The 288,358-nt window shown below is 40.2% G+C and overlaps 3 protein-coding genes across 4 annotated transcripts; 1 reads left to right on the top strand and 2 right to left on the bottom strand.

Annotated features, from left to right (window-relative positions):
• Positions 1-3,994: 3,994 nt before the first annotated feature.
• Positions 3,995-20,876, bottom strand: tbrg4 (transforming growth factor beta regulator 4). The gene is made up of 11 exons (XM_061218843.1): positions 20,738-20,876; positions 19,685-20,156; positions 17,471-17,797; positions 16,325-16,499; positions 15,236-15,393; positions 14,602-14,712; positions 13,470-13,614; positions 11,053-11,295; positions 10,457-10,568; positions 9,047-9,161; positions 3,995-5,771 (listed from the first exon to the last, which is right to left on the bottom strand). Exons 2-11 carry the CDS (start codon positions 20,090-20,092, stop codon positions 5,670-5,672), a joined length of 1,896 nt encoding a protein of 631 aa, XP_061074827.1. The 5' UTR covers positions 20,093-20,156; positions 20,738-20,876; the 3' UTR covers positions 3,995-5,669.
• Positions 20,877-46,695: 25,819 nt separating this feature from the next.
• Positions 46,696-57,086, bottom strand: steap4 (STEAP family member 4). Of its 2 annotated transcripts, none has more exons than XM_061243896.1 (5): positions 56,935-57,086; positions 55,889-56,346; positions 51,287-51,814; positions 50,584-50,748; positions 46,696-48,314 (listed from the first exon to the last, which is right to left on the bottom strand). In XM_061243896.1, the coding sequence occupies exons 2-5, from the start codon at positions 56,342-56,344 to the stop codon at positions 48,045-48,047; spliced, it is 1,419 nt and encodes a 472-aa protein (XP_061099880.1). In that variant the 5' UTR covers positions 56,345-56,346; positions 56,935-57,086; the 3' UTR covers positions 46,696-48,044. The 2 variants fall into 2 exon arrangements, with proteins under 2 accessions (XP_061099880.1, XP_061099873.1); XM_061243889.1 differs by having other exon boundaries at positions 56,875-57,027.
• Positions 57,087-126,337: 69,251 nt separating this feature from the next.
• Positions 126,338-271,598, top strand: LOC133128091 (G patch domain-containing protein 8). The gene is made up of 4 exons (XM_061241395.1): positions 126,338-126,451; positions 250,852-250,995; positions 266,077-266,207; positions 268,253-271,598. The coding sequence occupies exons 1-4, from the start codon at positions 126,338-126,340 to the stop codon at positions 271,596-271,598; spliced, it is 3,735 nt and encodes a 1,244-aa protein (XP_061097379.1).
• Positions 271,599-288,358: the final 16,760 nt, after the last annotated feature.

The following is a 288,358-nucleotide window of genomic DNA, read 5'->3' as shown; positions in this document are numbered from 1 at the left end:
AGCTTGATAATCAGCACAATGAATGTGAGATCATAGGTAATCTACTTCACTAGTTTGTTCCCATATATGAGAATAGGATGTCTGCTTGTATGAAGTGAAGCACTTGTGCCTCTTGACAACTAGAAAGGAAAGAAGTCCTGTCACTACTCGCTATATAAAAACTCCGGAGGATGGGCTCCCAATTTGTAGGCAGGTTTCTCCTGAGATTTCTTCCCACCATACCTTACATACTTGCTTTTTGATGCTTCAGGGTTTAGTTTTTTTTGGCCAATTTTCCTTCTGTTTCTCTGTAATGTGTCTATCTGTCTAACGGTTTTCTGTAAAATTGGTTTGATTTGATGTTATGCTTCTAATGGTGAATAAAAGCTATAATATTTGTCACATAATTACAATATTGTCAATGTACATGCTGCTGCACATGGAGTTATATGAAATTTTATTTAAAATGAATGTCACTATGACAACGGTGGTCCGAAAGTTCCCAAGAAGCAAAAATACCCTTCAGCAAAAAGTAGAAATAATATGAAAAACCCCCCAGAAAGTCTCACTTTAACCCTCTCTTTGCACTGTCTCTCCATAGCCTCTCTCTCCCTCCCTCTCTCTGCCTCACACACTGAAATGCATGCACACACACTAAGTGCAATACTAAGTGGGGTGCTGGGTCAGTGGGTGGCAAAATGAGAATCTAAAAAAACTCGAAAAAACTTGCACAAGGAAGCCTTTCAGATTTCAGCACAAACAGGTGACCGAATGTGGAATGTTGAGTAAGCTCACAAAAAGAAGAGTGATGGCAATCACTTAAAAGCTGGTGGTCATCATCATCAAGACTTGAAACTGAAAACATGAGAAATGAATGTGCGGAAGAAGTGTAGGTGCAGGAGCAGTTGATGCATAGACGGCTCTTTGTGAGCCTGGCACAGAGCTTGGTTGTGTGAAGGCCGAACACACGGAGCGCTGAAGAAACAATGCGCGGCTAACATGAGCCACAATAGGGTCACGCTCAGAGCCCGTTCAGCACCCCTGACCCTCAGTGGGTGGTGCACGGCTACCCTGCGTCATGACAGAACATTCAGGACAGGGATAACAGAGGGGTCGCATACACCTGTTTGTAGAAACCTAGCCTTTCAGATGAGTTCCTTCCAAACATTGCACAGCATTGAAGCAAAACTTGTCCCGATGACACCTCTTGGCCTCACCCCTTAAGTATTGCCCCTTTATGACACCCAAAATAAAATTTGGTTACTTTTCTTGAACCTTTTGACTACAGGCATAACTCTGGTCTCTTTTTTGAAAGGTAACCCATAAGGTTTGTTTTTCAAGAGTCATTACTCCAAAAATGAGCATTCTGCATTGTTTTTTCTAGTCTATCTCGAGGCAGTTTTCCAAAAAGGACATTTGGACACAAAGGACACATGGAAACTAAATAGTATTATGGGTCTTATGAGTGGAAAATGCTGCATTTTGCTTACTAAACTATACAACACTTAATGTTGAACAATAAATGTTTGTTTATTCAGATAGAGTTTTCAAACGGTATATCCTGTTACCATAGTGATGGAAAATTTCACCATGAAAAAAATTAATGAATGCAACTCCCTCCCTCAGTTAGAGGCAGACACATTGCTAATGCTAATATGCTCAGGAAAGCGGATTCAGCTCTCCTGCAGGTGAGAGCACACAGCAGCAGGAGGAGGGGGAGGTGGGGTGGGGAGAGGAGGAGGTGGGGTGGCGCACTCAGGATGTTTTTCCACGAGGCCTGACAGAAAGTCACATGCACTCTTCACAGATCCAGTCGAAATTGCGTCACAGGCCTGTAGGAGGAGCCTTGCGAGGGGGAAAGCAAACCTGCGCCTGCCATTGTTCTGAATAGAGGGCACAGATACAAATTCAAATTTTAATGAATAATGTCAGAAAATTGCATTCAATTGTCATATGTCAGGCAGAGGTATATAATGGCAAAATAAACCAAACAGGACTTATGCTATCCTTTTGCGATTACAGAGTGGACAAATTAACTCAATTGCCTGAGGGTATCATTCCCTGACATAATCTTCTACCTTATTAAATTCCCACATAAACCAAATTATGAAAAGCAGAATAACTAGCTGGACTAATTAACTAGACTGCCTAGTTGATCATAATTGTTCGGTTTCACTTTTCATCCCATTGCAGAAGCTGCGTTTCTTGGCAATTAAATAGAGCAAATCCAGTGTTTTAAATCTATAATCTGTGTGGCTTATTTTCTATGTAATCAGCCACAAAGCAGCTTTCTGGTATTTTAAAAATTGTTATGTTTTTAATGTTAAACTAGATTTAGTACAGATTTAAAGACTTGTAATCAGCTTCATTGATGTCCTATGGAGGTGGGCCTGGAGAGACGTTTTTTGTGGGTATTTTCGTGCCCTCTCTGGCCAACTGGATCTATGGGCACACGGACCAAACTGTGGGTCATAAAGCTGCCCGCTGCTGGCCTTTCTGAACAATGACTGAAGTATCTCAGAGAACACAGCCTCAGAACAGCAGCAGAGAATAAAACACACATTCATCCCCAGCAGGGCGATCTTCTCCCAGCCTACGGCAGAAATAAATCGGTTAAATATAAATCATAATTAACACAGACGTGACAATCAAAGTGCTAAAGCGCAAAGCGCCTGTTCCGGTGCAAAGCCAAATCAGGAACTGGAGATCAATGGTGTGACAGACTGAACTCCGCATGATGTGGGAGCACAGTGTAGGGGTGTCCAGTGGAGAAGCGCTACATTAGATGAGTTATTTAGCTGATGCTTTGACTTACAGTTGATTAGCAGGGGCCAATGTTAAGGGGGATTAAGGGCCCTTGAAATTTGCATAAATTACATTACATTAATGGCATTTGGCAGACGAACCAATGACCTTGCGGGTCGCAAAGCACCTAAAAAGGGCCTTGCTCAAGGGCCCAACAGCTGCACTGATCTTATTGCGGCGACACTGGGGCTTGAACCACCGACCTTCTATGCCCCTACGTCCCCTGAAATAAAATGAACAGAACAGCCAAAGGTGCTATGACAACACGGACATGTCAGTGGCCATCAATGGTGAGCCATACTGTGCCCGGTAATACTGATTACAATTGTTTTCTGGTAAAACCTCAATTCGTATGTATTCAGACAATTGGTACACTTTCTGTTCTTTTGCCTCTGTAGTTGAATCAGTAGATATAAAATGGAACAATACATGTGAGGTTATAGCTCCAGTCTGCACTTTAACCACATACTCATTGTTTCATTTCATATCCAATTTACTGGAGTATAGTAAAAAGAACAGAAATTGTACCAACTGTCCAAATACATACAGGCTGCACTGTACATACAGATCTGGATAATCTGATTGTAGCAGTAGCAGTTCTTGCATACATTAGAGTAAGGTTTTGCTTCTAAATGGTAAATGGTTGGCATTTATATAGTGCCTTTATCCACTGTATAATTGATGCTTCTCATTCACCCATTCATACACACACTCACACTAATACACCAACAGTGATTGGCTGGCAAGGCACCAACCAGCTCGTTAGGAGAAATTGGGGTTTGGGTGTCCTGCTCAAGGACACTTCGACACACCCAGGGTGGGATCAAACCGGCAACCCACTGAATGCCAGATGGCTGCTCTTACCTCCTGAGTCAATTTCGCCCCTGACAGGAATATTATTATACTAGGAATATTCCACAGGAAATACCCAGCGCCAGAAATTGACAAAAATATCTCTTTTATATGCATATCCCTGTAAGGACAAACTTTTTAGTGTTGATATTATTATTTAGAAGCCTTTCTGTTGTTTTTTGTAATGTTCACTGCTCTATAGAAAACATGTACTGCTAAATGCATTCATAGTATTAGCCCAGAGAAGAACTACTGCCATCGAACATGACCTTATAGCTGGAAAAATGCATTCTGTACAAACAAAAATCCACGTCACACTTGCCTTATCATTATCATCATATAAAAATGGCAGCAGACATCAAAAACAAGCATTTATTACTGAGCATAATCCACAGTTAAGAGCCAATCATTGATTCCAGCAACATCAAGCACATGAACACATTACAACACTCATCGCTCCATTTATTTCTGCTGCCTTTTTAGAACACAAACATGCGGGAGAGCCCCCAGGCCAGCAAGGCCCTGTCAGTGAGCCATAGAGATGGCAGTGCCAAAAAATAAATTAACATTCTGTTCACACATTTATGGGATGAAGTGCCACTCTGAGGATTTTTGCACCGAGGTCATTGTATTGTATTGACATGAATGCCTTGCCATGTATACAGCAAGATGCAACCTATGCCGCAATAATATGTTCACACTGTAGACCAGAGTATTTCTAGACTACAGTATTACATAAAGTCCCCTCCAAATGTATTGGAACAGCAAGGTCAATTCCTTTATTTTTGCCATACACTGAAGACAATTCAGTTTGAGGTCAAAAGATGTATGGTGGAGGAAGTGTCATGGCCTGGGCTTGCATGGCTGCTTCTGGATTGGGCTCACTAATCCTTATTGATGATGTAACTCACGATGGTAGCAGCAGGATGAATTCAGTCTACAATAACATTCTGTCTGCCAACCTACAGAGAAATATGTCCAAACTATTTGGGAAGAACATCATCATGCAGCAAGACACTGAGCCAAAACATACTTCCAACACAACAAAGGACTTTATTAGGGAGGAAAAAGAGGAAGGTTTCAGAATGGCCAAGTCAATCACCAGACATGAACCCATTTGAGCATGCATTTCACTGCCTGAAGAGGAGATTCTCAAACCCTAATATATTCAGTGTTTTACTAAAAGCAAAGGAATTGACCTTGTGGCTAAAATACTTTTGGAGGGGACTGTAATATGAGAATGGGTGACAGAATTCTCTATTCTGGCGGGTGAGAATAGGGTCAGAATACTTTGAACAAATCATTAACAAACTTTTTTTTTTGCCTTTACTGTATGCCTACATTAATATATGTGACACTACCAAGTCTACATGGATAGAGGCCCTCATAGCAGTCGGGGCAAAACTGCATGAGCAGTAGCCAAGATAACAGACTACTGTGTTGCAGTTGGGAAGGCTGGGTGTATATTAACAGATGATTCTAAAAACTGTGGCAGAGAAATCAGACATACGTAAATTCCTGGGCATACCAATTCCCAAAGGATGTTATGACATATAATGATAAATGATTATTGTTTACAGTATAACATAACAAAATGGCTAGATTCCATTTGTCTATTCAAAATCAAGAGTCAAGGGTGAGAATATACAGTCTTTTTGGCTGGAGCTGCAAATCCCGCACTCCCTGCTTCCCAACCTCCCTTAATCTCTCGTTCTTGGACCAAATACATGCTCGTAGATGGTTTCTGAAGGCATCCTATCGCTGCAATTTCGGTTTGCTTTATTCTCCCCAACTTCATCAGGAATGATTTTATGGCCATCTCCATGGCAACAGGGAAACCCCCCCCCCCCCACACACACACACACACCTGCCTGGGCAACCAGTAGTGACCCAGGTGCTCTCTCAGAAAAAGTGCTGGAGGGGAAAGTCCTGACTTGCGTGTATGTTCTAAAAACTGAAGGGCATAATTCTGCGGATATGCAGTACGGTTGCTTCGCATTTCCTTTGGAGGTGAACAAGCTGTGACCTTTAGGTTATTTAGCCATTTCCACTGCCACAGCCTTCCTCAATTTATCCTTCAGATATTCCACCTTCAGCCAGTCGTTCTTCAGCTCCTGCCACTCAAAGTACGGCACCTGAAAGGGCAAAAAAATAAAAATAAAAAAAAAATACAGAAAAAAAAAAAAAAAGAAAGAAACGGCACAATTAACTTTGCACTACCTACTACTGGACCGTGTTTCAGACATTCCAGCAGACTGCACCTCATTGACATTATTATTTTGTTTCTATGGTTAGTTGAGTATTTTACTAATTTTCCACCAAATTCCAGACCAAATTTTGAGAAGTATCTTTTAAGATATATTCTGCATCAGAAAGGAATATCTGATCTACAGCTAGGAAAAACCTGTTTCTTGTCTCTTTTTTCAATCTTAGCAATACACTGGTCTGAACCATTTCTGGTCTGAGTACTAGTAAAGGTGTATTTGTGCAGATGTGGGCAAAGTATTGTGGTAGTAACACACAACAACAAGCACAGATATGCTAGCCACAAACAGAATATGCCTGGGCCAAACAGTGCTCGCTCAGAGCCATTCAAAATTCAATTTGCGCAACATCAGATATCTCACAATAATTCACAGACTGTTTAGCTGTCCCTGTAACTAAGGTGCCACAACAACTACAGGCAAACATCTGTGTTTGCAAACTTCAGTTTAAATGGCATCATTTGCCCATGTTAAAATGATACTGGACATCCTTTTGTGAACCGTTTTCTACAGAAACTGCTGTTACAAATGTTGGCAGCGATCTAAATCGGACAAGGAAGGAACTGACATTGGGAGGCAAAATAGCTACATTTCAGCAAAGGCAGCCAAAAAAAGAATACTGCAGGTGTTCAATGTGGGGAAAAGCTGTAAATCTTTTCCTTCTATTTGATGCACAGAAGTTGTCCATCTATCTCTTTAACAGTTTGCCTTAGCTCTGGCACCTCGTATCAGTGTTGTTGATTTAGTTAAGCCAGCTTAACCTGCTGATAGGCAATTTAATCTCCATGTGCTGGAACTCACGACGTCGGCAATAATCCTATTCCACTGGACAGCAGGGAAACAGCAGGGAATGAGAAACATCAATGTATGTCACAGCCTAGATGGACTTGAGATCTTGAGAAATACATTAAGCTGTACGTGTAATATGTATTGGAAACCAAAGACCCGAGTGTGGCCCAGGCAGAGAAAAGCACAATCAATATATTTACCACAAGGTCTCAACCATACGTAAAACTTTGACTGCAGTCATAGAAAATTGCCATAAAAAAAATTATCCAATATATTTTCCATAACCTGTCTAGATTCCAAAAAATACTTCACTACCTCCATAAAAAAAAATGTATGCAACAATTTGCATTGAGGTTGTTGAGCAAATTCTAAATTGGGTATTATAATGCAAATGTCAGACTGAAAAAGCTAGTTTAAGCACCAATGTGGTTTTCCTTCATATTTAAAAGCTTAATTATAGACTTCAATATTCCCGTTAATATTCACAGAGACATTAAGCTAAATAATTATTGAATTATTATTGAATTATTTACTTTTTAAGAATTTCCAATCAAATATTGTGAGAAATCTTTGCACAAATTGTTGTTAAAGCAAATTATCTTAGTTTACCGACTCTGCTTCACTGGTTTAACCGTAAAAGCTGAGATGAAAACACAGAGGTGTGGTGGAAGTCTATGAAAATGAGTGCCAGTTTACAACTTCAGAGTCACCACAAATGACTGTAATAGCACTGGGACCAGGAATCAGACGATGTTGGTCAACTTTGGAAGGGGAAGTCAGAGTGGATGGCTTCTGGAATTTAGATGAGGTCCCATCACAGCCCTTCCGGGGTGTTTCCATGACACCTTTCTGACTGCCAACCTCCTCTAGTCTTCTGCTGACAAGACAGCTTGCGAATCAAAAAATGGGACGGTTCCCAAATTATGGCAGGGTCAACAGAAGGACCATGCGGGCGTCTCCATTTCGGAGCGTGTCCCAGACTCTTACGCAATGTCTTCTGGAGGAATGCTGCCCTGTGGTCAGCCAGGGCACCTGGGCTCACCGTGCCTCTGGCTGGAAAGCAGCTTGCCGGGGGGGGGGGGGATTATCCGGGGGAGTCGGAGGATAATCAGGGCTGCTCTCAGGGCTGACGCAGGCACCAGAGCCGATGGGAAAGGGCGAGTGTGTGAAAAGAAGGGATTAAACAAAAGCGTGACTCTTCTCTCGGACTGGTCAGTACAATGTGAGTGAAAATGATAACACACTCTTAGGCACACCCTTCTAGGACTGGTAGGACTGGGTATCATTTGGATTTGACCGATTGGTGCCATTTTGGAATCCACTTATCGATTTGGCTTCTTTTTCGATTCACACTCACTGCAGAAAGTGAAGAAACCTTTTAGAGGTATTCAATATTTAATTGAATACTGAATATTCAGTATTCCAGTAATTGAGTATTTAGTATTCAAACCATCTCAGTAACAGTCTTTGTTTCAGGTAGTTGACTCTCGTCTTTAGTAGTAGATGTTGAATAGTTTGTTGCAACTTCATAAAATTCTTAACTTGTGATTTTGTGCAGGTTGATCCAACAGGTTGATCTCCCTATCAAATAATTTAGCAATTCATTTGATAATTGATAGGTTTTGATGATAGTTAACAAATTAAACTGAATATATTTATTTTCCACAATGGATAAGTGAGGGGTTTTAACAGTTGGTGCACTTGTGTTCGGTATTCAGAGTGCCAAATGTTAAATAAGGGTGTTAAAGTGGCTGGATTCTGAAATCTACAATATTTCACCTTAAACTGTGGTTCAGTGTTCCCTGACAGAACACTGAACCCTAACCGCAATCTCAGGTTGTCAAAGACTATTCCATTCAAGTAGACATATCAGTATAAAAAATGTAAGGATGATATCCATTCCCACAAATGAGCTCTGTACATATCTCATGAAATAATGGGGTTGAAAAAAGTTTGCCCGTGTGATTTTCTTCTGTTGAAGATGTATCACAAGAATACATTCATAACCATTATTCTGCATAATGTTTTTAAATATAAGAATCATATTCTTATCCCTACTTGTCCCAGAAAGACACCTGAAAATGATGCCTCAGCAAAAGGCAGCCATTTTGTATGTAATTTATTTCGCAATAATTGGTATCTTGAGCTCTAGCTTCAGTTTTAGTCTTTAAAAATAGGTAAGAATTTAAAAATAGGTTAAAAAAAAAAAAAAAAAAAAAAATTATATATATATATAATAATAATTTCATGAAGAGATTTTGAGGAACAGGCCCGACAGCCTAGTCCATTTCCTGAAACTGAATGAGTTAAATGATAAAAGTTTGCAACAGTAAACTCTTCATCCAACAATCCCTCACCTCCACAGTAAGGAAGCCAGCCTGCTGCAGGTGGTGTTTCTGCATTGCGAAACGACCCATCAGCTCCTTACTTCTGGAGTTGTAGTAGGAGAATTCCCCAACCAGGAAGGCAATCCTGCAAACACATCACAGATTTATACACTGATGAGGTGTTCTTTACATTGTGATTTAACTGACATCAGACAAAGCAGCATGACAGTGAACACAAAGGAAGACATGGAGAAGCACACCTCAGATATATGGGTGCCTGTCAGCCAGTAGGCATAAACAATTCAATCAAATATTGAGATACCGCAGTGGAAGTCAAAAGGATCTAGCTTGGAGTGGGCGATAAGATGATTTCATATTGTCATCAGTACAATTTCAGCTGTGCTACGACTTTTCATGGAGATCATTTATTACATTTTTCTGAAACCAACTCTGGGTATGATGGCTCTCCTGCTAAAATCTGAAAAGCCTCAATTATAATAATAATTTAAAAAAAGAATAAAAACTGATTGTTACAGACATATTGTGCACCCCTCGTTCTAACCAATGAAATCTGAAAAGAAGCAACAAGTCATCGACGCCATGGGTAGCATTCTGTTTTGTGTGAAGTGTGCACGTTTGGGTGAAACTATACTAGCATTAGAAAGCATATTATTAGCATATCTTAGCATTTGTGTAACTGCTAGTTCAAGGTCATTGACTTAAACAGCCTACTTTTACTTAATAAAAAAGAGGGCTGCATAATAGTCCTGTCTGACTCAACTGCATTTGCCGTTGAAGAGGTTAAGCATTTCTGATTAAATCTCGGAGGTCTACTTTTAACACACTGACAATCACAGCTAAATTTTTTGAAGGGGAGGAAATAAATCTAAAAGCAGTTTGAGCCAGTCTGGGTTTCACAAGGAAAAGGTGAGCACCCAAGCAACAGGCGGTTTCCACACCAAGCTGTGGGCTACGGGGGGGCGGTCTGTAGCGTAGCAGTTAAGGTACATGACTGGGACCTGCAAGGTCGGTGGTTCGAATCCCGGAGTAGCCACAATAAGATCCGCACAGCCGTTGGGCCCTTGAGCAAGGACTCCAGGGGAGAATTGTCTCCTGCCTAGTCTAATTAACTGTATGTCGCTCTGGATAAGAGCATCTGCCAAATGCCATTAATATAATGTAATGTAATGTAATGTAATGTAGCTGTGCACTGTGAACAGGCAAGGGCCAACTACCGGAAATATCTGACTAACGCTAAACAGAAAATGTCCTGCCGCTGGATGACATTAAAGAAATGTCTATTTTCAGCAATATTCCAAAAAATAAATACTTCATATAATTACAGCTGGGATAGTAACTTTTTGGGTATCGTTCTTAGAAATGTACAGGTATTTCCATGGCTGATCTGATACTTTAAGAGACACTGAGGGTGGACCTCACCTATGGGCCCCGTAGGGCATGGGGGAACCTTTTCCACCCTCACAGAGGTGAGGGGCTTCGATGGCCAGCAGGTCCACGGGCTTGTTGTGTGAGTCTATAACCAGCTCCCCATCTGGTAAAACCAGGGAAAATCCAAGGACATTATATTCATTTTCATAAATAGCATATCTGCCACAGGATGTGCACAAAAGCGATCCCACAATGCATAAGTACAGCAAGGATTCAAAAACACTAGCACTCAAAAACAGCAAAGACTGAGGTCAACCCTTTCCACACCAACCCGACCTTACAGCTAATCAACTTGATTGCGATACTTTTGTTTTGAGCCCCTATTACAACTACTAAATTCTCAACTTTCTCAACCAAAGCCAAAACCCCTTGGGATCTGGGGGGACCCTCTTCATATTGGGCTGATGACTGAAAGGGTTAAGCCACTGAAAACAAGTCTCCAAATTCAAAAACGTACGTATGAACTTATTCCACTCAGTCAATCTCATCTTTAAAAATAACGTAGTTCCCAATAACCCAATATCATAATTTCTTGCACTTCACAGTTTGGCCCAAAACGATAATTAAACCACTAGTTTTGCCCCCACCTATTGTCCACCCGTATATGGTGTTGACCCCCGCGCGGAAGGACCCTCCGTTGCTCGTCAGGCTCCGCAAAACCTCCTTCAGGCTGGCCTGCAGCAGTGTGGGCCTGGTCTCCTGGGTTTGGGCTGGAAGATGGAGGCTGAGGACAGAGGAGGTTGTAGGAGGGGACAATTTTTCCAGCTGCGCGGTAGTAGCGATGTGGAGCAGCTTGAGTCTGTAATTCTGTGCCCGAGAGGGGTTTCCACCTGAAACCAAACAGGGTCAGAGGGAAAGAACCCGCCAGGGAAATGTTAGTGCACTTATTGGAATAAAAAGAAAATATAGATAAAATAACTAAGATCAGTCATTCGTCACTCAGACACACCTTTTAAGTGTACATTACTAGGTGACTTTATATGTATGTGAGGGTCTGTTGCCCGCGAAAAACAAGTCCATTGTTGGCGATTTCCTGTTTTTACCAACAAACCTCAAGTAATGGCCTTTCGGCAAATTCAAAGTATTCAAAGAATTCCAGTATTCCCCTATAACCCTGTATAAAATACAGCCTTTCCTGTTTTTGCAATTCAAATAATGACAAAACAAATTATTTCACACCAAACTGATTCAGAAAAGTGTCAGCAATCTATAAATGCACTTGTGAGCTTGCGTAGGAAGGGCAGTCTGCCAAGCTTTTGCCAAGATTGTCAGTGAATGACAGTGTAATGAGACAATGGGAATGCTTTGGCACCCTGTTATCACATATATGTAAATATGATGGTGACCGTGACAATTAGTCTATAAGCTCATCATTCTAGTCTCTGTCTGTTAGATTTGTTCACCCACACATCCGATCTTCTATAAAATTCACGAACATAGAACTGTTAGCATAATGTCACAGGCCATGACTTACCCAAAACATCCAGATCTCCAGGCCTATTTACAATTTCACCGATATTGTAAATAAGTAATCACTGAGGTTATATAACTAGACAGTTGCTTCTTGTCTGAGAAGCAACACATACTAAATGAACAAACTGCTACCAACTAATCATTAAACTAATCAACTAATCACCGACATTTCAAACATCTCTGAGAATCAAAATGTGGAGGAAGCTATATGTTAGAAGGTAGCAATGGTAAGGTAAATATTATATTAGGAAAGAACAACACCATAACCACAGAAAATGATTAACCAGCCTCCGGTCCTTTCTCTGACACGGTTGTAGACCCCCTTCACATCTGTGGCTATTTTTGAGCTTGACCTTTCAATAGAATTAATATCCCTTACTTTCTGGCTAGAAAGGTTAACTGGTAGTGAGGTGATACTTAAGTTTGTTTGGATCCATGGTGTGGTTTCAGAGCTTCTTCCCACAGACAGGAAAGATGGGTCCCCTGTGTGTGTAAGCCTAAAATACCTGTCATTGTAATATTTTTCTCACCAGTCCTCCTTCTGTAGGACAGTGATGGTGAAGGGTCAGGAAGAGGAGCTGAGGTCCTTTGTTTGAGGAACTAAGTTCATTTTTACTTCATGAGCTGGGTAGTTTGTAAAGCCAACACTACAAATACCCTCTTGGTGTTTTAAGCCATCTAGATTTTAATTACAATAATTTTGGATTTTGCAAATGATTAAGTCATTTTTATTTTTTCAATGTTAAAATGTATTCATTTATTTTAATGTATTTTATTCCGCCCACCTGCCCTCACCTGATGTGTGTGCCAGCACAGTGGTTGGGAAGCACTGCTTAAAGGATCAGTGAACACTGACACCCTCTGGTGAGAACGGGGATTGTAAACTTCCTGTGGGGGCTCATTGTCCAAATCTATACTGTTTCTGTCTTCACTATGCTGACCACAAGAGAGACGGGGAGTAGAAATGACAATGAATGCCCTTTTGCCTCTTGACTCAAAAGAAAAGAAACAATAAATAATTTTTGATGATTTTAAATTTGAATGCCTCCTTATCCTTCTGTACATCGTTTCATATTTGTACAGGACACAGTACATTACATTACATTATTGGCACTTGGCAGACGCTCTTATCCAGAGCAACGTACAACGAAGTAAAACGGATGCCGTCAACTTAACAGTGGCTATCTCCTAAAATCTCGTCCCAGCAGACTCCAGAATATAGAAATGTGGGCAGAGAAACACTCAGTGAGCACTTTATTAGGTATTTATTAGACTTATTAATTAGATTTATTGGTCTTCTGCTCCTGTAGCCCACCCACTGAAAAGGTTTGGCATGTTGTGTTCAGAGATGCTCTTCTGCATACCACTGTTGTAATGTGTGGTTATTTGAGTTGCTGTCGGCTTCCTGTCATCTTGAACTACCCAGGTTGTTCTCCTCTGACCTCTCCCATTAACTAGGTGTGTTAGCCAACAGAACCTCCCCACTAACTATTTACAGCAAATACGTGCAACATAGTGTTGGGTCCCTTACCTGTCAGGTTTGTCTGGAAGACAGGGTCAAGCACAGACTGCAGGTACTGGGGTTTTAGCTGCCGCAAAATGCACAGTGACCAGACCAAGTCCACCCGCAGGTATGGCTCCAAGTCCTGGACTTGCCCGTTCAGGGCCTCGTGCACCTGAGAGAGATTTCACTGGTCAACATCAGCAAGCAGCACACCCATTCCCACTCGTTTCACTCATCAGTAAACCCTTTAAAGGTCCCATATTGGACACCTTGCCAGTGTTTTGTTTTAGGTCCCGATATCCATAAGAAGACATTTGTGTAGTTTTAAGTATCAAAAACTCTATCCAGTTTAACATGTCCATTCTCTAGCCATTCTCATGAGCTTTACCAAGAACCGGCTGCTTTAGTGACTGTGTCTTTAAGGCTCAATATCAATTAACCTCTGTTCTGATTGGCTGGCTAGCTGCAATTAACTGAATGCTGTCTGTGCTGAGCGTTTGGATTTATTCCGGTTACAAGGTGGGCCGTGCTGAAACAAATGACTGCATTGTTGCGATGTCACTGCACTGAAGTCCAAATGGCACATTTACATTTTCTTCATAGGGATTGCGAAGATTTATTCGGAGACTGTGCGTTTTGATAGATTCACAGTGTTTGTATAGCACATTCAACATTTCCACAATACAGGACCTTTAATATGGTGAAAGAGGTCTGAAAATCCAGACACTAGCAATGCATTTAGAAAGCCTTCTTTATTTTACCCCTAACCCAGCCCAGACACCCAGCAAGACTCTTAATACATCTGACTGACATCTAGTGCCGTCAGCAAAATACTTTCACGTGCATTGGGAATTTCTCTTGAAATCTTTGCACCAGACTGAATGGACACAGTAGCCGTTCCCTCATAAAACTCCAACTCAGCGATGCCTTAACAATCATTGTTTTACTTTCATAATCAATTGTTTTTTCCAATTATTTTTGTGCAAAGGTTGGTGGAATAATTGCAGTGTTCCTCCCTGATGGCAGAAACTGGATGCGGCAGGAAAGGATCGATTAAACTTTTTGAACAGCATTGCATCTTTCAAGAAGTACATCTCTCCGTGTGAATTCCCCAGGAACTGCCCCGACTCTTAGCTACTACACCCATAGATCCAGTCACCTTGCTGAAGAACTCCTCAGTTTTGCTGGGTGGGAAGTTGAGTCGGGCGAGGGACAGCAGTAGGCTGCAGAGTTGCAGCGTGCTGTATGTCTCGCTGTTTTCCAGATAGTGCTGTGATGGTCAGAAAACAATATTTCTGTGACAACTGCAGCAAATATTACAGACATAAAAGATTGCATCTACAGTCATTAAAACATTAAAAGAGCTAAACATAACAGCATGTCCATCTCTAATATACAACGTACATAAAATGCTCTTCCTCTCACCACCTTGTAAAGAGAAGGATTCCCAATGCTAGAAAAATTGATTGAAAGTATTTGCCAAAAACATTTTTCATAACATTTATAAAAGTTGTAAACAGTCAGCAAGTGTGAGACAAACAGGATGATTGGAAATACAGCGTGGGTCACAAATGGGTTTGGAACATAATTGTGTATCTAAATTCAGATGGAAGGAGAAATTGAGATGTTGTGAGCTGAACATACATACTGCCACAGTTTCAGACAAAGAAAAACTGGACTGATTCTAGGATACAGTCTGAATTCAGAAACAATGGTAGCGATTTCTGTAAAAATGTTGTCTCTGCGGACTGATGGGGATTGGGGAGGGGGCGGGCAGAGAGGAGGGTGCCGACCTCACTGAAGCGCTCGAAGAGGTCGCACTCCAGCCACTTCAGGTAAGCCAAGGACTTGGCGCACCGCGTGACATCACTGGAGCTAAGCTCCGCCTTCCTGGGCAGCAGCTCTGCTGAAATCCGCTGGAACAACTGGTCCTGCTTGAAGTTTATCTTTCCTGACAGACGAAAGGGCGGATGGAAAAGAAGGCAGACAAAGAGGTAAGTCTCTCTACACCCAGAATAAAACCTGCTATGTACACTCACTGAGCGCGGTATTATGTAGGCCTGTACACCACCTGTAATGCAAAAGCCTTATCAGCCAAACATGTGGCAGCAACTCAATGCAGATATGGTTAGTCCGATAACCATCAAATAACCACGCGTTACAACAGTGGTGTGCAGAAGAGCATCTCTGAACACAACACGCTCAATTGCAATGTTCAGGTACCATTTCTCATCCAGACAAAAAAAAGCAAAAAAGCAAAAAGAAAATACAGAAAAGGAATGTTAAGGCACACACTTTTTTTACCTTCGAATATTTAGTGAATCATATATTCGAGTTGAAATATATTGAGCAGCGCTAGCAACTCCGGGTGACATTATTTATTTGCTTAGCGGAAGCCCTTACCAGAGTGACTTGTGTGGCTACCAACATTTACACAGCCACACGCTTATTGTGAAAAATGGCTAAAGTGCTTGAGGGTACATGGACTGTGCCAACCAGGGCTTTAATTCTGTAACCTCAAGGCTACAGGCTAAGCTGCTTAACCACTACATAATTGAATGTTTCAAGGTGGCAAATTCTCCTGGACTAAGCAGAATGAAGGCAGGGGCCGGACAGTATCACCAGTGCCGCCATCTTGCCTTTTTGTACCTACAGTATCGTACACGAAACCTTAAGCAGTGTTATCGCTCTATAATGGTCAGTGGGTCAAATTGATGCATCTCAACATCCCTTTCTAAATTCCAAACATCAGAGTTCAGAACGACCTTCATTCCCCATGTGCTCGGTTCTCCGACTACTGCAGTAGAAACATTTATTTATTGGTAAAGGGCTAGAATGGTGCTAGACAATCTGTTAAGTTGCTGACTAATCGTAGTCCTCACCGAAGGCATAAAGGACGTCCAGAAGCAGTGGGGTGCTGAGCTCAAGGGCTGGCTTCTGTTGGAGGTGGTAGGACAGTGCACGCAACAGGGGCACTGAACGTCGGCCCTGGGATGCCAATGACAGCGCCACTTTTCGGATGTCGTCCGCATCAAACTTCTCTGCAAGCTCCAGAGCCTGAGGGCGGGGGAGGGGGAGGGAGGGAGGGTGAGAGAGGCACAGATTAGATATATCCCAGGCCGTAACCAAGAAGTGTTGTAATATATCATTTGAAAATACTAAACGGGGGCCAATTCGACATTGACATTCGATTTTCCCAAGCAGACGGTAAATAAATGATTTCCCCAAACTGGACACTGCACAAGATTTTTGCCACAGACTACAGAAAACATACAATTACACTACAGGTGAGTGGAGCAATACTATCTCTGTCTGTTCAGCCAACAAAATGAACAAATAATGCAGGTTATGGCTTAAACTAGAGGTTATGCAAAGCAGAGAAAGTTTTCTAGCCAATTGGAATTTCAGTTTGTGCTTTAAAAACTGTTAAAACATTTACCACGCAATTGAACACCGAAACATTTAAACATTAAGTATATTAAAATCTTTTTCAATCTGTATTAACATTAACCTAGAACACCAACTACATTTTGAAATCATTTCCATCTGAACAATGCTATTGCAAGCAGACCTGGGTCAAATAGGTAATCGTTTGGGATTCAAACACACTTCTGTGTTCGAACTGATCTTGTCTGGTGTAACTGAGCCAACCAAGAGGACCAGAAGACAGGATTTTCACTATTTGAGAGCATCTAAAAGGTTCTTGTTGTTGTCATTATACTGTTCTTCCAGAAGTCAATGGCCTCATATCAACCCCAACAGGCAAGTATGAAGCTTGACTTGCATTTCCAGGATTTTATCAGTGGGAAGTAACTCATTTCAGTTGATCGCTCTCTTCTTCATGTGACTCACAGTCTTTTCTGTAGTAACATTGGGTCTCCTTACCAACAAATGACAAAATAGAAAATCTCATCAACATCACTGGTCAACGCATCCCCCTTCTGTCAGCCACTATTTACCTACCCGACACATGCTCAGCATCATTTAAACCCCTCTGTGGAAATGCCACTAACGGCCGCAGGCCTCACCTTGTCCTCCAGCTTGTCCATGAACGTGGGAGACAGATGCCCCACCCGAGCTATGAGCACGCTGGCCGTTCGGGCGTCGGCCAGCTCCGTCCAGCGCAGCTCCAGCTGTTTCAGCAGGTGGTTCTGCAACTGCAGCATCTGCCCCTGCGGGGCTTCCAGGGTGCCGACCCAGCCCATCAGAGTGGCCAGCTGCTTGTAGGAGAAGCGCCGCAGCCGCCACAGGGCCTCCGTCACTATCGCGTTCATCAGCTTCCCTTCCTGAGCCACGCCCAAGAGGAACAACGCCCGCACCACGGCCACCAGATTGCCGTTCCACACCGTCGAGACCTAGGAAGGTTGGGCGGATACCGGCGGCAGGCGGCGTTAAAGGAGGAGGAGTGGATGAAAACACGTACGAGCAAATTCCACTTATTCATGGTTTTAATGACCATTTCCTGCCCTCGCATATGTGAACAGCAGAAAACCCTGTAGTTCATTCAACTAAACTCTGGTCTAAAAGTGATGAAAATGGCCGAATTGAATAGTTCATGGGGCATGTCTCAGCTAATGATATTAGCAACTTGTTTATCGATTCACAATGAGAATGTCCTCTCAGATGACTTTCATTTACAAATAAACTGACACTAAAAATATGTTTACTTTTGATATGAACCCCCCAGAATTGGTACTCAGTGGGGGGAAAAAGTGAATTTTCAGGGCCATATATCTCCAGATGCACACATCTACATACATAATTATCCCTACAAGCAAATTTAGAAAGATTTAGGGCTTCCCCTTACAAGATTATGGATCTCTAAACATTTATTTCCATCGCAACACCTGGCAAACTTTAAATGGCTCTACCAGCAAAACAAAACTGAGCACAAATATTCAGTATTTCTGTATCTCATCATTATCTAACAAAAGATCCAAGAAGTTCTGTGGTGTGACCTCCTAGAGTTTGCATAGAATGGCCCATAATGCACTTATAGGCAGATGCTATTCAGAACTTTGATGCCACAATATTAAATTACATAGTCATTTTGCAGATGCTCTTATCCAGAGCGACATACAATCCCTACCTCCCTGTGAAACTTAATTGTTGTCTCTGTGACTTGTGTATCAGTATTTTAGTTGGCTAGGTAAGCAGTGTTTGGATAGTTAACTTTGGTGACTTTTGCTCTGTTTGTTTGTTTGTTAAAAAAAAAAAAAAAAAAAAAAAAAAATGGCCCTTGTCCTTATCTTTGTTGTACAGGTAGCAGTTGAAATTGTACTTACCTCTAGGGTCTTTCAGCGAACTTATCCCTGGTTATGGGTATGCACTTTGTTGTAAGTCGCTCTGGATAAGAGCGTCTGCCAAATGCCAATAATGTAATGTAATGTAATAAAGTGCAAATCAGAACCCGGGACAAGTGCACTGAAAACCCTTGAGGGAAGTACAATTCCAAGTCCTAGAGTGATCATACAGATAAACCTTGAAGAGTAATCACATTACTTTCCAGGTAGCAATAATACAGTTGGCAGCTAGAACACCCCAAAAAGTAAAGTAATTAGATGCAATGCAATTATTAGATATAGCATACATGGCTAATTGTTACAGTGAGATAGGGAAAGGCGCTCAGGAAGGTCATTCCACCAGAATGGTTGCAGAAGGCAAGGAGGATGTAAGTGTCTCCAAAGCATTCACACACATTTTTGAGTCTCTCACTCACGCACGCACGCACGCTGAAATGCTAGTTGTAAGAATGTGTGTAAAGTAATGCAATTTGTCTTTGTTTTCAACTACTGTTATGACTGTTTACTTATATTTGTAGATGTTTTGGAAGCAAACAAAACTTTCAGTCCATTTGCCCAAGTTTCCGGGGCCCTGTGTATGTAAACTGTAATAACGCAGTACAATCCTTTATCTGATTGGTTATGGGTTTGCACTTTGCACTTTGTTGTATGTCGTTTGCCAAATTCCATTAATGTAATGTAATGTAATGACTGGTGAGAATGTTGACGTTGTTGAGAGTTGGTCCCCAGGTGCTGCATTGTGCCTACCCACAGCTGCAAACACAACAAGGATGGGCCGAATGCAGTTAATAGAAACTACCTCACAGGGTTCAATAAATAATATTTATCACTTATCTATCTTTGTTTTTGGGAACCACTGACCAAGCCAGTGGAGAACGAGTCAGGTGTACAGTAAATGCCAGTACCCTGCCTGCTGCACTACTGTGTTGCCCAGCTTACCTCAGAAGAAACCGTGCATAACAATTTTGTCATTCTGGGATCCTGTAGATAATGGGAGCAGTCCAAGACACCATTTTCCACCGAGAGCCTTGCCAGCTTGATGATGCAAATGGCAGCCTGGTTGCCACTACGGCCATCGTCATTCCAGAACTGCAAGACTTCCTGTGGGCTACTGGCCTTTTGAATATGTTTTTCTAACACCGTTTCCAGCACAAAGGTGCTATTATTGTCGTGGTCCACTTTCATCAGGGGGCGGCCGTCACACATTCTCCTCATCTGGGAATGCAGCTGTGGCCCTAAGGACTGAGAGGCAAGCAGAGGAGGAAGGTAGGCAGTCGCTGAAGAGGCACTGACAGGGCACCACGTCCCCAGGAGTCGGGCCCAACGGCCCAGTAATCTGGTGGTCATCTGGAACGTTGCGACTGATCTCACAAGCGGAAAACCGACTCCAACATCTCACACCACCTAGACACTAAAGCACAAACATATGGGACTCAGAAAACAACCACATTGGCCAGATCTATGGTGTTGACCTGTTCTTACACAGAAGCCATCAGATCACTTGTGTAAATTAGTACATAGTTAAATTAGAACATAGTAGTTAAATTATCAATCACTGGACAGTCTTCATATTAGTCGATTATATCAATCGATCCATCGTAGAAAAACGTCTGTAATTAACTGGTGGTAGCTAGCTCATTTTCGTCAACTAACCAAATAACCCGGAACAATAAGCTAGTATCTTTAACAATGGTACGCAGAGTGTCCAGAAAATCGCTGAATCCTGAATTGTATCTATAGCAGACGCTGAGCAACACTATTAGTTATTTTCCAGGTAAAGAAAGCTTACAAGACATTCTCCGAACTAATCATCGCCAAACGTGAATCCTGACCTTGCCGGTGGCTAACTCTGGATAGAAGTAGCAATGTTGTGCAAACTTTGCAATGTGTCAATAATAATTGACATCTTCTACACAGAATCACACTTCTTTCTATGTTACATAGATAGCTAGTCTTAAGGTCAAGTAACTGTAACTAAAATTCTTAACTCACCCTATTTAGGCTATTCCAATAATACGCGCAGGCGACATTCACATGCGAGGACCTGGTAGCAGATGTCGCAACAAATCTACGTCATTGTTGCGCTCAAGTCACGTGACTGTGCTCGGACGTCGAGATTTGCCCACGGCAAGGCTATTCTTCTTCTTCTTCTTCTTCTTCTTCTTCTTCTTCTTCTTCTTCTTCTTCTTCTTCTTCTTCTTTTAGTTGTGTAGACTGGCGCGGTCAGCGCATTGCTGCCTTCTCCCGGTGTGGAGAATCCCTGCTTTATACCTTGTTGTCAGGAACTGGATAACTTCTTTTTTTTTTTTACTATGGTCGTTACACTTAATTTATCTACCTCCACATTAGTCAGCTCCTTAAATAAGGTCCTTCTCTCCTCTTCATACATCTTACAGTGCAGCAAAACATGCAACACTGTCTCTACCTCTCCACATCCCTCACATTTCCCATCCTGGTTTTTTAATGAGAGCCATACTACTCCCCAATCCACAATGTCCCAGTCACAACCTAGCTATCTTAACCTCATCCCTCCTGCTCAGGTTTTCTTTCCTCTTCCTTTTGATACTAGGCTGAATACCAAAATACTGCCTCCCCCTGTTCTCCTCCTCCCATTCCTTCTGCCATTTATTATTCAGCCCCTCTCTGATTAAACTCCCACACTCAAAGCAGCTGTAGGGCACAGAGACATCTCCAGACTCCCTCCCTAAAGCTGCCTTAGCAGCCCTATCTGTAGCCTCATTCCCTTCCACCATGAACTGGCACCGAAAGGAAGCCCACCCTTCCTCCCTGCCTCACTACTCTATGTAGTTGGGTCATAATTTCCCCCATTAAGTTAGCAGAGCCACCAGCTCCGTGGTAAAAACTGATACTCCGTCTGTCAGCCACCTGCTCTGACTGACCCCAAGCTGGGGAATACTCCCAAACCCTGAGCTTCTACTGTCAGGCTCCCCAGACCCATCTGTAAACACCTGCAGATATCCACCCCCCAAACTCTCAGCAAATGCTCCTCCACTAACCAAGCAGGACCTCTTGCTTCCTCCTCCTCTTGCTTCCTCCTCAATGCATCCATGATTGACATGTCTATTTCTGGTTCTGCCATTAGTCATGGAGGAACTTCAGACCACCAGACAGGGGAACCCCCCCCCATCATGACTTTGAATGCACAGGGTCTTTAATAAAAATGCAGAATAAAGGCTGCATATAATAAACAACATGGATAATGATCTATATTTTATGTTTAAATATAGAGGAAAACAAAATATTTCAATACATTTACTCTCATGTTTCAATGTTTTAAATTTAGTAATCTATTTTTTTCTTCAGAAAACAGCTGGTGTGAAAATTATTGTGTCATTCCATCACTTTCTGTTTCACTAAAGTATAAAAAATGGGAAAAGCCAAAGAACTGCAAAGCGCACAGAACCTCAGTGACCCATCACCTTCAACCTGGAGCATTTCCACAGAGGGGTTTAAATGGAGACTTTTTTGACATAATAGAAGTGTCTTGTATGACAAAAACCTGTTGCAGTGAAAATATTGGAAATAATATATTTCGTCTAATTTTAATTGAATGTCCCTAAACTGTATAGAGCTCAGGGAAGCCATCATTTAATGTTCTTGTTTGAGGACACAGGGTTTCAGGAGGATAATGATATGATGTGAGATGCATCTGCAAAGCATCATTAGTTCAGTGGTATAATGCAGTGGAGTTGGGAGATAGGGTGGGTTTGGGAGAGATACTATGAGGCGAGATATTACTTTCATACCGATATGCAGGTCGCACTTGTCTCACATGAATCTTTGCAAGTTGGATTTGGCTGGGGGCGACCTGTAATTGATCTAAAGTTTGTTTACATTACTGGTCAGTGGCAGTGGGAGCATAGTCCACCTTTGTAATCTTGAATAATGTGCATTGCACTGCCTGGATGAATTCTGGGACATCCTTTGCGCAGCAAGCTGATCCCATGAGTACATTTGAAATAATGCAGTAATGAATATAATAAGTACTAAATATAATTTTGGTTGTTCTGATTCACCTTTCTTCATGCATTATTTCTGACATGTTTAGGACTGACATACACTCTGTGAGCACTTTATTAGGTATTTATTAGACTTATGGGTCTTCTGCTGCTGCTGCAGCCTATCCACTTAGAGGTTTGATTCTTTGTGTGTTCAGGGATGCTCTTCTGCATACCACTGTTGTAATATGTTACTATTTGTGTTACTGTCACCTTCCTGTCAGCTTCAACCAGTCTGGCCCTCTCTCATTAATCATGTTTTTGCCCACAGAACTGCTGCTCACTGGATGATTTTTGTGTTTCGCACCATTCTCGCATCATTTTCTGGAGACTGTTGTGTGTGGAAGTCGCAGGAGATCAGATCAGCAGTTTCTGAGATACTCAAACCATCCTGTCTGGCATCAACAACCACGGTCACAGTCATCAATCACATTTCTTCCCCATTTTGTCATTTCGTCTATACAACAGCTGAACCTCTTGGCCTCTGGATGCCTTTATGCATTTATTTGCTGCTACATGATTGGCTGATGTTTACATTAACAAGCTGGTGTACAGGTCTACCCAATAAATTACTCATTGAGTGTATACTCACTTAAGTATGGGTTATATAGTCATACAGTTACTCTAGATAGCCACACGATGGCACCATTGAAATAAAAATCAAAATAAATGTGTGGCAATGAATGCCACATGCAGTTAAATGCTATTAAGAATTCAATTTCTAATAGAGTCCAATATGCAACAAGATTACAGTGAATACAATTTGTCCATTTAGTGCTATATATGGATATGTCTTTGGATTTAATTCACTTGGAAAGGAAGACCAGCACACACATCTCAAAGCTATAATATCTCAATATAAAAGAAATGCCCAATAATTTCAACATTTTGAAATAGTGGAAAATGACCAGAATTGCAACAGGTTATTTATAATATAGACTTGACTGTTTGAAATAAGGGTATGGTTTGATATGTGTTTGACTTTCAGCAGATTAAAGAAAAAACTTTATAGCTTAAAAGGCCAAGACGTTCAATATAGTTACTAATCCCTTTAAAGTAATTAAGTCTCCAATGGAGACCAGAGTCAATGTTTAATATTAGCCTTAGTGACCTACAGCGCCTTTGTGTTCAAATTAAATTATCTCCACATTCATTGAAATCACTTGAGTGCTATCGACTGGGAGTGTATAAATAAACATTTTTATCATTCCTTGTCTGATTGTTGTAGAATGGAGAAAAATTTAAACTTGGTGGTTCATTTTCTTTCATGGTTCGAAGTAGAAAATGAAATAAAATAAGCTAATAAAGTTTATATGTCAAAATCAGAGCTTTGGCTCAGCTAAAATAAAAAATTTTCTTTACAACAAAATCTATGATGGCCTACCAGGAAGGATATCACTTTTTCATTGTTAATGTTTTTTCATGACATGTTTTGGAATGACTGAAATCTACTGACTGCACACTGACTGGGTGTTGGCACTGGGTAGGAGTTAGGTATCACATTGGCTGTCTCTCTTGGCACTGTGTAGGAGGTCGGTAACACTCACTACTTGTGTGGTTACTGTTAAGCATCACACTCACTGCGTGTTGACACTGTGTAGGAGTTGCTGTAGGTATCACACAGACTGTACTGTGTTGACACTGTGAAGAAGTTGCTGTAGGTATCACACAGACTGTACTGTGTTGGCACTGTGTAGGAGTTGCTGTATATATCACACAGACTGTACTGTGTTGGCACTGTGAATACGTTTCTGTAGGTATCACACAGACTGCACTGTGTTGGCACTGTGAAGAAGTTGCTGTAGGTATCACATAGACTGTACTGCATTGGCACTGTGTAGGAGTTGCTGTAGGTATCACACAGACTGTACTGTGTTGACACTGTGTAGGAGTTGCTGTAGATATCACACAGACTGTTCTGTGTTGGCACTGTGAAGAAGTTGCTGTAGGTATCACACAGACTGTACTGTGTTGGCACTGTGTAGGAGTTGCTGTAGGTATCACACAGACTGTACTGTGTTGGCACTGTGTAGGAGTTTCTGTAGGTATCACACAGACTGTACTGTGTTAGCACTGTGAAGAAGTTGATGTAGGTATCACACAGACTGTACTGTGTTGACACTGTGTAGGAGTTGCTGTAGGTATCACACAGACTGTACTGACACTAGGAGATAGGCAAGATAGGTAACACTGTCTGTGCTGGCACTGTGCATGTGTTAGGTGAATACAGCCTGCTTCCTTTTTCCAGTGGCAGTGGGCAAGCATATGCAGAATCCCAGATGGTGTGTCCAATTGTCGGGGACCCTTGGGCCCTAAATGACAACTGAAACCCCCCTTTGCCAATATCCTTTTTTATTCCTGGTCCCCAGTGGAAAGCCTCTATAATAGTGCTTCACCCACACTTGTACAACACGTTTACTCAAATAGAAGTTTCTTGCACATCATTTAATTTCCAGATGAAAGTTCACACTATTTAGGTCTTGAACATCTAAGTTAATTTTAACAACCAGCACAGGGAGTGTAAACTGTAAAACATGCCCAGTTTATATCTGGAGGAATTTGCATTTGCATGAGGACTGAAGTCTGGCTGTGAGCATGCGGGGCCTCATCAGGCTTTCAGTTCCCCGATAAAAGTAATGACACGAGTGGATATTTTCGGTGAGCAGCCGCCAGAATCTCATGTTCCTTGAAGCAAAGCATTCTTGAATAAGACAATTTATGCATGATTTGGAAAAATGATCACGTTCACTGGTCAGAAAGCGCACATAGAATCATTAGGCACATGTTTCCTACACAGGAAAGAACATATCTATGAAAACAAATTCAGGCATAATATGAAGCCAGGGGTTAGAATTTTAAATTTTTATTGATATGGAATATTGCAACCATCGTCAGCTGAGAATTATAAGGCTCTAACTGACATAAAAAAAAGATTTAAAAAAGGGTTCGTGTAATTTATATGCTGTTTAAAGGGCATTAAATACATGTGTGAAGTTTTCTATAAAAATACTGTTTCAAAGTATGAAAAAATGCTACATTTATCTACTTGGAGCCCATTCACTTTGGAATCTTTGAAGCTCAATATCTCAAAACTCTCAGAATGCAGATAGAACCTTATAATTCTCAACTCATGCCATGGGCTCTTTAAGCCTCAGCATTAACGCCTTCCAGTCCAATGCCCAGAGTTTACTATCATCTCCATCTTCTCCTCACTCACACATTCTGTCTTATGCTCATTCCAATGAACCACCTGCCCTCAGGAATCAACCTCCTTTGGCTCTTTAAAACAATATGTCCTTTTTGGCTTAAACTTGTGCCTCTTCCCTCCGCTATACATATCTCCATTTCCTTCAGCAAGTTTAGCTGTAACCTCCAAATTGACACACGTCATGTGACCTCACATATGTAACTTCTTCACACTGAATTAGCTGGTGACACTACTATGCGCATATCAGAGCAGGGTTCGGTGGAATGTGGGCGGTAGTTTAGATGTCGGGCTAAAATCGAGCCCTGTCCCTTTTTGTCCTAACATCTTAGTCATTACTGGATTTCTGGTGTTTTATGATATTATTTCAGTTTTAGTGTATGTTTTCGATTGGCCCAGACTGTTTTTATGTGCAATAATGGATACTTTAAAATTTTACAGAAGTTTCTGAGCACCTGGCTGGCTGCCAAAAGGTTTTATGTATAAAGCAGATGCATGGGTTGCATATAAAAATGTATCTTAGATCGTTTTTTTTTAAAAAACCTTTATATAGTGCCTGTAGTCATTTTCTTCTCAGGTCGCTTGCAGCATAGTTCCATTTGTAGTATTAAAAAAGTTTAGTCACTATGTAAGACATGACCTAACTGGATAGTGTTACTGTCATAAAATGGTGACTCAAAATATGATGAATAAGACATTCATGAAAATTATGCATATTGTCCTGTTGTGATGACACACACTGTAACGATCTCATTGTGTAAACCAGACCGGCGAATCCGGGTACTTTGAAGAACTTTGGAGTACACGCCCCTTCTCGGGAGTAAGTATAACATTGCGGGAATAGGATATTTTCCCTAAATGAGCTATAGCTTTTGACAACGAAATCCAATGTTTTTTTTATTATATGGCTATACAGTACTGCGCAAAAGTTTAGGCAGCTGTAAAATAAGAATGCTTTCAAAAATAGAAATGTTAATAGTTTATTTTAATCAATTAACAAAATGCATGAACAGAAGAAGTGAATGAATAGAAGAAGAATCTAAATCAAATCAATATTTGGTGTCACCACCCTTTGCCTTCAAAACAGCATAAATTCTTCTAGGTATAATTGCACCCGGTTTTTGAGAACTTGCCACAGTTCTTCTGTGGATTTAGGCAGCCTCAAATGCTTCTGTCTCTTCATGTAATCCCAGACAGACTTGATGATGTTGAGATCAGGGCTCTGTGGGGGCCATACCATCACTTCCAGGACTCCTTGTTCTTCTTTATGCTAAAGATAGTGCTTAATGACATGGGCTGTATGTTTGGGGTCATTGTCCTGCTGCAGAAATAAATTTGGGGCCAATCAGATGCCTCTCTGATGGTATTGCATGATGGATACATATCTGCCTGTACTTCTCAGCATTGAGGAGACCATTAATTCTGACCAAATCCCCAACTCCATTTGCAGAAATGCAGCCCCAAATTTGCAAGGAACCTCCACCATGCTTCACTGTTGCCTGCAGACACTCATTCTTGAACCACTCTCCAGCCCTTCGGCGAACAAACTGCCTTCTGCTACGGCCAAATATTTCAAATATTTATTTTCAATATCGTAAAAATGTCAACATGGTATGGAAATGCTCAAAACACTTTCAGCTTGTTGGACATATAATTTAAAAAACATTGGATTTTGTTGTCAAAAGATATAGCTAATTTAGGTCAAATATCCTTCTCCTGCAATGTTATGCTTACCCCCGAGAAGGGGCGTGGCTATGGATGTGACGTGTTGCCGGTCTGGTCGATTTAGAATTATGATGCACAAAGAATGTTGGGAATCATTACAACAGTAAATAGTTTTTTTTTTTTGTCTCCAATACTCATTTTCATATTTCATCCCCTGCCCTTGAGAGTCTGTACAGGGGTTGATGATTTTCAGATGAATCAAAACCAAGTCTAGTGGAGATTTTTTGCCACTGTTCTGTTCTGGCTTGTGTCCTCCAGTACTTCTGAGACCCTTGTTACCCCGGGAGAAGTGCCACCTTGACTTCTCAGTCTCAGGAGTAACAAAGGTCTGAATGGCCATTAATGTAATGGAACAGTCCCCCAGGGTTCAATGCTCGGTCCCCTTCTATTCTCCCATTGCTCTTCTCCCACGGTGCATGGCTTTTACTGTAAGCTGTCAGGCATAATGAGTATGTTTAACAATGTATGCAATAGTTATATTTTAGGGTTACTATTTGGGTTTAGGGGGGAAATGAGGATAATGACTTATTTAGACTATCCCAAAGAAGTCAATGAACTTATGGTCAACAGCCCCCTCTTTTTGTCAGCGTGCAGAGCTTGGTGAGAACAACTCAGTTCTCTGAGAGAATCCTGGCCTAATCACAGGAAAAAAAAGTAGTTTGGGTGAAAGAGCCCACTGGCTCTGACATTCTTCCTCTGGGTTCTTAAAGTGAAGTTAATTAAAGGCTCAATGAAATACCACAAGCACAGCAGCTTGATAAGCCATTGTCCTCAAAAGAGAGGAGATTGACACATTGTGCCTCATCTTTCAGACAGGGTCAAATAAATAAACTCACCTTGTCGTAACACGCTGTAGAGGTAAATAAATGCATTTGTCATGCTGTATGACGGTTATAAACAGCCGCGGTTTTCACCGGATGCAAACTTTCTCCTATCTTCTTGAAATGGGACTGTCAGTCTGCTCTCACAGTGCGGGGACCTGGCCATTCATATCTAATGTGCTCTGGCAGGGGAAAAAATGAAAATGAAAGTCCACCGGAATGGCAGACAGAGTTATAATTTCCTGACAGGCCTCTGCCAGCTCATCCGAAGAAATAATCCCAGCCATACATGCTGCTCTTAACTGATCTGTCAGACTTGGCGCTCCTGCACTCCTCTTCCCCCCAGCACACGGAAAGCGATCTCTGTCTGTGCACGTGAAATCCCGGCCAAGTGCAGTTTTTTATCCATTGCGGTCATTGCTGCTGTGGCAGACTCCTGATTGACTGAAAGCCCAGTGCATGTACATACATCTAGAAATGTTTTACCTATCCTGCCAAATCCCCTTGTCTGAATGCCCCAACAATATACAGGACAGCCCCTCTACTTGGCAAACAATGGTGCTGTCACGGGTGATGAATTGTCGGGGGCAGGACTGAGTCAGTCCACCCTGCAGCAGTAATGGCAGGGCTCCCAATACGCAGGTTCTGGTGCAACACATTTTCATAGCAGAGCCGTGTGCTGTAAGCCATGGAAGCCTATTGCTATGTTCTACATTCACCGAGCACTTTGTTAGGAACATTTTTACTTTATTACACCCACTTATTCATGCGATTATCTAATAAGCCAATTGTGTGGCAGCGGTGCAATGCATACAATCATGTAGATATGGGTCAGGAGCTTCAGTTAATGTTCACATCACATCAACCATCAGAATGGGGACAAAATGTGATCTAAGTGACTTTGACCGTGGAATGATTGTTGGTGGCAGACAGGGTGGTTTGAGTATCTCATAAATTGCTGATCTCCTGGGATTTTCACCCACACTAGTCTCTAGAGTTTGCAAAGAATGGTGCAAAAAAAGTCTTGTTAATGAGAGACGGCAGAGGAGAATGGCCAGACTGGTCAAAGCTGACAGGAAGGTGACAATAACACAAATAACCACACATTACCACAATGGTATGCAGAAGAGCATCTCTGAACACACAAGGTATCATAACTCTAAGTGGATAGGCTACAGCAGTAGAAGTCTAATAGTCTAATAAATACCTAATAAAGGGCTCACTGAGTGTATGTCATCCAGTACTCAGGGTACATGTAGCTGGAGCTATCGCTGTATTAGTTCCTCCCAATAATGACCAATAATGTATTAGTTCCTGCCAGCCATTCATAGGAAAGTATATTAAAGGACACCCAGTGGCAATTTTGTTAAATAATAAAGAGTTCTTACGGTTCAAATGCAGTCCTGTCAGTAATGGATGCACATCAGAGCTAGCCATCACGGACTCTTTAAAGTGTGTGCTTATTTTCTCTAAAATACGGGAAATGCAGAAAATATACTTTATTGAGCCATTATCTTTTATATCCTGCCATTACAACTTGATCACCTTTAAAAGGGTTGGGGAATGTTTTTCACAATTTCACAAATTCTATTGTTTTTCCCTCTAGAGCATAGCTATTGTGAAGTGTGGCAAGATGATTTGTTTGTAAATTATTCAGTGTTTTATAAAAGATAAGGATTGTGGTGGCATGCTGTTCCTCATCACAACCAGGTTGAGTTAAATGGTGCCTCCACAGTAAATTGCATTCTGATCAACTCCCATCCTAGTAATTAGGCCTTTGTCCAGTACCTACTGCATAGAGCACAGCCTCAACTCTATGCAGGTAAAAGTGATACACTGATAATGGTCAGACAGACACTAGTAAAAATCAGTCATGTCTGTTGTATACAATAGTGTGTGGATAAAAGGCTTATTTTCTAAATGTCAATATCTTTCGTTTTGCCATCATTGCTTTACTTGTCACCCATATGCTGGATTATACTATAGGCTATGTCACATTTAATGTATGGCTACTTTATTGTGCTACTTACAGTGTTATACACAAAATTCATTCATTATCAGCACAGTATAAATAATTATAACTAAATACCACTATGGTGCATTATTTTGACTTAAAATTAGGTAGCTGGATTTTGACCTTTAAACAATCCAGGCTGGATGCATTATTTAAATATTAATAATGCACTTTGAGGACGTTTAAATTGGTATTAAACAATCTTTAATGTACGGTTGTTTTGGATGTAGTTTAATTATAAGGCATAATATTTAAGAACATTATTTACAATTTACAACTGAACATGGTTGATTTCATTCATTTATTCTTAGTTTGCACCACCCTACGCATTAATCTGGAAAGCAGCGATATGGCCTACATTTTTGGGAAGAAAGGAGGCGACGCGCAGCGTCTCGGGTTTCAGGGGAGAAAATGAGATCTCGGAGATAGATAACGCGAGCCCGGACTGAAAGCGGCTCTCAGTCGCGGAAAAATCCATCTGAGGGAGAGAACGCGATGCTCGTAACCCTGAAGAGATGACAAGCGCTGACAAACAGAGAGGTCTGTTTTTGCAAAGGCTACGGGAGAAAAAGGCAGCGGCGGCACCGCAGGAATCCAAATCAGCCCGTTCCCGGCGAGCCAACACCACGCACTCAAACTGGGAGGCTCCCAACCAGGGATATTTAGAGACGACACTGTACACGCGTCTGTGTTCTGAAAGAGAAGCGGCCACGGCTTAAACTGGAAGCTGTGCACACAAGATGAATGCCAATTTTCTAGCCTAATGTACTTTGGAATTGCAGTTGTTGTGATTCGACATATCATTAATCATAGAGTATAACAGATGATTTATTTGTAAAGCTGTGTTTTACAAACAACATTAACCCAAATGTTCTACATAATTACACATCATATACTAAACTCCAAAAACTCAATTGCATAATAGTCTCAGGGCAAGACTTGTGCAAGACTTGGCCACCCCCATAATTACACATTTTAATGAGATTTCTTGCAATAGTGTTTTTTTAATAGGCTTCTATCTTAGCTATACATTGGTTTATAATTGAATACCTTACAGTGGTTCTCAAGCATATTCCATTTAACCCCATAAAAGAATAAAAGTTATTCTAAAAATTTGCCATACAATTCTCACAGCACAAACTGCAAAAATAGGTGAGTGAGACATCTAAAGATAATAAAATGGATATTATATTTTATATATGAATTGCTTGCTTTGGATTATTTATTTAGCTGAATAATTACTTACGTACCTGATGTGGAATATACAGTGGGGTGCATACAAAACAGCAAACCTGAACTCTAAATGGTACAAAACATGTGAATGTCTGCACATTTTAATGCTTTTTATTTCCATTTTTTTACTGTTTATAAATTATATAAAAAGAAACGGGCCCTGGGCAAAAGTTTTGGAACCCTTTTGGATTATTCTTTGTTACTTTTTCAAAAGATGATTACCGAGGTCCAGACCCAGGTGATTTACTTGTTAGGGCTTCAATGATAAGTATAATTCCAGGACTGAAATTTTTATTCTGAAGTAATTCTTACATGCCTCCTAAAATTTCCGCCTGTTCTGTCTGGTGTTCACAATCATGGGTTCATGTAAACAGTTGTCCAAGGATTTCAGAATGAATATGGTTCATTTCCACCAAGAAAGAGAAGGCTACAAAAACTCCCTCAATGTTTCAAACTACCTATTTCCACTGTCAGAAACATTATTAGAAAATTGAAGATAAATGGATCAGTTGAAGGCAAAACCCACTATCACTGCAAAAGAGTTACAAAAACAGGTCTAGCTTTTTCACTGGACAACAGAACTACATACTTAAAACAACAAAGCCTTACATGGCAGAGTAGCCAGAAAGAACAAGCTCAACACAAAATTAAGCGTATGAAGTATGCAAAAGAAAACATTAAGAACCCTGAAGCCTTTTGGAACAATCTGCGTTGGACTGATGAAACCAAAATTGAACTTTTGGCCACCACCAAAGAAGGTATGTTTGGAGAAAAAAGGGTGACGCTTTTGTAGAGAAGAACACCTTGCCAACTGTGAAGCATGGTGGTGGATTCATTATGATTTGAGGTTGTGTGGCAGCTGGGGGCACAGGAAATATTGTGTGAGTGGAAGGACAAACAAATTCCACCAAATATCAAGAAATTCTAGAGGGTAATATTCAAAGGCCAGTCCAGACATTGAAGTTGAAGAGAGCAAGACCAGCATGATATAAAGCATACCTCAAAAGTCCCTAAACTTGAAGATTATTGAAAATCTGTGATAAGATCTCAAGCATGCCATACATGTGAGGAGGCCGAAGAATATTTCTGAGCTAGAGCTATTCTGCCAGGAAGAATTGAAAGACTCTTCGTTGACTATAGGAAGCATTTACAAGCTGTTATAGCTGCCTGAGGAGGAGTTACAAGGTACTAACTGACAAGGTTCCCAAACTTTTGCACAGGGCCCTTTTTATTTTTTTGAAAAATTATAAATAAAATCTGAAGTAATCTGGCTTTAAAATTTTAAGAAATGTGTGATGTTTAACCATTTAGATGTCAGGTTCACTACTGTTCACTTAGATATTAATAGGATATTAATATCTAAGTGAACAGATATTAGATATTAATTGGGCAACCCTGGTGAAAAGGCTTTTTGACGAGGGGTGACCAAATTGTAGCACATTAAAGCACATCAAATTTTGCACATTTTAGCACTGTACATTCCACATAAATGCTATTGACCACGTGATGCTCTAGAAGACTGCATGACTTGAACTACGAGTTCAAAGCAAGGATTGTAAGGATTGTTCTTGCCTGAAGACAAGACAACAGTGAGGGGACATTGAAGGGTAAGCAGAAGTCTGTGGATACAAAGGAGGCTTGTGACAACCCAACTCAAAGCACAATTAATGAACATCTGTCAATGTGTCAAAAGATATTAGAATGTGTGCTTTACAGAGTGTGGGAAACTATGATTGTTTTCTTTCCATTACACTGCTCTAACAGAAGAAGCAGTTTTTAGATAAACTCACAACATGCACTTATAAAGAGACATGCATTTCCCATTTTTTATAATATAGATTTTTTTTCTGAAGTAACATGGAATGGGAGGGAGTCACAGAAAAAAGGGAAGAAAATTGTTGGCTAAATCATTTTTATTGAAATGGTTTAAATGAAACATCCTGTCACGGTTCAGGTCTGTCTCGCCATGTTTTATGTTGATTTATGTTTATTTATGTTGTCTTAGTCACGTAGTGTCTTATCATGTATTATGTTGTCTAGGTTCGTCATGTTGTTTAGTTATGTTTCGTTACGATTTATTTTCTTGTCATGTTTAGTTATGTCTCGTTACGATTTATTTTCTTGTCATGTCTAGTTATGTTTTCGTACGATTTTATTACCTGGTTATGTTGAGTGATTATCGTCTTAGTTTCGCTTTGTGTTATGTTTTGATGCATGTTTATTGTTACGTTAACTGGTCGTTGTTATGCATACACTTTTACATGTTTTTCCGCAAACCTTGCGTTCCGCCTTTTCTCTCTCTCTCTCTCTCTCTCTCTCTCTCTCTCTCTCTCTCTCTCTCTCGTTCTGTCATTCACTCCCCTAAGTGTTTCCATTTGTCTATTTACTAAAACTACTAACGCTAGATCAGGATTGGGTAGAGACTAACAAACTAATCATGTGTTCATGTTACCTTACGTTTCTCGTGCATGTCATTTACTAATTTACTAATGCTAGGGCAGGATAGGTTTATTACTAACGATTACTAATCTCCTTGTTAAACTTGTCATCCATCGCACCTGTTTTCCATTTCCTTGCTACGCTCTAACTAATTGTCTACACCTGTCTACACCCGCATTTATAGCCCAGTCGCGCTACTGCTCACTGCAAAATTGTCTGCCTCTGTTTACCACGCAACTCTTGAGCATTTACCACTATTGATTACACGTTACGATCCAAGCCTGTTACCGACCATTGTTTATTGATTTCTGTTTTGTGACAATCGTTTGTTTTTTGACTCCGTCCTCGCCTACCGTTTTTGTACTTTTGCTTCGCTGATTGTTTCATGGTTTCGACTCCCGCTTCGTCCACGACTACGCCTCTGCCTGCCGTCCGTCTGTTCAGCTGCCAGCTGCCAGCTCTCCTGCTACCGGACCTCCCTGCACGTCTACCGACTACGAGTTTGCCTCTTCCCTCGGCACCGTGCTTTTTGTTTGTTTACTTTTTGTTTGGCTGGATCTACGTGTATGGACTTTGCTTGTGTTGACTACTCTCCTGGGATTCGTCCCGAATAAAGCCCTGAGGGGTCTTTATATTACTATTGTTTCTGAGTCGTGCATTTTGGGTCCAACCCCCACGCACCCGTCTCACATCCATCCATTATCTTAATCCACTTATCCTGAACAGGGTTACAGGGGGGCTGGAGCCTATCCCAGCATACATTGGGCAAAAGGCAGGAATACACCCTGGACAGGTCGCCAGTCCATCGCAGGGCACACACACAAGTCACTCACACACTCATACCCACAGACTCTCCAATCAGCCTAACCTGCATGTCTTTGGACTGTGGAGGAAACCGGAGTACCCGGAGGAAACCCACGCAAACACGGAGAGAACATACCCCGAGAAACTCCACACAGAGGCCAAATAGAGCTGGAGATAACATTAGTAAGTTAGTTATGTACTTAAATCTAAAACCAAAAATAAGTGACTGGTAGTTAATTAGTTAGTAAGTGTGTTAATATAATTAGTACTGTACAATATCTATATTAGTAGTATTTAGTAAGTATAGTGCTATACAACATTAACTAGCGAGGAAGTAAGGAATGCAGGACTGGGAAGGAATTGTTGAAACCCGGAAATCTCCGAAACCCATGAATTGTGAAGCACGCAAACAGGGGAGTGACTCGGGCTCAGAAAATATTCCGACACAGGGGATAACGAATCATCACGGGATAACGAATCATCACAGGGGATAACGAATCATCACGGGATAACGAATCATCACGGGATAACGAATCATCACAGGGGATAACGAATCATCACGGGATAACGAATCATCACAGGGGATAACGAATCATCACGGGATAACGAATCATCACAGGGGATAACGAATGCTATGGACTGTAATGGCAGACAATAAACCAGGTATGAATAATAATAAATAACAAGAAAAACACTAAACAAACAGACACAACTCAGGAACATTACAGTATGTGCAACCAAAAAAATGTTGTAAAGAGGGAGAGGCATGTGGGCATATGAATTGGTACCCAAGGGTTAAGAGGTATAAAATGTATAAAAGACCAACTGAGCCTGAAAGCCAAGGCTTTTTGAATGTGGGTGATGCCATTAGCTGAATGTGCTGTAGCTGTGTTTCCATAATGGTGGGCCAGACCCGTGTAAGAGTGGCTGGGTGGATTAAATTCAGCCAGGGGGCTTGTATTAACTTTTCCAGACCAATTGCTTTTACTGAACTGCCCCTGGGGCGGCACTGATGGTGCAGTGGGTAGCACTGCCGCCTGACAGCAAGGAGGTCCTGGGTTCGAATCCCCGTCGGCCGGGGCCTCTCTGTGCGGAGTTTGCATGTTCTCCCCGTGTCTGCGTGGGTTTCCTCTGGGTACTCCGGTTTCCCACAGTCCAAAGACATGCAGGTTAGGCTAATTGGAGAGTGTAAATTGCCCGTAGGTATGAGTGTGTGAGTGAATGGTGTGTGTGCCCTGCGATGGACTGGCGAACTGTCCAGGGTGTATTCCTGCCTTTTGCCCAATGTATGCTGGGATAGGCTCCAGCCCCCCTGCGACCCTGTTCAGGATAAGCGGGTCAAGATAATGGATGGATGGATGGATGGATGAACTGCCCCTGTCAGTTGGGGAACGGGGGTCTGCTACTGCATTTTTACAAGATGAAAAGCCATTCAGCCAGAACTAGCTGACTACGCTTTTTTGAACGCTTTTGTTTTAGCCTGTAGTATCTGGAATATAACTGTAAATGCCACATTGTCATGTAGCTACTTAGATTTGTACACCCAGTATTATATCTTGACCACATATCTTTCAAACTGCTGCAGTCTATTTCAGACACATCACCTGCATAAAACCTGAATGTGGTTGTCTTCATGGGCTTTTCGGGCTTTCAATAGAAGGTCAGCTGTTAACCTTTAATTAGCGTTACCTATTGGTCATTTTAAATGGATTATTGTTGTAGCTAACGGCATTGAGGATGGTCCATACACCTTCTGGAAGCAGTCCTAGTAGTGCTTACCTGCCTATTTCAACTCACAAGCTCACTCCATAGGTTAAGGACAGCTTATGATTCATATAATTTCAAAGCTACGATTCAGCAGCTGCTGTTCGGAGGCACACGCTGCGGTCTCCCAGCGTGTGCCATCAAGCCCCTCCAGCTGGTCCAGAATGCTGCAGCCCGCATGACCACCAGTCAGCCCAGGTTGTCTCATGTCACCCCGCTTCCCATTGGCCTCCACTGGCTTCCTATTGCCGCACGCATCCGTTTCAAGGCCCTAGTGTTGGCATTTCAGGCTGCTAAAGGGACTGCCCCACCTTACATACAATCCCTGATCACTCCCTACTCCCCAGCTAGACCACTCCGGTCTGCCAGCTCTGGTCGCCTTATGGTCCCCTCTCTACGTGCACCTGGCAGTCGAGCTGCACGTTCACGCCTGTTTTCCGTTCTGGTTCCTCAGTGGTGGAATGACTTGCCTACCACTGTCAGAACAGCAGAATACCTCCCCCTATTTCGACGCAGACTCAAAACCCACCTTTTCAAACTCTACCTTAGTCCTACCTTCTGATTTCCCCAGCCCCTCCTTTCTGATATCCCTATCCTTGTCTAACCAGACCACCCCCCCCCCCCCAAAAAAAAAAAAAAAAAAAAAATGCACTTATGATGACAACTATGTTTAGAACAGCATTTCATGTATATTTTGCTAGTTCTGGATGTGATGCTTTGACTTATGGTAGAACCTATGCACTTGTAAGTCGCTTTGGATTAAAAGCGTCTGCCAAATGACTAAAATGTAAATGTAAATGTAAATGCTATTGGAGTGCACTGTTGTAATGTAATTATTTTACATTTAATTTGAAGTGATGGTTCGTCTTCATTAACAAAGCATATAACACATCTACTACTCAATGGTGAAGAAATGTTGACTGTGCAAGAAGACATGCAGGACAACACAGCATGACAGAGAAGAAACAATGAACTACATCTGGGAAAATGTCATATTGCAGCCTTGCAGCCTTTCTGAGACAGAGAAAGAAAGAGAGAGAGAGCGAGAGAGAGAGATTTATCTTTTACTAATCCCTTATACTGATTGTCTTCAGATAAACTTTTTAGGATTAAAAACTTTAAACTTAGAAAAGGTTAAATTAACATGTCAAAAATGGTTTACTGGTTTGTAATGACGTTAGCTAACAGCTGACGGAAAGGTTAGTTATCTACCAATTTTGCTAGAACATGCCATTCAAAATCACCAGCATATTCAGATTACTGGGCATGGCATGATACTGATCTTTTATATTGGTTATATTTATTTTATTTTTGGCATGGTAAATGGTGCCATATGATATAGTGACCTTCCTGACAGTACTAAGTATTTGGACAGTGGTACAATTTCTGTTCTTTTGGCTCTGTAGTCCAGCACATTGGATTTTACTGAAGAAATGAATAATGAGGTCATAGTGCAGACTGTCACCCTTAGTTTGAGGCTATATATACATCCATACCAGGTGATCCATGAAGGAATTAACCTTAGTCCCTCCCCATTTCATGGGACCAGAAGGAATTGGACAGTTGGCTTCGCAGCTGTTTCAAGGATTGCACACACACACACACACACACACACACACACATGCACACACACGCACACTTCCGATTACACCATGGTACTGTTCATAAAATTATAGCCCACTGATATACTGTATTTATATGGTGAATGGTGACTGAAAGACAGAATTTTCCTCTTTGAACAGCTGTGCAGATCTTTTCTCTCTGCCTATTATTGTGCTTCATCTAGAGTTTGTCATAGACCTCTTCCAGTGCTTTAATGAATGGCCAGCAGCTCATTGCCCTTTAGAGTCAACAAACCATTCTGACTCCAGTCCCTGCATTGACTCAGAAAGTTGTGTTTAAACCTTGAGGAGTGCTGAGTCTGGAAACAGAACTGCTGTAAGCTCATGCAGATAGCCATGGAACCAGGTCAACGGGTACATGGGAAAAGTAGCTACAGGAAATGGAAACAGCTGCTGTTTAGTGTGATGATAAGACCTGGACTAGAGATGTTACACCAGGGGTGGCTGGCTTTGGCCACAGAGAACCATGGGGTCTGCTAGATATTGTCACTAGATGCAGCTGATTGCACAATTAACTTGCTAAACCTGGGTCTAAACTGTTTTCCAGTGTTAAAGTGAAAACTAAAACTAGCACACTCTGTGGCTGTCAGGGCCAGGGTGAGTCACCTCTCTGTTCTACACAGTTTAAACATTTACACAGTAGTGAATATTACATTGGGAGAGGAATGGCATGAAAATGGTTGCAGTGGTAATAAAGGAAAAATGTAGCGGCACTGCTCCTTGGACACTGTGAGCTCACAGAGAGAAAATAATTATATAGATATACATAATAATTGTGGGAAGAATAATCATTCATGGTACTTTTGGGGAACATGTCCATGGTGCAGGGGAGCAGAGGGCAGGGCGTCATAATGGGTGCCATATGAGACAGTCTCATGTGTGAATGTTGCTTGCCTCTTCATTCATTGGGGTGTTTGGTAATGTTCTGCCTCAACCCTTTCCACTTTGTCCCCCCCTAGAGGGGTATTGCCACCTATTTTGTACTAGTCCTATAAAAGTGTCAATATCTCAAAAACTATTTACTGCACACATGGTTGAAGGCTTAAACTGAAACATTACAAAATGCCTTATGTTTTTATAGTTTAGCACTGATTACTTCAATTTCTAAGTCAAGGACCAACCCAGAACTACTGTATTTTCATTCTGCTATGTGGAAGCAGCAATTACCACGTTTTATATTAGTTTGGTACTGAAATGACCTAGCAATTAATTTCCGCAACAACAAGATGACGTGCTTAAATATAGTCCCGGCAAAAGTACAGTTTTCACAAAAATGGCTGAACGGATTATGAAATAAACTTCAATATTAGTCAGAAAACAGTCATAGCTTCATAACCTGGTGGGATATTTGGTTATATAAATATGTCTGTATCAAATAATTTGCAAAAAAAATGGAAATATGTCAGCCGGATGTGTAATAAAAGTGGGCTAAAAAGAAAACCGTGTTTATTCATGCAACTTATATTTATATTTTTGTTCTTATATTGGAACATGATTTTTTGAGATAGAGAAATGGTATCAAGGATTGTTAGAATATGTATTTTATTGTCTGAGTCTGTGGTGAGGTAAGGGTTGTAAACCATGAGCTTGGCATGGGGGAGGCAGGAGCTTTATTGCCCTGCCTTGCAAATAAGGGGCTGATAAGCTTCTAATCTGGTGTTCTCGCTAGCTAAGAGTCTTTTTAACAATCTGGAATCGCTATTTTGTGGTTTTATTACGCCACAGTTTTTTTTATGACATAATAAATAATTAACACAATAATTTGAGACATCAATGACTCAACCACAAGGGGCAAAGTGGATAGGGTTAAAGAAAGTTTCATGCAGCATGAACAAATTACAAATCAGGAAGGAACATATCAAAGAGCAGTTGCTCAGTACAAGCTGAAAGGAAACATCAATAAATAGTTTTGTCTGAGCAGACACAAGAGCTCTACTGCTTTTTCTTGTATTGTTTTACTTTAGCAATATAAGGCATGTGCTACCATAACAGTTTTCTTTCCTTTTTTCCCTGTTTTGATAGTGGAAAAATAAACTTAGATCAGAGTGTATTATGATGTAGTTCTTACCTCTTCTTTGACCTCAATTTGAAAACAATTCTGGGGAAAATGCAGCCCTGGTTATCCATTTCCAGATCATTTGTCCAATTAAAGAAGTCACATATATTCTCTTATCACAGGAGATGCTTTGTTGTGGTTTATAATATAATGCATTCTGGGTAACTGCCTCAGTACTGGAAAGGTTGGTAAAGTTAATGAGTTAAATTCAATATTCTCTCACGTAAACCAACATCCTTTTCACAAGTCTCTGATGGGAATGTAGGCTGAATGATTTGGCCGCACAAACTTTATTTGAGCCTTGACATTGAGGTGGCAGGCTGGTGGTGAAGTGTCTGACATCACAACCTCCCACTGACCCCTGACTCTCTTTGGATTACACTTTGTGCCAAATATTACTGGCTTTTAAGATTGTTAAGAAGGATTCTAACTTTGACAACACTGGTTCTGACAGAACAGGATTTATACAGCTTTTTCCCTTCATTAAAAGGGCTTTCATTTATTTTGTTTATTACGGGATTTCTTTTGCAGTAATGGAAAGTATTTATTACATTTAGTGCTTATTTACATTTAGTGCTCTCCTTTCTGTGTGAATCAGACACTTTTACAATATGGTTACCAGTTCACATTTATTTTGCTCTTTTCCTAGTATGCCCTCCAATCTTGCTCTTTTCTTGTTAAATACTTTTAAGTTTCCCTGTAATTGAGGTACATACATTTTTTATGACACATCAGCTTACAGTTTACAATGTTTTCATTTTTGAGAACACAAGATGGGTAGCTTTTTTATAACAGTTGTAAATTATAAAGCTATTATTCTGCTGCAGCATCTGCAATGTTTTTTAAGATCACAAATAGAAAGTAATGATTGTTCTCATGAGATTAATTCTAATTTTTCAATGCATTACCTCCACCAAAAACGTTGACGGGGTTATGTTTTCACTCCAGTCTATTCTGTCTCTTTGTTTGTCTATTAGCGGGATATCTCCAAAAATGATGGACGTATGAACCATTTGCATGAGACTCTGTAGAAAGCTTGATCATGAGGCAGGGAAAACTGATGAACTTTTCACACCAATTGGCTAAAGGGGAGCATGGCAGTGGATGTCACTTCTCATTAAAATGCAAACAACTTCTGAACAGATTCACAGAATACCACAAAACATTGTGGAAATGTTGGTCAGGGTGTTAAGAAAGAATTGATTGTGGCAGGGAGCACATGATTACTCACAAAGGCATGTAATTTCTTTGATTCATGTAACACCATGAAACGTTGTGTGTCAATTAGCAGCAGGGTGCTGGAGAACTCACTTTCGGCCACTGAACAAACATGCTGATTGACCATGTGGTGTTGCAATAACCAACTTAAATTCTTAAGAGTGTCTGGAATTTAAATGGGCATATATTTCATACCCGATTTGAAACATAGTCATGAAAATGTGTGCATCTCCTGATGTGCATGGAAGAGATTATGAACTTTTGGTGAATATCCAACATGTGGAACAGGCCTCTAAACTGTTGCATAGGCAGAGGTGTGTCATCGTCTTGCGTGATGTTTTTGTTTTAGATAATGTAATAAATATTTTGCTAACACTTTCAGTTGTAGCTTTGCTTTCAGCTGCAGATACGTTGTTCTGCTTTGTTTTATTACAGTGGGCTCCAGAAAATGACATAATATAGATCCAGTCTAAAGGAACTATATTATGTCATTCCATCACTTCTTGTTTCACTAGAGAATAAAAAATGAGGTAACAAGCATTCAAAATCAATTTCTCAACCAACAGCATGGGAAAAGCCAAAGAACTGTTGAAGACAGCCCTTCCTGAGCACAATAAATAAAACCAAACGTCTTCAGTTTTCCAAACCTCATCGGAATTATGACTGGAAGAGAGTGCTATGGTCAGATGAGACCAAAATTGGTCATACACACCATCATGTTTGGCAGCAAAATGTAATGCATACAAGGAGAAGCACTTCATACCTACTGTCAAATATTGTGGTGGATCATTGATGTTTTAGAGATATTTTGCTTCCAGTAGTCCAGGGGCACCATTTAAGATCAGTGGCGCTATTAATTCAATAAAGTACCAGAAATCTGGTTGCCTCTGCTTGGAAGCTGAGTCTTGGTTGTAAGAAGATTTTCCAGCAGGACAATGACTCCAAGCATACATCAGAATCCATACAGCAATGTGATCTCAGTGATTTCAACTGTGGCATGATTTTTGCTGCCAGAAGGGCTGGTTTGAGTATTTCTGTAACTGCTGATCTCCTGGGATTTTCATGCACAACAATCTCTAGTTTACTGAGATTGGTGCAAAAAAACAAAAAACATCCACTAAGCAGCAATTCTGCAGGCAGAAATGTCTTGTTCATGAGAGGTTAACAGAGAATGGCCAGACTGGTTCGAGCTGACAGAAAGGCTATGGTAACTCAGATAACCACTCTGAGTTGCCGTAGAAAAGCATCTCAAAGCAAAAGCTGTCTCAAACTGGTTTCATGAACATGACAATGAGTTAAATGTTCTTCAGTGGCCTTCCCAATCACCGGATCTGAATCCAATAGAACACCTGCTTTCAACATCTTGTGGAATCCATTCCACAGAGAAGTGAAGCTATTTTCAGAGCCAAGGAGGCCCTACCCAGTATTAGTATAGTGTTCCTTATGAAGTGCTCAGTGAGTGTAATGACCTGTAGAGGACTCACCCAGACAGGCTTAAATATTGAATATTCCTGCACCATGTTTGCGATTGAGAGTCAGAAAATAAGTGACAACAGTTTTTCTTTAATATTTCTCTAATTTTCCAGTATGCACAGAAAAATTTGGTTGGCCCTTTTTTCTCTCTTCAATTATTATAGGCTACTGCCGTATGTTATTTTGTCATCGTGTTTTTATTTATTTTTTATTAGGCCTACAGAAGGAACCCATAATATGGTTGTTAAATAAACTAATTCCACATCATTAATGACACTGATCATTCATAATTTATTAATCTGTTAAGAATTTATTTTTGTATCATGCATCAGATGATAACTGTATTTGTTACTATATCTGCTATATCATTTACGGTACTGGATACAGCACACATTTAGTCACAGTATTAGTTAATAATATGTTATTTGGTCAGAAAGGGTAAGGTGATGCACCTTTGTCTCCAGTTTGTAGCATTGCATGGGGCTTGAATCCTCCGGGGTGGAATGGTCGATGAACCCAGGGTGGGGTACAAAAGCCCAAGGGCAGAGAACTAATGCACATGTTTTAGGAGCTAGAGACACATGAGGTTAATTTTGATATTAATTTTAATTACAATTTGAGCAAAACTATATAAGTCTGATAGGTAAGGGGAATAAACAATTTTCAGAAAGCGAGCAACCTAAGGAAAAGTCAAAAAGCACTGCACCATATTAATATTTTCTTGGTTCTTGTATCTAATTTAGCAGCTGCATTCTGTCTTAGTTGGAGACTTTTCAAGGTCACTTGAGTGCATTCAGAATGTAAAGCATTACAGTAGTCCAGCCAAGAGGTTATTACAGCATGAAACATTTTTGGCATCATGCAGGGTCGATATCTTCCTCAATTTAGATAATCCCAAGGTGGAAAAGGCCACTCTTGTGATATTATATTATATTATATTAATATGGGCTTGAAAGGACAGATGCAAGTCAGTAATCATGCTAAGAATTTTAACAGCTGTATTAGCTGTGACAGTCAAGCCATCTAAATTTCAGTAGAAATGTAAGAATTTAACTCTTTAAGACTTGGGACCTACTACTAATTTCTTATCTGAATTCAACAAAGGGGAATTTTTTCAGGCCTTTATATCTTTAAAAGACAGCCCCCCTACTTTGCCAACATATATAAACTGATATTTAAACTGTGTGTCATCTGCATAGGAGTAATAGTTAATAACACGTCTCCCATATGCAGAGAAAAGAGAACGGGACCAAGTACAGATCCTTGTGGTACTCCATAGCCTACCCCAGGCTCACTGTGCTGTGGTAGGAGATCATAGAACCCCACATCATCTTCTTTTGGAAGCCCTCAGCTTAGGGAGGTCAGGTAGTAGAGCAGGCTCAATCATTAAAATATCTGGGCATTGAGACTGACTATCAGCTATCTTTCTATCAACCTCTACAAGTAGCAGTGCCTGTATCTGTTAAAAAACCTGAAATGGTATACAAGTCCCTCATTGAATGCATACTTAGCTTCAATATAATTTCTTGATTCAGCTACTTGAAAAAAACTTTCTATGGTCATTCACCAAGCAAGCAAAATACTGTAATACAGACACAATTGTAAGAATTCTGCAAATAGTCAGTCCAAAGAAAGGCCAGTCTCATAACACAAGACCCCACACACCCCCTTCACAATCACTTCCAAATCTGGACGGTGCTATGGCATAGCAGTTGGCATCATAAATCATTTGTTCTCTTGGTAAAAAATAGTATTAAGAGGAACTAATAGCCATCAACTGACCATGATTTGTATTGCTTTTTGGATTTTTTTTATTGTGTATGCTTTTTATGGCCTATGTAAAGATGTTGATAGACAATGATATTTCTCTGATTCTGATCCGTATTCTACTGCTACAGCCCAGTTTCATAACAATAAATGGGAGGAGGAAGGGGATGGCACTAGCTGACGTACAACAATGTGTCACATTTTCAGTTGTGAGACATGATGTTTTAGCCATCAGGTCAGCCGTAATAAGATAATATTTGAAGGAGGATTGGGCCAAGTTTCATATTTTCTGCTCCATTAGGTTCAAATTTCAGGCTCTGGATTCAGTTATCTGAATTTCACAATTTTTTCTTTAATCAAGGAATATTTTTTTTTTGTGTCATGTTATCCCTGAATGTTCAATTAAAGCAAAAGGCTGGCTTTCCTCACACATATTTCTCAGGTTGAGCAAGTGCTGATTTAATAACAGAAATTTGAAACTTGCCTGTCATTATAATATTATTTTTTATTTGCCATACAAGAAATGGTGTAGGAATAATTGACAAAAATAATTGAAGCCAGACGATCAGATGAATGAACGACAAATGGACCTCTTCATGATGGCTTGTAACAACATGTCATTTTTTTAAAAGAAGTTGTCCCCGTACAATGAAAAAGCCTGCTTAAATTATTGCAGAATTAACAATTACAGGTGGTAAGTTGTTTTAAGTTCAATTTTATCTATGCTGTCAAACAATTCTAGTATTAAATGACTCAGCCAATAATGATGAATAATTATTGTACATTAATAGAAACAATGTATGATACATGCAGTATGTCTCTATTAACCCTGAATACTCTTGTATGGGTGATCTGCTCTCTTGCCCACCCAGCAACTGGAGTTGCAACTGTCTTCCTGTTGCAACTATAACAGCTGCCATGGTTACTAACGCAGTTGTACATTGGAAGACTGCCACATTACCACCAAGTTTCAGGTTGTCTTCAACAATCCATTTGTATGGTGAGTAGCAATTTGCAATAATCAGACAAGTTTGGCATTGAGCCCCATTTGCATGAAAATACCAATCCAGCCATTATTCGAAGTTACCAACATTTCATGCTTCCAAACCAATTCTGAAAGATTCTCCTAGATTCGACTGTATTTTTCTTTGTATGTAAGGTTAATGAATGGTGACAGCCTCAATTAAATATTGTTGTTATTTTAAAGGAAATTGGACTTCCTCAAATTACTGCAATTGCGATAAAGTATAATTTCCTTCAAGGGAGCCACCCTAAAGTTGTTATCAGTTCATATTCCAGAAAGCAGTGGGCAGCGTGATATTAGCCTTAAGTCACAAGGATGCATGCATAAATGTAAAGGCTTTATTTTACTTCCCTTTAATTACCTAGTATTTACTGGGTAAATACCAGGTACTTATTAGTTAACTATTTTCATTTCAGAGGTAAGTATTATGAAATGGGATCTAAAACATATCTACATAGTACTTACATGTGGTACTTACTGACTTTGTTTCATAGTATTTACCACCGGAATCAAAGTACTTACCGAATAGTTACACGTGCACAAGTAGCTGTGTATTTACCCAGGAAATACAAGGTAATTAACGGGCTATAAAATAAGTGTTGCCAAAAACATTTTCTGAGGGTATTTACAAGAGCAAAATCTGAAATGTCAAAGATTTTTCTCTGCCAATTTATCTACCAATAGATCCCATAAATCGATTGCAATGCACATAACTTAATTGCTCATATCAGGCCAGTCAGGACAAACCCACCAACAATACATGCAATGCAGCATAGATTTTAATTTATTTTACATGCACAACACCAGCGGGACATAGAAATATTAGATTGATTGAGATTCACAGGTGCTTTGTGTCATGCAAAAGGATAACAATGACATGGTTTGTAAAACCTTTATTATAATCTAAAACTTAATATGATCTATAATGAAATATACATAAATATACTGCATAATGTGAAATGGTTGAGAGTTATGTCAGCACCATCAGATACACTGTACAATTGAATTTAATGGCTCCCACTTAAAAAGATACACACAAACATATTTTGGGAGAATTTGGGTACAGAGTTTATTCCATAAAGCTCACAGATTTGTTATTGTCATAAAGTACACATTTGTTGTGAGGCCTTACCCTGTGTATTGCACATACTATGCCATATGAAATCTCACCCATATAAAACCACATTGAGTCAATATGATATATGGGGTATGCCTGGCCAACTTAGCAGAAAGCTTGCCTAGCTTTCCCCCTGCCATCCCACTCTGTAACATGTTCATTTTCTACTTAGCAGCAATACTGGGTGTAAAAATATTTGTATTCTTGGCTTAATACTTTCATAATGTGTGTTTAAATGCTTACCATTTAATTCATGTACAAAGGAAGACAAAAAAGTTAACATGTCCTTTGACCCTTTTGACTACTGCTTTTTTAGAAATGTGCTGTATAACAAAATGTATAACAGTTATTTGTAATGTTAAAATATCACGTTTTATAGGTGGGGACACAGATATATTTACAGAAAATATAATACAGTATACAAGAAATATTCCTGATGAGGTCATGAAGTTTTTTTTTGTATTTTACAGGCTTCTTCAAATTTAAAACAGAAAAGAGACAGCTCTCGATGTGTTTTTTCTTCTTTTTTTTTTCATCTTTTTGGAAGCAAAACGTTGGTTGTCAAACTGAGGCCCACACTCATAAGTAATTGTGGATGGGCAGAAATTATTACATACTGTACTTAGTTTATTATTATTTTTATTTTTTACTTTTTGCCATATTGCAGTAGTTATAGCTTCATACCAGCAGGTGCTCAAAGTGAGAAAAGTAAAACATTATGGCACCCAGTTACTGTATTGTACACAATATATTTTTTACGAAATTGAATGAACAAATAATAAGATTTTTTTTATCAAACCAAAAGTGCACTTTGGAGGAGGTGCTTGGGCACCTGAAGCCACCGTAAACTGCACGCAATAAACGTTGTCCGACATCTTCTCACGATGTAAGTTAAGTGGATACCACTGTTCTCCTTCATAGAAACTGGTGCGCAGAAAAGGGCTTGACAGAACACGTACAGACATGTACAGACAAGATTCGAGAATAAGAGGCTTTTCTTAGAGCATGAGTGGCCGTTTGCTTTTGGGATCACCGTTGGCCATGGACTCTGCAGGCTTCCTCTCCCAGCCCTGCCGTATCCTGGTAATGGCTCTGTCCACGCAGGGAGTGATGAGCACAAACTTCAGGACGAGGACGATGCAGGGGACGACCAGTGCCAGCATGTACGCGGGAGGTAGGTACCATTTGTAGGGTCTCAGGAACTTGTCCCAGCCATAGAGGAAGGTGTGCAATGTGCACAGGAACAGTGTTAGGTGGCCCAGTTTGGACTGCGGTGGGAAAGAGAGAAGAATCAGAATGTAAGCTGAGGGATTGCTATAGCCACACAGTTGTTTGCCTAGAAAATTAACATCAGTAAACCAAGGTATTGTAAAATGACTAAGCGCAATGAAATATGGAAGTCAGTTATATACATGGTATCTCCCATCCATTGTGAGGTTCATGAAAAGTCTTCCATACTGTAAGTCACTCTTTCAAAAGACACTTTATCAAAGGCTAGTATAACACCATTACTGTATGTTGTGTTATTGCTCGCAATTACTGCTCCATAGCTCTTACACTCCACTTTACAGAATCACACGGGAGTCCAGAATGAGCTTTTTAGGAACTTTTTAAACTGTTCTGTGTTCATAGAAAAAACAACATTGCCTTAAACACTTCCTCTTCCCAAGTTACTAGCTCAGCAAACACAATTATGGGAAATGTATGACCAACAAAATAATTATGTGCTTATTTCTGTCTTGAAATATACTGCCATGGGGTGGGATTTCTTGTGTCAAATGAGGAAAAATGTAATTGCCTATGACAAATAGGCCCAGATGAGCATAAACTGCAGTATATTCAGGGGAGAGCCTGCTATTTAGACTATTTTCTGTGTATACATGACTGGTACCACTGGTAAATGCTGCTCTCTTATTAGCTTTGTGTTATTAGCTTTTACTTTCTTCAATCAACCGGAACAGTGCAAGTTGTATTTCTCCAACATGAGTGTCCTTATCAACTTCAGGTCTGTGTGCTGTTGGAGTCTCACTTCACCTGCTAAGAATGAAGAATCTGTGGGCAAGCAGCGATAAACGGAAAAATCCTCTCAGCGACTTTATTCATTAGTTAAGTTAAGCGATAGCATTTGCCTGCCCATCTCTGTTCATTTGTATGGGCTTCATTTGCTCTGGAGGACCTGCGGTAGATCATATTTGTTGCAGTGTATCGTGCGTCTGCCCATGAGCATTAGGGAGAATGAATAAAAGATGCTTTGTATTGTAAAAAGATCAATGTTCCCTTGACACCCCCCTGTTCCCGAGAAACAGGAATAAAAACAAAGAAGAAACACCTGCCACTGAGCATCTGGCTTACTTATTTAAGTAAGATTGATGCTGCACGTGTGCGACACTGCATAAACATCTGGCTTGGATGTGACAGCGTATTTTGTTAGTTATTTTCTTAGTTATAGTGCGTTTGGTGTATTGTGTATGTGGGAAAATACATATTGTATTACCAATGTTATTACCATGCACCGAGGCAGTGCACTGGGATCATCTTGGATTTAAATGAGAGTACACTGGATAAGGTGGGTGCCCCCATGTGCAAAGTTAAAAGGGGAAGAAACCACCATGCACCAAGCCTCTGTTCTTTCTAAGGTGGCACCACACTCATTAAACAGGATCTTGTGGACCGAACTGTAATTGTGTAACTATGGAAAGAAATTGCAATGCAAGATATAAAATAGATAAATGAGGTAAGGCCAGTGACAAAAAAAATCCACCATACTGATGTGTGGAGAAAACCAAATGCAAATAGAGATGACATGTTTTATGATTCATTTTAGAGAATAGAAAATGGACATGTCTGGAAAATATCTCTTTTGCCAGTGAGATTGTGCCTTCCCTATCAACCTTCCTCATCGCAAATCTCTCCCATGGGTTGAATAGTGACAGAAATGTCATAATAATGCAAAATGGGTAATCCGCTTCAGTGCAGATACCATCTGTGCAAACTACTCATGTGTTTCCATTGGGCACTAGCACACACCCAGTATTTGTAAGCTTTCAGTCATATAAAGTGGGTAAAAGAACAAGTTTTCAATTTCAGATTCAGGTATTGTTGCTTCAAGCAACCAGAACAATGAAAACAAAGTGCTGTTGGTTCTATATGGAAAAGCCGAATTGTATAAGGACACTCTTCAAATAAAATCTGAAAATCTACTCTTTAACCACATTAAACACAATTTTGCCATACTAAAATTGTGAAGTGCAGAGCCGAATCAGGACCAAAAATCTTTTTTGACCAAGGTACTATTGGACATTTACGATCAGTATATGAAGTATTGCATATCCATTCATACAACCCTCTTCAGTCATGGAAGTCTTCAGAAATATTGACTTCTGTATTCGTTCTGCCATTTTTAAGGAAAAAGCAACATCGTTGGTTTGACTGGATATAAATAGAGGCATAGTGCCAGGATCTATTAATCTAGTCATTGACGTGACTGCAATCTCTATGCTGTAAACAGTTCTCACAAAGGTATCGGTAATACTGTACCTGCACAAATCTGAATTCCCGCCAGTTAATGGCGTTGCTGACAGAGGGAAGGGAAGTTATTCCCAACAGGATGTATAAGCCATATCCCAGGATCCCAATTGAGAAGTATGAGTCAGTGCGCCATGCCAGGGTGTTGTCAAATGGTTCTGTTTTATTTTCTTTGATCTTAAAAGCAAGAACAGGTTTGTTAGCAGAGTGGTAATGTTTTGTGTTGTTGTTAGTCAGTATGTGTCAGTACACAGTATCAACTATTAACACAGAGTGAGTAAATTATAAACTAAAAATGTGGCAACAATGATACTGTAATGGAAACTTGCAGCTGGATTCTTAAAATTTGGCTGACGAAGGCAAATGTTACTTTCCGTCTTCAGAAATACTGCTTGGTTAGTAAATTGATCACCGAACCTAACCTGCCAATCTAAATATGTCAACATATGGGCACATACAGTATAGCATTAATTTGTTAGCAATATTATATAGAAAGAAAATATTGATTGAATCCAGATGTCTGTTACTGTCAAATAATTGTTATAATAAAAAATATGGTTTAATGAGTTTCGTGGTCAGCAGATTTAAGTCACCAAACTCTGTTTGAAGAACATCACTTGAATTGTGAGCTTATGTTAATTATAAATATCAATTTCACTGAATCTGGGCCTATATCTGAATGGCAATAGTCTCTTTGCATGGCCGGCTTGCTCACCTGCAAGATGACCCAGGTGTTGACCCGGTACCTCACATAGTACCTGAAGGGAATGATTAAGGTGTAGAGGACATGGAGGGAGGCCAGGGCCAGGGCAACCAGGCCGAGCTGCTTACGGCACAGCATCCACTTGTCCAGCCAGTCGGGGAAACGGCGGTACTTGGTGCCGTTGTAGAGCTGCAGGAATCCTGCCATCACTCCGGGAAGGTAGCACAGGCCCAGCATGATGAGCGAGACGATGGGGAACACCTTGTTGGCCAGGGAAACCATTATCCGGAAGGAGATGTCCTTCCCGTCGGTGACGGCCGTGTAGATGACGTTGCGGGTGAGGACATAGAAGAAGAAGGCGGCGATGAGGCCTGTGGCCACGGCCACTGGGAGCCTCCACAGAGGGAAGAGCTGGAGGGGGTAGTCTTCGATCTCCCCGGCTGCCCGGAGAGAGCCTTTGTCCAGGGCGGTGAGGCCGAGACCATGAGCAATGTCCACCACCATCTGTTTGGCCTCGTCGTTATCACCGCAGATTAAGACCTGGCCAATTAGGGCATAAACACATCAGTAAACTAAGGAAGAGAGATACTGAGAATAAACCCAGGTGTGTAAACAGCTACTTATAAATGCACCGGAGTCAAGTTTGTGAGAAACTGAAGCTGCAGAAAAGCATTTGGTCGGATGTACCCAAACAAATCGTCAAGGCCATTGATTTAAGGGTGTGTTCGTATGCTCTCTCGTGTTTGTTTGCACGTTCTTTCTTACTTTTTCAAACATGGCTTTTTAAAACAAAATGCTCTCTCGTGTTGTTTTTCTCAAATTCCTACTTTTTTAGAGAGAACCTCAGTTTTCCCGAAGATATGATGAAAATCTAATAGCAAAATACTGATTGTTTTAAAAGAACAGCATTCAGTATCCTGTGGTGGGTCAATTCTTTTACAATAGAGCTGTATAAATGTCTACATTATGGATAGATACATCATTTGGATTCCAAGAACCTTTGCATTGAGTCGTATAAGAGCTCTCTAGATGTAAATGCCACAGCAAGAGAAATGGGATATAATAACCTAAAAACATCAGTGATACATCCATGTGAGTTCAAGTGTACAGCTTGAAATTGGAGCAGTAAAATGCAACACGATGGTGACAGCATCCATTTGAATTGAATTATTGTATGAATTAGAATCTCATGATATGGTGAAATCAAGTGCTAGGGCTGGTATGCGCCTGTCAACAAACACTGCCCCCCTTTTCTCACATACAGAGAGGAAGATAATTCAGATAAAGCAGGAAGACAGGAAATCCTGAATCCTGGTTATTATATAGTACCGTCTCCAGGCAATGGATTTCTCACATTTGCCCTGGATAGGAGGCTACAGAATGGGATCACCCCTCATTGAAAAGAATATGAGGACAAATGCAGACTACAAAGAATACTATCTGTATGAAACTTTTTCTGTGTCATCTGATAGCTTCTGTGTGTATGTGTGCACACTTGTGTGCAAGAGTGTGTTTCTGAGTGATGTACTGTAGTCAGGGGAGGGAACGTGTTACATTTATTCCATTATATTTGCTGAAGTAAGTTTTGTAATTGAGAGTTGTTTTATATGAGGATACAAGTTGCTGGAGTATATTTGTAAAGGAAAAACATTTTATTTTTTCCATTTCCTGTGCTCTCTTTTTTTTCCAATTCCTTTTTATGCAATGCAAATTCTGTTCGACTTGTTCTCACAAGAACCACTTGTACACAGGTACAAAGCTCTCTGGACATGATCCTGCTCTTACGTCTTTGTGCATCTCCTTTTGAGATTCAAGGCTGAACGCTCCCAGACCCCAGACTGATGTTGGAAGTAACTAGTAGCTAACTAAGCCTAACTAAACTATCTAGTTTAGGAGTTTACACTTGGTGCAACTGGACCTTGGGATTTTTTTAGCTCATGCCACCTTGAAATTGAGGAAGTGTGATAGAACACACTAAAACTTACCAGTGACAAAATGAGCTGAACAAATTCTAATGTATATATAAGATAATATATTTTTTTCTGGTGTCAGACCTTGCCTACTTATATTGGATATCAATTTTGCTCTTTGTGTTTCTTCTCACAGATGGCTAATTATCTTTGACAAACATGAGAATGACTTGTTTATCTCCCGATCAGCTCGATTTGAACCATTATACATCTGGATTATCGCTGTATTTATAATCCGTATGCAGTAGCTGACCTGAGATTTCAATACAATATTTATTTGGGAAAAACACTTACAGTTGTACACAGGTTGTCCTCCATAATGGTGGATGGGAAAAGTTAACATGATTTGTGATGTGTATTAAAGACAAAGAATATGCTGTTGCTGAATTTATCAAACCTGCCATGCATAAAAATAAAAACAATCGCTTTGAGCTGCAGGCACTTCATGTGCGCGCTGTCCGAAAATTTTGCACTGTGATACATTTCTTTCGGAGAACTCAATAAGTATTTCTTACAAAAGCTTTATGTCATACATTCAGTCTGTATGTACACTCACTGGGCAACGAAATTCATAAAAGCATGCAGACATGGTCAAGATGTTCAGCTGTTTTTCAGAGCAAATGTGGGAAAGAAATGTGATCTCTGACTGTGGAATGTTTGTTGGTGCCAGAAAGGCTGGTTTGAATATCTGAGCAGCTGCTGGTCTCCTGGGATTATCATGCTCAACAGTCTCTAGAGTTTGCAGTTCTGCGGGCAAAAGTGCCTTGTTAATGAGGTCAGGGGAGAATGGCCTAAAGTTGACAGGAAGTGACAGTAATGCAATCTCGAGTTTACATGAACTAGCTCCACAGGCTTCTGATTTAGGCCCTGTTTTAATTTGCACATGGTTATATATTTTGTTTATTACTATTTTATTGGAAATGCATTTTTACATTTTATATTTTGGACATTTATATTATTAAGATCTTGCTGTATGTACGCTATATCAGGCTGTGATTCTGCAGTTCTGTTGCCATTGCACTGCTTGTTCTATTGAATATTAAATCAGATCCTATAGCCTACATTAACTTGGCACTTGAATACTTTTTTCAGTAGATACTTTCTTACTCTTACTCAAGTAGTTTTTTGGATGACTACTTTTACTCTAATTTGAGTAATTATTATTTTCAAGTAACAGCACTTTTACTTGAGTACAGTTTTTTGCCTACACTCCCCACCTCTGACTGTAGTTCTCCTCATTTTCATGGTTTGGTTTTCGCTTCAACCCAGAAATAAAGGGTAATATCTTTTTAATGTACACACAATGGGATTTACTTTTGGCAAAAACAGGGCCTTAGACAAGCTCAGTCCTGGGCCCTATTTCATATTTACATCTCTAACACAGTTAGGCTAATTAGACGGTTGATATTATGGGATAAATTCAGGACATTTCATAAAGGGATTTCACAATTTAGAGGGGCTTGTTGCTGGGACAACAGTGTCCGAACCAAAAACCTGCAAACCCCCAGGTTTAAGGTTAAGTTAGGAAGATAAAGTATTTATCCGACATAAACCACCTGATGAAATTACACACAGACAGCAGAAAAGAGCTCAGCTGTTGGAAGAGACGTTCCTGTTGTTGAACAAGCCAGCTTTGCTAGGAGAGCATTTAGAAGAGAACGCGTTTTTTCAGAACGACAAAAACTTTTAAGGCTTTTAAGGCTTCATGAGCACCTTTGATTTAGTCATGATGGAATTATTTACGTCCAGCAATTAATAGAAGTGCATATTGAAAAGTGAAGCGGGCTCTGCAGACGCTGTGTTGTGCTTTCACTCAGGCATATTTTTACATGCTCTCAGCAGTGGTGAATTATAATTAACTTTGTCCACTCGTTTCATACATAAATGCAATGTACAGTGCATAATCACAGACAAATAAATATTTCCATAGCGTTCCCAAATGTCATGTGAAGTTAGACTTTGATTTACTTGCTTTCTCGATAATGCCACCACGCTGAAACATTGAATTCTATTATTTTTGGGAAGTCATGAAAAATGACATCATTTAATGTTTCATTGTGCTGGCATTATCAGAAAACAAGTAACCTAAATCATTTCAAAGTCTTATTAAGAATTAAATTCATCAGATGATTTGACTCTAGATGCATCAAATTATCTTAAGATGTTCAAGCGACATATATATAATATATATGGTCTTAATTGGGTTTTGTATTCAATGTTGAAATTACTCTAGGACTAGGCTTAATGTGTGCCCAAGTGGGTTTTTTTTTTTAAATGGTCACACTTTACAATAAGGTACATGAACTGGCATTAACTACTGTTGCAGTTATCGTAAATTAATTGAGATACAAATTCATTAAATAAGCATGAAATTCACTTTATTAGTTAAAATATTTATACATTAGCAAACCACAGGATACACTCATAATTAGTTAACCATTAACAGATACATTAACAGTTTCCTTTCATTGCAATATGAATTGACATTTACTCATGCATTAGTTAATGCCAATTCTTGTAACCGTATTGTAAAGTGCTACCAAAAATGTTTTTTTGGAAAAGGAATTTGCAATATGCCTCGCTAAATGGAGCCTCAAAGCATTTGACGTGCTGCTAATCCCTTTTCCAACGATTGATCTCTTACCTGCCGGTTCGCATCCAGCCCGCCAGACTGCAGTGCCCAGGCAGAGACCGTGTTGAATGCCTTGACCACGGAAGCTGCCGGAAACAAATGGTTCAGGTGCTCTGCGTTGGACTCTGGGTACTGGTTCCTCTTCAGGTTGTTGCTAACGTCCACCAGGACCTTCCCAGTCAGATCTCCCCCCGCTTGTCGTAGGAAATCGTAGTTCTCCCTGTGCACAGCCACAAAGATGATCATGGAGGTCTGGGCTGCCTCCTTGTGGGTCAATACCTGGGCGCCCTTGGGCAGGAGGCTGGAGTTCTTGGGGTTCCGGCTCCCGAAAACCACCCCGTATCCAGCCTGTAACAGCCGCATCCCCAGAGACCGCCCGAAGTCACCCGTCCCAAAGATGCAAATGGTTCCAAGCTTGCGCTGAAGGCTTGGGTCACTCATCGCCATAGCGAAGGAGTTACTGGTCATATCTGAAACAGACAACACAGTCCGTTGCATGATCACAAATCATTGCATATGAGCTAGTTCATTAATAAACCAGTTTCTGTCTGAAATTAATCAATACAGCTTTACTGGCATTGACTATTTCATTATTTGGTCGTTTTGAGAGACAACAGACTCCAAATACGAATGCCGTACCTACAATCGACTCTAGCTTTTGTTTTGCATAAATTAATGGCACAAAGACACACAGCTGGTCAGGAAACACCTGGACAACCAATTGTCTGATTACTTTTGCTACCCTAAAATTGGGAATTATGTATAAAAATTGCAGCAATCCATTGTTTTATTTAAAATCCAATGTGCTGGAGTACAGAGCCAAAACACCAAAATTTTTCAGAATTTAGTCACCGTCCAAATATTCACAGACCATTGTATAAGCCAATATGTTCTGTATTCAATTATATCCACAGAAAAAGAATGAGGAAATAGCAACTAAGCAGCGTTCTGTTTTTACTAGATCGAATCTGAAGAAAAGAATCTGCATGTTCTTTAACCTTCTTGCATGACTGCAATGAAAACAGTTCTACGGTTAAACGGTCATGGATTTCTCTTGCCTCCAGGCCCTGGTTTGTAAGTCCACTGCAGCAGTCGTGTCGCTGGAGTTATTGACAGAGTCCTCTCTCGCCGGTCAATTTGTAGTGGGGTGCTGAACCGCCTGCCCCGGCAGGGAGGAAGCCAATAAGCCTGTAGTACAGAACTGGGAAATTCCGTTTCTGGGGGGGGGGGATGACGTAAGCAGGACGGGGAGGAGGGTGAGGGCAGGACAAATACAAAAACAAATTCTTCCAGGCTTCCTGCCAATCAACTTCTAGGTAGCCACATGCTTGCTTAGCTAGTTACACAATACTGGGGACTCCAACGCATTGCGTCTTGCCAGTTTTGTACTAGGCATAAATCACATGCACACCCTGAATGTACATCAAGAGGGAAGACTGGAGGTTTATTTAAACTTTTGTTCCCAACATTCCACTCGGAGTGTCTGCACACACTGCAGACATAGTCTTTAATAACCTAAGAAGGTTCCTGTTTGTTTTGACGCTGCATATGTCTGAAAGGATAGAACTTCACAAGTGAAGTAAGTGCAAAGTAATGTAAAAGAGACACTGTTATTTAAAAAAAGACATAAATGAATCATGTTTAAGTATATGCTCAAGTATATGTCTGAGCAAAGGCAGTAGGTCAGACACACCAAGATCACAGACCATGCCTTGTGACCTCATTAGGATTTACTCTATACTGTAGTCCAGACTCAAACAAAGCTAAGCGTCATATAATTACCCAATGAGTACATACAGTACATTGCGTCATCAACCCACTGCTTATGAGTCTGGTTCCCTTCTGCATGAAACACTATAATTATCAATACTTCATTATGTTCAGGATGCACAAATGCTCCCCTTACTTGTAATCATTCTTGTTGAGGTGGCTTCATATTTGGTTTCAGAATTTTTTTCTCCATTTAAAAAGTTGCCAACAATGCAATGCAGCTGCATCTGGTTAAGACCACTGGCTCATTTTTCCGCACGAGAGATAATGGTCCCCAGCTGGTGCTGCAACCATGTCTCCAACCCCCCACCAACCAAACACACGCACACACACAAACACACACACAGCAAGCATTTTATAAATAGCCTAATTTTAACTCTGTAAAACGTGTAATCATCTAAAAACAGAGGAATTTTTGAGAACAAGTGGCACAGATAGAGTATACTAATATGTGTGTTACACAGATGCTCTGGCTCACCTATCGGCCCATGTGGAAGAAATTAAGTTTGACATTTTTGTGAACTAGCAGTCTGTCATGAACGACACTCGCCGCGTTTCCTCAGCTGTAAAGCATGTCATGTTTGTTAAAGCTGATAAATTGTGAGGTATGTGAGTCTCTGTCTGTTTACTGTGCTTACACCTGTCATTCACATAAGGTTAAGGCAAAGCCTGTAGAGAGAGAATCTCTCTACAGTGTGGCCTGTGCAGCTTGTAGCATAGTGGTACATGACTGGGACCTGCAAGGTCGGTAGTTCGATCCCTGGTGAAGCCACAATAAGATCTGCACAGCTGTTGGGCCCTTGAGCAAGGCCCTTAATCCAGCATTGGTTCCGGGGGAGGATTGTCTCCTGCATAGTCTAATCAACTGTACGTCACTCTGGATAAGAGCGTCTGCCAAATGCCATTAATAATAATAATAATAATAATAATGCAGTGGGTAGCACTGCCGCCTCACAGCATGGAGGTCCTGGGTTCGAATCCCAGTCGGCCGGGGCCTCTCTGTGCGGAGTTTGCATGTTCTCCCCGCGTCTCCCAGGTTAGGCTGATTGGAGAGTCTAAATTGCCCGTAGGTATGAGTGTGTGAGTGAATGGTGTGTGTGCCCTGCGATGATAATGGATGGATGGATGGATAATAATAATAATAATAATAATAATAATAATAATAATAGTCTCTGATGCAGGTGTCATTTTTAGGTGATTCAGTGTAAGAAGCAAGTCTTTTGGTCTAGGCTTTCAGTAAATCTTTGTAGGAAGGACTCCTATTTCATTACCAAGATAAGGTCTGAATACAATTAACTAAATCATGCCACTAATCAACACTAGTATAAAAGGCTGTTATTGAAAGGCCAAGATCAAACAGCTTTCAGTTTAAATGAGATGGTCCTAGACCGGGGCTAAGCCTAGTTTGTGAAGCAACCGATTCAAATGTAGTTAAATTCAGACAATTGCACTGAAATAACAATTCCTCCTTTTATTGGCATTGCCTACTTTGACATACACTAATGAGTTATGAAACAGTTTTGGCATCGAGGCAAATGCGAAAGAGGAATAATAAAGTTATGCAACTTAGCTGTTCTGTGCCTCTAAAGATCTTTTGCAAATGCCACAGTCTACAGTTGGTTTAGAAACCTCTACATTTAACTACATGTAATTACTATACACACCCACATTGGTTTGCAGAAATATGATGAGGTTTATTTTTTTACTCTACTTCGTATTTCTGGATGTCCTGTTATGCAATATGGAATGTAAGATCTTGGGCAATAAAGCATTACCAAATGTATAAACTGATGCAAGCCAATCTGATAATTACAGTAAAACAAAGTGTTAAATGGTCTCACTGAAATGTCAGAAACCGGCTGTATTCCTATTTGAAAGCATATTTTTATGTTATTTCAAACCAAACCAAATCTGTCGTTATTATTGAACTACTATACATGTTGCTGAATGCTGAATTCCCCCCCCATTGATATTTGATTGAACGCTCCAATAATTGGACATTTATGGAACACAGGGACTTTTTGTGATATTCGCGGAACTGCCATCAACACAAAATAATCCATCTGAAAAGGTTACAGTGATGGAGACATGGCTGGATAATTAATATTCTTTGGTGTTGGTAATGAGGAAGTCACCGCCTCTGTCACAAGCATGGACCGACCAGTGACAGAATAGAAATAGTTTCAGCTACAGCAGGCAATAACATTAACAACATCAAAGTATTTACCAAATAGTTCCTGCACCAAAAAAACTAACAAAAAATGTAGTATTATTATGCAATACAGGCATTCATTAACACCGTGTACTTGGGCTGCTACAGTTGAGAAATAGTGGTTGTTTGTCGATTAGTAAATAACAGTTACGTTTTACGACACTCAAGTGAGGCTGTGTACTTTCCACAGCAACAGTATCAAACTGTTCTAGAGCTGCCAGACATTTCCCGTTTGGGAAATTCCAGACTGTTTCTGGGAAGTGTTTGACCACAGTGTCATGATCAGACCAGGGGGCATGACCAGGGACACGGCACTGTTTGTCCTGTAACCAATAAAATGGGGGATTACATGACCAGATGCAGATAATCTTTTTTGGGGGATTCTGCTTCTTATTCTATCTGAAGGACAGCACTGCACCGCAGGCAAGTGAGGATTAAGTAAAATATGTTTCATTTCTGAATCAGGCAGATAGCTTTGTTTAATGTTTGGCACTCTGAATGCCAAACAGATGTGCATCAACAGTTAAAACAGTAAAAAATGTAAAATCTAAAGAAGAAAGTCAATATTGTGACAATTCCAATTCCAAAATACTGAGCATTGCACTCTGCGGAAGATATATGAAGTAAAATATATTGTATTGTATATTTTACTACAGTATGTAATATTCATTCTGTAGCCCATTCCTGGAATATTTACAGAAGCCATTAATTCAGATATATTTGGAATCACACACTAACACATAACTCCCTGTCCAAATCAGGTGTCATTGTTCAACAAGGATGCATTCTCATTTTTTCAGCAATGGGATCCTTAATCCAGTAATGCAAGAAATGCTAACAAATAATGCACACAAAGATGCCATCAAAATATATAATTGGATTTTCACAGTATTAAAGATTCCCTTTAAATCAGAGCATGGATGAATCTGTTGCGCACATTCAAAGTTTTGGCATGAAAAATATATCTTCACACGTATGGCTTTAGGGGGAATCTGACTTTCGAGAAGTGGTACATGAGAACAAGACACCATTAATGACCTCTGTCCTTTTATCCATGAAAACACAGCAGGAGTGAGAGTCAAACCAGGGACATAGGATCTCATTTCACCATTTCCTGATAAACACCTCTTTCAAGGGCTTTGATTGACTGCACACCTCAAGCCTTTTGTATTTAATATCATGTGCAAATTCAAACAGATTGCTGTGATATAATGAGCCATTCCTTGGAAATGGTCTGTGATTAGTAAATGTCCCAGGGCACACAGAGAGGGTGAGAAGGAATTTTGAAGTTGATGTGAGAATACTATTTTTAAGAGACTTCTAGTTGAATATCCTGGCTTCTGTGGCTCTCTGATTGGCTCTCTCCGTTTTCTCATAAACTGGAACCCCGTTTGAGTTCTTACTGTCAGAAATCAATCCCATCTGGGGACATGGGGCTTGAGTCAATCAACATTTGCTCTTAACTCACAAATACAACCAAATGTCAGCTTTAATCTTCACAAGGAGATAGATCCACAAAACCATATCCAATTCCCCATAATGTATTTGTGGGGAAAAAAATAACAAAAGAGTACCACACATTTATTTTTAAGGAAAAGTGAATGGGTAATGTCAAATGGGGACTTCACACAGGGGCTTCCAAAAGTACGTGAAAAGAGGACTATATAATTCAGGCCGGGCGGCACGGATGGTGCAGTGGGTAGCACTGCCGCCTCACAGCTAGGAGGTCCTGGGTTTGAATCCCCTTCAGCCGGGGCCTCTCTGTGCGGAGTTTGCATGTTCTCCCCGTGTTTGCGTGGGTTTCCTCCGGGTACTCCGGTTTCCTCTCACAGTCCAAAGACATGCAGGTTAGGCTGATTGGAGAGTCTAAATTTCCCGTAGGTATGAGTGTGTGAGTGAATGGTGTGTGTGCCCTGCGATGGACTGGCGACCTGTCCAGGGTGTATTCCTGCCTTTCGCCCAATGTATGCTGGGATAGGCTCCAGCCCCCCTACGACCCTGTTCAGGATAAGCGGGTTAGGATAATGAATTAATGAATATAATTCAGGCCTTTGGATTTCAGATCAAAAGACGAATATGAGACAGAAGTGCAATTTACACGTGTGTAGTTTTGCCATTTTACAGAAACACTGCTTCTGAGTCTTCATTAGAGCACACAATAAATGCCTAACAACGCAACTACATTTTCAATTAGACCCACGGATGTAAAGCCAAGCTTGACACAGTGCTGTTCTTCACACAGCAGGCAAAATGACTGGACCAAATAGGCCGAAATGCTTGTATTCATCATCAAATATTGTGATGGTGTTATATTATGTAAATTAAAATTCAGAATTGCTTGTATTCAATAACATGACATTATATACTATGCAATAATTACTTGTCTGATGGCATGTCTGTTGGGCCCGTTTATGGTAATGCTGTTGCTTCCTATTCTGTGCCCATACTCTTGTCGTCACATCTCTTATGAAATGCACTTTCTGTCTCCTGTGTCATCTCATGATGGCCCAGTAAATCACTCTGGATAAGAGTGTCTCCTAAATGAATGAGTCATATTTGATAATTACATTTTGAAAGCACAATAGCTGTCATCTCTCGTGTGTGCATATACAGTAGATATAGTTAAATGCAAAGGTATTGGGACATATTTGTGTTGTTTTGCTCCACTGAAATGGGATGACTATGCATAAAAATGGCTGCAATTCCTTCAGGGATTACCTGATATGGATGCAAATACCTTAAAATTCAAGCTGACAGTCTGTATATGAATATGACAGTTTCATATACATTGTTTTATTTCAAATCCAATGTGCAGGAGTACTGAGCCAAAACAATAAAAACTGTCACCATCGCAATACTTTTGCATTTAACTGCTTACATATTTTGGAAACATCTGCAAAGAATAATAAAACACCCCTGGCAAAAATGACAGCCATGAGTTTTTTCCTATAATTTTTGAAAAGGTTAGAGAGCACATTTAGAGGGACGACATGGCTCAGGCAGTAAGAGCAGTCGTCTGGCAGTCGTCTGGTGGCCGGTTTGATCCCCCGCCCGGGCTGTGTCGAAGTGTCCCTGAGCAAGACACCTAACCCCCAAATGCTCCTGATGAGCTGGGCGGTGCCTTGCATGGCAGCCAATCGCTGTTGGTGTGTGAGTGTGGGTATGAATGGGTGAATGAAAAGCATCAATTGTACAGCGCTTTGGATGAAGGCGCTATATGAATGCCAACCATTTACCATTTACCCCCATCTTCCATTCAGACAAGGTTTTTCATGGGATTTAGGTCTGGAGACTTAGCTGGACATTGCAGAACATATTGTTGCTGCGATATTGTTTTCACTTACAGTATCCATTTCTGTGTGGGTTTTGATGTATGATTAGAGTCAGTGTCTTCCTGGATAATCTACCTACAGTATGAGCAAGTCTCAGCTTCTGAGCAGAGACAACCACAATAGTGCCTCTGGACCGCTGGCAGCAAAACATCCAATGCATCAATAACCCATATCCATATTTGACAGTAGGTATGAGGTGCCTGTCCTTGTATGCATTCCACTTTTGCCACCAAATATGTTGATGGTGTTTATGGCCAAAACATAACATTTTGGTCTCATCTGACCATGGTACTCTCTTCCAGTCATAATTCCAATGACATTTGTCAAACTTCAGATGATTGGTTTTGTTTATTGTGCTCAGTAAGGGCTGCCCAGTTCTGTTGCCCTTGGTGACCCCAAGACCCCAATCTCTGCAGTTCTTAAACCGTGATCCTTGGGTTCTTTTGGCCTCTTTCACCATTATCCTCGCTGTCTGTAGGGACAACGTGCACTTGAATCCTCTTCCTGGCAAGTTTGCAACCATTGCATATGTGCACAAAAAATGCACATGGTACACATACATATCAGAGATAAAAAACAACAGAATCCAAAAAAACCAAAGAACAGCAAAAACAGAAGGGTAACCGGGTTGGGAAATAAGGGCTAGAACACAGGTAGGGAACAGGTAACAGGTAAAACGAACTAGCAACGAGAACAGAAAAGGACAGGAAAATTACAAAATGACTAAACTATAAACAGGTGTGCAAACAGATAATCAGGAAACAGGAATGACTAGATTACATTACATTACATTACATTAATGGCATTTAGCAGACGCTCTTATCCAGAGCGACGTACAATGAAGTGATAAGATAACAGACCTAGGAAAGCAACATGGGACAAAAAACATGAAATGCTAAGGGAATAGACAAATACTGAAACCGGAAACATGCAAAGCATAACAGAACAAACTACGGGAAGCGAAGTGGGGCACAACACACAAACACCAGGCAAGAAACAGAGAGAGAACAAGGAGAAAAGCACAGACACTCAGACAAAAGGGAAAAAAACAACAGGCAAAGGGCACGGACCTGACAAGATCAATATACTGTATATCCCAAATTAAGTGAACTGGAAATTATTTATCCTGTGGGATTACCCTTGCACAGGGCATTGAGGACCTGTATCATTGTTAAAACGTCTTCCATAGAACCATATTTTGCAGTCATGTCTTTTAGAGCAGTCAGCTTCTTGGAGCGGGTCTTACTGAAAAAGCTTACAGAAGTTCATGAACTGCAGGTTATAGAAAGTATTAGTGTATTTTCTGAAGGGGTTCCTACATGAGTTGAATATTTCAATAAGAGGATCTTGACCATACAGGGAAAAAAACCCACAAATGTGTTTTGCATTTAAATGAACATATAGATAACAGTGTAAGGTGTAGGCTTGGATTCAATTGAAGTCAATAAATTTGACTTCAATTGAATAATACAAAAAACATAATACAAAGTTATTTTTGTATTATAGGCAGTTCAGTGATCACCAAAACTAACTTTGAAAACATTGTGTTCATTAATAAAGGTTAATTAATTTGATTTGATTCTTCATGAGTTAACATGTTAACATTTATTTTGTTCATATTTCTATGTTTTAGAAGAACAAAATGGCGGAGATCAGCAGAGGTAGAAATTGACAGTGTTTACCAGTCTGGTGCCTTTTCTTCCTCCATGTATGGTGTGAAGATGTGGCTCACAGGATGACCTCTCTATTCCCACAGACAGTGCTTGTTGAGGGGGAGGCTATGATGTGCGAGGAACCAATGAACCAAGGTGACTACGAGTACAAAACCTCTTGCTTTTAAAAGGCAAAATCAACTTGCAGCGTAGGTTTGCTGCAAGACCTTTCAACCCAGAACACCGCATTTGTATGCCACAATTATGTGTGAATGTAATTGTTGATGGTGCAGGTTAAGAACCGTAATTATGACTGATGTACATTTAAACAGTTAAACAATTGGCCTTAACTGCTGCGAACACTCAACTGATTACGACTCTGTCCTGCGCTACAAAGGTGACTCTATAGGGCTTAGTGTTATGGCCTTACTAATTACTGATCAGTGGTGCATACTGTATGAATATAAGCCACACAAGAAAATAGACTTGAATAAACGCACACATTTTAATGATTTATTTGAGACCAGATTTACAGCCCCGAATTCACACATCTCTTAGACCTTGTATTTGCTCAGTGTCAATGCCCATGCTTCATAGTTTTCACAGATTGTAAAATTGATTAATCAGTAAGCTTACACAAGTACCCTGGAGCGGGATAATTAAAGCATCTTCGCCCAATACTTCTCCGGAGAGACTGACCACAAGAGCAAGTCATTGTACAAATTTGCTGACACACTCACAAATACACACAGACACACACACTCATACACACACTCACACGCATACACAACATTTTTAAACCTAATTTTGATTATAATTCACATGATGGATGGCGAGTCATTTTCTTGGCCCAGGAGTATGAGTTGTGGTATCAGACATGCAGAGATTGTGCTATGGTTTGGCTCCAGCAACACTGGCTGATGGAAGGCTTGATTAACCATCCTATTAGTATGTTTGGGGTTAATTTGACCCAATTCAGTGTTTGACATCTCTTAAAAACCAATTAACCTTTTTTTCATCTTGATACTGTATGATTTAAAAAAAAATCTATTTTGGTTGGCTTAAATAGTAAACATGCAATACACATGCAATACACAGTCTGCCAAATTACTAAAACATAATGCTTTGTTTGAAGTCCTGTACCAACAAGTGAATGTGCTATTTTGACTGTAACTGTATAAAATGTCAGAAAATATACAACCATGTTTTCAAATTATTTTTAGCTCAGATTTCTAAAATGAGACGTTTCTCCCAGATTTTTCATATTTATGGATGAAAGGCTATTAATTTGGGAGACAATAAAAAGGCAACACACAAAGTGTCAAAATTTTGCGTTTATTTAAACTGTTGGGGTCAATTTGACCCCAAACATAAAAGCGGTCATAAACTCTTTACATAATAGGAGGGTTAATTAAGCCCTGAAACCTTGCTGACATCAGCATGTGCCAAAAACAGGGCAAACACAAGGGGCACAAAATGGCCTCCTGAGTAGAGAAATGGATTCACGGCAACACTTTGAAAAGATCAGTTTTCTTAACACATCTACGTAATCTACCTCACACTTAGGAACTGTGTATGCGTGTGTTTGCGCGTGCGTATAGAAGGGGGAGGTGGGGATTGAGCCATAACAATAAAAGCGCACTGTGATTATTATAATTAATGACTTGCTCAGCATACACTCTAACACAGGGCAATTTACACTGGGCACAGTTACATATTATCCTCTCTTTCAGCAGGGCTATTACCAAAGCAGCACCTCATCCAATGGTTTTACAGTGGGGCCCCACCCTGGACTAGTCCCCGCGGGTGACAAGGCCAGCTCTATCGCTGCGACACCGCACTTTGTTTACGTCTAGGGCAGAGTCATTCTGCAGATTTCAGAGCAGGTATCATGTCCCCTTCTCTATGTCGAAATGGGGCTTCTTACCAACAGCCATCCCTCGTCCGCCTCACCTTTCCTAAATACACTCACGCTCCTCGTAATTACAAATGTAAATTGGCTCCAGGAAGAGCCAAAAGGCCATCTGTGAATGTCAGGTGCGTGCGGAATATTAATGACTCCTGTCACACTCAACCTGGGGTAGCTCTGATTGAAATGCACCCTTGAAACCTCAATGAGATCATTTTTTTTCCCCACAAGGCTCAGTGTTGCTTTGAATGTCTTTGTTAGATGATAATCTGCTCATCCCATGATTCAGTTTGGCAATCCCTTCGGGTCATGGGATGTATTCTGCTGGTGTTATGTGGGGATTACCAAAAAGAATGAGATGAAACATGCCACTGGTCATTTTGGGACTTGCCGCACCCCAAGACAGGGGGAGAGCAGCTGCTCTGGGTGTGTCAGTCAAGTTCCAGCAGCTCATTGCCATTTTGGTTTGGTTTATTGCAATTACTGCATTATCCTCTGGCCAGACAGGTCTGCATTTCACCCTTTTGCCACCTAAGACCTGCTCCACCCAGGTCTAATGGGTCCACTGCAGGGTTCAGCCTATTCTATGGCATATTGCTAATTTCGGGGATATGACATATTGCTCATTTCGGGGATATGGTATATTGCTCATTTCGGGGATTTCACTTGCAATGTGTGGCTGATCAGCCAACTCAAAAGCCGATGAACAGTTTTCATGGATTGTATACTATTCAGTTTGTCTATGATATAAATCCCACAAGCAGGAAAAATGCATAAGCAGTATTGTTAGCCACACTATTAGCAGGTGTAAGGGATAATTCATGGTGCGGTTATATTATTTTAATGCCCAACACACACCTTGGAGTGGATTATCCTATTCATAGCATGGTTATTTGCTACGTATTAAAACAAATGCATTTGCTTCGTTTTGTTTTGCATTTAAAATGAAAGGTGGGTTTTTAAGCAAGAGACGTACCATTTCCCTGCACATAAGGGTTGGTCTATTATTTGGTAAACAACCAGTGCCATTGCATTTACAATATGGAAACATGACTTCACGATTGCAGCAAAAAGCTCAAAACATAAAAACTGTAATAGCAACCAGATAATAATAGTATTTTTTGTTTAGCCTCAATTATGTATTATGCTAGGTTCATCATCACTTACATGGGCCTATGCTAGCATTTCAATTAAATGAAATCTTGATGGGCAAATGGTCTCACAGTATATTTTATATCATGGATAGCTAGGCCAGTGTTGGTGTAACTGAGATAGTTGATGCAAAACAAGTGTTGTTTATCATACATTTAGCTTCTGCAATCACAAGATTATGTATTTTTAAAGCTAGCTGTGTATCATGTTCATGTCATAACATGTTTCAATAAATTAGCCAAATAGAATGAAGAGAAAGAAGAAAATGGGAGGATGAGATAATAACCTAATGTCAATTATTTTAAAAGGAGAAAGAGGGAGATGAGGCAGCATAGCTAACTGTAAGTTAGCTGACCATTTCTGCAACAGTAGCTAGGCAGCTATCATAGAGTCTGTTTAGATCAATGTTTGGATATTTCATTAAATAATTAACAGGCAAGTTAAACAGTGTAATTACAGTCTTTGAAGTGGAAACAAGCATAAATACGTTGAGGCCCACAGCGCACTGGTTCAAATCAGAGAACAGAAAAGCATGGAATTGTGCATAAGGTGACTTATGTAGCTGGCTGACTCCAATTGAAATGTAAGACTTTTAACCTATTCTCATTTCATCCTACAACTCTGTCCAGTACATGGAAATAAAAATCCTCATCTACTTTCACTTCCTGAAATATTATTTGTTCATAGAGTGTAACATGGCTTGAAGTACCTTTTCAAATGATAAGGCGTCTTAGAGGCATGTTTCTGAAGTATTACCCTCAACTGTGATCAGTGCTCGTTATGCGTTCCAGCTGGTACCACTGCTGGTGACCAAACCGCCAAAATTCTGTGAAATGTATGTATGATTTTCAAACACAACTCTGCTTTTATTGTCAGTCATTTTTATGTATTCCAGACTCCCAAGTATCTGCTGCATAACAAGCTAGCATTCTAGCTCCAGAAATAAGAAAGTTATGTGACGGACATTAATGGGAGGGCTTTATGACACCACTTGACCTCAACTAGGTTCAATGAGTTTAGCGATCCCTTTAGACAGGATCTTTACTGAAAGTTCTGCTGAGAATGAGCTGCTCACCAACAGAAAAAAAGAAAAGAAATCCCACATATTGTACATAATAATACATACTACATGCTTTTAGGCATGTAAAGCAAACATGTGATTGACATGACATTTTTGGCTTGAAATAAGTTCAGTAATCATTGTGAGTTAAAGTTTTCTGTTGTCGATTGTGACAAAACGCTGGCGCTACATGCAAACACTGATACATTCACTTATCTTGTCGCTGTCCGAGTTGTTCCTAACCAATGCAGGGTGCTGTACTTGTGTAACAGGCGCTTGTATGCAGTGTCACGTGGGTTACAACAGCCTATGAAACAGTGTAGATGCTTGTATGCAGTGTCACGTGGGTTACAACAGCCTATGAAACAGTGTAGATGCTTGTATGTACTGTCACGTGGGTTACAACAGCCTATGAAACAATGTAGATGCTTGTATGCAGTGTCACGTGGGTTACAACAGCCTATGAAACAGTGTAGATGCTTGTATGCAGTGTCACGTGGGTTACAACAGCCTATGAAACAGTGTAGATGCTTGTATGTACTGTCACGTGGGTTACAACAGCCTATGAAACAGTGTAGATGCTTGAATGCAGTGTCACGTGGGTTACAACAGCCTATGAAACCCTGAGTGATTGAGTGACTGAGTGAGTGATTGAGTGAGTGTGTGAGTGAGTGCGTGAGTGATTGAGAGACTGAGTGAGTGAGTGCGTGAGTGACAGAGTGACTGAGTGAGTGATTGAGTGACTGAGTGAGTGATTGAGTGAGTGTGAGTGAGTGTGTGAGTTAGTGTGTGAGTGATTGAATGACTGAGTGAGTGAGTGTGTGAGTGCGTGAGTGCATGAGTGATTGAGTGAGTGTGTGAGTGACTGAGTGAGTGAGTGAGAGAGTGAGTGTGTGAGTGATTGAGTGAGTGAGTGTGTGAGGTCATGAGTGATTGAGTGAGTGAGTGTGTGAGAGAGAGTGTGAGTGAGTGTGTGAGTGACAGTGACAGAGTGAGTTAGTGTGTGAGTGATTGAATGACTGATTGAGTGAGTGTGTGAGTGAGTGTGTGAGTGATTGAGTGACTGAGTGAGTGACAGAGTGACTGAGTGAGTGAGAGAGTGCGTGAGTGCATGAGTGATTGAGTGTGTGTGTGAGTGAGACTGTGAGTGAGTGTGTGAGTGACAGAGTGACTGAGTGAGTGTGAGTGAGTGACAGAGTGAGTGATTGGGTGACTGGGTGACTGAGTGAGTGAGTGAGTGCTTGAGTGAGTGACAGACTGACTGAGTGAGTGAGAGAGTGAGCGTGTGAGTGATTGAGTGAGTGTGTGAGTGATTGAGTGAGTGAGTGTGTGAGTGATTGAGTGACTGAGTGAGTGAGTGAGAGTGAGTGTGTGAGTGATTGAGTGAGTGATTGAGTGAGTGTGTGAGGTCATGAGTGATTGAGTGACTGAGTGAGTGAGAGAGTGAGTGTGTGAGTGATTGAGTGAGTGAGTGTGTGAGGTCATGAGTGATTGAGTGACTGAGTGAGTGAGTGAGAGAGTGAGTGTGTGAGTGACAGTGACAGAGTGAGTGAGTGAGTGAGTGAGTGAGTGCGTGAGTGACAGAGTGACTGAGTGAGTGAATGAGTGAGTGTGTGAGTGATTGAGTGAGTGCATGAATGATTGAGAGATTGAGTGAGTGAGTGCGGGAATGACAGAGTGAGTGATTGAGTGACTGAGTGTGTGAGTGAGTGTGTGAGTAAGTGTGTGAGTGATTGAATGACTGAGTGAGTGAATGAGTGTGTGAGTGCATGAGTGAGTGAATGACTGAGTGAGTGAGTGTGTGAGTAAGTGTGTGAGTGATAGAATGACTGAGTGAGTGAGTGTGTGAGTGATTGAGTGTGTGAGTGATTGAGTGAGTGAGTGAGTGACTGAGTGAGTGAGTGTGTGAGTGAGTGATTGAGTGATTGAATGATTGAGTGATTGAATGACTGAGTGAGTGAATGAGTGTGTGAGTGCATGAGTGATTGAGTGAGTGTGTGAGTGCATGAGTGATTGAGTGAGTGCGTGAGTGATTGAGTGAGTGAGTGACAGAGTGACTGAGAGAGTGCGTGAGTGCATGAGTGATTGAGTGAGTCTGTGAGTGAGTGTGTGAGTGACAGTGAGTGTGAGTGAGTGTGTGAGTGATTGAGTGACTGAGTGAGTGAATGTGTGAGTGAGTGACAGAGTGAGTGTGTGAGTGAGTGTGTGAGTGACTGAGTGACTGAGTGTGTGAGTGAGTGATTGAGTGACTGAGTGAGTGAGTGAGAGTGAGTGTGTGAGTGATTGAGTGAGTGAGTGAGTGTGTGAGTGTGTGAGTGACTGAGTGAGTGAGTGAGTGTGTGAGTGTGTGAGGTCATGAGTGATGGAGTGAGTGAGTGTGTGAGTGAGAGTGTGAGTGAGTGTGTGAGTGACAGTGACAGAGTGAGTGAGTGAGTGAGTGTGTGAGTGACTGAGTGACTGAGTGAGTGAGTGAGAGTGAGTGTGTGAGTGATTGAGTGAGTGATTGAGTGAGTGAGTGTGTGAGGTCATGAGTGATGGAGTGAGTGAGTGTGTGAGTGAGAGTGTGAGTGAGTGTGTGAGTGACAGTGACAGAGTGAGTGAGTGAGTGAGTGTGTGAGTGACTGAGTGAGTGTGTGAGTGAGTGACAGTGACTGAGTGATTGAGTAAGTGAGTGCATGAATGATTGAGACTGAGTGAGTGAGTGCGTGAGTGACAGTGAGTGATTGAGAGACTGAGTGAAAGAGTGACTGAGTGTGTGAGTGAGTGAGTGTGTGAGTAAGTGTGTGAGTGATTGAATGACTGAGTGAGTGAGTGAGTGTGAGTGTGAGAGTGAGTGAGTGCAAGTGATTGAGAGACTGAGTAAGTGAGTGTGTGAGTGAGTGACAGAGTGACTGAGTGATTGATTACGTGTTTGAGTGAGTGATTGAGTGACTGAGTGAGTGTGTGTGATTGAGTGACTGAGTGAGTGATTGAGTGAGTGTGTGAGTGATTGAGTGACTGAGTGAGTGACAGAGTGACTGAGTGAGTGAGAGAGTGCGTGAGAGCATGAGTGATTGAGTGTGTGTGTGAGTGAGACTGTGAGTGAGTGTATGAGTGAGTGATTGAGTGAGTGTGAGTGACTGAGTGAGTGAATGAGTGTGTGAGTGCATGAGTGAGTGAATGTGTGAGTGAGTGTGTGAGTAAGTGTGTGAGTGATTGAATGACTGAGTGAGTGTGTGAGTGTGTGAGTGATTGAGTGAGAGTGTGTGAGTGATTGAATGAGTGTGTGAGTGACTGAGTGAGTGATTGCATGATTGAATGACTGAGTGAGTGAATGAGTGTGTGAGTGCATGAGTGATTGAGTGAGTGTGAGTGAGTGACAGTGAGTGTGTGAGTGATTGAGTGACTGAGTGAGTGAATGTGTGAGTGAGTGACAGAGTGAGTGATTGAGTGAGTGAGAGTGAGTGAGTGTGTGAGTGATTGAGTGACTGAGTGAGTGACAGAGTGACTGAGTGAGTGAGAGAGTGCGTGAGTGATTGAGTGTGTGTGAGACTGTGAGTGAGTGTATGAGTGAGTGATTGAGTGAGTGTGTGAGTGATTGAGTGAGTGAGTGCATGAATGATTGAGACTGAGTGAGTGAGTGTGTGAGTGACAGAGTGAGTGATTGAGTGACTGAGTGAAAGAGTGACTGAGCGTGTGAGTGAGTGTGTGAGTAAGTGTGTGAGTGATTGAATGACTGAGTGAGTGAGTGAGTGTGAGTGACTGAGTGAGTGAATGAGTGTGTGAGTGCATGAGTGAGTGAATGTGTGAGTGAGTGAGTGTGTGAGTGAGTAAGTGTGTGAGTGATTGAATGACTGAGTGAGTGTGTGAGTGCGTGAGTGATTGAGTGAGTGTGTGAGTGAGTGTGTGAGTGATTGAATGAGTGAGTGAGTGACTGAGTGAGTGAGTGTGTGAGTGAGTGATTGAATGACTGAGTGAGTGAATGAGTGTGTGAGTGCATGAGTGATTGAGTGAGTCTGTGAGTGAGTGACAGTGAGTGTGTGAGTGAGTGTGTGAGTGACTGAGTGACTGAGTGAGTGAATGTGTGAGTGAGTGACAGAGTGAGTGATGGAGTGATTGAGTGAGTGTGTGAGTGATTGAGTGAGTGATTGAGTGAGTGTGAGTGACTGAGTGAGTGAATGAGTGTGTGAGTGCATGAGTGAGTGAATGTGTGAGTGAGTGTGTGAGTAAGTGTGTGAGTGATTGAATGACTGAGTGAGTGTGTGAGTGATTGAGTGAGAGTGTGTGAGTGATTGAATGAGTGTGTGAGTGACTGAGTGAGTGATTGCGTGATTGAATGACTGAGTGAGTGAATGAGTGTGTGAGTGCATGAGTGATTGAGTGAGTGTGAGTGAGTGACAGTGAGTGTGTGAGTGAGTGTGTGAGTGATTGAGTGACTGAGTGAGTGAATGTGTGAGTGAGTGACAGAGTGAGTGATTGAGTGAGTGAGAGTGAGTGAGTGTGTGAGTGATTGAGTGACTGAGTGAGTGACAGAGTGACTGAGTGAGTGAGAGAGTGCGTGAGTGATTGAGTGTGTGTGTGAGACTGTGAGTGAGTGTATGAGTGAGTGATTGAGTGAGTGTGTGAGTGATTGAGTGAGTGAGCGCATGAATGATTGAGACTGAGTGAGTGAGTGCGTGAGTGACAGAGTGAGTGATTGAGTGACTGAGTGAAAGAGTGACTGAGCGTGTGAGTGAGTGCGTGAGTAAGTGTGTGAGTGATTGAATGACTGAGTGAGTGAGTGAGTGTGAGTGACTGAGTGAGTGAATGAGTGTGTGAGTGCATGAGTGAGTGAATGTGTGAGTGAGTGAGTGTGTGAGTGAGTAAGTGTGTGAGTGATTGAATGACTGAGTGAGTGTGTGAGTGCGTGAGTGATTGAGTGAGTGTGTGAGTGAGTGTGTGAGTGATTGAATGAGTGAGTGAGTGACTGAGTGAGTGAGTGTGTGAGTGATTGAATGACTGAGTGAGTGAATGAGTGTGTGAGTGCATGAGTGATTGAGTGAGTCTGTGAGTGAGTGACAGTGAGTGTGTGAGTGAGTGTGTGAGTGATTGAGTGACTGAGTGAGTGAATGTGTGAGTGAGTGACAGAGTGAGTGATGGAGTGATTGAGTGAGTGAGAGTGCGTGAGTGCATGAGTGATTGAGTGAGTGAGTGGGAGTGAGTGAGTGTATGAATGACAGAGTGACTGACTGAGTGAGTGTGTGAGTGACTGAGTGAGTGACAGAGTGAGTGAGTGAGTGACTGAGTGAGTGAGTGTGCGAGTGAGTGTGTGATTGAGTGAGTACGTGAGTGACAGAGTGACTGAGTGAGTGATTGAGTGAGTGTTTCAGTGAGTGTGTGATTGAGTGAGTGCGTGAGTGATTGAGAGACTGAGTGAGTGAGTGCGTGAGTGAGTGACAGTGACTGAGTGAGTGATTGAGTGAGTGTGTGAGTGAGTGTGAGTGTGTGAGTGAGTGTGAGTGTGTGAGTGATTGAGAGACTGAGTGAGTGCGTGAGTGAGTGATTGAATGACTGAGTGAGTGAATGAGTGTGTGAGTGCATGAGTGATTGAGTGAGTCTGTGAGTGAGTGACAGTGAGTGTGTGAGTGAGTGTGTGAGTGATTGAGTGACTGAGTGAGTGAATGTGTGAGTGAGTGACAGAGTGAGTGATTGAGTGATTGAGTGAGTGAGAGTGCGTGAGTGCATGAGTGATTGAGTGAGTGAGTGGGAGTGAGTGAGTGTATGAGTGATTGAGTGTGTGTGTGTGAGACTTTGAGTGAGTGTGAGTGACAGAGTGAGTGTGTGAGAGAGTGTGTGAGTGCATGAGTGATTGAATGAGTGAGTGTGTGTGAATGACAGAGTGACTGACTGAGTGAGTGTGTGAGTGATTGAGTGACTGAGTGAGTGAGTGAGTGACAGAGTGAGTTAGTGACTGAGTAAGTGTGTGAGTGTGTGATTGAGTGAGTGCGTGAGTGACAGAGTGATTGAGTGTGTGAGTGTGATTGAGTGAGTGCGTGAGTGATTGAGTGACTGAGTGAGTGACAGAGTGAGTGAGTGACTGAGTAAGTGTGTGAGTGTGTGATTGAGTGAGTGCGTGAGTGACAGAGTGATTGAGTGTGTGAGTGTGTGATTGAGTGAGTGCGTGAGTGATTGAGTGACTGAGTGCGTGAGTAATTGAGAGACTGAGTGAGTGCGTAAGTGAGTGACAGAGTGACTGAGTGAGTGTGTGTGATTGAGTGACTGAGTGAGTGATTGAGTGAGTGTGTGAGTGATTGAGTGACTGAGTGAGTGACAGAGTGACTGAGTGAGTGAGAGAGTGCGTGAGTGCATGAGTGATTGAGTGTGTGTGTGAGTGAGACTGAGTGTATGAGTGAGTGATTGAGTGAGTGTGTGAGTGATTGAGTGAGTGAGTGTATGAATGACAGAGTGACTGACTGAGTGAGTGTGTGAGTGAGTGTGTGAGTGACTGAGTGAGTGACAGAGTGAGTGACTGAGTGAGTGAGTGTGCGAGTGAGTGTGTGATTGAGTGAGTACGTGAGTGAGAGTGACTGAGTGAGTGTTTGAGTGTGTGATTGAGTGAGTGCGTGAGTGACTGAGAGACTGAGTGAGTGAGTGCGTGAGTGAGTGACAGTGACTGAGTGAGTGATTGAGTGAGTGCGTGAGTGAGTGTGAGTGTGTGAGTGATTGAGAGACTGAGTGAGTGCGTGAGTGAGTGACAATGACTGAGTGAATGAGTGTGTGAGTAAGGGTGTGATTGAGTGAGTGCGTGAGTGATTGAGTGACTGAGTGAGTGAGAGTGAGTGAGTGACTGAGTAAGTGTGTGAGTGTGTGATTGAGTGAGTGTGTGAGTGACAGAGTGATTGATTACGTGTTTGAGTGAGTGATTGAGTGACTGAGTGAGTGATTGAGTGACTGAGTGAGTGATTGAGTGAGTGTGTGAGTGAGTGTGTGAGTGATTGAGTTACTGAGTGAGTGACAGAGTGACTGAGTGAGTGAGAGAGTGCGTGAGTGCATGAGTGATTGAGTGTGTGTGTGTGAGTGAGACTGTGAGTGAGTGTGTGAGTGACAGAGTGACTGAGTGAGTGTGAGTGAGTGCTTGAGTGAGTGACAGACTGACTGAGTGAGTGAGAGAGTGAGTGAGTGCAAGTGATTGAGAGACTGAGTAAGTGAGTGTGTGAGTGACTGAGTGAGTGAGAGTGTGTGAGTGACTGAGTGATTGATTACGTGTTTGAGTGAGTGATTGAGTGACTGAGTGAGTGATTGAGTGACTGAGTGAGTGATTGAGTGAGTGTGTGAGTGATTGAGTGACTGAGTGAGTGACAGAGTGACTGAGTGAGTGAGAGAGTGCGTGAGTGCATGAGTGATTGAGTGTGTGTGTGAGTGAGACTGTGAGTGAGTGTGTGAGTGACAGAGTGACTGAGTGAGTGTGAGTGAGTGACAGAGTGAGTGATTGGGTGACTGAGTGAGTGCTTGAGTGAGTGACAGACTGACTGAGTGTGTGAGTGATTGAGTGACTGAGTGAGTGTGTGAGTGAGTGTGTTTTGAGTGAGTGCGTGAATGACAGAGTGACTGAGTGAGTGATTGAGTGAGTGTGCGATTGAGTGAGTGCGTGAGTGATTGAGAGACTGAGTGAGTGAGTGCGTGAGTGAGTGACAGTGACTGAGTGAGTGATTGAGTGAGTGTGTGAGTGTGAGTGAGTGCGTGAGTGATTGAGAGACTGAGTGAGTGCGTGAGTGAGTGAGTGATAATGACTGAGTGAATGAGTGTGTGAGTAAGGGTGTGAGTGAGTGTGTGAGTGCGTGAGTGACAGAGTGACTGAGTGAATGTGTGAGTGAGTGTGTGATTGAGTGAGTGCATGAGTGATTGAGAGACTGAGTGCGTGAGTAATTGAGAGACAGAGTGAGTGCGTGAGTGAGTGACACAGTGACTGAGTGAGTGACTAAGTGAGTGTGTGAGTGAGTGTGAGTTCAAGTGATTGAGAGACTGAGTAAGTGAGTGTGTGAGTGAGTGACAGAGTGACTGAGTGATTGATTACGTGTTTGAGTGAGTGATTGAGTGACTGAGTGAGTGTGTGTGATTGAGTGAGTGAGTGAGTGATTGAGTGAGTGTGTGAGTGAGTGTGTGTGTGTGTGTGAGTGCATGAGTGAGTGAGTGAGTGACTGAGTGATTACATGAGTGAGTGTGTGAATGTATGAGTGCAATAGTGAGTGTGTGAGTGAGTGGCAGAGTGACCTGAATTTGTGGTTGAAGTGTTCCTCCAATTTTTGAGCCAAGCTAACATTGAAAAGGCTCCCTTGCAGCTGCCAACATTTCCAAAATTATACCATTGTGCCAAGAAAGTAATTTAACAACTCGTTTAACAAGAGTTAATCTTTTTGCAAGCAATTTGTAAATCGTATCAAGTGCATATGCTCAGAATTCTAAATTCTGTAAATGTTTTGGGAGGGGAACAGAAATGAGAATTCTAATCTCTTAAACTGTGCAAAGTTACCATTATTTGGGTATTAAATGCACAAGTAGTACAAACAAAAAGTACAAACTGGCAGCCTAATAGTCTAATTGTGGCAAGTGTCAATACACAATAATAAATAAATAAAAAGTACCGGCCCAGTTAAAGTAGTGGTTTTGGAATTAAGGGCTATAATGTAAGTCTGCAATTATGCAAATTGACACGATTACCTCAGCAATTTATACATTGTACGTATACTAAAAAGACTACTGAAATGTTGAATCTAATCATGGAAAGTTTAAAACCAGGGATATGGATGGCACCTCAATATAAGCAGAGTTACTCACCATGTGATTGACTTCATGCTATGTTGTGTCCTAAACAAACATCTATATTTTAAAGACAGTTGAACGTCTGCGTAATAAAAATTCTGATGAAACGGCCAGCCGAGCGGACAACAGGGCTTTTGTTGGTCATGGCTGGTGGGAGATAAATGCATACACTTAGATTCGTTTCTCAGCCACTGGCTGAATCTGCAAGGTTGCTGAGTGTGGGGTAATAGGTGTTCCTTTTCCACAGGAACTCTGTTCTCGAGGGTATTGCACTTTTTCCTGCAGCTTTTGCAAACTTCTGCTGATTGCAAAGGTGCTGGAGCTGCCTGCCTTTATCACAAAAGGGATGTCTCTGTGGTGCCAGCAAGACCTTGCAGTTTACAAATGCTGGGAGAGTTCCCAAGGTGCAGCAAAAATATAATTATGACAGCAGATTTTCTCTTTTTTTTCCCATGGTTAAATCCTTGAAAAACCTGGGTGGAAAAGTTTTGTCTCGACACTTTATAGACAGGGTAGGCGTGTTATTTCAAAAAGCAAAATATGACACGTTTATGTGCCATATTCAGTAATGGCAGATCATTTTGTGCTGTGAGAAAGCTTCCAGATGATTAGTCTTTTTCATTTATGCATGTGACTCACCATCTGGTAGAACAACTTGGGAACAGGTGTGGTGATTATAGCTCTGAGTCAGATTATTATTGGAACACTATTTTAAGGGGGGCGGGAGCTGTCACAAGTCATTTTTCTATTAGAGATTTGCTTTTGCTTCAAAAAATAATGATGGTTCCAGGTGTGTATCACAAAACCTATTTGCAAAAAAGGGAGATTCAAGATGCGAAGATTGTGGGCTCGCTATATTCATGCCAAACCATTGTAACTGCAGCCAGAACAAGCCGGAGGAGAGGAGAAAGACAAGGAGGGGATATGCATTCTTAATATCTTAATGTCAGTTATTAATAATAAATGCTCTTTGGAAAAAGGGAGGTTAAAGGTTATTTGAGGGTCCAGTGACTATTAGGATTGACATAGCTCTTCAGAATACCTGGGTACCATATTAAAGAAAAAAAGATTTTTGGGAGGGACTGTCCTAGTCCTTAACAATGTGATCAGCAGAGTCTGCAATCACAGCATAGCACACTGTTTCTTAAAGAATAAAGATTTAGGTTGAAATTGACTGTTTCTCTGCTCCAAGGTCTCTGCTGCAAAGCCTGGATGCAATCACAATGAGCATAGAGTTCTATCACTCAAGGCCTGCATGTTCACTGTGTGCACAGCGCATGGTCAGCATCGTGGCAGAGTCTGAGATAATTAATTGCTTTGTTGTCACATTCGAGCGCATAAATACAGACCCCTTTCATGTACATCCTACCAAGATATATTGGAGTATTAATGCATCCCATATATTTTCATCTGAAACGATGCATTTTGAATGCTTCTCTTTTGGATTTGGAAATGGGCTAGCCTCCACTCGACGGCAGACTGCATGAGAATTTGGGCTCTGCTAGTTGTTCTCTCCCAGTGGGAATCGTGCTTGCAGTAGTTTCTATTTCGGGGGAATGTAATGGGTTTTCCCCAACACGGTTCTCACACAGCGAGCGATCCCCACCGCAGGCTCATGGACCTGCCTCAAAGAAGAGATACCTGGCCGCAGTGATCTCCCCTATCTGCTGGGAAAGTGTTGAAAGTGCATCGCGAATCACAGATAATGAGGATTTCCGTGATCTTCGGGAAACGGCGTGTTTGAAATCTTCCCAATAAAGATACGATCAGCCTCCCCGCGTGGACTTCAAGACATGGGGAGGGGGGAACCAAAGGAGCTTCTGATGTCTCTCCTGCATAATATATACATTTTCTTTTTATGCGGGGCTTTGAGGAACATTACTGAGTCGCAAATCAAGAGGATTTCCATCACCTCTGCATCATCTGTCACTGCCTTTGACAGTAAAAGCAATTTCTTTCATACTGTTCTGGTGAAGCTTTTTCTCTTTTTCAGTGCGGGGATTGCCTTGGTGAAAACAGCCACTCAGGTATACATTCACATTCCCAATACCTGGCCTCTTGGCACTTTCAAGAAATTAATCTTGAACGTGATTTTTTCCAAATATTTCCGGTTCTGTCACTTATTGTTGGTGGGTTGCAATAAGGCATGAACTGTACCTATACAGTATACCATCATGAAGAATAGAGAACTAACTATTGCTAATGTAGGGCATTTTACATCAATGTGCCTCTCTTTAGACCCCCAAAAGGAAACAGACTGTGTTGACCATGTTGACACAGGGTCAGCAAGGCTTGATGAAAAGACATTGCTCATCAATACAGGACTATTGCTCCCATCATTGTGCTGCCTCTGCCACCTCAGTGGAATGCTGAATAAAGATCTCGTAGGAATAAACCACAGGTAATGCAAGTTACCTGTGAGTCAGTATCCAGCTGTGCTACAAAGGCTAACCAGACTTGTTAGACATACAGAGATATATAGCCATTCATATTGCACCTTTCCACGTGATTATATTTCTGCACTGCACATTGTTGAATGAATTGTATCCATTTGACTCGCACCACTGCACACTTAGCAGAGTCCTAACAGACATAGACAACCTAGGATACCTGCACCCTACTAAGTGTATCATTGTAGGCTATACAGGCCACAGGCTCAGCCGGCAGGTAGTAGTGAGGGGTTTGGTAACTGAGGACCGATATGGGGCAGGCCGCTGGCTCCACCCTGTGCCCATATTAGGACTTCCTGCTCAGCAAATCACTCCCAGAGAGAATCACAACACACCTGAATGGAATCCCTGGTCTGAGTGGACAGCGTACAAAAAGGGCACGGTACAGAGGCCAAGCAGAGTACCGTAAGAGAAATCAACCGGGGTCAGTAGGGAGAGGGAGAGGGAGAAGGAGGGGGAGGGAGAGAGAGAGAGAGAGAGAGAGAGAGAGAGAAAAACTGTGCTGTGTGCTAATTCTGTTTGATCATCGTTTGAGTAGTAGAACCCTTATCGTGTACCGACCTTCGACCGGCTGACTAACCCCCTGGACGTCTAAACCTGGACCGCCTGAGAATCCGCCTGAGAATCTGCTTCCCTGTACCGACCCTGGCTTACGACCCACAACGATTTTCTCAGTTTACGGAGCCCCTTCCCCTTCCCCTTCCACCCGGGCAATCAATAAAAAACAGAGTTTTATTTCATTCATCAGTCTCGTTTATAATTTGGTTTAGTCGCATAGCAACTCCACACTCCCCGGGGTTTGTCACAGTACTTTTGTCTCATAAAAATCACTCTACCATATGTTTGGAGGGAATTAAAAGATATCTTAAATATCTTCATCTTAACACCCATGACAAAAAGAAAAAATGTTTTTAATTTAGTTCAAAACCAAAAATAGATAGATTTAGCTGTTTTTCCACTGGAGAAGCTCATTATTTGCTGGGGCCCACTCACAGGAAACACATTTCCCACACAGTACCCAGCTTGATTTCATTGACTGAATCTTGGAATCTTGGGCCATGTCCGAAACAGCTTACTTGCCTACTATTGCATACATACATTGATTACTCTGGGTGAGAAAGTAGGCAAAACATTTCTGTAAATGTAGTACACTTAAAATCCTCAGTCTGGGGACCCATGATGATATACACCCAGTGACACTATTAGACCTGAACAGCAACTTGTGAATGCAAATATCTAATTAGCCAATCACGTGGCAGCAACTCAATGCATAAAACCATGCAGACATAGTCAAGAGGTTCAGTTGTTGTTCAGATCAAACACTAGAATGAGGAAGAAAAAGAAATGTTATCTAAATCACTTTGAGCGTGGAACGATTGTTGGTGCCAGATGGTGTGGTTTGACTATCTCAGAAACCATTGATCTCCTGGGATTTTCAACAGTGTTTACAGAGAATGGTACGAAAAACAAAAAAACAAACATCCAGTGATTGGTAGTTCTGTGGGCTCACGCCTTGCTAACGAGAGAGGTCAGAGGACAATGGCCAGACTGGTTCAAGCTGACAGGAAGGTGGCAGTTAAGTCCCGGCCTCTCAATGTGGCACTTCAAGCACCGCCCCATCCCCGATCTGTCAGTGAGGAAAAAAGAATATTACATATTTGTAATATCTAACATTGGCTTTTCTGTCTGCTAACCGGATAGAAAATGAGTACATAAATACATAATATTTAAAGTTTTCTTCCCTCAGTTTTGGCTGGGCACACCTCTTGCTTCTGGCCATGGGATGCTCACATGGGGGTTCAGTTGGAGAGGCGACTGCAACTGTGTTTTAACAGTGCTCCCCTCTAAAGTGGGTAAGTTTGGATGTGGAAATGCTAACCATGATTCTTGCAGTATTTTTTGAGATGCATTGCCATGTATATTTCTTTGGATAGATGGCAAGGCAGTTATTTCTTCTACTCTTTAGCCTGTGGCCTACTGTGGCATGTTGAAACTTGCAGAAATTATAGAAAGGTCGTAAAAATATAGCCTATCGACAGTTGCACAGTTTGTGTTTTTGTACCATTGCTAATGACATGATTCACTTCCTCATTTGTGGAAATTGATCTTGTTGTGTCTTGTCTTTGTGTTTTCACTCATGCGGGCGGTTAAGCTGTTCTTGTAAAAACTGTTAATGTGTTGAGAACAATTTGCCATGATTCTGTTTGTGTTGGTTTATTTACATTACATCTATATTTTGTTGTCTAATATATTAGATCTGTTGATCAGTGTTGTAGATATGCTTTTATTTAAGACCATTGTTTGCACTGTGAAGGAAATCCCTTTGGTTTGCTGTTTTGAGTTGCAGGCTTTCTGTTTTTCTTCTCTTTTGCGGTGCTTCCCTATAAAGAGAAGCTGAGTTGAAATGCATATTAGAATATCCTCCATCTATGCCCTCTGAAGGCTCTCGCCATCTTGGGTTATTTTCATTCATTGATCTTTTCACTTTGTTCAAGAAACAAATCCATGATTCCGAGATTGAAACTTATGAAATGTTTCAAGGGGAGATGATGATCTCATATGAAGTTTAGCTATTTTTTAGAGAAAGTATTAAGTACTACCACCATCAGGTGTCAAGTAGGCTAATTGGGACGTGTTATTTTCTTGATTTTCATTATTTTGAAATAATGTCCTCTGCCCCCACCCCCCACCCATCTCTTCCTCTATGATCTACTGGACTGTGATTGGACCCAAAGACCCCTCCTCTTCCTTCCTGTGGGACCTCCTAAAGATACCGTTTACTTCCTGAAAAGTGTGCTTTGGAACACACTCAGTGAAACCCCAGAAATATGTCTGGGATTTTAAGTACACTCCATTAAGAGAAGATTCCACCTACTTAACAAATTTCTCATCCAGCATACTCATAGTCTGCATTCAGATCACATCCCGTTCTAATATAAGTATGCAGTATGTTCTGTAGACACATAGTTTGAGGATATGGTAGTTAACAACCTTGTACTTATACTTTGTTAAATGTGAGAGGACAGGAAGGAGGAGTTTTGTGCCTCACACTGGTGGATGAGATATTGTACTATAATACTTTAAGCTGTGAGGAGCTTTGAAATAGCACAGGTGCTTGTATAAGGAGCTGAGTTTCAAGCCACTTGAAACCTCAAAAAAGAAAAATCAATGCATATCAGGAAACAGTATATTTAAACTGCATTTAAAACTACCACTTCAGGTTAGTATTTTATTGAACACTTGTTGTTGATGCCCTAGGCATAATGGAATATTTAATGAATATCGAGGGCAGATTGAAGCCAATTACTAACAAGTCATGGAAACATTGAATTAATATACACCTCATTAAATTCTTATTGCATCAAAACAAATTTTTAAATCGATTACAATATCCATAATGTAAATTCCACCACTGCTTAATATGAATTGTGATGAATGTCTAACCTATTCTGAAACAACCAACAGCCCTATGCCCTTTGTCATCCAGACACTTTTAGGAAGTATTTTATACTATTCACCAACAACCCACGTCAGAACTATTGTCGCCTGAGTCTATTTGAGTACAGGAAGTAATTCTCCCTGTGAAAGTGTGAAAATTGCATAAAGAAAAGTGTGATCTATATACAAGATAAATGACAACCATTAAATGTCAGTTCTGACTTTGTATCATTCTCCATTTTAGTTTCTCTCACACCCGCTGGTTAACAGCAGCTTTAAAGGTACGATAGGTCATTTCGGACTTCTAATGATCCAGTGAGGAATTGCAGCAACAAACACCCTCAAACGACAACATTGTTTATCCCTCCCCCGCCATTGGCTGTGGCAATTAGAACCAATTTAAGAACTATAAACACAGGCTGAGGAGTAGGTCAACATGAGCCTTTTTCAATGATAGGAACGGATTTACAATGGTCTTGCAACAATGTTTTGACACAAAACTCTTACCTGTTGTACCCTAAAAAGTGCTTAACTGCTAAGTGCCCGTAGTACAGCTGAGGGTCTCTCCCCTCACCCCTCGATTCCGCCTCTCAGGTTCCCTGCCGTACAGGCCACTTTTAATTAGGTAGTACCAGATGATGCCCTCTGTGATAAAATGTGGAATATTTAGAGCTGCCCTATGCAATCAAATGCAAGAGATGAGACGCCCGATCCCTGAGAAGAGCAGTTGTTTAAACGAGTGAAGTGTGTGCATGACGCACACATGCAGTGTACAAAGCAAACTACCTCAACTGCTGTGCTGTCGACAGCGAAACGCAGTACTTGTGAGTCATTGATTATTAAAGCTAACACAGATCTAAGACATACATACATATGAACTGCCTCCTTCGGAGAACCCCAACCGCTGTCTATCTATTCTGTTTGATGACTATATAATTTAACTCATTCATACCTTAATCCCTCACATCAAAAAGTGTGCCCCATTATATTGCTTATTGCTTAAAAAAAACCCATAACTTTTGATGCAAACCAATGCATGAAATTCATTCTGCATAAAAAATGAACATAAAAATGTCACATGCCAGAGACATATCTGAATATTTTGCTATTATGTAGTATCATATGCAAAGCTGCACTTTAGCTACCCATATACATCCAGTAATAATATTTCTGCCCGCATTATATACATAACTGGCAGTTACCATTTACAGCTTATTAATTTCTCTTACAATCTGACTTATGCACAAGTAGAGGCTTATTAGTTTAGCTCCCCGTTACCATTGTTACAGTGCCAAAACCAAAAAGTAAAGAAGGCCAGTTTGTTTGGATTTTATTTTTATTTTTTTTATATGTTGGAAGAGGACATGCAAAGAAATTTGGAAATTTTGTTTGAAATTTTACTGACACCCTGCCACCCACTAAAATGATTGGCATTTATTGGGTTTAAAAAGGCAAGTCAGTTTCCTTCTGTGAAATGTCAGCATCACAGACCGCAAAGATGTTTTTTTCACTTTTTTCACTTAATTTTGGCCTCTAAACCTTATGGTGAGTCTCTTCCCAGTTCCCCATCCACCATTGAATTATGCATAGTTCTGAAATAGAGCACCGTGTGCTTGTTGAGAACAGTTGTAAGGGTTTACTCCCTTTTGCATAAAAATCTACTTTAAAAAGAAAGAAATGGTACTTTCTACATGCTTAATTTAACAGTCGGAAGTGAAAGAGAAAGAGACATTTTTAGATAGTGCCATTTGGATGAATACGCAATGAATACACAGCTTCAAAAGCAATACTCCATCAATATAAAATCACAAAAGGCCTCATGTCATAGGCTATCTTGCCAGGGCTAAAATGTACAATAGAAAAAAGGGGGAAATATACTGTAGTATCGTATGTGCGTTGGTAGAACCTCTCTAAAAAAGATCAGTGCATCAGAGGAGCACATTGCTTAAGCTCAGCTGAATGGGGGCGTTTGTAGCTGTGACTCAGAAGATATAATTGGCAATACCAAAATCGGGAGATAAAAGGGTACTGACTTTTTTTCAATTAAATAAATGTTCGCTGTGTGTCTTGGTTAGCATTCTCAAATACTATATTCTTCTTTGAATCAATGCAACCTACCTTTATCTATTACACCCCATCCCCTTGAGAGATGCAATGCTGGGCCTAATTCACATTAGCACGTGGGTGGCCATTTCCAAATATTTACCGATTCATATGAATTCTTGCATTTTTCTGCTGGAGACAATCACGGATAATGGCTCGATAAGAAATCATGCATTTAATCAACAGAACAGAATCAGGGACGCCTGATTAGACATTGTCACAGTACACATGCGGCGCTATAGATATGGAAAATAACGCAATCGAATAATCGCATCTGTAAGGCAGAAATGATTAAAGATTCACACATGAACAATGAGTGGGTGAGGTTGTATTCCTCTGGTAGTGAGGTCATAAAGTCAGCAAACTCGTCGTGACAGGGGTGACATTCTTATGGCACAGGCAGGTTTCCTGCAGGGCCCCAGGCATTATTCTCCCCCTGTAATTATTCTCACATCTCCCTCATTCCTGTCACTGAAATGATGCATAAAGCATTGGATGTTTCATGACAAAGCCAGTTTATACAATATTCATGTTTGGTATCATTTTCCTTGGCTCAGTGCGACTGGTGCAATGGTCTAATTTCCGCAACAGTATACCTAAGACATTATAACCATCCAGGAACCTATGGAAAACTGTGGAAATTTGCCTCGACCCCCAGACCAAATTCCCCCACCTCGGGAGGTCTGGCTTGAAATTCCAAATGGTTATAAACGGCAGATGGTTCATTGTGGACCCATTATGATCAGGATCAAAGGCCTGGTTTGTGCTTTTATGGAGAGGGAACCAAGCTATCTGGAAGAATGTAGTCAGAATCCCATGCACACAGTGCATGTAGCTTCTATGTACAGGGAGAATGTAGCCAGACCCCCATGCACCTAGTGTATCTAGCCTTTGTTACCAGGTATGATTTTTAAGACTCTGCAATTTGGTTTGTATTGTAATACTTTTATTTATATTTAATTTGGTAATTGAATGTGATTAAGTAAGTAACCTGTCTGGTAGGATAAATTGTTAAAACTTGATCTGTGTGATTTCACTTAGTGACACTCACTGTTACACAGGGAAGGCTTGGATGCCCCCCTGGTGTTGGACTAGGGAGGATGCACATTTACTTTTACTGTATCATGGTGTTTTGCACCCGTAGACCTCTGACAGTAAATCAATCTCCTCTGGCTTATCTTATCATTCATGTTGAGAACAGGGATAGCTAATGTTGGTCTTATTGGGTCCCTGAGCCGCACCCAGGCACATCCAAAAGTAGCATCTTACACAACCTCTGAAATGACCGTTGACATCTAGCCAGCTTGTGAGACATAAACACAGTGCGTGATGTGACATGCGGTGGGACCAGCAGAGAGTACATCTCAGTACAGGATTCCTGTAGCAATCAAGTCTAAATTATAAATAGGATATCTACCAAAGGTAGATAACTAATCTAAATTACTATTAAAACGGAGTCAGATAATACGAAGATAGATTTATTGGCCCTATTGTGGAGATTATTGGTCAGCCTGGACCAGTATAAAGCAGAAGGCAGAATGGTACTACTGTCTTAGTAACTTGGTTCATCTATAGGCTGATCGAGTTTCTCCGCAATGCGGTCCGGAACATGCACCCTCTGATGCACTCGCTAGCGCAGGGCTTACACATAATTAGAAGATCCTTGGAACGCAGTATGCATAGTAATTCAACCAAATTCTTGGTGCATATTGCACATATTTATAAACAAAAGTCAAGGACAAATATTGATTGAATCCAAGCTTCAGTCACGGATTCCTTAGGCAAGACACAATACTTGAACCAGCCCCATGCCAATGATAACACAATGTACACTTTCCTATTTTTTTGGTTTCATTCTTTATGTTGTTTGTATGCACCCACAAACCACAGCAAATTCCATGTACGTAAAACTACATGGCGAATAAAGAGATTCTGATTCTGACTCTGACTCAGTGAGCACTATATTCGGTATTTATTAGACTTATTTTTTTATTCATTTTTCTTCTGCTGCTGTAGCCGTTCCACGTACAGGTTTGACATATTGTGTATTCAGAGACTGTTGTAATGTGTGGTTATTTGCATTACTGTCACCTTCCTGTCGGCTTTCACCAGTCTGACTCTTCTCCACAGATATCTGTCATTGAAAAGGTTTTTGCCCGCGGGACTACTGCTCACTGGATGTTTTTTGTTTGTGCACCATTCACTGCAAACTCTAGAGACTGTTGTGCGTGAAAATCCCAGGAGGTCAGTGGTTTCTGAGATATTCAAACCACACTGATTGGCACCAACATTCATTCCACAGTCAAAGTCACTTATAGAAGATTGCTTCCTCATTCTGAAATATGGTCTGATAACCAGCTGAAGCTCTTGACCATGTCTGCATGGATTTATGCATTTACAGGTACATATCAAAAAAATTAGAATATCGTGAAAAAGTTCTTTTTTTCCGTTTAATTCAAAAAGTGCAAATTCATATATTCTAGATTAATTACACATAGGCCAGGTAAGACGCTTCTGACGTTGTCTCTGGTTCAGGAGTGGCTTGACACTAGGAATGCGACACTGGTAGCCTATTTCCTGGACACGTCTGTGTGTGGTGGCTCTTGATGCACTGACTCCAGCCTCAGTCCACTCCTTGTGAAGCTCCCCCAAGTTCTTGAATCGACTTTGCTTGACAATCCTCCCAAGGCTGCAGTCATCCCTGTTGCTTCTGCGTTGTTTCCTACCACACTTTTCCCTTCCAGTCAACTTTCCATGAGTATGCTTTGATACAGCACTCTGCGAACAGATATTCCATGATATTCTAATTTTTTGAGATGCACCTAGTTGCTACCACATGATTGGCTGATTAAATATTTGCTTTAACAAGCTGATGTACAGGTCTACCTAATAAAGTACTCAGTGAGTTTAGAATGTAGCTTTCAGTAATCATTTCAAGAATGAAAGTTCCTTTTTTTTCCCGGAGAGACAGCGTATATGTGTTCTGAAAACCTGAAATAATGCCAAGATTCCTTAAATTCATTCTGAAAATGGTTCCTTCAGAAGGCCTTTTATGTTAAATTTGGGTCATGCTCCATTTTTTTTAAGGTAAATTAGGCTGTGATGGTTTGATTGATTTGAGGAATTTCATTAGTTTTATATGTGACATTCCCTTACAACACAATATCTGATTGGTCACCAGGCTTTTTCAATGCATACAAATGCCACAGACAATGAACTGGATCCAGTGTTAGACCCTGTATGCAAAAGGAAATAGATAAGAATGTGTTACTTTCATGGAAAAAATACAGACCTATTTTATATGGAGGCAGCTTGCAAAGAAGCCATTATGACATCATTATGACATCTTCCATTTTCTTCTAGGCTAAGAAGAAAGAAGGAAGAAAACATGACCAAGAGTCCACACGGTATAAACATTTCATATGTGACAAAATATGGTCATCACTGTATTACTCATTCACAAGGGCTTGGAGGCACTTTTATGTCACCCTCGGCAATAAGTACCAGTTAATGTACTGAATAATGAGATGTCACAACACATATAAAGCCTCAGGCGGTATTCAAACAATGCAGATGGTAAAACATTTCCAGGCCATTGTTAATTATAATGTGAGTACAGACTGACAGTGGCAAATTAATATTTCGCCCATAACAATTCCGCTGCTCAAAATCAAGCACTGGTCCAAGCGCCGGAATAGTAAACCTTGCAAATGCAATTAACCTGTTTTAAAATAAGAACTACAACAAGCTCACCTGGGGAGACCCCCGAGTGCTGCTATCCAATGCCGTGTTTGTGATTGTGTTAAAGGAACAAAGGTCTGTGAAATCCAATTAAACCTCCATATGTATAATAAAAGAGAAGGTTTTGACCCGCAAAATGAAAGGTTTTTGCTATAGTATTTACATATTTACATATACATATTTATTTGCTATATAAACAGTTAAATGCAAACGTATTGCGGCAGTGTGTTTTGTTGTTTTTCAGCACATAGATTTAAATGAGGGTATTTACAGCCCTTTGTTGTACATTTAGGTTGTAGCTATAGGTGCAATATGTTTGCATTTACCTATAGATATTGTATATTGCACACGTGTCTCCTTATAGTACATTTTACATTTGCACTTCAAATGGCACACGTTCAAAACTCAGATCACACATCTAAGGCTTGGGCTTTTCGCACTGTAATTTCAATCATGTTCTACTACACAAAAACATTTTGTGGCTAAAAGGTTTGTTTCCAACAGGGATTTGAACAAATTTTCTACCATTTAATGGATGCCTTTGGGGCATGTTTCCCCTGGGCCTACTGTAGGAATGACACAAGTGTGAACATAAATTCCACATTCTCACATTTAGACAACCCGCAGACTTACCCTTCAGCTATTTTGGTAGCATTGTAGAATATATTCTTCTTATCAATGCATAATGAATCTCCGATAACTGCATTACAGATTAATGCAGCTTTGTTGTCTTTTAGTCCAGTGGAATTAAATGTTAGTAAATGTGTATTAAGTCCAGAGGCCAGACAAATATATATCCCAGAACATTACAATAGGTACCTGCATACATATATTATTTAGTGATGATGGACTAAACAGCAAGTTTGTTTGGTTAATGATTCATAATTCAAATAAATCATTTATATTATTGCTTTATTGCTTTATTCCACAGTGTTACGCTTGTTTTCTCTGTGATGTTCCTGGCCTGTATTGTACTGAACGGGGTGTCGTACGGTTTAGCTGGGAGGGAAGGAATGCCAGTGCATCCTTCCTCTCCCCCGGCACATCAGCAGTTTCGGCCGTGCGCAATAGGCACTCCTGCAGTCAAACGACTCTGCTGTGAAGGCTGCTTCAAACCCCAACTTTTCACTGACCCAGATAAGGGTGGCTTTGGCACGGGGCCTCTCGAAGAGTCACGCACAGAACAAACGCTGCTGAGACTACGGTCCAATTCCGTCTTTTGTCCTGAAATGCATGCGAGTCTTGTGTTTGGTTTGACACGTAACTTACTCACTGAGCACTTTATTAGGAACATTTTTACTTATTAATTAATTTACTTTTTAATTACACCTAATTATTCATTGGGTGGCAGCAGTGCAATGCATACAATCATGTAGGCTACAGCAGTAGAATTCTAAAAAATAAGTCTAATAAATACCTAATAAAGTGCTCACTGAATGTACATACACATGTTAAAGAGGGATTTGGGTCCACAGCTCAATCAAGAACCCAACTGTAGTCCCAACTACATACGCTCTGTGAGTACTTTATTAAGTATTTATTTGACTTATTTTTTTTTTTACTTCAACTGCTGTATCCTATCCACTTATGTTATGAGTTATAATGCATTGTGTGTTCAGAGATGCTCTTCTGCATACCACTGTTGTAATGTGTAGTTATTTGCGTTACTTCCTGTCAAAACATTGTTAACCACTGAAATTTTTTTACTATTAATTTATAAATGTATGTGAATATTTTGGTATTTAGGTGATGCATTTAGATAAATGCTAGACTACATTATGTGATCCTTTCTAACCATGCATACAAACTGAAGATCAAATACAATTTGAAGTACCAAAATGCAATGAAATGTATTGTCCTTTGATTAACTATTAATCACTGAAAAACCAAACATTTAATATGGAGGGAAAGATAAATTTGTGCAAATAGCAATGATAAGATATGTGCCCAAGTCTTAAGCAAACTCCTACATTTGATTTATGTCTGCGTTTATTTAAATATTTAGGCAAATTGCTTTAGTTGTTGCAATACCAGTTTCTTAATATCGGTTGATTAACTACATCCCTTTGGAAATATTCTTTCAGATGCTTGTTCAATGCAATTAATCTCAGGAACTACATTAAATATGTATGGTGAGGGTATGCATTTTTAACAACACGGTTCCTTTTACTGGGTTCAGTGGTTTAAAAAAGTCACATAAAATCACATAAATGAACTGCGATAACATCCCTTCCTCATCTCATCTTCTGATTAGCACTCCTGCTGAAAACAAATTAATTTCAAAAACTGTATGCAGGGGGCTTCCAGGAGACTTAATCCATAAAAGTTGCTTATCACTAGAGCCCGCTGTGCACTATTAACCCTTTTAACCAGGAGCTGAATAGAATAACAGATGACTCGACTTCTCAAGTCGGTCAATCCAATTCTGGTAAATTCCAGATCACATGAATGTTTTGGGAGTGTGCCTTCTGGCAAGCTATAAATCACTGTGTGTATTGACACCTATTTGAACTGATCTTGTGAAAATGTGTTTAAACCAAGCAGTTTCAGTCAGGGTATCAGAGGAAAGGGTTTGTTTTGATTTACTTAGGGCTTTCCCAAGCTGCCTCGTAACATTCATTGTTTGATCTAAGTGCAACAGTTCACAAAATATAATCTCTCTTTGGTAAAGAGAAACATTGTGGCAAAAATGATTTTTTTGCAGGTGCTCTCTTACACTTTTAACATTCGTATTTGCGTAATTTCCTCAATATTTGAGTAATTACGTTTAAATATAGATTCAATTATGAATGGATGTCATTAAAATATAAGCAGATATTTTCTTTTCTTTTCAGAAAAAATATCTGTATTAATATCAGTCATTTAAAATCATGCAGAACACTGAGTTCTCTTTGGTAATGTTCATGGGTTCAGATGTTCAGAAATTAAATTTTCTTTTAATGCACCATGACAGCTAGTCATTAAACTCTGTTTCAATTTTTTTCTCACCACTTCACTAATCCAAATGAATTCTGCTTCTTGATGAAACCAATGTTATTCTTAGATGGCTTGTGTCCCTGGAACTGTAGGATATAATATGTATCCCAAAACAGTCTGTTTTGCAAAGCAACTAGTTATTTGCGGTTTTTACAAAAATGTAAGCTGGTCGGTGAAACCGCAGGAAAATTGTGAAACTAAAAACAAGGCAAAAGGTCATCGTTAGAATGGAGTTAACTGCACCGCTCTCGTGCATAATTATCAATTGATTCTGTACATTCATTTCAAAGGTCACAACTATGTTATGCAATACATTTGTGCAGATAGTATGCTTCAGGTTTCAAATCATTTTCTGTTTGGAGGTTGGCAGAAAACAACTAGGGTCACATATTTCATGCAACCAGTGTTTGCATGGGATGTATTTATCACTCAATAAATTGATTTACATCCTTCTGTATGTGGACATATATGATAAGAATCAGTCATTGGGGGAATAATTTATTAATGCAAATCAATACCAAATGCATTTCACCATTTGGCTAAACACTTGCACTATTGAGCCACCATGGTTAACTTGAAAAATTACAATAAGCGCAATATTTACCCAGTAGCCACCACAGAAGATAGGAGAAGTGGCAAAGCAGGAATAGTTGTGAGTAGTGTAACTGCGATTCCTTTCATATGTTTATACAGCTCAGGGGACTGGCAGGTGACAGACAGCAGGGGGCAATATAGTGAGGTAAAATATGTTCTTTGTTGGAGGAGATGTGTCCAGAACCCTACTGACGCTGCATTTTGGAGAGTTCCACTGCAAATTCAGGCCATTATCCTGGGGAAGACCAGACATATTTTAGCTAATTATTGACAATTTGAGTGTGCCGTTAATAGTTGCCTTGAAATGTTTAACAGAAATGTCCTACCCTGTTTGCTTACCATTGATTTCCATGGTCGGCTTATGCAAAGTTCACCTAAAAACAAGTTGGAAACTGTGGTATTTTTCAAAATTACAAAACAATGGTACATATGTACGTCTATTTATTTGATTAATTTGTCATTAATCTTCATTAATTCATTAATCTGAACCTAACCATAAACTGCATTTTAAGGCCAGATTTGTCATTACTGAACACTAAATGCAAGGTTAAAGAAACCCCTATGCAACGGTTCAAGAAACCATCTTAGTAAATACAATGAAAGTATCATGAAGCATGCTGCCATCACAATGACTTTCCTTGAGATTATTTCACGTGACAGACACAGCCTTTGGTTGAAACAACAGGGTGAAAGAGCCACAGACTGATCCAGTGCTTCCTGTCAATGCCCTCCTGCCTTGTACTTTTCCTTCATGTCCATATGTTCCATAACATTCCATGTTTCTTCTCCCACAATGAAAGGACAAGTATTTTTTAGTTTTCTTTTTGAAGTTTGGAGTTGTACCACGAGTTTGGGCACTTGGCTCATCCTAACAGCCCTTGATTCCATGCAGGTAACCGAAAGCATATAATTATATTTTCCAGGGTCAAGGATTACGGTAAAGTAAAAAAAAATCGTTTTCTAGTCTTAGAACACAAAGTTCAGTATAGGTATGTGAGCTGGGCAGCAATTGGTCTTACTTATGTTAAAATAAAACAAGGCTGTCCATGATCTGACAGTTGCTAATGGCAAAGCTTATCCCTACTTGAGAACAAAGGTACTTTCCAATAAATGTTTTTCCCCCTAAAATAATAAAGGGAATTATATCCACCAAGAGGCAAAATTGTAGCACAAAATTGGCGGGAAAATAATTGATGACATTTGCAATTATGTACAGACCACCTTACATTATGCCTGTCCTCAAAATAGCAATTGCTAATGAAGTGGATCAGGAGTCACAACCACTGTCCTTCACATTGGATGTTTGGACAATGCATATTTATGGGAAACTATGGTGGACATATTTGATCGTTGAATTGGCTGTTTTTACATTTTTTAAACAAATAATAACTCAGGACATCGTAGAGGGATCTGGAAAATGGGAGGAAAACATGGATCATATCCAATAAGTGAGGGCCCCTGACAGCTACATTAGATTGTAAACTTTCGTGGAGCACAATGGGGAGGGTGTGGGGTTATGGGCAAACTTATCTTCATTTGGCAATGAAGCCCCGTGCTAAACAGGCTGACTCTGAATGGCTTGGGACCTGATAAAATGTCCTCCTAGGAATCAAGGCAGCGGTGAAAACAGTTTGAAAAATGCAATAACCGCCAATCTCCCCCGCTGAAGGTCACACGTGAACAAATCTTATTTATCATCGCAAAGTGTCCCCAGAGGATGCTGGAGTAATCATGGAATTTTCCTATCTGTTTATTCTTCTTTAGCACAACAAAGAAATGATGAAATAAAGCTCTTGAAATGACGGGTCCATGCATTAAAGTTTGTGGCCAATCCTGATAACTGCCAAGCGGGAAGTCATTTTAGCAAAACGTAATACATTTAACCTAATATTTTGGCATGGGAACCTTAGAGTAGTTGTGGGGGAATGACGGGGGAGGAGGACGTGTTGTGGATGTAATGCGTGTGGGGAAAATCCTTATTTTCTGTTTTGAAATGTGCTTGAGGAGGCAAAGGAACCTGTTTGTGTAAATTCAGCCTTACAGTATGAAAGGCCAAACAGGATTAAATCACCCCAAATGTGGCTAGGGATTGTGTAACATATGCGTTAGTGAACATTTGCAAGTTAACCGATTCCGATGGATTTTCAAAATGTTTATTGAAGACATGTTCTAACTGAATTTGTGAGGGAATGTAATCTAATTTCGGAGAGGGCAAAGGCCTCTGTTATGATGACGCCTTATGATTATGGGTTAACCTCCACCTCCCTAACTCAATAGAAGGTCACTCTGTCCCTCACCTTCAGTGTATGTATTACTAATGAACTATAGTGCTACTGTATATGTGATAGAATCTTTTGGTTCACTTGCAACATACCTACATAGAAAATGCTGAAATACATGCGAAATGGATAGTAGAGTATGTGCATACAGTAGAAATTGAATGAAGGAATAACTACATCAGCAATATTTCTATATCGAATTTGCTTAGGTGCGTGCGTGTGCATGTTTGGTGTGTGTGTGTGTGTGTGTGTGTGAGTGTGTGTGCATGCATGTGTTTGTGTGCATGTGTGTGTATGTGATACATTTTTGTCTTCATTTTTTGGCGAACCATTCATTGAATCCAGTAGGTAATGATGTGTGTCCTCCTAGATACAAACTAGACTGTAATTCCATTCTAGACTTGCCTTGATTACAGTAGCTGTTATACAATGGGATTCACTAATGAAATGTACGTTTTACTTACCTTTCCACTACACAGACCATTAACCCTTCACTAGACTCCATAACTCAGTTCTACTGGAAAAATGAGAAATCTCTGGCCAGATTTACTAAGCATTTTGCGACAATTTCCAGGTGCACATATGATGCTATCTGCCCAGGAAACATTCTTTGTGTGTATCAAACTGGCACACAGAGCTGGAACCACACTATGCGTGTGATCTAGGCAAGTAATCAGAAGCTGCACTTCTCGCATTAATGCATATGCATTTAAGGGTGGATCGCACAAATAAAGGTTGGAGATATTCTAAGTGTGGCTGATTATGTATTTTGTTGGATTTACGAAAGTTCTTGCAATTAAAGAGGGTCAAATTGTGCACAAAATGTATCCGCTTTGGAATAGCAGGCGTAGACCGAGGCACACGCAAGACAGAGACACAGGCTCCAAATCTTGAAATAACTTCAAATAATCTTTGCACACTATTTCAACTCCAAGAAATCAAACAGATTATTCATATTAAATATTAATTACTGATTGCAGCCAAGCAATAATTAAGGCTGGGTGTTTGTCACAGAAAATATTTAGAAAATAATTTATGAAATGAACCAACATCTCATGCGAAGCTGTGGGAAATGATTGAAATAATGTGCTTAGCTATAGTGACAGTAACAAGTGTTTAAAGTTTCAGAAAATCATTGGCGCTAGTAAAAAATATGAGTAGGCTGAATGCATTCATATGCTTTTAATCGCTTTTGTCCATAATGGAAAGGCATGCTTTTTTCCTTTAACAGAACATTGTTATAAACTGGGCATGCTCAACTGGTATTGCTAAAATAATAAAAACAGGGTTGTGTGTTTGTTTGCGTTAGTTATCCTCCAAAATAATCACAGAAAATAAACGGGAAAGACTTCTGTGACAAATAACCAGCCAAACAAATAAGTGCGCTTATGGGAGAAAAAAATGTTCCCATGTCTCAGACACAACTTTCCCTTTCACTTTTCCACTTCGCCCCACCTAGATGGCAATTTCACCTATTTTGTACTAGTCCGATAAAAGTGTCAATATCTCAAAAACTATTTACCTCACACACATGGTGGAAGACTTAAATTAAGAGACTTTTAAAGACTTGTACCATTCAAAATTTGAGACAGAACAACAAGTACATACAGTGTATATAAGTATATACTATACTATAAAAATGACCTTATGTGTTTATAGTTTTTACAATAGTTTGTGACTGAAATAATCCAAGCAATGCATTTACGCAACAAGATGACATTTGCTAAGGTGTCGTCCCGACAAAAACATAGTTTTCTTGGAAATGGCTGAATGGGTTACATAATAAATATTAACGTTAGTCAGAAACCAGTTGTAGCTTCACAAGCAGGTGGGATATTTGGTTCCACAAATATATCTGGATCAAATAGTTTACAAAATTGTTTATTTATTTCTACCAAAACAGAAATATGTAGGTGGAATAAAAGTCAGCTAAGAAAAACCCCCAAAAAACAATGGGTCTCATTCATGAAACGTTAGTAAATCTATGTTCAGATTTGCACATAAATGTCCACGCTACTAAGAACCTACTCCGGATTCATGACCGCCGCAGGACACCCAGATCTGATCGTAAACACATGTGTATGATCATGAATGCCAATCCATCGTAAAGTGAAAGCGCGCTCCCGGTAATCAGCAATTAGCATAAATCCCCGCCCATGAATAGACAATGATTGCCATATAAGGAGGTGTAGACGCATCCAGTCGACCTGTCAGTCATCATGGCGCAAACAAGAGAGAGAAAGAAAGAAAGAAAAAAAAAAAAATTCCGAAGTGGAGATCGAAATCATCTTGGGTGAAATATATTTTATTGGGTAAAAAATATTTTATTTTCTTCTATCAGTAGTAGTGTTGTGACAGGGACAGGCAAAGCGAAGGCCTGGAAGGAGGTGACAGATGCTGTTAATGTAGCCACTGTAGACAATAGAACCATATCCGAGGTTAAACGTAAATGGTTTGACATGAAACTGGAGGCAAAGAAACGCATAAGCACACAAAAAAAACATGCATCAGCCACAGGAGGAGGAGGCTCACAGGCACAAATATCACCTGCTGACGAGCGCATCGCTGGCATTATTGGGGAGACCTCTGTCAGGAATTATACCTGACGGAGACACCGACATGCCTCCACTGGAGACAACATCAAACCCAGATGGTAAGGTGATAATTGTTGTATCATAATACATTCTGAAAACCATCACTGATAGCTTAGTGGTTAGTGTAGTTTAACCTAGGTCGTACAGTCCCACCAAACAAACAGAACATTTGTGGGGGTTTCTCTTAGGATTGAATGAAGTGGAAACGGGAAACCAGTAATGTTATATTGCGCGATATGGTGCGTAATGGATATCAGTGTCGGAATGTAGAGCTATTTAACATTCATTTCAAGAAAGGATACGGATAACGTGTAGCCCACTGCAGTTGTATGCATCGTCTTCAAATTATTTGAATCTTAATAGCCTAAAGCTCTGTTTTATACTGTACAGCTCCAAACAACTCTTCAAGGGTTCTGAATTTCTGTATGTTTACACTAGGACTCGGAACTGTACTGTCCTCTCAGGTCCACTTTTGCACGTGTTCTTGTGTTTGATTTGCACTTTGTTGTACGTCGCTCTGGATAAGAGCATCTGCTAAATGCCACGTAATGTAACGTAATGTAATGTAAAAATAAGTCAGTCTGCAGCCAACGTAAATTAAACATTTTTCAAATAAGATTTATTTAATGTTTCTTTCAAGTGAAAAAAGAGCCACACATAAAACAAAAAACAAACAAATGTTGTCTCATATTTCTAGCTGGCGAGTGCTCCTCCCATGATGTGGCTCCACCACCTGCTGCCGCCGCTGCTGCTCCTGCTGCACCCAGGTACCGAGGCCGAAGAGATGATCCGGCTGTCCTTACGGATGAGGTCCTGAGGAATGAAGAAAGTCAGAGGTCAACCAAATCAACACGTCCCTCCAAGAAATTAACACCAGCTTAAAGGAAATCTGCAAGGCACTTTTGCGTCCTCAACAATAAAGTGTTATGTTGTCAGTATTGTGTGATATCTGTGTTTATCCTGGGAAAACACTTATTTACTACAAGATAATCAAGCTACTCTCTTTTACTCTGATAATTAAATATAGCCTATTTGTATATATTTTAAAGAGCATGACCTGAAAATGAACTGAGGTAGCCTACTGAAACAGGATGTTGCATATAAATATAAAACAAAATACAAATGAAACTAACTTTTTGCAAAGCTTGTCGGCCTAAAATGTGCACAGCTTATTCAGTCTTAGCAACACTTACCTTAAAATTGCTCTACAAGTTGCTTGCGTGTCTGTATAGCAGCCGCATTTCGAGGCTCAAGAGCTGGTTCTTGAGGCAGTCGTTCCTCTGCATTGGGGACTTCAGGCAGGGGAAGGCCCCGTTTAATGGCCACATTGTGCAGGACACAGCAGGCTAATATTATTTTGCACACCTTCCCGGGTGCATAAAGAAGGGTACCACCTTTATTTATTTTTTTTATTGTCCAGCTTAGCGTTTCAGTTTATTGTTACCCCCTGTGCACACCGTGTTCTGAGCCGTGACAATCAAGGATTGTTAGAAAATGCCTTTTATTGCCTGAGTCTATGGCGAGATCAGGATTGTAAACTGAGTGTGGCATGGGGGAGTCTGCTGTTTTATTGCCCTGCATTGCAAATAAGAGGCTGATAAGAATCTAAACTGCTGTTCTTGCTAGCGGAGAGTCTTTTCAACAACCTGGCATTGCCGTTTTGCGGTTTTATGATATCACAGTTTAAGATGTTTAAGACGTTCTTGATTTCAAACAATTGTAACAGGTTCTATTTGGGCCTAGATATCTGATGCATTAATTCTTATCAAAACTCAAAGGGTTATACACTCTAGTAAAGGGTTAAAGACTCTAGGTTGACTCTAGGAGTATTCAAGGCACACGGACAAGGTATAAAAAACAAATATTAAATGCCGGTCTTTTATTAGCAATAATCAAATCCCTTATCAATAATATCAAACATATGTACACATTGGCCAATAAGATTTCCTGTGACTAATAGGTTGCAACCTTGAAAATAAAATAAAAAATGTCAATATGTCCCATCTACCCGGGTGGTATGATTTTGGTTCAGAGCGCTCAATTTGCTTATCTGTCTCCTGTGCGTTGCTGCAGCCTGGGCACAAATGGTGATGCTGTTCCTGGCGCGTGCAGCGTGCAGAACATGCAGAGTGGAGCGCGTGCATGCAGTTGAGCTAGGGCGCTCGTGCTCGGGGGTCCTGGCTTGCCGATCAAATTTCTCAAAGTCCACAAAAAAAACCAACCTGCTCGCAGCAGCGGCTTCAATTAGAGTTCAAACCTAAATATGAATCTTGACTGTACAGTGCTTAATCTATATCAAAGTTACATCAATTAGCGTCAACTCACGTTAAATCGCACACACATGAACCAAATGCACAAATGAACTGAATGCCTCGTTCATTATTTAGCTAGTTCAGCTATCAGCATCGCGAGCTATAACTTACTTACTTCTTTCAAAGACTAATATTAATTATACAACTTTGTCTCCGATTGGTTTTTTAAATATCTACATGAAATATGAACTCATATCATCAAAATTAAATGCACATCATGAAATCACGAAAAGAAAACCATAACGGCGATGCCGTTTCCTAGGCTTAACATTAGCTAAATTAGCTACATGAAATGCACCCAATACTTAGCATGACTCATGAACTGAAACTCACCGGAGCTTTCGCTCGATTAAACTTGAATATTAAACAATGAAAGGTGGACTTTTCACCGTCGGACACTTGGTTTTTGTTAATACAAAAGGTTTTACTAAACCAACTCAAATTAAAAGGGGTTATTTTTATTTTAAACCTTTATCAAAGTTTGTAGCTACTTTCTCTGCAGAAATCCGTTTGCTGGTAATTTCTAGACTGACGTGACATAGTCCGCTCCGCCCTCTAGTGGAACTAGGGGGATTTACGTGAAAACACATAAATCATAGGAAACATTATTAACCCTTTCTATATAGGGGAAAAATACATGGGTTGCACAATGATAAAGGGACATTTCATTTTGACGACGCTGACTAATTCATTGAAACCATAATTTAATTTAGAAACATGAGTTAAAGATTTTGAGAGAGGTACAAGCTTTTGGAGGTGAACCATAATGTTTTGCTGTATGCATAAAATGTTTTGGCAAATGCTCCTACATTTAGGAGAATATAAAAAATGTTGTGGGAGCAACTGAGGGAACCGTAAAAATACCCTAAACTAAAATACCCTACATCTAAATGCCTGTTAACTAATGCTGCAGATACATGCACCACTACCAAATCTTGCATTCCTACTCATTTCCCATTTCTTACTTTTTCAATTTTTCTTTCTGCCTCCCTCCCTCCCTCTCACCATCTTACACAACCTCAGTGTCCATGACACAATCACTGACCCATTCACTTCCACATGACCAGTTATAGCATAATGTAACCATGACGTATGGTGTGTCATTTCTGTGTCATTTCTGTATCATTATTTGTTAGCTCCTATTCTTGACTGTTTTTGTTTATGAGTTACATAAATTATGTCTGTACATTTTGGCACGTAGCAACCCCAATTGATTGTTGTGACCGTCTTTCCTCTTGTTGTGTCAATTTGTAAAGTTATTTATAATATATATGTTCTCACCATATCTGTTTGTTTGTGAAGCATTTAAATAGCAACAATGCTGGATAGCAGATTTGGTTAGTGCTGCAGAAAATAGAGGATGTGTTTAAAATCTTTTGGGTGATCTGATTAACTTGCACCTAGCTTGCATGTGGTACTTGAATCAAAATGAATTCTGGAGTGTGTGTGTGTGTGTGTGTGTGTGTGACTGCATGTTTGAAGGACAGAGGTCTTTTCCCTCATCAGCAACCTCCAATATTGACCTGCCAAGTGGTGAGAGCTTTTCATCTGAAATTAAAACCCATATGCAAACCCATATTACAATCTGAAAGCAAATTATTTTATAACTTCATTTGGTATTGTTTCAGATTTCTAATATTCCCGGAGATACCATCATCTTAATTAACTTTGTTTAAAATCATTTTGCCTTTCTGATGGAAAATAGCAAATGTTACTTATGCAGACACATACAGTTTGACCAGTTTTTTGACCATTCATTATTTCTATTCTTACGCATTTTCTCTTTTATGTTTCATTTTTAAATGACTGCGGTATAAATGTAACTCACCTTAAACACTTTTGTATCTGTTCTTGTTTTTTCAAAAACTTTATTCTGATGGACTTTTTTAAACATATTCAAATATATTTGCTGTCGACCTGCTGAGGTAAAAATATTGACTGTGACATTTGGATGTGATGGGATGATCTTTTAATGTAATTTCTAACTCAATATTTAAATGATTAGTTTCCCTTTACAGAAGTATTATACGGATTCACAGGTTGACATCAGTTGAAAGAGAATGACAGCTGTAGATCTAGGGCTTGCTAAGGAGACAGGTCTTTAGTGGGGGAACCGTGTTAGTCATCTAAAATGGATCTCGGGAGTGGATACTTCATTGTTACTTCGACAATATGTGTTATTTAAGCCTAAGTGCCTCAGGTGTCAAGAGAATGCTGATTTCTACCATTATTTAATTCCCTGAATTGCACTGCTGAACAAAATAATGCTAAGAAGAACATGTCACTCAACTGGAAAAGCGTACAGGGATAGGAGTCCCCTTCCCGCACACAGGCAACACATGGCTCTCCTTCCTTCCCGGGGCACACTACTCTTCACTGGACAGCACCGGTCAGAATTGACCAGCTTCTCAGCACCCTGACTTTTTTTTTTGAAGTTTTATTTTCAAATTTTTTCCCTTTTTCTCCCAATTTGGTAGCCAATTGTACCCTGTCTGATTCAATTAGAGCTAGTATTGGATGCGCCGCCCACACCCCGTCCCTCGGTGGCCCGAAGGAGAGCGACACGTGAACCGGCGAAACTTGGCTTTTGGCAGGACCGGCAATCGAGCCCCGGTCCCCGGTGTGCAACTGCAGTGAACTGCAACCGCAAGTCCGCTGCATCTTAGCCTGTTGCGCCACCGCGGCCACTGCGGCCCCCCCCTCCCTGACTCTTGGAGAGCTCTGCAAGCCTCAATCTTTGAATCAGGCAGCCAATTACCACTAGGCTAGAACAGCTGCAACCGGTTCCAGTAATAGGCTGCCTCTTCATAAAAACAGCTCTGTGAGGCTCAGGCAGGGAGTTTTTATGCTCCATGGAGAAAGTTCTCACCACGCTCTGGTTTTCACTCCTGCTGAGTCGCTGGAGGGCTAAACCCGGACCCTGGCACTCCCTCCTACACTTCAGAACATGTCTTCCTCACTTTCAAGTTCCCAGCACATTAAGCATGAAACCTACTTTTGAGCTACTTGCTTCCCCTCCATTTTGGAGCAGTAAACTGTCACGGTTTTGTTTGAACATTCAGCCTCCTGTCGTGTCTGCACCACACCTCCATAACCATGCTCTACAACCGAGTCAGTGACCACCGTTTCTGCAAAGTAATATTTTTCAGTGTCAGAACATTGGCATTTAAGTGTCAGGACACTTTGATTTTGTACATATGTTGCTTTGAGTTTTGAAGTAATCTGCAGGAATATTATTCTATGCCTGTTGTAAACACCTCCAGACTTGTTGTGTTTTTTGTTTAGGTCTGGATTCTGGGGAGGCCTGTTCAATATTACAAGTACACAAGCAGCTAAGCAGTCTGTGTGGGGCCATTATCTTGCCTTGGAATTAATTTGCTTCTAATCAATTGTTTAGGTATTGTATGATATGTTGACATTTCTTGTACGTATGTATCAGCATTCATGATGTCATCAAAAAAAACCAAATCACAAACTCAAACTTGCACTGCAGTGGGCTTCCCAAAAGCCTCTTGGTGCTAAGAACTTCTTTTAATGCCTCAAACAATCACTCTTAAAATAATGTGGGTTTTACCAAACATGTTTGTAACAAATGTTTTGTTTACTTCTGAGGTAGAAGTGGTCTATTGACGCATGCCTACAGCCTACAATAGCTGCCTTTGCATGCTCACAATCTATTTTGCCATACAGCCTGTTGTCACAGGCAGTGAAACACCCCTGGGCGGACAGAAGAGTATTGGGCACAGGGAGGTAGGAAGAATGTTGGTTTTCACCAGCATTTTATTTTTATATGGGAACTGGAGTTGGTCAGGCCACGAGCAAACATGAAAATAACAAAAATCTTCACCTGTGACCCTCACCCATCACTTGCAAACCGAGCCCCACTTGGCACACCTGAATTGAAGGTAAGTATTGTACAAACATAAAATATATACCCATAAAATTAAAACTGTATTGGTTGATTTGGAATGACAGTATATTAAATTAAATCAAACAGGATGTCACCTTGATAACTTGATTATTTTTCTCCAATTAAATGGCTTTAATAAGAAACATATTAGCATAATAAGCATCATAATGATGATCTAATTATGTTTCATTTATGAAATAAAATGCCGCACCCGTCTAATTGTATAGGGAAGGCCAAAACATTACTATTCATGCAATGTGGAGAGTAGGCTAAATTGTCATGGCAGCACTTCATGGCATCCTGCACGTTAATTAAAGGTGCAGATAAATGTGTAGAGGTCACATTAGTGTTCTTAGATGAAGCCAAGGTGAGTAAATATTTAGCCTATTATTTGTTGAATCTTTTGTTTTAATATTTACGTATTTAGTTCAAAAAGACACTCTGAATAAAAATGGTGCTGTTGGCTAAAAACAAGTGACCTGCAAACCAGACATGCTTTAACGGAACACCCTTTGCAAAGAAGCTCGAAGTTCCACCTAATGGTTGCGTTTGGGAAACCAACGTAACAAGAGAACACTCCTAAACACAGTTGTTAATCCTAAAATCCAAAATTATGGGGAAACCCTCCCCAGATCCTCCACCATGCTTGACTGATGGTGTCCGAGAGTCTTTATTTTCTTCGGCTGGATGGAATGGGATAGATACTGTACCACCTTCACTTCCGAACATCGCTGAAAGACCAATCGGTCCATAAAACCTTTTCAGTTGCGCTAGTACACCAGTTTCAGCGTACTTGTTTATTTCCTTTTCTCAGTAGTGACTTTTTGACAGCTGCACATCCTTTTAGTCTGATAGCATTGCATTGTCTTCTCACAGTGGAAGGATTGACGGAAACAACTGTGGATTTCTTCAGATCTGAAGCAAGTGTGGAGCTTGATTTTTTTCCCTTTATCCCTCAAAGGTAAAATCTTTAAGTCATGTCTTTGTGATGGTGGTAGTTTTGGTTTTTCTACTCGTTCTCACACAGTTTGGAGTCCCATTTTTTCAATATCCTGAAATAATCTTTTGAACTTCAAACTCCTTTTGAACTGCGTTTATCTTAATTTCACTTTCACCTTGCTTGTGCAGTTGAATTATATGTAATCTTATCAGAAATATCTAATTTAGCCATTTTAGATGCACATGACAAAGAAATCTTTAAGGCAGCAAAGATGTGTTCAGGGAGTTGAGTGTCTTTTTTGAAGATAAAAAATAATGTGTTATTTTTTACATTATGTCATTTACACATTTGGTAACATCTTTTGCGGGAAGGATACAGCTGTAACTTCTTGGTTTATTGACTATACCTTATTCCTCCCTCCTGATGTCCTCCCACCCGTCTGATATCCCTCATGTCTAACCCTAACCCTACAAAAAAATCTAATAAAATTGCACTTGCACGATGACTGTTTTGTTTAGAACAGCTCTTCATGCGTGTTTTACTAGTTATGGATTTCATGCTTTTTAACCTGTGGAAGCATTTGTAAGTCGCTTTGGACTAAAACGTAAAACGTTGTGACAAAAATGTAAATGTAATGCATGAAAGAAAGAGCGGATTAATACTGATATATATGGAAATGTGTGTGTGTGCGTGAGGCAGAACCACGTTTTAGAGAAATAAATGGATTCCCTTTCTGTGTTTCACCACCCTTTTGTGCAACATAACATGATAAACAAAGTGATAAACGGCCCCGAGGGCCATTGATCCAGGGGCATTAAAAAACCTAGAGCTACATTTTATATCCATGCACCTCGGAAGGCTCTACTCTTCTAATTAAGTGGACAGAAATCCACATGCTGAAGCACTTCCTGAGCTGAAGGAGGACTAGAACACAACTCGTGAGACCACATTAGTGTGGCACACGCTGTCAATTAAGGGACCAGACTTCTTTTAAGGGGACTTCTCATCAAGCTACAGTGCCTCACTTCCATCCTAGATTCTGTGTCATGGCTGTATTATTCAGGAGCTATGGGATTTCAAGGAGGAATTCATCACAGCCATCATTGATTCACAGGAGTATTACCTCCCTAGAAATAAATTAATTTTGACGGAAAGAGTAAGAATAATGTCACATGAAAAGGCACTCCACGAACTGCAATCGACCGGCTGTTTTAAGGGACACGTCCTACTGTACGCTGGATTCATCTGGACTTTCTGTCAGCATCTGGCTCGCCAATGTCAGTTCACGAAAAGGAGCGTAATGCCACCTGTTTAATTTCTTTAGTAAATAATTTAATATATTTGTTTATTGTACGGCCAGGATCCAGATCACTGGTGCAGAAGCTGTCAAAACCTGTCAAGAAAGAGAGAGCTTTTCCGGGCTTAATCAGAAGCTGGTCAGGTGCGAAATCTTCACTTCCTTGACCTATGCTTCATGTATTTTAGTAAGTGAAACTGATGTAGCAATAAAAAGACTACACTTCAAACCTTATTGAAGTTATAACCAGGGGATTTCCCTTTCATCTATATCAGGGCTGTAATGAAATTCCATGGCGGTGTGCACATAAAGCTCTCCGGCTCAGCTGCCGAATTCAATTCTTTTGGTGAAATCTGGTCCTTTATCTGGTGGGATTCGGTAAATCCTGGGAAAATTACCCTCGTACCCCTAGCCTAGTTCCTGCGAAAGCAAACTCAGTCCCTGAAACAGGATGTATCCGCATATCCAAATCAGGGAGCGACAGGAAGGCTTGGCAGGAATCGTCTCAGGGTCAGCTGGAGGGGGATTCGGAGGGAATATTTAACTGAAAAAATAAAGGCTTTCGTTGCGGGCAGTTTGTCATGGGTAATAAATTCCTCCCCACGCGGAGGAGCCTAAAGAAGCTTAATTAGAATTTCCTTGGTAACTATCCGTTACCTTTCTCGCGCCTTTTGTCCTTGTTCCTGTCGTAAGGAAAAGGTGGACAGTGGTGGCAATGTCTCTGTATGCTCCCTTTAATACCATTCTCTTCAAATCCACACTCCTCTCTGAAAGCAAGAGCACGAACCATCTTCCTATCAGCTCTGCACGTGTTGTGCGACATGACCCATGTTCTGCGCATGTTGTGCGATCCTCCCCCCCGTTAAGTCTCTTTTCCCAGCCTGTCACAGCGAGCACGTTTGCGTACAGGTGACCGCCATTCCATCGCCATCCCATTTGCATGTTCTCTGCTGTTCAGTGAAGCCATGCCCAATCAATCACTCAATATTTATTCAGGATACCTGGAATTGAATTTTCCAATGAGATGCTTCACAGAAAGTGCACAATCCATTATGGAAAATACAGCAAAGCTTGCGTTTATAAAAACAGGAATAAAAATAAATTGGTGTGTGCGCATGTGTGTGTGTGTGTGCGTGTGTTCATGCACGTGTATGTGCGTGTTTTGTGTAAAAATGCAGTGCAGTCCATAAATATTTGGACAATGGTAAAATTTCTGTTCTTTTGGCTCTTTACTCCAGCACAGTGGATATGAAAAGAAACCATGAATATAAGGTGCAGACTATTATATTTAATTTAAGGATATTTACATTCATATCGGGTTGTCCATGTAGGATTTGCATCCCTTTTTAAACCTAGTCCCCCCATTTTAGGGGACCAAAATGAATTGGACAGTTGGCTTCTCAGCTGTTTCTGATTAGTCTAGTGTATTCAATCTCTTCCTTGGTACAGGTATTGATTCTAGGCTCTTGATTGCCTTTGGAGGCTGTTATTGGCACAAGGACCAGATTTGTGCCAATGAAAATCAAGGAAGCCATTATCAGGCTGGGGAATAATAATAAAAAAAACAAAAAAAAAACAGTCAGAGACATGGGCCAAACAAGAAACAGGCTTACAGAAATAAAAAGTTTGAATAAATATTAGTCATCGTTTCATTTCAAATCCAATGTGCTGGACTGCACTGTATGTGTATCTGTGTGTGTGTGTGTGTGTGTGTGTGTGTGTGTGTGTGTGTTTCTGTGCGCAAATGTGTATGTATGTGTATGTGTATGTGTGCGTGTGCGTGTCTGTGTGTGTGTGTGTGTGTGCATGCGTGTTTCTGTGCACAAATGTGTACGTGTATGTGTATGTGTGTATGTGTATGTTCATGTGTGTATGTGTATGTGTGCGTGTTTCTGTGTGCGTATGTGTGCATGCGTGTGTGTATGTGTGCGTGTATGTGTGCGTGTATGTGTGCGTGTATGTGTGCGTGTATGTATGTGTGCGTGTATGTATGTGTGCGTGTATGTATGTGTGCGTGTGTGTGTGTGTGCGTGTGTGTGTGTGTGTGTGTGTGTGTGTGTGTGTGTGCCTGGGTGGGTGATGCTAAAACAGGAACATAATGAGCTCTTAATCCCCAAAGTAAAATGAAATCTCCAAGGGGCACGAGGGCAAAGGATACTCTGCTTGAGGTTTTCCATTCGGCAATAAACGAGTGTTGCCTACAAAAAAATGTTATCCATGAGAAAGATGGTATGACTTTATGACTTTTAAAAACAGACAATTAGTTAAGAATTTGCCTCAGGTAACAGCAAGGGATTTACTTAGAGGACTTTGCATGGTCTTGCTGATATTCTGACTGTAGAATGATGAGGGCAAGCTGCAATTTTAAAACTAACCTCACGCCCCACTTCCTATTTACACTGCCCATCCCCTTCTGCTATCCTCCCCTCACTCCCCCCCTTCTTCTCCAGGGCCTTTGCTCTTGCAATCTTTCTCATCCCCCTTTCTGCACTTAATGACCAGGAGGAGATAGGGGCTGGTGAGATTCAGAATGTGACCTGACATTTGAATGTATTTCAGGGCACATGTCTGTGGGGAAGACTGCCATCTAGCAGTACACTTTCTCCTGTATGTCCTGGGTGCAGTTCTTACTGGAACTCTTGTAATCTTGCCGTATGAGAGGGAGAGGGACAGAGAGAGATGCATGTGCATACACATACAGTATATACATTGATACAATGTGAAGAAAGGTCTGCCAATCTACAGTATCTTATATATTGCTTTTTTTTTTTTTACTGGTTTATGTCATTTGAAACCAAAAATTTTGTTAACTTAATTTATTTACTGAAATAAGACATGTGGAACATTCATGGACTGAAAATATCAGCTTTCAGACTAAAAACATGACATCAGAATTTCCAAAAGACTATAAAAGATATGTACACTCAGTGAGCAATATTGTGACAAAGTAGGTGAGAACACACCATTTGTCCCCATTGCCATCATCATTGCCATATTGTTTAATCATTTGAATTGTTTGTTAGCCATAATTCCATCACTTATTTGCATTATGTTTCATTACAGTTCACATAATATCAGCATCTCTGGGTAAAGGAAAATACTGACAAGTATTATAAGTTTAGTTAATTGTTTATTGGGTTAGTTCTATGTTTCATAAGTTAATTATAGTCTTCTTTGTTTCCAATCCTAACATACTCACCATGTGGCCCAGAGGCAAAAGGAGGAAGCAGCCAAACACTTCCTGTATTTGTATCCTAGGTGACATCATGAGTGATGTCACAGGACCAGACCAAGTATGGGGGGGGGGGGGGGGTAGGAAATATTTAGTAAGTTATGTATGTATATTGATTGTGATGTGTTTATGTGATTACAGATATATGTTATATAGTAAGCCATGTGAACGGTTTCGGTTGGGCTAAATGAGGACAAGGAATGGTTAATAATTGTATCACTTACCTGTGTTCAGGAGAGACACCTGTGGGATTGGTATAACCTAGATTGTCTGGGTTTGGGGTTGATTGAAGGCCTATTTAAAGAGTTGCTGTTTAGCTGCTGGGAAGGTGGGGTCAGTATGTAGCTGGGTACACGTGACCTTGTTATGGTCTGTTATTATGATTTGAAGTTTGTTCAGTTAAGCCAAGTTACTTGTTAATTTCTTTTTTTTGTTTTATATATATATTTTTGGTTGCACATGTAGCGGTGCCACTTGTTTTTGTAAATAAAGCACCTTTTGTGATGCCGGGACAAGTCTCTGCCGTCTGCCTCCTACCAAACTTCTTGCCACTCTGGTCAGGCTTCCTAACAAATATATTAGGTAGACATTTTTCACCAGCTTGTTATTGCAAATATGCAATCATGCGGCATAAACTAAATGCATAAAAGCATGCAGACATGGCCAGGAGGTTCAGCTGTTGTTCAGAACAAATGTCAGAATGGGGAAGAAATATGATCTCAGTGACTGACCTTGGAATGATTGTTGGTGCCAGGCAGGGTGGTTTGAGTATCTCAGAAACTGCTAATCTCCTGTGATTTTCACACACAACAGTCTCTTTTGACATAAAGAAATGTATCAAGGATAGAATATGCCTTTCATTGTAGTCTGTGACAAGGTCAGGATTGCAAACTGTAAGCGTGGCATGGGGGAGCCTGCTGTTTTATTGCCCTGCATTTCAAATAAGAGGCTGATAACAATCTAAACTGCTGTTTTCGCTATTGGAAAGTCCTTTTTCAGTCCTTCAATCTGGAATTGCTGTTTTGCAGTTTAATTACGTCACAGTTTTTTGTATGATATAGATATGAACACAACAATAATTTGAGATGTTGACAATTCAACCACAAGGGGGCAGAGTGGATAGAGTTAAGAGAACTTCACCAATTTTCTTGTATTGCAATTTTTGGTACGAACAGAATTTATGAGTGGTCCCGACCTGAAGCAACTCAAGTACCAAGTAACTTCAGGCTATAGAATCTGATTTAATATTCAATAGAATAAGCGGTGCAATGGTGACAGAACTGCAGAATTGCCACCACCTTTATATAGTAGTGTGGCAGAGTGGAGCCCCACCTCCATTCTATTCTAAGGCAACTGCACTAACCAATACAACACATCTGTGATGAGGAACCGGTCCAATAAAAAGAGGCAGATATTGCAGTTTATTTGGAAGCATTCCAAAATTGAAGGACATTACATCATTTAAAAAAAATTTTTTTAAATTCACTGCTTTTCAATGGACCCCTAACAGGCACAAGTTCAGTCAATGAAAACAAAAAGCTTGACGTTTCAGCTGCAGTGCATTAGTATTTGGACAGCAGTTCAATTTATTTTCTTTTGGCTCATACATTTGAAATTTGAATTTGACATTGGATTTGAAATGAAATAATTAATATGAGGTAAAGATACAAACTGTGAACTTTCAGTTCAGAGTATTATCATCCATATCAGGTGATCTGTGTTATGAATGCATCACTTTTTATACATAGTACCTCCATTTTAGGCGACCAGAATTAATTGGACAGTTGGCTTTTTGGCTGTTATGGATTATTGAGGTGTTTTCAATCGCTTCTTTCTCCAGGTATATCAAAGTTTTTACTCCAGATTTTTTAGCTTTTGATTTTGGATTCTGTTATTGGCATTTGTCAATATGAGGACCAGAGTTGACAGCCAATAACAGTCAAGGAAGCAATTATGTGGCTGAGAAACAGTCGGACACTGTCTGGACCTCATATATTAACCTTATATTCATTGTTACATTTCAAATCCAATGCTTTATTTGTGAGCCAAAAGAATGGGAATTGCACCACTGTCCAAAAACTTACGGACTGCACCGAAATTGCTCACCATATTTATCAGAGATTGTAAAAATAAGTGATATTCTCATTTGTGGTTCCTTATTAGAACTTGCTGGCTTGCCACCTCACCTGAGCTGAACCTGTGGGCAGATCTGCTATTTTCAGACTTGGAGACAGCGGATGACTTCCAGTCCTTATCATACTTTAGTTCTGTCTGAGTATAGAGTACTTACTTACAAATTAAAACTTGGGATGCAAATGGATAAAGTGACCTCAATAACTACACACTGCGTTCTTGGTGGAGTTGGCGCTCAGAAAAAGAACAATCCCGCCTGTTCACCAGCCAGTCGCGAGTCGCACCACACAGGGGATGGACCAGGAGTGGATGAGCGGATGAGGGGTACTATTAGCCCAAACGACCACTCATTCACATAATTTACCAATGACAAAAATGTTTTACTTGTGACTTCTAGCCGATTTCTAGATAATTTCATGGGCTATTATATCAGAAAATTACTTAGAAGAGATTAGTAGATATCCTGTCTTGACCCTTGACCCTTGACCCAATATCATTCATTTGAGCTATAGGCTATATTGGCGCATAAAAATATCACCTGCTTACAGGAATTCTCATGCAAAAAAGGGAGCAATTAAGTTTGTAAATCACACAGAATACTTAATTTGCCTAATTTAAATAATATCCACCCTGTTTTAGTGCCTTTGCCTCAGGTATACAAATGCATGAACATACTGTAGTATTTTCCTCTTAATAGCGACTTTGACCCAATGCGACAGTTTAGTAAATCCCACGTAGGTATTGTGACCTTATTGCGGCTGTTTTTACATCTGAAAAGAAATCACAGTCCTTCAGTAAATACACTGTATTTACATTAGCGAATACTGCTTAATTTCTCCTTGGGCAAGATCATTTTGGATCACTAGTAAGTATCCAGTCTGGTTTCGTGTGAAAGCTAGTGTCCACAACGTAGCCGGGTGGACCCTGTAGGTTATATAACTGCTCTTCACTGACAGGTTCACACTCATCAGAACTGGGCCATAGCTTCTCCCCTGGAAAACAGCAGGTGGTGCTCAGGTAAATTGCAGGCTGGCTATGATTAATGCGAGGCCAAGAGATCATCGTCCCACTCTGCATAATTTAACATTTCATAAAGAGACTCATTAAAACTCACCAAGTGTTTCTGTAGGAATGATCTCTGCTGGATGATTCCTACGGAAACTTGCTCATGTAGGATCCTCTCTTTTGATTAAATTAGTACACATGCAGTGAAGGAAGAAAAAATATGTTTTGGTTTTGAACAATTCATTATCGGCTAACTCAAAAGTTGGCACTGTTGAAGATAAGGCCCTAGCTGTACCAGCATTACATGAAGACGTGATAACTGTCACAAAAGATTACTGTTCACTGATAATGCACACCTATGCCTCACATACTATACCTCTGAGTGTACGATATTTCATTTTTTAAATATTTCATGCTTGGGTGACACATTGGGTGCATAAACCTGGACATAATAGCAGACATGCCGTACAAAAGTCTGACAAATTATATTATTAGCATAACAATTTGAGTGAAAAGTTGAATCTTTGAAAAATGTACATTTATTTAATAATTTCTTAATATTTGGTATGCCCTCCTTTTGCATTAATAGCAGCGTGCACTCAAGTTGGCATAGATTCCACAAATCTGTGCAAAACCGGATGATGTTATCCCGGCATTATTTGACAATGTTCCAAAGAACATCTTGTGATGTTACTGAATACTTTGCTTTTGTCAGTCTTCAACTGTCCCCATAAATGTTCAGAGGGGTCGAGGTCAGGTGGTTGTGAATTATGCAGCACTCCTTTCTCTTCTTTGGTCTTCAAGTAGTTTCTCTAAGGCTTTGTAGTAACTTCAATTTGTTTTCCATTTTGCAAAATCCTAAGGCTTTCTGTTTATTTTCAGCTTCACACGAAAAAACTCCCTCAGATTTTAATGTAGTCTCACACTTTTGGGCCCCACTGTAGGCGTAAAGCTGCATGCACACACAGATGCACACACACATTTACCCCCTTTACTGTCTCCACTTGACTTTGTCAAAGTGCTCTCTGCACAGAAATTACAGCTAATGCGCTGACCTCCAAAATCGATTGGCCGGTGAAATAAATAACTCAGCTGCTGTGACCTGCGGCATGTGAGACCGTGCCTGCAATCTCATAGCACGCATGACAGAGTGAATCCTAAATAATGCCCAGAAGAGTTAAAATGGCAATAGGCACACAGCACAGCTAGGAGGATGATAGCAGAGCTGGGCTCTATATGATATTACAGTGCCCCTTTGATTCAGCTGAACAGATCTGGATAAATCTGCCCCACTTCATATTACATGACCCCGATGCAATGATAACTGCAATGATAATACTCAAGCTGGTACTGTATAATCACACACTGTAACATAGCAAATATTATAATATATTATCATGCATTATGGTGCAATTGAGCATGATTTTAGCCTGGGGAAATGAAATAAACACATGCTTGAATTAAATGTACTATATGAGCATATTTGAAATTGGAGTCACTGCAAATTCAAATTAATTCCAAATGCATAATGCCAAATGCAAATGTATTGTCTTTATGTCTGAAAAGTTATATAACCTACAGCAATTCAACTGGTACCAGCAGAGTACATCACATACAGTACATCATTATCCAAATGTTCTGTGCTTTAATTTAGTTAATCATAACATTTTCCTCCATATGAATTTTGCCCAAAGCTCATTGCAGAAACAAATTGAATCTCAGAGGAGGACACTACTTAAAAATGCTTACTTATAGGCAAGGTAAAGTCTTTAACCTATTTTTATTCCATCATGTTTATCTTATCAACCCTTAAAATATAAATATTTCAGTGGCATTTTGCATATATTTTCTATTTTTACGTGTGACTTGTTACCTGAATTTTTCAAGTTCAGTATTCAGTATTTAAAAGTATCTACAGCATAAACTTCTCTCACCGAGCACTTTATTAGGAACATTTGTACATTATTACACCCACATATTCCTGCGATTATCTAATCAGCCAATTGCGTGGCAGCAGTGCAATGCATACTGTCATGTAAATATGGGTCAGGTGCTTCAGTTAATGTTCACATCAACCATCAGAATGGAGAATGTTGAATGTTAAATGTTTTTGAATTTGACCATGAAATGATTGTTGGTGCCAGACATGGTGGTTTGACTATCTCAACAGTCTCTAGAGTTTGCAGAGAATGGCGTGAAAAACAAGAAACATCCAGTGATCAGCAGTCGTGCGAGCAGAAACGCTTTGTTAATGAGAGAGATCAGAGGAGAATGGCCAGACTGGTTGAAGCTGACAGGAAGGTAACAGTAACTCAAATACCATGCATTACAAATGTGGTATGCAGAAGAGCATCTCTAAACACACAATGCGTCAAACCTCTAAGTGGATTGGCTACAGCAGCAGAACACTAAGTCAAAAAGTTAAAAAAAAAACCTAATAAAGTGCTCACTGAGTGTATCTCTAATTCTGTCTATCAAGGGGTTACACTTCCTGACATGCTAATGCAGTAGGAATGGGAGACATGGCATCAACAGAGGTAGAATTTCTAGCAACATGTGATTTGTGATGAGAACCAATGAGGCCAGGTTCCTCACGGGTCTTGTTAGACGTCTACCACCCAAACATGTGAAGGTCAGGGACTATATTATACATTCTCCTTGCATTACCACATCCACCCCCCACCTACCCCTATTGATAGGTTATTTGTCACATTCACTTGGAATGAGGATACAGCAGAGAAGCTAATGGGGTTTAAGGGAAAACTTGCATCATGTGAGTAGATTTCCTGATCCTCGGTGGAGGCAAATCAGAGGTGTTGCTGAAAGTGTGACATGAAAAATACACAAATCCTTGTCTAGGAGGCTGTCTAGACTGTCTAGACTTCATCATCAATGTACAACGGGCTCCAGAATTATTGGTACCCTAAATAAATATGCCTAAAAGTGCTGAAAACTAAAAAAATAACAGTTATTGACTTTATTTTATTTTCCAATATGTGTAAAGTAGTGTGCTTTATTATTAGTTATTATTATTGTCATTATTGTCATTATTATTGTCATTATTATTATTATTATTATTATTATTATTATTATTATTGGCTCCACTGGTTTAATACTTTGTGCAAACACCACTGGCAAAGATGACAGCCATGAGTCATTTTCTATCATTTGTTATACGTTTACAGAACACATATTTGGAGGGATTTTTGTTAATTCCTCCATGCAGAACTTCAAAATCATTGATATCCATGGGTTTGTGCTTATGGATAACCCCACCCCCACCATTTATGTGTGCATTTTTATGTATGTTTGTAGTCATTGTCCTGCTGGAGAATCTATAGTGTAAAAATGCAGGCACCCCTGGTTTAAATGTCCATTACAATGAATCTGTACGTGATCGAAAGGAAACCTGAACTCTAAATGGTACAGAGTTAAACATTATTCTGCACATTTTACATTTTTTATTTTCATTTTTTAAGGTTTGTGTCTGTTCACTTAGATATTAATTGTAAAAGGCTTTTTGACTGGGGGTGCCCACATTTTTGCTCACCTCTGTACCTATGATCAAGACTCAGCTTCCTGGCAGAGGCAACCCGATTTTCTGCCAAGATGTCCTGGTACTTTGTTTAATTGATTGTGTCATTGATCTTAAATAGTGCCCCTGGACCAAAAACCGCAAAACATCTCTAAAACAACAATGACCAACCTCCATATTTCACAGCAGGTACAGTGGGAGCAATAATTATTTGATCCCTTGCTGATTTTGTAGGTTTGCCCACTTACAAAGAATGGAACTGTGTAGAATTCATAGGTACAGTTTAACATTGAGAGACAGAATATTAGAAAATAATCCACAACAACATCATCATATGAATTTAATAAATTTTATATCATATTTTCACATGAAATTACTATTTGATCCATAGAACAAAAGGACTTAATACTTGGTTGAGAAACTTTTGATGGCAAGCACAGAGGTCAGACGTTTTTCACCAGGTTTGCACAGATCTTGGGAGGGATTTTGGTCCACTCCTCTTTGCAGATCCTCTCCAAATCCTTAAGGTTCCGAGGCTGTCGCTTGGCAACTCAAAGCTTCAGCTCCCTCCACAGATTTTCGATGGGATTTAGGTCTGGAGACTGGCTAAGCCACTCCAGGACCTAAATATGCTTCTTTTTGAGCCACTCCTTTGTTGCCTTGGCCGTATGTTTTGGGTCATTGTCATGTTGGAAGACCCATCCACGACCCATTTTCAGTGCTCTCACTGAGGGAAGGAGGTTGTCGCCCAAGATTTCCTGGTACATGGCCCCATTCATCCTCCCCTCAATATGGTGAAGTCGTCCTGTCCCCTTAGCTGAGAAACACCCACAAAGCATAAGGTTTCCACCTCCATGCTTCACAGTGGGGATGGTGTTCTTGGGGTTGTACTCAGCATTTCTCTTTCTCCAAACACGGTGAGTCGAGTTGATGCCAAATAGCTCTATTTTGGTCTCATCTGACCACATCACCTTCTCCCAAGCCTCCTCTGGATCATCCAGGTGTTCTTTGGCAAACTTCAGATGGGCCTGTACATGTGCCTTCTTCAGCAGAGGAACCTTGCGCGCGCAGCAGGATTTTAATCCTTCACGGTGTAGTGTGTTACTGATGGTTCTCTTTGTGAATGTGGTCCCAACTGCCTTCAGGTCATTAACAAGCTCCTCCTGTGTAGTACTGGGCTGATCCCTGACCTTTCTCATGATCATTGATATCCCACGAGGCGAGATCTTGCGTGGAGCCCCAGACCGAGGGAGATTGGCGGTGACTTTGTGTTTCTTCAATTTTCTAATAATTGCTCCAACAGTTGTTAACTTCTCACCAAGCTGCTTGCTTATTTTCTTGTAGCCCATCCCAGCCTTGTGCAGGTCTACAATTTTGTCCCTGATGTCCTTAGACAGCTCCTTTGTCTTGCCCATGGTGGAAACGTTGGAATCTGACTGATTGTGTGGACAGGTGTCTTTTATACAGCTACATAACGATGTAATGAGTTGACACAGGTGTTTTGGGTAATGAGTTAAGATTAGGAGTGCTTCTTAATGGAAAACTAACTGGTCTGTGGGAGCCAGAATTATTGCTGATTGGTAGGGGATCAAATACTTATTTCATGCAAAAATACGATAATAAATTTATAAAATGTAGATGTTGTTATTGTGGATTATTTTGTGATATTCTGTCTCTCAATGTTAAAATGTACTTATGATTAAAATTCTACACAGTTCCATTCTTTGTAAATGGGCAAACCTACAAAATCAGCAAGGGATCAAATAATTATTGCTCCCACTGTATGGGCGCTTCTCCTTGTATGCATTCCTGTTTTGCCACCAAACATGTTGATGGTGTTATCACTCTTAGCACTCTCTTCCAGTCATATTTCCAATGAGGTTTGGCAAACTCTCTAAGCTTGGTTTTGTTTATTGTGCTCAGTAAGGGTTGTCTTTTTGTCACTGTTCCAAAGAGTTTGTTGGTATGGAGGTGCCATGGTTATGGTTCTTTTTGAGACTAGGTGACCCAAAGATACAAGCAATCTTTGCAATTCTTAAACTGCTATCCTTGGGTTACTTATGGCCTTCCTCACCATCTTCCTTACTGTCCGTGGGAATAATATGCACTTGCGACCTCTTTCTGGCAAATATGCAACCATTCCATGTTTTACGCCTTTTAATTATTGCACTTACTGTGCTAAGTGGTATGTTTATTCGTTTATGTATTTTTTTGTACCCATTACCCGACCTCCGGCGGTCAATTACCATCTGTATCTTCTGAATTGACAGTTGTTTGGCTTTCCCCATGCTGATGGATGACAAAGAGTGTTTGCATGCTTGCTACCTGATTTTTGTACTCTAGTGAAGCAGGAAGTGATGGAATGACACAATATAGGTCCATTAGACTGAGATTAACTATATTATGTAAAATTGTATTTCTAATTTCATTAACATGCCCTGCGATGGACTGGCGACCTGTCCAGGGTGTATTCCTGCCTTTCGCCCAATGTATGCTGGGATATGCTCCAGCCCCCCTGCGACCCTGTTCAGGATAAGCGGGTTCAGATAATGGATGGATGGATTTCATTAACAATGTCAATTTTATTTACAATAGTTCTAAAGCACCAGTTTGGCACCAGTGTTTTTCAGAAAAAAAATTAGATTACTAAAAACATTGAAACATGAGAGTAAATGTATTGAAATAAAAGCATATAGTTTTCCCATGTTTAAACATTACACATATATCATTATCCAGCTTGGTTATTATATATAATCTATTTTTATTAAGGGTGCCAATAATTCTAGAGCCCACTGTATATTTAGGGGTGCTATATTTTAATGACAATTGATTGAAACATTGCATGAAACAAACTTAATTTGTCAACGGTGGAAAGAATATGGCAACAACATTGTTATAAATGTTTCGTATATAGGCCTACCATACTGTACAATATCACAAGTCCCTCAATTGTATGATTACATTCTTGAGCAACGTTCAGAGCAGGATGTAGTCTGTTATAATACAGGACATATTTCTGTATTCTGTTTGTTTTGTTAAGGCTTCATATATCAGTTCTGTAACCGAAACGAATGCACTTGTCAGACGTACTCACCTGCAAATGGGGACTGATATACACTTTATAGCTCACAGTTATACAGGAGTGAGCCAGTGCCACCTGAAAGGGAGGCGTATCTCTCTCTAACGACAACCGGTAGCCCGTGGGCGTCTTTGGTGCTGGAGAACAGCCTACATTTTGTTAAGTTTGTCTTAAAATGTATGGTACTCACAGGGGCCCAGAGCACTGTCAAGGCGCAGAAAGCTGTTTCTCAGCAGTGTCCGTGCAGTAACAGTAGTGTGTTATTCACAGACATTATTCCAACTGCTGCTATGTTGCCAGTCTGTGAGTGGCACGAGGCACACAGTCTCCTCGATAAGAAAACTCCTCTGTAATCTCCCATGTTCCAGGCAGACTATTAGTTTTAGTGTCTATACAAAGGTCAGTAAGTCTCTGGAGTAGTGATTACTTTCCTTACTTGACATTTATTGATCTCATTACTTTTATGCTCATATTTTAAGTTTTCCTTTTTTTGTATCTATTTTCTGAGTGACAGAACAGCTGCTAGTCTCATGGAGGTGTTTATTTAAAAGGGCTGTGGGTATTTTGCCCACCATCTCTGTCTGTCCCTCTTTCTTCTGAATAAACACACCTATATAAAGAAATAAACACAGCCCCCCTCTCTCTCTTTCTCTCACACACATATACACAGCACTATAATACATTTTTCTCAGTCTAATTATATACAAACCCAACAGTAAATTTCACTTACATTTACATTTAGATTGCAAAATATGTCAATCTGGCAAAGGGGGAAAAATCTTGGAGAGCTTCTTTATCAGTATGTACAAATGGTGTGCAAATTGATTAGACCTGCATATCCTTGTACACCAAAGGCGCTTTGGGAATAAATCCTAACTGTCCTGCTTAACTTCATGCCCCCTATTTAGAGATGTCTGGAGTCTTTATTTGCTCGGTTCTTCCCTTGTGTGCTCATTTTCATCAATGATAATTAACGACTGCAAACATAAATGGAGAAATACATATGTGGATAAATACCTATATAATCCCTGGTGTCATCTTAAACTGTGTCACCGACATCAGACAGTGCAATTAAGTGTTACCAGTATGGCTTATATTACCCCAAATGCTTGTTTTTGTAATATTCTCTGAGGGAGATCATTTTCATCTTTTTTATGCCATTAATTTCAAATGTCTTGAAGGAAGGGCCTTATTAAAGCAGAGCGGATACTATGACTGTGCAATAATAATGTACGTTTGAAAATGAAGCCATTCCACATAAAAGCAAAAATATATGGCCAAAAACTACATTTAATAATTGATTACATTTAAGCCTCTTGGACCCAACGGGAAAACTGTAAAGAATAGACCCAATTTCAATGCCAGCCCACTTCCATTTTATTCTTTACCGGGTTATCTGTATAATAGTGACATCACAAGCACAGAAAATAGATACAGTTTCGCAGCTGTTTTGAAATATACAAAGACACTTTGTAGATAAGAAAGTGTTGATTACAGGGGATTAATGAATGGATAGCAAAATAATTTGGCCATTTTGGCATACCTATAGTCAATCTACATGCTATGTGCTTAATCTGTAAATTTGAGAAACAAATATAAGCAAGTCAGAACTGTTTTTGTCTGAGCGTGTTTGTTTCGATTTCATTAATTTCAGTAACTTGAATCATGTTGTGTTTAGACAAAGCATTGCTCAGTTGCGTAAACAGTGTGAAAAAAGTAATTGTTGAATTAATTACCGGGGATGCGCTTATGATTTGTCTGCAGTTGCCTAATTATACTTGTAAAAATAGCTGCAGTATATACCCTCCCTGTCTCTATTTCTCTCTCGGACACAACAGCAAGTGCACTCTGGGGGTAAATGAAAGCCAGAGAGTGAACAGAACAGTCAGAGCAATAGAAGGCTCCATCACAGTCACATGTGTTAAACGCTGTGACAATCGGTCTTATTTCTGGCTGTGAATTTCAAAGCCTACATTTGTGCCAGCAGCACTTAAAGGAGGCAGACCTGCTCATGAGAAGATGCAAATGTAGGAAATAATTAATTTAAATTTTCAAACAACTAATTAGAATGCCATTAATGGAGGCAAAACGTCAGTATGTATCCTCTGCTCAATGAATGGTCCTTTGTTAAACCAAGGGAAATATAACCGGGATACTTGCTTGGATCCACTTTGCTCAACTGATTGTATGTTTCACCATTATTACACTAAATAGCAGCCATTCCTTAAGCTGTTTTAAACATGCAATTGATATTGTTAATGACATGTTGGGACAATATACAACATAATGATTGGTAGAGTAAATTAGTATGGTATTGTTATGTCAACATGTTTTGTGGCACTCAAGGTTAATGTGAAATTTGCTGGGGAAATTTATACATACAACATACCTCCCTGTATCCCTCCCTACCTCCCTGTGAACCTTAATTGTTGTCTCTGTGACTTGCTTTGTGTATCGGTATTCTTAGTTGGCTAGATAAGCAGTGTTTGGATAGTTAATTTGGTCACTTTTGCTCCGTTTGTTTGTTTCTTTGTTCTCAAAAAAAAAAAAAAAAAAAAGGCCCTCGTCCTTATCTTCGTTGTACAGGTAGCAATTGAAATTATACTTCCCTCTAGGGTCTTTCAGAGAACTTATCCCTGGTTATGGGTATGCACTTTGTTGTACGTCGCTCTGGATAAGAGCGTCTGCCAAATGCCAATAATGTAATGTAATGTACAAGATTTGAATGTATTTAGTCAGCTAGTTAGCAAGTTGGCTAGATTATGGATATGATGAGTTAATGTATTCACCTGCCTTTTCACCTTTGACCGCATACTCAGCTCATATGGATCTACGGTGTTATGTATAAGCTATTCTTCTGAACTGAAGACATGGTTACAAGTTCTTCACAGACTATATAACAAATATTAAGAATATGCCTCTTACTGTTTTGTATTATAGTTTACTAGTGATAAATAAAAGTAAAGGTCATGAGAGCCAATATAGTCAAATAAAAGTATGTGCCAACAATTTGTTTTAAAAAGTTTGTTGCCAAGTTGTTAAGATGTAATTGCATATTGTGTAAGAAACATAGTAAACTGTGAGAAAACTGAGTGAATGAGATAATGGACTTGGGATAATAATGTTTTTTCTGCATTTATCTCATTCTAAAATCTCTTCTAACTCTCACCCCCTCTCTCTTTTTCTCATTCCCTCTCTCTCTCTTCTAGCTCACATTCTGTCTCTCTCTTCTATCTTTAATTATCTATCATTCCCTCTCACTCTCTGTTTCTCATCTACCCTTCAAAATACGAGATCACAATACAACCTTCAAAAATCTTTGGAATATATTTTGGAAAAATATGTAACACTAGGCTTCTCTGTTTATGCATTAGCCTGTATAATGAAATGGCAGATAAAGTCCTGTATCTGTGATTACTTTAAATACATTACCTACAGTATCTATAAGGCTGAAAAATTACTGTGAAGGAATCTAGGGTAAGTGCTGGTGTCCACTTTTCTTACATTCAAATCATGTTGCAAAAATCACAATGACACTGCAAAGATCACTGCATTATACATTTTGCTCATACGGCTCATACTGGTATCAAATAGTGAAAACACAGTTTGGCTAAAATTGGTTTCATTTTGAAACAGGCCAGGACCCTTGACAAAGAACAGCTAGTGCCAAGGACAATATATTTTCATTGTGAGCTTTGGGATTTACTCTACTTATATCAGCAATATCAGAAAATTGTGTGACACTGGATGAAAACTGAAATGGGTTCAATCATTCTATAGTTTGGCCAGGAAAAGCACACCATCTGGAACAGTAAGGCTTTTCTGACATAAATTTGTTTAGGTGAAACACCTTTCCACAAATCTCCACACCAAATACATACATGTAGCATGTAACATGAAGCACTCTTACATAATTCCTAATATTGATGAAAAATGTCTGGCCTGGCACATTCTGCATAGTGTAGCACTATTATGTATGTTGTCAGAGGAACTTTTTTGTTGTTGTCTAACAATTCCGTATTTTAACTTTAAGGAAAAGCAACATTTACATACATGTTAAATGAAAGGACAAACGTTGATTGAATTCAGACCTTTATTTTTATTTTTGCTGTTTGTAACCACTCTGAAAACAATCGTATACGTCCGGAAGAATTGTTTCATAATACAAAATGATATATCAGAGCATAACATAAAGGAATTAAAACAAACTAGCATGCTTTCCTGAAGTTGCATTGGCGCAATTCTTAGCGGGGCATTCAGTTGGAGCAGTCGACAATTCGCTTCAGAACCTTTGTAGGTGGACAGCGCTGTAGTGAATTCTGGTGAGCATACATGCATCCCTTACTGTATGTAAGGGGCACATCGGGCACAAACAAACCACTGTCGAAAAATAGTTATTGTACTTTGTTACAAAACTGTGTCGTTACAGTGTTTTGCATCGCCGATGTACTGTATTTTTAAGGACCAAACATTTCGTTACTGATAATTATAGTGTACAACAGAGGTGGGCAAAGATGGTCGCACCCGTTTCTGGTTTTCATGCCAAATCCAGGTCTTAATTAGCCCAAACATTTACGTCGTCTCCCATTTGAGCTACATTTCTTCAAAAGTGCATGAACAACAGCCGATGACGGCTCTTGTGTTCCGATATGAAACGTTTTACTTTGATCCAATCTACGAGTAGACCAGTATTGGCGTGTAGCCACAGCCAAAGAGCTTATTTAGCATGGGTAATCGGTGGAAACAAAAACCGGCGTAGACTACATTATGTACCGGGGAACAACCAAACACTTAGGTTTTCGCCTAATTAAAAATATATACACATATTAGGGCTAATATTTTTAATTCAGAAAGAAGATACATGTCTTTTCTATGACTATAGATCATCGATACAGTTCAAGGACATTCCTGGCTATTACAGTTCAGTTGAAAGCAGTGGGAGTGAAACTGATCCAACGTGCCCCAACTACTGGGCAAGTTGAAACAGCGTGCAAAATGTTGGAAAACAGACTGGAAAAAGGTTTGTTTTAATACAAATCAAAAATTGATTTGTATTAAAAAATTGATTTGTCAAATTGTCTATAATGTTGTCTGTACTAATCGCATATGACACCATTTATATGAAATTGACATCTCTGAAGAAATTGCTAAATCGGACTGAACAAATGCATGGCCTATATGGAATATACAACATTACATTAAAAGTAAATTGCAAATTGTGGCTGATGCATTTATAACAGGCGGGGACATGTTGGAACACAGCGTTCCAACGTGCCCCAGCAGCACTAGTTGTACTCCAGCAATGCTCACAGTTTCTGCGTGCTCATGGCATGTGTTGAATCTATACAGTCTTATAACCAACAAGACCGTGATTTAAATGACGCATTGTTCTAAAAATACTTTGGTGAAAAAATATTACTTTCATGGTGCTCAAAGCCATATTTGTTAATAACTCTTGATTAAGTTTTCAAATCGTCCAGCCACTCACACATGAGAAGCACGTTGCTATAATATATCAGTGAAAACAAACCCATCATTCTTGCGCCAATGCAACTATGCAAAATCCCCATGTTTAAACATGCCCCGTGTTTGTTTGTGCCCCGGTCTCCCCTATGAATGTAGCCTATATACCGACCATCCAGGACTGGAATTGCCAGTGGAGAACTGTATCTTCTATTGAAATACCATAGAATACCGGACATAATGTATATGATTTAACTGCACCCCTACATATCCAACACAAGGGCTGTTTGTAACATTTAAAAACTCTGATATACCAGAAACTGAATAGATATAAATAGTGAATTCTTACCATATACAACAGCTTATAAACTAGTGTCATCACTAGTACCGAAGTTACGCTTCATTTGTCACTACCGAAAGCCCCTACCAAAGACATTACCAATGACATACTAGACGATGACAGTCCTATTTCGAAAGCCTGTGCTGAATCCGAGTGCAGAAACGAAGATTTCTGTCATCGTTGGCTATTCTCCTTACGCACATGCAAAATCCTGTCCTACCTAACCCAAGAAGAAGGGAAGCGACAGATTGTTAGTTATGCTTCCTAATTATATAGACACTTCGTTGGAGGTTTGATTTATCTAGCTTTGTAAGCTGGGGCATAGGCTGAGGCTGTGAGCAGTGGGCATGAGGTTGTGCAGCAAGAAGGCGGGTAGTGACACAGTGGAGGCTCCGAGGAAACTGCACGACACAGAAGTGGACAGTAGACGCTCAAAGTCGGTCAGTAAGTCTACTCGCGTGGAAAAGAAGCTGCGTATGCGACAAGGCACGTACACTGAAACATCCTTCTCAAAAGTGGATATCTCCGCGGTCCCTACAGTGACTGCACGTTGAAAACAAAAACTAAAAAAGTGCGAACTTCTGGATAATCATTTGTAACGGAATTACCGCACACCAAAATGGACGTTTAATGTTTTTTTATTATCTCGACAGACGCACCTGCTTTTAGTCAAGGCAAAATAATACTCGTGTTGGATTCAAATGAAGAGGAATAGTTTCTCAGAATGATTGTCTTGCTCCTTATTTTAAAGCCTATCACGCAAATATGTACTAACCGTGCGTTATCTAGTCTATGCGAAGTAGCCTACTGAACATTGCCACAACAGTCTCAAGGGATTAATTGCTTGAGCGTATACGACAGAGGTTTTTCCCTGGTGCCTGGTGGGCGAGCGGATTTGTATTTTAATGCAACAGCACCCAAAAAATCAACTATTGCAACTATTGCACGTGCTGATGTGCGCACTGACTGTCGTTGACTCGTTTTAGTAGGTTCACTACGTCCCTTGCTGTCAGCGACAGTGGGTGTCTGTTGTGAAAACCGAGAGCCGCAAACCAGGTGAAAAGGCTTCGTGCTAACACTGTTATACACAGAGGTTTCTGCCTGGGATCTGTTCTTGGCCGCCAAAAAACCCCAAGCTCGAGTCGAATCTCTACATATGGGACTCACTGGACCGTATGGCGTGCTACTATCTTGTCATCAGCTCCACGCACCTCAGCAATGGCCATTTCCGAAACATTAAGGGAGTTTTCAGGGGTCCCCTCTGCAAGACCGCCGGGAATGAATCGCCGGTAATGTACCTTTGCTTCAACCCCTTTTCTTGTCATTTCCTCAGTGTATGCAGGCAGACCGGATTGCTTGCATCGTTGCTTGTTCACATCCTTTTGGTTATAACTGCTGTGGTAACATTGTCGAATCTAAAGAATGAATGTAGTGTTGTGTAGTGTTTTAATTCAGCATTCAGTTTTTTATCGTAAAACCGGATAAAAGAGTCGTACATTTTTTAAATCATAGACATTGTAACCGAAATCGTTTTACGCTGACAAATCGAACAAATCGAAATATTTGTTATACATGTGATAAAATCAAGTTTTGATTAATATGTTCATGCTTTACATGACAGGCGTTGCTGCAAATATATAATTATAACACAGGCAATCATAACATAAGAATACAGCTGTCTGAACCTGTGAAAGATTCAGCTCCAAACTTTCTGTATCTTTGGTCAACTAACTGCACGTTATCGACAGCTATGGTACGAAATAAGACATCGCTTTTAGACGCTTTTCAGGCTAATAGGCTATCACTCAAAAATGTATAGGGAATGACATTATTCAACAGATGAGTGGAAAAGCAGACTGAATGACTGGAGGATTTTCAGCCTGATGTATGTAGATTGTGTCAGCAGAGCCTGGGTCTCCTCCCGGAGGATCTCCCCCCTTAACATCAACAACCGGTTTAGATGAAGAAACCTAATGAAGTGAATTAGCTATGGAAAGAGCTGCTTTAATAGAACAATTAAGTCGCGTCTATCACAGTGAAAACCAGGCTTGGAGAGCCCTACATTAAAACATTTGTCAGATCCCCCACCAGTCCCTTCCACCAACTTAATATACAGAGATGAGCTATGGTCTTCATGAATGAGACATGCCTCATTTAAAAGTATTGGCAGCAAGGCTCAGTTTAGAGTAGCAGACTTCTGCTGTTGTATTGTACTTGGGCTATTTAGCATTGTGGAAGCAAGCTGGCAGGGCCTGGCTGGTTAAAGAGGTCTGTTTTTCCCTGGAAGGCCAAACGGTTGGTATTGTCCAGTGTGGTGGTGAATGAGGGACATTCAGTGCAGGTGATGGTCTTCAAAAGATGGTTGGTTCAGGAGGTGGCTCCTTTAGAGTGCAGCAGGGACCATCAGCCTGCAAGGTTGGGTACTGCTGAGCCTCCCAGCCTCCCACCCTTCCCAAGCTTCTCACAATATGCACTACGCACAGTTTGAACCCTTAACAAGGTATGCGCCTACCCAGGACAATCAGACATACACGCATGCACACACACACATACACACAGTCACACACGCATGCACACACGCACACATGAACACAGTCACACACGCATACACACACCACACATGCATGCATGCACACATGCACACTCACACACATGCACACACACATTCATGCGCACACAGTCAGTCACACACGCATGCGCGACACACACAGTCAAACACGCATGCACACACACACATGCACGCATGCACACTCACACGCACACACACACACACACACACACACATTAATGCGCATGTGCACACACACACACACACACACACACACACCCTTCCTCAGATGTAAGGCCAGCCTTATTCATGTAATACCGATGGCTGCATAATTCAATATTTGAAAGGTTCTCTGCTCACTGAGCATGAAATGCAATATGAATTTTGTGTATGATTTCACAACTGCCAGCGCCGCTTGACGTTTTAAACGCCTTAATCAAATTCCTCGGCTGGTTGAGTGTGCTTTGTGCACACTTGTGTTCCTTTAAGGAGTTTATTCCCCTTAATTGACCTGAATGGAATTCAGCTGCTGTTTTGGTTGAAAGTGTGGCACTCGTCAGTCTGAAATAAATCGGTTCCTTTGCACTCCTGTTACGCCACAGGCAACTGTGGAGGATTGAACTTTGCAGTGTGGCTCATCTCCTACTGCTTGCTGCATTCTCTCCAGCCTATCCCTGTAATCTTTTGTAGTCCGTGCCAGAGAAATTAATATTCAGCTAATCAAAAGCATCTCTGCTGTGTTACTCTTCAAGTTGATTATGAACATTAAACAGAAGCTAATGCTTGAAAAGCACAGTTTATGGCTGAGAGGGCAACAGTGACCTTATCTCCACCGATGTGTGTGACATTTGCGTATTTTCAGAAGAGCGTTCTCTAGTAATTATTTAAGATCTCGGTCCATTTCAAATCCACTTACAAGAACTGATGACAAGTTGGATAAGAAGACCAGGGGAACATCTAACAGAATGAGAGCTTCCCCCTGTAAGTGCCACATTGTGACATTTGCTCAGTAGAAATGAGTTCTCAACAGGAATACAGTCGTTACTAATGAATAAAGAAACTCATGAATCCATGTGGCAACAGGCAGTTCATACAGCTAGTCGGGACTGATAGAAAACAGTATGAAACAGGAAAACATTTGTTTCACTCCTGTTCCCCTATCAGTATCTTGTACGTGTGTGTGTGTGTGTGTGTGTGTGTGTGTGTGTTTTTGCATTTAACTGTATTTATACCATGGCTTGGATACTCAATTCTGATTGGGTGACAGCCATCAATTATATTCACGTACAGCCACAGTACTCCAGGTATTTCTGTATATTGGCAACGGTAATCTGGGTGCTTTGCTCATTACAGTTTGAAAATCACTTTGCAAAAAGTTCCCAATGCTGCGTTCCTTGAGAACTCAGAAGCTTGCAGCTTGTACATGGGAGCTGGAGTTACCAGCTCAGAGCTTCCCTGTGGCTACCTTGTAACATGGCAGCTGGCAAGAAGCTGTCAATAGCTCACTAGACACTTTCCTAGCACCATAAGCTTCAGAGCTGCTTTGTAACACGTTGGAAACATCGAAGTACATATAAAATCTTGAGCCACTGTACCGTTATAAGAGGAATTAGCTTTTAGGCTGGTGCTTTGGACCATGAACTGTTTTTTTCCCCGACACTCTTCTTTCCATCACTTTGGTACTCCTGGTTGGTATCTTGTAGTGAACCCTCTGAGCTTATATTGTATTGTTTGACACATCAATGCCTACACCCTTGAAAGCATTTTTGATCTGTTTGACAGTTGAAAAGGGGTCTCTCTTCACAACTGAAATTTTCATCCACTTCAGTGGTTTTCAGTGGCCTACCAGGTTGTTTGCTATTGCTGGGCTCACCAGTGCATTCTTTGCTCCTTAATAGTGCACTAAGCAATTGATGGCAAGTCTAATGCTAATGGTTTATTTTCATTTTTCCACTCCACAAAGGCTTGCTTTACAGGCATTGACACTTTGGTCCTCCTGTTGAGAGACAACAGCAACAGGCTCCACATCTACAATCAAGTCTAGAACTTTCTTGTGCATGAACTAATGATGCAACAACATTCAGCTGGCCAATAAAAAATGATCAGCCAGTTGTCTTCACTCCTCTGAAATTGGGGGATCTTTGTTTATAAAAGGCTGTAATTCCTACACAGATGACTCGATATGGATGGAATTACCCTCAAGATGAACAGTCTGCACTTTAAGCTCATATTCATTGTTTTATTTCAAATCCAGTGGGCACAGAGCCAAAACAACAAAAAGGTGATGGAATCATATAAAATTTATTTTAATTGGAGGTTTAAAGGCTTATCTTTATTTTTGTGCAGTGGTAGTCCATATTAATCCATTTCAGGATTTTGTGCCATCTTCTGGTCTTAATTATTTAATCGACTAATTTCCTTTAATATCTGACATATACATGAGTACCGGCTACGACTGCAAGTGTGTCCTAATGATTTTACTGCGCTCAAGTACAGGCTTGAACCAGGGTAATTTATACAGCTGTCAGCAAATTAAAAACAAGGCAAGTGGTTGGAACAGAAACCAGTACGCTGACCAGGCCTCGAGGACCAGGGTTGTGCACCCCTGGTATAGATCGTTAGCTGGCTGCTGCCAGTTTGGTCAGAAAGATCACACACAAGCCCCCGATTTGATTCCTACCCGCTGTTGCTTGTGACAGTACTGCAGTTCCTGAGACTGCCACCAGAGGGACCCTGCCACTGTGCACAGTGTACTCAGGTTCTGAAACTCCCAGCTGCAGGGAAAGGAAAGGGTGCAACAGTCATACTTAATCTACAGCCTTGATATTTTCACTGGCATTCATTAATTTATGTATTTGTACATTCATCAAGACATATATTTGTCATATTGCTTTTGGCATCATACTTTTTAAAGTTGGAAGTCCAGCAGAAAAGATTACATTGTGTAAATGACAAGACGTTTTACCTGTCTATAAAACTTCCATTTCATGTTTAATTTGACAGTATGGGAGTGTTGCCATGCTTCTTAACATTCTCGAAAGATTGCTTTGAACTGTTTGAGGATCACCATATACATTTTTTACATATTTTTTGCATTTCCATGGTTCTTATTATAATTAAAATAATATGCTCCTCTTATAAGAAAAAAAACCTCATCTACCGAAAGCACTTGAAAATGGGAAGTAGAACATTTCAGTGAAGTAGTCTTAAAATGCACCCACTTAAAATGCAGACATTTTTGTGTAAATTACGTAGTTGTCAAGTTGCATTTCTTCACACACAAAGGAGAAAATCGTTTTGCAACGTCTCAGCTCACTGAAATTCCAGTCCTGTGGGAGAGGAGAATTTGACTTCACCTCAAAGCAGCATGTGGCAACATAAAGAACTGTGGCAATGGATTAGGCAGGGAATTATTAATGTCATAGCACATAAATATTACATTATGCAGAACTCTGTCCATTAATCATCCATATTTAGACAGGTAGGTTTTTTTTTGTTATTACGGAATATTGCAATTTGCAGGGTAATTTTTAGATTATAAAAATAAATCAAGGCAGTGGAGCTGTGTCATTAGGGTTGCTGTTGGTTGCTGTGCTGTCCTTTATGGCAGTAAAGTCTGCTAGAAGTTCCACTACAATTTCAAATATGTATTTAGAGTGAAAAAAAAAAGAAAACGTTGTCTCAGGACACACTTCATGTATTCTCCGACTTTTACTTAATATGTATGCTTTTGAATATTCAGACATTACAAGTGATACAAATTCAATGTTTAATACATGAAGCTTTTAATGTGAAATTATTGTCTAATGTCATGCTTTATGTGCATGTTTGTATTGAACATTTTTAAACAACTTTTCCTTTTCCATTGTTTTTTCATGTTAAATCCTGCATGTTCAAACATTCATTATACCACAAATTATTTATATTCCAGCCAGATGGCAGCTCTGTATTCTTAAAGGAAAACACCAACATTTTGGGAAATATACCTTTTTTCCCACAAGATGTTCAATTTAGCTTAGGATAAAGACTTGAAGCCTACCTCCTTCAAAAAGAAGAAATACACCTTACAACAACTCCGAAGCTGTCTTATTTACAGTAGGTATCATGTGTATTTGTACACATGTGGGAAAAATGGAAACAAGTGATGTTGTTTTCTGAGAAGTTAGACGGTTGGAAGTATAACCTCTGAACACACATGTATCCTCTTCCGTCTTTCACTGGTTTCACACCTTCTAAAGGTAGCGCTAAATACATGTGTGGTCAGGGTAAGTCAGAAAAAATGTATATTTCCCAAAATGTTGGTGTTTTCCTTTTAGATTGAAGATTTTTCCCCTGCTATAGTCGAGTCTCAAAATATTCTGGTTTGCATGTTCATTATGATTGTTGATGGTGGTTAAAGAAAACATATCCCTCACTAGCATAGCACAATGAGAAAGCACAGATAAGAATACCATAGCATCTTAAGGATAAGAAGTAAGGAGAGGAAGAAATTACCTTCTGGTTTGTACATCAAATATCTGTGATGATTCTGTATAAAGAACCTGAGCTGTATTAGCATTTTCATTACTTCTGTACTTGTTAGTGATCCTTACAAAATTGCCATGGTTACTGTTTCCTAGATGCCTGTATACCGATGTAGTCATGCAGAAATATGGCAAAGTCTTCATCCTCCTGGTCAGCCAATTTGATTTAGAGTCACATTTAGCTGAAGGCCGCTTGTGGGTCCCAATGCGGCAGTTTATTGAATATCATTAGCGGAGGAAATTCAGTATATTACAGTCAGGTGAAAAAAATAATTGAGAGAGGGAAATTACTATCGGTATGACATGAGTTACCATTTGCAACAACAGAGCCTGGGGGCAACCCCATCATGCACTTAAAGAAACATTATTGAGTTTCTCTCCCTTTAAACCTGTATTAAAATGGCCCCCGAGGAGTAGTCTTTGTTCAGGCAATCATGTAATATCTGGGCTATTTAACTTTTAACGTGAAATAACATTGAAACCAAATACCAATTGCTCTAAAAAGTCATTTTTGTTGGTTTGGCTTAAATGAGATCAAAACTGAGATGTAGACAGAGAGGTTTACTTTATGTAAAACAGCTCAGGGAAAGAAAATTGCATTGCTTGAATGAAATTGCCGGGCCTAGCAAGCTTCCAGTTGGTGTCCCGTGAGCCTTCTCTATACCCAGAATGCCACATTCAAACTCATATTAACTTGTTCAATGTTTGCCAACAACTAAGCAATGAATCAATAATCTTGTGACAACTGCAGCTCATTTTACTGGATAAAGCAAGATGATGTTGTTCTGAACTGAAAACTGTGAATTTCCTGTAAGAAAACAGGGTGATATTTATGTTTATAAATGCTTCCCGAATCTCAATTCTTTATGTTTTTTTTTTTTTGGGGTGCTTCTATGACCTGGATATCCTCACTTGGTATCACTTTGATGACTTTAATTCATTCATTATTAATGACACTATGTAATTAATTTACATTTTAAAGCTCATTTTGTTCTTAAGGTGTGTGTAATACACTCAATGAGCACTTAATTAGGTATTTAGTATACTTATTTTTTCAACTTCTACAGTTGTAGCCTATCCACTTAGAGTTATGATGTGTTGTGTGTTCAGAGATGCTCTTCTGCATACCACTGTTGTAATGTGTGGTTATTTGCATTACTGTCACCTTCCTGTCAGCTTTGACCAGTCTGGCCATTCTCCTCAGACATTTCTAATAAATAAGGTCTTTCTGTCTGCAGAACTGCTGTTAACTGAATTTGTTTTTTTGCACCGTTCTTTGCAAACTCTAGAGACTAGTGCGCATGAAAATCCTAGGAGATCAGCACTGTTGCCACACAATAAGTTAGAAGATATTCACATGAATAAGTAAGTGTCATAAAATAGCAATGTTCCTAATAAAGTGCTCGGTGAGTGTATATATGGCGAGGAAATCAAGGGAGCGAAGGAGATAAATAATTAAAAATAATGAATGTATTTGTGGGTGAGTTCAGTCATCCTCAAAGAAGAACTGCTGCCACATTCCTTAAGACACTCCCCTCTTCTTTGCTACACTATATCGGCTCAGGACCTGTTTGGCCCTCTGTGACTGGCCCCACTCGCGAGGACCCGACCCTTCAGGTGAAACTCACTTATTCGGGATGCGGACATTAATGACTATCAATAGTAGCACTTTGCTGAAGTCAGCCAGAATGGGAAACTTGCCAGCACAACATTAATAGATAGAAACAGTTTGGATGCAATATTCAATGCAGAGGCCCTGATTGCTGGCTCAGAGGTTGCCTGTCTGAAACTCTTTGTGTTTACCCTGATGCTAGCAGTGCTACTGGAGCATTAATCACAGAGATTTTATACATAACAGTAGTTAAATAAATCATTGACATATAATTTTTTTATTTGCTTAGTTTTTTTTTGTTTATTTGCTGTCATATTGTGGTGCAAAGCTACTTTTTTAATACAGTATTCACACATTTCGTTATATTTTGCACAGTATTCAGTAAATAATTGTAATTTTATATTCTAAAATGTAGTTTATAAACTGACAGTGTGGTATGGTGGTTAATGAGCTCGGTTTGTCTCAATATGAATGATTATGCCAACCACATATGTCTCAATGTAGTGTAGTGATAACTTATGTGACCAGTGATGCAATTTCATGGTGTGATAAGTCATGGCTGACTTGTGGTCAGAATGGTCTCACTATTATGCATTCCTCTCTCACAGTACTCTGCAGGTGGTATTTGAAAGCATGACTCAAAGGCAGTCAGGCATTTTAGATCAAACCACCCATTTCGTTTTCCCGTTCACTGGAATATTTATATTCTTGTTTACAAGAATATACACAGAGCGCCTGGACACGATGTCTCAGTCACGCTTTTCAGAAGCAGGCTGCTTTTATGTGGTGAATCTGAAGTCTTTGTGATTCAACACTTTAAGGTTTAATTCAATGCAAGAATGAACAGAAGACAAAATCGTCCCTACAGCAAAAACAAAAGCGTTTGCCAAGCCGTCTTTAAATAACCCTGACATCTACGTCCTCACAGGGCGCTTTACGTTAAAGGCTCTGAGATATCAACACGAGGACAGATTAAAGGACAATCTATAGTACAGACATGTACATTTTCAACAGTTCATCATCCGTCATAATTATTCCAAAGTGCCTGCTAACAATTGGGTTTCTTTACAGTGAAAGGGTAGTTGAGAGTGATCTATCGTCGCACTATGTATACCATCAGCCATATTTATTGGCCTCACTGTAACCACAGAAAAAAGTACTTATGCCTGAGTGAATGAGTAATCATTGGCTAATAACTACACATTGGAAAAAGAAAGTAGTAAATAATAAGTTGCCTTGGATTATTACCAAGAAAGGCAGGTGATAAATGGGTGGAAATCAATGAGAGGAGACACAGAGCATCATTAATGAACAACAGCAAAAATGTAGAAACCAATTTCTCAAATAATCAATGTCCATTTACCATATTCTCCATTATATCATGGCGAACCAAAAATGTGGAAGTATGGAAGACAGAGGTAAAGTGGAAAACTAGCAAGTTTCACAGAAAACTTTCGAAACAAATATTGTCCTATGAAAAAAACAACAGCACGTATGAGGATGCTTTGGGGTTGATCCATAATTTAGGCCTCCCACAGACCGGCAGAAGAAACGAACATTTTTTTCCTGTTCATGTTGGTTCAAGTAAAGGCAACCGTTTCAGAGTGAAAATAACGTCTCCTGAACGTGAACTTCGGGTCCCGTGAGAAATTCCTTGGGATAAACTCAGCCTGAACTGTTTTGACAAAAAAAATACAAAGTGGTCCAGTATACAGACCCCTTCACTTTTTGCTAACTTCATTGTGTTGTAGATTAAATGGATGAAATATGGATAAAATAGTCATTTTCTCATCAATCTACACTCAACAACCCATACGTCTTTAGACATTTTTGCTAATTTATAAAAAATCAAGAACTGAAATCTCTCATTTATATAAGATTTATATTTGAATAAACGTTTATCTAACTGTATGTAAGTAACTACATATTTATATAAGAAACCATACCCTTAATTTGATATTTTTTAGAAGCCCCTTTGGCAGCAATTACAGCTTTGAGTCCTCTTGGGTAAGTCTACAAGCTTTGCACACCTGGATTTAGGTTATCCCATTCTTCATGGCAGATCCTCTCAAGCTCTGTCAGATTGGATGGGAAGTGCCTGTGAACTGCCAACTTCAGGTCTCTGTGGTGTTTTGAGGTGTCAGATGTTCTGTGGGGTTTAAGGCTTTGGCGGGCCACTCAAGGACAGTCAGAGACTTGTCCCAAAGCCACTCCAGCATTATCTTGGCTGTATGGTTTGGGTCGTTGTTGTGCTGAAAGGTGAGATTGCGTGCACCCTGGAGCAGGTTTTTGTCAAGGACCTCTCTGTATTTCGCTGCATTCATCTTTCCTTCAATTCTGACCCATCTCTCTATCCCTGCTGCTGAGAATCACCCCCATAGCATGATGCTGCCACTACCATGTTTCACCATAGGGATGGTATTAGCCAGGTGATCAGAAGTATAGGGATGTGACAAATCATCAGTTTTTGAAAGCGGTTACCATTCCACTTTGAAAACAGTTAACCATGTAACTGATACTGCCTATGACTGCTAGGGGTCGTATCTTATTTATGGAAAAAAAAAGAAAAGAAAACTGGTGTAGCCTATGGACAAATAATGAATTGCATTTTCAAACTTTATTTTGGGCCATCTTAAAATAGTTTGATTTAAATATCAACTCAGATAATAGACTAATTGCCAAATTAAGGATGTACATCGTGTTCACAAATGTCCAGCAGTGTAGTTAAAGCCGTGTAGGCTAGGTCCCAGTATGCTGGTCGATCACGTGTCATTTTTTAAAACACATCGGTTAAAAATATAATTCTTTGTGTTTTCCTCCCACTTCCCTATGGATTATATAGGATTAACACTCAAAGCTTTAGAAATGGTTTTATACCCTTGCCCTGATCTATTCTTTGCCAATATTCTATCACGGAGGTCTCCAGGTCCTTGGACTTCATGGGTTGGTTTTTGTCCTGACATACAGTGTGAATTGTGTCTTATACACAGGTCTGCGCCTTTCTAAACTATGTTCAATGAATTCAATTTGCCACTGGTGGACTCCAGTGAAGTTCTAGAGTTTTCAGTTCTTGATTTTTAATACATGTGCAAAAATTTGTATGTTTTCCCTTTGTAATTATGGGTTATTGAGTGTAGAAAGTGCAGGGGCCTGAATACTTTCTGAAGCCACCAAGTATCTGTTCCTCTGCGTGTCTGGCACCCACCCCCTTAATGTAACATGACTAATCTTCCAATTAGCCTTAATTGTTGGTTTGGCTATCCCTGCTGCATATAGGAGAATCAGCCATCCAAGCAATCAAACAGACTGCGTAGAACCTTAATCCATTCCAGCCCTCCTACTTGTGAAAAATGTCATCTATTTGTGATCACTGAGCACTCAACATTCTCATTCAACAGTCCTTCCATTCGCCCTACAGGAAATGAGAATTGATGGCTTTACTGTAAGCACATTTACCAAGGCTCTCACTAAACCCAATGATAAATCCACTACCCCATCCTTAGGTGAATATCTGTCATGTGGGGTTGGATGGCTGACAGGCTTATGTGCAAAAGGTCCTATTAAGGGTGTTCAAAGAATTTGCATGTCACAGGCTCGTGTTGGGGGTCGAAAAATATATATGGCTTGGTAAACAAAAAAGCGCAATGATAACCTGAGTGTGAATACTCAGAAAAATACTCACTACTGATATGGCCAGTGCTCCTCAATTAATCTATTAGGCATGGGATACAATTCTTTTTTATCACAAATTGTGCTCATTTTACCAACATTATTCACATTGTGGACACACGTACTGTTAATTTACTGCACTCACCATTGGAGAATGTTGATGGAAAACATCAGCAATGAGCAAGTTTTGTTATTTAAATGAGTTTGAAGGGCAGGTTTTGTTAGATACCCTTTATTGCAGGTTGTGCTAAAAGCTAACGCGGTCGTTACAGTAATAGAGTGGTGTATTTGTTATGCGCGGTGTACTTAGTGATTAAAACTGATTTTTCTAATTGCATTTATCATCTAATCACCCAAACATAATGTGAAGAAATAAACTGTGTTTACCTGCCAATGGATTATTCAGATCGCTGGCACACTTGTTACTCAAGGAAAATTACAGAACCAGGTTGAGACCAGTCATCAGTTTAAAGGGAAGTTTTCAGATCGCCAGCTGTCATTGCCCTATGGCAGTAAAGGAAAAAATGGCATGGACCTTAGAATAATTAAAACTGCCCAAGGCCCTGCTACAGTATAGCAACCACTTTGACACCAAAGTGTCAAATCTATCTGCTATCTGAAGAACATTACTCGAGGTTTTTTTTTGTTCTTTTTGTTGTTTTTGCTTTTGTTGTTTTGGCTCTGTACTTGGACATTGGATTTGAAATAAAACAATAACTATGTAACATTATTAAGTACAGTCTGTCCGCATTAGTTTGAGGGTATTCACATGCATATCAAGGTGTCTGTGTCAGAATTATAGCTCTTATTATACATTATTACATTACATTATTGGCATTGACAGACGCTCTTATCCAGAGCGACGTACAGTTGATTAGACTAAGCAGGAGACAATCAGCTGTGGGGATCTTATTGTGGCTACACCGGGATTAGAACCACCGACCTTGCGTGTCCCAGTCATTTACCTTAACCACTACACTACAGGCCGCCCTATACAGTACGTAGTCCAACATTCAACATCTCCCCTAGGCTTGTCTTGATACAAGGATGTCCTAATTGCCACAATTGGTGGCTACTGGCCGTAATAACTGAATTTACCACATTGCGGTTTTTGAATGATAGCTTGGAAGACTGAAGGAAGCAAATGAGACAAGCATTTCACAATGTTAATCCTTAAAAGTATGATCAATGTATCAAAAGAACACAAAACAGTGGGTGCTCTAAGAAATGGGTGTTACGGCAGGGAGGACAGAGGAACCAGAAGCAGACACAGGGGTGTGGAAAATGGCAAGTGTACTCACAGGTGATGGGGCAGACAGAGCGTAGTCACAAAACAAGCCAAGGTCCAAATCCAGGGGGTCAGTCCAAACAGGCAGAGGTACAAAAATCCAAAACACAAAGAAGAGTCCAAGGAAGCAGGCAGGGGTCAAAACCAGGAAACCAGATGGGCAAGGGCAAGGGCAAGGGCAAGGGCAAGGGCAAGGGCAAGGGCAAGGGCAAGGGCAAGGGCAAGGGAAACAAGGAGGCTAGAACTGGGGGACGGAATACAAGGGCTCGGGAACAGAACAGGACAAGACAAACTAGCACCGTGCGACTGAAAAGGACAGGTATAAATACACAGGGAAATGAGACAAACTAGGCGGGGCATGGGAGTGAGGGCGGTCTATTAAATGAACATCAGGTGAAACACATGAAAGGGTAATAGGACAATAAGGAGGGGGAAAACGAAAACGCGGACTGGATTCACAAAGACACACATGTAAACTCTCTGGACTAGAGAGTAGACAATGCATAGATTGAAGATGTAGTGATAGTTAAGAGAACACTTCGCTGAAACAAATGAGTAATAAGGGATAGCATAGGAAGGCGGAGTCTTAGAACAGCGCAGAAATGCTAAGAGATGCGTTTGTGAGTTAGTAACGTGAATATTTCTAAACTACCCAATAAAAGTGATTGTTAGTTAGACAGACAGACAGACAGTAAGTGTATTAATCGGATTAGTACTGTACAAAACCTAGATTAGTAGTGGTTAGTAAGAATAGTGCTTTACAACATTTAACTACCAAGACAAAGCAGGAAGTAAGAAACGCGAGTGAGGAATTAATTGGAAACCTGAAAATACTGTAAACACCTGAATGGTGGGGCACGCAGACAGGGGAGTGACTCGACTGAAAAACATTCAGAAGCAGACATAACAGGGGAGGACGAGTGCAAAGACTAATGAAAATAAACAGAACCAGACATGAAATATGAAAAATAATAAATTACAAGAATAAATAATACTAAACAATGATACACTAACACACAGAACACAGGAACGTAACAATGGGCTACCATCTCTCACATTCTGGTGCATGAGTACAGTAGCATTTAACAACAATAAATGCTGCATAAGCAGCAAGTAGTCATATCTTCAATCTTATTTTCAAGCGAACAATATTTTAAAAGACTTGATGAGATGGTCCAAAATCCCAATACATGATTTTCACCTTTATTTTTTTTACTTTGCCAAACAACAATGGTATTTGTTTTACTATAATGCTTATTCCATACTTTTTTAAATTGTATTAATTGCATGTATAACTGCAATATTCTGCACATGTTCATGTGCCGGAAAAATAGTTTGTTGTTATTTTACAGTAAAGTTTGAATAGAATCGCCTTTCATGATATCCTGCTAACTATTCTCCAAAAGAGAATGAAAAGCAGAGGTCAGTCATTAGCCAACCTGTCCATTTCTCTGCCTCAATCAGGGATAATTCTCCAGAGGTGGAGGCCATTTACCTAAGTTTCACACATCTATAAATGTATGAAAATTTTTAAACATTTAGCTAAATTTTTAATACATTTCTGTCTTATACATGTAGCTACATATTTAGTTAATCATTTCATACATTTTGCTTAATGTTTTATACATCTAGTTAAATATTTAGTTAAATGTTTCTTACATACATTTAGATAAATGTTTATTTAAATGGAAACATTCAGTGACTATATGAAATCTCTTGCTAAATATTTAGCTAAGTGTATAAAACATTTAGCTATACATTTATAGATTTACTAAATGTTTTTTGTGTTTAACTAAATGTGTATACATTAAATTAAATATTTAGCTAAATCTGTCAAACATTTATTAAAATTTCATTCTTGCTGAATTAATAGATATTATTCAAAATGTTAAAAACCACCAATTAATGAAATATTTAGCTTTTATATGAATAATGTCGGGACAGCACATTTAGTATTTACACCTGTCACTTCAAACACGATTAATGTAGGATGTTTTTAAAAATCATTAAATCTGAGAAAAAAGGGAAATGAATAGCTCACGCTAAAGAAAAGAAAAGAAAAGAAAAAAGTTTTCCATAGTATTAACAAAGCTAACAACACAGCGACGTCAAAATGTATGTTGTGCAGGTTAATATGAGTGTCACAATCCATAAACACAGAGAAAAGAATTACAACATTTGTCACAATGCATAACATGACAGAGTATGAAGAAGAGATGCTACTGTACCAAAAATATCTGTCATGAGTGGGTGTTAGCTAGCTACCGAATCCTTGTGCAAATCCAACATAAAACGGTTATAATGTTACCCACATTTCACCAAAATATCAATTTTTTCCCCACACATTTAATGATAAAAATGTACAGTGCATCATGATAAATACCTTACGCTGCCAACTGTGCACAGCATTTCAGGCCTTGTGTATCTCCCAGATGGCCCTGTATATAATATAGCAAAACCTTACAAAAGCCACAGCAGCCATGAATAAAGCCTTCCTAGACCTGGGAGCAATGGGTAGCAGCCGGGTAATTGCAATATTGCAATGGATTACACACAACACACACACCACAACCACACACACACACACACACACACACACACACACACACACACACACACACGTATATATTCAGTGTCTATGTACACTTTATCACATTCAGTGAAAATCTTCATGTTTAAATCTAGAAAAAACACTATTTTGAACATTTGGTGGTGGCTTTGGTGGTGGCTTTATTGCTTGTCATTACTGCCATTTATGTCACTTTTCAGCTTTTTGTTACTGTAATAGCTCATTGAAGTCTTTCATGGTGCAACAAAACAAGAGTATGACCTGCAAGGGTTCAACTGCCTTCTGGTTCCACTCATGAAAACATCTTTGTACCTTATGAAGTCTTATAAAATTCAGCACTGAATCCTTTCATAGAAACATTTGATGGTTGATTACACACCATTTAGCACTGAGTTGAAGGGCTATTAAATGCTTGTTTTGAGGGGCAAGATTGGTCACACAAAATAATTGTTACACAATACTCTAAAAACAGCTGAAGGAATTTAGTCCCAGTAGGAATATCTGTAGATAAATATTTATGTTTGTTAATGTCAGTGTGAAATCACATGGCACGATATGATGGGCCAGATTGGAACTGGACATATTAAATCAGCATTGAGTTTTCATTCAAAACACAATGAGCCTCATGCAGTAACCACTCGTACGACATACCGGGCAGTGTCATCAGAAAACGCAGCATTCATTTCCACAGATATGCTCTATATATCTGTATCTCAGATTAATTTAGTCCCATTGACACCTTAGTTAAGTGCATTTTTGATATAGAACCTTGGTTGTCTGGAAACTTCCTCCAATTGAACCAAGAACAAAAAGAGAGATTTTAGTCATTGGGGCAAAGACCCAGAGAGAGAAACTGTCAAGGTCAAGAACCTTGGTGTCATAATTGACTCAGATGTAAAGTCTCACATCAGAAATGTGACAAAGTTATCTTTTTACCATCTCAGAAATATTGATTAGTGCATGGATTTAATACCAGCAGGCTTGATTATTGCAACCTTGTCCTGTCTGGTCTACAGAGAAAAAACAATTAGCCGGTTACAATGTGTACAGAATGCAAAAGCATGCGTATAGTGACAAAAACCAGACGGACAGCACACATCACTCTCATTTTAAAGTCCCTGCACTGGTTATCAGTCAGTTTTAGAATCGATTTTAAGATCCTTTTATTAGTTTTTAAGTCACTAGATGACAATGCACCCACTTATTTATCAGAAATATTTTATGTCCCTTTGGTCCCTTAGGTCCTCTGACAGCGGTCTCTTAACTGTAACTCAGACCAGAAGTGAAAGGCACAGAGAGGTGTTTTTTAGCTATTATGGCCCAAGAATTTGGAACGCCCTGCCAGAGGACCTTTGGGTATCTGAATCTGTAGACATTTTCAAAATAAATCTTAAGACACACCTTTTCATCTTGGATTTTACCTACTGGGCACAGATGGTGCAGTGGGTAGCACTGCTGCCTCACAGCAAGGAGGTCCTGGGTTCGAATCCCAGGCGGTCAGGGCCTCTCCGTGTGGAGTTTGCATGTTCTCCTTGTGTTTGCATGGGTTTCATCCGGGTACTCCGGTTTCCTCCCACAGTCCAAAGACATGCAGGTTAGGCTGATTGGAGAGTCTAAATTGCCTGTGGGTATGAGTGTGTCAGTGAATGGAGTGTGTGCCCTGCGATGGACTGGTGGACACCAGTGGTGTATCCAGGGTGTATTCCTGCCTTTCGCCCAATGTATGCTGGGATAGGCTCCAGCCCCCCTGCGACCCTGTTCAGGATAAGCGGGTTAGGATAATGAATGAATGAATTTTACCTACTGTATGTTTAACCATATTTTATTTTATATACATAGTACTATTATTTATTTTATTTGTTTGTATTATTACTATTACCATTTTTATTGTTATTGTTGTTGTTGTTGTTTATTTTATCAAATTTATTTTATTTCTCTTAACATGGCTTTTACCTGGTTTTAGCCTTGCTTGTACCCTTGTTCTTTACCTTTTATACATTTTTATATGTACTACTTCTGCTTTCATACATTTTTATTTTATTTGAACTATTTACTCTATTATTTATCTGCCGTTGTTTGTCTGCTGTGTTTGTTGTTGTGCCATTTTACTACTGAAGATGTTTGTGCTAATTTGTATTTCTGTCCTTGTTCATTATTTTTTATATCCTTCAATCACTGTTTGTTTACTGTCTTTTATGTACTGCACATTGAGTTGCACCCGTTGTAGGAAATGTGCTTTATAAATTGATTAATTTGTTCTTAAATCGCTTGTACGAGTAATTTAAGAGAACTTGGTGCATTCACCAATTTTCTCTTATTAAGATTTTTTTCTAAGGTAGGAACAACATTTATGAATAGTCCTGACCTGTCCTATGAACCATGTAAACATGCATTCCATTCAGTTCCTATTCAGAGGCTATCCTTCAATCACTGTTTGTTTACTGTCTTTTATGTACTGCACATTGAGTTGCACCCGTTGTAGGAAATGTGCTTTATAAATTGATTAATTTGTTCTTAAATCGCTTGTACGAGTAATTTAAGAGAACTTGGTGCATTCACCAATTTTCTCTTATTAAGATTTTTTTCTAAGGTAGGAACAACATTTATGAATAGTCCTGACCTGTCCTATGAACCATGTAAACATGCATTCCATTCAGTTCCTATTCAGAGGCTTCCAGTGCATGTCACCGCCACTGAGCCTGACACACTGAACTCGGATCAAAGTTCAAAACTAGGCAGATCAAGAGACAGGTTAGGAGAAAGTTTATCAGTGGTCAGCCATATTCTTGTGTTCTGTTTTCATCAATACAGCTCAGCAGTCATTACATTACAATAATGGCATTTGGCACTCTTATTGAGAGCGACTGACAGTTGAGTAGACTAAGCAGGAGTCTTTTCGTCTCAGACGCACAAACTCCAGCAAGGGTCCCTCCCCACCGGGGGTGCGATTGCACCACTAGTTCCGCCCTCAGCTGCCCCCCTGGTGAGCACCATAATTAATTGGACAGTAAGATATGTTTTTTTTTATTTTGACTCTGTACTCTGCACTTTGAGTTTGAAAGGATACAATGGCAATGACGCTAGTACCATTAAACTTTTTTCATAAAAAAATACAATATCCATGAAAAATGGTTAGCATTGTTATTTACAACAGGTTATTTAATTAAAGTTGACTTTGGCATCATTAAAATTCAAAACAACTAGAACTATCGACTGTAGCATCTATTTGTAGCAAAATATTGCTTTATTTTCGTTCAAGAATGCATTTGACAAATATTCAGTTGATTCAAATATAGAAATATTCAAGCTGAAATGCATTGCTATACATTTACTTTCCTTATGGAATCTGACTACATTCTTTTTTATGTTCTTCCTCTATTTTGAGTGTGTTTTCTCTCTACAGACTCAAAGAATGTTTCATGGGCCATTTGTTTGTGTGTTGTTCTCTGGTTCCTGAGAGGTGGGGGTGGGGTTGGGGGGGTTGGTTCAATTTACTTTAGATTTATTGTCATTTTTCAGATTTCCTCTATTTCTGTTGAGGAAAAATCTGGGTTATGTCCCCATCTTGTTTGTAGTCTGGAATTTTCAGCTCACCGAAGTGGCTGGAGTACTTTTTTTTGGCTTTTGTAGTAGTTAGACTACTGCTTGTTTTTTTGAACAACACCAATGTCATTTAATGCCATTCAAAATTATTACTTCCTTCTAAAAAAGAGTGAATTTGTTTTCATACAAGCATTACCATGATGTTACTTTTTTTAAACACTATAAAGTATAATTAATTAACTAATTAATTAATATTGCAATATTAACAATTTAAACCAACCATTTTCATTTGCTTATTGGTAGGGATAGTCATTTATGTTGGTGTATATAAATATCATGTCTTTATGATGTCATTTATCTTGCATATTTACAAATCAATTTCTATTTACCATATTATCCATTGTATATATATATTTTTTTTTTTAATTGAAATACGGAAAACAGAAAGTGGTAAAAGAGACTTTTAAAAATCTTTTTCATTGTCCTGTACCACTTTAAAAATGAATGCATTACTGGCCCATGAATCTAACCATTAGTTGCACTGACATAGCTTAGAACTTATGCACTAAAGGTGTTTTCTCAGGGGTTGTCCCAATAATTACTTTGCATCATACAAAAATAAGTTTAAAGACTGCGCAGCCTTTTCAACTGCATTCTGAAATATACATCAAAGCTGAGTAGTAAATATCTCTGCATGACAGAGAGGCAATGGTCCCTTATGTCTTTTGCATTTCAAATAAACATTGGCCTACAAAGATGGGGCAGTGAAAAGATGGAATGCCCAGCAATTATTGGAACTATTTCAGACATGAAGATATCCAGTAACATTGGCTGGGGAGGGAGGTTATAATTCCCCCTTGTTGTTAAAGGAAATGCAAATGTCTTGCAGTCATTCCATTTACATTCAATGCTTTCCACTGAATGTCAACAAATATTATCTAAAATAAACCCCTGCAAACCAAAGCCTCCTAGGCCTATTAAACCATACAGTAGTACAGCACTGGAGTGGGTTTCCCAATAACTTTGGATCTTAGTGTGTTTATGAGGTTCTTACTTTTAAGCAACAAATGCTCTGTCCTTACGTGAGTTTCCAGAACACCGTTGTCAACACTGTCTGTCTCTGAAAAGGAATTTAACAACAAGCTTCTTTACAAACATACATTCCTGCTAAGGCATTTCTTGTAAATCTATGTTTAAACTTGTCCATCACAGCCAATCAACACTATAGAATGACCTGCTCAAATGTGAGAACATATTGTGTTATCATTAAACTATAAGCACTTTGATTCCAAATATCTTTTTGAACTAAATATAATACTAAATACAAATTTAGCCAATTCTCCACAATGCAGGGATTGCTTTGGCCTTATTTAAATAATTATATAGGTACAGTAATAGGTTTTATTCATTAAATGCTTATTAATCGCATTTAATTGGACTTTAATACACGTGTGTATTGCGTGGGCCGTGGGTTCTTAAAGAGGTTCTTTGCTTTGAACTAGTGATCTTGATCCTTTGTAACTTAAGAAGGAACATTCTGTTACGAATTTGTTCAGGAAACACACTTTATTTTAAGAGTGATGGTACGATGCATTTAAAGAGGTTCTTAGCGTTAAGAGGCTTTTGGGAAACCCACCCCAGTTCCTCAGGTGATTGAGGCAGCGTTATTATTAGTTGTTTGGGAGAATAGTTTGCTACTGCATGGTTGTGGCTTTAAGCTCTAGGTGAGAGAGAGCCGTTTTGCCCTGAAGCTATGCACAAGGCCAGAGTTAATTTAGTAAATATCCAGTGGTAGAAATCAATGTAAAACTGAATGAGTCAATATGGATGAAAGTGCCTGTGAGGCAGATCAGTCAAACTAAAACTAAAACCCACTCCGCTGTACGATGAGGTGAGGGTTTGGTGAATCACTTCGGGTGGAACATGGGATGGAGCATAGGTCGGGGATTGGGGAATTACAGGGACTGGAAACTGAGATGAGAAGTATCCATCAGAACCTTGCCATTAAACACTGAAAGCCATTAAGCTTATTTCTCATGTCAAGTTATGTCTCAAAAATATTCCGACATAGACTACATCGATTCTTCTCCTCCTTCTAATGAAAGATAAAAAATTGGAAGTGGAATGAAAATAAATAAGAGGAATTTTATACCGTTTATACCGTTGTCTGCCTGCCTTCCTTCCTTCCTTCCTATGAAAAAAGTGTACTCATAGGTGGCTGCATGGTTTGTAGAGGACCATATTGTTTCTGTCCTTGCTCTTAAATCTGTTACATTCTTGTTCTTGTCGTTTTGGTGACATCGGCTTTGGTAGGTGGTAATTGTAGCACACTGGAAATCCCACGTAGCCTTTAAAATATCCACAGTGTCGCCCAAGTTATGACCAAATACAATAGCTGAAAAAAACAAAACAAAAGATAAGACCAAAGCCTCCTGTATGAGGACTTGCCCAACTTACACTCACTGAGCACTTTATTAGGAACAACTGCGCACCTACTTACTTAGTTTAAGTTTGGCGATTATATAATCAGCCAATTGTGTGGCAGCAGTGCAATGCATAAAATCATGCAGATACGGGTCAGGAACTTCAGGTAATGTTCACATCAACCAAATGAAATGAAAAATGTGATTTCAGTGATTTTGACCATGGCATTATTGGTAGTGCCAGATGGGCTGGTTTGAGTATTTCTGTAACTGCTGATCTCTTGGGATTTTCACGCACAACAGTCTCTAGAGTTTACTCAGAATGGTGTGAAAAACAAAAAGCACTGCTGCTCACTGTATTTTTTTGTTTTTTGTTTTTTTGCCACCATTCTTAGAGACTAGTGTGCATGAAAATCCCAGGAGCAGTTTCTGAAATACTCAAACCACCCTGTTTGCCTCCAACAATCATTCCACGGTCAAAGTCACATAGATTTTGTACATTAACTGAAGCTCCTGACCTGTATCTACATGATTGTATGCATTGCACTGCTGCCACACAATTGGTTGATTTGGGTTTGCTAAATGGCATTCAAAGGACCCTGAGAACATGAGAAAAAAGATTTCAAACTTTGGCTTTTCTTCATCAAATAATTCTTCACCAAACTCAAGTAACATTTCCCTACAGGCTGCAACCAGTTGCCTTCTTCCATGTTTTGTGCTGCACTGAATATGTAAAACAAATAACTTCCTGTGTGCCCACTGTGTGGCAATGATGATATGAAGAAATGACAGTAACACTTTATTTAAAGGCTCCTACTTGCTGTATGACTCTTCATAAGCACTACATAGTGCATTCATAGGCACTGCATAACCATTGCTTATGTCAATAATCAACATACGGATCTTGTGCCAGTTCACTTGGTATGTCATGTCACTTGCAGCATCAGTATTGACATTTACACCATACGCCTATTTGCAGTCATTGTCATAAGTGGTTATGAATGCTTATATGGAGCTTATAAAAGTGTTATATTGTGCCTATGAAGGAGTTGTATAGTTCTCATGTGAGATCCTTCAAATAAAATGCTACCAATATTACATAATACACAGTACCTTTAAAACTTGATTCCAGATGATCAAGGTGCCCAAATAGGAAGAGGTTTGCCCTGGCATGTCTATTAAGAAAAAGATGACTGTATCAAAATTATATGAGAATATATAACAATTTTATGAGCTGTTTGACATTTGATTTTCACATAAGTGAGGGTACCTGTGTGATCACTTTTGAAAGGCACCATTCAGCTCAAGCACACATAATGGGGCACTTTACTCCAGCCTATGCGAATATACCCAGCCAAACATTTCAAGAATGTTCTGGAACATTCTATTAACATTCTCATCTGGTTAAAAGACAAGGTTGATGGAACCTCAAGATTCCTTAAAAGGTCTCATAACACATTTAGTGTTAAATACTGTCAAGTTCTGTCACAGAACAACAGACGTTTTGCATACAAAAGCACAGTTAACGTTCCTTAAAGATTATCAATCAAAGATGAATCTTTGGTATCATTCAGACACTGGTTTTGGACATCTGGACAATGCCTTTGCTTTGCTTACCCAGTTTGAGTCCCTCCAGGTCATCCAGGTGAAATGAGAACTGAATTTTTAGTGAACTTACCAGGAATAAAAAGATGGATAAAATAAAATTACCCAGCATTGCACGTGCAGTTACATGTAATGAGCTGACAAAAACAAATAAAGTGAATATGTTGGCCTATAAAGCACTGTCCGCATCCGGCCACCTGACATTAGTCACATGTCTTTCCCTCTCCCACGCTCCCGCTGTTCCTGTCTCTCTACACTGTACTGTCCGATAAAGCTGAAAAAGAAGAAAAAAAAGTTCCAAATAAAGTTCTCTGATTATAGCGAGCAAGAGAAGCAAATTCATGAATTACGGTTAGCCTTATGCAAATGGGCACCTCTGTAAATCACCGAGATGTAATGGTCATGCGCTGACAATGTGACTGGAGCTCCCCCTCTGCCTCCAGTTCAGCCTCACAAAATGATGTAGGGCTGCGTCATACATATTTAACAGAGCAGTAATGACCGTTCTTGTCCTGGCCCCAGCCCTACCTGGAGATATGAACAAAATCCAATTTACGGCCTTGGGGGGTCTGATGGGAGGAGGATCTCTCAGCCCATTCAAATGAAAGTGGCAGGCATGCCGTCAGACTCTCTCCGTTATTAACCTTTTCGAACGGTGCGACGCCATCCGAGATTGAGTTATTTCAGTAAATTGCTCATCTGTTAAATGGGGTTGTGATTGTGCTTAAATTACTGATGTGGCTGTCAGAGCTGTTTACTGCACGGTGCGGACACAAGCGGAATGAACGACGACGCTAACTCTCGGCGAGTAGCAGTTGGGTTGAGGACGAAGAAGCGATGTACCCAAACATTGCTGTGATGGATCTTTGTCTCGCCATTTCCCTCTTCGTAGTGTAATTATGAATGCGCCGGTAGACTATCCATCCAGGTTGAATTCATTAAGGCATCACACCCACCATCTGCTGGATAATTTCCATCATTTAACAAAGAGAGTCTTTCTCGGTTGTGATGGAGAGATTAATTACCGATGAGGTGTATTAACCCTCCTATTATGTTTGGGGAGGGTTAATTTGATCCCATTCAGTGTTTGGCATCTCTTAAAAACCAGTCAACTCTTTTTTATATTGATACTGTATGATTTTTCTAATTTTCTAATTTGGTGGGATGAAATAGTAAACATCCAATAAACATAACGCTATGCGACATTCTGTACCAACTTGGCATACAAATGTGTTGTGCAGTGTTATTTCGACCCTCTGTAACTGCATAAAATGTACGAAAATACACAAACATTTTAATTTCCGAGATATCTTTGTGAATGATTCTGGTGGCACTTTCCCATGCAGGCACAAAACTTTCATTTACTGTACCTTAGGCTCACAGATTTTTCATATTAGTGGATAAAAGGCTAGTAATTTGGGAGGCAATAAGAAGGCAACACACTACGTATCAAACTAGGTTTTTGTGTTTATTTCAACTGTTGGGCTCAATTTGCTAGGTTTTAAACAGCACAGACCAGTTCAGACCAATTCCATGCTCAACATGATTTGACCAGCTGAAGCTAGGTTTTAAAACAGCTGGTACCTGGTTTACCAGTTCAGACCAGCTCTAGCTATGTTTTGAAACAGCTGGTAGCTGGTAATTTCAAGCTTGTCATAGCTGGATTTTACACCAGGGCAGCCTCTGTTTGGTTGTGGGTGGGGCGAGGGGAGCAGGGTGAGAAGGATGGAATTGTCCGATGGCTGAGGTTACAGTTGTCTAAAAGCTTATGAAGTAATAGAAGGTGTCAACAGAGCTGTATGATAGATGAGGAAGGAGTTTCCTGTTTACATCTAGAAATGGGCATGTTTATTTAGAGAGCCAGGAAAGCAGGTGGGGAAAGATGTCTCCTGATTTAGGTCAATCCCTGGTAGTGCTTTCATTACATTAGCATAAGCAAATTGACATATTTTCAATTCATGTGTGTTAGAGCCAGAGGAATTTGTGTCTGTGCTTGTGTCTGTGTGTTTGATATAGCGCGTGAGTGTGTGTGCATAAACCTGAGGTATTCCAGTGGATGTTACCGTCTGAATGTGATTCCCGCAATCTCTCTCCCTCTTTGATGTTAGCTTTTCACAGCTGTCAAGAATTTACCCTCTGAAATCCTGACAAGAGAGAACAAAATAACTTAAATGTAGAAGGACTGAGCCATTGATCCTTTCTATACAGACATTAATTTCCAAACTAATTCATCTCCAAGCACTGGTGGGTGAGGATCACAGATCACTATTTTAAGACCTAAGATGTTTAGAGATGAGCCAGTTAGCTCGCTTGAAATTGTGAACCATTCTAGTACTTGGACCAAACAGTGGCATCTGCGTGTTTGAAAGCGTGGGCATGTGGACAACTCAGGGCAGGCAATACCATTTCATTCGGTTATTTCTCTGTGAAAAGAAATTGAATTACATGTCCTGTTCACATTGTTGAGACCCATACACTTGAGGCTACACAAATAGCAAGCTGATTTACATGTCACTCTCATCCAGTGAAATGCAACTATTATGAATGTTGCATATTTTGTAACAAAAAAATAATTTTTACAACTGGCCTGTATGTATCGCGTATGTATTGCAAAGAGCACAAGTCGGTATCGGTTTAAAATGAGAGATTTAAAATAGGAGACTATAATACTTTTCTGCTGGAATCACTTGGGGGAGAAAAAATGAAGGCATGCTTAAATGCTTTCGTTTAAATTCAAATGGCTTCGGGGAACAGGCGAATGCTGACTAAGTAATGAAAATGTGTGTACGTTTCAGTGATCTTAAGTTATGTTGATATATAAACAAGGCCAAAAAGAACTGCAAAGCATAATATGATCCTGTCAGAATATTGCCTGCATTGCATTAGCTTGGGAAAAAACGATGCAATAACAGGCTTAGTTTTACAAAAATAATAGGTATATTGACAGGTTATATATATCACTCTTACAATCCGTCCGGCATCATAGATTCAGATTAGAAGGAATTCTCTTAAGCGCAAAATAAATTCACAGGGTAGAAGGCTAAGGCAACACCTGAATTCACAAAACTGCCTCAGTGTTTATACATGATGTGGCTGACTGCATAGCACCATTAGGGTGTATTTTGACAGATTCTGAGAGATTTTGGTTTCTGCAGGTGACCCCTTAACTGTATTGCAATATCCTTGCTGATATTGAAACATTTTAACATTGAGAAAGTGTTTAAAGAGCTCTTGAGTGGCTCAGCTTAAAAATGAAAACCTTGCACAGACTCCAAATCTGGCAACCCAAGGCCAAGTTTGCAGTGTTCTAGTTTTAAGGCTTTATAACACCAGAGGTGAGCATCATAGAGAGTTGAGAAACTAAGAAACTAAGTAGGAAAAAATGCAAAAAATACTTTAAGTTGTTTATTTTGTAATGAAATATGGAGAGCTACAGTAGGAGATAACCGTATACATTATCTGAATCAAAAACTGAGGGTGATAGAACTACTAAAGATCTATAAAGCAAAATGTAAGCAGTGTACCCTGGTGTCCCTTAGTGTCTCCAAATCTATCCAAATGGTGAAATTGTGCATTGCTGCACTTCATTAAATAAGCATATATTGTCCTACAGATCCACTGTTTTGACTCATGAAACTTCTGCATCATTTCTAAATGGGAGCTACAATCTTTCATCAGTATAGGATTTCAAAATAGCAAGGGGTCTAAAAACCAATTCACTATCACTTTAAAGATGAAAAAAAGAAATGTGACATACTGTGGTACACATACACTACTGAAACATCATTCACTCTTCTATGTTTTCTGTATGTAATTTAATGTATTTGAATAACTTATAGTGTTTAGTAATGAAAATAAAATAAGTAGTTTGTTGCTTCCTCATAGTTTGGTTGCAGGAGCACTGAATGTCTGAGTTGAGCAGTCTCATAGCGCCAGCGTCATGCCCACTAGGGGGCTTTCACCAAGGGGCATGTGTTGGATAAGTACAGTGCAAGGCCTCTTTCGTGTAGCATATTTACAGCAAGTCTTATGTGTACTTTGTGCCAAGTAGGGTTTTTTTTAATACCCCATAAATGGTAGTCTGTCTTGATTCACTTACTATTAAAGGAGCACAGTAAAAGAGCTGTCCATCATATCGCTCAGGCTAGGCAAGTTAGGTTCCGTGATATTTGTATGCTAACGTTACAATATTTTTCATGGGAGTGTCATGTGATTGCTGGGATGGGTGGCCGTCCATAAACCAGTCTGTGCATTCAAGGGAGTTTGAGCACCAATTACCTTCTGGGAAACAGGCTGGAGATTCAAGCTAAATACGTCCAGTGACGTCACTGTGTTTGCCCTTTGGAGTTTTTCCCCATATTTAAGAAATGGCAACACTGACAGTGATTTAAAAAATGCCTAGACACATAATTTAGGCATGTAATCCAAATAAGCCCAACTGAAAAAAGCGTGACAGTGCTTCTTTAAGCATTCCTGCAGGGTCACCACTGTACTTACAGTAGCATATGGAATCGGCATTATCAAATGGTCACAGTTATGCTCCTCAGAATATCAACCTGAACAGTCACTCCTGAGTCCTGTGTTGCTTATTTTTATCTCTCAAATCACAAACTTTGGAAAGTTTGGGCAACTTTTTCTTTACATATTAACACTGATAGAAAGATTTGTTCACATGTTTCTCGTATAGTGTTTGCTGCGATTAAAACTTACTTACTTACATTTTGCCACTGGATACAAAACCCCATTAGAACAACTACACCAAACTGAGTAAACCCACCAAATGTATTTCCGTATAGTCACATACACCACAGAATGTACATTAATGCTATTCTCAGTAGCATTTTCGTGGCGGTGATAATGAAACATTATATTCCATATTGCTGAGCTGCCATGTGAACCCAGTCATCTGCAGAAGATATGTCTTTGGTCTGAAAGGAATACCTTATTATACCGTACTGTACTCTGTGACACAATGCATGGGCGGTAACGATGTAGCAGCAGCTGGTAATTGGGAGGGAGAACAAGAAAAAAAAACAGGGAAGAGTAGGCATTTATATCTATGCTACTTCCACTGGGGAACAGAACGAGGGCAGTGATTATGTGCACGCTTGATCTTTAGGTATGCATTGAAGCCAACATGGGGATGCAGTGAAATGCGTACATCTGGGCTTGGTGTTTCAGCATCAATGCAGTCGATGGGGCGAAGCTCCTTTTGCCCCAAATTTGCTTTTGATTCATTAACATTTTTTTTGCTTTAACAAGTATAACGTTCCGTGTTAAATCAACTCTTGTGGAAAACACATGGTCCTAATTGGACCATATGTACTCTGTACGATTGCGTGTGTAACATAGCTCTGTCTCTGGGGCGTTTTGATATTATTTCAGTCATAGTGTATTTTTTCTGTTAACCCAGATAGTTCATGTGTGCAATGAAAAATATTTTATACATTTCGAGAAGCTTCTGACAACCAGCAGGTTTTACAATGGGTGCTATTGGGCATTTTGGTCTTCATAGTCTACTGCAGGAAAAAAATGTTCTGAAACTTTTGTGTTTCCATAATCTATATACAGCATACTGTAATTGTTAATTATGCTTTATATGAATCACCTCATCTGCATGCCAAACATAATACTGTAAATTGAATATACTATATATTCAATAGTACATTACAGTATGGTGCTAATCACCTGTTTAAACTCTGCCCCAGCGTCACGGCTACACACGTGAACTTGTTTTTTTGTTTTGCAGAGATTAGGCTGTGGATGAAGCTTAATTATCTATAATATAATAGTGGAAAAACCAAAGAGATATTATGAAAAATAAATCCTCTCTTTTCCTCTGCTGCTATCAGAATTGAATGTTTAACCCTTCTACAGTGCTGAGAAAAAGTCTTAAGCAGGTGTGAAAAAATGCTGTAAAATAAGAATGCTTTCAAAAATAGAAATGTTAATTGTTTATTTTTTATCAATTAACAAAATACATGAACAGAAGAAGTGAATGAACAGAAGAAAAATCTAAATCAAATCAATATTCGGTGTGACCACCATTTGCATTCAAAACAGCATCAGTTCTTCTAGGTATACTTGCACACAGTTTTTGAAGGAACTCCGGAGGTAGGTTGTTCCAAACATCTTGGAGTCCTAGCCACAGTTCTTCTGTGGATTTAGGCAGCCTCAAATGCTTGTCACTTCCCAGACAGACTCAATGATGTTGAGATCAGGGCCCTGTGGGGGCCATACCATCACTTCCAGGACTCCTTGTTCTTCTTTACGCTGAAGATAGTTCTTAATGACATTGGCTGTATGTTTGGGGTCATTGTCCTGCTGCAGAATAAATTTGGGGCCAATCAGATGCCTCACTGATGGTATTGCATGATGGATATCTGCCTGTATTTCTCAGCATTGAGGAGACCATTAATACTGACCAAATCCCCAAATCCATTTGCAGAAATGCTGCCCCAAACTCGCAAGGAACCTCCACCATGCTTTACTGTTGCCTGCAGACATTACATTACATTACATTATTGGCATTTGGCAGACACTCACTTTGCATTTTGTTAATTGATAAAAAATAATCCATTAATATTTCTATTTTTGAAAGCATTCTTGCTTTACAGCATTTTTTCACACCTGCCTAAAACTTTTGCGCAGAACTGTATAACTTGATATACAAAAAAATGAACACATCTTCACTTGCTCCCTGCACAGTAGAGAATCCCCAAAGACCAAAAGTCTTGTGCCATTCCACATCGGTCTATTTTCAGGACATTGTGCATTCTCTGTTATTGCCGCAGCCTCTGGAATGCACTGCAGGATTACCTGAATCGCTCTCAGACACCCATCTACAGTGTCTACAGCAAGGCTGGCATGAAAGCATGGCTCCTCTGAATGGTGTTTGGCTGGATTTGTAGTATGTGATTCTGATGCCAATGTGTTTGGTTGCAAGTGCTTTGATTGCAAATTGCCATATCGCCATCTGTTTGAATGTAAGGCATTTTGAGATTGTTTAAATGAGAAAAACTACTGATACTAATAATATCAACAAACGACTATAATAATAATAATTGTTATTATTTGACATTGCTATCACAACAACATGATTTGGGGAATAATGCAATTGTGCCAGGGCATCATTTTGACAATATCTCCCTTTGTCCCTACATTAATTTCACTACATCATTTTTTATATTCATAATGAAGTAAATATATATTAGTGGGAACTTGGTGATGTTGATGATGATCATGATGTTATGAGGGGAGCAATCACTGAGGACAGACACTTTCCTGTAAGATGGCTCCATTCCCCCTCATTGCCTCCGGCTTGTAAGCGTCTGACCATGATTGCCAGTTGTCAGCAGCAAATAAAAGAGAGGTCAGCAGAATGCTATGCAGGAAGGTGTGGGAGTTTTACAATGAGGTGAGAAACCTGCACAAGCCATGCGACTGTCAATCTGGAAGAGCTTGGTTTTCTTGATTATCCCTCTTTGTGTAGGAACCTCTGGAACATTGTGGGTTGTGGAGTTACTCGCTCCTCTGGGCTGATATAGTGTTGGATTACAATTAGCACCTGCACACACAAATTTAAGTGCACCTTTTCAGAATCTAATTACATACCTCATATTAAATACAAATATTTATCAGTACGATTATAATATTCAAAATATAATTAGGCTATTGGTTATTACTGCACTAACTAACCTCAAACTAACCAGCTGACTAACTAACTGAATTTTTATTAGGGTGCAGGGTTTCTAGTCTTAGGCCTCTGGTCGTAGGCATCATCTTCGGGGCATCCTGTAGCGTACTGGTTAAGGTGCGTGACTGGGACCCGCAAGGTCGGTGGTTCGATCCCCGGTGTAGCCGCAAAAACATCCACACAGCTGTTGGGCCCTTGAGCAAGGTGCTTAACCCTGCATTGCTCCAGGGGGGTAGTGTCTAATCAACTGTATCTCTGGATAAGAGTGTCTGCCAAATGCCCTGAATGTAATGTAATGTACACACTAGCATTGAAACCTGTTTCGAAAGCTGTTCTGGTTCCTTAAAACGTCAAATCCACACTATCGGGGCCTTTTTTAAAACATTTTTTAACATGAGTTTTTGAATTCTGGCAAGCCCACTGGACATTGGGACACTGCTCCATATGATAAATTGTGTGTAAATAGATGACCGGCCCATATGCCATGGCGCAGCAGACGCACACAATAACACGACCAACCAAGCGGATAACAACCAAATAGGCTACCAGACTATAAATTCTAACCGTGTAGGGACCTAGTATCAACCATGACCATTACAACAAAACAATAGAAAAAAACAAACAATAGCTGCCATGGCCGAAAATATGCAACTGTACTTCTTTGTAAATAGCTGCCACAGCCCGTATAATTACACAATATAGAACTCTACACAGGGCTTATTTTTAATACTAGATGTCATTCGGCAAACTAATCCTGTCCGAACAGGGCTAAGGTTCAGTTCAAGCTAGCAAAAACCTCTTTAAAAAATTTCCAAAAAGGCTCAAAACTAAAACAACAGTACAGTACAAAACCTCAGTTTAGATTGTTCAAAAATTGTATCTAATTTTATAATAATAACCTTGTAAATACATGTGATTAATTTAGTGTATTGATTGACTGAAAGTGAATGATGATAATGTTAATTGGTAACTATATATTCATGTCCCACAAGCTCACCCCAAACCCAACACTTTGCAGTGGTGTATTTGCTGTATTGGATTACTTGACTAATCGTACCTGGAGGAGAGAATGTGTCTTTAGGGACCTGGTAATACGTTTGCATAGAGCAATGAATTTCATGTTTGCACACAAGCCTGCAGTCGGAATGCTTGCTGTGGGATTGCTGGGGTGTTTCCTTATGTGAATCAACATGAACAGAGACATGTGTCCAATTCATAAGCAATTGGCATTTATCATCTGATCCACCTGGGATACATTTGAAATGAAAGGTCTGAGCATGTTTTATGAATCTCACATTGATTTTTCATAGGAATTTGTATTAAGAACAAAATTCAGAAGAATGCAAGATGGCTTATTAAGTGCACTTAATGTAGTTAGTGAACATTCTGCACACTGCAAGCTACACCACCTTCTACAAGAGGTAACAATGACAACCAGCATACTGCAGCTCTTGTCAGGGTTGAGGACCCCTGATCTCACTGTAGGTCCCAATCTGCAATTTCTGGGAGGCCTATTTCCTGTCACCATGTCAAAATTCCCCTCTTTTGTGTTCAGAAATTTCTGGAATATCTGAAGTCAGAGTCTATTTGGCTTTTTGCAGGTTTACTTGACAAAGCTCATGCAGATTCAGACTTTGTGTTAGCCTGCTCCTTGCTTGCCAATGAACAGAAATAAAAAGTAACCTTTTGGAAGCTGAACCAATGTTTGCACCCAAATGTTTGTCTTTTCTTTGGCTACTTTCTTTGCCCGGCACCCACAGGTTTGTGGAGGTGGGCATGTGTTATTTTTGGCAAATTAAAAGTCACCCTTTTTGCCACAATGAGTTGCATTTCACATGGAGCTTTGGCTCTTGTTATCAGATGGACAAGTAATACCGTGAATGAATAGAAAGCAATATAACAGAGCTCTTTTCACACAGCGCAGAGGCTGCAGAAAGATATAAACGCATTGTTCAAAGAGGTGTCAGTAAGGTAGACAGAAAGCGTGGGTTTGTTGCTGTCAGACATTGAGCTGCTTTTATTGAGCGCTGTCATGTGTGTCTATGTGCTATTCAGTAAGTCTGGCTCTCCGTGCAATGCAATATGTTCACACTTACTCAAATATACAGCTCACTTGATTCCATACTTTTCTAGAGTCCATCAGCTCCTACAAAAGTCCTTTGGTCTGTCTGCTGTACTTTGTTAATCGCACATACTAATAATGATTATATGCTGTCAAAACAGCATGGCCTATGCTGACAAGGAATATCATCATAAAGGAATAAATCTCTGGGCTTGACCATAGCTACTGAGGCAACTTCATTCTTTTCTATTCCATCCAGCCTTGAGACGGGTGCGTGGGGGTTGGACCCAAAATGCACGACTCAGAAACAATAGTAATATAAAGACCCCTCAGGGCTTTATTCGGGACGAATCCCAGGAGAGTAGTCAACACCAGCAAAGTCCATACACGTAGATCCAGCCAAACAAAAAGTAAACAAACAAAAAGCACGGTGCCGAGGGAAGAGGCAAACTCGTAGTCGGTAGACGTGCAGGGAGGTCCGGTAGCAGGAGAGCTGTCAGCGGGGCAGATGAACAGACGGACGGCAGGCAGAGGCGTAGTCGTGGACGAAGCGGGAGTCGAAACCATGAAACAATCAGCGAAGCAAAAGTACAAAAACGGTAGGCAAGGACGAAGTCAAAAACAAACGATGGTCACAAAACAGAAATCAATAAACAATGGTCGGTAAACAGGCGTGGATCGTAACGTGTAATCAAACAGTAAATAATGCTCAAGAGTTGCGTGGTAAACAGAGGCAGACAATTTCGCAGTGAACAGTTGCGCGACTGGGCTATAAATGCAGGTGTAGACAGGTGTAGACAATTAGTTAGAGCGTAGCAAGGAAATGGAAAACAGGTGCGATGGATGACAAGTTTAACAAGGAGATTAGTAATCGTTAGTAATAAACCTATCCTGCCCTAGCATTAGTAAATTAGTAAATGACATGCACGAGAAACGTAAGGTAACATGAACACATGATTAGTCTTGTTAGTTTCTACCCAATCCTGATCTAGCGTTAGTAGTTTTAGTAAATAGACAAATAGAAACATTAGGGGAGTGAAGGACAGAACGAGAGAGAGAGAGAGAGAGAGAAAAGGCGGAACGCAAGGTTTGCGGAAAAACATCTAAAAGTGTATGCATAACAATGACCAGTTAACGTAACAATAAACATAAATCGAAACATAACACAAAGCGAAACTAAGACGATAATCACTCAACATAGCCAGGTAATATAATCGTAACGAAACATAACTAGACATGATGAGAAAATAAATCGTAACAAGAAATAAACTAAACAACATGACGAACCTAGACTAACATAATACATGATAAGACACTACGTGACTAAGACAACATGAAAAAACATAAATCAACATAAAACATGGTGAGACAGACCTGAAACGTGACAAGCCTTGCTTTTTTACTTTTCACAAATTACCAGGAGTTAATGACACAATTTTGTAACTTAGAGAAGCAAGACATTTTGGTATTGTGTCTTCATCAATGGTATTATATGCTGATGAAGAAGCAGAACAAAAGCTTGCTGGACCTGGGTGCAGCTACCAGTGTACCACCTTCAACTAGAATGTTCTAAAGCTACAGTAATACAAATACAATTACAATAGAAATTTGAATTAATTTACTATAAATTACAAATACAAGATATAAAGTGAGTATTTAATGAGTGCCCTTTCATATTTTCAGCTTGGATAGTGCGCTAGGTCACTGAGTTTGTGCAGCCTGGTCAACCCTGGGCCCCGAACCAACGCCTCAGTCCACCCCAGACCTCCAATCCTCCACCTTCATCCGCACCATGTCTGTGCTGAATCATACAATTACTTCCTTTCAAATTAATGTGTATGTCTCTGGGGGGATTTTAGAGTAAAAAAAAGTGTAGACATCAGTTTACAATACCAATTCATTGGTGTAAGGCAAAAACGTTTGAGCCTTCAGTTACAGAAGTTTCATTCAACTGTTTTAATTTTACGCATTGAGTGAGGCCAACTGAATTGTATGGGAACCGTCAGGATGGTTGAGAGTGGCCTGAAACGCTGACTCGGGGAATCCCTGAAAAGGGGACATGGTTGTCTCCCCATATCCTCAAAATGTCCTGCCCATTGCGAGTATGCTGCACGTTGCATGAATTGTAACATCGCATGAGTGCTATCGGGTCGTAGACCCTCCCCTGTGTGGGATTTCCTATCTCTTTGGATTCTGTTTTATGTTTTAGGAGGTCAGGCATTCCATGGCCCAGGTCCAGGATATGCTTGCGCAGACCAAGACTCTGTGAGGGAGTAAAGACTAGGCGGAACAATAATGCATATTTATGGAACTGGGGAAGGCAGTCTTTTGAATTATGAAGCTTGATGGATGGATAGAAGTAGTACTGTATGTGAGCTGAATCCTTTGAACAACACTGGCCGTGGCATAAATTCTCTATTCAGTCTAACTGTAAATAACAAAATTGAGCAAGCTTCTTTTTTGTGGGGGAGGGTGGCCTAGCTATAATTAAGATCTACACTTTTACTAAACTGCCTCTGTGTTTTTATTGGTTCAAGTTTGTGAATAACATACAATGAATACACATCTTTTCTCATCCGTAGTGTGTTCACGCATATTACGCTAATGTTAAATTATTTCCACTTACATTGTTACCTTGAAAAATAAGGCCGGAAGAATGATGTAACCGGTGCCTGTTATGTGCGTCGTTCATTACGTTTGCGGCAGCTGCACGAGGGCCCACCAGAGCAGTTCTGTGAATTCTCAGATCCATTTTTGTGAACTCAAACAGATTTGATGGCTGCAGCAGGGAGCCGGCACTTTCCGGCTCTCTGAGCCGTGTGGAAGAACGAACATTCAGGGGACTATTGCTCTTACGGCCCAATCTGAAACTGTGGCAGGTAATGGGAATTAGAGATAGGATATATATGTATGCTAATAGAGAGAATAATGGTTTACCTTATCAAGCGTATCTAAGATAGGTAATTGCTTCCAAGCATCTCTGGGGATCAAACTGTATTTGCCTGTCATAGACAGGCAGCGCATGAATGCAATATCAGTCCCTGGTTAGGTATTCATAATCGGATTAATACACACGCAGGGCAGGTTGGGACAGAACCCCAGCCGATGTTAACCCGGTTGAACCGTGATGTGTTTTTATATCTGGTATCAGTAAAGAGATTTGTGTTGGGTTTCTATGCGCGTGCTTTAGCTGGAGAGCACGTGGCAGTTTGTGAGAGCAATGCAGTGTAATTTAATGACTTGGGGGTTCAATTCCCAGATAGGTTCTCTCACAGTAAGGAGAGCAGGTAGGAAAGAAATTGAAACATTTTTAAGATAAAGTAAAGCCCTCTTCCCAATTTTGTTTTTACATATAAATAAGCCAAAATGCATACATTATACAGAATTTCTTTCCTCTTGATGAAACAGTAGAGTCCAGTCTAAGCAATACAGTTTCACCGATAAACTGAATTCCCAAGAAGAATAATGAGATAAATCATAACAGTCATATCACTCAGAATTAAGAAGTCTCACGTCGGCCATGGAAACAATGTGCAGGTGTCTCCATCGAGCTCTTCCAAGGTAAGTAAATAGATTCAGCTTGGCAGCCATACTGATCAGAATGCATATGTGCAATAATGGCCGATCATGAAGCTCTTCAAGAGCCTAATAGACAATTTAGGCAGCCATAGTAATTCTTCAGTGTAATAAAAGGTGCCATTTTGCAAGTAAGTGTAACTATGATGCACAGTGGGCTCCAGAATTATTGGCACCCTTGATAAGTCTGCACAAAGAGTGCTGAAAACTAAAACATAATGGAATAATGGCTTTAGGATCAATGAAAGTCTTACAAATAAAAAAATGTATTTCCCCAAAAAATAGGTTCCACAATTATTGGCACCCCTGGCAAAGATGACAGCCATGAGTCTTTTCCTATAATTTCTGATAAGGTTAGAGAACACGTTTGGATTGATTTTTGATGCAGAACCTATCAGAATCATTGATATCCATGGGACACCACAGGGTTTTCAAAGGATTTAAGTCCGGAGATGGCCATTGCAGGACATGATTGTTATTTTTACTTAACCATTTCTCTGTGGATTCATTGTCTTGTCATTGTCTTGCTGAACAATCTACCTATGACCAAGACAATTTTTTTGCCAAGATTTCCTGGTACTTTTTTTAATTCATTGTGCCATTGATATGAAATAGTGCCCCTGGACCACTGGCAGCAAAACATCTCCAGAACAGGGAAATATAGAAATGAAAATCATATTCTTCCCTCTCCTTTAGCCTACAATTATTGCCTTGTAAACCCCTAAAAATAAGAAGAATGTCTTTTTTTCTATTGGTATTATTGTTCGAAGCATTGACCTTCACTGAAGTGATTGTTAGAGTTTTCCTAAAGGCTGTTTTGGAGTTAAAAAGGAAAATATTTTCTTTCAGCCGGTATTCTGCTTTCATTAGTCATCACAGTGGGAGTTCATTATCTATGTTGGAGACATTGGTGAAAGCATTCATTTCTCCCTACTTCCGTATTCTCATACCGAAGTGGCATTGATTTTATTTTAAATGTTTTGACAAAGGAAGATAACGGCGACTGTCTGTCGTCGTACTTTGCGTTCGCTATTCCTGTACAAAGGCGGTTTTCCAGCCCTCTTGCACACACGCTTACTTGATTGTTTTCATTATTTACGCATTAGGTCCTTATTTATGCATTAGGTCTGAAGGCACTCACTCAGACCCCCCCAGCCTTGAACTCAACCTTGACTTGGGCAGACATAGATTGGGTGACTGTGATAAAGGCATAAATAACAGTGCATTATTGTGTCACATGTCTAATGTCCCCTGGGCCTTTGCCGGATGCTATTCTTCTACTGGAGGTCACGGCAAGGAGGAGAGGGAGAAGGCTATCCAGGCCAGGTCACGCTTTGATTGCATTTGCCTACTTAATCTCTCAGGTATGCGGTTTGGCCAGTTATTGATGTTGATCGGATTGTTGATTGGACAAGAGTCAGCATCGCATTATACACTCACTGGGCACTTTATTAGGTATTTACTTGTTTTTGAGACTTCTACTGCTGTAGCCTATCCACTTAGAGTTGTGAGTTCAGAGATGCTCTTCTGCATACCACTGTAGTAATGAGTGGTTATTTGCGTTACTGTCACCTTCCCGTCAGCTTTGACCAGTCTGGCCATCCTCCTCTGACATCACTCATTAACAAGGCACTTCTGTCTGCAGAACTGCTTACTGGATTTTTTTTTTTTTACATTCTTTGCAAGCTCTAGAGTGTGTGTGAAAATCCCAGGAGATCAGCCATTTCTGAGATACTCAAACCACCCTGTCTGCCACCAACAATCATTCCACAGTCACTTAGATCAAATGTTTCCCCATTCTAATGCTTGATGTGAACATTACCTGAAGCTTCTGTCCCATATCTACATGATTGTATACATTGCACTGCTGCAACACAATTGGCTGATTAGATAATTGCATGAATAAATAGGTGCAATAAAGTACCTAATAACGTGCGTGGTGAGTCTATTTCTATTGAGGTCACATAGACAAACACGTCACACGTCATATCACATGGATAACATGAAAAATGAAAGGCTGTGACGGGAAACATCGAGAGTGGTTTGCGCAGATGAGGGAGGGGCACGCAATCACGCTGATAGAGTGAAGGAGAGGGCAAGAGGGAGACAAAAGTGGGGGTTAGAGGTTGAACTGCAGTGAGCAAGGTTTTCATTAAGGGTAATTTAGAATAAATGAGAGAGTGCATGAGCTGCTTCTGTGATGCTGCTCCGGTCCCTTATGGAGTCACGCTTTCCGGTGCGTCTCAATTAGCCGACCGTTCTATACATCTCAGCACATTTTCAGCTCAGTTTACTTTAGCCTATTGAGCTTGATTCAGCTCCGCGAATGTGCGGGTCACTAAGTTCTGTTTTGTTTAATGGGCTTTTAAGGGGATTCTCCATTCATTCATACAATGTGCTGTTGCACTCTCAACGTTAAATTACGAGAACACTAAGTTAGCCCGACCTGCAAGCTTTCCTGTTGATCTACAGTATAGCTTACCCGGGGTTCATTTTAAAATACGATTCCCGTTGGGGATGCTGGCTTGCATCTGGCTCCGAGTGTAAGCGCATCCTACAGTGTGCCACTGCACCTACTCCTACTTTCATTCAATGGAGATGACACATTGCAACAGTATGCCAGGCATGTCGCTGCAACCACTTCCGTCAAATCGATAGTGCAGATGTCCTCTGAAACACACGTAGGAAGCCGCTTCCCTGTTGTTCATTGAAGTTACAGGTCAGCAATGGGCGAGACCAACAAAAATACACCTTCCCTTCCTGGATGACTCCCAGCCAAGGCAATGGCAGCCAGGGGTTGACCCAGACCATAGAATAAATACACTGTGCATTCTGCACACCTGCCTCAGCCACATTTTCTATGTGTGAGCCCCACACTAATATGGTTATTAGTGTAAAGGAATTCAACCTTTTCTGTGGTTCGTTTGATAGTACTGCTCATGCTGTGTGCTTTATCTAGCTTTTCAATTGAACCCAAGCTAGCCCTGTGTGTGTGTACGTGTGTGTGTGTGTGTGTGCAAGTGCATGCGTGTGTGTGACATACAGATGGACACATTCAGTCAACCTGTTTTTTGACCCAAAATGAATTTTACTGTTGACAGTTTTCCAATAGCAAAAGGTCATTCCTGTGCAAACTCATTTGATGTAGTGAGAAAAGTCATCTGGTGAAAAAAAACAATACCCTAAAAGAGAAGAAAAACGGGGATTTATCTTGCTGTGGGAACGGCGTTTTTGCCCACAGACATGCAGTGGAGGTAACGGTTCGGAAACAGAACCCAGCGCTCATAAAAACACAGGTAAAAACAAAATCACTGGTATTCACACAACATGAACGATATTGGAGCTGGACCAAAGAGGTACACTCAGTGAGCCCTTTATTAGGTATTTGTTACACTTAATTTCTAGACTGCTGTAGCCTATCCACTTAGAGGTTTGATGCGTTCAGAGATGCTCTTCTACATACCACTGTTGTAATGTGTTGTTTTTTGTTTTACTGTCAGCTTTAATCAGTCTGGCCCTTCTCCTCTGACCTCTCTCATTAACAACATGTTTTTGCTCACAGACCTGTTGCTCACTGGAGGTTTTTTTGTTTTTTGCAACATTATCTGAAAACTCTCCTAAATCCCAGGAGATCAGCAGTGTCTAAGATACTGAAACCACACAGTCTGGCACCAACAATCATTCCATGGTCAAAGCCACTTAGATCACATTTCTTCCCCATTCTGACATTTGGTCTGAAAAACAGCTGAACCTCTTGACCATTACTGTATGCTTTTATGCATTTAGTTCTTGCCACATGATTGGCTGATTAAATATTTGCATTACCAGGCTGATGTACAGGTCTACCTAATATAGTGGTTACTGAGTGTATGTGTGCTGTGAAACTACTCAACAACACATACATTCTCCAGAATTATTGGCACCCCTGCCTGGCAATGCACAAAAAATAAACAAGATAATTATTGAGAATTTAGAAAGATTCAGTGGAACCAACCAAAATTAAACAAGCATTTTGTAAAAAAAAGATTGAATAAAGGTTTCATGATTATGGTGCATCCACCTCTACCAAGTCTTTTCCTGTTATGTTTGACAAGATTAAGGAACCCATTAGGAGGGATTTTGGACCATTCCTCTATGCAGATCCTTGAAGATCCTTCACATTCTTCGGTTTTTGCGCTTATGAACTGCTCTCTTCAGTTCAGCCCACAGGTTTTTGATTGGATTGAGGTCGGGCACCTGAGAACATTGATTATGTTGCCACGGAACCATTTGTGAGTGGATTTTAAGGTATGCCTTGGGTCATTGTCTTGCTGGAAAGTCCACCAACAGCCAAGTCTCAGCCTTGTCTGATGCTGAATCCATTATATCATTGATCTTGAGCAGTGCCCCTGGACCTCTGATCATATTTCACTGTAGGTACATGAGGTGCCCCTCCTTTTACACATCTAAAGTAATATGACTCGGCACTGCCTGTAAAAATACATCAGAGGATCACATGGAAGCTGTGGATTGGTCTTATCCAATAGATACCAGTGATGTTTTCCCGAGAAGCATTTCACTTGGCCTCTGAAATTTTGATATTTACTACCGCATCACATATATAAATTAACCACACCCTCATAGGAAAATTATTGTATCAGTCCCTGTGGTCACACTGTTTCTCTGTCTGTGCATAATCTCATTATGGAACACCCATGGATAGCACTAGCACTCTCATTAACAGTTAAATGTTCAGTGTTTTTTCAAATCTATCAGAGTACATATGAGTCTAATAGGGACCACATGTATTCTGTAAAAGTTTATTTAACACAGGGCATTACTGTGCCTGCCATTGTCCCATATTACAGTCTGTGATTTAGACTACTTCCATTTCTATTTTTCGACTTTATATAGCCAAAACATTGGTGTGTTTTATTTTATCTCAGATCCTATATCTGCTCAAGTACAGAACCGAAAGAGTAAAGATTGTGCCACTGTATCAATACTTCTGCATTTAACTCCATATTGATTGTCAGACAAGGGGTGTAAACCTAGTTTTCTTTAGTCATGAAATATAGAAATAGCTGCTTCTCCCTTCTTAACTTCTCAAAAAATGTTGCTCTGAGAATTGATTTTCTATGCTGCAGCTGGATAACAGAGACATGTTGCTCAAATGAAAGCAAGATTTATCTGACCCGAAGATTTATCATGCACTTTACACGAAAAAATCGAGAATGTGCATTTTAATGAGTTTACTGGAAGTGAATTTAATGCGGCTTTGCCGTGCTTGTTAAAGAGAACTTATTTAATGATGCAGGATGTTCTGAGTGGCTCTCTGGCCAGCGTTCTTCAGTCTTCTCTAATGCTTTTACAGCTTCAAACTTCCTATTACCAGGAGCAGTGGGCATTGCACCCAGAAATGGGAGGGTGATTCAATCTGCTTCTCTTTGCCAGTAGCAGCAGCAGAGTGCAAACTGTGATATCAAACCCGGCTCTGCCTCTCTGACTCCCCGCGATAATTGCAAATTATATAATTACTGTGATGGCAATTGTGATTGTAATTTTTTTCTTTCTCTTCCCCCTGGAAATAATGGAACAAGTGCAGAACCCTGCCAGATTTTGTGTCTATGTGGAGAATAAAAATCAGCCAGCCACTGCTGTGGTGAGCTTTTGTCCCAGACAATCATGGTTCTGCATTGAAAGTGGGGGGAGAGAGAGGGAGAGAGAGGGCAAGAGAGAGAAAGAGAGTGGGGGAGCACAATAGAGAGAGAAAGAGTAAGAGAAAGAGTGAGAAAAAGAGAGACACTTTACAATCTATTTTTGATTATTTTTTTCTTACCTATACTACACATATTTGTTCTAATGAACATATCATTTTTCTTATGTTCTTTAGAATATATCTTTACTTGTAATATGTTTATTGTAAGTGTTAATGCATGTTATACATTTGATTTCCATATTTCTGTGAGTTTCTGTGTACATTATTATATTGTATTGCTTTGGCAATATAACTGTAGTTGTCCTGCCAGTAAAGCAAATTAAATTGAAATTGAATTGAAAGACAGTGAGAGCGGGAGAGGGATAGAGAGAGAAAGAGAGAGAGATTGAGAGAGAAGAGAGAGAAGAGAGATTGAGAGAGGAGAGAGAGAGAGAGAATGAGAGAAAGAGAGAAAGAGAGAGAGAGGGCCCTGTGTATTATATCAGAGCTGGTGTAGCACTCTGTCGCTCGGGGCAGACAGACCCTGGATTCCTGGCCCACGGTGGGAGGATTAGTCATGAATTTTGCTGAAGTAATTGAAAAGGAGATATTGGCATGTGTGCCCTCCAAAAAGAAGTGAGAAATGAGCTTATGCATTGGCGAGTTTCCGGACTATTCCAATTGCCTAAAAACTCTGTGGAATTGTTTCTCTCCAGCCGAGTGCTTGGGGGAAGGTGCCAATTGTTGTGCAGTAAAACATGTTTGCTCACAGTTGTGCACATGTGGAGGCAGTTTGGTTTTTCCTTTTCAATACCAAGTCTCACCTAATCAGTGTAAAAACTATTCCAATCATTTGAGGAACTTGACCCTGTGTGTCAAAGATTCACGGGGAAGAACGTGTTGCTGATGAACGGTCTAATTAAGTCTGTGCCGGTAGTCAGCCAGATTCTTATTTAAATGAACATTCATAATAAAAATTGTCAACACCTCGAAAGTAATCATTGTCATGGCCCGCACAATTCATAAAATGCACATAATACATTACCTGGCAGCTGGACAGTTTTTACTTTGAAAGAAGTTAGGCCAAATTGATTTCTTGTTGTTTACAGCTGGCAGACGGCTCAAAGCTCATTCGAATTCGGGTGTGAGCAGGGATCCTGTGCTGCATCTTGATCTTTAACTGCGATGTTAACAAACACCGTCGCCGCTCCACCAAATGCACAACCGCAGTCGTAACAGAATGGGGTTTTTGGGGGGGGGGCGGAGGAGGGGGGGTTCAGACAGTCCATCCCCTCCCCCCCTCGCCAAGCCCACCAAAATGACTGATGGAAAAGACCCATTTGCCTTCACACTCCGGCGCCCTGGTGGCTTCGCCTAGCTGACTCACGCTTGGCGATGCACTAAGAATGAGCTTAGTAACGCGGCTGGCTTTTTCCTAGGCTCCCATACTCAATTATTCCACTCAGAGCGTGCAGGTTTTCTTCCAGTGTGTGCGGATGACGTGCGAAATACTGATGAGTGTCTCTCTGGCGTCTCTGTCCCGTTCCCCTCCTCGTAGGTGCAGAGCGCCGAACGCACTTTAGATCGATGCCGTGAATTGCACAGCTGCAAGGGTCTGTCTCTTTGACCGGTTGCGGCTGCTAGTGATCATTTATACATGTTTTTTTGGTACCCAAGTTAAGATAATCCCTTCAAAACTGAGAACAGCTAACGACAGAAAAGTATGTTGTCATGATGGAGGAAATGTATTGACCCTATATGGAATGGAAATAGTCGACCTGATTTCTGTATTTTTATCAATGTCATGAAATGTAATTATCTCCTGAGGAAGCTTTAAAAGAAGGATGGCCTAACAGACTTCTCCTTCCTGTGTTTATTCCTGGGGAACTGTTGATATTGTATACTCCTGGTGTTAATAATCTGTCCTGTCTCCAGGAAGGATTTAGGTTTATGAATTTGGCTATACTAACCAGAACTTGTCCAGGGCCAAAAGACAGATCTGAACACTGGGTATGAGAAGCATCATCATTTTATTTATTTTTTAGCAAAAAGGGTTTTTGGTGTGTTTTTGTGCTCAGATTAGCACTCCCAGCAATTAATACGCATTACAGGCCCGACTCATCAGCTGCCATGAGTTTATATCTTTATATTTAAATAAAGAGTTTTGAGCACTGCCAGGACTCCATTGCTCACTTGTGTACATCGCTTGGCAAAAATACTAAGCCTTAATATTCTCTTTAAAAGTGTCTTTTAAAAGACTAACCTTACTGTTGTCAGTTGGTATTTACACAAAATCAGTGTCTGAGTCCGAGATGAAGGATGATGCTACCCAGTGGAGTATATACAGTAAGTATATACTAACACACACGAAGAGTGGCAGGAAATAGGCCCACTAAGCAAACAGGAGATTTACCCTGACAACACATATTGATAAAAGTGGTCAGTGTGTGAATCTAGACATTTCTCTAAAGGTTGATCTTGCCTGAATGCCTCCTATATGCCATTCAAGCAATCTCAAGATTAAAAACAAGATTCAGTCAATATTTGTCCAATTTTTGTTTTCCTTCACAAACATAAGTTCATTCCGGTGATATCTGTACCTGCCAAAGCTCCACCTCAATAGAAACATAATACTGAACCATGAATCAAAGGCTCATGTTACTGAAAAATGTTGATTAAATGCAGGCCAATGTACCCTACGAGGTGTGCAATACAATAGCACACCATGTTCAGCCCTAGTAATGTACTGTATCTGTCATTATACCAGAAAACTGCCAACACCAATGGACCATTGTGTTATTGTACTGCCAGAGTGTTCTGATACAAAGGATGGATTTTTGAAGGGTCTCTAACATTAGAGTGTGATATGGTTTTAGTTCGGTAAGTGTTGTCCTTGGCTTCTCTTGACCTTAAAGGGTATGATTTATTCCACATATTGGTTATGAAATTGTGATAGTCAAGCTGTGCTTGATTTAGTCTCTTGCTACAAATAATTCCCCCATCATTGGTGGTAATGCAAAAGGGAACTTTTTTTACTTTCAAAAATATGCTTATATAATCTTTGGCCATGTGTGAATTTAAAATAGGCACCTGCAATTATGTGTTCTCAATTCCATGTTTTCAGTTAATCACATCCATCCATCTATTATCTTAACCCGCTTATGCTGAACAGGGTCGCAGGGGGGCTGGAGCCTATCCCAGCATACATTTGGGGAAAGGCAGGAGTACATCCTGGACAGGTCGCCAGTCCATCGCAGGGCACACACACCATTCACTCACACACTCATGCCTATGAGCAATTTAGACTCTCCAATCAGCCTAACCTGCATGTCTTTGGACTGTGGGAGGAAACCGGAGTACCCGGAGGAAACCCACGCAGACACGGGGAGAACATGCAAACTCCGCACAGAGAGGCCCCGGCTGACGGGGATTCGAACCCAGGACCTCCTTGCTGTCAGGCGGCAGTGCTACCCACTGCACCATCCATGCCGCCCAGTTAATCACAATTACTATTATTTTAATATGTCTCAAATGTGGCATTTGTTCATATGATTGCCACTTTAACCTTGACACACACATTTGGTTTGTCATTGATCAGAAGTCATGGTTGTTTTTGTTCAGTGCTCTTACAAATACTGTATCAATGCCCTGTGCCTGCATACCTGCATTCTCCCAACACCTGGACACTGTTTATTGGGGGATAGTAGCAAGTTCAAATGGGCCAAGAATGACATAACAACATCTCACTTCATCTTCCTGTACTCTAAAATACTCCAGAGAGGATACATACTGAGAAGACATAAACGATTCAAAGGTTAGGTCCTGAGAGTCAACACATGGAAAAATGAATACAGTCGAAATAAAAAAAAAAAACACTTCAGGTTTAAGTTCATCATAATACAGTCACAGTCCAGAAGACTTCATGTCAGGAGTTATTTAACGTTATGAGCCTGCTGCTCCCCTTCCCGAGATGTTGATGGACCAGAGGCCGGTGGATACACTCCCGCAATCATGCTGATTACATCTCTTCTCTGTGCTTCGCCCGCATCATGAGGCTTAAATGCATTTCAGATTCCATATTCTGTTCATCACAAAGCCTGTCATCAAATCAAAGTGAATAGTTCTTTGAGCGCAAGTGAGCAAATTAATGTATTATGGGGTAAGAGAAGGTGCTCCGCTAAATTTAGGCTCTCGCTGCCATTCCAAATGCTGTCTCGCATTTTATGGCAGGCTCGAGTTTGAAGAGCGACAAAAGGAGAATGATCCCATACACAAAGGGAGGCGCTAAGGCATATTGTCCATTTGATAACTCGCTGACTTTCTATTGTGCATGACTCAAAACAGCTGTTGTTCATAAACCCAACACTCACCCCACCCCTCGCATGTCTATTTATATGTCTCTCCTATTCTATTTCATACTTCATACACAAGATATATACGTACATGTCTGTATTCTATGTCATACTTCACATGCAAGATATATAATTTGTTTATTTTTTGTGATAATGATAATTTCTGCTTAGCACTAAAACTGCTTGGTATGTCTACATTTTCGTTCTCTGTCAATGTTCTCTTGATAACTCACAGTGATTACCACCCAATAACTATGGGCCAGCTGGCTCCTCTTCTTGCTTCAGTTTGTTAGGTGCTGGCTTTGAATGAGTCCCTTTGCCGCTGTGTAAACAGCCCTTGGCGTAATGATTTGATATACACAGAACAACAGAAGAAGCTTGGAACCTTCAGCTATTCATGTTCCTGTTTCAAGGTAGAACAAAGAGACCTTTAAACTAGCACTGCCTAATGATGTAAATATGATGTAAAGGTACACAGACACACATGCACTGTCAACACATACACACATCAGACTGTATATGGCACAGAACTGTAAGCACAAACATGCATATACCTATGCTTACACACTCTATATGTGTACTGCCTGTACCTTCTGAGCACGTGGTTAATAAAGTTGTCTGGCTTGTATTCAACAGCTTTTTGAAACTATTTCCTTGTATTTATGGAAATATTGAAATAACAGAGGTAAAGTAACTTTGAACTCTCTTTTGCTAATGTATTTTTTAAAAGGCTATAATTATGGATACAGTTTGAAATAATTAATATATAAATAGTACACAATTTAATGATACTTAGTCAATTAATTTATTTTAATTAATTGGTACTGGGCCAAAAATGATTCATTAATTGACAAACTAAGAAGCAGTGAGTTCAAGACAAATAAGGAAATACTTTTATCTCACTTCCAATAGCACGTTTCTGTGTTCATGGAATCAAAGCACAGAGCTCCCAAGAGTTGTCAAACGAAGAATTGCACTTAGTTAACAGCTCAATCAAGCCACATCAAAGAAAGACCTACACCACGCTATTTAGAAACTGAATGAGTGACACATTGAAACAAATTGCTTGATAAAAGCGCTATCGAAAACTAATTTTGCACATATAATCAGTCACTCAAAATTAATTCATTGCAATAGTGTGATGAAGATGATGAGGACTTCAGGGTGGGATGAATTATGGTGGGCATAGTGGGTGTGGCTTTCATGGAAAAATCAGGCACTCATTTATTTTTCACATCATCATCATCAAGCGACATTGTTAGAAACAAATGCAAAACATTAACTTACCATTCACACGAAATTACTTTGGAACATAGCCCATTAAACTTGCACACGTGGTTGAATTTTATTTTAAGAATTCAATTTGGTTCTCTACAAAAGTATTGGGTTCACATATGCACCCTACCAGCAAAAGCATGCAGATAAAAGACTAGACTAGAAACTGAAGAGGCAATAGATCCACTTCTACGAGCTAGACTGCTGCTTAGTATAGTTCAATTATAGCTAGCTATGCGCTACAAAAAAAGATCATGTGCAAACGTTAACTTACATCTGCATCAGTTCTCTTCTTTAAAACTCATCCACCAATCAAAACAATATCCATCCATCCATCCATCCATTATCTGAACCTGCTTATCCTGAACAGGGTCGCAGGGGGGCTGGAGCCTATCGCAGCATACATTGGGCGAAAGGCAGGAATACACCCTGGACAGGTCGCCAGTCCATCGCAGGGCACACACACCATTCACTCACACACTCATACACTCATACCTACGGGCAATTTAGACTCTCCAATCAGCCTAACATGCATGTCTTTGGACTGTGGGAGGAAACCGGAGTACCCGGAGGAAACCCACGCAGACACGGGGAGAACATGCAAACTCCGCACAGAGAGGCCCCAGCCGACGGGGATTCGAACCCAGGACCTCCTTGCTGTGAGGCGGCAGTGCTACTCACTGCACCATCCGTGCCGCCTAGATAGATAGATATAAAGAAATATTTATATAGACACTCAAAGCACTTTACAGTGATGAGGGGGAAACTTGCCTCAACCACCACCACAGAGGATGGCCACTGGTCTTCACATATCACCAGTAGTTCACAGTAGAAAGTAGGACATTTGCTTCTTCGGCTGGATTCTACTTAAACTTGTGATGTTCTCATTGACCTTACTTGCTTTTGCTTTTACGCAACACTTGAATTGCAAAAGCAGTAGCTGGCTCAGGCTGTCTCCTAGCAAGCCACATGGGGAGTAAATATACTAATTTATTTACAAAAACATACAGTATGTGCGGTATTACGGGCGAGTGTGGGCAGGAACCGGAATGTTCTACTGTTCTGAGACCATCAGGCGCACTAGTAGTGAGATTGTGAGACCAAATACTGTATTTTGAACCACAATGGCTCTACTCTCACTGAGCACTTTATTAGGAAATACTTCCTTATTCATGCAGTTATCTAATCAGCCAATTGTGTGGCAGCAGTGCAATGCATAAAACCATGCAGATATGCAGTCATGTTCACATCAACCATCAGAATTGGGAAAGAATATGATCTAAGTGACTTTGAACGTGGAATGATTGTTGCTGCCACACAGGGTGGTTTGAGTGTCTCAGAAACTGCTGATCTCCCGAGATTTTCACACACAACAGTCTCTAGAGTTCACAGAGAATCATGCCAGACTGGTCAAAGCTGACAGGAAGGTGACAGTAACGCAAATAACCACATATTACAACAGTAGTAAGCCAAAAAAACAGCTGAACCTCTTGACCATGTCTGCATGCTTATATGCATTTAGTTGCTGCCACATTATTGGCTGATTAAATATTTGCGTTAACAAGCCGGTTTACAGGTCTACCTAATAGAGTGGTCACTGAGTGTATATTGTGCACAAGGTCAAACTTGAATGAATAAACCTTTAAAGTTTTCTTTCTGAAGTGTGTTGAGATATGGGTATCGAGATCTTCTCCCAGTGTTTCTTGATGGAATTTAAGTCTGGCAGGCTTCCATTAATATTTTATTGTATTTTTTATATCTTCAATATGAACCCAGGAGAAGCAGTACCTCTAAGCTGTAATTGATGGGGGGAATTCCTGGGCACTGTAAAGGGTTATTTTTGAGAGCCTGGATCATGTGTCAGAATTTAAGAGATTTGACCAGGAGAGCTGATACTTACCAACAAGGTCTTTCGAAAGCATGCTGTAAGTAAATGCCTTTATGTATGAAACATTTCCCCGCTCATTCCATCATGGGAGCCAACTAGGCTGGGGAAAAAATGTGTGACTTTGACTGTGGAATGATTGTTGGTGGTAGACATGGTGGTTTGAGTATCTCAGAAACTGCTGATCTCCTGGGATTTTTACGTGCACTAGTCTCTAGAGTTTGCAAAGAATGATGCAAAAATCTAGTGAGCAGTAGTTCTGCAGACAGAAACGGTTTGTTAATGAGAGGAGTCAGAGGAGAATGACCAGACTGGTCAAAGCTGACAGGAAGGTGACAGTAGCGCAAATAACCACACTTTACAACAGTGGTAGGCAGAAGAGCATCTCTGAACACACAGTGCATCATAACTCTAAGGATACAGCAGTAGAAGTCTAAAAAAGGAGTCTAATAAAATACACGTGACACATACTATGCACTTTAACTTTACCAGATAGCTATTTTTATACAAATTGACAATATATACAAGTTAAAAATAATCTTTCACATTGTAATTTTGACATTTTTATTCATGTTTATTTGTGTCCATGCTTGTGTAAAAGACAGGATTGTGTACGGTTGCCCGGTAGCTTATAGGCGCATTACCAGCTTAATATTAATATTACACCATTAAAAATAGCAATGAACCTGAAACATGGCATAAGGCCAGGTTTTGGTTGGTCATAATGCAAATGCATTCTGCTGTGTCAAAATATTTTTTACATTTTTAATTACCATGACCACACATTATTTGAAGACCAACCTGCTGAAATAGGCACATGGTTGTTTGCTGTTTTCACAGTCAATGCACTGGAGGGAAAAAGGTAATTGAGTCTCTCCGAAATGAGCAACTGAACTTTTGAGGTGACGAAATTGGGGCGCAACATTGGCTAAGGAGGTAACGGCACTCGACTGGCAGTCAGAGGGTTGCTGGTTCAATCCTGCGCTGGGTGTTTGGAAGTGTCCCTGAGCAAGACACCTAACCCACAATTGCTCCTGACAAGCTGTTTGGTGCCTTGCATGGCCAATTGCCGTTGAGTGTGTGAATGGGTGAATCATTCATACTGCGCTTTGGATAAAGGTGCTATATAAATGCAGACCATTTACCATTTACCATTTACTGCCGCGTTGCGCGGAGTCCAAGATAGGGCCATGAGTGCATCCATAAACACCATGAATAAATGGAGAATCCCCTTGAAAGCCCAGTAACAAGATATAACTTAGTGACACTCACACTACATGAGTACTACAAGCACAAGAATGCACAGACCTGCACACACACCCAAATAATGGCTACACATCAAGATGCTTGTTCATAAACAAAATAACCAATTAAGAGAAAATAAAATGGTCTGTAAAAATGTAATACCTTTATCTTAATGATTTTGTTTACTTTTGAATATCCTTCTCTAGCTTTATTGGAGACCATAGTAGTATATTTGTTTTGTTGAGGTTACTATTTCCCCAGGAGCTGAATGCCTGAAAAACAGATGGACGCATGCTCTTCCATTCTGAGCCTGAGTGTGGTACTAATAAATAGCTGGTTGCTGGATGGAAAACAAGCTAAATGTACAGTATACTGGTCTCGGAGTTCCTCACGAAATAGCATAGCTACAGTAGTTCGATTTTCTGTCAATTGAAGGTCTGTCAATTGAAATTATTCAAAAACTATGGCACCAACCTGCAGTCTGCTGAAATGGAACAATGCTAAGTGATGCATCTTCAGCTGCTCATTTTATTTACAGTGATATGCATATTATCATCCAGAAGTTCCAGAAGAAAATGACACTGGCGGCTAGGTAAAGAGCACTAGCTTTAGAACAAACGTTTTTTGGTTTGTAGTCCCTGTTACAAAAATTATCTCCCTCCCTCTCTCTCTCTTGCAATTTCTTTCACAAATGCAGACATGGCCATTTCTTGATAAAAAAAACAACCGTGTTGAATTTTATGTATGTGGTTTTGAGAAATGATAATAGTATGATTGGTATAAATGCTTTCATTCTACTGTATAGCATTAAACTTGTAATCCTGCCTGACCTACTGCAAGGCTGCCACACACATCAAATATTTATGTCTCTGCATCTAGTGTGATAAATCATTAAGCAGAAAGCCTGGGCCAAGATTTCTCCATCTTATTCGGCCAGTGGCATGCATTATCATATATCCCAAGGCATTTTTTCACACAAATTACATTAAAAAGTGCTGCTGAGGCAAAACCTAAATGAATATTACTCTTTGATCCTTAAAATAATGTGCACCCAAGATTATGCATCGATGACCTTAAATCGACCAAAATGTTTTTAGTTTTTTTTTTTTGTTTTAGACATTACTGTAGATGTGTCTGTGTTTCTTCAATGATGCTTCTAAGTTAGTTTTGTTGAAGTGGCAGAGTAGAGGCGGGTGTGCGTAGGATTAAGTGGAAATAATCAACATAAAAAAGGAAATCCATAGAAGCAAAAACAACAATTGATATTCACTGCCGGATTTAACAGTGACACACCGTGAGGTACTTACATACTCAATTAATTTCTACATCTGATGTAAATTAAATGAAATATAATCTAATTAGAGTGACTGGAGATGTCAGATCTATAATCAGGTTTCACAAATATGTCGTAATAACACTGAGTGACAAACTGGGGTAAACGCGAAATAAATTAGATTCTTGCTGCAGAGCTGTGCCTGCTGCAGAAGACACAGTAAAAGATCATTGTAAGAATGGTGGTAAGTTAATGTATTGTAAGTCAATGACTTAACTGAACCTATTAAGAACCCCTCCATTAGCATACTGAAAATCAGTTAAAATAACAGCAAAAAATTGCAAGTAAAGTGTGAAGTTTTACTCATCACCATGGTAACTTAAATTAGGTTAAATAATACCAGTGATACTTTAATGGACAACAGACACCCACTATTGACTGTACATACACACACACGCACACACACACACACACACACACACACACACACACACACACACAAACACATTGCATTTAGTGCCTAATGAAAACTAGAATAATGGAATAAACAAATGGCTGATATGTGTACAATACCCATGGGATAAATATTCATAGTTAATAATCAGCTGAGAATTGGGAGTGCAACCAAATCATGTCTGGTTGTCATACAGCTAACTGAAAACATTTAACTGTGCATAGGGGGTGAGGGGTTCACATTGCATCAGCTATTCTTCCCACTTGTCGATCATAATGACAAGATTCCACCAGGACCCCCAGAGACAGTGAGTTGGAGGAAGAGATTAAAAATAAACCAGCCAGCAAGCCAAGCATTTGTTTTTTATAATACATTTGTAATGTTTCACTAAAATGAAGACAAATAATTTAGCTATACCTTTGGTGCATTAGCAGAAATTTGACTATGAATCCCCAAAGAGATTTAAAAACTCTCAAAACGGTTTCTTGCATAAAATATTGGTACACAGGGGTATAAAAGAATGTCATCCTAAATTGAAAGATTGTCTTTAACCTTGTAGTTTCTTGAGTGATGTTGACCTTGTTGTGCGCATTGGCTGATTCCAGCAGTCCCCAAATGTAAGTTGTAGCCTATTGTAGAAAATAAACATAAAAAACGGTAGCACTGGCAGGAGACAGAAATCAAAATTCTCTCAGGTGAAAAGGAGACTGAAAAGGGGCTGAAGGATGTGGAAAAAGACACATTTTATCCTTGGAGCTACAGTATATATCAGGGCTGCCAGACCCTGCTCCTGGAGATCTATTGTTTTGTAGGTTTTCACTCTATCCCTAACAAAGCACACTTCCTTCAATAGCTAGAGATCGCATCCAGCTGTTAATTTGTAGAATCAGGGGTTGTAATGAAAAATTTTGGGTTCTAATGAAAACCTACAGGTAGATCTCCAGGAGCAGGGTTCTGTTCTCATTGGGTTAGATTACATTTTATTTAGCAGACACTTTTATCCAAAGCCACTGCACATCAAGGTCATAGAACAAACAACCAAACTGCTTAGATAAGTTCTCATAAGGGCACTGCATGTATGATGCAAGATAGCTGACACTCAGTAAATTGGAATCCGCCTCCAATTCTTGTTCATACCAGTGAAGAAATGCATGTGGGAAAATATATATATAAAAAAAAGATTAAATATCCTGCTAGTGCTATAATCCTGTTACTGGATGTATACAAAAATTGAAGTGAAATTAGATTCTAGCTTACTTCACTGGCACATAGTCCCTAGCTCTCACCAATAGATTTGATCATTTGCATTTTTGTGGAAGTCATACTTTCATTCGATGGAGGAAAGTAATCCAAATCTGTGATTATGTTTGTCATCCTTTCGCATTTGATTCTGAACTCCTTGTCCAGCACAAAGATGAAATGGCCAGGCAAGCAGAATAATTAGGGTAGTGGGCAATGCAACCAAACTGCAATGAGAAATTTCAGCATAAAATATTAATCCTGCATTTATGCTTCTGGGCCATTGAATAATTGATTCTTGCATCCTATTTTTATTTGGAAGTTTTGCTAGATTGAATTGAGCCATACTTTGTCCTTGAACAACTTGTTTCTTCCACCGCATTTTTTTTTTTTATCTCGCCACCACCCCTCCATTTCGGAGGTCAACTTCATTAATTCAGTTATTAAATATGTTCACACAGTGTTTTTCATCAATCCAACTGAAAGCTAATTGCAAACAATGAAAAAAATAGCAAAGGTTTTATACACACAAAAGAGGCGTTCTGTTTGTGATGAAACTTACAGTACAGATGTATATCAAATTTGATATACATCTGTACTGTACATTTCATCAGTAGTATCAATCAAAATAGGTTATTGAAGTCAAAAGGTAGAGTATGATGGTCTATTGTTAGGGCCCCAGTTTATCTCCACCATGTCACCTGAAGGGATTTAAACTTGTGTTCCAATGGTTATCCTCCAACAGCACAGTCAAGATGCAATTAAGCTTCTAATTTTCACAGTCATAAAAGCAATTTGTTGATCTACTATGGGGAGAGTCAGAAGGGAAAGTGAACATGGGAGGGAGTTGAAATGCTATGAAAAGCGGGGGCTCATTCCGATCGCTTATTTTTCTCTTTTTTCTTTTCTTTGCTCCTGACTCAGAAATCGATCAAGCTCCCCCATCTTTAAGGACATTCCAATCTGTTAAATGTCCCTTCTAGGAACTTCCAACCTTTCCTTTGAGCAAGGAAACATCAGCTATGTGGAAGTATTTTTTTCTGAAACCTGACATATTAATAATCAACCTGTGGATCCACCTGTCCCCATGTGCCACGCATCTGACTGACGTTGAAGGAGCAAGGACCTTCAAACCATTCGCCTTTTGCCTAGCTCACATTTCCTTGATTTTCCCATCTTCTTCTAGTCAATTTTTCTAGCCCGATGGGTGGAGCTAGGAGCTTGGAGGAGAAAAAAGTTATCCCAAAAGGGCCAGACTGGTCAAAGCTGACAGGAAGGTGACAGTAACATAAATAACCACGTATTACAACAGTGGTATGCAACACACAACACGTCAAACCACTAAGTGGATAGGCTAAAGCAGCAGAAGACCAAAAAGTTACAAAAATCTCATACCTAATATAGTGTGTATTTCAATTGTTTACATTTTCAGAGCAGTCATTGCAAAACAGTTTATGACATGCACAGTGCAATTTTACTGCAAATTGAATGTCGTCTAGGAGTGTAATGGTTCTCCAGACCCATGGCAGTTTGTTTTAGATGTAGATTTTTGAGCCACAGTTTGATATTTATAACTGTTTTAGGGGGGAGGAGAAAAGATTGAAAGGGGGGAAAAAGCAATGCATGCCTCTTTACCAATGCATTTTTTAAAATCAATTCTAATTTAGAGCATGAAGAAATTTATCTGACCTTATTAAAGATGGATTAAAAGAATAGTTCAGTATGGGTTTTTCTGACAATATTCGTGTTTTAGTATGTTTTTAAGTGGACCAGAATTGTGAGCTACAGAGTGAAAATCATGCTACTACTACTACCACTGCTACTACTTGTAATAATAAATAAATAAATAAATAAATAAATAAATAAATAAATAAATAAATAAATAAATAAATAATGGCAGCATGGATGGTGCAGTGGGTAGCACTGCCGCCTCACAGCAAGGAGGTCCTGGGTTTGAATCCCCGTCGGCCGGGGCCTCTCTGTGCGGAGTTTGCATGTTCTCCCCGTGTTTGCGTGGGTTTCCTCTAGGTATTCTGGTTTCCTCCCTCAGTCCAAAGACAAGCAGGTTAGGCTGATTGGAGAGTCTAAATTGCCCATAGGTGTGAGTGTGTGAGTGAATGGTGTGTGTGCCCTGCGATGGACTGGCGACCTGTCCAGGGCATATTCCTGCCTTTCGCCCAATGTATGCTGGGATAGGCTCCAGCGACCCTGTTCAGGATAAGCGGGTTAGGATAATGATGAATGATTCATTCATTATCCTAACCCGCTTATCCTTTGCCAGCATGCATTGGGAAAAAGGCAGGAGTCCATCGCAGGGCACACACACCATTCACTCACACACTCATACCTACGGGCAATTTAGACTCTCCAATCAGCCTAACCTGCATGTCTTTGGGCTGTGGGAGGAAACCGGAGTACCCGGAGGAAACCCACGCAAACACGGGGAGAACATGCAAACTCCATAATAATCATAATAAAAAAATAATAATACTTTTAAAAGATGGTTCAGGAAGACTTCATACAAGACTGTAGGCACAATCATTTCAGAATTGTTACACCCTTAATGTTCTTTCTTCAGGTACCCACATAACATCTTCACAAACTCCCATATCTACTTCATCTAAAGCGATAATGCATCCTTTGGCTGCATCAGTAAGCTTCAGAATGTGATTGATAGGTTAGTGGAATTATGCAAACGAAGCCTTTTGAGAATAAGTACATTTTCAAAATTAAGCGCTCTTCCAAAAATCAATGCCAGCTTGATTATATGGGCTTTTCTGATCCAGCCTTGTTGTTTGGACTAAAGCCTCAAAACTGTCAGAGGATTCCTCGAGTGACAGGAAACGGAATTGATATATCAGTGATTTCTGTCATATAGTGTAGGGCGGGTGTAAATGGACAAGCGGCGTTAATGTAATAGGTATGAACAACATATGCCAAGCAATGAAGGAAATATGTGAACCAGAAAATATAATAAATAGAACCATCATGCATAGACTATCACATTTTGGCAGTGGCAACGTATTTTCAATTTAATAAGCAGAATTCGTTTGGCACCAATTGTACCCTTTTCTAAAGCCTGATGAAAGGCCATTGATACGTATAAAATGGTCTACACAACTACCACATGAATGGCAGGCAGATTCTGCCAGTTAAAAATGGCATAGATAGCATGTGGCATAGCCTCTGTGTGCCTCCCAGTGCACTGGAACAAAGAATGGGAAGTTTTAAATGACAGTCACACCATGTTGAATTCAAACATGTTTAATTGGTTTTTCATTTTACAGCTCAATTTTTATTTTGTTTTTTTAACTAATGATGTGTTTGTTTCAAACACAAGTCAGCTGCCTGCTTCCTGCATTCTTGACAGATCGCTGTCACAGAAGCGAGCGTTAAAAAGGGAAAAAAACACCTCAAAAGAAACACATTTGGGATGCACCCTAAAGGTAGGATTATATGTCAGGAAGTCTTTTGAACACGCCACAAAATGTCATTACTGCCCAAAGTGACACCGGATGGCAAATGGCCAGACAATTACTCAGACAACAGAGAATATACAGCAGGCTCCAGAATTATTGACATTCTGGATAAATATGCACAAAAAATACAGTAAACAAAAAAATAATGCAGTTATTGACATAAGCTTTATTTTCCAATATGTGTAAAGCACAGTGATTCAGTGGAACCAACAAGTCTTACATTTTTCAAATAGATTTATATATATTTCCTCAGAATACAGGTTCCAGACTTATTGGCACCCCTGGTTTAAAACTGGCGGCACGGATGGTGCAGTGGCACTACCACCTCACAGCAAGGAGGTCCTGGGTTCGAATCCCTTTCGGCCGGGGCCTCTCTGTGAAGAGTTTGCATGTTCTCCCTGTGTTCACGTGGGTTTTCTCTGGGTACTCCAGTTTCCTCCCACAGTCCAAAGACATGCAGGTTAGGCTGATTGGAGAGTCTAAATTGACCGTAGGTATGAGTGTGTGATTGAATGGTGTGTGTGCCCTGCGATGGACTGGCGACCTGTCCAGGGTGTATTCCTGCCTTTCACCCAATGTATGCTGGGATAGGCTCCAGCCCCCCTGCGACCCAGTTCAGGATAAGCAGGTTAAGATAATGAATGGATGGATGGATGGTTTAAAACTTTGTGCAAACACCCCTGACACAGATGACAGCTATGAGTTTTTTCAATAATTTGTAATAAGGTTTGAGAACATATTTGGAGGCAGCACGGATGGTGCAGTGGGTAGCACTGCCGCCTCACAGCAAGGAGGTCCTGGGTTCGAATCCCCGTCGGCCGGGGCCTCTCTGTGCGGAGTTTGCATGTTCTCCCTGTGTTTGCGTGGGTTTCCTCCAGGTACTCTGGTTTCCTCCCACAGTCCAAAGACATGCAGGTTAGGCTGATTGGAGAGTCTAAATTGCCCGTAGGTATGAGTGTGTGAGTGAAAGGTGTGTGCCCTGAGATGGACTGGCGACCTGTCCAGGGTGTATTCCCACCTTTCGCCCAATGTATGCTGGGATAGGCTCCAGCCCCCCTGTGACCCTGTTCAGGATAAGCGGGTTAGGATAATGAATGAATGAATGAATTAACATATTTGGAGGGATTTTCAACCATTATTCCATGCAGACTTTTCAGAATCATTGATATCCTTGGGATACCACCCTCAGACCACAGGCTTTTCATGGGATTTCTGGAGACTGAGATAGCCATTGCAGAATAGTTGTTGTTTTTACTTAACCATTTCTGTGTGGATTTTGATGTATGCTTGAAGTCATTGTCCTGCTGGAAAATCTACCTATGACCAAGTGTCAGCTTCCTAGCAACCAGATTTTCTGCCCAGATTTCCTGGTACTGAATTAATTAATAATTAATTGTCATTGATCTTAAATAGTCCCCCTGGACCACTGGCAATTAAAAAACCTTGTTTGTATGTATGACGTGCTTTTCCTTGTATGCATTCAATGTTGCCGCCAAACATGTCAATGGTGTGTATCGCCATACTGTTCAATTTTGGACTCATCTGACCATAGCACTCTCTTCCAGTCATAACCTGAGTTTAGCAAACTCAAGTTGCTTGGTTTGGTTTATGGTGCTCAGTAAGGGCTGTCTTCGTGCCACCCTTCCAAAGACTTTGCTGGTGTGGCGGTGCCATTTAATTTGAAATATGTTTTTTTTTCTCTCTGTATCTCACTAGCTACTTGGGTCAGAAAAGCAAATCATTATTATACTAATTGTTTTGATAAAACAATGTTCTGATCAGTCAATTAATTCATACATCTATGTTACTCAGAAGTATTACTCATATTAATTACTTTCAAAATCTCAATACCTTCAAACCTAACAACATGGTTGATCCACTACACAATACCAGTGATGCCAGCTCCCATTGCTATAAGGGAAATTACTATTCTGAACATTACTGAGATAAAGTACACAAGGACGCTAAGGTGATGGCTATACTGTAAAAATCATTGTTCAATGTGGTTACAGTCAGCAGAACTGGACCAGGATAGCAGAACATTTTACTACGAGTAGTTATATAAAGCAGACAATTACACAATCACTCTAAAGAAACACCCAATTATTGCAGTTAACACCACACACATGCAGCAGAGAATAAATCTCCAAAAAAAACTTCCAAAAACAAGGACCAGCAAATAACAAAGTTTTCCATGTAAAAGTAATAAGATCACATTTAAAGATTAAAGGATGAAAGAAAATGAAAGTGAATTAATAATGACAGCTCTTGTTTCACCTACACATATATATAGCCTAAAAAGGTTCATCATTCATTCATTTAATTCAAGTTTTAAATATATTTTAAACATGAATTAAATGAATGAATGATGAACATTTTAAGGCTTATAGGAATACATTTAGGAGTTGCTGGGAGACAGAGGGAGTTTTATCTTTGGTTTACCCTGCAAGCATCTGATCAGAATGCTTGTTCAGTGCCAAGATGGATGTTTCCGGACTTGTGGGGTATCATTTATAAATGCCCAAACCTGTGGGCAGAGGACATGCCTCAGGTCCAGAGATGTCATCAGATTGTACTAGTTAAATGTCACCTTAATCTTTCAGATGGCTTCCCGGACAAAGACTGATGGAGGGGCTAACTTGCGCATGAATCTTCGATGCCCTTCATGAATTCTACGACCGCGTTACTTGAACATGTTCTGTTTAAATGGATTGCTGGACCTAGTTGTCACACAGATAAAGCTAATGGTTAATGCGTGTCATTAAATGCTAATGGAAAAGCGGACCACAACCGATCATTCGATCATGACGGAAACAGTGCAGCAGCTGATGTGGGCTCCTTAGTGTTCGGTCAATGGTTGATGGGAAATGGATGCAGCTCTTGTAAAACTAGGGAGAAGTTATTAAGAGGATACACATTGCTATGCATTCTATAAAAATGATGTGCATCTATTGATCATTACAGAATTACACAGGCAAACATGTATTCGTATGATTATGATTATGAGTATGATTATGGTGATGATGATGATGATGATGATGATGATGATTATTATTATTATTATTATTATTATTATTGTTGTTGTTGTTGCATTCATCAATAATTAATACCATCTAAGTAGAACAATATTTTTAATATTAAAGCTAAAATTACTGATGAGACCGACATGTGCCTACTAAATTATAATAATTTGAGGGTAAATATAAAAGAGAAGTTGCTCTATGTAAAGTCCATGTGGGGAAATTTTTTTCAGTTTGAAAGTAATAGGCATATTTTGTGTAATTATTTAAAAAAATTCACTCATCATTTTAACACTGGTATAAGGATGTGTGACCACATAAAAGCACTCTTTTAAAGCTATAAAGCATTAGGTAATTCTTCTTTATGTTATTATGTGATTGCTTTAAACAATAAAAATATGCAAAGCATTACAGTTCTGTTTACATTGGAATGAAGTTGTGTAATTACACAAACTGCCTAGCTATCTCCCTTTGATTACCATGGGGCCGATTTTAATAGTCAAGGTGCAATACTGAAACGCAAGCCCTAACACAAGGCTCTGGTGAATTTGAGCGTATCCCACAAAGTCGGTGCAGTTGTAAAAGACACTGGTTCGGAATGATTAAATTAACTATGCCATGGAGGTTGGGATTTGTTGAGCAAAGAAAATGCGCCACTTATAATGGCCAGGAACGACCGGAGAAATCGAGAAAACATGAATTAAGCAAATAGAATGCTCTTTTAAATGTCAGTTTGAAGCCACATCAATTACAGACATAGCAGATGTGGAGAGCTGGAACCACAGGTCGATCATTCATCGCATATTCTGAAAAAATACTTCTGCAAAGGATGCAGTCGTGTTTTTGTGCTCAGTAAATCTTTGGGAGCCACCTAAAGGCTAATTTAGGTTTCAGTTAAAAAACTGCCTAGCAACAAAGTGTCTGCTGACAGAACTTTGTCCAAAAACGTTTTAGCTTTATAGTGAGTGACCTTTGTTACTATAGTAAAAGACTGCTTCTCATAGCCCTCACTGGTACTTAAAGATGGCGGACCTCAATCGATGGAGTGCCTATCTTGAAGCAGTCAGACCTGCTCCTCACCATCTTCCAAGTGTGATTTAAGCAACTGAGTGCATAATATCATCCTGCAAATTATCCAGCGAGACCTTATCAGAGACAAGAGGACTGAGATAATTTCTCACATCATTTGCAGCAATTTGTCTTCTGCAGTGTCTGGGTAAATGTATTGGAACTTCTGGAAGTTAGGACTTTGCTCCTGCACAGTGGTAGCTTATCTTTGAATCAGGAAGCAGCTAATATTGAAGCTCTATATCAGAAAGTAATGTCATTGAGGAATGTGTGGGACTCATTGCTTTCTACAGCTCAAAATATTTCCATGGTCATGGGAATTCCACATGAATTTAACCATCGAAGAAACACCACTGCACTGGGAATTCTGTGTTTTATGTAGCAAATGGATTGTGCAAATGGACAGCTGCATTCTAGATTTCATTCAAATAGGTGCATTTGACCTTAGGGGAGTAATCAAGTTCTGTCAGTTCAGTGAGGAGAAGGGTAGAGAGCACTATTAGACTTACAGGTCTTCTGCTGCTGTAGCCTATAGCTGTGATCTAAGTGACTTTGACTGTGGAATGATGGTTGGTGCCAGACAGGGAGCACACAACAGTCTCTAGAGTTTGCACAGAATGTCTTTAAAGTATCACATAAGCAATAAAGGAATTGGTTTGTATTACATTGTTTGTATTATAAGCAAATTAAATTGTAGAATCTTTGAGGGCCCCTGTCTGCTCGGGGCCCTTGGAATCAAATGTATTGTTGTTATGCTGGTACTACTTCATATTCAACTTCATATAGGGTATTAAAAAATGTATGGCTTGTTCTTTTGTGAGTGAGGGACTGGGTCAGGAATAGCAAAGAAGTAACATATTCCATAATGCACGCATCCTTGTATTATCTCTCAGGCTCAAGGCTTATTTCACACAATCAGGACTTGAGAAGACTGTTTCTCCTTCCTTGTGCAGTGAGGCTGCATCCCTTGGCCCTCTATTTTTACATCCAGCACCTGTGCTGCTGTTGCTTCCATTATGCCACCTACCTGATTCAGCCCTCTCCTCTCCTGGGCTGACTCTGGCTTCCATTTCCTTTGTGAAAATTACAGCAAGGACATATCCAGGATTCGGTCTTTTCTATGGAGAGGGGGGGGGATGTTTTTCTTGGCATCCACCTTTTTCAGCACTGTAGTGCATGATTGACCATTCATGACATTTATCATTAAAGATAGTCAGCCCAGTCTGTGTTCATACGGCTTTCTTAGTTATCATAATGGAATATTATGCAAGATCGGGAGATGTTTTTAAAGATCCAAAATGGAAATATAATGCAATACAATGTAGGGAACATTTTGAATATGTCTATGCCAATGAATATGTTTAACACTAATGTAACACTAATAACAGCAATATACTTATTTTTGTCAACACAAGTAAATATGCTATTAGGAAACAGCCCGTGGTTACCAGAGAAAGTTCACCCAAAATGACAATGGCACTGTAAATGGTTATGCTGTAAATACCCATTTCAAATGCATATTGCTATGGTGTGGGGAATTATCTCAATCTGGCAAATATTTTATAATATTTTATATTTATGAAATGTATGCCTACAACCAGTTCCTAAAATGTGCCTACAGTATGCACGTGCTTTCGGAATGTATTGCCCAAATCATACAAATGCCTTTCATTTATAAATTACAAATATTTTCTAAATTGTGCATATATAAACACGTTTACAACTTCTTAATTTCCAAATGAACAAGTATGTGTATTTCCATGCCAAATGTAGGTCCAATCACAACATTGGCATGGATTTTGCCATAGACACATTTGGCTGTATTTGAATTTGGCTGTACTCCACAATTTTATACTTGTAATCAAGCAATTTGCATGTGGTGAATGCAGATTTTCTGCTTTTAATGGTATTTAAGTATTTAAATGATACTTTTTTGTATTTCACTTTCACCATTTACTGCCCTTTTATACAATCATTCAATGTATAAATAAGGCATCTGGTCTCCTTTATAATAATGCATTTAATGTTGTTTTATTCATTTCTGACACTCAGTGATGATTCTATTCGGTAGACTTGTACACCAGCTTGTTAATGCAAATATTTAATCAGCCAATCATGTGGCAGCAACTGAATGCATAAAAGCATACAGATGTGGTCAAGAAGTTCAGACCAAATGTCAGAATGAGGAGGAAATGTGATCTAAGTGGCTTTGACTGTGGAATGATTGTTGGTGCCAAACAGGGTGGATTGAATATCTCAGAAACTTCTGATCTCCTGGAATTTCCACACACAACAGTATCTAGAGTTTGCAGAGAATTGTGTGAATTCTGCGGGCAGAAACACACGGTTAATGAGATAGGTCAGAGGAGAAGGGCCAGACTGGTTGAAGCTGACAAGAAGGTGATGCAAAGTGACTGCACGGATGGTGCAGTGGGTAGCACTGCCGCCTCACAGCAAGGAGGTCCTGGGTTCGAATCCCCGTCGGCCGGGGCCTCTCTGTGCGGAGTTTGCATGTTCTCCCCGTGTCTGCGTGGGTTTCCTCCGGGTACTCCGGTTTCCTCCCACAGTCCAAAGACATGCAGGTTAGGCTGATTGCAGAGTCTAAATTGCCTGTAGGTATGAGTGTGTGAGGGAATGGTGTGTGTGCCCTGAGATGGACTGGCGACCTGTCCAGGGTGTATTCCTGCCTTTCGCCCAATGTATGCTGGGATAGGCTCCAGCCACCCCATGAATGAATGAATGAATGAATGAGTGTATATACAGTGCTGTGAAATCCTATTTGTCCCCTTCCTGATTTTCTGTATTATTGCATATTCGTCTATATCCTCTATCATTGCAATGAACCACAGTGACAACCAGTTGTTGGGGCAGCCTATAGCCTAGTGGCTAAGGTACATGACTGGGGCTCGAAGATTTGTGGTTCAAGAACCAGTGTAGCCATGATAAGATCTATACTGCTTAAGCAAGGCGCTTGATTTTTTGTGTTTACTCAGGTTCCGTTTGTCCTAATATTACATTTTATCTAAAGATCTGAAACCGTCCAATGTGCAATAGTAGAGGAAATGAGGAAGGGGGAAATACATTTTCACATCACTGTATGTGTATATTCAGTAACTCAAGGATTCATATTTTATTCAGTATTGCATCATGTTCTACAGTACTTGCAGAGACAAATCCAGAGAAAAAACTACCAAGAGCCATTTTACCGTGATAACAAGGCCTTTTTACTTTGAGAACCAGGTGCTGTGATTAATGCAGAGAATGGAATAGACAGAACAGCTGATGTCATATCTTGTGTTACCAGATCTGTGCTCTGGGCTATCGCACACAGCTGGAATTCCAGGCGATTTTTCGAACCAGATATCACCTCCCTCCCCAACCACCCAGACACCCCTTCCCGGCTTTTTTACAAGCACACAGCAGTTTGTTGCACGTGATAACAGTGATATATTTGATACAGATATTCTGTGTGTAGTTCAGAATTAAAAAGAAAAAGTCAATTAATTACAAAGTGTGTGTGTGTGTGTGAGAGAGAGAGAGAGAGAGAGAGAGAGAGAGAGAGAGAGAGAGAGAGAGAGAGAGAGAGAGAGAGAGAGAGAAAGAGAGAGAGAGAGAGAGAGAGAGAGAGAGAAAGAGAGAGCAAATGTATGTTGGAGTATGTATAGTGTAATCGCCTTTGGTCTATTTTGAAAGGTTTCTTCTACATATTCATAGGACTACTACTACTACTACTACTACTACTACTACTACTACTACTACTACTACTACTACTACTAATAATAATAATAATAATAATAATAATAATAATAATAACAACAATGAGAAGAACAAGAAGAACAAGAAGAACAATAATTCTTATATCTTAGCTTTTTTGACAGTATTGGTGATTGCTATTCATTATTGATGATCTACTGTTAGAAGATAGCAGTTTCCCTCCTAGCCAGTCTGTTGCAGTGAATGCCAAGCAAACCAGCACCTGAACTGTATCCTAGGGACCAGAGTCTTCCATAGGCTACGGCCTATGTACCAACAGCCCAGCAGAGGGGCATAATAAGCTTGGCCAGATTCCATGTGTAGAAGCCCCCCACCGCTGCTTTCCCTCAGCAATACTCCGGTGATGGCTGTCAGCACCTCAGAAAGAAACTGTCTTCATACAATGCAAAAGAATAAATGATTCTTTTGGTGTACTTTGAGAAGGATCGGAGTAGTTTGGAGCCACGGTTTTCTCTATTCCTATTTCTTTCTGACAACTTGGGAATTATTTGTGGAAACAATAGCTAAAGAATTTGGAAATTAGAAGTAGAACAAATGTTTTTCCATGATTGATTTGTGGTCAAACTTTGATTGAATTATGCCATGATCAGTCAGTTTTCTTTCATATCAGAACCATGGACGTCCACTCCATACCATTGACTCTTATTTAATATTTATCCGGCAAGGGTTTTAAAAAACAAAGATCCTAATTGTTAAGAGCTTGACCTCTGTATAGAACTTAATTGAATGTTTTGTGCAGCATAACTGGGAACTCGCATTGTGCTTTTCGGCAGATTGCCTGTTTCAAAGAACTTGTAACTTGTAATGAGGAAAACGGGTCTAATTCACAAAACATTTCAGAAAAGTTTCTCTGAAAAACCAATGCAGGATTCATGAAATATGCAGTGACCTTGATTATGTATCCCAGGTGTATCAGATGATGACTGCCAACTGATTGTAAACTGTTCACAGTGATTAGCACAAAGAAAAAAACCTAGCAATTGCATAAAAGGCATGCCAACTTCAGGGTCGTGTGCAAACAATTAGCTAAGTCAGCCAAAAACAGCAAATACAGCGTTGCTAAGTGCTGGGTTTGGCTGCAAGCTTGTGTTATCGTCAAGCATTATCATTATCAATCATATTTATCAACAAACTAAATTAATTAGTGTTCCCAACAAGGTTATAATGACAAACTATGACTAGAACTAAACTAGGTGTGAAAAATATTTATCATAAACTGTTGTTGAAATGTTGTTGAAAAGCTAAACTAAAAATAGCAAACCTGTCCTTCTGATAACACCAGAGATCTGTAAGCCTTTTCAGTTAATAACAGAAGCATGCATATCCACATAACACCACATAGGTTTTGGCCAAAACATTTTCATTTCTGTGACAAAGATATTATTTAGTATTACCAACTGTATGAAAAAGTTTCTGTATTCTGCCCTTTTTTGCCGTATGCTGGGATAGGCTCCAGCCCCCTGCGACCCTGTTCAGGATAAGTGGGTTAAGATAATGGATGGATGGATGGATGGATGGAGGTTATCTACTCTTAATGCTGAAGTACACTTGGATGCACATGGACAGCTATAGCTAAAGTTGAGATTAGATAGAGTTAGACTATTAACATAAATTGATCGATAAAACAGCATAAATTATTGGTAGATACTAGATATAAATGCATGTATCCCCCTTATTATCAAAATGTATTTCAGTTGCATATGATGACAAACTGTACAACATAACATTTACTGATGCATCAAAAAAGTAATCAGTGTTGTTTTACTAGAAAGAAATACAGAATATTGCCTTGTATTGACATTGCATTGTCAGAGGGATAAACTTGCACAAGGGATAGAAAATATTACTGTTTTATTTAATTAGAATATAAACATAAGTACTATAGGTACTTATTATGTATGTTTTAAATCATAATTATCCTTATATTGCTTTTAATTGTGAACAGCTTGAAGTACAATTGCGTACATAATGCAAAATAACATGGTCATAACATACAAACTATTTCATCCAAAGACAGGCCAAGTTAAGGTCTCTTATCAGTGCCTTTATGGCTCACATTGTGTTGAACTTGAGTCAAGCTTGAGTCATTGGAGTGCTTTAAAAAAGAGGGCATTTGCTCCTCTTCATGGTTTTGTGACTCGGAGATGATGTTGTTTGTGCAAATCTTTATCTGCAGAAGAGGATACAAAAGGATCTGGATGTTGATCAAGCTTGGGCTTGGATATAAGCTAAAGCATGGCATCGTGCTTGCAAATGCTCTCTCTGCTATGCCGATTTATCTCCAGCCCTGAAGCTTGTAAGACCAGGAGATTTTGAACGCAGCCATGTCACAGTTTATGAGCTGTTATATCTCAACTTGGCACGGGAATCATAATCCCAGTGCAGCCGCATGCCACAGAACCTTCCATTGTGTATAGCTGACATGCTCAGAGAGGCGGTTTTAAAGTTTGAAGAAAACTGCAGCGACAGCAAATCATTTATATAGGGTGCCTGTGATCCTTGTAATACAGAGCAATTGCTGAGCACTATACTATGTATACATTGTTACATGGACCTTACCATGATTATTGGACCAGTTTGTGACTTGTGTACTGTAATTACAGATGCTACTGCCAGCATGTAGTTATTCAGTTACATGTGTTTAATTGTGCAGAGCATAGTAGTTACACAAGTAGCACAGGCTAGCAAATGCTACATATTGGGCCTCCATTGTTTAAAATCAGTGCATTTATACAGACAGTTCCTTATAAGCTGCAAGCTGGATACAAGTAAAGCAACTGTATGTACATCAACTGCTGTTCAATGCATTGCAGCATTACTGCCAGGCCATTGAGACAAAATCAATATTGAGCAGGGATTATGAAGATTTTGGTTTCATGAAAGCAGGGGCATGTTGATGGCACAATTTTGTGGGAAGTTGTAAATGAAACATTTCTCTATTAGTTTCCAGTTTTTGTGTGAATTAGGTTCTTAGATGACTAAACTGTGGCATTACAGAAGTAATTTATTGTGGACAGCTCTGGTATCTATTGTATTTTGGCACTTTAAAAGTTTTTCAACTCACTGTTGTTAACTTTTAGCAATCCTGCTAAAACCCTGTTCACGATTTAAAGACATGTAGACTGAATCATAGTATCACAAGTGTTGTGTCCTTTAGAAAACATTCTTAGTGCGATACATTCATCAATGGCTGAGTAGTTAATGACCTGGAGTCAATCAGCGTTTGTCCTTACCTTTGTCTTTACTTAACTCTACTTTGACTTGGCTTGTTGTTTTATTTACTGTTTATTGCTGACAAGTATAGACAAACTAGGTGAAAAAAATAAAATAATAAAATGCGGAAATTCGTACTCTTGGCTTGCCAATCTGTGCATTTGGTTTGCTAATCCATACCCTCAGTTTTGCAATCCAGGTGTTTGGTTTGCCTGTGCAAAACAGAGGGTGCAGATTGGCAAACCGTACACACGGATTTCAAAAGCGAGAGTATGGATTTCCGCATTGTAGCTACCGGCTATGATAACACTCGCTCAAAATTAGTAGCATCTCACCACTAGTTGGCGGTATTGCATTCATATCTCTCATTGACGTTCTTATCTCTGAAGCACTGCAGTTCAATGAAGAAAAATTGTTTTGAATCGCTCAATCTTTCATAGATATTATCCGTAATTCTTCTTTTAAAATGCACTCAAGGTATTACAAATTGTTTCTGCAATCTCCACTGTAGCGCATGATGCTTGATGCTGGCAATTATCTGTCATTGAGGCCGGCCCCACAACCCATAGCTCTGGCAGTATGACAGGGAAGCCCTTCTGTGCATGTCGTAGCAGATTTTCTATGTTGGCCTGTGGGGCCTGAGAAAAAAAGCGTCCGCATAAACAACATCCGCGAGCAAGAACGAAAAACAAATATAATTCTGCTTTGCCGGGAGTTTCCAGATGACCCTCCTGCTTCTTCATGGGTCTTACTGCACAGTAGGCTACATACGCAAGTGCGTAGCTAAGCACCTAGGCACTGCATGTGGAGCTGCTTGTGAAACCGTTGTGAAACGGTGCGTTCATTGCTCGTGTCAGAAGGTTGGAACTCTGATAAAAGGGCAATAACAGGAATAATGTCACAAAAAAACACGATGATCAGATTTCATGTTTTGTTCTTCTGTGAGGCGTTTGTTGTCATCTCGGAAACTCAGTCTACTCCGGAGGTGCTCGAGATTCCGAACTGGGAATGACAACATTTATAGCTGTTCAATAGGACTTTCGATAATTGGAAATCGGGAACAGATGGAGACTTCCAAGATGCCACGAGTGCAACATAATGCAAAAAAACTTATGGAATGGGAACAACGTAAGTGATAATCCTATAAAGAGTTTATGAATATCCAGCCGGTGAATTTATGTGTGACATGACAGAAAAGTTGGGAAATAAAATCACGGCCAAGGAAAGGTTCTCTCTCATAACCACCAGCAAATATTTACTTTGACATAAAATTACTCCTTTTGTGCCACAGCAAAAAATAAATGTTGATCTTCCCTTATGGGAAAAGAAGATAGAGGACATATTGAGTCCCTGAGAAGCTGATAAAACGCTGACGGGGCCCACGGCTATCCGTGCGAACGCCAGACTTAACTGGAGCTGCGGCTTTATTGCCGGCCATTTCCGCTGGGTCACCGATGGCAGCCGGCGTTCCTTTAAATTCCCTTCCCTCGGCCGGGATAAGTGCTGTAATCACTCTCAATATTTATGACGGCTTGTGACACGGAGGCTTTCGCGGCATTGATTACGCATCCCGGTCGGGCGGTGAAAGCACCCGCCCTCTCGTCGGTGAATGGACTGTGTTCGGGCCTGCCTTTCGGGAGTGGGGGAGGTGCTGTCTGGTCCTGCCCTACAATGCCATCAGGCCCGAGATGGGAGATGCATCCATCACTCTCCCCGCACTGCGTCCGGCTTGGAGTAAGTGTTTTGACCCATGAACCAAAAGGAAACCGGTACAAGCCCAGGCCACAGTCTGGGAAATGATAAAACTAGTGGTTAATGGCTTTGGGAGAATGGCAAAACTTTACTTGTTTTTTGGGGATTTTTTTGAAATGGTAAAGCAAGATGTTTGTCTGCAATTCCATTTTCCCCAGTTTCTTATCTTTTGTTATTAAGCCAGTATCAGCGATAACACGAAAGTGGTCCTATAGGGCATATACCTGTAGCCTGTTCTCAGTCATAAATAACAGACAATTGGATAGGGGTTAACAAGTGTGTTGTGGGTTATCCAATTCAGAAACAGAATTGTATTTTCCCAAAACAATATTTGTGCATGAGGACACAGAAGCAGAAACACTGCTTTTTCTTTTGTCATCTCGTTGTGGTAAAGAGAACATAATTATAACTGACTATACATCTTAATTGCTTTATTTGCAGTAAGACAGAGGCTGGTTATGAATAGAGTGGCACCAGTCTTGTTTTTATGAATCCTAGTACTCATCTTGGAGAAAAATTTAACCACTGAAACATCAAACATTCACTGTGTGAACAAACCATAAACTGTACTGGGCTCTGCCAATGTGCATGCTACAGAAACAGTGTGTATTTCAAAGAGAGCTATGAATGACTTATGTCACAGAAACAGTGTACATTTCAGAGTGCTCTGAATGACTTTAGTCACAGAAACCGTGTGCAATTCAAAGAGGGCTCTGAATGACTTTAGTCACAGAAACCGTGTGCAATTCAAAGAGGGCTCTGAATGACTTTAGTCACAGAAACTGTGTGTCTTTCTGAGAGCTGTGAATTACTTTCATCACAGAAACAGTGTGTATTACAACGAGAGATCTAAATGACTTTGTCGCAGAAACAGTGTGTACTTCAGATAGCGCTGATTTACTTTAGTCACAGAAACAGTGTACATTTCAAAGAACGCTAAGAAAGAAACACCACTAAAGTGTTTTTTGTTTTTTTTCAAGAAAACGTACGCCACAGACAGCCCTGCATGAAGGCCGAGAGTAGGTATTATGACACTCTCTCATAGAAGCAGCATGGAGGGAGAGAGAGACTGAAAGATAGAGAGAGTGGAGAGAGAGAGAGATTCATGGAAACATGCCAGATACTTTGCATGAGGCAAAGCAGACAGATGGACAGAGGAAGATGAGTAGAGAGTGAGCTGCACTGAAGGGAATAGCAAGGGGGCGTAGAACCAGGACCACAACAGGGGAGGCATACCTGGGAGAGGTGCTGGGATGTGGAAGAGGAATACAGATTGAGGATGGATGCAATGTGGAAGAGCATTGGAGGGAGAGAGAGAGAGAGAGAGAGAGAGAGAGAGAGCATGGCTGGTGAAGTGGCATATCATTATAGGTAATTTCACAAAAAGGCCATCAGTAATTACTACAGATTTTATAAAAACATCCTTCTTCAGTACAAAAGTCATGAGGCCTATTTGATGTGGTAAGTCAAGAACCGGTGCCCTCAAAATGAAAAGGGGAGTCATTATTTTGCCTTACACATACTGTATATGTGCACCCACACACAGATACACAAATAGTGCACAAATTAACTGACAGACAATTCTTTTCTGTGATATTTCATAGGGCCTGGTTGCAGAAGCCATGAGTTGGCACTGGCAGTCTAACATGGTCTCTTTATTACTATTTGTAATTGAAATTTGGAGCAAGCGTGCAATAGGAAAACTCAATGTTTTATCAGCAGTTAGAAAATTAAATAAATAAATCTGTACATTTGACTTCAGAATTTTTTTTCTCTGCTAAATATGAGAATGCTGATATGATTTAGCATAGAAGACAAAGGGACAAGTACAAAGGCATAGAAAATTAATTTGTTGCATTTATATAGCACTGTCTCTCACACTCAAAGCACTTGGCATTCTGGAGGAGGAAACTCACCTCAACTACCACTAATGTGTAGTGTAGCATCCACCTGGGAGATGCATAGCAGCCATTTTGTGCCAGACACGCACCACGCATCAGCTATGGTGGAGAGGGATAGAACACTTAGACAGTTATCATGGAATGATTAGGCAGCATGTTGAAAGAGGCAGGTTAAGAATTTAGCCGGGACACTGGAGAACCCCCTAATATTTTTTGGACTGCCATGGGACCATTAATGACCACGGTGAGTCTGGACCTCAGATTACCGTCTCACCCGAAAGACGGCATCTCCTACAGCACAGTGTCCCCATCACTGCACTGGGGCATTGTGGTTTATGCGACCAGAGGGAGGATCACCCCCTACTGGCCAAACAATTCCACTTCCAGTAGCAACTTAGTTTTCCCAGGAGGTCTCCCATCCAAGTACTAACCTAGCCCACACTTGATTAACTTCAGCCATTCGCAGGAGCAGGGTGCATTGTGGTATGACTGCTGGCGAAAATGGGACCCCTCTCTTGAAATCTGAGTTAAAGAGAGTGATGTGGACAAAAACGGGACTGTCAGGTAGATTTAAGCTTTTACAGCACACATTCGCTGACATAGTACTTCAACCCCATCCTGGGTCCGGGACTTGATTACATTAAGCCAGCCTTAATTAATGCAGTTTCCCACTGAAAAAACAGGGCTTTCCAATTCATTGTTCTTCTTGTTTTAGAAAACACAACACAGCCTGGTTGTAGATAAAAAATAAATGAGTATGGCCCTTTTACTGTTGGGGTTCACAAATTTGTTTTCAATTTTCCAATTTCTGATTCTACGACTTGCATATCTATGAGCAGAATTTCTAGGCAGAATTTCTACACATGGACATGTTTGGCCCATATCACACATATAAACTTAACCTTGCAGTGTTTAGCTTGATAAGTGGCGATGTCTATGGAAGCGGATTAAGATGTGCTTTCATATGTATAGTATATAGTGTCACTAACATGCCTTGCAGTCCACCTCAGGCTCACTACCCACCAGTGGGTCCCAGCCCGCAGTCATAATTCCAGAACTGACAAGACACGTTTTCATGAGTATGTGGGGGATTACCGCTCACAAATTGAAGCAAAGGGCTCTATCCTGTGCTACCCGGTTCAGAATAAAGAACAGGCGAAGGAAAATAATGCACTTATAAAGATGGGGGGGGGGGGGGGGGGATGAGGGAGGTCAAAGAAGGGGGTGCGGGGGAGGGGGGGGGCGGTGAGTAAAAGTCTATACCTCCGGTAGAGACAGCCGCAGAGCAGCTTAAGGGTAAACTCGACAAAGCACAAAACAATTTCCCATAAATCAGCGATAATCAGGTCACGGCAGGTAATGTCAGGCACGTTCCCACCGGTTCCGCGGCTAACCCCTCTAATGACTCCGCCCCCGTGTCGACACGGAGAGACGCCTCGGGGCGTGAAGCGCCCCCTCACCCTGTCCCGCTTTACTCCGACAGCTCCGTCTCGCTCCTCGCCGTAATCTCTCAGCGCTGCAGATAAGGCTGCTGTGGATTTCTGCCCGCTCTTGGGCTAATGAGACATTCCACCTGCGCTCCATTTTACCTGCAGTAGGGCGTCAGTGGCCAGCTACCCTGCTTTAACTGCTGCCGCTTTAACCCTTTCTTAGGGTGATTTAGACTTTTTTTCACTATTCTGTAGGTCGGCATGGTATTCGCTTTTCAACTTGTGAGCAGAACTGCGGAGTTAATTAATGGAAAGTGACGTTAGAAGTGCAAAAAAACTGTTTTTTTAGTCTGCACTGAACTATAGGTGAGACAACAACTGATAGCCTGTGGGTGCAGCCTGGTCTGTCATTTGGAGGAACTTAAGGATTGAATCCTAAGGCCTGTCTGTGCTGATGGTGAGGGAATCGCTCAGCCAACTTTTTTTACAGCATCAGCGCAAATGCAAATATAATTTCAGTTAAAGAATATTTCATAACATTTCACACCCAGAGTTTTTTATTGTTATATTTCTGACATTGACCTTGCCTTGGTGAGGCAATTCCCACACTTATACAGCATCCATACAGTGCTTGGAACCCCACAACATCATATCATATCAGTATCATCTACCTTCTGACCCCATGCAAATATTTATATTTTGTATATGTCCCCCTGTATTTCTCTTTCTCATATGTCCTGCCTCAACGTCCACTTATGCTGCTATTTCAGCTCAAGATTATTTAATTACCACTTGCTTATTTCGTAGTGATATATTGCTTGCTAAATTATAATAATCAAAAGATTAATACTATTACTCATACACATGTATTATTTTTGCAGCTAACGAAAATTAAATTATTATCATTTAACAGGTAGACTCTGCAACATATTAATTTGTGGCTCAGAGTGTTAGTGAGACTATGGGGTACAGTAGGCTCTAAAACCTCAAGACTAAAATTGCACTCTTAAATGGAGTAACCAGCTGGAAAACCATGTCTAATCTGGCTGGCTACATTGCTCCATAGTGTTTCATTAAGAGCTGACTAAACAGCCTCCTAACTCCTCAAATCTACCATCACTCTGGCTTACATACTGTGGGTGTTAACATAAGACAGTATATGTTTCCAGAATTACACACACTCCCTATTTAAAACTATACTGTGTGAAGGAAAGGCAAATTATAACAACATGCTGTATGATATACTAAAGACTACAAGTATATACTACAACTAAGTGTTATACTTAAAATAATAACCCAGAATCACAGTTTTTGACTTGTAACAATTACTGAAATGTCTTTTTAGGAGTCTTTTCCCTTCAGCTGTTGTATTAACACAAAATGTTAAATTCCATATGGCATTAGCTCATCTGCTTTTACTATCTGTACCAGCATTATAATTCAGAAACAGTCCTGGTCCTTCTGGAATGTACAGTATATTTGTGGGAATGTAAAATGAAGGGGTCTTATGAGATGAAAATGCTGACGATTTTTATTGCTGAAATAGAATATAATTTGAATCATTTTTACCTTACCACAATCACCCCATCAAACTTTAATAACATACATTTTCTGCTGACACAAGTGAAGATAATTATAATGCTCCTACAGTAAAGACCATATTCTTTGAGATGAAGATGAAACAGAAGGCTAAGTTGCTTTGGGAATATGGATTGTTTAGAGTCAATGAAGCATAGTTCAGTTGCAACTTGCATTATTTTTATATCATTAATTTGGTCAGAAAACACATTTTTGGAATAGTTTTACAGATACATAGTGTGCACGTTGTGAGTACCTTGGCTTCTTGAACACGGACACATTTTTGATAAATAACTGTTTTAGTGTCCTTAACCGTCCACTGTAATGTAAGGGGCATATACTGTTTTGTGTATTGAATTCAACTATCATTTATAATACAAAAATGTCATTTATCTTGAATGTTATAGTCAATAGGGGCTTGGAGTGGGTGGGGGAGACTACACGGGCTGCAGTGTAGATAATATTTTATTGCCTTTTGGAGGCCTCAGATTCTTTCCTTACAGTATATGATAAATAATCCATGGGGAGACTGGCAGATGAGAAAAGTTAATGCAATTTCCAGTACTTGGCCCCCCCCCTTCCATTTCTGGAGTAGAGGGGGGTGGGGGTGGGAGCTGGGGGCAGGTGGGGGGAGGTGTGGATGAGATCAGTGGGGCTCAGTAGCTATTCAGTCCTCACGACTGTCTGGAACTGACAAGTCTTTTGACACGGGGTGACAGTAACTGCATAAAGCGCTGCAGGCACATGACAAAGGCAGCAATATTATATTAGCTTACCTCCAGGCAGGCCTGACTCAGGAGGCCCCCCAGAGAGCACATAACGGCGTGTCAAGACTTTTCAAAACTGTTTACGCTGAACCGTTGTAATGGTCTGCCCCTCCTGTCTTAATGCACCTGTCAGGATGGAGCTGGGCACTGCATGGGTGAGGGGAGGGGGGGATTGCAATTAAAGATTACTAATTAAAGAAGTCTGTTAAAGAAACCTCTCCTTCAAAATAATATCTATTATATGCCCCTTTTGTCATGTAGGTTTACACTTTATTAGGTATTTCTTAACTTATTTTTTAGACGTATTAAGTCTTCTGCTGCTGTAGCCTATCCACTTAGAGGTTTGGCGTGTTGTGTGTTCAGAGATGCTCTTCTGCATACCACTGTTGTAATGTGTCGTTATTTGCGTTACTGTCACCTTCCTGTCAGCTTCGACCAGTCTGGGCCTTCTGCTCTGACTCCTCTCATTAACAAGGCGTTTCTGCTCACAGAACTGCTGCTGATTGGATGTTTTTTTCTTTTTCACACCATTCTCTGCAAACTCTAAAGACTGTTGTGCGTGAAAATCCCAGGAGATCAGCAGTTTCTAAGATACTGAAACCAGCAATCATTCCACGCTCAAAGTAATTTAGATCACATTTCTTCCCCATTCTGACATTTGGTCTGAAAAACAGCTGAACATGTTTTTATGCATTTAGTTACTGCCACATGATTGGCTGATTAAATATTTGCATTAACCAGCTGGTGTACAGGTCTACCTAATAAAGTGATCACTGAGTGTACAGGTTGGATTTCTTTGTCTCTGCCTTATACTGTGATTTAGAAAATGACTTTGTCTGTACTACTCCTGCCCCCCAGCCCCAAGCTGCATTGCTCCTGACTATCACCATGACGTGTATACCGGTTGAAGAAGGTGCTGGTGACATAAATTCAATATTGGGTGAAGGCAGGTTACCCTGATGTCTATGAGTAGAACGAATGGTGAGAGAGGATCTCCTCCAACTTCTCATTTCCTCTATTAAGGAAAACAAACTAAGCTAAGTAAATGAAATATGATCTATAATGAACAGAAAAAACATATTGGTCGCATACATAAAAGCCTTAGAAAAACTGCTTTTAAGATAATGAGCATGAAATAAGATATTTAAGAAATCAGATCCTTGAAGGCTTGTTAGTACCCAACATTCCTTCCTCTAGCAGTAAGTTTATACCACAAAATTCTCCATAGAAATGTTTGTGTTATTGAATACATTAAATTCCACATATTACACAAATACATGCAGAAGCGAAGGGGTGCTTTAAGAATATTCCTCTTCTGTTAGAGTGATTTACTCTAGTCAATGCAAGTTGCTTTACTGGCATGACAGAACATTACAGTTTGTATTGCCCTAGTCTCTAGTATTTGTGTCTATATAGACAGATATCGATAGAACTACTACATCAGCAGGAGATTTACATTTAAATTAAAAAGAAGGAAAGCTTATATGCTCTATATCTGGTGCCACACAAATCAGCAGTCGGTCTGTGAAATAAACCACTTACTTCCAAACAGGAAGTAATATTCTGCGCTGCCGCTTTTCAGTTTGGCAGATTGATTTGAGACAGTTTTCAGTAATACACATTCCTGTATCTTCACTCTGAGCAATGCAGGTTAAGTGGCGTGATTAAATGCTCTCACACATAGGTGCTTGTTTGCCGAGAAAACCTCTGTTTAATTGAATTTAATATAAATTTCAAACAGTCTGTGACTAATTACATTTATATACAATTAAATATAATGTGAATATTTTTCTCTTTACCACAATCACCGCATCATTGTAGGTCGGGGACATATAGCAACAGGGATATAATTAGGGATATAGCGTTCTCTTCCTGGTTTTTGTATCCAAGACGCCCACAAAATGTTCACAAAGAGCAGTGAAAAGCCACGTTTTTTTGAAAAGTCCTCAACCCTGCCCCCAGAGCCCAATTCCCCCCTTCGCCTCCTGTGGTCTGTTCTCTGTGTTAACATGTAGCAACATCATCTGATAATTATGCAAAATCATACTTCATGTCAAGTGGGAAATTGTTTTATAGCTCAGAAAAATAGCAGTTAGACCCTAAAAATATGCATACTTCTACCAAATGTTTTACTTGAATCGGTATGGAACAGAAATCAAAAGCTCCTGGATGATATGAAAAGCTGAAAAACACAAAAAATATGCATGTGGGCTTTTATATTATGATTCAAAGCTATTCAAGAAAGCAGAGGGAAAAACAATATGCCTCTCAGACAATCGCATTGAAAATAACTGAGGGAGCGACAAGGGATTTCAAGAGAATTGGCAACAGTTACTTGCATTTGACATTTAAAACCATAATTTGTAGAGCATGATGGCCTATCAAAACTTTTAGATGCTCACAGTGGGACACTGATAATGATTCATTAGTTGATAAGCTTTCCATTCGAAAAAGTTCATTTTTTTGAGTCAGAACACCCACATGTGACGTGAGGTACAGTGTATTCTGTTCTGAGGCCAGTCTTAAAGCTGTTTAGATTGTGAAAGTCCCAGAGTGATGAATTCTGTTTCCTTTCTCCATTTTCTGCTCCCTTTTTCAAGCCAGCCTGCTGCCTGCACCTAGACCTGCAAATAAATATGAGTAATGTTCCTGAAACTTTGACTTTGTCTGGGCTGATGGAATGTGCCACAGGGCACAGAATAATCAGTCCACCAGGGAATACCACACACATCCCTCTCAGCAATTATGCATATATTGTGGTTAAAAAAAGTGTAATATCTTGAACGTTACGTGTTTTATGAATACTTATCTCAGTTTCGGAGTTAGGTGGAGTTACGTGAGCCCATTCGAGAAGCAAGGGTTAAAGTGCCTCTGTCCTGTTCCCCGGCCTGCTCTTGTGATCAGTGGAGAAGTGCAGACAGAGTGGAGCGACAGGAGCAAAAATGTCAAACGCGCAGCCCCACACACACGCACACACACACACCCACAAGCATCACCATACCGTTCGCTCATTGCATTCACAACCTCGGCAAGCCATTCGGCCCTTAAGTGCTATTTAGAATCTCGGCCTTAATACAAATGTCAGACCTGCATACGAATTCGCGATGACCCAGGCCGGCTCAGCAGCCAGCCAGACATCTGATTATCTGCCCACTGACTGGGGTCCTGCCCCCCTTGGAGGCTTCGCCCTCTGCAGACAGCTGTATACATAAACATGAGACAACCCGTCCCACGCTTTATGCCCAACCGCTCCGAGCAGGCTGCAGGCTACATGAAGCCCATTTTCTGTCATTTAAGCGAACGCATAATGCTTTCTTTCCTCCCGACGCCTCTTCAGGTGAAGAGGCTCAGAACTCCTTGATGAATGAATGAAGCGTTTTTTAAATACGTTTCAGCCGCAGCTGCTTAGAGACTGTAAAAACAGGAGATGGGTTTTACTTTGGGGATTTCTTTCATACTTTTTTGGATGATATCCCTGGGGAACCATGGCAGGCTGAGTCCTATCCTGTCCTGTTTATATTTAGCCCTGGTCTCGGCCTCCTCAACCTACCCTCCTGTACCTTTCTCCACAGCTCTGCTGTCTCAGCTCATCACGCCCTGGGCACCTCACACACAGACCCAAAGGCAATTCATGTAATTCTGAGCAGATATCAGATGGATACTCGATGCTTGTCATAGAGCACATATGTTCTGATACAAATCAGATGGTCAATTCTTGCACTCTCTTCCATGCTGTCTGCTAGTTATAGCTAGGTCCCTGAGCAGTCTCCCGGTTATAGTGTTCTGTCCTTGTCTTCACCCCTTTCCGGAATATTTATCAGTTAGAAAATGTGACCATTTCGAGATTCAACTTCAGCCAAGGTGGAGCATTAATGTCAACAATACTCAGTAAGTTTTTGAGCGCTTGTGACTCTACACAGTGGCACAGGAAACTTTGTCATAGAAAAGGCTCCTTTCTTTCTGTGCCTGGTCAATATGTCCACATTGCGCACATAGGATCTGGTTGGCTAATCAGACTAATGAGAAACAGCTGAGAAGCCAATAATCCAATTACTTTTAGCCTCCCAAACTATGGGAACTATGTAAAAAAATGGACGTATTTCCTAGACAGATCACCTAATATTGATCTAAATACCCTCAACTTAAAGGTGGCAGTTGGCACTTTAACCTCATGTTGATTGTTTCAGTTCGAATCCAATGTGCTAGGGTACAGAGCCAGAAGAACATTCATTTTTACCACTGTCCAAATTATTATTATATACTTATGGCCTTCACTGTATGTATGCATACATACTTGTGACAATACATTGTGAATTCACATCCAGTGCTTTATGGATACTTCCTCAAAGATACAGACTTAAAACAAAACAAATAAAGTAAGAATAAATATTTTAATGACTCCAGTAGGCATTCATTCTGAACTAGACACGGCTTCATATCAAATCACATATGGCATGAACAAAAGTTTCTACTTTACTCTTTAAAATGGCATCATTGTTGAGAGCGGTAAGTCCTAAAACGCGCTGGTTCAAAGAAGGACAACAAAGAATATTCCAGCAATTGATTGAGCGTGCGCTACGCAGTGGCCACAGCGCTGCCTCGTCTGTCTTTCAGGTATCGATTTTCAGCACGACGCGGACGCCTTTCCAGAAAGTCAATCTCGTAGTTTTTCGCACCATCAAAAGGAGAATAATCAGATGTAAATGTGTTGATTGGTATGCAGAAATCACAGTCTGGAAGACAAATTAAGCCGCATCATTTGCATAGCGGCAGATGAACTTTGCCTGAAAGGCTATAGGAGAGAATGTCTGTGTCTCTTCACGGCGCGTCTTCTGCGCCACCCTGAATCAATACTTTTCTGCTTTTCAAAATGATATGGCCCAACGCTGACCCATCCGTGGATAATAAATGAAAATACTGACAAGATGACTAAGGAGTTTCTTCAAGGTAAACCCGAAGACCAATATGCTGTATATATACAGTATAATATAAAGAAAAATAATCAGAAAGCAAGAAGGAATAAAAATTGCTATCTTTTATTTCTTATGAAATGTCAAAGGAAAAAGGCTTTTAGTCAAAGGTAGAGAAGGCATTTTTCATGGCAGAAGATGGCAAATACACTTTTAAGAATATTTAGAACAGCCTTCATATTGAAGCTACCGGTTACGAGTCGCTGTCTTTGAAATTTAAAAAAAAATGTCAAGCTCACAGCCGCTGTGAAGGCATCAGCACGGTGCATTTGATAAAAAAAGCTTTATGCCTCAAATGAAACTGTCTGGCTGATTTTATTTCTCTTGTTGGCTCTGTGTAAATGTAATCTGACCTGTACCTTAAAATATTCCCTTGGAAACAGGGAACAGAGCCAGAGCAAAGTGTCTCTCTTCTCTAGGGGCCTCCTCTAGGCACAGTTCACGTCAAAGACTGAACAGCAGGTCTGAGCAGAAAATATGATGCGATGCACACACCAACTGCATGCACCTTCTCCAATTACTGGCAAATTCAAACAAGGTTACAAAGAACATTCTTATCCCTTCTATTGTGTTAGGGTCAAATCTGACCCATTTTTTTTTGTATTGGAAAAAGGCAAAACCATTGGTTACCATTTTAATAAATTCTGAATGTCTCTAAAATAAAATAAAAAAACATCTGTGGTGTTACGGGTCAAATTTGACGCAGCAAAGAATATTGGCTGTTGAGAGTATGGCATGCAGCATTGAAAGGTTGTGTGTAGCAATTATTTTCTTGCAGTATGTACTCTTGTAGAATATGGACACTGACACATACACACACACACACACACACACACACGCACACTAAAAATGAACTGTTTTTTCATTATTTCTCTCTCTCTCTCTCTCTATCTAGTTATCTATGTATTATCTACCTATTGCTCTCTATCTATCTCTCCCGTACACACTCGAAAAATACCCCTTGCTATGTCATCATAACTGTTCCTCTTCCTAATATAATAATTTTATGCCCACATGACAGCATCACAGGAACTCATTCTTTTCTCGAAGACAAGCACATCACAATTATTTAGCTGATACTTTCTATCCAAAGCGACTTACAGTTGATTAGACTAAGTAGGGGCCAATTCCCCCAGGAGCAATGTGGGGGTTAGGAGACCAGCAGCTGCACTGTTGTGATTGTGGCTACACTGGGGCTTAAACCACCAACCCGCCAGGTCACCTTAGCCACCTTAGCAACTAGACAAAAGCACAGTGTTATCTTGTGAGGGTGTGGCATGAATAACACAGATTTCTCGCGACATTGGGATCTTTCAATAAAGCTTGTTTGCATTCTTGTCAATTTAATTTTGCGGCAATTCCAACATGATTCTATGATGTTATTGATCATATCTTCGATCATGACAATGACATGGAGGAGAGAGAGTACACACAGTGAGTAAACCCATCCACACACGCAGAGTCGCACACACACAAGGAGAAATAGATACATCCTCTTCATGGTAATGAGATTCTTCAAAGATAATCCTGTATCTGGAATTGTCTGGTTCTAAATATAACTGTTCAGGGTTTCTCACAGATTGTTTCTCGGTCACTGTGCTATGGCAGGAGAGCCGGGCTGGGGTCTGGTGAGGGAGTTTATTAGCTTGAGCCTTCAATCAAATTTTGCACAACCTTTGGCGAGAGATGTTGTCAAATATTTGTTTAAGCCTTCAATTGAGCAATTATTATTCAGCCAAATAACAGGACCTTTTTGGCATTACAAATGGATACTAATGGTGGTACCCATGTTTAGGTAAGGTGGACTGCCTGTACTCCATATGATTTGAGAAACCCTCTTGTTCATGTTCTATTTGCATGCATTATTTTCAACAAAATAAACAGGATTTTTATTTTTCTAACATAGATCTCTATGAGTCAATGTTGACCCATAAAACCACCGATAAAGTAAAAAAAAAAAAAAACTAAAGCAATTTATTCTAGGAAAGTGTGTTCTAATATTAGTGCTTATTAGTCAGCTAACATAATTGCCCCTTGTCTTCACTATAGGAAATATAATGAGTGAATTTAGACTTTTTTTTCCTGAAAATGAGTGGTATATTCTAAGGTATTGGTTTGGGAACCATTAAAAAATGATTGTATGGTTATGAATGAATAATATGTTAGTTACAGTATGAGGTAACAAACAATACCGGAGGATAATCTTTTTTTAAGTGCTTTGTGAGTTAAAACATTGTGTCAAATTTGACCCACCAACACAAAAGGTGTGTGCAGATTACTAATACATTAGGTTAAGAAAGTATTAGAGCTCCAAGAATGGTTTTCTTGTAAATGTCACTAAAACAAACCGCCCTCAGGTTCAGCAATTCCAGGGCCGGTCCGTGGTCCACGGGAAAAGGTGAAAAATGCTACTAACCAGTTTGACATTTATTATCATTTTTAGGCTGGCAGCTGAGGAAGAAAAACTGCGGAGGAGCACTGATGTAGACACAGCATTTGGGTCGTGCTGTGTGTTTGTAGACAGAAAAGACTCCAGTCTGCAGCCTCCGTCGGCTCTGTGCGAGCATATCACTCAGCTGGCAAACGTGCTGAGCTGTACTTTTCCGGTGCAGAACTGCCTTCAAGGGTCAACGATCCGATCCAGATGAAACAAGAGGTCTTTTTGGCACCAATTACCGGCGCTCTGTCAAAATAACTCTCGTTCACAATGGCTTAATTACCAGGGATTCACATTCAAACCAATAATGACAGATAACCTTGGGCTGCCTCCTCCCTCTCATTATTGTAATGATTCCTGGCACGCAATGGAAGACGGATCACTTGTTGATGCATTTGGCCCGGTCATCGGCGAGATAAGTCCGTGCAGATTCTGATGATGCGGGGATATTATGGCAGCAGAAATCAGGCCAGGGGGAGCTGGTTGCGCATCAGCAGGCTTGATTGTGTGCAGTACAGCTAATGTTGTCTTACAGATATTCTGCCTCATCCAATTTATGAGTGACTACAAAATAATTACGTTTGGCTGATGGGTGGCGTCTCGGAGTACGTCTCACTTCCGCAGCGGTGCATGATGGGGAGGATTTAGATGTTCTCACGGCGGCACGCCGAGGCATGACAGTCGAGGTGGTGCAGCGACATCTCGTTTGTTGCTGTTTTTTATTAATGAATGCAAAATGCTTGGCGGATTATACTTTTGTTAAAAAGATAAACAACTATAAACAAATATTCTGCTTTGATGAGAGAATATGTAAGAGCATATGCTTTGTGGAGGGCGAAACAAGTTCAGCAAAATGAAAGCGAACCTATTTTTGACATTAGGCAGTTCTTGTATTCTCTCTCATATATGCAAATGTAGGAGCTGAATGTTCCAACATTGAAAGACAGGCTTTGTTTACAAAGACCTCTCTTACCAAAATCATAGTACATGAATCATGGTGCGAATTAGAGTCTCATGTCTGGCTACAAAACACCATTCCTGCTCTTTCTCAGATCACCCATGATTCAATTGTGCAGAGCAAAGAAATTTCAGCAGAAGATGTAATCATATTTATAGTTTTTTCTCTGTCTCTATTGTACTGCCAAGGCAGAAAAAACATCAATGAAGCTCGATGTAGTCTGATAATTTCAGCAGAAGCTGTAATGTCATCTTCACATATTTGTGAGGTGAGGTTGAGCTAAACTGGACCACTAAATAAGTCAGTCTTTAAAAGTATATTGGTCTTATTTTTAGACTTAATTAAAAAGATTTATTTCTATTAAATTTGTTTTGCTACATGAGATAAAAAACTGCCATTGAGAATGTTTGACTCATTTCAAGATTTGCAATGGGGTGGGAGAATTTAACCTATCAAGCAACGAGTAACATAAAACAAGCTCATATTTTCTACTTGAGAGAAAAAAAGAATATGATTTTAAGTCATATTCCAAGACTAAAAACAGTCATTTTCTGCAGTGTGTATACTTCATAGTCGTGACCTGAATCCCGGTGTCTTCTGATAAAGGCAGGTGTATACAGTGCCAGCACGGCGACACGCAGAATCACTGCCCTTGGTTTAAAGTGGGTGGGGACCCAGGTGTAGATTCGGGATGCTGACCTGTATACCGCAAACAGCTACACAGAGGGTGTGACACAGACGCCATCACCCCAGAAACCTACCTCTCCATTGTTCTCTGACAAAAAAGTTTAGAGAAGATGGATGGTACCTGCCCAGGGCAGCCCAGAGCCCTGTAAGGATTCCCACCTCAGCAGGGATTAGAATATTATTGATGCCTCTGTTCAGCCTAAAACAATGAAAGGAGCCTACCAAGACAGTGGTCATTGCACCGGGGATCTACAAAGCACACAGTATTACCTGGGCCTTGATGCTGCTTTCTGTAGCACTGACATTATTAAACCCACAGGGGCGGGAGTTGTCCGATAAAATACTTGGCCTGCCGGTGCCGGAGCTGATTCTGCACTTTCCGGTGCGAATAATGCAAAACAGATAGCCTGTCTTTTAAAAAGGTCTCAACCTTGGCTCTTTTCAAAGCAAACATTAAGGCCTCGGAGATAAGTGGGAAGCAGCGAGGGAATGGTTTTAATGGGACCACCATAGTTCGGAATCATTGTTTAATTATCGCCTGACCTTGTAGCGCTCTCGCAAACAAAGTTGAAATCTGCCCTACTTTCTTTCTTTTTCTTTCAGTCTTGATTTCACAAAGCCAAAAGCAGAGTAAATGAATAAAAGTTATAAATGCGGTAATATTTCAATGTATTTAGATAATGCTCAAGGTTATGGACAAACTATCCGATTAAATTTGAAGGCCAAATTGAATAAAATTCACAAATGTGATGCCTTACTGAACGCCAGTCCCTGTTGGAACACAATCACCTGCCTGCGGAGAAAAGCAGACAGGAGCTGCCGCGGTTGTCGGCTCAGTTGTTTGTAATGTGCCCCGGTTGCTAGGGCCTTAAGCCTGGTCAGCTGTCTTAGGAAGCCATTTTGATTTATTGATTTGCCAGTCACCAGCCCTTGCCATTCCACTGCAGTTTAATGAAACAATTAGGAAGCCGCAACAATTAGGACAGGCATAGATTAAAGAGACCCACATAGGTTGAGCTGAATTGAAGCATGTTTGTGCTGTGAAATTCAGACTGCAGTAGTCAAGCTGTATCTTACAGCATTCGGAATGACATTGCTATTTTAATGGCTAATTCTGTGCTATGTATGTTTCTTTGTCAATATTGTCTATGGGCTGAATTATTATTTATATTGGGTTATTTATGTATATAATGTCGGGTCCATGGAACGAGTGGATGTTTCTTTTTGTATAGGGGGTGGAAGGTATGCAGGGTTTCATTATACAAATATTCAATTCTTGGATCCATACAATGTTGGCAATCGATTTTAAAGAGTTACACAATCGAAAAACTGTTGCATTTGTATAGACAATGTTTGGCTCTCCTTCACTCTATATGCTGCTATATAGAATGACAGGACTTTTTTTCTTATTCAAGCAAACATTTTAAAATATCCATAGCGAGCCCTGCTGAATAGTTTACTGTGTTGCAGATATTTAAAATTTCTGCAGTGTCACTAAATGCAGTATACTATGCATACTATGACTAAGTTACTATATTATTAAACATTCCATGTATTCTGGGAATCCACTTTTTCCATTTCCAGCATTATTCCGATATTCCCTCTGGGGTGACAGGTTGCAGTCTCTAATAAAAAAGGAGAGAAATTCAACCATTTTTAGAAGTCACAAAATGGGGTGCTAAGACACATTTTGGCACAAGCCATCCCCTGCCTCAAAAGCAAACTCGCGAATTTGAGATGACGCACACTGGCTTATGCCAAAACTTATCCTTCTGTGTATTTACAGCTATTTTTACATCTTACAATCCACACTGCTAATTGTATTCCAATTGAGGAATAATAAAAAGCATACTGGGTCCACAGGAACTCCTGCCAGTTCTGCAAACAGTTGTGGAATTGAGATCTATGAATGGTAATGTTGCCAGAGGATTGCTGAAACACATTAACTACAGTAAGCACCATCTTACTTTCTGTTTGCTTTCATCTACTGTATATTCCTTTTCAGTTAAAGATGCACTGGGAAATTGTGTCACCGCACGCAGATCATTTGTGATTGTTTTCATGATGGCCTTGTTGATTTTCTTACAGCTGTTCCGATACCCACAAGCATCGCAATAACTGTTTACAAAAAGGTCTCCTGAAGATCCAAGCGCCTTCTGTTTGTGTGGATTGTGTCTTCCGTTCCATAGTAGGAGGGCAAGTGCGGCAGGTCGTCTTATTTTCATGTCCCACGCATCATGATTGACAACATCTCTTATGCTGTGAGCATCAGTATTTTAGTATCATATAGTCTTTACTCCTGAATAAGTATGTGTCAGGCCTTGGGCTACACATTTCCTTAGCAGACTGCCACCCACATACAGGGCACCTTACATTTTTATGTGTTGCTGATGAAGTGTCATTGCCTTACAAAATGATGAAACATCAGAGCTGCAACCCAGGATTCAGACATACAGTACAATGTTATTGCAATGAGTCCGTTTCTCCCTTGACCACCTCTATACTGCCACTACAGCACTCTAAGGCGCTGATTTTGTGGTTTGCGACATTGTGAAGACCCGGGGCTCAGCTAGGGTTGCCACCTATGATTTGTGAAAAACCGACCAGAGGGGGCGGTGACGACACACACATTACATTACATCACATTACACACACTCCCTGATCCACACACACTCCCTCACCCAGACCCACACACACTCCCTCACCCAGACCCAAAGACACTCCCTCACCCAGACCCACACACTCCCTGATCCAGTCCCACACACACTCCCTCACCCAGACCCACACACACTCCCAGACCCACACACACTCCCTCACCCAGACCCACACACACTCCCTGATCCACACACACTCCCTCATCCAGATCCACACACACTCCCTCATCCAGATCCACACACACTCCCTCACCCAGACCCACACACACTCCCTCACCCACACACACTCCCTCACCCAGACCCACACACACTCCCTCACCCAGACCCACACACACTCCCAGACCCACACACACTCCCTGATCCACACACACTCCCTCACCCAGACCCACACACACTCCCTCATCCAGATCCACACACACTCCTTCACCCAGACCCACACACTCCCTCACCCACACACACTCCCTCACCCAGACCCACACACACTCCCTCACCCAGACCCACACACACTCCCAGACCCACACACACTCCCTGATCCACACACACTCCCTCACCCAGACCCACACACACTCCCTCATCCAGATCCACACACACTCCTTCACCCAGACCCACACACTCCCTCACCCACACACACTCCCTCACCCAGACCCACACACACTCCCTCACCCAGACCCACACACACTCCCAGACCCACACACACTCCCTGATCCACACACACTCCCTCACCCAGACCCACACACACTCCCTCATCCAGATCCACACACACTCCTTCACCCAGACCCACACACTCCCTCACCCACACACACTCCCTCACCCAGACCCACACACACTCCCTCACCCAGACCCACACACACTCCCAGACCCACACACACTCCCTGATCCACACACACTCCCTCACCCAGACCCACACACACTCCCTCATCCAGATCCACACACACTCCTTCACCCAGACCCACACACTCCCTCACCCACACACACTCCCTCACCCAGACCCACACACACTCCTTCACCCAGACCCACACACACTCCCAGACCCACACACACTCCCTGATCCACACACACTCCCTCACCCAGACCCACACACACTCCCTCACCCAGACCCAGACGCGCACACACGCAGTTGGACTCTCTGGACTTCTTTGTCTGCTGCTGTCCCATTTTTTTACTTAATGTGTAAAAATATACTGTCTCATTATAATCTATTATGAAATCTAATCATATGTCCAAAGGTATGCTTTAACGCTCCTGGCTGTAAGGAGATAGGACATTTTAAACTAAAGCTTCACTTTTTGTTCTGCCACATTACATTTTTGTGGCTCGAATCATGAAAGATTTTCACACTTACTTTATTGCCACAATCTGTAGATAACTAGCTGTGGCCCTGAAGCACTCTGTGGTATAAAGCTCCACCACTGCTATCCCGTCTTCCTCTGATGACTCTGTTTTTGTCATAACAGTCGCAATGGCTAGATTCTTGCATTTGCTTAATACAAAATTCTGGTGCTTCTTTGTTTTGGCATGATTTTACAGTGCTGTTTTCCCTTCATATTTAACTGAAATTTTGGCTGGTCACAAAACACAGGTGGCAGAGAACGGGTCTCCTCGGGTGGGCCTTACACCGCCAAGACTGATGGGCTAGTCACGTCACATCCCACCAGAGCCAATGCTAGTACACACCAGCGGGAAACCTATGCATATTTCTAGAGGATGGACATACAGATAAAATAAATAGTCAATTCAACAGAAACTGTAAAAATTGATCTAGCCTATTGAAAACCGGGACATAAAATCTTTAAATGTAATTATGTAAATAGCATAACAATGATTTATTTTGCCATAAGCGCATTAATGTCGAGCAAAAAGTATCCATCCTTGAGTTTTCTCCTTATTTTCATTTTACTCACTTGCATCATTTTTCTGGCAGTGATGATAGCTAGTATACTAAGATAGGTGTTCTTGCCCCTGCTCCTGTCAAACATAAGTCAAACCATCACGTGCAAACTTTCTTTTCCATCATGACACTGGCTACAACCAGACAAGTTACTGACAACAGGTAACCTGCTGTAGTTACACAGAAGTTTTGCTGTGGTTGAGTTATGGGCTGGCAAAAATCCAACCAACTTTGACAACTTCTTTGACAATACCTTCTCTCTAGAGATCCACTTTTGTATTTTAAGGCATTTCAATTTGTGTCACTGTAGTTCACTTGTCTTCGCAATTTTCCCAACTACTAGCTGTCGATAACGTTCAAACTTCACCACAAAAACTACCTACGGTTAGCTTCATTCTGCATCATCAGAAAAAATAGACACTTGACAACAACCACATGTTTCCCAGCGAGACTATTGTTCATTAAAAAAACAAAAAGAAAAAGTGAGCAACCCTGAAGCAGATATGTATGTTGAATTGGTCACATATATTGCAAGTACTTCTCAATAATGGATAAGCTATTGAATTTGTAGTTACATTTTGATGTTTTTTTTAAATGTTGTTTGTATTTTGATGTGAAGTAATTCATGTGATAGTGTGGTTATTATTTATTATCCCTGTTGGCTGACTTGCCAATAGAAAAACTCTACTGCTTGCAGTAGAGTTGCTTAAATAATTGTCATACAGGTGCACAGGTATGTGACGTTATGAGATTGTATCTAAATACCTTGTGTTGTTTTGTACGGGGTGTGAACGTTATCTGAAGATCTTGTGCATGGAATAAATAAGGGTCAAGGCGGAAGGAAATACATTTCTTAGCCTTGATATATATATATATATATATATATATATATATATATATATATATATATATATATATATTATATATTAGCGCTCGTGAATTCGCAATGAAGAAAACTCAGGGTGAATTCTGTACCTCGGCAGATGAATCAATGAAAAATGCTTGGGCTGTAGCCAAATGAGGGTGCAACAGAGCATTTTTTGCATGATCTTTATCTGTGTGCTAAAAGAAAAACATTATATAAAATATGTACCCTGGATTGAACATCAGAATATGAGCGGAGCGGAAATATTTTGAATTTGCTGTCAAACATGAATGGAGTCCAATGGGAAAATAGGTTTTTTGAGCAAAAATATAGGTATCACTAGGGGCCAACTTCCTATCAATTGACAAAACTAATAGCTCAAAAGCTGGCCCCTTGGGTGCACCCTCCAGCTATGGGGGGCAGGGCTAAGTACATATATATGACACCACCAGTCTTTCTCATTCCTGAGCAGTTTTTGTGCTTTTAACATTATATTTCTCACTCTCAATACTCATAATAATTTGGCATTGAAAAAAGACTCGGCTCTGTAGCACAATAGCCAGGGCCTAGGCACGCCACTGGTTTGCGGTTGGCAGACTTCTACCTTATCTCATTTATTTATTTATTTTCGCTTCTATGCTGTTACTGCTGCTGTTGCTGTGTCTCGTTTTTTCCCCCCACTTGAATTTACCTTCTAAAGCCCAACCTCATTTCCTACTGAAGACCGAAAAAGATGAAATCAAACGAGGGGAGAGCTGTGAGTGTTGTGGAGCGACCCTGAGGGACCGCGTGAAACGGAGTCTCTAAGGCCGGCGAGCATAAAAAGACTTGGCTGCATAATATCACCACACCCCAGCCCGGCTGCAAAAGAGGGAGAGAGAGAGAGAGCGCAATTGTCATTCAAAATGGGAAGAAGCTTTTCATACATGAGAGAGCCCGCTATCAAATAGAGCATGTTTAACCACTGTGCTTTCGGGTTCAGTATTTCTTGAAACGTACTGCAGCAACTGAAAAGTTCAAGCTTGTCTTTTGGTAATTTTCTTTTTGATGGGAAGGGGAGATCTGTGAGACTTCACTTGTTAGGTTATTGGAAGGATTGTAGCCTGCTAAGGTTGGGGGAGAGCAGAATTCATGCTCAGAATTTCAGTGAATGTACAGTATGTTATAGAGGCATTTACAGGGATGACTACAGTATGTTCCTGTAATTTCTAGTACAGTACAAATGTGGTACAAATAATGTCCGCTTTTTAGGACTAGCATTTCATTTCACTGTTTGCTTGCATTCCACTGTTATTTACATGTTATCTAATTGTTAAGGGTGGCAATCAAAGGCAGAATAGTGGCAGCATGTGTTTTGCAAATAACATTTCCAAATATGATTTGTTACTCAAAACAATAGTGATGGGTGCTGAGCTGAAAACTTCCCCTTAAACTGGCTATTGGTCTGGATTTCTTTTAAATGATTTTCCTGGAGTAACATTGATAATTAGAAAATACCATCAGATATAGCCAATTCTCAATGACTGTGTATTAAGTGAGAAATAAAATTATTTGTATTTGCGCTGGGGGCGGCACGGATGGTGCAGTGGGTAGCACTGCCGCCTCACAGCAAGGAGGTCCTGGGTTCGAATCCCCGTCGGCCGAGGCCTCTCTCCCCGTGTTCGCGTGGGTTTCCTCCGGGTACTCCGGTTTCCTCCCACAGTCCAAAGACATGCATGTTAGGCTGATTGGAGAGTCTAAATTGCCCATAGGTATGAGTGTGTGAGTGAATGGTGTGTGTGCCCTGCGATGGACTGGCGACCTGTCCAGAGTGTATTCCTGCTTTTCGCCCAATGTATGCTGGGATAGGCTCCAGCCCCCCTGCGACCCTGTTCAGGATAAGCGGGTTCAGATAATGGATGGATGGATGTATTTGTGTTGCAATCCAATCGACATTCAAAAATGATATTTGTTGGCTTTCATTGCAAGTTGTGCCAAAAGCAAACACGTTAGTTAACAGTGGTATATGTTTTTTTTTTGTTAGGTATATTTAACAATACTTAATAAAACTGATTTTTCTAAATTGAATCTCCCGAACATGACGTGAAGAAAGAAGTTTCCTGCCAATGGATTATTCAGATTGTTGGCAAGCTTGTTAATGAAGGAAAATTATTGAAAACTGGTAAAGACCAATGATCAGTTTTGGAGGTTTTCTGACTCCTTGGTTTTCAGCTGAACAGCCACCACTGCAAAACAATGCAGCAGGTACCAGCAGTCTACCGGCTACACTCAAGAGAGCAAGAGATGAGACTGTAACATCAGATGGTAGCACGCCTGTAGTATCTGTGGCCTTCCGTGTATAAATGTCATAACTTTACTATACACTTGAGAAAATGTGTTTTTGTCAATAGGACCAATGGACCTTAAAAGGTCAAACAATGGCCATATCGATAGCTCAGCTTTACCAGTTCCAATGAGCTCAGTGGTCCACAATCAAATAATGAAGTATACAACAGTACTGAAGTTATTGTTCAGCTTTTGCATTTTTTTGCTTTAATATTTCACTAAGGCCGATGTGCCAAGAACGGCAGTGTGCTGCGATTGTTTCTGACAGATGAGAGATAATCGCGCTTCAGTTCATCTGCTTCCCTTCGTATTTTGTCCTGCTCAAGGTTTCACAGGCCATTACGGAGCGAGGTAGAACGGGCTGCTGAGTAATTAGATCTTCACGAGATCCGTCACATCTCGTCCGCACATCTGCCTAAGTTAACAGAATTCCGTTTAAGGAGGTTAAAGCGGAATCAAGATTTCAAAGCGAAAAGGCGTGCCCGACGTCTAGATCTGTGTTATTTAGATTGGGATCAAGACCGTGCCTCTGTCAAAGCTACAGCCGCCTTGAACAATTTAACACCCAATTAGGCTTTAAATGCAGACTAGCATTCCACATGAACAAGAATAACTAAAGTCTGGGTGAGGCCTGTGTTTAAGCTGTTCAGACCTCAGCGACTTGCTTTGTCTCGTCTGACAGAAGCCTTTCTGCATCATTCTGGACAATTGTCTCTTGCTAACCCATTTGACACACAGTAAATTGTGTTAATTCAACTTGAATAGAGTTTAAATGGAGGATCCCAAAAGGGAGAAAATGTACTCTAATTCCTGTACATGAAACATGAGCAAAGAACAATTTAGAATGCAATGTATTGTGCTCTGTCCCTCAGCCTGAATAGTGGTTAGTTCAGTGGTTGCTGCCTTGAAACAGGTACGGTTGCGCAAGAAACTACAGATATTTTACCCACAGGGAAATAGGACTTAATGGAGGCATTATTTGGAATGTAGTGGGGACCTACTTCATTTATGTCCTTAGAGTTATTTCAATCATTTCATGCCATCAGGGATTGTGTCAATCTGTGTTTCCGTAATGTTTGCACTATTGAGCTATTTTTTTCCGAAGCATAATACATTAAGATTAGTTCTATCATGCTGCTTATTGCAGGGGTAGTGTGAAAAACTTGATTTTGGAATTAGTGAAATGCCACATTTTGTACCGAGGAGCCAAGCACTGCTTTCTGTAGATCATCACGATAAATGTTCTGTTGCACTAACCAGCGTCATCTCTGCATTCTAGAAGCTCACAGTGTCCCGGCTCATTGGCTTTCTCATTGCGAATGCTGTATTAATGAAGGGTCATGGTCATCAAACCTAACAGCAATTTGAGCAGCAGAGGAACCAACTGGAAGAAGAACCAACTTACCAACTGGTATTTCCTATTATGAGGAAGTGCAGAGGACAGAAAGACCATCTTTGATAATAGACAATCTGTGGTAGTGTAGCTTAAAACCTGGACCATTCAGCAGAACAGCACCAAGACGTGCTCAGCTGTAGTTTGAACCCTCCAACCCCCACCCCAATCACATTATAATGCTTTTTTCACAATACATAATGACTTTGATTACTGCAACGGAAGCTATCAATGAAGTGTGACAAATGTACACTCACACGTGTACACACACGCGCACCACACAGAAGAGATCATTTAGACCTGATTCAATTGCAAACTCCCTTTGAGGCAATCATGATGATGGTCTGTGTCCTGATCAATAAAGAGCCAGAGTCATTAAGCGAATGGTGGGATCTGAATGCTAATGAAAATCAGTCAGATGTGCAGAAGGCAGTGCAAGCTATCCAAGCGATCATTAAAGTGAGAAGCTCTGGACTAAAGGTGGCTCTCAGCTGTGAAAATTTTTGATCAACGATGAAAACAGAAAATATTTTATGGAGGAATGTCCCAAGAATTCCCCAATACCCCCAAACGAGTCTCATAAATCACTGTAGAAATCGACTGAGAATTGATGTCTTTGATATGGGGGTGGGGCAAAAAGTCCTGAAAATAGGTCTTCTAATAAAATGGGCCCCAGCACCCTTAATAAAATGTATAAAAAAGGCTGCATATAATAAACAGCATGGATAATGATCTATATTTTATGGTCAAACATACAGGAAAACTATGTTTTGTTTATATAAATTACTCTCTCAATGTTTTTCATTTCATAATCTCATTTTTTTCTGAAAACTGCAGGCACACCCCTAACAATTATTGTAAATAAAATCAAACACAGTGTAATTGGAAACACAATTTTACTTTCATTTCCCTTAATCTCATTGTGTCATTCTCTAACTTCTCATTACAGTAGTGCATAAAAATTGAGGCAATAAACATGTAAAATCACTTTGTCAACCATCAACAAGGGAAAAGCCAGAGAACTGTGAATTCAGAAGAGACAGCTGGTAATTGACCATCATGAGTCAGTTGCATACCAGCAAACTCTTCGGAAGGGTGGCACACAGACAGCCCTTACTGAGCGCAACAAACAAAACCAGGCATCTTGAGTTTGCCAAACCTCCTTGGAATTATGACTGGAAGAGAGTGCTACGGTCAGATGAGACCCCAATTTACTGTTTTGGCCATACACACCATCAACATGTTTGGAATGCATACAAGAAGGAGAACCTCATACCTACTGTGAAATATGGAGGTTTTGGAGAGGTTTTGCTGCCAGTGGTCCATGGGCACTATTTAAGATCATTGGCATAATGAAGTCAACAAGGTACAGGGAAATCTTGGCAGACAATTTGGTTGCCTCTACTAGAAAGCTGAGTCTTGGTCATATGTAGATTGTCCAGCAGGACAATGACTTCAAGCATACATCAAATTCACACAGAAATGGTTAAGTAAAAACAACAACCCATGTTCTGCAATGGCCATCTCAGTCTCCAAACTTAAATCCCATGAAAAACCTGTGGTCTGAACTAAAGAGGGGGGTATCCCAAGAATATCATCCATCCATCCATCCATCCATTATCTTAACCCGCTTATCCTGAATAGGGTCGCAGGGGGGCTGGAGCCTATCCCAGCATACATTGGGCGAAAGGCAGGAATACACCCTGGACAGGTCGCCAGTCCATCGCAGGGCACACACACCATTCACTCACACACTCATACCTATGGGCAATTTAGACTCTCCAATCAGCCTAACGTGCATGTCTTTGGACTGTGGGAGGAAACCGGAGTACCCGGAGGAAACCCACGCAAACACGGGGAGAACATGCAAACTCCGCACAGAGAGGCCCCGGCCGACGGGGATTCGAGCCCAGGACCTCCTTGCTGTGAGGCCCAAGAATATCAATGATTCTGAAAAGTCTGCATGAAGGAATGGTCAGAAGTGTTCTCTAATCTTATCACAAATTACAGGAAAAGACCCATGGATGCAGTGGCCTAACTAAAAACAGTCACACCCTGGTGCAAATTATATTCCGGGCTCCCCTCCCTTTCAATAACATTGCCTGCACGCATAATTGCAGTGCACATGCACCAGCAATTCAGAGCCACAGACAGTAGACAAAGCACAAGGATAAGTGCTAGCCAGTGCTCCTAACAGATAGCAGTGATGTTACTAACAAATAGAAGACATCACAACATTGCATTACTCTTTGTGACTAACAGTGGTGTAATGGGGAAAAGCACAAATGCTGCTCACTCATTTAAAAGGACTTGCGGCCCGCTAAAACGTCCACCAAGCTCTACAGGTCCAAATTCCTGGCTGTCATTTTTATCCTACATGGCTGTCTTCTTTGCCAGGGGTGTTTGCACATAGTATTAAGCACTATGTATTAAACCAGAGGTGCCAATATTTTAATTTGCAATTTTTTTACAGCATTCTTTCATAATCTTTGCAAATAGGTTTTGATTGCAAAACAAAAAAAAAAGTGTACAGCATTATGTACTTTAACCCTGTAGAGATCCGGCAAACAGTGTCATTGTAAAACAGTGTCATCAGTATGCTCTCATAGACGCCTGTAAAATGTTCAGCCCCCTGGTATTGCAAAAGCATTCGGCTAGTACAAGAAGCACTTGAACATCTCTTAATAATGTACAACTGACATCAATATTATGTTTAATCTGGCTCCTGAGATTGTTCTTAGCTTACAATATAATTGTCTGAATGTCATCTTGAATTACGAGCTGTGCATAAATCAAAATCTATGGATTATCATTCAATATGATATTATGCATCTATTCTGGAAACCAAAACCAAATATATATACATAATTATTGGGCTGTATGGCTTCCTGTTCTTTAATAACATTTCCTTTTGTAGTTGTTAATGTATTAATCATGTTATAATTCATTTTTATGCTATAATTCAAATCTGTATTTTGTATCATTCATGGTTGTTTGTCACGGATGTTTAAGTTGGAAAATGTCAGAAGACAAAGACACATGATTACTGAGGTAATGTATGCGGAACAGATGCTGCCCCTATAATTTGCCTTCTGTCAATGACAGGCAGTATAGAAATAGTTTTTAAACTTTATGCTGATAGCATGAGAAATTACTTGGATATTATCAGTCTTCTCCACACCATTTCTTTAATATGAAGTCCCTCGTTTTACAAATTTGACCGTCTATTTGCAGTACTTTATGGTGAGTGGATGTGTGGGTATTGTGTGAACTACTTTGACAAGTTGAACCAACAACTATTCCTGAAAAGTTCTTAAACCTGGCATGAGCCAAGACTTGGCCACCAGATTTTAGTGAGATCTGAATGGGCTAAATGTTTTCTGACAGCTCTCTGTAGATGATGCTTGTTGAACAGCTCACTGACTGAGTGAGACTGATGTAGCTAAGCCAGGGAAAGCAGCGTGCTGTGTTGGCATAGTCATTGGAGTGTAAAACATATTGAAGGCCTGCTGAATCTCTCAAGCTTACACAACTGAAAAAGAAACTTCAGGTGTGGGATGCTGTTTGTGTTTTTCTGTCCTGACTATGTTTGTTTTTCTTTAATATAATGCAATGTACAAGGTTTTATATACATAAATAAAATAACTGACAATCTTTTTTACCAAATTCTCATCTGATAATGCATGCCAAAATGTTGTTATTAGCAGAGAGGAAATGTCTGTAACGAACAAATTACATTTTTTATACATTTAAGGATACATATAAGTACACATTTTTTTGTTTAGATTGTGTTATTGTGATTCAATAGTACTGAATGACTGTTGGCAGACTGAAGAAACTACTCTTGCATATTTGATGAAATTCTAATGCTTCATGGCCATGCAATTGTGATAAAACTATCTGAAGTACACATAACTTAATGCAATACGTTCCAGTAAAGTACAGCCAAGGCTGAAGCAAGTTCACTGTAGCATAGCATACTGCAACCTTTTTTTAAAAGAAAGAAAACTCAAAAGATATGTGATGCACACCGTACTTCAGCCTACACATGGCTACATGGCTCAGGCAGTAAGAGCAGTCGTCTGGCAGTCAGAGGGTTGCCGGTTCGATCCCCCACCCGGGCTGTGTTGAAGTGTCCCTGAGCAAGACACCTAACCCCCAAATGCTCCTGACGAGCTGGTAGGGGCCTTGCATGGCAGCCAATCGCCGTCAGTGTGTGAGTGTGTGTATGAATGGGTGAATGGAGAAGCATCAATTGTACAGCGCTTTGGATAAAGGCACTATATAAATGCCTGCCATTTACCATTACACTGTGGTATATACAGTGACTGCAATGCAGTTGCATGCATTTAAAGGGCTGGTATCATGCCTCTGCGTACATAAATATATAAACAAACAAACATATAAATAAATAAATAAATAAAAGGAAAAGACACTTGCAAACCTGTTAATAAATTGTAAACAAAATCAGTGGAACCAAGACTTTTTATGTTATCTTATATATTATCCAGCTTTATTTCAGCAGAGCAGACAGTAGCTAGATGTTTGTCGGCAGGGAACATTTGCCAGCCATGATTTAATATAAACAGTCCCTCAGTGTATTTTAGGAAGGCATGATTCCAGAGAAAATGTGCGGTCTAATGCGCATTGCTGTCCCCACGAGAGAGACAAACAGCAGTACACTGTGTGTTATAAAGCTTGCTGTGGAAGGTTTACTTCATTATTGCCACTTTAATAACTCTGTAACTTGTAAAAAAAAAAAAGAATACAAATCTTTCAATCAGTGAGGGAAATGATAATTAAAGTAAACACATAAATTAATAGAAAGGCATTGGTTTGATAATTGGTTTCTATTATCACTGACCTTCCTTAAAAAAGAAAAACTCAACAAGCTGGTGTCATAACACATTTTTGCAGAAAGCTTGGGCTCTGCCCTAAGGCACATTGATTATTATAGAAGACATGCTGAAAAGGCTGTCTTTACTCTTTATCACTTTGAGAAGATGCTGAGATACGCTTTTAAGTTCATTGTCATTCCTATATTTAAAAGTCATCATTTATTAAATCCATAATTAAAGTAAAAGTAATTATCCACCTCCTTAAATGTATTCGGTTGTGGGAATAATTTCATCACGGATACAGTTAATTAGGTCCCTATTATGGCACTAATAAAAATGCCAGGGTGATAGTTCTTAAAGTATTCACTCAAAAGAAAGAATATTTTACTACGCTAAGATAATTAGAGTGACCCAAGACCCTTCTTAGAAGCAGTGCGCCTCCCCGTCAGGTCCCTCATATTAATGTTCCTTGATGGGAAAACAGGATGGAGAGACGCAGACTACGGTTAGCATTCAAGGTAGGTAATAATCATTTGATTGCACTAGCTGAAGGCTGCAATCTTTCATGGATTCTGCTCGCCACTTGTAATTCTTTTTAATCATTTCATTAGACAAGCTTTATCATCCCATCCGCGATGGCCCTCGTGTCAGCCTTATGATCAAGCTAACGGGTTATCTCCTCATTCAGGAGACGGGCTCTGAAAATCTAATAGAGCTATATTCATGCACTCAGGAACACGCACTTCAGAGACAAGCGAATAGTGTGCCAAACCAGCCCGCAACTCTGTCTCCCATTAACCCTGCAAAAAAAGGGAGTGAGAAAAGGTGGCATGTTTAGTGGCTGGCTCCTCTACCCTCAGCCGTAACTCAACATATTTGGTGGCCTGGATTTGTGTTTGTTGTTTCAGCACAGGTAGCAGTAGCGTGATGGTTTTTTGGTTTCTGGGTTGAAGCATTTGCCGCATTAGCTCAATTGAACCATCTGTCTGGAGGGAGCGGGGGAAAAAAACTGCAAGAATATCACAGCTTTTGTCATTCAGGGGACAGACTGAGTTGCTGTCAGTTGGAGAGGAAATATAATCTGTGACGGAGAAGGGACTCGTCAAATTGAATGACAGATTACTGCATATGTGCCCAGCAGTGGCGAAGCATAGGCATCACTCAACTTGTTTATGTTTGTTATACGATGTTTGCTTCACGGGGGAAAATTGATTTACATACGATTTTAAATTTGGAGTGCTGTAATTCAGGGGATAGATTCAGTTGTACGGATGCTTCCTCTCAATACCGCAGAAGGGTAATCCGCAGAGATTAAGCATGTGGTCTCAATGATAGATTACTGTATAGGCTCATTGTTGACAAGGCAGTGAAAATGGTGTCTTTCACTTTCACAAAATTGCTTTACATCTCCTAGCTTTGGCCTGATTTTCAGTTTTTATATTAAATTCTTGTTTTTCTTTGTCTGATAACATAATAACACCAGACAGGAATCCACTTGGTGAAAACAAACCCTTTGTACAGCCATTGTATCACATTAGTGTATCCTTTTAACTCGACACAAAGGCATGTACTTTTTTAAAGATATTTTTTTGCTTGATATAAGTGCTCAGATTGAGAATCCATCAATAATTGTATTTACTCAGCAAATGCTGGTTATTTCTGTAAATGTAATTACATTGTTATATGTGGATTTTCCTTTCCAAGTATGAGATGATAAGATACACCGGAATGCATTCAGCTGCTGCTATCAGCAGTTACATCATCAATGAAGACAAGTGAGCCAATTCCTGTGGCTTTTATACCCTGTGTGTTTTGGATCTTATGCCATTCCTTTTGGTATCACTCTGATAGTGGTGGCAACATTGGCTGTGGTGGTTCTAGTGGCGATGTTGGCTCAGGCGGTAAGAACAGTTGTCTGGCAGTCGGAGGGTTGCCAGTTTGTTCCCACCCTGGGTGTTCTGAAGTGTTCTCTGAGCAAGACACCTAACTCCCGATTACTCCTGACAATCTGGTCGGTGCCTTGCATGGCAGTGAATCACCGTTGGTGTGTGGATGGGTGAATGAGAAGCATTAATTGTACAGTGCTTTGGATGAAGGTGCCTATATTGAATATAGCATTTCATGAATTGTGGTCTCATCTGTCCACACATGACATTTTTCCAGAACTCTGCAGGCTGTTTAGCAATCTTGCAGTGTTCCAAAAAATTTCAGAAATCATTCCGGAGCCTGTGTGGTTATATTCATTACAGAAGCATGTCAGTTATTAATGCAGTGCTGTCTGAGGGATGGAAGGTCACGGGCATTCGATGTTGGTTTTCGGCCCTGCCCTTTACGCACAGAGATTTCTCCAGATTGTCAGAATCTTTTCAGATTATTATGGACTGTAGATATTGAATATGTTTTGTACTGTGTACTGTTTTCAATTAAAAATAGGTTTTTTTTACAAATCACTGCTTTCTGATTTTATTAGAATTTTACATACTGTCACAACTTTTTTGGAATTGAGGTTTGTAATTTCATGCTTAAAGTATTTGTACATGAATTAAGCCATGTTAACAACTGCATTAGTTTCAATTCATGTACCCTTATTGTGTGACCTATTCAAGAATTTTAGGAATTCTTCACATTTCTTAGTAGATCATTCAATTAAAGTGGCATGTGGCATGACCAATATCAGTGAAAGGAGCCAAACAGAGAGAGGGTTTTAAATATTCTTTTCAATAATGTTTGAAAAATAATGTACTCTGGGATTTTTAACTTCCAAGTCTTATCTCTGCACACTGTCCCGTAAAATGTCTAGGTGCACGGTGAATTTTAAATTTTCGCTCAGTGTTTCCACATTGTCATTTCAGGCAGTCAGGAAGGCAGGAGCTAGTGTTTTCAGTCAACCATGGCAAGACAGACTTATTTGGATTCGTCATTTTTAAAGATGCAATGACAAGGGGGACCACACAAGTCTACATGTAGTACTGCCAATGTTGGGGACATAATGACAACACATGTAGGATCAGTAAAACAACAGAAAACAACACTGTCTTCATGGTGAAGGTTGTTTAATATTAATCCCTGGCTACTCAGCCATTTATGATGCTGCTTGTAGGATTCTATAGTAAGTTAGCATACTAGGTAAAATTGTTCCAGTTTTTTTAAATATACAGTATATGGGTTTGGAAGCTTCAAAATACAATCAGCTCTTTCAGTGGGATGACAAATATGCAATTACCTAAAAATGAGGGTGACAAGTTTGACAAACTTATGGTGATTAAGGATGGCAGGACTTGGGTGGTGATTGACAAAGGGTCAAGCACCACTTATTTAGGGTGCCCAGTGTTTTGTAAAGGACAGGGTTAAAGTTCCTGCTAGCACCACATTGTAATTATGAAATCCTGAAGGGAGAGCGGTACTGAAATACCTCACATCATGAACACCATTTTACATATCATGATGTATTAGCCAGCTAAATCACTTTAACCTTGAGGAGAAAGGTTCCTCACAACATATTACACATTTAATAGTGGAATTGTAACTTACCAGCATTACTATGAAAAGACATTTCTGTCACTATCAGAGATAGATGGCCCATAAGACCGTGGTGGCCATCAAACATTTTTTTGAAAGCATGAACACTTTGAAAGAGATAAAAAATGGGAGCCTGAGCTACACTGAAATACTTTCCACAAATAACGCACAAATGAGAAATAAATCACATTTTTCTGCCATCCTCACTTTTAATAGTCTTTGCTTGACAGAACGGTGGTTTACAAAGAAATTAAAATGACATTAAAACACCATAATCTCTGTGGAAATGGAGTGTTGAGAGAATGAGACAAGGGGCCTGCAGTTAGATCTAATTAACAGCTATGTACTGTAACATAAACTCACCGTGTGCAGAACACCAAGTCAGCTCGCCATGTTCCGAACAGTGAAACTCTCATGATAAATAACTAAAAAATGACTTCCAACTTTGGTTTTTGTGTGTGTGTAAAGTATAATTCCTTCCGTTTTCATAAAAACTTGGTACGAGTCAATAAGCAACCACATTCCTCAGGAGAAAAACAGACTTCTGGTGGAAGTGGCCGCTTCCCTGTGTTCTGTTCGGAACACTGTGTGTTTAACATTATGCTTGTACCTTGCAAGAAAGAGTGGTTAGAAAATGCATTGCTGACTTCCAAGTATAGGAAAGCAGTAGATGTGTGATGTGCATCATATTCCGAGAAGTAAAGATTCTATCATATTCAGGCCAAACTGAATCCAGGATTAGGGTTTGATAGCAGACTCCAGTGGCATTATTGCATGTAATGTGACATGCAGCACTGATTTCTGACATTGAGGCAAGAATATGAGCCTGAGAAGCTTTTCATGTGCACAGTCTGTTATTTGTGGAGAGGATCATGGGTAGGGGTTTCCTTTGTCTCGTCTGTGAGGTCAAGGGCACCCCGGCTGCTCTTCAGGCAGACGCCTTGCTCCGTCCGTGGGAAGAAAATTGTTAAACCTAGGGGTAATTGGCTTGTTTCCAGGTTGAGTCTGGGGATCAATAGCCCCAGACATCCTGATAGAAGGAGTGGTCTGATCCGCTGTTCAACAGAGAGGGGATAATGTGACCCCCACCCGCCACACTCCTCTCAGTGACGGGAGAGCTTTGATCGGCATGATATTTGCACTCACAATTGTCCATGTACAGATGGAAGGAGTCTCACAAACACAGTTCCCTATTATGCTGGCTGTATATTGTCTTAATGCCAAGACCTTCATTCTGATTTATCATAGAGGTTATTTCCTGTGTTAATCCAAAGTTTTGGAATATTCTCAGGAACAGGGCAAGGTTTCACTCCATATAGCTGGAATGTAATCTGCATTTCATTTATGCAGAGCATAAGCACCGTGTTGTAGCAAATGTGTGTAGCAGTCACATGCCTTATTGTAGCATCCAAAGTCTAGCACTCACCTGAGTTGATATATAGTCAGTCAAACTGCATTCTGCACATCCTGTGCTTATAAAAGGCTGGAAATGAGAGATTGTCACTCACAGCGTTCCGTATTTCATGCTCTCTCTGCTACACATATTACCTACTGTATGTTTGTATGGGGCAGAAGCCATGTTGAGCCAAATCATATTTGGAATATTATAGTGTTGGAAACACAGCCTTCGGCAAGGCTGAGGGGCATTACCCTAGTCGTGTCTGTCACCAAACTACAGCATTGCACTTGAATGCTGTGAATAATTTGCAACAGCTTATTATGCAAACATCCCTTGCATTCATAAAAAGTGCTTTTGTGCGGCCTCTGGGTTCTCAATATTTTTACATTTCATTCATTTACACTGCATGGTTGCTGGAATTAAACACTAGCTCAGCGTACAGATAACTGTACAAGGAGCTGGAGAGCTGCCCTCAAACCAGGTTGAACTGCAATATTTCATGAAATGTCTAGCAGACCCTCAAACTGAGTTTAACTGCACTATTTCCTTTAATGTAATGAGGGTGCCAAAGGCTGTTTTTATTGAATACACTCAGTAGTGACATTAGGCAGCTTTTTGAGACAAGCCTTTTGGATAATATACTAATTGCCACTATACTTTGTCTCCAAAACACTGGCCCAAACATGATTTGTGTTGTATTAGAAGCAGTACCACTGCAACGGTATGTTTCCTGATGCACTGCATTAGCTAAATTAAGAATGGATGACTTTTCAGCCTTCATCTGGTTATATGCATTATTTTTCTATATTTTGACTCCCATAAACATGTCATTTCCTCACAGCAGTGGAGCAATTTGATGAATACTGTATTGTACTTACTTCAAAGTTTTCTGCATATAGTACATCCCACATTTTACAATAGCAGTGTAATTTTTGAAAAATAATAATTGATTTAAATTATGTTCTGAAGATTATAGTTTAAATCTAGGATTGCTTAAGTATTTCCCTGTCATGGTTTTTCAGTAAACCAAGAATAATATTTCTTCAGACAGGCGCTGACAGTCAGAATGGATTTGAAGAAGTATTAAGTGTGCTCCAGACTAAGCTTATGATTGACCGGACCCAGTTATTGACACTCCAGCAAACTTTCACATTGAAAACTACAGCAGGACCCCGGTGTTGTGGTCGAACCAAATCACGGTTACCACTGCTTCAGAATGTTTTTTCTTAATGTCAGCGATGAGACAAAGCAAACAACAAGGAACTTGCCGTGTCTTTGCCTGTCAGAACATTTCCCCCCTTCCATACCTGTCCTTTTCCAAATGTGAAAACCTGGGTGGGAATTGATTTCTTCTCTCAGGAAAACACCAGAATGGATCTTGCATTCTGAAGGAAGGTGCATCACACAGGTGCTCTGTTTATTCTAGCCAATTGAGTCATTGTCACAGCTGGGACTACTAGGCACCAGTGGGAATCATTCTGAACCATTTACTTCCAGATGGCAGGAGGATATAAGATACATAAAAGATTTGCCATTTTGGCTGCTTCTCATTTTCAGGAGAACAACTCTATCATATTGTACGACACGTCAGTCCCCACTCCTGTAAACTATATATTTTGCATCAAGAGCAGTTAAAGTACTTTTGAGTGAGTAACTTTGCTAGGTGGATGTTGTTAAGCTCAAGCCAGCAGCCATACCATCATGGACCCTGCTCCTACCAAATGGCTGAAACTAAGTGGCTGTGGGCCTGGTTAGCACATGGATGGGTAACCTCCTGGAAAAACTAAGTTGCTACTGGAAGTGCTGTTGGTGGGCCAGTAAGGTGCAGTGATAGGGACTCTGTAGGAGAAGCCGTCATTTGGATGCGACGTTAAACCGAGGTCCTGACTCGCACTGGTCATAAAAGATCCCACAACACTCTTTGCAAAGAGGAGGGGGGTTCCCTCAGTGTCTTGGCTAAATTCCCAACCAGGCTCTCTTAACCTGCCACCTAATAATCCTCTGATTTAATTGGCAAAAAAAAAGAAAAATTCACCCTGACCACCTCAGCTGATGTGCGGTGAGCATTCTGGCACAAAATGGCTGCCATTGCACCACCCAGGTGGGTGCTACACATTGGTGGTCTTTGAGGTGAGTTTCCCTCTCATCACTGTAAAGTGCTTTGACTTGCCAGCCTCTGAGAAAAGTGATATATAAATTAAACTCTGCACTATTGCAGTAATACAGACAGTGTTTTTAAGTCGTTGAATATATCTTATAGACTTCTTTGAGTGCATATTGTATTCCACTACAACTCAATTATCATACTTCTGTCAAATTTTGATAGTATTTGGCTTCTTATAAGTGGAAAATGATTTGTCCCAGTTCAATGGTGCCATTTTCGTATGAGCTTTATAATGATAAGGCACAACTGTGTATGCTACCTTGGATTACAGAAGCTGCCGAGCTATCACAAGTGCATCTTTGAAATGTAACTGAAGAAGAGAATATATGTACAGTATTTTGTGTCTAAAATATTCCCATAAAAAGTAATACAGTCTTACAGTTTTACTACAAGAAATTATAATAAAAACGGAAAATGACATTTAATCAATAGTTCAGGTGTATTGCCAGCTAAAAAGAAAAACCTCCTGGCCGGCAATCTATCTTGACAACATAATATGACCAAAGAGGCTTTTCTGAAGTGTTGTAAATGGACGTCAGACAACAAAACTGCCAGTTTTCCTGATGCATCAGTATTAAAGGGAAAATGGGTGAATTTGAAAACAAACCTTCACTACACTCACAGGTCATTTATCCCTCATAAATAGCCTCTCATATAACTGCTCTGCAGGTCCACTACTGCCTCTAGTCACAAAATTACCAAAATTGAACTGGAAGCTCCTTTATTCGCCACCGTCTGGCATTACCACTCAAGCTTGACAGGAATAAGGCCCAGAGTGTATCAGTTATTGACATTAGTCAATGGTACTGACAGTTCCTCTTGGTTAGTATTTGTCATTGTTTTCTTTTATATATAATGGCAGAGGAACAGGGTATACATTGCAAATCAAGCCTTGTTAAGAGAGGGTTTGAAAATGCATTTTCGTTCTCTCTGTTCACATCCATTTACAGTGTGTTTAATTGTTCAGACGAGAGGGGATACCAATCATTTAAATATTCACGGATAAGGAAAAAATCAATGTATAATCATTTTTGATACCAGTATTCTCAAATGCTTGTCAGATCTGGTTGCATTTATCATTGGCATTGTAAGAACCTGCCAAGGGTCTGATCAAAGGTGAATGTATAGTATAATAAAAACAGGTCCAGATCAATTAACTGTCCCATCACTCAGAGTTTTATTTCAGGGATAGAATCCCCATTGTCAGGGTTTTTCATGATTAGTGTCGGTCACAGTGCAATATTAAACATGCTAACACAAAATTAAAATGGAGGAAACTGGTTCCTAACCAGGCCTGCCCTTTGACAGCAATAAAACCATCTCAGGCAAGGTTCATGTTTGCCTGTCACCACTGACTGTCTTCCTTCACTGACATTTGATGAATACTTTCTCACCAAAGGTCCATATTAAAAATGACCCACAGCAGGGAATGCTGAGGCTGTTTTTTTGACATTGCACATCATGTAATGCACTAAAGAATCGAAAGAGCAGAGCACCCATGGACACTTCTCTCAGTTTGCGCAATGCTGCACAGTTCTGTGGCGAACGCTGTAAATGGCTAAGAGCCACAATGGCCGGCATCAGGGGAGATAATCAGCTGTACGTGCCGTCATTTCCCACACAGAGCATTACTACAGAAATGGGAGGTGGGGGAGTGTTTTCACCAAATGACCCACTACCTAAGGAAAGGGGGGGAAAAGACAATATTTTACCCAGTGGGCCTCAAATTAAATTTGTATCATGTCAGATGGAGCAGGATTCAATAGCGTTTATTGGCAACTCCTAGCCTGAGGGAAATTAAGTTCAGCTGCCTGTTTCATAATATACATCAATTTCTGAAGGCCCCTAGGTTTTGTGATAGCGTGTTAGGCTGACCAATTTCAGATGCTTTTTCTGAGCTACGGGTGAGTGAAATGATTTGAAAAATTGAAAGCCATACAGAAAAGAAAAATAAAGTAAGGGAGAGCATTACTGTCATAGTGCAATATACATTTATTTAGTCATAAAATGGCATGACTTAGTCGGTATTATGAAACTCAAGGTTTAGCGCAAGCCATGATAACTCCGTACTTTGTCTAGTCTCTTTAATCTTTATTATAATCAGTACCTACAGCCTTGCTGTACATAGCAGTATCCATATAAAAAGGTCAACAAGGTGCACGGTGCCATGGCACACAGCCATTGCATAATTGGGCCACCACCCAATTAGGGGGGGGGGGCAGGGTTGTAGCAGTGTTTCCTCAATACACACACACGATTGGAATAAACAGGGTACAACTGGCCACCAAATTGGGAGAAAATTGGAAAAAAATCTGAAACAAATAAAATGTACTAATAAAATGGCCAACAAGGCTACAAATTGGGTGTTGGCTGTTGTTATAGTTCCAAATGAAGTTCACTGGAGTGGGTGAACATGAAAGAAGCAAAAAAAAGTTAGGATGGAGCTGTAGCAGCAGCTTCTGAAACTTTGTACTAACTGCAGTCACCCAATCAACCAGAGGACTGGCTTTTGTGGGGAATCCCTGCACACTTGGACACAGGGAAACATTGGGCTCATTTCATATTTTTGTGTTTTTTCTTGTGTTTTGATTTTCTTTTCCATGCTCCTTTTCCTATTCCTACCTCCACCCATCGGGAGAGGCTAGAGAAAGAGGCTTGAAAAATAAGTCGAGACAGAGAAATCTAGACAACATGAAATAGACAAATGGAATGTCCTTGTTCCTTCAAACTTCAGTTTGAAGCCACGTCAGAGACGTGACATGGCAGAGATTATCAGCTGCACTATGGGGCTGCTGGCCCACTGTGGGCACCGGATGGTCGCCATTAGATTCCACTGTGCTGCTATGAATGAGTGCTTTAGTTGAGTGGCTGCAATAGTTCCGGGACAACTGTTCACTACAGTAGGTAAAATATGTGTCCTGTTACAAAGATGTCTGCATGACAAGACAGAAATTGCTTCCTAAAACTTTGGCAAATTTTTGTCTATTTCCTGTCTGCTTTCAATCCTGTTGACAATTTTGAGTGTTATTATATTTTCCTATGGGACAGATTTATTTTTGATTAATGTAGTGCCTGCTTTCTGTCAGTCTGGAAATTGTGTTATGTTATTTCTGAAGTGTAATTATTCAAATGTCTTCTAATTAATTACACACCCACTGACATACAGAAGACTGGTAGAACCCTGATTAATGATTACAGAAAACATATTTTTGTTTATTTTGATTCAGGTATTATTTAATGACACGTGACAAAACAACAGCAAGAGCGCTGGCTCTCCTTAGGGGGATAACATCATCAACATTGTCATTTTTTAATTTTAATTTAATTCATGTATATTTCTAAATTTCTACTGTAGTAATATTCATATTATTTTCATATTATCATTTCATAATCATCAAGTGAGGACATTTCTCTTAAGGAAAAATGACATGGTATTTTTGTATTACATAACCAAACCTTCATGAAATTAGTTTTTTCGGCTCAACCCATTAACCAGCCAGTTGGACTGTACATTGACCTGCTCTATGATCTGATATATCTCATGCCCTGAGACATGAACCAAGATGCATGCCCTCTGAAGCACTTCTCATGCTTGTCCACATGCTAAGCTGTGCAGTCATTGTCCAATGCACAATGCAAATCAGACCTGGGCTAAATACATTATGGTTTTGAATTCAAATACACTTCTATGCATTACTGAGTCTGTCTGGTGTATTGGAACGTATGAAAAAGTGCGAACCATGCCTTCTGGTCATCTTGGTTGGCTCACTTTCACTAGGCAAGCAATTGAGCAAAGAAAAGTATTTGAATCCTGAACTATTAAGTATTTGACCCAGGTGTGACTTTGCATGTTCGCTTCTGGTACAGGAAGATGCTGTTGTGTGATGAGCTGACTTCTGCCTTTCTGCACAAAGCCTTAGCAATTACACCCTTGTCACCACTTGCAATTTTCTCCTCATTGGCCATGCGAATAGGTCAAGTAAGAGAATACAAAATTTTACATTTTGTATAATACGGGGAAAATATTATTTTGCACAGGAGCTCAGCTTAAAAATGAATTTGAAGCTGAGCTGACATACCCTTTTGTTTCTCTGTGAATATCACAGCGTTGGTTTCTGTGGCACATTATGAATTATGAAGAAATGTCATTCCTCTGTAAAAGAATACCACAGAGCACTTTCATCTCTTGCGATTATTTCTCCAAGAGCTAATGGTACAGATTATAGATTTTCTTATAGGATGTACATGAATCTCAGAAGGGGGGAAAAAACGAAGGACAGGAAAGTAATCGTTAAATTATACAAGCAGTGATAAATTGAATGGCTATGGAAACATTTTATAAGTGCTCGTTTTCCGAAGAGGGAATTGCTGCATTGCCCTCTAACACTTTTAAAAGCAAAATGTCATACATGGTGCCCTGCTGACCTGATGAGAAATTCTGGCAGATGCATTTTCCCCACCGAGGAGAAAGAGGAGATGGTTCACCACCATGTGAGAGGAGGGCAGATGTTACCAGGAGCTTGATAACAGCCCACAAACACTCATGCTAACATCCCCTCAGGAGAATTCCTGAATAAGGCCAAGCAATTTGCCCTTTTGCTGGAAAAAGTAAATGAATAAATGGCACATGGCGACTGCTTTTTAATTGGGGTTTCATTACATAAAAAGGTTACATGTTCATATTCATAAATTCACCACACACCCCTCAGAAGATTCTCTTCAACCCGTTGAAAACATCCATTATGTCTGCAAAATCCAGTTCACTCCCACCCATCCGCTGTTTTTGTGGTACAGCTTTGCCCTAAAAAAGTAATGTGTGCATAAGAGTTGACCCCAGTTCATAATGTTTTGTTTTCTCTTCTTCAGTACCCAAGCATTGTAAGCCATTGTTTACATGTTGAAAGGATGAAAGAAAGGTTAGAAATGCACAGAAGGCCGATTGTTAATTGGTTGTTAGCAGAGCCGGTCAGAAAGATGGCTGGCAGTCCCTGGTGCTCACAGTGGCCACAATTCGGCTTCATCTTCCCACACCACCTGCAGAGTCACTGTCGGAAGGGATTTCATTGTCCTGGCAGACATCAACATGTAACATTTATGAATGAGGGGAGAGTCACTATGAATCACAGAGCTGGCCTGCCTCCAATGTGAAATGGCTGCATATCTCAGCTATTGAAATGCACATGCAATGTGCTTGACATTTAACTTTGCTCTTCACTGACCTCATCAAGGATCTGTTCATCACTAGCACAAAAGTGTTGCTTTAAAATGACATGACAGGTAGGGATACATTGGCACAATTTATAGTGTTGTAGAATTAAATATTTAGATCTACACTCAATAACCCATAACGACAATGTGAAAACATGTTTTTATTTTTATTTTTCAAATGTATTAAAAATCTAAAACTGAAAACTCTCATTTACATAAGTATTCAGACCCTTTGCTGTGGCACTCCAAAATGTGGTCATGTGCATCCTGCATTATCCTAGATGTCTCTAAAACTTGATTTGAGTCCACCTGCGGAAAATTGAATTGATTGGATATTGTTTAGAAACACATACACCTGTGTATATAAGGTCCCACAATTCACACTGCATGTCAGGACAAAAAACAAACCATGAAGTCCAAGGAACTGTCTGTAGATAAAATCGTGGCACGGCATAGATCAGGGCAAGGGTATAAAAACATTTCTAAAGCCTTGAATGTTCTCAGGAGCACAGTGGCCTCAATTGTTGTGAATTGTGGAAGTGAGTTGTGAAATGTAGGAAGTTTGGAACCATCAAAACTGTTCCTAGAGTTGGCCATCCTGTCAAAATGAATAACCGGACAAGAAGGGCCTTGATCAGGATGGTGACCAAGAACCCAACGGTCACTCTAACAGAGCTTTGGAGCTTCTGCAGAGATTGGATAACCTGTGGGAAACATGACCAGCAGCACTTCATCAATCAGGCCTTTATGGTAGAGTGGCTAAACGGAAACCACTCTTGAGTAAAAAGCATACGACAGCCCTCTTGGACTCTGAGAGCATGAGGGAAAATATTATCTGACTGATGAGAGATATATTTTACTCTGGACAGTACTCTACGCACTATGTCTGGCGAACACCAGGTACAGATCATCATCTGCCTAATATCACCCCTATGGTGAAGCATCGTGGTGGCACAGCGGCAGGGACAGGGACAGGGGGAATGAGGGAAGGATAAATTTAGCCAAATGCAGAGAAGTATTGGAAGACACCCTGCTCCAGAGTGCACGCAACCTCAGACTAGGGCGACAGTTCACCTTTTAGCATGACCATGACCCGAAGCATACAGTCAAGACAACGCTTGAGTGGCTTCAGGACAAGTCTCTGACTGTCCTTGAGTGACCCAGCTAAAGCCCAGTCTTAAACCCCATAGAAAATCTGTGGAGAGACCTGAAGGTGGCAGATGCTTCCCATCCAATCTGGATGGAGCTTGAGAGGATCTGCCAGGAACAATAAACTGCCCAAGCTTGTAAAGACTTGCCAAAGAAGACCTGAAGCTGTAATTGCTGCCAAAGGGGTTTAAGGCCTTTTTTAAAAGCATTAGTAGATGGAGCAGTTCTAAGGTCAGCAGGGAAGGAGTTCCAGAGGCGAAGGGCACACGAGCAGAAGGCTCGGTCTCCCATTGTCTGGAGGCAGGTAGGGGGGACCTGGACGAGAAGGGCATGGCTGGAGCAAAGGGAGTGTGCAGATTTGGGGATGGTGATGAGGTCACTGAGGTAGGTGGCACCTTGGCCATTTAGAACTTTATAGGTCAGGAAGAGGATTTTGAAATGAATCCTGTAGTGGACTGGGAGTCAGTGGAGTTATAGGGGTGATATGGACTGATTTATTTGATCTGGTGAGAAACGCTGTTCCAGATAAGCTGAAGGCGGTTGATAGATTTGGGAGACCGGAGAGGAGGGCATTGCAAAAAATATCCATTATTTAACCAGGGGCAGTCCATTGAGAATGTGTTTCTCTTTTGTAAGGACACACTGGAAGAAATACCAGAGAGAACAGTTGCAAGCGGGGTGAGAGAGACCAGGGTGAATCAGAATCAGAATCATTTTTTATTGTCACTTCTATAATACACACGTGGCATACATGAGAGCGAAATACCATTCTCCATAGATCATGATGTTTCCCCAGTGAAGCCCCCGGAGCAGGTTTTGGGTTAAGGGCCCTGACTTCATTACTACAAATTCAAGTCATCATCCGTATGTGTCCACCAGGGGCTTGAACCAGCAACTCTAGAGTTACCAGTCAAGCAGCCTACCACTAGGCTACCACTGGGACCACAGGGGCAGTAAGGGCAGGAATGTCATAATCTGGGGCCTACAGACATGTTGGTATAAACGGGTTGACAGTAAGATATCAGTGGTGATGATAAAAAAGATTCAACCTTATAGATCTCTAAAATGTGGTGGTTAACCCCTCCGTGCACAATATCAACTTTGGAACAGCCTACCAGTGGGTCTTTGGGACTGTAAATCTGAGGACATTTTTTAAAAGAAATCTTAAAACAGACCTTTTTAGCATCTCTTTCACCTAAGGTGGCTTTTACTTGTGTTAACTTTTCCTCAGCTGCCTTACAAAGGGGAGGCTGGACCCGTCTCTGGAGTTGGACCTCATTACCCGTTGATGGGTTCGACTCCAAATAGAGAAATGTAATTTCAATCTTAATCATTTTGCTTTGTCCTATTCGTTACCATCTTTTGATTTTGTCTTTTTTTAGCTCCATCTACATTATGTTGCAGATCTCTATGTGATGTACCATAGAGAGAGAAGTTTTTTTGCTTACTTTGGCATTTGGCATCTCTGGAGTCCAAAATGCCCACTGTAGAGACACCTGGATGGTGCCGTGACCTGGCCATGTTCTACACAATCCAGCAGCAGCTGCAGGTTACATAGTTACATACCACATTGTCTACATTTGTGCTGCTAAACAATAAGCATTGAGAGGCACAGCACCTGGGCCATGAAAAGGAGAGCAGTGATATTGTACAGAACAGGCTGAACAATGCTGCTTAATATGCCTTAGCATCTTAGTGCCGAGATATGGAATGCTATCCAATGCTCCCTTAAAGAGAAGGTATCAAATCAGTTTTAGGGTAAATTCAATTTCAATGCAGGTAATCAACTGAATATACAGTAGCCTAAAATGTTGGAATTGAGAATTCTTCCAGTCATGAAACTGATTTTAAATTAATTTCCTGAATTTATCTCAGAAATTCATAGTGTTACCAGCATAGCAATTAATGTCAGCATCAGCAACTTCACCACACTACTTATTTCATAATCGTATCCTATAATATCCATTTCACCTATTTTGCATGTCATTGGAACATACTGAAAATTGGTGAGACATTCTAATGCTTGGACAGACACAGGCATACCTTCAGAAGAAAGTATTTTCTTTTGTACTGTGCAGATTCATGTAAACATGGATTAACATGCTTGTGCAATAATAACGACAGGGCTGTTCCCACTGCTGGAGATATTGAACATGAATCGTACAACTTACAGTTCTGAAAATAAAGGTAACACTGAAATGGCTCATTACCTAACAGCAGCATTTCAAGGCAGTGGTGCTCTTTCGCTGTTGTTTTATTCATTATCATATTTGCTTCTGGGAATATCTTAGCTACACCACAATTAAATGAAACAATAATATGATCCACTGAAAATGAACCATTAAGAGGAAATGGGGGGGCTGACACACAATTATGCCTTTCTCTCAAATTTGAATATGTTACCTCATTAACTCAGCAACAAACAATGAGAAAATATGGGTTTCATCATTTACAGGAAAGAACGGAATGAGAATTCAGAAACGCTTGTTAAGACGACGCACTTTACACCCCATCCGAGGCAGTAAACTGTCATTTAAAAGTGTTGCCATTGGTTATGCTATAGCCAATGCTTATAGCTTAAGAAGACAGACTTTATTGACCACAATTGATAGCCAGACCATGCTCCTCACCTCTCCACCACCCCGCCTATACCCCCACCCATGTCAGGCCAATGTCTAGCTGAATAGCTGTCTGGGACAGCCGGACCTGTAGTGTTCATTTCTAAGACTGGGTGTTTCTGTAAGTAAGAAACACCCAGTACAGACCAAATGAGCTCATAGGATTAATTACTTCTCCCTGAGGGAACATGAAACAGCACCAAACTGTAATGAGCTGCATGAGTGGTTGTCTCTGGGAAGCCTGGGGTCTCAGTAGCATGGCTGGTAATGCTCATTAACATCACCCTAATGTATTCCCAGTTACAAAGTGGTAGCACTACAGGCTCTTCTCCGATGTCTATTTGTTTCAGAAAAGACAGGCAAATCTATTACATTATATGGCCCACATACATTTTCATAGTACCGTATCTCCATGGTAGCTTGGCGAAATTAGTCCATTAACCTACCCTTTTTTGAATGGTGAATAAATATGCACTGGTTAAAATATTTATTTAGGTGCCAAGCACAATAGATACAAAGGGCCAGATGTACTAAGCCTTTTGCATTTAGATTTTCAGGCTCACATATGAGGCATTATGCCCAGGAAACAGGCGTCGTATGTATCAAACTGGCACACGGGACTAGTACCGCAGTACGCATGTGATCAAGGCGAGTCATTTGCGCTTCAGTCCTTAATGCTGCATGATGTTACCCCCTTTATCGCGCGGCGTCACATATGCATTTAAGGGTGGACCATGCAAATAAAGGGCGGAGATATTATAAGTATGGCTGATTATGTATTCCGTTGAATTTACTGAAGTCAAATTGTGCATGAAATTTAAAGAGCCTGTAAAGAGCAGGCGTAAACCGAGGCACAAGACACAGATCTAGGCTTCAAAGATGCACATGCAAATAATCTTTTCAACACGAATCACACTATTTTAACCCCCAGAGCATGAAATCAGATTAATAGTAAATATTAATTAATGATTGCAGCCAAGAATATATGAAATATTTACAAAACAATTTATTAAATTAACCAATATGTCATGCAAAGCAGTTGGAAGTGACTGAAACAACTTGCTCAACTGTAGTCACAGTAACTGAAGTTTAAAAAAATCAGTGTTGCTGCTAGCAAAAAAATATGAGCAGGCTAACTGCAGTGATATGCTGCTTTTAATCGCTTTTAAAGAGGCTTTGGAAAATGTATTTATACCCTAGAACACCATAGAAGGTCTGTACATTGTTTTTTGTCAAGTGCATTGCATTGCGCAATGACTGGTGGCCTTGCTTTTCTAAAAATGTGGAATGAAGCCATTAGATTTTCAATATATTTGCAGGACATACTGTATGAGTGAAATGTGAATGTAGATGCTTATATTTGTCCTTAGTGGCACAATTTAATGCTTGGCCCCTTGCTGCTTGCAGTTATATTGTTATGTTTTCTCTTTTTTATTAGTGCGTTACATTAAATATATACGGGCTATCAGCAGATTTTTTGATTTATGTAATATATGCATACCCATATTTTTTTTTTAGATCACACCGAATAAAATTTGATCTTAATGACAAATACCCATACTTGTCGCTCCCCAATGTGACATATACACTCATTGAGCACTTTATTAGGAACATTTTTACTTTATTACACCTACTTATTCATGAAATTAATGAATATCCGCCAATTGAGTGGCAGCAGTGCAATGCATACAATCATGTAGATATGGGTCAGGAGCTTCAGTTAATGTTCAACCATCAGAATGTGGAAGTGGTCTTTGACCGTGGAATGATTGTTGGTGGCAGACAGGGTGATTTAAGTATCTCAGAAACTGCTGATCTCCTGGGCTTTCCATGCACACTAGTCTCTAGATTTTGACAAGAATTATGCAAAAAACAAAGAATCCAGTGAGTAGCAGTTCTGCAGACAGAAACACCATGTTAATGAGAGACGTCAGAGGAGAATGGCCATACTGGTCAAAGCTGACAGGAAGGTGACAGTAATGCAAATAACCACACTTTACAACAGTGGTATGCAGGAGAGCATCTCTGAACACACGATGCATCATAACTGTAAGTGGATAGGCATTTAGATTTGTTCAGTAGCCACATTCCTTTTTTATGAGTTTTTAACAAGGACTATCCATCCATCCATCCATCCATCCAGCCATTATCTTAACCCGCTTACCCGTTCATATTATGAACAGGGTCGCAGGGGGGCTGGAGCCTATCCCAGCATACATTGGGCAAAAGGCAGGAATACACCCTGGACAGGTCACCAGTCCATCACAGGGCACACACGCCATTCACTCACACACTCATACCCATGGGCAATTTAGACTCTCCAATCAGCCTAACCTGCATGTCTTTGGACTGTGGGAGGAAACCTGAGTACCTGGAGGAAGCCCACGCAGACACGGGGAGAACTCCACACAGAGAGGCCCCGGCCGATGGGGATTCGAACCCAGGACCTACAGTGCTACCCACTTCGCCATCCGTGCTGCCTCTCACTATTATGCCAGTTAAAAATGTAGAAACCTGTACCCCTGGAACACATACAGTTAATCTACAGTACATATAGCCTACTGTATTGTGTAGGTAGTCTGTTGGGAGTTCCTACATTTTCCTACCTATAAGCTGAACTGGACAAATGAAACGGCCAAGATTTAATCTCCCTCCAATGTTTCTTGTCATTAACTTGGAGTGCAGTGTGTAAAGTAGGTCTGCTTCTTCAACAGTCACTGGCGTTAACAAAAAATATGTGAGAAATAAAAAACCATGACACTTGCGTCACATCATGCCACAAATCACATTGCAGTTAGTGTCGGTCTCGATGCCAGATGCTCAATCTCTGATAGAGCATCTTGAAAACTTAGTTAACTTTCTCTGGCATAGTCTTCCTGTAATTTACAGTTATAGGTGGTGGAGTTCTGCCACTCGATTTGTTTATCATATAATGAAACCACCCAAAAGTCTTTCTACCCACAACTTCCCTTGACATGTGCTTCACACTTTATTTTTCCTAATTATATTCTTTAACAATAGTGCTTAGACAATTTTGAGAGTTAGATTTCTTATAAATGAAAGTGTTGCATTGCCCAGAAAAGTATTAGACATGATGGAACTTCTAGCTGCTATGGTGTCCACACACTGGTATTAATTTGGAATTCCACCACAAAATGACATTTAGCTCATTTAACAGATCATGACCTGATTAATAACTACTTAATTCTCTCTGTGTAGCTGGCCCAAGCAACCTCTGTACACATATTGGCAGAGATATATGTCATAATGATGTACACATCTACCCTTCTTCATTTTTCAAGAACTACAGTGGGCAGGTAATTAGAATTTTGACATACAGCTGACAAACTTACACAGGGAGATTTTGGGTAGCTGCTGTTCCAAATTGTAAATAGTATTAGTTTGTGAGCTGGCTAGTGTAGTGGACTTACTTGCTCTTCTGTGCTTCCTCTAGCCCTGTCATTGGATGAGGTGGGGAACACCAAAGGTAACCTTAGCGCTAACTGCAGACAACGGTGAAATCGCTTATCACCAAAAAATGTCAGCCAAACACAACACACTACACTAAATATTGACACTAGTAAAAATAACTAAAATGTGTACTATTGTTAATTATATTCCTAGCAAGTAAGCGTGTGTTTTTAAAACAACAGAGACTTGAAACTGTTACTGAAAACATTGAGCCGCGCTTGTTTTTAATATGGTTCGCTCCACTCTTGCCTGTACGTAACAAGGGGCAAGCTGGCACACCTAAATGAAGTCGACCCACTCGTTTGTTAAGCAGTGCCTGGAGCATGCTCAGTAGGTTAGGACAGCTTCACCTTTATGGTGGAATTTCTTTAAGCAAAAGAAAGCTGCCGCTTTCAGTGACACCTGCTACAGATGTGCTACAGTATCTAGTCGCAAAATTACAGAAATTGTTGGACACAATTCACCACCTCTTAATTAAGAGAGAATTAAGAGAGAAAGCTTTGGGGAATGAAATTAAAAACATACTAAATGAATAGATGCTCTTTAGAAGGCTTCTGGTAATGTTTTCTCTTTTTTTCCCTTTTAACCTAAAAGTAGCTGCACAATCTTCAGGTCTTTATCCTGCTGCTTAAACTATCCAGCTTTTCCACAACAATTTATGGTTTGGATCACAGTAATCCAAACCAATAGCTGCGACTATTTCTTTTAAAAGTGGGGCATTACCAGTGTTTTGCTATTGATATTTCTTTTTTGAGTCTGCATAATATTACATCCCTGCTTTTAAGACTATGGAGCTAGAGTTATATGTTTCATATGTCAAAACAATATTACTAGCAACAGGTGCAGTCCACAAGGAGGCTGATTCTCAAGCCATATGCAATTCCCCCATAGGATTTTCATCAGGTCTTTATTGTTTAGATGGAGTTATTGATTGGATTGAGGGCTTGAACCATCGAGGTGTTACAGCCAGCAGCTGGTAGAAATGCAGCTCAATTGCTCTCCTTGCAATAGAACCACATGAGACAGTTTGCAAGTAATCACAATGATGGCTACATGTGAATGCAGACCCAAACCCATACTCTTTGGCATTATGTGTGAGTAATGAATCCATCTTATTAATATGTATGCAAGAGTATCTGATTGCTTTAAGTGTTAATGTCACCAAGGCATTCGTTTCTTACTGGGCCCTCAAGCTTTACCATTACATTAGTGGCAATGTACAGTTGATTAGACTAAGCAGGAGACAGTCCCCCCCTGGAGCAATGCAGGGTTAAGGGCCTTGCTCAAGGGCCAAACAGCTATGCGGATCTTATTGTGGCTACACCGGGATTAGAACCACCGACCTTGCGTCCCAGTCATTTACCTTAACCACTACGCTACAGGTTGCCCCACAATCCTACCAGTCTCTGTCCTACCAATCCTACCAATACTACCAATATCAATACTAAAAGAAATTTACTTTAGGTTTCATACAAAAAGCCCATCAAGACATGCTCTAAAAAGAATTTGTGGAGAATGGTGCGGTCATGAGATTTGAACAAGTCAAGACTTGCTGTCAACCTCTTTGGGAAGTAATCCGCAGATTATCTGCTGTTTTTCTACTTTCTCTTTAAAAATGGATACAGGGTTGATACTTTGGCATACTGTACATCTTTGAAAATGACCCTTCAATTCCCGGGAGTGCTTAAGGGTTTAGAATACTCAAGACTGTGAGTTCCATGTACCTAAATGCTACAGAACTTTAGATAGCAGCTTGAGCCGGATCAACTGAATTTTTATAATGTTTTAAACTTTTATAACTGAGATCGGTTTTTCCATTTTGCTTAATTTTAGGCTCTCTTTAGAGAAATGATATCTGATTGTATCCATAAAGAGCTGGTCTTGTTCTACCACTGCACAAAACACCTGATTTAACTAACAAATAATTGTGGTCTTCAATAAAGTCCTTGATTTGTTGAATCAGATGTTTTAGCACATGGATAGGTGAAAAGCCTGAGTCCACCCCTTGGATACCCCTGACCAAGTTAAATCTGTAGCTTCCCTAAATTTGTGCCACAGTGCCCACATCTGCAATTTCCCTAACTCTTGATTCTTGGTTTACAATCTGTGAACGCTCGCTCTGGAACACTTAAAGGTTGCAAGTCTCCCCTTAAAATGGCCTTAAAAAGATAGCATATAGTGCCAACATAAGCTCAGGAGGTAAGGCAGTCTGGGTGTGACAAAGTGTCCCTGAGACAGACAACTAACCCCCATTGTTCCCAACAAGCGGGTAGGTACCTTTCATGGCAGCCTATCGCCGTGTGTGTCTGTGTCATTAATTGTAAAGCGCTTTGGATACACACGCTATATAGATGCAGTCCATTTACTGTATCGTAAAATATAAGAGAGTAAATTATAAATTTCATCAAATCATATCGCATACATACTGAATGAGCACATGTCAACCTCTAACCTTCAACATTACATAAACAGGCTTTAAATCAGAAATAATTATTCAGTGTTCACATAGCATATGCTTTCAGAATCCAAAACAAAGTGGTGCCTCAAGCAGCTTCTCCCCAGTCAGGATAGCATGTGTAAGAGTCCAATGAGGAGGCATAGGCAGGTGTGATACCGTAGAGAGAGATACAATGAAAGACACACAAACACAAGCACAAATGTGCGTAAAGTAAATTCTTGTTGCCACTGCGAGGCTTGATGTTTGGAGACAGAGACTCAGTTTGGGAAATATGGAATTTATTGCTATACCTGTTTTTTAACTTGCCTCTGGTTATACATACTTAATATTCTCTTCCCTTCACAAGCAAAGAGCTACTCAACCCAAAATTAGAACAAATCTATTTACTTTGCTTTTTCAGATAGAGAACATATCCAAAACTAATTAGAACTTAACATCTGTTATTTTGTGTCCAAAACACGTTTGTGGGTAGATGGCAGATGCACAGACTCACACATAATGTTTGCTTGTTCAGATTTGTTGCACAGTGGCACATCTGCGAGAATGTAAATAGGATGCAGTACCTTGGAGAGGATGTTTGTGGCATTTCCAAAAAGAAGATCTTTTTGTTTTTAACTTGAAGACGACACCCAGGTTTCCTACAAATGAAAGGAGGGCCCAGTATTAAAGCTGGAGTAGTATGTGAAAAATGCACAGACTTGCATTTAAGTTTTCAGAACCTAAAGGCCGGCTCCATACATGAGGTAGCTGTCATTGCAAGAGTAGTGAGTTATTGTTGTGCTTTTGTTCTGGACTAGAAAAGCAAATATATGACCCCCACCCTCTGCTAGAACCTCAGCCCAGACTCACTTGTTACTTGACTGGTTCATAATGTTTCTGGTCATAGACAGGTTGTCTTTGATAAATCCATTGTGACTGTGTGTTCACCCAGTGGTTTGATGAGCATGGCAACAAAATGCCGTCGCCTTTTCAGTCACTAGACCTGAACCCAATCGAGCATTTATAGGACGTTCGGGAACAAGGTACAATAGTCTATTCTAAGGCAAATTGTAAAAGTTGTTCTGTAAGAGCCCAAGGCTTAGTACCAGAAGGAATACCATTGCATCTTATTGGTAATGAATTAAAAATACCAAGGTTATGCTTGTACCCTTTATTCAGCATTGAATCTCCAGCCTTCTCATTTATGCGGCATTGTGCTTTCCGTCTATATATATTGACTAGCTTCACTGTGGCAACACAGCTGGATCCATTCACATAATCATATACAGGTAGTACTTGGATAACTGTGAAAATCTCAGCCCCACTAAAGAACACATGAAGTGGAGACCAGCGCACAAAGACATTTTATAGGACTAATGGGAAGACTTTCAGTAGAACATGCAGGTGTGATAATGACAGAGTGGTACTCTAATAAGCAAAGTTAAAAAAGATAATTTGTTCTCCCTGAGAACTGCACATTTTAGGACCACAGTGTGCATTCAGAAATGAATGCCTTGTTCCTCTCCACTCTGCAACTGTGCCATATTCATAATTAAAGCATTTATTTCTTACCTTGTTTGCTTTGAAATATGTTGTAAAATAGGATGATTAATGAGAGGTGGACTTTGTTGCACAAACTAATGGTTTTTCTTTAATATGAAATCATGTCTTTGTAAAGGCATTACGTTAAATGATTACTTAAGCATTACGCTGTTAACTTTGGTGCACACTCAGTTTAATCATACCCATTAATTGGAATTCATAGCCACTGATTATCACAAACAGGAAACAGGATTCAGTTAATCACAAGACATATACGCCTTTTTTTTTGGCAGTAATAGAAAGTTATTAATGTCTCAGAATAAATATCAATGACATTAAGTAGTCTAATGAATTTAACTAATACATGGGCCTGTAAAATATATTGAATTATTTTGTAGGTAGTTGTTTCCCCTTTCAGCAATTTGGTCACTGTAGTCTTTTTTACATATTGCTATAACATCAGTCACCACAACGAATAGTTACATTACCACAATTGAAGCTTCCAAGCATGTGCATTCAAATGAAACATGTGCCAATTGTTTCTTCTCAAGAGTCACAACAGTCAACATCCCAAGTTTAAGCCAAGATAAAATACTTGGTATACTTGCTTGGAGTAAGAAAGAAAGTAAAATAAAATAACATATCAAGGTTATAGATGATAGTAGGTTATATTATGCAGTTTTTTGTCAACTTCCCTGAAAGGGCACAGTCATATATGATTCAGTACCCTGACCATTTTAATAACTGTATTAATTGAGTTTAAAAAAAAAAGAGAAAAAATAAAACATGTTAATTCAATATTGATCTGTATGAAAACTGGATGGCCTGCATTTGATAATTCAGCAAAAGTAAGATGAAGTAAGATGAAGATCATATAATTATATTTTCTTCAAGTTATGGGAGTTAACACTGGACTCAAGTCTACTGTGGAATTGAATTGTAAACAAACGCCATTCACCATCAGAGGTAATTTTTGCTAGCCATTTTTAAGTTGTGAAAAACAATACCTAGACTATAAGAGAACATGGTTGTACTGTATGATGGTATGATTGTACAACACACACGCAGAAATACACACGCACACACACACACACACACACACACACACACACACACACACACACACACACACACAAACAGTGCTTAAGAAGTTAACAATTAAGTAAATAAGGGACAGAGTATATTGAACGGTTGTTTCCACATGGGTATGGTTCCTGAGTTAATAAAACAATTAGCTACGTTTCAGTGATGAAGACTGCTCTACTTGCAGTTTTTAGGAGTTTCAGTGTGGAACAAAGACAAGGCCAAACAAGCCAGAAACTCTTCAGAAAGTTTGAATCCATGGTCTTAGCAGGCAATTCCAATAAGCATGGTCTGAGAGTGGAGTACATTTCAGTCAACAGACATATGTGGGCTCTAACAGGAAAGGATTCTACGGGTTCTGTAATGGTGTGCAGTGCATTTTGGGGGCTGGATGCACTCATCCACTTGAGGTCAATGCTCCTTGCTACTGGTGATATTCCTCCCTGCCATGGAAATGCCAGGATGATGACTGTGTCCCCATCCATAGGGCATGTAAGGTCACCCAGTGTTTGATGTGCATGGCAACAAAATGGGAACAAGTGTTTTCAACCACCATCTACACTGGTACTGTAGATTCTATTCCATGGCAAATTGTTAAAGTTTTTCTGCGAGAGCATCGCAGCCCAAGGCTCTGTGAAGTTACTTGGTACCAGAAGGAATACTATTGCATCATATTGGTAATGAACTAAATATACCAAGGGTATGCATGTATCCTTCATTCAGCATTGAATCTCCAGCCTTCTCATTTACGTGGCATTGTGCTTTCCCTCTATAGATATTGACTAACGTCACTGTGGCAGCACAGCTGCAACCATTCAGATAATCGGGCAGCAATGATCATATCACCAATTCAAAAGGAGTATTAGATAGAAAAGGAGGCAGGCTTTTTTTCTTTGTTCCAAGGCTTTGCTGTTCATATACATATCCTACCGATTTCACATTAACAGAACAGTGCGAACACAAGCTCCAGGGATGAATATGGAACAGCTGGGGAAGTTTTCAGTTTATCTCCTGTCAATATCAGCCAGCAAGCCTGTGGAGATATTCCATTATCTCTGACTCTTATCAGTTCATTGGTCTGTTAGTTTCCCAGGCTTGTAGTCATTGTGTGTTTTGAGACACGCTAACATTTTTGTCTGAGGTCCAGGCTGCAAGTGTGATTGCCGGTTCTCTGTAGCCTGAGTGCCCAACAACAGAGTAAATCCATAAACTTCTGATGTAGCTTTATATGCCAGAGAGGAGCTGAATTTTTTGAAAGCAGCCTTCTCTTGTAATTGCTAGATAAGGGGAGCGAGACAGCAATTCAGGATTTGAACAATGTGAATTTCTCCAGAAGCTGACAGCTATCTTTGTTCCATTTCTTTTGGATGCCAAACCCAGAGAAAGGAAGCAGTGTAGCATTCTGAAAAAAGAAAACACATTATTCTATCAAAAGTTTACATGGCTTTGGAGTTTTTTGGCTCCCAAAATCCCATTAATTTATGTGAGACATTAATAATTAAATTGTTCTTGACTTCTCCCTCTCTCCCTCTCCCTCTTCCTTCCCCTCTCTCTCTCTCTCTCTCTCTCTCTGCCTTTCTCCCTGCAGGATTATGCAGAGAAAGAGAAAGCTATAGCCAAAGCTCTGGAAGACCTGAAGGCTAATTTCTACTGTGAATTATGTGACAAACAGTACCACAAGCACCAGGAGTTTGACAACCACATAAATTCCTACGACCACGCTCACAAGCAGGTAAGTGTAGGAGCTCATCCCTGTAATTGACACAGCAGCAGGATTTACATGCATCAAAAGAGGCATGAGGACAGGCAGCTGTGGGGCATAACAGAGAACTGACCAGCTGTTCACTTGTCACTAACATGTCAGGAACTGCCATCATTGTGAGTACTGTAAACAAGTCTCCTTAGTTCATCCAGCCAAATGGTTGTAAAAGTTAACACATTTCCAGCACTGCAGCAGCAAAATGCAACACAGCAAGAATTAAGAACCACAAGGCTGTTCTCATTTAGTCACTTATGATATGTTGCTTCCATAAATAACATACGAGACCAATGTCCAGTTAATAACTGAACAGAACACCGTCTTCCAAAGCAGGATTATTGAGTTGGCTGGATAACTGCGCTGAGTAAAACCCGGAACGGCTCTTTTCATTTTGGTCCGTGTTTCAGATTTGGGAGCGTTCCAGCTTTTACTGAGTTATTTACAGTTATCTGGCTAACTGCGTAATTCTGCTTTGTGAAACAGGGCCCGCGTCTGCCGCCCAGTACCGCTGGGAACAGCTCTGCTCTTTTCTTAGAAAACCTTGCATAACTCAATATTAATTAACTGTACTTAAAGGGAGTTTAAGTAAACAATACTTTTGTGGCACGCACAACTCTTTGTTTGTTATGTTACATAATTCTGTTATACAATCTCAGCAGCTAATTGGTTGCCTATATTATGTAAATCTAGTATGGGTCAAATACAGAGGCTATTTGCAAATATGTATTTGACACTTATACAGCGTATGCCTCCGTCGATCCATAAAATATGTTCTTAAGGGAAGAAAAAGAAAAAAGGACCTGATAATTGGATTCAACCTAAAAGTGCAAGTAAGAGGGAGGGAAATATAAGATAATTGAATGGCAAATCACTGTAAATCACTGTGCAAGTAGAAGGAGAACCGTACACTTTGAACCAAGAGCCGTGTTAAGAGGACCTTAATCACCAATCAGCTGTCTTATATTTGACAGGGAAATAAGCAACAGGCAGGCCATCAAGACCCACCAAGGTTTTAAAGCATTTATAAGCATTGCATTGCCTTACTGTTCTTCACATAACATACTATAGCCTCAGTTCCAATGCAGCATTATAAATCTTCAGGTTGTCAAATAACAAATTCCTCAAAAAAACTCCTAAATTCGTGTTTCAGAGATTAGGACTGACATGTCAGGGAGATGAGAAACAGTTCATGGATGAAGGGATTGATGTAATTAAATTTTAAGAGCTAGCCCATAAAACACACTTTTCCAGCAGCATGAAATCTTTCGTGATCAATCCTGCTGTCTTAGTGGGTTGATTGCAAAAAAAATAACATGGCAGAATCAAGAAAGAATTCCTAGAAAACTAAAATCTCCTGTAGATACTTTGGAGCTGAGGGAGTTAGCTGATGCTTATGCTGTAGAAGTTTCTGGATTGAAAAGATATTGCATGAGGGTTTTTTTTCTCAAATGCTGCGAACTAACCAGTGGACATGCTATTTGCATTATTTAAAGAAAAAGCTACTACAGATAGCATGTATTATGAGAGAGGAAGGCTATTCAATGCAGACTATTTCAAAGAAAGTGAAGATTTCAGACAAATGTGTATCGTACTGTCTTAAAAGATCTGACGACTCATTTCAAACAGTAATAGTACCCAAGTGAAAAAAATAGTATACTTTATACTTCCAGTATAAATAGTATGGAAAATATATGTTTCAAGTGAACTTATACCTTTTCACTCCCACATATATTTCATTAATGTGTACTTCACTTATGCAGTATACTTATAGTGGTATTGTTGTATACTTATAAAAAGTATGGGTTAAGTTGTGCTTTAGTGTCATTCAAGCAAGTACACTAAATCATACTAAATCATAGTGGAATTATAGAATAGTATACTTTATTTTCATCTCTGGATAGCATGCTACTTGTATAGTTCCTGGAAGTGTATTTGAACTTTGTTTACCCTCTACCTAAAATTGTACTGTTGTGTACAAGTAAAAGGCATATTTTGGTTTAAGTTCAAGCAAGTTCATTAAATCACATATACTTATAGTGGTATTTAAAAAAGAGATAATTTCATAGTTGAAATCTAATTTCCATGTTTGAATCTAAAATTGTTAGCTGGGTTCAAGCTGACAGGAAGGCGAGTAACTCAAATAACCAACAGTTATTTACAACTTTACAACAGTGGTATGTGGAAGAGCATCTCTGAGCATGCATTATGCTGAATCTCGAAGTGGATGGGCTACGGCAGCAGAAGACTAATAAGTCAAATACATTTTTAAATTTTAAGATTTTATCAAAGATTATATACATTTTATACATTTTGGTTTCACCGTGTAGAAATTACTGCACTTTTGATACATAGTCCCCCCATTTGACAGCACCATAATATTTGACACAAATTACTTCTGATTAGCCAGGTGTGTTCAACCCATTCCTTATTTCAAGTATAAGTAAGCTTTCATAATCAAGTCTTGATTCTAGGCTTTTGATTACCTTTGGAGTCTGTTTTTGCTGTTTGTCAGCATGAGGACTAGAGTTGTTCCAATGAAAGTCAAGGAAGTCATTATGAGGCTGAGAAATACTCCATCCAGTGAGCAGCAGTTCTGTGGGCAGAAATACCTTGTAATTGAGAGAGGCCAGAGGAGAATAGGCAGACTTGTCCCAGCTGTTTTCAAGAGTGATGTGCAGAAGGGCATCTCTGAAGCCACAACATGTCAAAGTTCAGGAAGTCTTTCCACAGTAAGCCAATTTAGAGTTGCTTATTTACAATGCAGGTGGTTTTAGAGGCTGTAGCAGGGGAAATGTGCAGGCCATTTGTACACCTGCCTGGCATGGGCCATGTTCCTGGAAAATTCTGCCTGTACTCTGTGATTTAAAATGTGATGATGAAATACTTGTCAATACTGCAAGCTCCTATACGCAGATTTGCATCAAAAATTGCCATTCCAAAAATACTTTGCGGATCACAGCATTGCTGTCTTGCTGCAAAGCAATTTTATGTGTGAATGTGTTTGCTCAAATGTGTGGCAGCCTCCGAGATTACATTTACATTGAGAAAATAAGTTAAATGCAGTGGAGAGGTTAACAGCAAGTAGACTCGAATGCTGCGCAGTGTTATCCCACCTACAGATTACTTACTGTATCCCCCTGAGGAAGCAGTAGTTTTGGGCAAACTTGCTGCACATACCAATCACACATATTAACCCTGTATATCTATAGACCCTTACTCTTTTCTAGCACATCACATGCCTTCATAGTGATGGAGACCCTGCTGAAAAAAAACATCTCAAGCTAGGTTTTGGAACAGCTGGTAGCTGGATGGCCAGTTTATGACCAGCTTGGCCATGCTGGTTGACCATATCATATCCAGATAGACCAGCCTGACTAGCTCAGTCTGTATAGTCAGCTTCTCCAGTCTTGCTTGTTTCTGTGTGGAAATATGTGGACAAATACTGCTAAGTGACACAGCAGGCTAAAGGTAGAACAATAAATTATTCATCATATCATGACTAAACATGAATGTTTCCTAAAACCCGGCATCTGGGGGAATAAAATCTTCAAGAAAGCTTCTTACTGTACCTTTACAATCTTGCAATATAAATCTCCTGTCCATCCATTTGACATCAAAGACCTCACCGTCATGATTATTTTGTGTATACACATATGAATCGTTTGTTGATGGATTTAAGAAGTAGGTGAGTCATCCTTGATGTGAGTATGAAGGGCTTATTTTCTGCTCTTGTTGGGCTTTTTTGCCTGCCTGTGATACTGTATGTTTTGGGCAGATTAAAGATTACTTGTAGGATTGAGTTTTTTATGTGGATAATCTTTTCCTGACAGAACAGTTTTGAAAGGCACCATCCACAGTTTTGTTGGTAGCTTGTGGGAGTTGTAGGTAAAAATAGTCTCTCTGCCTTAATGAATTAGTTATTTAAGAACATCCATTTTTTATTCACGAGTCAGAATCAGACTCAGCAAACTGCAAAAATATGGCTGTGTAATTTATTTTTCTCATATTTCTGACCTAACCGCACTAACAACAGTAATATTGAAATGTTTCTGAACAGTGATACTGCATTGCAGATGCTAGAGAAGACAGGGTATCAGTATAAATGCTGTGAGACTAATTTAAATACATGTCAATGCATGCTTAGCTTCTCAATTGTATCCAGTGCTTTACTAAAGCACCTTGGAACCCTAAATCTGCCGCTATCGGTTTGAATCTCCATAAGCAAAAAACACAGTGCAGTGTTTTATTTCTACATGTTTTATTTCTTCTGGGAATACTTTGCTATATAGTTAGTAAAAACCCAAACAAATACAAGCTGTCTACAGACAGGGTTTTATGAAGTGGGGAACGATTCCGAGAAGGAGCCAGCTTAACTGTACTGTAGATTTCATTTTTAAATAATAGCCTGGGGCTCATGGGTGGTGATATCCAAATCTGGGCTGATACGCATCACAAATGAGGTCACTCTCCACGTTATTGGTGCCAGCTCTCTCTAGAGATATTTACATTGTTAACATATCAGTTTTATTTGGATGCTCAATACACTACAGGCCTCTTAATCTCTGCATAATACGAGCGGGTGGAGAAGGAGAGTGTGGGTGGTGTTAGCCGCCCTCTTAACCCCCTATTTCACCTCACTTGTAACATTAGAGAATACCTGAAACCGTTTATTGCCTATTGCCCTTGTCAAATGGCTGGATCTCTCCTGGGTCTGTACCGCTACAGCTGTGCCTCCACATACATTACCACCTGCCAAGTCTGCAAAAAAAAAAGAAGCAAGAATGGATGTGTATTAAGGAGGAAGCCGGAAGGCTGAAGGCATGTCCCACATGCAGACCGTATTTGCTTAATGCCGCGCGCGCTCCTCGGAAACCTGTTCCACACCTGACACCCGCAGGTGCGTGGCTCGTGGGGCCTCTCCCCGAAATGATGTGATGAAAACTGTCACCTCCGTCTGGGGGTGCTGGGAGTAGCGCATGACGGCGGGGGTGGGTGGGTGGGGGGGGGGGGCCCACCTGGCAACGAGACGAAATCCACCGTGGGCTGAGCACAGCCGCGCTTGGGCAGATAGCACACAGCGAATGTATTCCCACACGCTGAGAGAACAGATCAGCCTGTCACACAAGTCGGCCCTGGTTTTAAAAGATACAGAGTGGAAGGGTTTGCCGCGAGCTCGGCAGGGCGAAAGAGCCCTTTCCCATGCGTCCCCTTCCTTACTGTATCGTTTCAGTTTTGATTGACAACCGCGGCTGCATGCAGAGCTAGCAGAATGAAGTATTTCATTTCATGAAAACGGGGAAATAGGTCCTTGTTTAATATTGCAAATTTCATATCTGTTAAGGATGTTGGTTCCTTGGCAAATGGTGTCATAAATTATCCTACGGAAACATTCCTTATTTTAAAGGCAATTGATATAATATATTGCTGTGCATTCTTAAATTGGGGATCGTTTTCAACATACAGTCTCAACATCTACATCTATTTATTCATGTGATTATCTAATCAGCCAATCGTGTGGCAGCAGTGCAATGCATAAAAGCATGCAGGTACAGGTCAGGAGCTTCAGTTAATGACCATCAACCATCAGAATGCGGCAGAAATGTGATCTAAGTGACTTTAACCGTGGAATGATTATTGCTGCTAAAAAGGTGGGGTTGAGTATCTCAGAAGAGTTTTTGGTGTGAAAAACGAAAAGCATCCAGTGAGCAGCAGTCCTGTGGGCAAAAACGGCTTGTTAATGAGAGAGGTCAGAGGAAAAGAGCCAGACAGTAACAGTAATGCAAATAACTACACATTACAACATTGGTATGCAGAAGAGCATCTCTGAACACACAACGTATGAAACCTCTCAGTGGATAGGCTACAGCAGCAGTAATAATAATCTAAAAAAAAAAGTCTAATAAATACCTAATAAAGTGCTCAGCTATAAAGTAGGACTGGCAAAAGTTAAATCACCATTCTATATTAATGCATATCAATGGTCTGCCTCAATAAAACAATGATGGACAATGATGATTTTCTGTCGTAAATTTTAATGCAGTATATCATGTTTTAATTATATATTCCACTGACACAGTGGATATCTCTAAGCAGCTAGGAAGTTTTATATCTTGTCACGTCAAATAATATATTGTATATTCATCCCATTATTATTTTCTAGATTGAAGGGTTGCACAATATTGAACTAAATGCTTGCACGCTAATTTGAAAGACTTTAAAGATATTTACTATTTTTAAAAAAGCACTTCAGAGACATTCAGCAAGGGGAGGTTTTTTTACTGCAAGTGTGAGCTCAAGCATCATGCCTCTGCTTACATGCTACACTTCCTTGCTTCACACCAGGAGTAAATCATACTCTTTTACGTGGGTTGAAAGCTCCCTTTCTGCATGTGCAGATAATTCCGTCATGTGAACAGAAAGTCAGATGACACTCACGAACTGTCAAAATATATAGGAGAGAATATGGAAATGGATTCACCGTATGCACGAGACAGCAAATAACTGTTTAAATAACTGCACACGGCCAGCAACTGTTTGCATTGCTCGCATTTCCATAGAAGCTGTTTTTTTTCTGTCAAAGGCATGGAAGAATCTAGAAGGATCTTGTTAAGGCGCACACCCAAGATGTTCACATCCTCAGAATTCCTGCTTTGTGTTTGATCAGCCCTCTCTTTTATGAGCTTGTGCACATTATGGAGTGTGCATAAGGATGTTATGCATGCTGAGCTCTTTGAATTTTGAATAAACTTGAGAGATGCGTCTCATTATGTCAGATCTAATTCCCCCTCACACCCTACCATCACACATACCATCTTGTGTTTATTAATTTCCAATTTAATTTTAATTTTCAATTAACCCTTATGTGGTCTTAACATTCTGTATACTCCCCTTGTCCTATGGGTCAAAAATGACCCGCCTTCACTAAACCCCTAAAATGAAGCGGCTTAATTCAAATCTATCTTCCATGAAGAAACTCATCACAAACTTTGTCATCAAATTTCAAGTTGAAAAAAGATAATTTGGGGGGTCTTCTCCGCTGTTAAACATAGTGGCAGGTCATGTTTGACCCTTAAGACAACACAAGGGTTAAAGAAGAGACTTGTACCATTCAGATATTGGAGATTGAACAAATTTATGTGAGAGCATGTACATACAGTGTACACAAAAGATACACTAAAATACAAAAAATTACAAAACGCCTTATGTTTTTATAGTTTAGCACTAAATACCCAAAACAACTTTATATATGAGCACAACCTTGAAGTGAACTTGTGAAGAAAATATGGTAAAGATATCGACAGGCATTCAAATTCCACATGAGTTTTCCCAAAACTGCACCCAGATGTCCTCAAGTGTCCCCAGATCTCTATGACACATCTTGTTGGAAAGGGTAGGAACAGTCCCGGTAAAAACATAGTTTTCTCTAAAATGGCTGAATGGATTACGAAGAAATACTTGAAGTAGTAGCTTCATAACCAGGTTCTATAAATTATTTGTCTCTACCGAATAATTTGCAAAACAAACTTTTCTATCAAAATGGAGATATGTTAGCCTGAAGTGGAATAAGGCTATGAGCTAATGTTTATTCATGCAACTTATGAATTGTATATTTTTGTTCATATATTTGAAAATGATTTTTTTGAGTAGAGAAATGATATCAAGGATTGTTAGAATATGCCTTTTATTGTCTGAGTCTGTGACTAGGTCAGGGTTCTAAACCGTAATTTGAGACGTTAATGACTCAACCACAAGGTGAGTGGAAAGGGTTAAGCTGCCCATCAGGCAGATCAGTTGAAACCCTGGTCTGACTGATGGAGACAGACGGAAGCTGGATAGATGTCTTGTTCTCAAAGCATGAAGTAGACAACATTGAGTCCTAGTCCACACTTACTTTATTCCATCGGTCAGAGTAGTTGCTCACTATGGCAGAATGTCAGATGGGTAACAGCTGACTGGATGAAGATTGAAGGGTTCCAATACTTTACAGCTTTTAGACTTAGAGCCCTGTTTGTGTCATCTTGACACAGAATGTGGGGAATTCTAGTATATAGCTTTACTTTTAGAAAAGTTTTTATATCAGAAAGTCGACTCTGATCAGATTTTTTATGTTATACTTGCATTTTGATTGCATTACAATATTCCTGATCAGTTATACAAAATTCCCATTGACTGATTAAGAAGGTCAATGAATACTGAACAGCATATAGCCATTGGTACTTTTCTGTGTATAGCTGTGGAGATAATTCTGCATCTTGCAGGGCTGTGTGTATTATATATCATACTATAGTAACTGCATCCACTGTCAGAAACAATATTAAGCCACTCATATTTTTTGTTTTGCTTGTTGACACCTGGTCCACCTGGACTACTTTCTTTAAAAATTTACATTATCCTCATGGCCAATGAAAACAACATAGTATTTTTCATCATTTGCATTTTCTGTCAGTGCTGAAGGCACAGCAGACTTCTGCTTCAAATCTCAAAAGCTGTATTACTACAACTGACTGATGTGCAGACATTTCCAGATATAGTATGTACCTCTCGAGATTCCAAGAAAGCAGAATGAAATCTTGTCCTCTTGTCATTTTTTTTGTAATTTGTTGAAAATACCATTTGGCTGGGGAACACAGAGTCACAGTCGAGGCTGTAAAGTCAGTACTTTTCTTCAGATTCACATTTCTGCATTTCCTACTGCCAGCACTTCATTCGTAGCTCACCAACAAGAAAAGAAGTCTTTTTCTGGAGCGCAGCAGCGGGAAAAAGGAAAGAAAAGCGAGTTTACCTGGAATGGAGGGTACTGTATGCTGATGTGCGTTCATGTGTTCAGTCCTCCTGCATCATTAGTCTTCCCTTTAAAAAGGCCTGGCACACAGCCGGGAGCCCTTCTCCTCCGTCCAGGATGTTTGCTTTGTCGGCTGTCATAGCTCTTGTCAAGGGAAGGAAATGGCAATGTTCCACGCAGTGCCTCCTCTCTGCACACCTAAATTGCTTTCTTTTTTTGTTGTTATTCCTTTTCTTGTTCTTGACAAGGAGGAACCACATTGCATGAAGCATCAGCGGATTCAAAGAAGCAAAAATAGTGCAACTTAACCTTCGTGTTCAGTTCGGGTCAAAGCCACCCGTTTTCAACTTTTAGTAAAAGAAGAATTACACTTTTGAGCGATGTGTTTCATAGCCAGTGACTAACGCTGTGTAAATGCGGTTCTTGTTTTTTGTTTTCATTTGTAGTACATCATGCTAAAGGTGAAAAATAATTGAGAATGTTAGTTCAATATCAATAATCTACAGCATGACAACATTGTTTCTTTTTTATTTTTCATAAGTGATTTATCCCCTCATTACAGTAGATTTTTTACAGTAATATAAATTACATATTTTTCACAAACAAATAACCTTTTCATTGTTAAATGTAATCTAAGAGAGGTCTACCCCCAGTAAAAAGTTTGGAATCACCTTGCCTTTTTCTGCTTTTTCATTTTATTTTCTCATATGGTCAAAGTGCAGGCTCGGATATTTCATAAAAGGGTATTTTTATACATTTACTCCGCAGAGTGCATTAAGACCATGTAATGACCACCTTGGAGAAGATTATTTTGCTTATTCTGTGGTCTTTTACCAAAGATAAAAATATAAGCAGGATATAATATCAACATTATTGGCCAATTCAACCTAAAAATAAAACTTTTTTTGCTGCTTTTAACTACTTCAGGCCCTGTGGCTACTGTTTCAGCATGTTGCTATGGCTACATAGGTTGGTTAAGTTCAAAATAGAGAAGCTAGGCCGATGGCTAAGCCATCTTGTTTAAATTCAAGGTTTTAAACAAGGCTTAAATTGGTTTCTTATTTGCCACATCTTATTCGTAATTCATGGTCCACCTTACATTTTTTATAGTTGTAACTACCTATGCACAAGAACAAAGTCATGGTCAATAAAAAATCCTTTTAACTTCTATCACTTGTTGAACAATTATACAAAAATAATCTCCAACTAGCATCCAATCAGACTTGAGTATTCACCAAGGCCATGGTATAAGGAAAAATAATGCACAGCGGCCAGCCAAGAATTGAGTATCCAGTCAAGTCTTTATAAATATAACAAATATTAATATTTCTGACCTAGGTTGACAGTTTCACTGGTGTTAATAAGTACACACCAGGGCACAAGGGTCAAATGTGCACTTCACAAAATACAACTGGCGCAATAATTTTTATTTATGTAATCAAATAAAGGGGTTAAGAGATCTCTGTAAGAGCAGCTGCTGTGTATTAGTAATAATGACATTAGGTTAACGAGCTTCATTTTTCTCCGAAAAACTTAAAAAGTGTCCCACTCTCATTTATAGTGCATCATCACACGAGTAAAAATGTATTTTGAAAGCCACGGTTTACCCCTTTCTACAGGGCCTACTGTAACAGTTGTTACAGCCAACGTGTTTACAGTCAAAATGCTTGTCTAATCATGATGTACATTGACTCCGTTGTCATGGCATAAAAATCAAAATGTATGGTACGTACATACACACTTACACATGTATATATACATTGCATTTGTAGTACATGTATATATACATTGCATTTGTAGTACATATATATATACAGTGGTGTGAAAAAGTGTTTGCCCCCTTCCTGATTTCTTATTTTTTTGCATGTTTGTCACACTTAAATATTTCAGATCATCAAACAAATTTAAATATTAATCAAAGACAACACAAGTAAACACAAAATGCAGTTTTTAAATGAAGGTTTTTATTATTAAGGGAGAAAAAAAATCCAAACCTACATGGCCCTGTGTGAAAAAGTGATTGCCCCCCCTGTTAAAACATAACTTAACTGTGGTTCATCAAACCTGAGTTCAATTTCTCTAGCCACACCCAGGCCTGATTACTGCCACACCTGTTCTCAATCAAGAAACCACTTAAATAGGACCTGCCTGACAAAGTGAAGTAGACCAAATGATCCTCAAAAGCTAGACATCATGCCGAGATCTAAAGAAATTCAGGAACAAATGAGAAAGAAAGTCATTGAGATCTATCAGTCTGGAAAAGGTTATAAAGCCATTTCTAAAGCTTTGGGACTCCAGCGAACCACAGTGAGAGCCATTATCCACAATTGGTGAAAACATGGAACAGTGGTGAACCTTCCCAGGAGTGGCCGGCCGACCAAAATTACCCCAAGAGCGCAGCGACGACTCATCCAAGAGGTCACAAAAGACCCCACAACAACATCCAAAGAACTGCAGGCCTCACTTGCCTCAGTTAAGGTCAGTGTTCATGACTCCACCATAAGAAAGAGACTGGGCAAAAATGGCCTGCATGGCAGAGTTCCAAGACGAAAACCACTGCTGAGCAAAAAGAACATTAAGGCTCGTCTCAGTTTTGCCAGAAAACATCTTGATGTTCCCCAAGACTTTTGGGAAAATACTCTGTGGTCTGACGAGGCAAAAGTTGAACTTTTTGGAAGGTGTGTGCCCCATTACATCTGGCGTAAAAGTAACACCGCATTTCAGAACATCATACCAACAGTGAAATATGGTGGTGGTAGTGTGATGGTCTGGGGCTGTTTTGCTGCTTCAGGACCTGGAAGACTTGCTGTGATAAATGGAACCATGAATTCTACCAAAAAATCCTGAAGGAGAATGTCCGGCCATTTGTTCGTGACCTCAAGCTGAAACAAACTTGGGTTCTGCAGCAGGACAATGATCCAAAACACACCAGCAAGTCCACCTCTGAATGGCTGAAGAAAAACAAAATGAAGACTTTGGAGTGACCTAGTCAAAGTCCTGACCTGAATCCTATTGAGATGCTGTGGCATGACCTTAAAAAGGCGGTTCATGCTCGAAAACCCTCCAATGTGGCTGAATTACAACAATTCTGCAAAGATGAGTGGGCCAAAATTCCTCCACAGCGCTGTAAGAGACTCATTGCAAGTTATCGCAAACGCTTGATTGCAGTTGTTGCTGCTAAGGGTGGCCCAACCAGTTATTAGGTTTAGGGGGCAATCACTTTTTCACACAGGGCCATGTAGGTTTGGATTTTTTTCTCCCTTAATAATAAAAACCTTCATTTAAAAACTGCATTTTGTGTTTACTTGTGTTGTCTTTGACTAGTATTTAAATTTGTTTGATCTGAAACATTTAAGTGTGACAAACATGCAAAAAAATAAGAAATCAGGAAGGGGGCAAACACTTTTTCACACCACTGTATATACAGTGCAAGTATTTGGGCAGAGGCAGATTTTTTGTTGTTTTGGCTCTGTGCTCCAGAACATTTGAAATGAAATGTGAGATTGAAGAGCAGGCTCCAGAATTATTGGCACCCTCAATAAAAAAAGGCTGCATATAGTAAACAACATGATCTATATTTTATGCTCAAACATATGGAAAAACTAGATACTTTTATTTCAATATACGTACTCTCATATTTCAATGTTATTATTTTTTATTTCGTAATTGCATATAAAAGTATAAAAATGATGTAACAAGCATGCAAATTCCCTTTGTCAACCATCAGCATGGGAAACGCCAAAGAACTGTCAATTCAGAAGACAGAGATGGTAATTGGCCATCAAAATTCTCGTAATGGGTACAAAAAAAATACATAAATGGTTAAATATATAACTTTAAGGGCAATAATAAAAAGGCATAAAACATATTGAATGGTTGCAAACTTGGCAGGAAGAGGATGCAAGTGCATATTATCCCCACGGACGGTTAGAAAGAGGGTGCTTTTCAAGTCTATACAAGTCTGCTTTTAATAAAGCTTTCCCAATGATTTCAGGAAATAAAAAAACAAGCTGTGTTATAAACAACCCTTGGTTCACACTTGGTCTTAAAAAATCTACCAAAATAAAATATGATAAAAGAAGTTTCTCTTAAACCCAACACCACTTAACTTGGCAAATTATACAACATATAAAATTAGAATTAATCATGTGTTGCATATAGCAAAAAAAAGTATTTTAGTGAAAACTAATAATCTACATGGAATTTAACCAATTAGATGCTGAATAAGAAAAAAGCCTCTGTCAGGCTTCCATCAACGTTTTCTGATGGTGAAAGATCCTTTTGAGATATCTAATGAATTCACTATATTTTTAAAATAAAAATAGGTATATTCCTGGCTAGGTTTAGGTTAATCTTGGCGGATAATCTGGTTGCCTCTGCCAGGAAGCTGAGACCTGGGGCCTCATTTATAAAACTGTGCTTAGGATTCACGTCAAAAGGTTGCGTAAGCATGAAACCTAGGACGTGCGTACGCAAAACAATATTCTGATTTATAAAACAGTGCATACGCACGTCCCACGCCAGTTTTCCTTTATAAATCACAATCAACTCTAAATGTGGCGCAACTTTGCCAGCTTCATGTCCCGCCCACAGTTGCCTATAAATAGGCAGTGAAACACCCCTAATTAATATGCATTTCACGAAGACGACAATGGCAAACGCTGAAAAGAAGGCCAAGAAAAGGGATTTCAGCCATTTGATTGCCTCTGAAAAGCTACAGGTGTGGGAATTATCCTGATTGATTGTAAATGACAAACAGTTCTGCACAACGAATGTGATGATGACGATGATAATAATAATAATAGTAATACACGTTATTTGTCTAGCACCATTGAAAACACAGTTACAAAATTAAGAGATAAAACGAACAAAAATCCATAACAATAAACACATTATAAAACATAACATATGAATATGATAACAATATATGAAACTATGCACTCGTATCTGCCCGACTGACGCATTGTAAACGGCATCAGTGCAGCGCAATTTGTCCGACTGTTCACCATATTATTTATGAGAATACATTTAATAACATGAAGTATTGTTTAACAATTCGTCTACATATTTGAGGGATTATTTTACAACAACATCTCCGTTTATATTTATCATCCTAAATCATATTTTTTGGGCACTCCAGGGAGCATCAATCAAACCGCTGTTTGTTTATTCGTTGTAAGAGAGGCTTTTATCCGTTTTTGCAAATTAACTCTTCATATATGATACATGAGAGGTAATATTTCATTACATTACATTACATTACATTACATGGCTCTTATCCAGAGCGACGTACAACAAAGTGCAAATTAAACACAAGAACAAGTGCAGAGGACCTGAGAGGACAGTATAGTTCCGAGTCCTAGTGTAAACATGCAGAAAATAACAATCAACAACAATCAATTTCGATTTATTTTACACAGTGGTATCTGTTGTATATCATTTTCGACTTCTCTCGTCGCCAAATGTTGTGTTGCACTTAGGAAGGGAGAGAACCCGTATAGCGAGATTCAACAACACAACACTTTAATAAGTATAACAGGGACGAAGCATGTCCTTACAGCAGCCATACCCAGCCACAACTCCCGGCAAATCTTTATACCTTTTTAAATCCTGTTTCACTTATCGTTTTCCTGGTCTTACGTCATGAGCATTAAAGGCACAGTTTCTCATTTCTCCAGTTAATGTGCGTACGCATGGGTCAGAGTTTCCGTGGAGGACCGCACATTTTCCGGTCAAGTTCGTTTTTTATAAATGCCAAAGTTTGCTTAGAAAGTGGCGTACGCATTCTTTTGTGCCTACGCAACGTTTATAAATGAGGCACCTGGTCATTGGTAGATTGCCCAGCAGGATAATGACTCCAAGCATACAGTAAAATCCACACAGAAATGATTAAGTAAAAGCAAGAACCATGTTCTGCAATGGCCATCACAGTCTCCAGACTGCCCAGCCCATGAAAAACCTTTTTCTTTTTTTTTTTTTTTTTTTGGTGGGGGGGGGGGATTTTTCATTTGAAAAATGATTCCATTGAATCATTAATAAAGCACACAGCTTTACGCATGTTTGAAAATAAAACGTATGTCAATAACTATTCTTTTACAGCATTTCTTGTACATATTTATCAAGGTGTCAATAATTCTGGAGTCCACTGTACATACATGCAGTATGTCATTATGTCAAATGCTAAGGAAGTAGTCATTAATCCAGGTCACTCCACAGTTGAGATATTATGCGGGGCTGACAGCTCCTCCTTTCGTCTCTCCCCATTTCCATAGAGACTGAAAGAGCTGAAACAGCGAGAGTTTGCGCGGAACGTAGCGTCTAAGTCCTGGAAAGACGAGAGGAAGCAGGAGCGCGCTCTCCGTCGTCTGCACCAGCTGGCAGAGCAGAGGCAGCAGTCTGACTGGTAAGAGCCTCTCCTCTCCCTCAAACGCACCGGGACGGCAGGAACTAGAACATTCTGCTGCTGTCGTATCTTAGCAAGGAGTGTCCGTATACTGAGTAAATCCATTAAAGCGCCATCACAATTACAGGTACTGTAATATGTGTGTGTGTGTGAGTGTCAATACAAAGTGTTTTATGTAAACAAAATAATTTTCCTATATGTTATGATGTGATCTACCAGTGGGTGCCAACCAGTGCCAGCCTTAGTCTTTGAGAGGCCCTAAGTAGGATTTGAGTTGTGGGTCTCCTAGCCCACCCATGATACATTTAATAATGTTTGGGACAAAGACATCTTGATTTGGCTCTGTACTCCACAATTTTAGATTTGTAATCAAAATTAAATAGCATATTCTCAGCTTTTATTACAGGGTATTTTTTTTACACATTTTGGTATCACCGTGTTGAAATTATAGTCCCCCCCCCCATCTCAGGACACCATTTGATTATAAATCTACAGAGCCAAATTAATACATATAAATATAGATCCAAACATGGAGCTCCCGAAGCAGCCGCTAATGTCGCTTATTGGGATCAGACCTGCATCAAATACATAATTGTTTTGGATTCAAATACTTTTCTATGCTCCATTGATCTTGCCTGGTGCAATTGACACAACCAAGAGGACCAGAAAATGGGGTTTCAGGTAGTATTTCATAGGTTCCAATATACCACACAAGCTCAGTAAAGTGTAAGTATGTGGATGCAAAATAATTACATATTGTATTTCACCCAGGTCTGACTGGGTCAGGCCAGCTCTGGTCATGTCAATAATTCAATAAAACATCCATCTGCATGGATAAGTTAAAGGCAAAAGGATACACTGCCAAATAGCATACTGTAAATCTAAGCCAGTAGACCTAAGTCAGTAGACTTTCGCCCAGATAGCTGTGAGTTCAGATCCCACACAGAGGCACCAGAGGCATCCACAAGTGATAAATGGGTCCATCTTGGTAAACGCTCAATAAACTGGGTGGATGAAATGGAGAAGATCACAGCACTTTCAGCTGGCCCAGATAAGGGCACAGGTGCTAAATAAGCAATGAGAACACTAGCTGAACCCACTGCTTCCTCTCTTCTGTGGGTGCTGTGTGATCTCCTGCATATTTGGGTTCACAGTGTCACCATAAATAAGCATAACTGCAAAACAGGTGCTGATAATGGTGGAAAGGTCATATACATCCGTTATTTCTAAAAGCAGCAGACTTATTCACATCCTGTAGCTTGTGTACTGTACAAACAACTTTCTATCACTTTGTCTTTTTTATGGCTTTTATTTTGAAATACCCCTCCAATAATACTGTCTGGCGATATTAAGAATTATGACATATTGCACTTGGTTGGGCATTTCCAAGAATGCATGTTAATATGACTTTCAGATAAATCATTGACAATGCCGCCTTTTATAGTTGCTTCTATGCACAGAGATTGATTGCCTTTTCTTTCTAGATGATATCTTTTGTGAACTATAGTAATGTATTGTACTCTTTCAATTGTATAACTGAGAAATATTTATGGCTGCTTTGCTGACACAAAGAATGGCCTCTTGAATAGCATTTCTTCTATTTTCTATGGATTGGTTGGTACAGTATTTAGATTAATTGTTTTTCTTGTCACCTTGAGCTTCACAGTTTCATAGTTTATATTACAATGGAAGCTAAACAGAAATAAAACATTTGTCCTGAGGGTTGAAATCCTTTAAAAACACACTGAGCATCTGTCTCTAATTCAATTTATATAACACTTAATCTATATAGGCCCCACTGGGCTAGATCATGGGGTTATGCTTCAGGCAACACACAAATACAGCTATTAGGAACAGATGTAAACACTTGTTGGATTTGAAAATTGGGTATGGTGTGTTTTATAAGATCTTGTACTCTTGTGTCTGATTTCCTAGTTCACAAAATATTTTCTGCATTAATAGCCATTCAGGGCTGTTCATGTTATTGGTTTAATATTTAATGATTGTTATGAATGATAATTGATTATCTTGTAATGTTTTAACAGTGGTCCAGGAAGTGGTCCAAAGTTCAGAACCACAACAGTCTCAGCTAAAGCCCAGCATCAGGATAAGGTGCTGTCAGAGAAGGACCATGCGGTGGACCACAGACCCGTTCCTCTGGCCCCAGGGGGCGTCTCCAAAGCCTCCAGGTGCCCACCGGACCTGCCCACCCACCGAGAGCAGCACCACAGCCACAAGAGGCCCTCGCAGTCGGCCTGCGACTACAGTCACCAGCGTGCCGGGGTCTCCTTCTGCTTCTCCAGGAAAGCCCAGCTGAAGCTGGAGTCCTCCGCCTCTGTCTTCAGCGATGGCCTGGAGGAGGCCAGTGACAGGGAGGAGCTCCAGAGGCAGAGGGCCAGACAGACGCTGGAGGCGCTCTGGTCCCGCACACCCTCGCTGGGGGAGCTGGCAGCGGACAGTGGTGAAGATGAGGAGCACAAAGAGGCACGGGCCCAGAAGGCCGGGCATCAGGAGGGGCAGAAAGGTGTCGAGTCCTGCCAAAACGACGGCAGCGCGGCGTGCAGAGCAGCGGACGAGCCAGGGTGTCGAGTCACGGCTTCCCCCAGCTCTCTTGATGAAACTCGCTTAGGTGACACGCCAAGAGAGTTTAACCACAGGCCTGGGCCAGAGGGGGAATTTAATGAGCGCAAGATGAGCTGCTCTCTTTCTCTAAGAGGCAGCATATTGACCACAGATCAGCCAGCTGAGGCAGAACCTGGCCTTCAGGAATCTCCTTGGTTTCAGCGGGGCACGGAAACAATCAACGATTCAGACAATGGCAGAATAGAGGAAGAGCCTCTGGGGAGAGTATATGATGTGGCAGATGAAAAGCAGATCGGTAATCATATTTCTTTCTTAAACGTCCTCAGCAAAGATGGAGTGACTATGCTGAAGTGGCCCACAGAGCTGCTGCAGTACACAAAGTCCAAACCCTGCGTCTCCTACAGCTGTAATCCTCTTTATTTCAATTTCAAACACTCCAGGAACAGACACAAATCGAACAAAAGCACAGAAGCAGCAGGTCCAGATCACTCAGATGTGGAGAGTGATGTCAGGGAGGGTGAAGGCAGATGGTCATCCCATGTCCGAAGACAAAAAGGACAAAATAAATTAGGTGTGCCAAAACCAAAGAAAACCAAAAGTCACAAAGCTAAAAAAACCCGGAACCTTAAGTCAAAACCTATTGCTGAGCTGAACACGAGTTGTATGCACAACACCAGCTCACACACAGAATCTGTAGGAGCCTTTGAATGCGCACCCCCCAATGCACTTCAAAACAATAAACATGCAAGCATGAAGAGGTACAGACTTGGCAAGAGAAAAAGATCTCTAAAGGACAACGCCTCAAATGAAAGTGATGAATACAGTTTGAAGAGCGTTATAAGCCCAGTTTGCACTTTGCTGAGCAAAAAGAAAAGGCGGCAGTCCCTCATTCTGGTTGCGTCAAACCTCACAGAGGAATTCTCCCCCTTGGCAGAGAAGGAAGACTATTTAGCGTATCACTGGGATGCAGGCGATTCCAGAAGAGGACACAGTGCAACGTCCATCAGCGAGAAATCGGGGTCCTGCAGTAGTTTCTCCGATCTGAATTCAGATAGCGAGGGGGCTTCCTACAGGTATGTGAAGCAACCTTCCTCCTCTGGGTCCAATTACAGGCCATCGCTGAGGAGGGACTTCAGCTGCTCACAGGCCCATGGGCACAAGCCCAGTTGGGGCGGCATGCGATCAAGGAGGCCGACAGAAAAGCGTTCTGGAAGCGAACGAAAGGATACCAGCGCCGATAGAAACAAAACCCCCCCCGGGATCTCAGAGTGGCCTAGTGTTGATGAGCCAGAGGGCTCACGCAAGTGGAGCCGGGATGCGAAACAGAGTAGGACACAAGGGCGGAGCGGCCAGCGCAGCGCCAGTTCCTGCAGCAGCAGCAGCAGCACCTTCGACATTAGCCACCAGCGGGCCGGTGGCAGCCTTCAGGCCCTACATGCCGCTGCCAAAAGAGGCCACAGCGTTAGTCGGTCCCGGTCACGGTCCAGGCTCCGTGGGTTGGGACTGGTGACCGCTGACAGTGGGCTCCATGAGACAGAGTTTCAGTCTGTCTCCAGAGACAAGCTCTACTTTTTCAGACCCCCATCCATCACAGCCACGGGGACAGTGAAGGGCATCAGAGATCAGACTGGCCTGCAGAGCATCAGCAGAAAGAGAGCGGGCACCCCTCCAAACATCAATGCTACCCATCGACCCGAGGAGCAGTTTCCAGGTGACAAAAACTTTGCGGGGAGAAAAATCAACAATAGTTTGTCTCTGCCATTGATAGGGAAGTTTCCCGCTGTCAAAAAGAGCACTAAGAAGGGGGTGAGCGGCAAGTTTCAAAGTAACCTCTGCAACGGCCAAGGAGGGGCAGCCGGCAGCACAGATGGCCTGGGGGGGACGTGCTGCCCTGGACCCCACCCCCCGGCACCTGGAAACTCAGGCCTCTTCCCCCTGTCCTCACAGAGAGCAAAACCAAGGCCTGAGGTCATGCAGACTGACAGGCAATCACCGCAACCCAATGGAACAGGTGAGCTTGGTCAGTTGCCTGAGGTGTTTTCATCTGAGGCAAACATCCTATCCATTTATTCAGCAGAAAGGGAAAAAATAAACACTGTGCACCACTGCCAGGGGCAAGAGACCTGGAAGTCGGCATTTGACACCGGTATAGACTGCACAGAGGAGTCTGAAAGCCTTCCAGAGAGGGCGCAGAAGTGCGTCTCCCCGCCTCTGACCGAGCAGCCGATCACGTTCACCCCAGAGGAGATTGATAAATATAGGCACCTGCAGCTCCAGGCCCAACAGCACATGCAGCAGCAGCTGCTGGTGAAGCAGGTGAAGGGGATCCCGGAGACCCCGCTCGACGAGTCCAGCCTGAGCCCTGCCTCCCATCAAAACCCCAACCTTCTGCCCACGTTCCAGCCGGTCCCCCTCCAGCAGCCAGGCCCCAGCCTGCAGCACGCGCTCCTGCACCACAGGGCCCTCGCGGCCTTCGCCTCTTCCCTCCACCCACACTCCACCCACCAGCGCTTGGCCCACCACCTCCACCCGCTCCCCCAGCCCCACTTCACGCCCATCTCCATCTCCCACATGGCGGCTGTGCTCCCTGCTCACCCCCCTGCCTTGCTGCCAGGCCATCCACTCCACTTCATCCCTGCCTCTGCCTTGCACCCTGCTCATCTGGCCCTCCACCCGCTGCCTCCCGGCTCCCTCCTGCCGACCTTGCTAGCTCCCGCCACCGCCGCCTCCACCCTGCACCTCCGCCCCCTCCTTCACCCCCTTTTCCCTGGACAGGATCTGCAGCCCCACTCTGGCCCCAACAGTTAGGGGGGGGCTCTTCTCTCCTCGTGAAATAGGAACTGGGGTGGGGTCTTCGTTAGAGAAATGCATTGTTTGGCAATTGACCAGCCCCCTCAAGAGAATCCTGGCAGTTATGTGGCACCAATCTTTTTACTGAGCCAAAGCTTTTTTGTTGTTTGTGTGTGTGGGTGTGTGTTTGTGTGTGTGGGTGTGTGTGTGTTTGTGTGTGTGTGTGTGTGTGTGTGTGTGTGTAGATGGAGTAACTTTGTTACTTTGATTTATATTGCCTCTACAAAACCAAGTGTATAATAAGGCATATACATGTTTTATGAATCAATTTATATCTGTTTGAGAAGGGAAAAAAAGTTTTTTAATCCACACTGTATCAGTCAGACAACACTATAAAAGTATTGATAGACAACAACCTTGACTACTATTCACTTTTTTCATTTCCACAGTTTTAACATTTTGCCACTTTCAAGATACGAGAGAACTGCATTGATGTTGTAGGTAGCATGGTTGAGGAAACCATTTCTGAATCAAGTTTTGTTAGAGACAAATTACAAAACAAATAGCAAATATACTCACAGGGCACAGCAGAAATGACTTTTTCACTGTTTATTCGTGTCCTAAAAGTTGAGCTGAGCTGAGAGTCAGTTGGATCATAAATGCAGCATGCAATTTTACTATTGTCCTGTTATCTGAATGTGACATGTTTGTACTGTAAGTTATAGACTGGGGAAAGATGTATCATTTTATTAGACTGTACGTAAAAATTGCAACCTTTTGTAATGTCATGATGTAAGATACTGTTGAGCAGTCAGCAAGTCTAAATACTGATTTAAACACAGATATGCTGCTTTATAGGGACTCCCACATAGGGGACTGTAGTAAAATGCAATAATATTTTTCAATATTTAAAGTACAAGACCTTGAATTGTATTTATGTACTGTACTTTGTAATGTAAATAAAAATGGTGAGGTGCACAATACTGTAAATGACTCTGTATGATACCTTTTAAAGATACTTTTTGTTTACCATTATTTTTTGCAAACATTTGTCAGTACCAAACATATAATTGTCTGTACAATAATGTATTGTAATGGGGGAAATATATTAAAGTGAATGTCATTTCTTTTATGGAAATGACATTATTCCTAATGACTCTTCCTGGTTTTGGATGTTAATTGTCTTAGTATTGTTTGAAGTATATGGAAAATGGGGACAATAGAGAAACCTGAGATGCAAAAGTACAGAGCAAGCAGCAATGAGATGGGGTTATCTAATATTGGAAAGAAAAAATGAAAATATGGAGAAAAACAGCTCAAGCTTAGCATTCAAGTGCATTTTCTCCACAAATCAGAAGGGAATATATTCTTTATGAATGATGCCAATCACTGCCAGTACTGACCTACAATATACATTGCTACTAATTAGCTCTCTATGGTATGGGTTACTCAGTAAAATATGCATGTTGTTCAACTATTACATTCCTACATTGATTAGTAATTAATGTCTTGAAACATCACATGAAAAAAAAAAAACTTTCATCACCTTAATTTTCTATCTTGAGCCAACAACAGGAATAAAAATATCTAGGTTGGGTAGCAACTCCAAAATCCAAGACGGTTGTACATGGTAAAGAATTTTCTTTGGAGTAGTGCATACTTTTTTATGACCATGACTTCCTCAGCCAAACACAAATAATCATCTGGGAGGATGGAAGTAGATTGACCCAATGTTCTGCCACTCAGAATTGTCTGGAGGGCCAAGGTGAAAGCAAGGGTGAAGAAAATATCTACCGATAACCACGAGCGGAATGGTGGGTGGTGTACTCGCAATGAAGATTTTAGCTTTATTTATACCTCTCGTTTTTCAAATGTTCATGCTCGGGGGTGTGGCTGGGGATAGCAGAGGGGGGTTTGGAAGCTGGCCAGACTCCTGCAAGCCCTTTGACAAAATGAATTGATTTTGCTGACCTAAATGGCGCCCGGGTGAGAGAATGGGGAAGCCAGCCAGGGAAGGGCCCCTCCAGAGGCATGATCCTGCACTCTAATTAAAGAGCACTCCACAGAAGTCAGTCACTTTCATGCCAGCACCACAGGACACAAGTTCAAAAAGACTGTAAAATTTGGAGCGAGAATAATTAGCAGCTGTTACAAAATAAACACAGGCAAGTTTTCTGGTACTCTTCTCCGCGAACCCCCACACCAACCGCTTACAGTAAATGTTTAATTTCAAAGACAAAAAAAAAAAACGCTACTAAAAATAAATAAACAAAAAACACTGGGCAAGAAGAAAAATGTTGACAACATTTCAGTTCGCTACTTTCGAGTGCTCCTAGGATACCATATTAATCTTGTTTCTCTGTTGGGGACTTTCCCAGAAATAAGACTAGCACTGAAAGACGCAGAGCAATTTCATTGTCTGCCACAGCTGAAAGCTTATTAAGACGACCTGCTTCCAGTCAGCTACATCCTCACGTCACTCTGAGTCCTTAGTTTCACCTGAAACGTTGCCATGGACAGATAATCAGCCGCGCTGAACAGTTCTTCCTCACTAACCTCCAGTGACCATGGGCCCATGTCTGTCACTGTCTCCTCATGCGTTTCTGTCGGCGATTTGACCGGAATAATAATCGGTGGGCCTTCAGACCACTTGCTCCTTCTCCCGCCGTGGCACAATCAGGCCGAAGCTATTGAAATCGCTGAGGCGAAAAGCTACGGCCACGTTGCTTGGCCTCTTCAGTCTCCAGGGTTCATGAGGGCAGCCAGTGTCGGAGGTTAGCTACCCTTTCAGCTTGGGGGGGGCGGAAGTACAGTGAATACGAAATGCCACCCTGCAGAGCTTTGATCCTGGCATAACCCACCCCGGAGCCTGTGGAAATGATCCTTCCTCGTCCTGCTGTGCGCCATGCTGTTTGGCAGTCTGATTGATTCCCCCTTTGGCCTCTTCATCTCTCTGTACGGAGGATTACTGTATATTAAATACCCTTTGCCACTGCTATTTCATCCTTGTTAGTCCGCGTTGTCACCGCACACTGTGCAGGCCGGCTGGGTATCTGGGCCGGGGCAATGTCTCCAAAGCCACCTGTGAACACCGTGAGCATGGTCTTCCAGGAGCCTTCCTCCGGCTTTTCTTCCTCTTTTATTTTAATTAAACATCTAAAAATCACACATATGAACGTCTTAGCCACGCCTCACGGACAGTTGAACAAACACCCCAGATTCACAGTGAAGTAGTTTGGCTCGCTACCGGCTGTCGCTAATGCAATGTAAAACTGAGTGTAGTTAATGATACTTTTAAGTGACGGCTACAGGTGGCACTGTCCTATCAATTTGCTTGAGGTCAGATAAATATACTTTATTAATGTGGAGTCATCTACAGTGGCAGCTGCTTCGTCCCTGAAATCTTCAAATAGCTAACTCATTATACTGGTGCCCAAGTGACCATCAGGTCAGTCAAGACTGATTACTGTGTATTGCAATAAAAGCTGTGACACATACCCAGCAGCAGGCAAAGCTGCACACACACTATATATGCTCACAAACAGACACACACACACACACACACACACACACACACACATACAAAGGCAAATGGGTTTGATGGGTTATGCTGTTGAGGGCTCTGAGTTGATATCTTGTTTAAATATGAATCTTCTCTACTACTGCAATTAAAGCGTCGCAGTGTCTTCCTCTTTTGCATGTTTGCTAATTATTATTGGCATCTTCAACTGGCCAGTACAATCAATATAAGTATGAAAACTACCAACTGTAAGCAAATACTAAAAAATGCCAAATTACTTTATTTAGAAAACGTAGGAGCTTGCTTTGATCTTGTTTTTTATGTATTCCTTGCGGTATGATTTCCATTTTATTGTGGCTTTTATTTATGTAAATCTCTGCTGCTCTCAATTTAGCTGCTTTTTAAATACTCCTGGGTCTTCCACAGCACCACAGAAGATTTTACCTTAGTAGGTATGAGGTAAATACTGTGATCTAAAAGACTAATAAATAGACCTTCACGCACAAAAGGCAAGCATACACACATCCACACGCAGCTGTTTCTCTGGGAACAATCTAGGAACATTTAAGATTATATTGAGTAGAAGGAAATTGCAGCCTATCAGCATTTCCAGGGTCTATTTACAAAAGCAGTGTTATATACTCTAGTAAATATAATATTTGGTTTTAGCTTTTGATTCAAAGGCCTGGGGGTGTGGTGGCTAACTCCCCCCAGACATTGTAGAAAAGGATATGGGTAGATACGAGAAGAAGGAAGGTGGAGATATAAGAATGTGAGACAACAGATGTTCAGCACATATCAAAAAATAAATCAATCTTAATTATCATTTTAGCCTTATATTCCAGTATTTCTATTTTCTTTTTTTGCTAAAGAAGGAAACAAGATGAGACAATGAGGTCACTCAGATATATTAATTTCATTGCAATGGGGTAAAATAATTTAATTTGTCAAGCAACAAGCAAATATTTTCTACTTGAGAGAAAAAAATAAGACAGATATTTTTTCAGTGTAAGGTAGGATGTACAGAGTGAACTCAGCAGAAACTTTCCTTATTGACTGAGCTACCTTTTGAAGTTTACCTTTTTCATTCTATAGTTAACACACTCTGAGACCACTGGTTCATGTAATCCAGGAAATAAACAGAAAGTTTTAGGATTTTGAAAAAATTAAAACGAATGAATGTTATTTCTAAGCTTTGCAAGAACTACTTGAAGACCAAAGAAGAGAAGAGCAAGGAGTGCTGGATAATCACAATCACCTGACCTCAACCCCATTCAACATTATTTATGGGGGCACTTGAAAACTGCCAGAAGCAAAGCATTCAGGAACATAGCAAGATGCACTAACATTATCAAATAATGCTGGCATAACATGAATCATCAGGTTCTTCACTGTGACTGACACTGTAGCCAACATGCCAGCTGGACTACTCCGCTCTGCTGCAGTGACTTGCACTTGTCCTGACCATAGAGACATCCTAGCTCCACAGTGGCAGAAAAAACTCTCCATTCCTCTACAAACCGCTCAGTTGCTGATCATTTTCCACCGTGGTAGGTAGGCAAATCTCTTCAGACTCTACCTTGATTAACTTCAACACTACACTCCTCTGCAGGGTTACCCTCAATCTAGTATCACTGCCATGCAGCACTTGTATCTTCATCTTTTTAATTATCATATTTCTTGTATTTATTCTTCCAGTTTATCGCTTACCATAACTATACTTAGCCAATGCTTACTGTGTGAAAAACACTTGATGTTCATGGGTCTGGATAATTGTGTGAATTGTGCCTGCAGTTCTGTAGTTGTGCCAACATGGTTATTCAGTATGCATTTATTGTATGTCATCTTGCATGCATAATTTAATATACGGTAGCAACATAGCAACAACCTACCACCATTCCCTGGAAGGACTCATGCACATAGACTGCCTTTTTGAGATCAACTAAGTTTTCATACAGCTAAGGCTGCCACTATAGCTCATTCTGTTTCATATTGCCTCAAACCACTGTTGTGATGGTCATATACTGAACACTATTACATGTGTCCGCCTTTAATTAACTCACCCATAAGCCATTAGTGATTTAACAGCATATAGGTCTGCTACAGCCAATCAAAAGAGAGGTATACCCCCCTCTGACAAATAACTTCTGATCCATGGAATCCTGGTGCGTTGTTGGGAGGAGCTAATGCAGCAGCAATGCAGAGAAGCCTGGCTGACTGAAATATACATATGCCTGTAATCATGGGTTTGCATTAATGTAAACAACATGAACTGCATCACCAATCTGTTCATTTGGTTCTTCTCACTCAATTTGCCTGTGACTTGTAGCGGGCAGGTTTACTTTGAATATTTCTAAAGACTGTAAGATGAATATAGACATGTGTTGGACAGGCTGTGATTATTAAAAAGGTCATTGGCGAGGTACATATGTCCATATGTCATTTGAATATACACTCAGTGAGCACTTTATTAGGTAGACCTGTACACCAGCTTGTTAAGACAATTATTTAATCAGCCAATCATGTGGCAGCAACTAAATGCATACAAGCATGCAGACATGGGCAATAGGTCCAGCTGTTATTCAGACCAAATGTCAGAACGAGGAAAGAATCTAATCTAAGTGACTTTGACTGTGAAATGCTCAGAAAAGGATTTTCACGCACCACCACCACCCCAGCGTCCACCGGTGAGCTCTGCTTCTCAAGATCCCCATGAGGGGAGGGTTTGTAACCACTCCCTGTATCAGCAGGCTTACAACAGGGAGTGATGAGGGGCAGAGCCAACGTCAAAGTTTGCATTTATATTACATGCACTGGGTAGCACTGCCGCCTCATAGAAGGCAGGTCCTGGGTTCTAATTCCAGTCGGCCGGGGCCTCTCTGTGTGGAGTTTGCATGTTCTCCCCGTGTTCGTGTGGGTTTCCTCCGGGTACTCCGTTTCCTCCCACAGTCCAAAGACATGCAGGTTAGGCTGATTGGAGAGTCTAAATTGCCTGTGGGTATGAGTGTGTGAGTGAATAGTGTGTGTGCCCTGCGATGGACTGGCGACCTGTCCAGGGTGTATTTCTGCCTTTCACCCAATGTATGCTGGGATAGGTTCCCCCCTGCAACCCTGTTCAGGATAAACGGGTTAGGATAATGGATGGTTGGATGGATGAGTTGTCTGACTGAAATGAAATTAGCCAATATAAGCTTTAAAACATATGTTGAGAGTTAAGAGAACATTGTATTTTCTGTAATAATGTCCAATCATATCTCATTGCATCATATTTCTGCATTTATCTCTATCCAAATGCTGGTGAAATCCTCTGTCAGCAAATAAACTATCTTATTCCAAACCCCAGTTCATTTGAATATTTAAATACATACGGGTACTTTTCCACGATGCCGTCTGATATTGCATCACCATGGTCTTCCGCAGACGATAATTGCGCAGCCACCATAGGCCATTCAGAAGGCCCTTTGAGCCGAAGTTGGGAAACACTGATGATTTGAAGACTTGCCTGAAATAGGAAAACCCAGAGCCTGAAGGAGGATCAGACAGCAGCAACAGGGCCCTCTGGGGAACTAATCAAGCTCACAGAATCATAATCAGAGTCTTTATTTGCCCGTTTGTTCAGTGAACCTTCCAGCACTGAATATGCAAATGTTTCTGAGAAAGCGCCCCACTCATCAGAGTGTAGAATGTGCTGATCAGCCATTTGGGAATGGAGAGGCATCACAGGCACGGCCTCCTTTAGACAGTACAGTCGAAGGGAGAGACACATCAGCTAGAGATGGGAGAAGGAGGGGTTTGTGAAGTCTTTGCTCTTTACGCTGCGGTTGAAGACTCCCGGGTAGTGGAGGTATTTTTTGTGGTGAGCTGCCTCGTCTTCCTGATCACAGACTGTGCACTCTTTCAGAACATAGTATAACTGGGTTAGAGAAGCACCCCACGAAGAGGGAAGTCAACAGCGTATGTAGTCCCCACTTCAATGCATAAACGTGACTCCTCTGTTCGATCACCCGCCAATCAGCATCCTCCTATTTCATAGACATCCTTTTCAGTTTGAGCCCAGCTGTTGGCCTTCAGAGTTAAAAGATGCACTGTCAGGCTGTAGTATAACCCCCAACCCCCCACCCCTACCTTTCCCATAGGAGACAAGACAACCTGTCTGCCTGTCATTATCGTGACTCCATCTGCACACATACATTACCGATGCACTGTGAAGTATATTCGATTTAACGATTAAAAGCATAAAAGTTATGGTTTTAAATTGCCTTTGTAGTAATCCTCAAATATGTTCAAAGCAAAAATACTTAATTTCCTTTTCTCCATTCATAGCACATATGAGAGCATGACATCAACAGAAAGAAAAGGGTAATTATTTTAGACAATATTAATTATTTTATATTTGTCTAATTATTTACTTTGCTGAATAATTACTTATGTCTTCATGTTTTGTGATTTAAGTTTTCAATAATTTTCTATTATCTCAGGGCCCTCCCTGGCAGCTCACTAAGGCTCCTTTTTGGGCCCTAGCCCAATGAACACAGAGCACTGCCCTAACCCGGGGGTAAACAATCCTGTTCCTGTAGGTTTTCATTTCAGCTCTAATTTTGCTAATAATTCCAGCTCTAACTAGAAGCTCAACAAAAGCTCTAGTTGATGAATGAGGGTGCATTGTCATGGTTGGGGTGGTAGATGTCTAGGGACAGGGTGGGTTAGCACTGCCTTAGCCCAAGCTGTTTTTAGGTAAGAGAGAGCTCCTGTATGGAGTCTAGAAGCTCTGGTTGGCTTCTTTGGTCTCTCCTGTTCACACTTGGACCAGCTTTGCTTCTGCCATGATTCTGAGTTACTTCAGACATCGAGTTTTATTTTGCTTGGATGTAGCAACCTTTTTTTGAATGAATAATGATTATTTTTCCATTCTGATTATGTTAAGTACTTGTTAGAGTATATAACGAACACTTTGATGCTTCTATTGATTTTGGTCCAATTCTGGCGTCAGCCTCATCCACATAAACAATGTGATGAATTCATACACACACACCGCCTCTTCTCAAGCCTCTCAGGTTTGTAAATATGTAATAAAATTCCGTTTGAATGTTCTTTTGTATTTATCTCAGGAACCAATTGCTCTCTTGAGTAGTCCCCTCTGATCGCAAAGGAAATGTTTGGTTAAAAAGATTGAGAGCAGTATATTAAACCAGATTTATGTGTTACCTTGTTACCCAGTGTCCTGTTTCTAAAAAAGAGCTTGTTCATGATAATCGTTATACTGTGTGTATAAATTCCATAGATCAACATTTCTGAATTCCTGTGAATTTGTATGTATTTGGCTTGGTGGTACTGCATTGACAATCCTTAAGTTTACATCAAAACAAAACAGTCTTCCTGGATGCCGCAGAGTATCTGCCTGTGCTCGGTGGGTAATTGGCTGACTGGTCCAGTGTATACAGGACAGTTATGTGTCATAGTCTGACATAGGGCAGTGAATTCTTTTTAGCTGACAAGGCAACTGGCTTATTTTATACAGTTCAGTCCATTGCCTCAGCACTTTCCTTGTTTGGGTCTTCGCTACGGGGTGGTAGGGACAATAACACCTCTGCCAAATATATCCAATTTGTGAAATGGAGCTCTTTCATTAATGCAATATTGCCTTCAAAATTGCAGCCCTAAGGGGATAAAGAGTTTGGACGATGCCTTAGGAATTGTTTTACTAAAATAAATGTAAATAATAAAAATATATACTGTACGTAGGCAAAAATAATTAAATTGGCTCCAGAATTATTGGCACCAATGATACATATGTAAACTAAAAAATAATAGTTACAAGACCACTTCGGCTTTTCCTATAATTTGTGATAAGGAAACATTTGGAGGACATTTTGAGCATTCCTATGTGCGGAAACATTTATATCCTTGGGTTTGCATTTATGGACCGCCCTCTTCAGTTCAGGCGACAGGCTTTTGGTGGTATTTAAATCTGGAGACTGAGATTGAGACGGGTGCATGGGGTGGTTGGACCCAAAATGCAGGACTCAGAAACAGGGGTGTAATGAAGTCCCATCAGGGCTTTATTCTGGGAATATCCAGAGAGCGTAGTCAAAAAACAAGCAATGTTCATACACGTAAAAATCCAGCCAAAACCAAAGTGCAGTACCGAGGGAGAAGGCAGTCTCGTAATCGGTACACCATGCATAAAGTCCGGTAGCCAGGAAAGCTGTCAGCGGGGCAGAAGTACAGGCGGATGGTAGGCAGGCTCAGGGTCGATGATGGCGCAAGAGTCAAGACCGAAGTCTGCTCCGCGGGGCAAAAGCACAAAGACAGCAGGCAAGGTCGTGGTACAGGCAGGCAATGGTCAACAAAACAGAAGTCAATAATCTTTGGTCAATAAACAGGCTTGGATCGTAACGGGTAGACAAATGGCTTGACAAAAACGCTAAAGCGGTGCACTGACAAACATGTCTTGTCTTTTGCAAAGACAAGACATGGAACTGAGCTTTTTGCAGGTGTAGACAGGTGCAGACAATCAGCTTGAGAGCAGCATGAGAATGGAAATCAGGTGTGGAGGATTGACAAGTTAATGAGGTAATTAGTATTCATTAGTAATAAACCTATCCTGCCCTAGCATTAGTAAATTAGTAAATGACATGCACAAGAAACGTAAGGTAACATGAACACATGGTTAGAATGTTAGGATTACCCAATCCTGATCTAAAGTTAGTAGATTAGTAAGAAGACAAGGGAAATTGAAACAATTAGGGTGTGAGTGACAGAACGGGATAGAGAGAAAGCAGGAATGCAAGGTTTGCAGAAAGACACAAAAAAGTGTATGCTAAACAATGAACAGAACCACATAACATGAAACAAACATAAATCATGACATAACAAGTATGCAAAATTATGACAATAAACTATATAGCATGACATGGCAAGACTAAGAAATAAATGGTAACAAGAACTAAACATGAAACATAACATGACAAGACAATGAAACGTAACAAGAAATAAAACATAAAAACATGGCGAGACTAGACTAACATAATATGTGACATGACAATAACGTAACTAAGACAATAACTAAACATGAAACATGACATGACAAGCATGAAACGTGACAGAGATGGCCATTGCAGAACATCAATATTATTGGTTGGATGATTAAGACGATGCAGGTGGAGGGGGAAATTGTGTTAAATCTAAATTGTCGACATTAAAAACTAGATCCCTGCTCATCCTTCAAAATAAAGTAAGAAAAACGTATTTATTACCTTCATCAACCACATATTTACAGTTACTGACATACAACTTCAAAAGTCAGGGCATGTTTACAAATCAAATTACATTCTAGAGGGTTTAGCGTCAGAGATAATCAGGTACAAAGCATACGCATCAAATGCACAATTTGCTGACGTGAGTGAAGCTCAGTGAGTGAAGTGAAGTTGAGTGAGTGAGTGAGTGAGTGAGTGGGTGAAGTTGATAAGAATGCATCCATGTTTGAAGGAGCAAAGATCATTCAATGGCTGCTATGGCTGGAAGATTTGTTTGAAGAACAAAATGGCAAACTACTGATAAACAAATAGGTCCAAATCAAGTCAAAAAGCCAAGAGAGGCTGAAGCTAACACTTGTCCTGACTACCCAGCTGGAGAAAACAAAGTCTTAAAAAAGAGAGACTAGCACTCCAGTCTGAAGTTAAGAAAAAAACAACAAACTGAAGATGGCAAAAACCTTTTGGCAGAAGTTCTTCGACAAGCCCTTATTGTGGAGTTCAAATGCAGAAGTCAAGTAAGTCCATTTATGGTCGTTGAAAATTGCATGTCAGGTTTACTCACTCATCAGTGTTACATGCAGTTGTCTGTGCCCATTTGCCTGTCCCTTCTCTTTCAGCCTAGAACAGAGTCAACAGTGATTCAGATTAATGATGGATTAATGGTGATTTGCTGCACCACTTTAAAAAGAGAATCATGAGACGTCGTAGAAACGTTGTATATATTTTTTGTGTGTGTTTGTGTCTTTTATTGGCAGCTGACTTCATGTCTTCATGCTTTTTTATTACTCTGGCCATTTTTCGGTGTAATAATAAGATTACACCATTTGGCTGGGTGTTAAAAGAAAAAATAAGAATCTAATCATTCGTAATGGCGTAGAGAACCCTCAAGCTAAAGCTTACCAATAAAAGGATCTTCCTAAATGTGTTTCAGACATTGAAACACAGAACTATTACAGTATTTTCAGGTACTCCTAGAAAGTGATACTAAAAACTCTCAACCTCAGATATCTAGAGTCTTTTGATGTTGTCACAGAATTTAGACAGTGATTGTACTGTATGCAAAGAATATGCAAACAAATTGTACACATGACTATTTCCTGTCAATTTGTCTCTTTACTTTGCCTGGTTTCTTCCCTTCCCCATACGTTCTCTTTGTGTATTTTTGAGGATGTTGACAGTGATGAAGCGCAGAAGGAGTGGGACCAGAACATTATTAGGATCTATGTCATCAAACATGAAGTTGCAGATGTCATGGACCCCCTGAGAATGTACGGATCAGAGTCGAGTGGGTGGCCTGTAGAGTAGTGGTTAAGGTAAATGACTGGGACATGCAAGGCCCTTAACCCTTAGTCTAATCAACAGTACGTCGCTCTGGATAAGAGCGTCTGCCAAATGCCAATAATGTAAGAGTGTCTGCAGGTACTTGAAGACCTGGGAGACGTTGCAAGTGCGTGTGCCCTGCTGCTTGGTGTTATCAATCCATTGAACTTTTCTTGCCCACCAGATCTGAAATTTTCCAGAGGTGTTGATGACATCATAACTTAATGTTGATGAAAATCCCATTTTAAAATATATTTTTCCCGCAAATAAACATTAAACTATATGAACTATATCCACTTTGCCCCCTTGTGGTTGAGCCAAAGTTAAATTATTGTTGCATTTATATTTATAGAAAAAACTGTGACGTAATAAAACTGTAAAACCACGATGCCATATTGTTAAAAAGACTCTCCGCTAGCAAGAACAACAGCTTAGATGCTTATCAGCCTCTTATTTGCAAAGCAGTGCAATAAAACCCCAGCTTCCCCTCTCCACTATCCTGGTTTACAGCCCTGAGATCGCCACAGAGTCATACAAAAAAAGGCAATAATAAGAACAAAAATATACAATTCAGAAGTTGCATGAATAAAAACATTGTTTTATTTCCTCGCTAACTTTTATTGCACGTCTGACATATTTCTGGTTTGGTAGAAATATACATTTGTTTTGCTAATTATTCGATGCAGACATATTTATGGAACCAAATATCCTACCTGGTTATGAAGATATGCTTCCTAACGAACGTTGAAGTTTAATTCATAATCCGTTGAGCCATTTTCGAGAAAACTATACTTTTGTTGAGACTATATCTAAGAAAATGTTGTCTTGAACTGCTGCGTAAATGCATTGCTAGGTCATTTCAGTACTGAACTAATGTAAAACATGGTAAGCACTCCTTAATCACTCCCTACTTCCTTAATCACTCCCTACTCCCCAGCTAGACCACTCCGGTCTGCCAGCTCTGGTTGCCTTATGGTTCCCTCTTTACGAGCACCTGGCGGTCGAGCTGCACGTTCACGCCTGTTTTCCGTTCTGGTTACTCAGTGGTGGAATGACTTGCTTACCACTGTCAGGACAGCAGAATCCCTCCCCCTATTTCGACGCAGACTAAAAAAACAACTTTTCAAACTCTACCTTAGTCCTCCCTCCTGATTTCCCCTGCCCCCCTTTCTGATATCCCTATCCCTCTTGTCTAACTTGTCTAAAATTGCACTTATGATGACTATATGTTTACAACAACACTTCATGTGTATTTTATTAGTCATGGATGTGATGCTTTAACTTGTAGAAGAACCTATGCACTTGTAAATCGCTTTGGATTAAAAGCGTCTGCCAAATGACAAAAATGTAAAAATGTAAATGTAAATGTAAGCTGTGTTAGAATAATTGAAATGCACCCTCTGTATTTTTATTTATTTGTGCAATGGACCTGTTCTTGTTATTACCAAAGTAATTAATGTCCTTTCATTCTGAATTTCATTTAAATGCACTTTTCTGATCTTTTTGAGAATATGTCCTAAGGAACTTGCTTTTCAGTTTTTGTTCTTTCAAACTGATAGAACAACTGAAATATAAATATTTTTGTCATTCAAATGTGAGCAATGGACCTGTTTTTGTTATTACAGAAGTGCTTGGAGAAATATGTTATACCCTTTCATTGTGAAGGAAGTTAATTTAGTGCCAATCTATGTTTTTTTGATATGAACAAATACCATATTTGAGACAAATTCCCACTGGCAATTCTCTATCAATGACCATTGAGACAATTTGCATTGTTTAATTTTATTTCTATATTTAAAAAGTTTAAGCTAGTGAAAGGCCCGTCACTCCCTACAGTGTATGCAGGGAAACCACAGAAGACTATGGAAGAAATGAATGTGCGGAGATGTAGTAGTTTGAGTGACATGCACGCAGGAGAGTTTGAGCAGCATAAACAATGTCAGTGTCATTTTCAAGGCAATGGTCCAGCAAACTAAATGCATAATAGTTTCTAATTCTAAAAAAACCATACAAATCCACTCAAAAACTGTATTGTAAAATCTGTATTTTCAGTGTGAAAAAAATGTCCACTTCCACTCTGTTTGAGCTTCTGTAACTTTAGAGGAATTCTGGAAAATTCAGGAAAACAAACCCCCAAAGGTTTACCTTTTAGAAGAGACCAAGATTATGGAAAAGGGGGCGATACTTAAGTGATTAAGAAACCACATGTTATGCAGTTTAATAAGAAGAAGAACAATAGTTGCAATATTAAATATTAACTATTATACACTTCTAGACAATGTCAATAGAATATGGATATATTAGTTTATTTGGATCTTTAACGTGGGAAAAAAATACATTCTTTATTGTATTTACAAGATTTGCCAATCAGCAACATGCATCACCTAAAATTTTATACCAGTGTTGCTAGATGTACAATAATTATTGTATTTGTGCAATCAATAATTTTGTACGATCAATCATTCTAAATGTACAATCATTTTGACATGTCATAGTTTCTTTTTTTATATATATATATAATTAAATGGTAAGGAGCTGATTTGGATCCAGCCTGATTATTAATGTTACTTCATCTATGTCAATAATGTATTCAGAGAAACTGAACCTGGATCTGCCATAAATTATCCAATCACATCTCATGAGAACCTCCCTTGAAAAAATGCATTAAATATTGGTATGAAGTATTTAGTCAGCTGTGTCATTTAGGCTACTCTAATCCACATTTTTAAAACTACACCACAAATATACTTAGCTTTGTGTAATGTGTTGTAAGATATTCACTGGGGGAAAAAATATATTTTTAACTGCATCCACTCACCAATCAACAGTTGCAGAGAAAGACAGAGAGAGAGCAAGAGAGAGTGGTGGGGGTGGAAATGTTGTTGATGTAGTCAGTCTTTACGGTTTTGCTCTTTTTGACAAACTGCCTTTTATCCAACTTCCTTTTATGCATCATTAAACCATAGAACTAATGTACTTCAGAAACCGCCTAATCATTGGAATGTGAATTTTGGGATAATAAATCAGTTGACTTGAGTCAATTTCATTTTTCTTGAATGCGTTCCTTTTCAAGTAGTCGTTGCAAATTTAAAATTCGCAGATCCAGACCATGAAGGGCCGAAAGAGAAAAGCTCAAGTGAAGTACAGCATGGATTTACCATTTGTGTGTGTGTGTAGGTGTGTGTGGATGTGCATAATTTATAGAAAATGACTGCCACAGTTGCTCACACTTCTGATAAGTCTTAAGTAACATAAAAAAGAATTTGGTCAGATGAGATTAAAAAAATTCCCACATACACCAGCAGTGGGTTTAACATGGAATAATATTATGCTTTTGAATGCTTATGCTGAAAAGAATGACATACAGTATTTCATGGTAAAGTAATGGTTGTGATTATTTAAATAATATGTGGTTGTTTTGCGTTTAAAAGGGCCTGGACCTCTTGTTAACGTGAACGGAATCATGAATTTGATCAAATAGTGCAAATGGATCTCTCAGTGCAAACCTCTGTGTTTAGATCCTTTAATCCTATACCTACACAAGAGCTCCTGGAAAAATAGAGCATATTACATCATCCTCTTCCCCTTTATAGTATAGTACTGTTCCTCCTAGACTGTTAAAGAGGTGATTAGCACAGTCTATCCAGACACTGAGGTTATTATCAATAGCTCTCTGGCCATGGGGGCAGTTCCCTCCTATTTAAAATGTTCCATGGAGTAGCCTCGGCTCAAGAATCCATGCCTGGATCCAAATATTGTGAAAAATTGCAATACAGTATGGTCCTATTCCTTCCCTTTCTTTCTAAGGTTCTTGAGAAATTTGAAGCTAATCGACATACTGTCAGGTTCTGTGTTTTTCTGTTATCTGTTTTTGTCTTCTTAGCGTTTTCGTTCCTTGTTACCCTCGGTGCTCACCTTGGTCTGTCAGTTCTCTTTCATTTCACCTGTGCCCCATTTAGTTTCTCTGCTTCCCACGCCATATATGTACAGTACAGTGCAAAAGTCTTAGGCACCTGTATAACATTCTGTACAGATAAGATTATTTCAAAAATAATTCAATGAAAGGTCCTAAATAAACATACTCTGTGAAATTAAATCTTTTGGAAAATAAATATTTGGTAATCTCACATGAGTTCTTTTATACTAACACACAAAAAAACCCACACACACACGTTGTTTTTAAACCTGCCTTTTCAGTTTCTTGTTGCTAGCTTGTCTTTCTGTTATTCTGTTCCCTACCCTTCTGTTATTCTCTAGCTTCCCCGTACATGTGCCCTGTTATTATCTGTCTAGTTCTGGTCGGCTCTGCTCTGCTTTTGGATTTTCTGGTTCTGATCTCTGCCTGGTTTTTGGACTTTCACTTGTTTGGACTTCCTGGTTTTTGAACTCCGTCTGTTTCCCGATTATGCTGTGCCTGCATGTACATGTCGGCTTGGATTTTGACCATTGCCTGTTTTTTGACTACGTTTTGGATCTGCCCCTTTGTCATTAAAGCCTGCCTTATTCACGTTATCCCTGAGTCTGCGATTGGTTCCTCTGTCCCGAACCCTGACACTTAGATGTTTCATGAACTCCAACAAGCTCTTTGAAATATTCCAGTCTGCTTTTAGATCCCAATAGCACTGAAATTGCTTTATTTATTGTGACTAATGACATCCTAGTGAATATAGATGCTGGAAAGA

The sequence above is a fragment of the Conger conger genome, chromosome 1 (assembly GCF_963514075.1).
Source record: "Conger conger chromosome 1, fConCon1.1, whole genome shotgun sequence".
Lineage (NCBI taxonomy): Eukaryota > Metazoa > Chordata > Actinopteri > Anguilliformes > Congridae > Conger > Conger conger.
The sequence above is the reverse complement of the archived record's forward strand: the minus strand, read 5'-3'. Positions and strand labels throughout refer to the sequence as shown.

Bases quoted from the DNA above. Each gene is read 5' to 3' on its own strand.
- tbrg4 (XM_061218843.1), bottom strand. From the start codon at position 20,092: ATGACCACCAGATTACTGGGCCGTTGGGCCCGACTCCTGGGGACGTGG. The intron at 16,500-17,470 runs GTGAGGCCTGCG...CCCCGCCCTCAG, and splicing joins TGGACAAGCTGGAGGACAAG to GCTCTGGAGCTTGCAGAGAA. The intron at 11,296-13,469 runs GTAAGGGACCCA...GTTTGGTTTCAG, and splicing joins CTTCCAGACAAACCTGACAG to GTGGAAACCCCTCTCGGGCA.
- steap4 (XM_061243889.1), bottom strand. The intron at 51,815-55,888 runs GTAAGAGATCAA...CTAATTGGCCAG, and splicing joins GGCTGGATGCGAACCGGCAG to GTCTTAATCTGCGGTGATAA. The intron at 50,749-51,286 runs GTGAGCAAGCCG...CTTGCTTTTAAG, and splicing joins ACACCTGGGTCATCTTGCAG to ATCAAAGAAAATAAAACAGA.
- LOC133128091 (XM_061241395.1), top strand. From the start codon at position 126,338: ATGGCGTGCTACTATCTTGTCATCAGCTCCACGCACCTCAGCAATGGC. The intron at 126,452-250,851 runs GTAATGTACCTT...TTCTCCCTGCAG, and splicing joins CCGCCGGGAATGAATCGCCG to GATTATGCAGAGAAAGAGAA. The intron at 250,996-266,076 runs GTAAGTGTAGGA...CCATTTCCATAG, and splicing joins ACGACCACGCTCACAAGCAG to AGACTGAAAGAGCTGAAACA.